This window comes from Rhopalosiphum padi, chromosome 3 (genome assembly GCF_020882245.1).
Source record: "Rhopalosiphum padi isolate XX-2018 chromosome 3, ASM2088224v1, whole genome shotgun sequence".
Classification (NCBI taxonomy): Eukaryota; Metazoa; Arthropoda; class Insecta; order Hemiptera; family Aphididae; genus Rhopalosiphum; species Rhopalosiphum padi.
The window spans coordinates 4,946,917-5,197,927 of NC_083599.1; the positions used below are offsets into that span (position 1 = coordinate 4,946,917).

General features: G+C 26.2%; 12 protein-coding genes and 3 long non-coding RNA genes across 36 annotated transcripts; 9 read left to right on the top strand and 6 right to left on the bottom strand.

Annotated features, from left to right (window-relative positions):
* The first annotated feature begins 4,948 nt into the window (after nucleotides 1-4,948).
* On the top strand, nucleotides 4,949-43,344 carry LOC132924028 (cell growth regulator with RING finger domain protein 1-like). The gene is made up of 6 exons (XM_060988085.1): nucleotides 4,949-5,721; nucleotides 16,601-16,755; nucleotides 37,213-37,384; nucleotides 37,537-37,684; nucleotides 37,852-37,959; nucleotides 40,972-43,344. The coding sequence occupies exons 1-6, from the start codon at nucleotides 5,612-5,614 to the stop codon at nucleotides 41,353-41,355; spliced, it is 1,077 nt and encodes a 358-aa protein (XP_060844068.1). The 5' UTR covers nucleotides 4,949-5,611; the 3' UTR covers nucleotides 41,356-43,344.
* A 17,241-nt stretch (nucleotides 43,345-60,585) lies between these two features.
* On the top strand, nucleotides 60,586-65,110 carry LOC132924379 (uncharacterized). Of its 3 annotated transcripts, XR_009661316.1 has the most exons (9): nucleotides 60,590-60,881; nucleotides 60,965-61,057; nucleotides 61,205-61,252; nucleotides 61,425-61,561; nucleotides 61,866-62,120; nucleotides 62,943-63,174; nucleotides 63,393-64,361; nucleotides 64,427-64,590; nucleotides 64,912-65,110. XR_009661316.1 is itself a non-coding variant. In XM_060988660.1 (8 exons), the coding sequence occupies exons 1-7, from the start codon at nucleotides 60,849-60,851 to the stop codon at nucleotides 64,359-64,361; spliced, it is 1,767 nt and encodes a 588-aa protein (XP_060844643.1). In that variant the 5' UTR covers nucleotides 60,586-60,848; the 3' UTR covers nucleotides 64,362-64,373; nucleotides 64,912-65,110. The 3 variants fall into 3 exon arrangements, 1 of the variants encoding a protein (XP_060844643.1); XM_060988660.1 differs by lacking the exon at nucleotides 64,427-64,590 and having other exon boundaries at nucleotides 60,586-60,881; nucleotides 63,393-64,373; XR_009661317.1 differs by lacking the exons at nucleotides 60,590-60,881; nucleotides 61,425-61,561 and having other exon boundaries at nucleotides 60,981-61,057.
* On the bottom strand, nucleotides 65,107-75,526 carry LOC132924380 (TBC1 domain family member 22A). Of its 3 annotated transcripts, none has more exons than XM_060988662.1 (11): nucleotides 75,061-75,526; nucleotides 74,625-74,761; nucleotides 74,415-74,539; nucleotides 69,093-69,203; nucleotides 68,275-68,337; nucleotides 68,069-68,208; nucleotides 66,848-66,976; nucleotides 66,595-66,775; nucleotides 66,172-66,354; nucleotides 65,892-66,115; nucleotides 65,107-65,833 (listed from the first exon to the last, which is right to left on the bottom strand). In XM_060988662.1, exons 2-11 carry the CDS (start codon nucleotides 74,735-74,737, stop codon nucleotides 65,699-65,701), a joined length of 1,404 nt encoding a protein of 467 aa, XP_060844645.1. In that variant the 5' UTR covers nucleotides 74,738-74,761; nucleotides 75,061-75,526; the 3' UTR covers nucleotides 65,107-65,698. The 3 variants fall into 3 exon arrangements, with proteins under 3 accessions (XP_060844645.1, XP_060844644.1, XP_060844646.1); XM_060988661.1 differs by having other exon boundaries at nucleotides 74,625-74,727; nucleotides 75,061-75,525; XM_060988663.1 differs by lacking the exon at nucleotides 69,093-69,203 and having other exon boundaries at nucleotides 74,625-74,727; nucleotides 75,061-75,525.
* A 4,850-nt stretch (nucleotides 75,527-80,376) lies between these two features.
* Nucleotides 80,377-94,388, top strand: LOC132924655 (striatin-interacting protein 1). Of its 3 annotated transcripts, none has more exons than XM_060989083.1 (17): nucleotides 80,377-80,539; nucleotides 80,634-80,849; nucleotides 80,929-81,045; nucleotides 83,454-83,615; nucleotides 83,693-83,814; nucleotides 83,881-84,044; nucleotides 84,131-84,295; nucleotides 84,351-84,490; nucleotides 86,619-86,690; nucleotides 88,939-89,280; nucleotides 89,346-89,462; nucleotides 89,825-89,952; nucleotides 90,027-90,254; nucleotides 90,314-90,485; nucleotides 90,550-90,754; nucleotides 92,417-92,511; nucleotides 92,829-94,388. In XM_060989083.1, exons 2-17 carry the CDS (start codon nucleotides 80,772-80,774, stop codon nucleotides 92,988-92,990), a joined length of 2,469 nt encoding a protein of 822 aa, XP_060845066.1. In that variant the 5' UTR covers nucleotides 80,377-80,539; nucleotides 80,634-80,771; the 3' UTR covers nucleotides 92,991-94,388. The 3 variants fall into 3 exon arrangements, with proteins under 3 accessions (XP_060845066.1, XP_060845068.1, XP_060845069.1); XM_060989085.1 differs by having other exon boundaries at nucleotides 80,672-80,849; XM_060989086.1 differs by lacking the exon at nucleotides 86,619-86,690 and having other exon boundaries at nucleotides 80,378-80,539.
* Nucleotides 94,389-96,369: 1,981 nt separating this feature from the next.
* Nucleotides 96,370-97,314, top strand: LOC132924724 (14-3-3-like protein). The gene has a single exon (XM_060989168.1). It carries the CDS (start codon nucleotides 96,370-96,372, stop codon nucleotides 97,312-97,314), a length of 945 nt encoding a protein of 314 aa, XP_060845151.1.
* A 3,012-nt stretch (nucleotides 97,315-100,326) lies between these two features.
* Nucleotides 100,327-102,304, bottom strand: LOC132927599 (uncharacterized). Of its 4 annotated transcripts, none has more exons than XM_060992159.1 (2): nucleotides 101,963-102,304; nucleotides 100,327-101,862 (listed from the first exon to the last, which is right to left on the bottom strand). In XM_060992159.1, the coding sequence occupies exon 2, from the start codon at nucleotides 101,852-101,854 to the stop codon at nucleotides 101,018-101,020; it is 837 nt and encodes a 278-aa protein (XP_060848142.1). In that variant the 5' UTR covers nucleotides 101,855-101,862; nucleotides 101,963-102,304; the 3' UTR covers nucleotides 100,327-101,017. The 4 variants fall into 4 exon arrangements, with proteins under 4 accessions (XP_060848142.1, XP_060848140.1, XP_060848139.1 ...); XM_060992157.1 differs by having other exon boundaries at nucleotides 100,327-101,888; XM_060992156.1 differs by having other exon boundaries at nucleotides 100,327-101,891.
* A 1,682-nt stretch (nucleotides 102,305-103,986) lies between these two features.
* Nucleotides 103,987-107,674, top strand: LOC132927229 (uncharacterized). Of its 2 annotated transcripts, none has more exons than XM_060991720.1 (4): nucleotides 103,987-104,135; nucleotides 105,057-105,242; nucleotides 105,303-105,381; nucleotides 106,963-107,674. In XM_060991720.1, exon 4 carries the CDS (start codon nucleotides 106,966-106,968, stop codon nucleotides 107,338-107,340), a length of 375 nt encoding a protein of 124 aa, XP_060847703.1. In that variant the 5' UTR covers nucleotides 103,987-104,135; nucleotides 105,057-105,242; nucleotides 105,303-105,381; nucleotides 106,963-106,965; the 3' UTR covers nucleotides 107,341-107,674. The 2 variants fall into 2 exon arrangements, with proteins under 2 accessions (XP_060847703.1, XP_060847704.1); XM_060991721.1 differs by lacking the exon at nucleotides 103,987-104,135 and having other exon boundaries at nucleotides 104,972-105,242; nucleotides 106,963-107,310; nucleotides 107,481-107,674.
* A 4,646-nt stretch (nucleotides 107,675-112,320) lies between these two features.
* On the bottom strand, nucleotides 112,321-114,650 carry LOC132927395 (transmembrane protein 222-like). Its single transcript, XM_060991917.1, has 4 exons — nucleotides 114,427-114,650; nucleotides 113,698-113,908; nucleotides 113,402-113,532; nucleotides 112,321-113,324 (listed from the first exon to the last, which is right to left on the bottom strand). Exons 1-4 carry the CDS (start codon nucleotides 114,495-114,497, stop codon nucleotides 113,237-113,239), a joined length of 501 nt encoding a protein of 166 aa, XP_060847900.1. The 5' UTR covers nucleotides 114,498-114,650; the 3' UTR covers nucleotides 112,321-113,236.
* A 12,999-nt stretch (nucleotides 114,651-127,649) lies between these two features.
* LOC132923779 (histone deacetylase 4) lies at nucleotides 127,650-180,854 on the top strand. 12 transcript variants are annotated; one of them, XM_060987744.1, is made up of 25 exons: nucleotides 127,651-128,006; nucleotides 135,153-135,283; nucleotides 160,393-160,458; nucleotides 163,644-163,771; nucleotides 164,505-164,612; nucleotides 164,938-165,093; nucleotides 166,516-166,592; nucleotides 166,667-166,800; nucleotides 168,020-168,133; nucleotides 168,230-168,342; nucleotides 168,412-168,543; nucleotides 175,996-176,119; nucleotides 176,264-176,547; nucleotides 176,611-176,706; nucleotides 176,775-176,895; nucleotides 176,963-177,137; nucleotides 177,203-177,432; nucleotides 177,498-177,680; nucleotides 177,752-177,915; nucleotides 177,984-178,103; nucleotides 178,168-178,290; nucleotides 178,349-178,489; nucleotides 178,569-178,739; nucleotides 178,819-178,949; nucleotides 179,085-180,854. In XM_060987744.1, exons 2-25 carry the CDS (start codon nucleotides 135,244-135,246, stop codon nucleotides 179,137-179,139), a joined length of 3,186 nt encoding a protein of 1,061 aa, XP_060843727.1. In that variant the 5' UTR covers nucleotides 127,651-128,006; nucleotides 135,153-135,243; the 3' UTR covers nucleotides 179,140-180,854. The 12 variants fall into 12 exon arrangements, with proteins under 12 accessions (XP_060843738.1, XP_060843727.1, XP_060843730.1 ...); XM_060987747.1 differs by having other exon boundaries at nucleotides 177,206-177,432; XM_060987748.1 differs by having other exon boundaries at nucleotides 168,233-168,342.
* A 2,299-nt stretch (nucleotides 180,855-183,153) lies between these two features.
* LOC132924725 (uncharacterized) lies at nucleotides 183,154-188,775 on the bottom strand. Its single transcript, XM_060989170.1, is given in 4 exon segments — nucleotides 183,154-183,997; nucleotides 183,999-184,116; nucleotides 187,624-188,345; nucleotides 188,434-188,775. Coding segments are annotated over 3 exon segments (1,167 nt in total). The 5' UTR covers nucleotides 188,241-188,345; nucleotides 188,434-188,775; the 3' UTR covers nucleotides 183,154-183,565.
* A 5,146-nt stretch (nucleotides 188,776-193,921) lies between these two features.
* LOC132926980 (uncharacterized) lies at nucleotides 193,922-195,716 on the top strand. The gene is made up of 3 exons (XR_009661588.1): nucleotides 193,922-195,156; nucleotides 195,233-195,406; nucleotides 195,518-195,716. It is a non-coding gene; the product is annotated as an uncharacterized LOC132926980 (long non-coding RNA).
* Nucleotides 195,717-210,976: 15,260 nt separating this feature from the next.
* LOC132926831 (uncharacterized) lies at nucleotides 210,977-221,564 on the top strand. Its single transcript, XM_060991239.1, has 8 exons — nucleotides 210,977-211,417; nucleotides 214,471-214,589; nucleotides 216,833-216,931; nucleotides 217,011-217,121; nucleotides 217,183-217,439; nucleotides 217,527-217,715; nucleotides 217,778-217,895; nucleotides 219,253-221,564. Exons 1-8 carry the CDS (start codon nucleotides 211,369-211,371, stop codon nucleotides 220,123-220,125), a joined length of 1,815 nt encoding a protein of 604 aa, XP_060847222.1. The 5' UTR covers nucleotides 210,977-211,368; the 3' UTR covers nucleotides 220,126-221,564.
* A 1,038-nt stretch (nucleotides 221,565-222,602) lies between these two features.
* Nucleotides 222,603-227,010, bottom strand: LOC132926529 (uncharacterized). The gene is made up of 3 exons (XR_009661466.1): nucleotides 226,056-227,010; nucleotides 223,573-223,733; nucleotides 222,603-223,167 (listed from the first exon to the last, which is right to left on the bottom strand). It is a non-coding gene; the product is annotated as an uncharacterized LOC132926529 (long non-coding RNA).
* On the top strand, nucleotides 223,729-224,185 carry LOC132926530 (uncharacterized). The gene is made up of 3 exons (XR_009661467.1): nucleotides 223,729-223,822; nucleotides 223,931-224,000; nucleotides 224,058-224,185. It is a non-coding gene; the product is annotated as an uncharacterized LOC132926530 (long non-coding RNA).
* A 4,254-nt stretch (nucleotides 227,011-231,264) lies between the features above and the next one.
* On the bottom strand, nucleotides 231,265-242,030 carry LOC132926678 (uncharacterized). Its single transcript, XM_060991075.1, is given in 8 exon segments — nucleotides 231,265-231,868; nucleotides 233,105-233,628; nucleotides 233,699-233,846; nucleotides 235,841-235,923; nucleotides 236,698-236,822; nucleotides 239,383-239,491; nucleotides 239,493-239,711; nucleotides 241,524-242,030. Coding segments are annotated over 7 exon segments (1,320 nt in total). The 5' UTR covers nucleotides 239,697-239,711; nucleotides 241,524-242,030; the 3' UTR covers nucleotides 231,265-231,741.
* Between the last annotated feature and the right edge of the window lie 8,981 nt (nucleotides 242,031-251,011).

Below are 251,011 nucleotides of genomic sequence, written 5' to 3' on the forward strand. Positions count from 1 at the left end.
TAATTTCACAAAAATACATAAAAATGAATGTGACTAGCGATATTTTTATATCTTATAGTTATAGTAACTAGTAAGTATAACTTAACCTTGTATACCTAGTTGTAATGCATTTTTTTTCGGGTCATAACAATAAAAATAAAATATTAAATAGGTAAAATATCAAATTATTAAATATTATATTTAGCATTAAAAATGTAAAACTATACAGTATAGTCTATACTGTCTATATACTAACTATAAAACAATTAAAATATATATATAATATATAAAATATAGATATACCTATAGTATTATCTATTGAGCTAATTTTATAATTAAAAATTAATTTTATTTATTATTAAAATTTAAGTAGGTAAGTTTGAAAAAATAACATTAAAAAAAATGAAAAATTGTCCACTAAATACATTTAATCAAACTCTTCACATCGATTGATCGATTTGAAATAAACTTTAACAAAAATAATGAAAGTTTCCACGGTCATCGCTTTACCTCTCATTAGTCTCGCTAATTCAAATTTTTGATCCAAAATTTATTAATTACCTAGGTGGCTAGGTTATGAAATTCCTAATAAACCTAGCATAATATAATATATATATTATCAGACATCAGCGTTGTAATAGATACTTTCAACAATACATTTTTGAGTAAGTAATTATAGGTAATTAATATTTCAGCATATACCATTATTTTAATATGCCCATCACATTGATTATAAATACTATTATTTACTGTAGGTATTTATTATCAATTCAATATTTATACTCAAATATTAAGTACCTACCAAATGCGTTGATATTTATAATATATACGTTTGCTAGTTTTGTGATTACATAAGAAACGCTTGTAAGTAGTCTAGCTGTTAAGACTTAGGTATGCAGTAACTCTATACATGGATGTGGTGATACTAAATAAAAATAACCGTGGAAGTCGGTCTTTTGTATAATAGTAGGTGTCGTACTTCGTCATTGAGTAGGTTGCTATAATGGAGGTGTCAAATTTAAATTCAATGATAAATTATTATAGTTATAAGAGGAAAAACAATTTTGAGCGTAGACGATCTGTCTATATTTCCAAGGATATTTTTTATTATATAATACTTATTTGTATTGCTATAAGTAATTTATTTTTCATCTATATATAACAATAATAATAAAAGGCAGTGTGTGTATGTATGAGAGAGAGAGAGAGAGAGAGAGAGAGAGTGAGAGGGGGAGAATGTGTAGTGTGTGAAGTGAATGAGTATTGAGTGATGTGTAAGCGATTCACAGTAAAAAGTCTATTGCACTCGTGGTTCTGAAATTTGGTATGTATAATATATAGGTAATCCTATACCCGAATATGTACAACTCTAAGAGTCAAACCCAATAATATTTTAAAATTTTCATTTTAAACGTCTCACACAGGGATTTGTTGGTTTACGAAAAATGAATATATTTTTTGTTTATGTATAATCGGGTTTCAGAAAATAAAATAATTATTTAGAACTATATTTCATACTTGGTCAAAACAACAAAAACCACTCAAATTAATGTGTTAAAAATCTGCGATAGTGTGATCTGCGAAGTTTGCAGTTAACAGAGTTCAAGGTTTTAATCTACGGGCATTTAATTTTTATCACGATCAACGTCATGCATGATAAGCTAGTTGCCTAGTTAGTAATATACGTACAATAGTATATCTTATAAGTTAAACTAATTTTAACTCGCAACAAATTCCACAGGAATCTATATATTTAAAATATTATAATATGATTTAATTTTATTACCTATAAGTTCCATTAACTTATAACCAGTTATAACTTATAAATTAATATCGGAGTTAATATACTTTATAATACTATATTACTATTTACTATTCATAGTAGGTTATTGTAAATTTAAGAATTGGAAGTTGGAATCAGTGGTGTAATTACAACTTATAGCGCCCTATAATATATTATTTTTATTATACATTTGTAATACCTATAGATTTTATACTTGTAAACTTTTATATACGTATACGAGTATATTAAAATACTTCAATTATTTCATAATGTGTAATTAAATCTAGGTATAAGAACCAATAGGTAATATGAATAGAGCAGTTTATAAATAATTTACAAATCATTATTACTGTCTGAATGTTCATTAAGAATATATAATAAATAACACAAATTATATAATAGGCAGGTTCTTTAATTCATATAAACTTAACTTTTCTAACCTTAAGTTGGCAAAATGTTCTATTATTTTATTTAAATTTAATTGTACACTTTTATTCTTTTCAATGTTCAAAATAATAATATTTAATAGTCGATCTTGACTCATTGAATGTCTAAAGTAATTTTTAATAGGGCATGAAATCTATTAGAAAGTTAAAAAATAACAGTATCAATTAACTACTGGAAAAAATACTAGAACTTTAAAGTCTCTTCCGCAACATTTAATCTCCTATCATAGTCAACTCCATTGAAATATTTAATAGCAAATTTAGAATGATATTTTATGTAGGAAATGTATGTTATAATAAAATAAATACTGATAACACGGTATGACATCCATTAAAAGGTGCGCCCCCCAAAAATGCCAGATACTCTAGTGCCCTAGTGCAGTGGCTCATAAGCTTCACTTTTTAAATGGGTTTATCATATAAGTTGGGTGGTTGGGACAACAATTTTTGATTTCGCTTCACAACAAAAGTCTGAGTTCGGCGCCATTGCCCTGACGTAAGCCATCCAACCACCCCACACGTTGCGCAACTGACTGAAACACGGTGCGTGGACATTGTTATGATTATAGTAGATGAGGTAATGGTTAAACCTATATAGTTTTGAGCGATAGTCGTGAATAGCTGTAGTCCTGTGTTTTAGGAAAGAACCGATGAAATGAAAAATAATTTATCGACATTTATAGAAAAAAAAATCGTATATTGCATAATGTTATGTCTATGTCTATTAATAGTTCATAATGAGTTAAAATATGTATGTTGAAAATTGTAGAACGTATGGAAAGTATAAACATTTTGTGAAATTTTTAAGTACCTATTTGTAGGTACGTTAATTTGAAATATCACTGTAAATCGTTTGATGAGAAATCAATAATTTTCATTTTTTTTTTTACTTTCTTGATTTTTAATGATAGTAATTTATTGAAATGAAAAAAGTCTGAATTTTTAAAACTTCAAAAATTTGTGTTAAATAGGAAAATAATAAAAATGTAACTCAGTTGTAATGAGTAGGTGGATAATTAAGACATACAATATTAATGAGAGAGATCCGATATCACACCTAAGCGGTATAACTATTTGAATTCACAAAAACGTCGGCGTGAACAGTCCCAAATTTTCTATTTTTTTAACTTTTCTCTAAAACTATTATAGCTAAAAAAATTGGTTGATATCTCATTAAAAAGGGATTATCAAGTAGATACAAAATGTGAGATTAAAAATTTTCAAAAAAAATTATTTAGTTTTTCACAGTTAAAAAAATAGTTATTTTTTGCTAGATTTTCATTTAGCGTGGTAGATTACCGAAACTGGAGAACAGATTTTGCTGTTTGGGGTCTTATTAGATTCACATTGGCTAGGAAAAGTGCAGAGAAGATTTTCAGAACTTTATCTTCAATCGTTAACTCACTACAAAGCTATAAAGCTTAAAAACATACAATGTGTTTTAATTTTTTTATCGAAGCTCTGTTGTGAATTAACCATAAAAGATAAAGTTCTGAAAATCTTCACTGCACTCCTCCCAGCCAATGCGAATCGAACAAGACCCCGAACAACAAAATCCGCTCTCCGGTTTCGGAGATCGATCTCATTAAATGAAAATGAAAACAAAATACATTATACATACATATTGCATACAATTAACAAATTTCTAAAAATTAAAAATTAAGAAAGTTTATTATGTGCGCCGATCTCTGGTTTGGCAAGCGTTTAATTCCTACACTTCAAATAAATTATTTTATATCTGGTCGTAAACGGGCAAACCGGTCGGTTATGTAACGAAGACGGACAGTTTATTTAACCTGCAGCGAGTGTTTATACTGTTGCACTTCATTCTTCAATATTGTTTACGATATTATTTTAATTTTTTTAACGAGCGCGGGTAGCTGCAGTCTATATATGGCTACAAAATATAATATATCATTCCTCGGCCAATTTCGACGCGCGAGAAGGGGTCGGAAGGGTGTTTCGTCGTATAATATATTCCTTATACCTACCTACACGTATTTAATTATTTACACTGGCGGCCGAGTGACAAAAAAATATTAATAATAATAATAAAACGATCCCGGTGGTTAGGTGAATGCCCCCTTCGCCCCCCCATGATTCGTCACGGGCAAACATGACGCATAGTGCAACTATATAATATACAATAACAACAAAAAAAAATTATATTATACGAATCACGTGCGTCACGTGTCGGTACGCCGCCGATGGCTGCGCATTATATTATTATATTATATTATTATATTTTTATAGTATGCCGGTGGCGTCCCGTACTGCAGCCTCGCTCGGCGTGGGACGGGCGATGGCTGATGGCTGCGGTGGGACGACGTTTGCCGCCGTCGCATCGGCACCACAATAATAATAATATACACTGTACACTGTGTACACTTTCACATTCACCGGTTGCGCAGAACGTAGACCCGGCCCGGTCGCGGTGTGAATATCGCCGTGCACGACCGTCCTCCTCCGACGGCGGCGGCGGCGGCAGCGCTCGCATTTCCCCGCCACCGTAACCTCCACCAGCGCCCGAACGCACGCGGACGCCGTGTGTGCCGCATCCCATTTTTCGTTACCGTTGCGTTGCGTTGCGTTTCGTCGCCGTGTGTGTGTGTGTGTGTGCCGAGTGTGTTTGTAGTAGTTGTTGTTGTGACTCTCGTGTTATCGCCGTTGCCGATGCGCGCCGCCGCCGCCGCCGCCGCTGTTCTTTGTGGTAGTGTTTCAGGCGCGCGGGCGCGTGTCTGCGCGTGCGTTTGCGCGAGCGTGCGTGCAGCGCTACTCCAGACCGCGCACACTAACTACCGCAGTCCGGACGAGAGACGGTGTACGGTCACTACTGCACACGTCGCGCGCGAGTTGCCCGCCACCGAACGACCGATCGAAAATAGACGTTTTTCCGCGTTGCACAAACCGCGGTATTTTGTTTTTTTTCTCTCGCGTACGTCCGTCGTCGTCCCCGTCCGCGCCGCCCGCGTTTGTCCGGACCCCGTCGCCGCACACGAACACGCACACACGCACACGCTCACCGGTTCGCGCGTCCCACAAGTCGTTTTTCTCTCGACGTTTATCGCGTTTTTATGAGTTAGACTGATCGCGGAACACGGGGTTCCCCCGTACCCCCCCGAACGGATTTTCACAACCACCTCGTCGACGGCGTCTAATCGCGCGCGCGATAGTCACACGATACGGGTAAGAACCACCACTGTGTAATTATTTTACCAAGCGAACGGCAGACGAGGCGCGCCAGGTGCGTTTTTTTATTTTTTATTTTTTTGGTTTTTTTATTTCGTCGGATTTTTCGTTTACGTCTTACGCCCCCCCACCGACCACACGCGGGTCGGCACAGCAAAACACCGCCGCCGCCGCGCCGTCAATCGTTACTAAGTGTACGCTCGTCGGTCGCGCGATGTTGGTCGCTATGACTGCGATGCTCGTGTCCGTGGCAGAATTCTCCAATATACTGTCCGTTTTGGCGGTGCTCATGTGCTTCTGCGCCATGTTCCTGCTGATCATGAGGTAAGTGTCCGCCGCCGCCGGTCGCGTTATCACGACCGGCCGGGGAACGATATCACCCGACTGTTATTATTAATAATAATATTATCCAGTCCGGTTAACGGTGTGTTATATAGGTTAAGTGGCTCTGTACGAGTGCATTTCGATCGCCCAATAATAATAATAATAATAATTGTCGAGTTTACAATAATAGTTATAGGAGTCGATAATAATAATAATAATACGCTAGTAGGCGCAACAAGGTTCGTAAAATATTAATTTGTACCCGTGTATAATATAATATATTATATTGGCGGGGAAAAACAAACGGTAATCATCGCTGTCGGCCACGGTGCAGTGTGTGTGTTGCACAGCATAAAATATGTCAAGATGATAACGTAGCTCTAAACTTTCAATAACATCACATTATTAAGTATAATAATATATTATCTACCTACACTCTGGCTGGTTGCATTCACTTTTCATGGACAGACCCGCGTTGACTTTACGACGTTCACACAGTGTATCATGGTAACACTTCGCCATGTGTTTGCTACGATTTTTGATAAAAATATGTTGTCGTTTAATATGCACCTACCGGCGGTGTACGTATTCCGAGTGATCGTGTTTTCGTTTTTTTTTTCTTTTTAAATTCGTATCATAAACGTGTGAACGATGCACCTCTAAAATACGAGATAATATCGTGTGTTGTCGACCGTGTTCGTATAACGATTGCATTGTAAATAGTAAATACCAAATAGTAATTACAGTGATCGTAATTTATTGTTGTAGGTCCTGATAGTGTTATATGGTTACGTTATTATCAGTGCTGACTTTATCCGCGATAAGAATAACCTCTGCAGTAGGTAGATTGGTAGTGCTAGGAGATCTGTAAAATATTATATTAATAAATAGTCAGTAGCTATTTAATCAATGCTTATGTTCAGTAATAAATTAATATTATCATTGTAAAATAAATAGTTTACTAGCAACAGTTAGTTATAAACAAACAATTATAAACGTGTATAATTTTATATGAATGTATGACTAATACATATTTTATATCAGTAAGAAAAAAAAACAAGAAAACCGTGAGTAACCAAATAAAATTTGCAATAAGCGTGTACATACATAGTATGTATATTATTATTTTTGTCAACAATAATAAAATGTTGTTAGGCAGTGTTGAGGGTAGTGTCTATACAAAATACAAATAATTAGGTATATATTATAAATCCCTAAATAAATAAGTAACGGTTTGTTTTTAGTATATATGTTACCGGACATTGGCTTAAGGGCATTCGCAGAGATTTTCGTGATTTCGATTAAATTATAAAAAATTTAAGTTAGAATGCTTACACCTAACTCGCTAACGGTGTCTATGACACATGATAATTTGGTAATATCGAAGACTAAAATGCATTGTCAAATAAACACAAATATATTGTCATTTGTGGTACAAGTTGTTCAACAACGTTTATATTTTGTGAACCACCGGCCGACTTTCCATTAAACGAGTTAAAATGCTAATTTTTCGAGACCACCGAGACCAGTGTTATATAGTGGTGTTCATACGGTAAAATAAAACAAGATTCTGTTTAGCATTGTGAATTCTAACGGTATATTCTTGATATATTATAACAGTATTAGTTGTCTGACACAATACATTCTGCAACAATCTAAATCGGTTCTTTTGCGAATAATTGAATTTAATGAGACCGCATAGAATTGGGAAAAAAATTAATTTATAATATTAAACGTTCGTGAATCGTGATACAGAAAGAAATATCTTAAACTGTACTTAATATGTATATACGTATAAATGTACTTTTATAATACTTTTATCTGTGATCTATGACTAAACGCTAGACTCAAAACCCATAAAGACCATAATATCGTAATTTATGTGTACCTATGTCAATAAACTTTATATTGTATCTACACAATATTCACGTATTATTGTAGACGAATTTTGAAGATATAATACTTGCAAACATTTTCAAACAGATCAAAATTATATGACACTCACACTATAATAAAAATAGGAGTATACACGAAAAAAAAAATAAATATTAAATACGACATTATGCGAATGGAAATTTCTGACGGAGATAAAGGAGGGTCAATTAGTGGGCAATTACCATTGCTAATTAACAACCTATTAATAAAATCATGTAGGCTGCAACAAGTAGGTATGTGCTAATTCATTTATTGATAGCTGATTTGATGGCATGTACCTACCAATTGGAATATTTTTGTTTGATCCAATAAATTTATTATTATAACATTGACATATTTTATTTGAGATTCTCTTATTCCTTTCAAAAATACGTTCAAAAATGGATAAAAAATACGGACTTATTTATACGTCGAAAATTCACTAAGCAAATGTCGTTATTGTCTGTCGTATTACCATTAGATTTACTCATGTACTATGGCGACCGATAAATAAGTTTGAACGATTCGTTTCGAATATATTTTTGTACTAATTTTATGTTTGTTTCTGCTTTATTATTTATCAAAGTAATTATTAATTAATATAAAGAAAGATTCCCAAAACGTATTTTATTTATCTTATACTTATGGCCAATGGGGTATTTTTGTCAAGTTTTGTAGAATTTTTAACAACGAACACAATACAGTACGAGTGAGTATTTTGATTATTGTGTGGATTCGAATGCAAGGAGGAATAAATGTTGTTACTGTGTAGTGGGTGGGTGCTTATGGTACATTTACCAAAATCCGATCGTAAAAATGTAAGTACAAAGAAAAAAGGAGAAAAAGTTATTTCCATCTGTAGTAATTGTATACATATATACTATATTATGTTTTATGTAGTTTCAGTCTGCCATCCCATTATCCCCTGTTATGATATTGTATAATATTATTATTACATATTATATTTCTCTACGGGTGACGATCCCGAGACGACGTGTATACGCATTTCGTCGTGTGGATAATTCGATACCATTTAAAGAGAATTAATGCCTTACGGCTCTGTGGGATTCGATCAAAAAAAATATCTATCGGTGGTAACAATAACAGAAATATTTTACGCTATTGTATCGTCACGAATTTTATATCGTGCGGTCGGCCGTGTTCATGCTTAATACACTATATTATTATTATTATTATTATTTATTATTATATCGTATATACATCGCGATGCACGGCGGCAATGGTCCAATGAATCGACAACGACGACGCACGTTTAGAAAAAAAGAATAATTTTCGCTCGTCGTTGTCGTCGAGGTCAAAATGATAATCACGAGTAGTGAACAAAAATGTAGGAAAAAAACCAACCGACAATAATAATGCCGCCGACGACTACGGTCGACCGATCGGCGGTCGCCCGCCCCTCTTAAATTTGTATGCAAAATCTGTGTGTTGTGTTGTGTTGCGTAATTCGTACGAAAGACACGTATTCGCGTGCATGTGCGTGTAATAATGATACGTGTATTATACGATAATATTCACGCAGATGATGCTGAGGTAAAGTTTCAAAACGAAAATGTCATTATAATATTATTTATATCATTGTTCAACAGTCGTGGCGTGCGAGTGTAATAATATTATAATAATATATTATTATGTATATAATATAATATATAATATTATGTTGACGAGTAACGACGACGGAACGTCTCACGGTTTTATCGTCTTTCTTTTTTAAATCTACGAGGACAACACCCTCGGAGGAAAAACGACACGTTATACGATAATTTTTGTGACGCATGCGAGCGACAGTCTCAATTTTTCGCAACGGGATCGTAAAGAAAGTTGTTTCGCACCAGTATAATTACGGGTTTTGTTTATTTATTTATTTTATTCACTGGTGTCATATAATGCTGTCTTCGCCGCTACTGGTTCGATTGTAAACAAACAGGTGATATCATAATATTATATTATTTTTCAGTTGACAAATAATTCAAATATCAAACAAACAAATAAAAACCAGGGAAGTCGTTCTGTTGTGTAGAAGATTTGAGTGTACTTTAGCATTGCAATATCTTCGATATTTTAAATTGTTTTAACAACTAATATAAATTATGAAAAATATAAACTATTGTATTAAAGTATAAAGCTTTTTGAATTACACACAATTCGCTACCAGGAACCATCCTCAATATTGAAGCATTCTTTTTTGGTATGAAAATGCCTCCAGGTACAACAATTTAAAAAAAAAATTATCTTTGTAAAACTAGAACCTAAAAAATAAAAACATAGTTGGATCACATGCTATTTTGCAATTATATACCTCATGGGCGACACCGGTACAGGTCATGGCTCATTTTAGATTCTAAGCGGAACGATGAATGTATATTGGTTTTTCAATAATGTGTGTTTAGTAAATACTTTGGGGGTCAAAAGTAAAAAAATCTTATTACTTTTCAAAATAATAGGAAAAACTACTACTACATAAAAGGAGGAAAGTAGGTAAGCTCGAGGTAACCGCACTGCTATACAAAACCTAGGTGTTTGAAAATGATATTTGTATACAAAATATAATAGTGAAGTAAAATTTTCCTACGAGTTATGACGGATTCACTAGGGACCAACTGATATTTACGTTATACTGGAGTTTCCGTTATAAGAAAACTTAAATAAACAGTTAATACATATGTTATAGGCACAATACTGTTGTTATTTTTCGTTGGTAAGAGATTTCTTTCTTTCTTTTAAGGATCTATCTTAAATTCTTAAGAGGTTTTACTATATAAGTATATGTAAGAAAGTTTCTAGTCTCTACAAAGTACATTTTTGACTTGCATCAAATTAATTAAAATTATTATTCTTTGTATAAATATATAATTTCGTTCAAATTTGAATATGTATTCAAATGTATATAAAAAAACCTCTTTTTACTGCTTCAAAAAATGATAACATACGCAGACAAATCCTCTTAAAATCTAAATTTGCTTATTGATAACTATAGTATATTTAATAATTTATATATATCGAAAATACATCGGCTAAATATTTTTTACAAACATCTGAAGTTCACGAGGATTTATTTTTTTATTGTTAAAAATTTTTAATTTGAGAATTATTATTGCACATTTGTACTATGTACATTGTACATAGTATCAAATTACTGGTACACATCTTTGTACTGATCAAAAGAAATTCGATTATTTATTAGTATACAAATACTGTACATTTTTTTTAAACTATCGTAGACATGTTTTATTATTATAGACAAGACAGTTGTTGACCAGGTTAAACGAGTCCTTTCATAACTGCTAACTGCTAACACTATGACTATGCTATACACAATATCAATATACCGACTGAACAGGTTAGAACGTTGACCCTCTCATATGTTATTATTAACCGTGAACTTTCTATTTCTGTTAGATACATATACCTAGGTAGGTATACACGTAACTGATTTGATCATCGTTACAAATCGATGGTAATCGAGGCGTAGTAATTTTAAAGCCGTGTTGCTGACGTTTTTAACTGTCCACTGCCAAACGAATGAATTTTTTTTGTAAAATTGTCAAAAAAAAAAAAATAAAGTTGCAGAAGGAGTTATATACTCTCGCCGAAGCCTCGAAGGTAATAGACGTAAAAGGGCGATGTGATGTTATATGCAATCTTAAAACGAACAGTGCTCAATCGCCAGTGTAGAAACAAATAGAACTATATGAGTTTAACATAGTACGAATAGGTATCTGAAATTCCGAAAACGGGGTGCCTAAAAATTTGGTTCGATAGAAGGCTATATTCTTATCTTTCTATATATTTATAGTCAAAATATTTATTATCCGAAACATAGGGAACATAGTGAAGAATTCTATTCCGCTTAGAATCGATAGAAGTTAAAAATATATTGTTATAATCGCGTAAACGCTTTTCTATCGTTTACTGTCAATTAAATTTAGGGTTATTTTTTGACCTTGTATTATAATTATTTTTGTTTTTAAATAATTAATAATAATTTGATATTATTGACTTATATAGGATTTAATTATAGTTCGGTTTTAAATTGGCGTATCAATTTTATTGATACTTTCTATTTTACTAATTATTTCAAATTATGTTCAGCTAATTCGAAGTCTTTCATTATTAATGATTGTTGAATTTGAATCAAATGTGTGTCTTATACCTTTTTAAAATTATTTCCTAATCATTTTGATTATTTTCATACATTTTTACTTTAAGGGGCCGCTACACCAGTATTTTGTTTTCTCTGTCTATCTCCCCCATAATATAGAAACAAAGATACTCCGTATTCGATTAACGACTCTCTGGTTCAGTTTAGGGTGAAAGCACCTATTATATATTTTATAAAGAAGAGTATTTCCCGTGCATTGACCTAATAGATTTTTAATATTTACAATTTTAAATAAATTATTAATGGTTAAAAATAATCGAAATAAATTGAAACATGCTTATATTTATAAAAAAAAAAAATATTTAAAATCTATCCGGTCAATGCACTGGAAATACTCTTCTTAGTTATTTATAAAATATATAGATGCTTTTGCCCTAAACTGAATCAGAGAGTCGTAACCGTGGAAATACGGACTATCTTTGTTCTTATATTATGTGGTAGATAGACAGAGAAAACAAATGCTGGTGTAACGGCCTCTTAAGCCCAAACATTTATTTTAAATTTATATATATATATTTTTTGAATGATAAATTAAAATTTTAAACAGATTCATGTTTAAACGTAAACAATTAAATTATGTAGAACGCTGTTATTTTATTGGCATGTGACTTTCTGTTTTTTTAGTATTGTAAGAATCAACTAATTTTTTTTTAGTTTTGGTGACCTTGTTGCTTTATTTAATTATTGTTTAATTTTAATTTTTATGTTTACTTTTAATGTTTCTCTATATTTATGTATAGTTTTAACAGTTATTAATTTCTTGTTAATTTTCTTCGTGAAAAATGTGAAGGCTATTTCTCTGGTCTTAATAGTTAATTAATTTGTTTTTAATAACTACAATACTAAACTGTCAACTTATTCCATTAACTTGATAAAAACGAAAGATATTGAGAGAAAATGTTTATTTTTTTATTTTATTTCATGAGAACGTCTGATCATGAATAGTTACAAATATTTACACTTTATAAATGACAGCCTATCCAAGTATTAATGTTATTTATTAATTAATTTTCTGATAGTCACAGTTTTAATTGGATAAGCTATCATTATTTTGTTTACAGTAGGTACTATTGTGTATTGATATACAAATTATTTTTTTTTTGAAATATCTAAAATAATGTCTAAATAGGTACCTATTTTAAAATAATTAAATGAATTAACTCTTTTCAGATTATTTATAAAATAAAAATATTTATCATGTTCAAAAAAAAATATTATTAAATAATAATATATAATATAATTTTATGGTTGACTGTAATTTTGACAGTTACAATATCCATTAATCTACGTCCATCAGTGTAAACGATTAAATAAGATTAAATAACACTATAAATATTAAACACTAGTAAATGTAATGTAAACTAATGCGTTGATAGTCTATACTGGAAATATTATTTTTTCATTATCGTATCAAAAGTCTCAATTTTAGTTTCGATGACAAAAGTCTCATACAAATATTCATGTAATTTTATATTCTACAAGTATACTGAGGAAACTATACGTATGTTATGTATTTAATATTTTTTTCCTTTTTTTTTCATGATATAATCCATAGTCTGTTACAAATAGTTTTTAATATCATTATAATTTAATTTATTTATTGGATATCTGAACACGTTTTTGGGTAGTCATATATAAGTTTAGTTCAGTCAATATGTTTCTTAATTAATTAAAAAATTGGATTATTAGTTATTTCATTGAATTAAAATACAGTTTTTATTTTCTATTGAAAAAGTTTAAATCAACTTCGAGGTTTTCTAAACAATTTTCTATCTGTAACTGATATGTATTATAATGTTTATGTGTTTACAATCATCAATAAAAACAAACCTAAAAATTATAAATTTTAAATAGATGAATATTTAGTTAAAAATGAAAAGTCCAATATTGAAATTAAAATAAATTATAAATAAATTAATCTTATTTAAAAACAATCTATCGCGTACTATTATGGTTTCAATATTAATTGTTAAATCACGTTTGTAGATAATAAATGATACTAAAGATTATTGTTGACATTATATTTACGACACGTTTAATAGATATTTTACGATATAAATATGTTTTATAGATTAAAATTGGTACCTACCGAATATAATTTTTGATTTAATTTAATTTACTTAATTAAATTTATGCTTTTTTGAAATATATTTAACCGAGGTTCTTAAAAATATATTTAAACTTGGTACAAATATTTTTGGAGATATAGTTACAGTTAAATTAAAGTTTTAGATTTACTTATACCATGGTTATAATCAAGGTTATATTTTAATCACAATAAACATATTTTTTTATTATTATGCTATTTCTGTGGGTTTACCTCAAATTGACCTTGTTTAAACTGCATAGTTTTTACTGTATAGTTAATAATATTGTTTCTGGTTTTAAAATAACGGGACATCGATTTATTCATTATATAATATATGTATTTATATAAAATCATATTTAGGTCAATATATTATCAAAGTGTTTTGGAATTTAGATTGGTTAAGAAAAATCCAAGTTAAAAATGACGGAAAATATGAAATAATTATTAAAAGAAAAAATATTTGTCGAATAATAAAGAGTAAAGAAAATTATTAACGAAGGATTGGATGAAACTAGCAATTTAATAAAAGAAACCAATTTTAAATGATTAAATAATTATTATTATAATTTTAATTGTTGTGTTAAAAACTCAACACATTACATTTCAAAGAATAATAATAATTTTATATTGTCTGAGCAATTAATAGTTTTACATATTGTATTTTTTACATATTTTTATATACCTGAAGACGTATTTTGTAATAGAAAAGATTTTCTGAATAATATTAGTAAAAACAAAAAATAAATTAGGAAAAATAGAAACACTTGCGCATTATCAATTATTGTCATTTAAAAGTGAATAACCTTAAATAAATTGCAGATATTTGCACTAAATATTTATTTTCTAAACATTTCGGCTTTTTTTGTAATATTCATAAAAAAATGTATGCTTTCTACTTATTTTAGTTTTTTACAAATGTTGATAACGATTTAATGGTTGATTAAAAAATTTGAAAATATAGTAAAACAAGATTTTTCTTAACTTTATATCTTACTGGGATTAAAATATATCAAAAATATATATAGATCTATTTTTTAATGTATTAAAATTTTGATAAAGTTTACTAAATCACGAAAATTCGTAAATCATTTTTCAGTTAAAATAAATCAAATTTAATATCTATGACTTGAATAGTGAATACAAGACTCTTCATAAATTTGTTTTGCAGTATTATGAAAATACATATAGAACAATATTTTTATATTTTATACTATTATACAGATATACAGCAGAGCTATACTTATCCGGTTATTTTATTGATATTACTGATATTAGTAATACTTTCTTTGATAATTTAATAGAGGAGTATTTAATGTACCAATGAAACAATGAATATGTTAAATTGCTAATACGATTAGGGTAAAAATTACGTCTTAATTTTTATCGACATATTTTCTCTTGTGATTGTTGGATATTTTATTAAATACAAACAATTTATAGAATAGTTATGAATTAAAATGTTTAATGATACATTTCATTCTAATGCTACTAAAATTCTTACATTTTTTTTATAGTAATAAAGGTAAAATTAATAATTTAAAATATAGATTTTATGCTGAATAAGTAGCATTGTATTACCAAATTATTATGTGAATGATATTGCTAATAATTTAAGTATAAATTATAAATTATAATACGAATTTATTATTTATTATTTTACTGCATGTACAATGTACATACTTCTATACTATATGTCTATATCTTATATATTATATTAATTATAAATAGAACTACTTAAAATAATTAAATAAGTATAAAATTTAAAATGTATTATATCTTTAGTGTATAGCTATATGACTTGACCATATTTTTGTATACAAAGCATATTTTTATTATTGGTTAGGAACCTTTTATGAACTGCTGTTTGACCCCCTGCTAATTTATTTATTTTCATAAATAAATGACCTGTGCCAAAATGTATAGAATTATATCTATTTAGAGGAAAATTATAATATTTGTTTATTTAATTAATTCAGAATAGATACATAAGTATATAAATTAAGTATAATATATAATATTTCTTTACATAATTTAAAATTACGTACAATTAAAATTAAATTTCAAATGAGTAGTTAGATGTTAGATTGATAAAATGTACTCGCGTTAAAATAATGCCAGTATACATATACATTATATACCAATTATTTGATTGTAAAAAACATTGCAATTTTAAAAATTTTTAGAACCCGCATTACACTTTATGGTATACATTTTGCGTACTACCATAACCTGTTTACCGAATTATATTATAAAAAAAAAAAATTAATTAATCATATTTTTCCATTAATATTTTTAAATAAAATAAAAACTATTGTATCATAGTATTTTTAGTGTACCTACTATTAATTTAAATAATAACTTATTACTACCTACGTCAAATTATACTATATATTATGTTTAAGTAAACTATAAGGTTTAGGAATATTGTATTTGATTTCTGTTCATTGACCTCTTAAGTAGCTTATATTTTAGCATTTTAGCAACTAACATTTACTACCGCAGTGAATCGTTCAATGAACTTAGTTCTGTATTAATCGTTGAACTTACAGATAACTCTTCGACAAGTTGTGATTTATATTATCGATAAAGGTCTTGATTATTTTTATTTTGTTTTAAGTTTGACATCATTAAATAACAAGATTACAAAATAATTTTAGATCAATAATAATTTTTTTATTTTGTTTACATTTTAGGAATATGACAGTATTTTGGCTGCACGGCGAAGAACTAATGTTTGGTGGTAATGCAGTACATCCTGTTCAACAAAGGATACCTCAGATGAAAATGATGAAAGTCCACATACCGTTCACATTTAAATTACATGAGACATCTAATTCTTCATACTCAGGTAAATAAGTTTGTTATAGATAAAATAATTAGAACTTTCAAAGACAATAGATTTTAATTTTTCAATTAAAATATGTAGATAATTTAAATTTTTAAAACATTTGGTTACCATTCAATTATATATTATTTTTGTAAACAAATTAAGAATATTAAAAAATCGATTTTTACTGCAAATATTTATACCAACAACAATTTAATGAGTGAAATGCAATTACAATAAGTCATATGCGATTGATAATAAAATTAAATATTAATGCGTTCATAAATATAAATTAATAGTTACGTATAAGTTACATTACTCGTCATACTTCATTAAAATTGTTTGTAATATATTATATTTTATCATTAATCTGATTTTAGATTTACTCAACAATTTTTTTTCTATTTATTGAGTACCTAACTATATTGTTTGATGGCTTAATAAAATACCCAATTTCTACGTGACCCAACTGATAATTTTGTATTTACGCGCGTTTGTAATACGAAGATAACACATTCGGGTACAATGTCATCTTAATAAAAAAGCCTTTGTCATTACGAGACTAACATCCATTCAAAGGTATTTATCGGCCTTCGTGAAGTAGATGTAGAATCATAAAAAACCTATAGGTGTACTTATTGGCGATAAGCACATCCTTGACTTTTAATCGTATTTTATAATATTTAGGTACCTACTCAATGTTTGCTTCATGCATTTCTATAATACTACAATTATTGTATACAACAATATGCATTATACATAATTATAATTTATTATATCTTTTATTAGTTAGAAACTAGTAAGCATTATAATGTGTAATCATATAATATGATGTAGAACTTATAAATTATTGAGCTAATTGTTAATTTTAATTTTATACGTTCTAAATCAAATCGAATACATTTGCTATTTATCAGTTTATTGTCTGTTGTGTATATAATGTTGGTGGTGAAGTTCGACTTTTCTTCGTGCAGTTAACAAAACTCTAATACTGGGTAGCACCAACATTTTGATAATATTTCACTGATTGAATTTAATTAACCAATGGTCCACATTAATATGTTATGTTTAAGTAACTATTTGACATACTCAAAGATCCATATAACTTGATACAAAAAAATATTTTTGCAATCCAGTATATAATGCTTTAATTTTAATAAGTTTCTATAGACATAGTTTAATTATTATTATTTAATATGGTTTCGGTGTATGAGTTTTGAACCACTTTGACAAATGTGGATGATTTTTTTATCGTTAAGCCTACTGCAGCATAGTGGTTCAAAATTTATTGTTTTGAATATTTATTTATTATTTATTAATTAATATTTTTAACATAGATTGTGTTTTTACTTTTTAGTGTTATTATTATTCCTTTAATATTATGATAATATGACGTATGCGATTAAATTAATTATAATTTTAAATTATTTTGGTATTTTTAGTAGGAGAGCTTATAGTGAATTTTGTTAAAAAAAATAATTGTAGTGTATTTTTAATATATACTACTGAGTACCAAGGTCTTTAAGTATAACTTGTTTTTTGTGATGAAAACTACAGTTTGTTTTTTTTAATTTTTTTTTTTTAAAACAGTATTAAAAAAGTGTACCTATACTAAAATACATAAAAGTATATTTTAAAATGCTTGTAATGTTTTAAGGGCTAGAATTAATATATATTTTTAACATTGCCAATTTGATTTTCTTCCATAGAATTCTATGTACCCATCAAACATCATAGGAATGCCAACTCGTGAAGGTACTGAAATAGTAGTAGTACTTGTATAAGATATAGGACGCCAAAAATTATGCATATTATCCAATGCTATTTTTATAAATTATTATTCTATTCATTGGCTAATAATATTTCATTATTACCGCAGTTTACATACGATTGAAACAAGTATTGACATAAAATGTTCTTGTTTAGCTAAGTAAAAACTTATTGATTTACCTGGATGAGGTATTTTTTAATATAATTATTAAACTCGTTTTTATTCCAAAATGATAATAAATAATATTATTTTAATTTATTAGAGAATTTATAGAATTGTGCAATTTTAAATTTATTATATTAAATTTGTTCATTAATTGACCGGTGTTAATTTACATCATTATGTATATTTCAATTTATTATAATAAAAATATAGTACAATAATAGGTACCATAAAATCAAATTATTTTGTATTTTTGAAAACTCACGTTTTTATACTAACATCATATAGTCTTCAAACAGTTTAAACAAATATTTTTTAGACTATACCCTCTTCAGTGTTATATTATTATGAAATTTGCATAAGGGAACATTGTGAATACGATTATTCTTAAGTATTAACTGAATCCAATTAAATAAAGAGTTTGTAAAATCCACCGTCTGGTAATTATAAATTTAAAAATTAGTTTCCGGCTATTTTTGAAAATAATCTGAAAACCGGTACCTGTTATAGGTATAAAAATTTTTTTATGCACATATTATGTATACTTCCTCGGTGTATATTATTAATGAAATCACAAGAAACTGAGATAAAACTATAAAGTAATGTTTCTACCTAATGTTTATAAATATTTCTTTATGATTATGTTGCTATATGTTTTACGTGTTCTGACATGTTTTTTAAAAACTGTAATGTTAATTATTTTCCGTTGTTTTATTCGGGAATGATTTAAATTTGATCTAAAACTTGATTCATTAAGTTAAATTAAGATTTAATAACAAATGACCATGTAAGTAATATAGCTATTATGTTATACTATATTAATGTAACCTGCAGTAAGCTAATATTACGTATTTTCGCTAAAAAAAATTAGTTATTAATTAATCATAGAAATATAGAATATTGATTAAATTATTTGATAGCCAAAAAACCAAGGAAGTTTCTTTGCTGATTAATAGTATTGAGTATATCACTGTTATGAATATATTAAATTTTACGAGTAAGTCAATACATTTAATTATTTTTGAATAGCAAAAAAAAATATTGCCAAAACTACGGTGAGGTGTAAATATTTCAGTATTTTCGTAATTTTATATTTTAGTTAGGTATTCTCTGATTATTATGAAAAAAACAGCGAATTTCTGACTTGATTCAACCACAAACCTTACTTAGATCCAATTTTATATCAAAAAAACTAGTTTTAAAATTGAACTTGAACTTTGTACTATACGTAACACATTTTATATTATCATATTAAAATACACTTCCTTTTTTTTTAAAGTTGGCCTTTTTGAGCTGTTTATTAAAACTAAAAATGTTCTAGTTTTTTGTTTGAGTTATTTGATAAAACGTTTAACTTGCTTATAGAACTTGGAAATGTAATTTAAAGTTTCTTATAAGTAAGTCATTAATACTTAATAAATTAATTAGTACTACTTATCAATTTAAAAATATCGAAAATATATAGGCACAATTTGTTAGTTGATAAGTTCATTATCCCATCTCCTTTGCTTATAATCACAATTGTCTATACAAAAATTAAATTAAAAATTCAACACAGGCCTTACTTAATAACGAAGTACCCTTAAATTCTACTATTATACGATGAATCGATTTTGACGGTTTAGCTAAAAATTATTCACGATTCTAATCTAACATACGAATATATCATTAATTATAATAACTATAGATGTAAAAGAAAAAGAAATTCCTGTGATATCTATTTTACTTTTATACATTTTATTTCGAAAATAAATTTATATAAATGTATTCTTCATTATATTTCCCCCTTAAATTTGAACCGTTCAACTTGCTTAAGTACTATCTAAAATAATTAATTTATAAATAAGTTTCTACTCGTTGATTTTAATTTTTTAGATCTTTGGCCAATGCATGGTGAGAAATCTACCCTTCTTAATTTATATTTATTTACAAATCAGTTATACGTATCAAATTAGACATTGTATTTTTTCAGGCTTTTGCGTTCTCTCTCGTCTTAAGAAACTTCATAAAATAACAATTTATTGTTTATATTTGGGGCTTCAAAATCTATCTCTTCTCCCGTGATTAATATTAATCCTTTCACATCAGATGTAAATGGCTCGCTGGATAATTCTTACTCGAGGATGTATTCAATAAAGAATCCTTCATTTTATACTCCTTCGGGGTGTACCTATGTTTCGGCTCAGTTTATAATTTGAATAAAAAAAATAAAAAATACTAGTGGACTGTATAGTGAATAATTAATGATTTTATTATTAATAATGAATATTTAAATAACACACTATTACAACGATTGTTTTTAGGTGTCACCAGTGGCGTATATAGGAGGGGGGTTAACCCCCTCCTTGAAATAATTTTGAGTAACGAGGATAAAATTGTTTTATTATGTTGCGGCACAATTTGTATTGCTATATTTTGTAAACCCCCCCGAAATGTTTTTTTGTATACTTGCCTGGGTGTCACTACGACGCGCAATGATCGGCAATGTTTCCGACGCGTCGTTGAAATTAGTCTGGCGATCCGTGCTTTGTTAGTTATTACCCGACCCAGGGCGATATCATAAATACTATCTGCACGATAATTATGTCGATTGATAATATCTATTACTTATACATTTAACATAATAACACCTATACTCTCAGCGTTATTCCCAAAAGATTTTTTAAACCCTTGCCTTAATTGCACACTTTTTCGTCACCACTCATAATTAGTAATTACATTATTAAATCCAACAATCTTCCACTACCTAAAACTAACTTCCTATCTCTAGTACTTTCCCCAATCATCCACTTAAACCATAAACTAGCATTTCTAAAATCGTCACTATCCAATTATGTCAATAACATTTTTCTCGATTTTATCTACAACTCTTTCCCACTTTTAATTATAATGTACTATAATCTACTGATAGCTCGTAAAAAAACCGAATACTGCAGATGTTATTCGTTTAAAAAGCAAATGCTTAAATCATTAATTAAATTCATTATATAAATGTAATAATTAATTTAAAAAAAGTTATTGGTATAAAAATGTATAATATATATATATATATAATATATATATTATGTAATAAATTTATATTTGTAAAATTATTATTTATTATATTTTATTCTGGATTTCTTTTTACTATTGAGATTACTTTTTATACACTTTTTTTACTTTTCTATTTCACTTCATCACATATTATAGTTCATAGTTCAAATAAATATTAAACAATTTATAATAATATAACAATATATATAATAAACATCTAACAGGCATGTATTTTGTACATTTTAAAGAATAAAAAATAATTTCTGTATTAGTATCTTATTAGCTAAGTATAATGATATAATAAAAGTAAAATGTGTGACATTCGCAACGAAATACGAATTGATGGTGATCAGACAGAAAACTGAGAAAAGAAAGTAAAAAGAAAGTGGTTTTTGTTAATGCAATATATTATTATAATCTAGCTGTGAATGTTACGTTACATCTGACTTCATACAAACCTTATTACTGTTCAAATTCTAGAAAGTATTATTCGGATACCTGATTCAAAAATCTGTGTATACTATGTTAAGTAAGGTTTTTCTTTCTATTACACTATATGTTTCATAAATTACATCTATTTTTATTCTAACTGCTATTAATATATAACGCACTTGCGAGAGTCACGCGTCTTATTTTGTATACTTTGGTTTTAATAATATTTTGATCTTAATACTTTTATTTTAATTATATAACAAGTTTAGTGGTAAATATATCCAATGCTGCTTCCCTCGGAATCTAAAATGAGTAAAATGATTTTATTGTAGAATCTATTAGTAGTGTCCTTTTAATATATTCAAGGATATAAAGCAATCGGGTCGTTGGCCGTTGTGATTTTTTCTTAACATTTGAACATGCAATAATTGTTTTGAATAAGATGTTATAATCAATTTGGCCTTCTTTTATTCAAAATTATATTTTCAATTTTTTAAACTATTAAAATTAACATTAGATAGTGAGATTTTAATAAAAATCACTTTCTTCCTGTATTTTTTATGTAATATTTTACGTTTCCTTACATTTATTAATATTTATACATTTTAATTAGTACTTATCTATTTTATATTGATTTTCATAAATTGTTTATGTAAATTTACATAATGCATTTAAAAGTATTATTATATGTATAGGTAGTTATTATTGAATACATACTTCACTTCTTAGATCTTGATAATATGCTATTTATGAAGCATAGTGATAATTATTATTTTGACTTTACGATCAAATAGTAAGAATAGTATACGAATTAAATACATTTTAATATTTTTAATGTATTCATGCTACATTCATCTATGAATATCAAATGAATATCATACAGTACTTAATTTAATTTTATACTTGTTCTGTAATAATTATTTAGACCGTAGCATTTAAATATGTTTATTTAATTTCCTTGACTAATTTTATATAATTGCATTTAACTAAGTAATACGTCATATTAGTGATACGAGTACGTGACCTAAACTTATACATAAATATTTAATAAATATTTTAACATATAATATACAATTTTTTAGAACATTAAGTATATAAGTGATTTATTTTACGTTTCCGCAAATGCGATCATGAATATTAAAATATAGTAACATTCGATAAAAATGTTTTAATTAAGTACTAAATAATAACATTCAATAAAAACAATAGTTAAAATAATACTTTTTTAAATTTCTAGTATCTAATAAATGTTATTTTCTACTTTATTTTTTATTTTTATTGTAGGTTTATTATTTATTTTAATATTGCAGTATATTAAACAATAATACTGTTAATAAGAAGTAGGAAATAATTTATATTACATTATTAAGTGATAATTATACATTTAGGTAGTCTTGAAATTATTCTCACGCTCAATTCGTTTATTAGCAAATATAATAACAATAAAAGATTATATTATTTTTTGAAGTAAATAATCTGGATTTATAAGCCAACATAATGCCATAGAGTATAAAACTATAAACTATATAGTGTATGGCAATAAATAATAATATGCAGCAGTAGGTGTAAAAATGTTAAGTGTCGTAGGCATATAGTCAAATATTAGTATATATATTATATACTTATTACTTACCTAATAATAATTAAGTTATTAAAGCAAGCTAGTGATGAATCCACCCTGAATTATTGCTATATTTTTATTGATATCTATGAAATTAATTATACTTTTTAGTTTTTACTGTTCCTATTTTTATGAATTTTGAATTTTGAAGTCATTTCCGGAATATGATTTCTATTGTTTTAATTGTATTATTAGATTGCTATTAAATACGTAACGCCTTCCTGGATAGTTTGTTCACATTTTCTCAATGCTTACTCGGTAGCGGATGAACTAAACATTAAAATTCTTAATAGTGAAACGAATATTGATTCGCTAAATTACGTGTATTCATTTATTATTTGTGTTTAAGTGTGGTCATTACTACATTAACGTCAATATAGCGAATGAGGGTCAGCTGAGAACCAATTATTCAAGTTTTTATTGGCTAATAGTTATCATTAATTATTACTTCCATCTCTTTAATGTTTTTGAAAAATATTAATTTAAGAAAATTATATAATTTATCTGAACAGTGTTCATTTTTGTTTAACTATTGCCATATTATTAAATATCAAATAACGCGTATTGGTGCCTATTAAGTTTTTAAATCATTTTGATTAGTAACTACGAGTATAACAATATACTTATGTGCTTAGTAAAAAATAATAAAAGAAAACAATTATGTAAATGTAAAGAATATGTAGTATTTATGTTACATATAGTTTTACATAACTAAATTATAGGTTTACAATTTACTATTTTACTTATTTTTGTCGGCGCGAGTAGTTATTGGAAATTATGCTGTGTGTTCTTAAAAAGTATAAATTAATACATTTTTAATGTTTTTAAAATTTTAGCATTTTTGATTTTAAAAAAATGTATTATTTATTGGTAATATTTTTTTAAAGTTTTTACTTTTTTTCATAACAGCACATATTTAATTTTAAATCCTGAAGCAAACTATTTTTCTGATAATATCGATGTAAGTATATAAACCGATTTTCGAACGAGTTAATAATAAATAAGCCATGAGTATTAATTATATTATTTTGATAAGTCGAGTGAGTGTCGTGAAGCAAGTACTCCGTAAAATGTTTGTCGACTCGTTCAAAATTCTCAGAAAAATATTCTGCTTGAGAATATAAAATTAAAAATATATACTGTTTTTTAAATAGTATAAGTATTAAATATAATAACGATACTAAAAGAAGCAATTTTTTGAAAATTATGTTTTGTTCTACGACTTCAAACTATGAAACACAATTTTTTCAAAATCGTTAATAATTTTCTAGATAGTGCTGATAAGTGTATTATAACTAGTGAAAAAATCTACTTGTTCATTGATATATTGAAATATAGGATATGGTACCATGTAATTATCTATGTATTTTTAGTTATGAAAATTATGAACTATCTTTTATTCTTAATTATATATAATTTTTTATATAACTTAATTATAAATATACAAAACATTATAATATAGTCTTCATCAAAATAATTTATTTATTTATTGTTATTATAATATTTCATTACCTACCAATAAAACTTATTGCATTAATATATACTATTACTATTAATCTTAATTGATTTAGTCATATATTTCTATGTATCTTATTATAAATACACTAAAATTATAAAATTAATATATAAAATATAAATATTTAATATAAAAAACGTGACAATATTTAGTTGAAATTGACAAAAGTAATTGATATAATTCAATAATTTATAACCATTAACTTATTGTATAAACTATATTGTCGAATATGTTGTACAGTATAGTACAGTATCGATAATATATTAAATAAATAAGTTTTGTATTTATTTTTAATTAAATTAATTATTGTTTTTAATGGAACCTAAATAAAAATTATACTTATCATTAATATATGCTTTTATTATTGACTATTATGTTGTCATAGTTTTGAGGTTCTTATTTTGTAATATATTTTGAAATAGATGTACCATGTACATTGTACATTCCATAACATCTAAACTTAAAAATAGATAGCCTATAAAACTCAAAATTTTATTTTTCAATATTTATTGATCAATAAAATAACGTATTTATAAAACGTTCAAAATGTTTATTCGTATATATTTTTAAGTGCTTCTCAACTTATACGATAATTAAATCGATCGAAAATTAGAAACAGATTATACTTACCTTACAAATATATTATAACTAATTCGTGTGTAAATTTATGTTTTATTTTTCTCCATCGTAAACTATATGCTGACTTACCTCATATCATGTATAAAGTATTTTTTAAATTATTATGTTTTACTTAGTATTTATCACTTAAATGCATTATATCTATTATTCTCATAATAAAACTCATGTAGATAAGGTTAGGTTAGGTTACTGTTGTACATATACCCAAATTAACTTACACAGCGTAATTCTTTTATCTTTGCAAGAAGTATTGAATTTACACAATTGTCCCAGATATGACTATTTATGTTTATCCAAAATATTTTAATTTTCTCTGTTTTTTAATATTATTATCTTATAATAATTTCAAAAGACAATCTATATTGTTTATTTCATATATTGGATTGGAGTATAATATATTTATTAAAATGTTAATATTTTTAGTTATGCGATGTGAATTGTGAACATTGTTGTTAAATAATATATATTCTGTGAAATATTGAGACATAAAATATGAATATATTAGTAGCGCTATCTGCCTAGAAAAATAAAATTTTTATTTATATATGTAATAAAATAATAGTAAAACTTTTTCCCTGGCGAAGTTGTGCTTTATAGTTTATAAAATTATAAAAATCCGTTGAAAAAATTAACGATTTGCGAATGAATTAATAGAAAACTAAGATAGGTTAGGTGTATATGAAAAATTATCGGTTTAAACGGTATGTCATCATAAGTATGTATATAAATATTGATAAATATCATATCACTTAAAAATATTATATTTTTATAGTCCGGAAATCATAAAAAAGTAATTTATTGTTCTTCAACACCTGAAAAGTGTAAACAATTGTATAGATAGTGTTCATTAATAATCCATATTGTTTAGTCATCATCGACAATATTTTTATTTTCTAAAAATTAAAATTATTTAATTTTTGTTTGATAATGTAATTTAAACTAAATTACTTTTGTGTCGATGATTTGTATTTATTATTTTTGTATTGATTAATTATTATTTATTAGACTAAATATATTATTTATTTAGAAAGTTTGAAGTTTTTTTTATATTTAAACTTTAAACATTATATTTCATATCATTTTTATAAATTTATGTACTATTGAATATTTTTGTACTTCTATTGTACCTACCATACGAAAACTATATAATTATAGGCAAATAGCATTTTTTTTTTATGTTGGTTTGCTCTTTTAGCGTATTTTATTTCGTTTGTTTATGAACAATATTTTGATTGAATAGAATGCATAAGAAATTATATAAAAATCCAAAACCAATTGCACAATCAGTTCCAATCAAGAAATTTACTTACATTACACTTTTTTTGTTTTGTATACGTTTAAATATCATAATATAAATTATTATTTATTACTTAGCTTGATAATTTTTGTTATTAACAAAGCACAATATTTCAAGAAGGATCTAGTCAAGATCTGCGGATTAGAATCGGATCCACCTTTTCGGTGCGCCAATGCTCACTATTGATTTTAAAAAAATTGTACCTTAAAGAACTAATATTTGCAAATACTTAATATTATTTGTTTTAAAAACTATAATACGGTACACTGGCAATACATTATTTATATTCATAAAACTATTCAATTTTATTGGGATAATAAAATATCAAATTAAATCAAATACATTTTTACTAGATTGAATATATTTTTAAGTTTATTAATATAGTTTAGGTATCGTTATAGTGATTAGTAATTTACATAAATTAGAACATGTTCCCACCATCAGTATTTTATTTATTGATAAAATATTTAAAATGAAGAATAGGTGCATTTTCTCATGGAAATTGTTTGACATTGAAATTATTAACGGTCATTGTGTGCGCGACATTCAGTCATCAGAACAATTCTAATAAAGAGTCAATACTCGAAATTTGAAGGGCGTGATTTATGCACACTACATTGTAATTTGTAAGTAGGTATTAAGTTAGGTATCTATTCATTATAGCTGCCTATATTTTCGTGACCACACTACTACATAGAAAAAATATAGATTAATAGTATATATATTTTATTTTATATACATTTTTTTTATTAATTGCATTCTTATGATTATGTATATATTTTATATACAATTATATTGTTAATTATTATCTTCTATTTAATTCAATAAATTACTGCTATCAATTATCATATTAAATAATAACTGTTAAAATGTGTTTTATTATTTAAAACTGCCAATATTAAATTACTTAAATATGAGGCTGTATATTTTTTTAATTACTATTACTTATTAAATTATAGCTGTTTAATTATACATCGTATTTAACCAATGGGTTGATGTTTAAAAGTTTGGAAATAGAGTAATTAAAATTAATTTATCTTAAATTCAAATGACGCAATTTATAATACAAATAGTAAAAGAAAAAAAATGTAATTTTCTGAACATTTTGTTCATCCGCTCCAATCATAATAACGTACATGTTTATATTATATCTACTTGGCCATAAGACGACAGACTTTTGTAAGCCATGTAGGTGGGGTCGGCACGATGACTCTGAAGGTTACATCATGACGACACATCCCAGGTTATAATTACTTACGCTTTACAGTATGGTTCTCTTTCAAGGTTTTTAAGTGGCATGAAATAAACAATAATACGATCGTATGTAGCTCTATAGTACTCGTGAATATATATATATATTATATATCATGAGACAATAATGCGTTAACACCAAGATTATGAAGTTTAACTCCCACTTAAATTTAAAAATGCAAAACAGTACAACAGCCTCCTCCCTGTTATATCAATGTAACCCAACCTTTTTATTCATTTAATTCTATACAAATACTAATATTTAGTAACTTAGAATAAAAATAATATTTCTGTGATTTTCGGATTCATACGAATATATTTTAATAATTTGCGAAAATAACGATTTGGAGTTGCCAAGACTAAAAACCAGTTCGCAATTATTTACTTTGTTATATACTTATATTTTATATTTCTTTAGCTTTGATAATGTATATGTATGTATATATATATCAAGTATTAATACATATTATTGTAATTGCGTGTGCGGTCATGTTAATATCTCTCCAGATGTCTCTTCTAATTTATAGTCGGAGGCCGAGTAGAACTTTTATGAATTTCCCTATTCGTATGTTCACGATATACTCATATATATATAATGCAATATAATATTATACTTTTTCGCCAATTTATGGTTCAAAAAAATTATGTTACGTTTTATGTAAAATACATAATAAGGCGGTTCAGGTTACTTGCGCCACTGAGAAGTACACGATTCTGTCCCACGCGTGTATAATATACTAAAATACACGCACAAACCACACTGTCTATGGCAAAGTACGATAAAGAATCATGTGTAGATTTTCCAATAGACGTCACGAGGTGGTGTGTTTGAGTATATGTGTTCTGTTCATATTATTATATCGACAGCCTCACCCACAGCGATTTCGAAACGATTGTTAACACCACGCAAAAATAAGACTATTATACCAATGAGAAGGGGTTTTCCGACGGGATATAGATATCATTATTATATACATAGGTATAAATACGAGTAAAATAATTTAATTATATTGGCGTATTATGTACATTATATAGTATTATTTATTACTGATCAGTCGTGCAAAGTAAATACTTCATAATCCAAGTGCATATTTATTATACAGACTACTTAGAATAAATCTTTGAATTGGTTATCAATTCTTGATTATGTTGCTCCTTTTACAATGCATTCATTATATATTTTATATTTTATTTAAAAAACATATTTTTCACCATGCATAATTTGAGGAATATATTTACATTTATTATTTTTTTCCATGTACGTAAAAATTACTTAGGTATTACAATGTTATTTATGAATTTTTTTTTTTTTTTTGTATATCGTCCCTATTGTGTACTTATTTTTCATTTTACAATATTCGTTCTTAAAAATAAACTTATGTTGTTTACGCTTTGAAATTTGATTAAATTAATAATAATTACATTTTTGGCGAAATCCCACTTGTAACTCATTGTATATTATATGTTAATTAAAATATTTGGAGAAAAAATGTCTCTGCCAATTTATTAGATCATTAGTATATTATTTTTTTTATAAATCTTTTTATGTTTAGGTACTTTAAAAAATATATTTTTAGATTCTGAATAAGTATGGCCTGGACTAAGATACGGTTAGCTATATGTGTTTACTAATTCTCATGAAACACTTTTATTAGACTAACAAATTTAATCAAGATGTACAAAATATAGATACTAAATGTTAATTTTTCAAAATACACTCACTAGTAAAAAATACAAATTAACCAAGCCGCATTAATTTTTAACACCGTTTTGGAGTAAAATATGGATCTCCATTCGAGTAACTATATTTTTTCCAATGCAATAATAATATGTACTTATGTATTATTTTTCCAATAAAAAAACAGCTGAATACTAGTTTCAAGTCAAGTCCGTGAAAGCAAACAAATACTTAACACCTATCCACTTTATTCTGTCTATATATTTTATTATGTGTGGGGCTACAAACATCAAGTGTGGAAAAAAAAATTAAAAACATTTATTCAATGAAAAATGTAATACCTAATTCCTCAAACAAACTTGACAAATTCGACACGGAAAAACGTCTTAACAACCTCGTCTGTACAATACAATCGAATTGTTTCATTTTATTTGTGACGATGAAAAATGTCCTTAAAAAATATCTGTTGTAAGCGATAACCGCTAGTCGTAAAACAATTTAGCATCCTTGTAACTCATTGCAAGAAACAAAGAAAAGAAAAAACGTACGCGATGCGTCCATAGGTAATGTATTGAAGGCGTGTTTAATATACATTATATAGTTTTGAGACCAGGATTTAAACTTGAATATTTGGTTTTTTTTCAACCGGTTTTTGCCGCCTAATCAGATTATTGTGAGTAGGTTGGTGTTGTGAGTATAAAATATAAACGTCAAACAAGCTGATTGGTTGATGTCTGGTGGCGTGCAATATTTTAAGTACCTTAGCTTAGTACTAGTTTATTTTTAACAACTAGAACAAAGGAGATTTAGAATTTGGAAATTGAGATCAATTTAAAAATCCCGTATTATATATTTTAGGTTTTTACATGAATATCAATATATAAAAAAAATGATCATAAATGATGTAAGCTTAGAATTAATCTTTGAGTAGTGTAGGATGTTTGTATGAAATAAGTACTTATCTATTTATTTTGTTTTCATAAATTTAAAAACGTATATTATGTCAAATAGTGAATACGAATATGTTTTTTTTAACGCCCGATGCAGTTTTACTTGGAGTAATACAATGAGTAAACTATTTTGAGCATTAAATAATAACTTGGCAAGAGAATAGCAAAGAAGTGTTCCGTTGGCAGCCTCCCCTTAAAACGATACACTTATCTAAATAATGATTCTATTTTGTAAAATTCGCATAATTCAATTTAATATTTTTAATTTAGAAAAAAAAACATAAACCCTATTTTTTTAAAAATCAATTTCCAACCTCTATGATTATTTTATATTTAAGGTTTTAACTTTATATTAACTGAACTTCTGAAAACAAATTTGATTGTTGATTTAAATATTCTTAAAGGTATATTTTCTAATTACGAATTTAAAATTAGATTTCAGGAAACGTTTTTAATCTCTTCCGGAAAATGTAATTATATTTTAAACGGTAAACCTTTGACCAAAAATGCATATGTGATATAAATTCTAATCCAAAAACAGTCCGTCTACGTTATTTTATTTTTTAATAACCTCAGTTCGTGTAATGCGTTTTGTTATGTCATCATGACAATTGCTATTCTAATTTTATGAAATGACTTCCTATTCCTCTGTAATTGTAACACTACAGTAAAATGTAACGCTATACAATTTGGTCTTCTATAAATTATATATATATATTCTTTTGAAATGAGATTTTTGTCTATTTCTGTAAGTTCCTATAATGTAAACCCTTTACTAATTACTTTACAGTAAACTATTAAAAAATGTAACTGTTACGATTACAGATTTATGATGAAAGGAGATAGGTAAAATGAGTTAGGTTATGTTTAGTCATATGAAAATCTATCAAATTACTAGTGATTACATTAATCAGGTAGGTATTAAGTAAAATAAATGTGATGAATAGTTGTAGTTGTAATTTATGCTTCAAGATCAAGGCTTGAAGGTGGCCGGCCGACCTTAAAAATAGATTAATAAATATGTATAATTTAAATGTATTTCTTGCCGTCTCTGCATAAAAAAAAAAATATTTTTAATAAAACGCGTACAAAATAGTGTTTATTTTGACTTTTTTTTTTTGTAACGTCTGCTAAAACATTTGTTATTTATTTAAAGTTAATACATAATAAATAATAATATAATCGAAAATTAAATTTTAAGTTGTTTGTTTTTACGTATAGATACACTTAATGATTTATCTTACATTGTTAACTTCTATAGTAGTTTAATGACAAACTATAGCAAAATTACTGTAGTATGAAATTCATTAAAGTAGTCAAGTGAATTCGTTATTTTAACGATTCTCATCTACAATTTACGTATAAATAGTTATAAAACGTCTTGAACATTCCCATTAATCATTTTGATGATAAAACAAGAATCGTTGGACAAATCTTTTAAGTCTCGAACGTAGATTGATTAATGACAGCCGGAAATCGTACACAATTTATATTTTTTCTTTCAAAAATATTTTCTCATGAGAGCCGATCGTTCGAAAATTACTTAATGATATGATACTGTAGTCGATGAATAAATAGAATAAATATTATTTCAAATTTAAAGTATTACATATACTATATATTATTATACTATATTATTATTATATATAGATATATAATTATTTTATTACACGCATACTTTTGTTTGTTATCACGCAATTTTATAATAATAAATTACAACATATTTCGGTAAGTTTTAAAATTAATTCGGCGAATATTATATATATGATTGATAATGTCATTAAAACAAAATTAACTAAATTCTTCAGTTTGACAGTATCTTTAAAATACATCGGTAATTAAACGTGAATAAAACAATGCAATATTTTGTACTTTATTAGTTGAAAGTACTTGAACATATTATGTACATAGTACAGTAAACAAGATATTTATCTACATTATTATATTATTATATAATATCTACCTATATTATAAAATTCAATTTTACTTAATACTGTTCATTATACATTATGATTTAATTAGGTAATATATTAATTTTTTTATTCGTATATAGTATATAATTTATTTTACAGTATTTTTTAATTTGTAAATTCTTAAAACCAGAATCTCCTGTAAAAAAACAAATCCAACTTTTACTATGTATATAATATATATGTATCAGATTATACCTCAAATACTTATAATAAACAATATTAAATTTACATTCCTTCATTTTTTTTCTTTATTAATGGCAACAGAAATTAGTAAAGTACAGTTAATTAATTCATGTAACATGCTTTAACAAGTTAAACTTGTTACTAGGTATATCTTCCAAATTCATATTTTTTTCTATTTAAAGAACTGCTACTTTCTTATAAATTTTTATTTAGCAACCAATTCCTTGAAGGTTTTTTTCTGTTAAGGCTTGAGAATTATAAAAAATCTGCACTTGCAAGTGATGATCATCATAATGATGGTAATACATACCAAATTTTACTAATCTAGAGAAAACCAATTATTTATATATATAATTCGACAAATCAAATTAAGTATAAATTCAAATATTAATTCAGTTTTGTTTTCCATTTGGTTTTTTTTTATAACTGGAAGTTTACTTAAGTGTTTATTTTTTTTCTATTATCTATTTTCAAATTTTTCAGATCTTTAATAATACCATCGATACCAAATCTTGAGTTAAATAACTATTAATTACAGAAACTTAAAATAAGTATTGATTTATTTTAACTATTGATAATATTTATCTATTTATTAATTAAATGACTACATCTAAAAAAACATGTATTAATTATATACGTAGGATAATTAATTTGTGAAAGATAATAAGATATGTACTCAGTAATAAAAGGCTGCCGATCTTGTTATGATAAATTTAAGTACGTTATATTAAAGTCATATTGCTCAAAACGTTAGGTATCTTAAAATATTTATAAATATTTGGGTCTGTAGTTGTAAATTTGTAATGTTACATACCTACATATCTGATGCTCATTTAAAAAAAAAGAACTTCATTAAATCTTGTCTTTTATGTTGTGTATGGGAATAAATACTTTCTAATTTATTTCATGTTGAATAAAATATATTCTAGTAACAAAGCAACAAACATAAGCATTTTGATAAAATATTTAAATTATATATATATATATAATATGTAAGTATTATAACCTCGAAAGATTTGTTTTTCCGGGTAAAATAATAAATAAAGTATACTAATGAACAAGTTTTACAAATAATATAATCATTTACTTAAAACCCGCGGTGACCTTGAAGCTTGCATTTTTTTTTTACCCAGAATTAACTTATTTTAGTAAGAAATAATCTTTATATTTTGATAAAAGTTTAAATAAATATTTAGATCTTTAAAAAGAAAAATGCCTTAAACAATTTTTAAAAACTGAGTTAATAGTGTTCATAGCAAATTAATGTACCTGATCACTTAGATCGATTTAAGTTCTTCTTTAAGATAAGTCAATTGCCTAAAATTTTTAGAACAAAAATCTTCATTTTCACTAATCTCTGTTTTGATATACATTAAAAATAATTACATTTTATATATTTGGGATATATAATTTATGTAGATTTTTAAAAATGCATTATGTTATAATTTTCTATATAATGTAGCCAATTTTATTTCATTTGTTAAACGCTAAATATTACGATAAGGAATAAAGATTAGTTCATTTTTAATACTGAATTTATGCATTTAAATTCAAGGCATTATTCAAATGTATAAGTACATAAAGTTAACAATGAAATATGTTGTACAATAGATGATATATCACTTATAGACTAATTTTGAAAAGAAATCAACTATTTTTACAAAGCTTAATGTAACTTATCTCAAACGTATAATTCTCTGATGGATTTTACAATTTATTATTAAATACAAGCTAAAATTTAACGTATGTTTATATATTTATTTATATTTTGTAAAAGATCATATTTGACAAATTTAAAAAGTATTTTTTTTTCAATAATGTGCAGTCATTACATATTAATATCATCATATATTAAGGCATACTTTCATTTAAATATCATTTTTCCTTTGATTTAGTTACATGCACGTATTATCTTTTTGGAAATTTTTATTTATTTTTATTTTAAACTTTTCTAGTGAAATTAGTCATGAACCCTAATTATTAATAATAAATACATTTGTTTACTTCAATTTTACTTCAATTTTTTTTATTACATTTCACCTTTTTTATATAATTTTAAATGCACATTTCAAACATTTTTTGTGTAATAATTCCTGAATCCTAATTTTACCTATAATTTAATTAATGCTATTTACAATAATAATACATAATACAGATTACAATAACTTTTATGAAAGTTATATTTTTTTAAATTTTATTTCAAATTTATAAAATTACGATATAAATTTGTATATTAGATTTATAGATGATTTGTTTTCATCAAAAGAAAATAAACATAGGTAGTAAAAAAATGCACTTAAATTAATAACATATAATTTATTAATTTTCTAACTATAAACTGAAACTTAACTTTTGCAGCTTTTCTTTATATATATTTTCAAAAATAAGTAATTTTGATTTACACACTTATACATTTACATTCTTAGTTTTTACTAGTTTCATTGTTAGTCTGATTCTATTTCAGACTAGTGCATATATCCATGTTTATCGTATAAAATCCATTTGACTTTCTGTTTAAAACGTTAGAGAAGTTTCTAAAAATATTCATTAATACGTTTTGACTGTAGTTTAAACACCTGTCAAAATACAAAATAGTGCTATATATAGCTTTGAATGTAACATAAAATGTATTAAATTGTCTTATTTTTAATATTATATATATTTATGTAAGTACACATTATGATTCGAATGTGTAGTAATTAATTGTACTTATGTCAGCGTATGACGAAATGGTCAAAAACATATTTAAAAAATGCAATAATATCAAATTTCTCGGAAGAACATATGTGAAGACAGTGTGAACACCGATAATAATAATAGTGTGACATGTTTTTCGTTCGTTGATCTTGCTTAATGGTATTCCGGTAGTAAAAATACAACTGGACGAGTGCCGAACTCGAGTCCAAACCTTTCAACAAGAATAAGATGTACCTAATCGATTTTAAGATCCTTTCCTATGTGATAAATTATTTTTGCTAAATTATAATCACTATTTAAGTTGTTATTCTTGGCATTGTCGGTATTTGAATACGTCCGCCAGATATTAATTTTAAATGGTCGATCGTACATTAATCAAACTTTTTTTTATAAAGTATCTGCTATATCTGCTTATATAGTTTACGTTGTGCACCAACGAATTGCCATATTACTTATATAATTATAATTATTGTAAAACATAGATCTTAATAATAATCTACTCGTTGTACTTGTTATATCATATGTGTTATAATTATCCTTGAATAAAAATATTTGTTAAATACTTAAATAATTATGTCTTTAGATTTATTTAGGGTGGCTTCTTGAATGATATGTTATTTACGGTAGATGTAGATTTATAATTTGAATCGTTCATTTTTTATGATAAATATTAATTGGACCTATTGTTGTTTATATTTATTAAACAGATTCTAATGTTAATAAAGGTTATGCATAAAACCTATTAAAATAAAAAAATATAATAATTTCTTCAATTTATAAATAATATTAAACATATTTTAATTGATAAAATAAATGAAACTATAAATGAACTATTAAATTAACACTATTTTAGTTTTCTGTTTAACTATGTTTTAAAGGTTACTGTTTGACTAGTTTTTTTCATTCGAAAAAAATATGAATTTCTGAGTTTTTATTCAATTGTTTATGTACTTACTCTAGTTAATATATTAGTTCGAGGTTATTGTATTGTGCACGCCATTAATAATAGTCCCAACAAACATGCCCTTGGGCCATTGTAGTGAAGCTATTATTGCATCAATAGGTATACCTCATATATGATTAAATAGTGATGACTGATGACTAACGTATTTCAAAAATTAGAATAATTTTTAAAAAGCATTTGAATACATAATACGTTATCTTAAGGGTATCTTTACAACATTTATGCCTTGTTTAGCAAAATATTAACTAGAACTTTTTAATAAAAACCAAATATAATTTATCTTTATAGACTTATTTTAATTTTTTTTACAGATCTTCGATGCACGATCTCGAGCCAAGTTCCATACACATTGCAAGCATTTTGGGGCGTTTCTATCCGGGAACTTCATCATTTCCTGTGGAAAGCATGGAGCTCATTTCAAACAGCCGTCAACGACGATTCATTACTCCGTGGACATTACCAACATTGCGGATTAACTTTGCAGTATCCTTTAATTAAAATCAATATTTATATAGGCACTGCTGACAAATGTATTTGATTATTTAGCGGCTTTAAAATTGTGTTAACATATATCTGTCAATTGTTTTGATAGACATTAAATTTCTTGAAATATCCTTAACTGTTATAATATTTAGCGAAACAAGCCATACCGAAAAAACTATTCAGATGTTTATGCCGGAGGGAAAATTGGATTTGGGAACACCCCCTCGACATTGCTATCCTTTGGTTATATTCCTCATACGTGACACTCCCGAAAATTCTACTTTACATCCAGACGAGACGGTGAGTCTATACTATATATGGTTTATCATTTTAATTATTATTACTTTTATAAATGTAGCTATTATAATATTTAACATAAACTGCCTAATATTATTCTTGATACATTTATTACACATAGGTAGGTTAATGTTCATAAATTGGTATATTTAATTGTCATGGGTTTGTAGGTAGCATTGGTGAATGTAGTACATATCCGGGATAACGTTTGCACGTTACCCACTAACATTTTGGCGCAGTACCTGAAACAAGCGAATGGACAATTGTCATCATTAAAGGTAAGTACTTCGTAAATTATATTATTATTTATGCGCATCGCGTTGAAACGCGTGCGTGATATAAAAGTTGTGATGGCTGTGGTGTCATTTGTTAGATCAGCAAGGTGCATCCCCTAATTAAATAAATCCCTCTTTTAAATTGATAAAATTAACACCCGTATTATGTATAAAACAAAAATAAGTATTTAACGAACAATATGGACATGTGGTTGTTTTGAATATTTACCTATATATTAGAATTATTTTCTTTTCAATCTGTGCAGGTCACAGAACGACGTGAAAATGACACCTAGCTCTGAGTAAAGGTTACGTGGTAATAGTGTTTGGTATAAGCAGCGCGTTATCTACTATTTAGATACTTATGTAATGTTAATATTATGAACAATATGAACTAAGATATAATGGACTGATATCGCCAAAGCAATGAAGGTACAGAAATAATGGCTCTCTTCCCTTTTCTTATATTTCAATTTGTTATTTGATAGATGGAACTATCAACACAACACGCCTGGAGATGAAGGTTTAATTTTTATAAATTAAAATTGTGTCAAATGTACGAGTATATTCTATGTACACATCTTTCAATTTGCCATCAATATATTTTCGATTTTTTGTAACTTTTTAGTTACAACTCAATTATTTTGTCTGCGCTTTTATAATAATATAAGTATATTTAAAAAAAAATATATCATTAGATATCATTCATTTCCGTCAAGAGCCTCTTACACTTATTTTTTCCATTCCGTTTGAGGTCAACTGAAAAATTTCGATACCAGTCCGTTTGAGGTCAACTAAGAAATTTCGATACCAGTCCGTTATAATCTTCACGATTGCTATATTAACTGCGTATAGCCTGGTTGACACTCCATTATATTTCGCGTCCGCGTCATCGTCATCCTACTGTCACAGTGTACATTCAGCATATTATGCCGGACTGGTAGTTGTTATTTGGATCGCTAACTATTTTAGATGAGTTATTTACACAATTTAATACAGACTGATTTTTACCGATACTTCCATAAATGCATACCGTCCTAATACTATTATATAAGTATATTGAATTGTTTTTTAAAAGAATGAACTGAAAACATAAGTTTTTCTATTGGTTATTTACACAATTATGATTGATTTATCATTAATATACCACAATATATAAACATACCTAATAGATAAATTTCAAATTGCAATTGTTGTTTACGTGAAATGTCTATATTATATAGATATTATGTTTTATAAAAATGGTAATTTAACACTATTTGATTTTAACCTTTTTTAAATATTAGCCTTTTATTAACTATGTTTTGGAAGAATATTTATTATAATTTTAACAGAATAATCTCTATTAATTTATAGGACACGAAGTAAATTAAATAAATAGGTACCTAAATTATACAAGGTACAAAAGTTGATGCATTTGAACGTTATCGTGTCTTTTTGTATGGTAATAGAATATAATTTTCTAAAAAAAAAATAATTGTTCAATTTACTTGTCAGTTGTCGTTTATACGTCACTATTGTTAATTTTGACCTTTGCTGTAAGATACCTACTTGCGCATCGTTTGATTTTTGGGTTATACATCGTTTGCGCGTCGGCTGTTTAAAGGGTCGTACATCATTTGCGTATCAATATTTTTAATAATAGAACCAAAAAAAGGTGTATATCCAAAAGCTCTAGTTGTTTTCTAACTCCGGTCTTAAAATTCACACATCTCAAAATGTTCTCTCGTTATATTCAATTTTAAAATATTGTACCTATAGGTATTTCTGTTTTAAAATATATATGTACTGTAGTAATAATATTGTGTAGTTAATAAGTTAGCAATAACATGACGAAATTAACAACTAAAGTGTACTGATGACTGAATCGATTTGTATCTTAAAAGAGTATAACAATCTGGATACTAAATTACTGGATAATAAAACGGAGACCTGTCAAGACGTACGATTGTAACTATTACTGTAATAATAATATGTACATTTAAATTATTATGACTACAATTCAATTTAATTAATCCAATTTTTTTAATATTAATATTTTTTAATTATCTGTATATATTTATTACATATTATGATTTATGACAATCATCATCATTGAATTTTCAACCAAAAATTATTTTTTTTTATACCCTTCTATTGTTTAGAATATTGATGCGCATTTAATGTATGATAATTTGGTTCAGGTAACCAGACGATGCACAAATAATAAACAGTCGTTGAATTATAATTTAACCTAAAAGTAATATTATTTTAGAAATATCTTTGAAAAAATTGATCATATTTATACCAATGTATATACTAAACTACGTATACTATACTAATATACTATATACAATATACATAAACGGAAATCCATCAATATTTCAGAAGGGGCTAATATTTTTAACATTAATTTGAGCCCATAAATTAGCCTTTATAATATAAAATTATATTTTCAACAATCTTTTTTGTTTGGGGGGAGGGGCAATGAAATATTTAGGGGTCATAGTCCTTCTATTTCCGCCTATGATACTATACCATGTTTACAAAGTAAAATAATATACATAAAGTGTCATAAATAAATTTAAAATTAAAATTAATAAAATTTATTGTTTATTAATGTTGATACTTGTTTTGTTGTTGATTTAAAATCCTAGACTTTATAATACCCAGATAAATATTCGCGGAAAACCATGTAATAAAACATTACTAATACAATATACTGTGTAGTGTGTAAGTACATGTAATACATAATATATTCGAGTTACATAACATTATACAATATTATTCATACTATATAATAATATATATTCAACTAAACGACACAGCATTGCGACAATATGATCAGTGCGAACTCTGTAGAAATTTACGCCATATACACGTCATTTATTCTTTTCTTTCCTCTTTAAACTCGATTATTTTTTCTTATAAATATTAATATGACATTATTGTGCTGGTCATTTGGGTTTCATGAATTTCATTAAAATATTATTATGTAATACGTGTGTGCGTTTTTTGTTTGTTTTGTCCCCACAGCAACTGTATTTGGCCACCGGCAACGCTCTCAGTTACCAAGACGATGCCTGCAGCGATGACGCGTCACAGAGAGCTGTCGTTTTGGACAACAGCAGTGGCACCTTCAGCACTGGCCAGGAACAACTATGCGTCGTATGCCAATACTACCCACTGTCCAGAGCCCTGTTGCCATGCCGTCACACGTGCATATGCGCATCTTGCTTCGGCAAGCTGGAGACTTGCCCGATGTGCCGCAGTCCGATCAAGAGCTACTTCTGCGTGCGCAACGAAGATTATTTGGCCGATTGCGCGTTGGGCCTAGAGAAAACGGGAGCGTCGGCCAAACGGCAGGCGTTTTCCCAGTGGATTCAAAATAGTATTACGGAATTTCTCGGCCTACATTAGGTCTCCACCCACACGCCCACACCCTTAACATCCCGTTCACCCTCCTCTCACGCCATCATCGCCTCCATAAATCCCGAATTTCTTCTCCCAGGGTCCCAATCATCCTCTTCATCACTCTTAACTCGAATCAGTTGTTTACCGTTAACATACATTTTTACACATAACCTAAACAGATACTCACAAACACATCAATCGGTTTATAACAACTATTTGTCGTATGCGAATAGGATACAGGATTTTGAGGTATATCCTACAATTAATTCCTCATCTCTATATAATGTAAATTAATCTATATACAAACTAAAAAATATAAAAAGCGAAAATAATATACCTCAACTTATGTATGTATATGTTTGTGACCTTCTGTCCTTTCCATTTTATTTATTTAGATATTATGCATAAATATTATTATATTTATAATGCTACATAAATCGGTCTGGCAATGAGATATAACCAAAGACACGTTTGTCACAGTGGTGTAAAATGTCTATTTACGAAAAAAAAAAAAATGTTGACCTGCTAACGCTTAGCACGGTGTTGGTGGTGTGAAATGATGAGCTATATTACAAACGAAAAGAACATATTGTGTAGAGACGCTAGTCGAGCAAGTTCTTTATACTTCCAGAACCACGAAACGAACGAATATAATAATATTCTCTATTTTATGAATTTATCACAGTTGTTTCTCCCCTCCCCCTATATAACATATCTTTTGTTATAGACTTATTTATCACAGAAAAGTTCCTTATACATAATATATGTTATACTATATAATATTCGTAAATATTTTATTCTCTCGAAAAAAACTATACGTACAATAACACTTAACTGTTTAAATTTCAAAATTGCATGTACGTAAATTTAAAATTTATGAAATAACAATAATCTTCCATAGTATAATTGTTGACGTGCTATCGCTCTGCATTTATAAAAGCTATTTTTATTATCTTCCGAGTGTATAATATAATTATAATGGTCTATAATTTTTATATTAAATCATCATTATTATTATTATTATTATTATTATTATTATTATCATTATATTATTATTATTATTATTATTACATATTTATATTGTGTGCATATTGTCCGGTAACTTGCCGCTCTCCTCAAAAGAAAAATCTTCGGGTTTAATATTTTGAAGAGGTTTAGCTAGAAGCCGAGCAATAAATTTAGTTATTATCATTTTATACATTATTTTAATTTGTAATATTTTTTCCTTTTCGTTTTATATTATTCCCTTAATTCTTGTATTTATCAATTTCTCGTTGAAATATTGCATATGATCATAAACTATGCGACATCAATAATATGCCGTTATATTATTTTTATATTGTATTTTTATGATTGTAATAATAAAATTATATAAATGTATAAAAACATATTATAATGTATGTATGACGCATGCCTATAATATAATATACAAAACACACAAATTCTCATGTAGTTAAGAAATGTTGCTCGGTCCTTACTCTCTTATACCGACCTCAAAGTATTGAAACAAATGTTTGTTAGAACACTGACCATCATATTATAGAAATTTCCCAACTTATATAAGAAACGCACATATTATACGATTATGAATTTATGAATGATACATTAAATACTCCTAGTTGTATTTGTTGATCTACAAAACTGTATTGTTTTAATTTAATTTTAGTGTTTACCGTTGTGGTGAATTTATATAAATAGTTTAAGATGTATTAACATTAAGAAATTTGCAGTGTTTCCTCTTAAAACAAAGAGAGTCTGTTAAGATTTTATGATAACTTAGTTATTACCTAATTTGTTTATGTTTAATAATTCACTCGGTTGGGCTAAGATGGCAATGTACTAAAGTGTTTTGTCGTGAAACATCACTAACATAATTCTAATTATTATGATTTTATTTTATTTTATTATTTTTTTTTTTTTTTTTTGTATGCCTATGAAATTGAATGTGTGATTGTGATTAAATAAAAATGATTCAAATAACTTTTTTTCGACTAAGTATTGTTTTTACATGTATATTATATCCATGGTCACAATCATTAAACATTTATACGTGCCTCTGAGGTGCTCAATACAATATAATATCGACAATATACGCACACAATATATTGTTACTGTATATTTATACACATTATATATTATACACTTATCTTACGAAGCACTACTACAGCTGCATCTCTGCAGGTGACTCCGTTCCCATTAAAAAATACCGTTTCTCTGTTTAATAATTCGAATATTGCTATGACGCATCAGTACAGTTTTACGTTTTAATCGCCGAGTGTGTTTAGTTTTCTCGTTTAGACTCGTTTATACGCGTGTATATATAGCTGGTATACCATAAAATGTACAGCTAATAGTTCCTATAATGGTACTACAAATGTATTTTTTTTTTTTTTACCGACAGCTAATCATACCTGTTCCCGTATCCGTATTAATTTAATAACCAACGCTATAGCATTAAAATTATGTATATAGCTACGTAACGGACAATATTCCTACCTACGACCTACCAATTCAAACCCGTGACTCCCCTCCCGTAACCGTACGTGCATATAACGTCGCGAGCCAGTGGCGCCGAACCTACATAATAATATGTACACATTGTACACGAACCGGAGCAACCGTTTCGTACAATAATTTCGTTCTTTATATATCAAAAAGGATTAGCTTTTGGTGGCTTTTCCTTTGTATATATTGATGATAAACATCTTTTGGCTTCGAAATACTCGTACGAGTCCGGCACTTTGGCGCCGCTGTTCGTACGTAACCACTAACCATCGTATATGAACATACCATATACTTAATTATTATAAAATCGTCGGCTACCGAAGTATGTATAGCTTGTTGAAGCGTTTTGTAATTATGTATGATTTGCGGAAGAAATAGCAATTAGACTCTGTGAATCGATCTACTGAAGACTGATGCAATGGTCAAATTTATATAATTTCACATTTATACGATTTATGCTCGTATACTATGTGATTACTAGGTTACTAGGGCATGATGGATTTCATTGCAAATAACATTATTTTTTGGCGTCTTAGAAAAATGTATTCCGAGTATATAATTTGTTTAATTTAATAGATACTTCAAAGGTGACACTTTTATTTTGAATTTTAAATTATTTTCAGGTTATTAATTTTTAGTGTACTCGTATATTGAATAATAATACACTTTATAGTGTACATTAGAAAATTCAAAATATTATATCAAGAAACATTGTTTTAGTAATATTTTACTTTAATACCAATTATCTAAGTATTTTTCATCCATACCAAATGTAAAAAAGGTAGGCAAATTGGTACCGCTCTGCGGTGCATTAGGTGTCGAGTGAATCACTATTATATATTATATTAGGTGTGCTAAATTTGAATTCAATAATACATTACTTTTTACGAAAAACGATTTTGAGTGGAAACGGTCTGTCTGCCTATAATATGTGTATAATTTGTGATAGGTTTTTTTTATTTACTTGTGTATATATATAAAGCAATAGCTATTAAAACCATTTATTTTATTTTTAGTATTACGGTAGATTGTCATATTTTTTGAGATAATTTAATATTTAATTATTAGAATGATAGACTTTTATACCATATTATAAAAATGTATTATACCTACTCGAAAAATAGTCGCAACGCGTACGCGTCGGTTTTACATACGTCCTATTTCGTTATGCAAAGATCGTCTTTTCTTTCAAACCCGTGTTTACCGAAAATTTTGATTTTACCACAGCCGAATGCAGGAAAAGAATTTAGTTTAACTCAAATCCTTCTCGTTTGACATCAATTAATTATTCTCACTTAGAAATCTTCAATAAATTAGTAATTATTATCAGTCTACCATACGTCTCGCTGACTGCCACAGTCGGCGACGCTTATCATCTTTATCTTACGTAACCTGAAAACGAACAATGCCTTCTTCACCTAAACCATCTGGCCATGGAAATCTATATATATAAAAGAACTGGCGTTTTTTATGTTCTAATTTTGTGACGACACTATTTAACTATTTTCCAACTTTTTTCACAGAGATGTTCCAAATTCTCTTCTGAGTGTCACTACGTCACCCGATTTTTCATTTCTTTTGTCCAAAGAGAGAGTGAGGGGGGATTGTATTTTTATGTTCCAATTTTATGACGACACTATTTAACTTTTTTCCAATTTTTTTTCACAGAGGTATTCCAAATACTTTTGAGTGTCACCGCGTCGACCGATTTTTCATTTTTTTTTTCTAAGGGGGGTTTAAAATAAGCTATTCTGACATCAAACGCCGCATTTTCTCTTTTCTATTTTTCATATTCAAAAGGAATTTAAAGTTTAAAATGTTTAAATAAATTATTTTATTTTATTTTATTGAACTCATCAAAGTATTCTTACTTAGACAGATCCTTTGTAGAAATTGTAGTAGTCAATGGTCATATCATATTTTCAGTATGAACCTATATAAAAGTAGGTATTTAATTTGTTATTCTTATTTTATATTTTACTATAGCGATAAATAAGATAATATCAATTTTTTTTAATATCCTATTAAGTTTTGCTACTAGCAAAAATTATATACATATTTGTTTATTATATATTTATATTTTGATATTTGGCCGGAAATATCTCAGTAGTTATATAATAGCAAATATAATTTTAGATTCTGAACGGAGTGATGAATGTATTGATTTTACAATGATGTGTGTTTTTTTTTGTGTCTGTCATCACTTTTTGGAGTAGTAATAATGCTTCGATTTTTGACTTCAGTCCCTCTTTGGAAAGGAAAATTCATCTAGTTGGTACTCCACAGGGTCAAAAGTAAAAAATTTCCAATAGTTTTCAAAAGCGTCGGGAAAATCCCTGAAAAAATTACGGAAAAACGGGAATTTTTACGCATAACCACTTTTTGACAAAATCGATTTTTTGATTTTACTGTAACTCAAAAACGAATCATTGTAAATACTTGAAATTTTCACCAAACATTTATATTATGGTTATCTATTAACGATTAAATTTTCAAAATATTTAGAATTTTTTTAAGCTACTTATATACATTTGAAATTTTTGACTTTTTTAAGTTTTTTTTCTTAAAATGCCGATAAAAAAAATTTGGCTATCCAAAAAATCTTTAAAATTTAATACAAGGTTTATTATAAGTTGAACTTATCGTAGTAAAAAAAAATCAAAAATCGTTAGTCACAATTTTTGTTTATAATCATTTAAAGTTCAAATATTTACGAAATATATCAAAATGTTTATCTATATATTTGATAAGAACCTGATATATACCTGATAAGGTTTTTACTTATATATATATATATTTGCCAGTTGTTGACATGAGGAGGGAGGATCATTATTAGTCGATATTAAGCAACACCTAAAAAAATAGACAAAGTCGCCACCAATTTATCTAGTGGTTTTAAAATGATGTTTATTTAATTTTATTATGTTAAATGTTTAGATACCAACATCGGAAGTTTTATTTCAAAAAAGATTAAATATACAATACTGCTTTTTTTTTACCTTATATCTTTATGTCACTTAAATAATAAAACCGTTTGTAAAATATTTACTCAGCAGTTATTAGTGATAAATGATAATAATATTAACTAAATTATATCATTTTCTGTATTCTACACCAATATTTAAAATTATATTTTCTATGCCTGTGTGTTCGGGTGTGTTGGCAACATGTTACAACATATGCTAATAATGCATGGTCAATACGACATTACGAGTACCTACGTATTCAAAAGTAGTGTACATTAATGAATACATTATAATTTTATTTTTAGATTTACAATAATATTTATTGAAGATTCAAAATAACATTCCTGATAAATAAAATATTGAAAAACAGCACATTACAGCAGATTTAAAAAAATATAATAAGTACTTAAATACCTTAGGTTAAACAAAATTAAAATAATTTAATAGTAATAATAGTACCAACTTACCTCTGAATGATGTGAAATAGGTTCCTGATCATGATATAAATAGATAATATCATATAATTAATCTATAACTGTTTTGAAAAAGTAATCTTACGTGTACATAAATGCAAGATATATATAGGTACATTAAGTAAGGTGGTATTGCCTCAAAATGTAATAACAATATTTTTATATATATAATATGGCAAAAATATATATTATTATAATAATTAAAATATTAAATACTAATGGCGTAGATACCAAAGACATATTGGAATATTGGAGAGCATTTTGATATAATAGGGTACCTGATTTTTCTTATCTGAAGCGCAAAATTCTTAAACACGTCTCTGGTAGACACTAGACACCGAGGAGATGAGTGGAAAAATGGTGGCGGATCGGTGACGTTATTATTGGCGATATGCAATAATATCGTTGGGCGCAATCAGTATTGTGCATAAAAATTGGGATCCTAGCAATGATTGGGTCGTTCATTTAAAAAAAAAAAAAAATTACAAAATCATAAATTAATATTATTAAAATAAATGTTTATACCTTTTTTCACTAGATAACTTCTTTAAGTCTATTTCCAAAACCATTCTTTGAGAACGCTATTTTATATTCATAAATATTGACTTCTTTACCGAAAAAAAAACCCTTTAAGATGCCTTTTTTTAAGTCTTATAATATCATATCAGATATGTCAGTGGAAAATATGTGACATACCCTAGGGTATGACAGCTGTCATACTCTGTGCACATGCCACATTTTCTTTTTCGAATCGAGTTTAAACAATTCCAAAATAATAATATTATATAATATCGAAAAACATATATCCTATAGAAAACCTAATAACTCAGTTGTCAAATTATTAGGTAGGAAACCGTTTTTGTAATGATGTTTGAAGCGTTACATTTTGTTTCTCGTCTTCGTATTCTTTTTTTTCTTTTTGTAACATATTGGCCTCATATCAACATCATCACCCCCTTTGACTATATATTAACTGAACGTTATAAAGTGCAACTAAAAAAACAAATTTGTACATCTGAAATGTTACAGAATACAAATTGGCGCGTAAAATTCAGGATACCTTTTATTTTTAAAACACCTACTAATGTTTTAGTGAAAATATAAATTAATAGTTAATACAAGTCTCGTAAACATAATAATTGGATCACTTTACCTTGGAACAATAATCCTTCTACGCATGAATTGGGCATAATAATATAATAAATTATGACGTGTTCATTATTGTGATGGTCCCTTGCAGATTGTGAAATCAAACTATATAAAAATAGATGAGTATTGATATCATTAAATTTACGCATCTTATTATTATAATATAAAATATATAAGTAATACCTACTTGTAATAGGTATTTATTTATTATTACCTATACTTAAATGGTGAATGAAAAATATTCATCAACTTTAGTACTTAATACCTATAATACTATTATAGTATAATTGACAATTATTGTGTGTAAGTTATTATATAATTTATTTATATATAAGTAACATAAAATTAAGTATGCAATTAAATAATGTAGAAATATCATGCTATTCAATTAAGTATAGATAATATTAATAAATACACGAAAAACAATTTTTGCTTTGAGCACTTGCGAAATCACTATAATTGTTAGAATAAATTATAAAATAAATATATACACATGAAAACGGATTATCAATATAAATATGTATATTAAATCGTAATCCGTTAAATAAACCCCAGTGACTGGAGTTAGTGACTGAAAGGTTAATATTAGTATATCTACTTAAAAGCTTAACCTTTTATTATAGATATTAAACATTAACTGTTATTGAAACTTATTTCTAAGATTATGAAATACTATTTTAATAAGAACTTATTAGGTGGATATAGTAATCATAGACGTGCGCACGGGGTAAGCAGGATGTGAATTAACTAATAAGTAATGTAGAATGTAGATTGTTAAAATAAAAAATCGCGAATTTTGTTAAAAAAATATTTTGATCGATTTGGTGATGACCTGTTAAATATAAAAGATTCAGTGAAGAAATTAGTTTCTTTTAAATCTGTATTAACCGAAGCTCGGGACTCGGGAGCAGAAGGTATTTAGGATTTTTAATAATACAAATAAATGAAGATCAGTCCAATAATAGTTGAATACATAAAAGTTTATTAATACTTACAAAACAGTTTACTATGGTCGTTTTGGAGTTCGGGTGAGCGTCGTTCTCTCACATGTGGGTATTTGGCCGTAGCCTTACAATAAATGTGGAACAAAGCCGGGGGAGACTTAATATCTAGTCAGCACGTATAATATACATAATATGTTTCCATAGTATGTATCTATATTGTACATATAATGTTTATTAACTATAAATAATGATGTAACGATCGTTACATTCCCCCCTATACTTTTTATTTATATTTTAATATTTAATAAAAAAAAAATACTACAATATGAATCATTTTTTTATTTAAGAGGATGTCACACACTGTTTTCTCTCTCTAGCCCACACGCATCATAGACAAAACGCATTTACGCAGTCTGAGTAGAACTCGCTCAATTTTGGTTCTAGAGTAAGTATATACCTATTATAAAATTAAATTTTGATAATATTTCTGAGTACAAGACGATATTATTATAGGAATATATTCGTTATTATTATACATTTATTGTATAAATGCATACAATTTAATATTGTTTATATTATTCATTATACATTAAATATGTATATATTATTACTACAAAATTAATAATTAAAATAAACGTGTAAATTGTATACATATGTATACGGCACGGTGGCCAGTGGGTTTCCGTGGCAACCTGATTGTTCTGAATAAATAACGTCAGTATGCCTAAAAGAAAAACACAACTTACTATCTAGACACACATCCCACACAAGATCGGTTAAAGTATGCCGATTAGGAGAGACTTCCTCTGAGCATGCACAATAGTGTTGAACATATATATATCACATTACTGTTACTTAGTAACCATTTTTTAATTAATAACTAAGTATTTACCAATTGCACTGACAACACCGGGCGGAACAGTTATGTAAAGTTGATATGTCAGAGATATCATGATACTAACCGTTAGATGTGGCGTCTTCCCAACACCTCGGGCGTACAACAGCGACGAAACAGCTTGGACTATGCGCAGCAACACAGCATGCGCCTCATAATAACTTTTTAGTTCTATACCACAACGATTTGCGTTTACGACACGATTATCCGTTGCGAGTGCCGGTGCGGGTCTTCTAAAGGTCTAACGATGAAATTTGGCGTCATCACCGGCGTGTTCCTCGTATACCGAACGGCCGGCGGTACATCACATTATCTAGCCACGGTTTTGGTTTCTTGCGTACCGTTTTCATCTGCCGATGTAGTCGGCACGTTTACTTCAAGTCCGCAAGCTGTCTCGTCCGGCTATGGAAATATTATGTGTCGGGCGGTCCGACCATTGGCGCCCGTTGTATAACAGCAGTCACCCTAATATGCGTGTTCGGACGGTTCGGTTTTGTGAACACCGACCAAGCCCGAGTCCGTTTTCGTCGGTCGTGCATGGCGTCTTCTCAACACCTCGGGCGTACAACAGCGACCTAAACAGCTTGGACTACGCGCAGCAGCACAGCATACGCCTCACAAATTTTTTGGTTCTATATCACAACGATTTGCGTTTACGACGAGTATCCGTTGCGAGTGCCGGTGCGGGTTAGGTTTTACTGCTAAAATAATTCAAAACGTATTTATTATTTAAAGAAATATATTATGGGAAATTATATTATAGTTTATAGGGAAGGATTTTACTTAGAAAGTTGGATTATTGGTGAGTTGGAAATAATTATAAGTTGAGAATATGCCACGGCACCACCAGAAATTGGGTCCACTGATTATATGTGCCGGGTGGTCCGACCATTGGCGTTCGTTGTCGTCGGCGGTGGCGGCTCCAGACGACGTACTCGGCATCGGAGCGGCCCGCGGATGTTTGTTCCGGCGAACCAGCTAAATCGCAACACGTTCCTTCGTCATCGGCTTCCGGCTGTTCCGATGACTCGGCTGATGGAACATTAATAATCGGAATGTCCAGCGTTCTGCTCAAGGATTCTGGTGCCATGACCGAAATGTTGGGCATAGAAACGATCAATCTGCGCAGGCATTTCGATTTGTTTGGATCCAAGAACGGGTTAGGTTCCGATGTTGTCGAAGTAATAGGGATACTCGCACATTTAATTATGTTCATGGTTTTAATGCGTTGATATAATATTAGATACGATTAACAACAATAACAATAACGATGCAAAATTATTCGCTACGACAGTATGTTGTTATTGGTAATGAGTAGGAAACGGACTTAATGCCATAAAAAATAAGAAAAATATCCTAAAAATACGGCTTAATACCTTAAAAAAATGCCCTAAAAAACTTTAAAAATGTATTTAAATTCAATAAAAACACAATTTTGAACTTAAAACTTATAAAAAAACATATTATTAAGAAAAATTGATCTGATAAAAAATATATGTTGTAACTTGTATGTGTGTACTTGTATGTATACAATACTTTGAGAAATTATTAAAATTTCTAATAATATATTTTAGGTTACTTAAAATATAAATACAAATTAAATTTCTAAACGGTTAACTTTATTATTTAACGTATATAAAAAAATTATACCTATTATAGCATATACGTGTGTCTACACGTGTCAACAATAATTTCGTCTGGGTTTATCTGATCGGTAAAAACATAATAAATATTTATTTTTAATTTTTTTAGAATAAATGTTCATATATTTTTATCGAATTTTATCCATTCCTATATAAAAATGAATTATAAACATAAAATGCACTAAAAATGTCAAAAAATGTAAATGTAATAGTCTTAAAATGCAAAAAAATGCAAAATAAAAATTACATTTTTTAATTCCTTGATGTATGAAATGAAGTTTGTGCTTGGAAAGTAATGTTTTCGGACATTTAGAAAAAAAATGCAATTTGCATTCAAATTCGTTCTCTAGTTCTAATATAATGAGACAAAAATGTATTATTATTTATATTTGTTTACATGAAATAAACACTATGCCTAATCATTTCCTTGACGATAGCAATTTTATTGTTTTTGACAAGAAATGGACAGTGTAAAGAAATACGAAAAATAGTACCATAATAGTATAAACACATATTATTACTTTATAATACATTTAATTATTTTATGGTTTTTGGGGTATGTTTTAAGACCATTTTTTTTTTTTATATATTTGTATTATTTACCTGTATAATAATATATTACATTACTAATACATAATAAATAATAATATAATAAATGCAATGTCTTAGGAAAAAATTAAATCAACTTACCATAACACTATTAACACTAAATACCAATTGTAAAATAAATTGCAATATCAATAACCAATAATATCATGAAATGTTCTTAGTAACTATAGGTTGACACTATGTATATTGAATTCAATTTTAACACATCCGTTACAGTGAGTAGTGACTCACTCAACATATAATGTACAGTTAAAGTGTTAAGTGGTACCCACTTGCCCATATTTAATTGTATTATTCTTAAGTAACGTGTAGGTATTTACAATTTAACAATTCCATAAATATATTCTATAAAGAACAATTGTAGACCAATATAAAATACAACTAGACAAGTTATTAAATCTCAATTCACCTACCCCCTCTCTTTCCATGATAAGTGATAAAACCCACCTATGGCTTAATTATTAAGCCTTATAATAGATGGTACTTCTATTTATGGGTCTTGAACGGGTAATTACAGAATACCTGTTTTAATAATTTAAAAAATGTATATAAAGCCTCATAACCAGTGTTGAAAAGAACGAGGAACGGGAAAGAGTTCATTTTGAGAAACGCGAACGAAAAATAAAAAAAATAAAATAAAACGCACGTTACTTTTTTAATGATAATATTGTCTAGAAATTATTTAACGTTGTATCACAATCACTTCGTCAGTCGCTAATAAATTACTTATATATAATACACTATACAGACGATGTCCATTGTCCATATAATATTAATAAGATTATAGTTGTAAGCGAAAGAATCTTGTCGAAATAACTAAACTTCAATCATTAGAGAAAATCATTTTACTATAATTTTTAATAATTTTAATTTATCAAAAATTGGTATTCGATAATATACCTAAGTATTCGATAAAAATTTCAAATTTATACGCTAAACATTTTTTGAATTTAATAAAAAAAACCTGATCAATTTTGTTAAAAATCGGAGCTCCTTAAAAATGCTCATTTTCTCGTCACTTTTTGTTAGTTTTTGATTATGTATGTAATTGTAAATGATCAACAATCAAAAGTTGATATATTCAAAGTTCAATCTAAGTCTAATTATTTTTCTGAAAAAATATTGATTTTAAAAAATGTTGGTTAAAAAGTTGTCTACAAAAATAATGTAATGGATCAGAAACACGTTTGTTTTTTGCAACAGAAACGAATTTTATTTTTAAAAAGAACTTTCCTAAAACTATCCTCGTCCAAGTGTAGGTATTAACTGCCAGTTGTCCTCAACTAAATGTATCACTTGCCCTTATCGTGTAAATTATTAACGGATTAGATGATATCGTAAAAACTGTTATAGTCATCATTGGGTACAACAAAGTTAATTTATAAATTAAACATTTTAACTGATGATACATCATGCTCAGTGCTCACTATAGGATACTATGGCTGATTAATTACTTGTGGCATCACGAGGAAATAGTCGAGTTGTCGTCGACGATCATCGTATAAATAGGTACCTGTCTGTAGTACTTACCTATACGGGCTATACGTCCTACATATATATTGCTAAATATACGCTTCTACGGTTTTCCGTATAATGCACAACGTTTTGTTGTAAACAACGACATGTAGGCCGTACATGAAATATGCTCTTCTATTCAAATGGGGATATAAAAAAATAATATATTTATGTTGATAATGTATTAAAAAGGTAAGTAGAAATATTATATACATATTATCATGACGTGTCCTAATACAATTAATTCAGTTATTATTATTTCCACGGTGGCTAAGTATAAATGTTAACCTTTAAAATAGTTCACATAAATAAACACATTATTGTAAATTACTAAAAATCTAATGAAGTTTTAATTCAATTTTGTAATTGTGAAATTTGTATTTACTTCATGACAATAATATAATAATATAGGTGATTGAAGGTATATACTATTAACATGCATTATGTACCTATATTATTAATTTCAATAAAATATCAATTATTCAATTACAAATTCTAAAAATAAATTTAAAATAACTTTGTTATAAAGTATATAACTATATAAAAGAGCCCTTATTCGAAATTAATCCTTAAGTAATAAGAAAATATTAAGCACTAACTTATAGTTAAAAAAACTTGCCGTTGTATCCAATTTTCTGATTTGAGACATTTATAGGTACGTAATTAAGATTAAAAATATATTTACAGATAAACACAAAAACAAAAAAAAAACACTAATGATTTTATATTTAGTTCATAAATTCAATAGCCAAAATATTTTTAATAATTTATTTTGTAGTTGGTATCTCTATATCTTATTAAATATAACATGATGATAATTACTTAACTCAATTTTGTTTAAAAATAGTGAACTGTAAATTTCTCAGTACCTATTTCACAATTAATCAATAGTAACTCTATATAATATACCGCCTACGCTTTTTATAAATGTAATATCCACCGTCTGTATGAAATTTCCAACAGAGACACAGGGCTATAGATAATAAGTTATAATTCTATCGAAAACTAAAAACTAAAAAACTAAATTTTCACCACATAAAAAAGAGAACTTTGACTATGAAATATCGTTTTTATTTTTTTGATATTGGAACTACCAAAAAAGTTATTCCAACTCAAAAAAAAATAAAATCAATATTTCACAGATAAAGTTCTCAATTATAATATGTCTATACTGTAATCAATTTGGAATCTTAATTATCAGTGCAGCCTGAGATTTGAGTGATTCTATTGCGCGCAAAATAGTTTTTGATATGTTTTACGTGTGTTAGACGGAGACAGCATTTTTGGGTGCAACAACAACTCTAATTATTATCAACTTTATTTCAATCGATGCAGGATAATGGTAACTCATCCTATTAACTATAAAAATTACAAATTTACCAATATATAAAATATTTGATAATCAAAACAAATTACAAACAGAACAAGTTTTTTTTTAATTTATATAAAATAAAATATTAAATTTTGATTAAGATAGCATCGGTTATCTTTGCAGATGTCCAGTGATAGTTATTTATTTTTTTTAGAAAACCTTGATTAATCTGATTACACGGTAAACAGTGGTTTAGCCACGCGGAGTCGTATTTTTTAACCACATTTTATTTAAATGGCATATTCAAACAGGTGTAGATGACCATGTGTCCGTATCTGTAAATTTATATTTAACTGTATGTCTTAAATATACCTACTCAGATGTGATAGTAGACAGTGAATTATAAAATCAGCCTTGAACTTTAATGTATAGGAAAAGAACTATAATTCAAAAATGTAGCCAGGGTTATTTTAACGGGGGATGTTTAACTTATATTAAAAAGACTACGGCTACGTATTGTCACAAGATTAGTACTTAAAAGTTAAAATGGTTTGAATTTAATTACTTCCAGCTCATTAATAATGGCGCTTGTTCAACTCACGAATGTGGTTTTTTTGATAAATAGTCTTCGAGTTTTTCTTTTTCGATTTTTATTAATGAAATTTATATATTAGGTGTCTAGATGACTATATATATTATATAACGTGTCTGTCGAGGCATAGCTTACAACTGATGTCTAATACAATACCTATGACGTGGTAGTCATAACCTACTCTTATTACTGGTAAGATTACAAGTTTTAAAAATAATTGTTGATTAGCATTTATACACTATATATACAACATGATAATGCAATCAAAAGCCGCTTACTGTATGACCGCTCTATTGAGTATTATTTTATTCATTAAAAAAATTTTTATTCGTACCTATATAGTTTAGTTGCAGTTTGCTTTTCTTGCTCACATAGAACTGATTGAGAAAAATGCAAAAATTACCTGCTTATTATATGATTTCTAATGGGTTGAGTCATATTAAACTTTATGAACAGCTCTCACTACAGTCACAGCTCAAAACAAATTTCCGAGAAAATTTCACTAAAGGTAGTAAAATTTAATGATAACATAATTGTTAAACCAATTTACATAATTAATAATTAAGTAAAAGCTTCACTCAATATAAAAAAAAAAAAAGAATTTTAAAGTAAAATGTATATGTACAGCAATAATAATGTATTTATTATTTTATAATATATACCTAGTGACTATAGCTAAAGATGAATGTGAATTTTATAATACGCCAACTTTATACAGCACCATCGACACAATTTACAATCTATGTATAAAATAATAATTATATAGATATTATTATTATGTATTCATTAATATAAAGTATTATTTCATATTGTTAAAAATGTATACATCATTATACATTATGATTAATTTATAAATTATTAATTTATTATTTTATTACCTATCATAAAGTCACTTTAATCCAAAATTTATTCATACCCATAAATTCTAGTAGCTACAGGTTTATAAATGTAAAAGATTAAAGCTAGAAAGTAATTCACCTTGGGATATCTTTTTGGTTTATCTCTATGTGTAGGAGCTAATTAATATTTCAATTTTGAATTCTAATTTTTTAAAAGAACTCTTATAATATAGTTAAATGTGCATGTGCGTGTTATTTTATAAAACGATAAGTTTTGCAAGTAGGTATGTTTGTATAATAATACCAATAATATTTTTGACGCTATAACCTATAAGGCTATAGTAGTATAGTGTATTCACCGTATACAAATAATGAAGTAAATAACATTATTAAGGGGGTTCTAAAAAGTTTGTTTTTAAGGAGTTCAGTATAATATATTAATGATATGCAATATGAAGATTGAAGAGTATATCCGTGCCCTGTGCGTATGAGCCGTAATTGTGTACGTAATAAATTATTATTGTTTATTATAAGTGCACACCTATACGTATATGTTTATCAACTATATCATACCTAATGGCTAATAACATGTAACTTTCACATACACAAGCACATTTTCAAACATATTTGAATAATTGAATCTGTCGACAACTTTACTATACATTCGCATTTACCTTTTTTTTAATTGTTTACTCTAATATTTTGCAGAGAAACATTTATTATTTTGTGATATTATATTATATGTATTTAAGAAAAAAGTGATGAAAAGTTTTAAATAAAAGAAAAATTCGATGTAAGATAAAGTTATTGGAAAATTAAAATCTGTTTTAAAAATAATTAACAATATTAATAGACTACAGAGTAATTAGTAATTTACCTATATGATAGTCAAAAAATGGATACTTTAATAACCGTCTACAACTTTTTGGTTTTTTCCAAAAATTCAACAAAAAAAACATCAAGAATATTATGAATGCATTTGTTTTTCATACCTATTAAAAGTGCTAAAGCGTAATAAAGTCTCAAGAAAAAATCGGGCTAATTCATTGCAATGGGAAATGTTTTAGCCACGTATTAAAGTACTTATTTATATATTATACATATTTCATTATAATATATGAATATCGAGTTACATAATAATTTTATAAATTATGATGTTGACATTTGAAATATTATATTACCTAACCATTTAATCTAATTGCAGTAATACATTTTGTTCTAATTTTCGTATTACTTTTTAATTTTTATTAAACTTTGAATTTTAAATAAAAAACCTAAACGCATTCATTGTTCTGATGGTTTTTTCTTTAATTTTTAACATAAATACCTATGGTCATAGGCTTGATACAACTTATTTTCTGACCTATTTTCGTAACGCTCTTTTTATATTTTCGTTATCATGGTTACTTATCGCCGTAAAATAATCTATAGTTCAATGTTCTTCCCTTTCAAAACCATAAACATGATTCATAAGACTTTTTTTTTAAAAAAAAAACAACAAATAAATTATAGTAAATGATTTGCTGATAAATAAAAAGTATTTTATTATAATAATAAGAAGAAATATACACTAACTTGAATGTAGATTGTAGGTACCTAAATGTGGCTGTATAATCTGCGCTAGAGGCCCGTATCTATCGAAATCTTATACACATAGGTAGTAGGTACTACCTACATGTATAGGAATTCAAACCACACCTAAACTTTCAAACTCTCTAGTTTATTCTATTACGAAAATTGTTTTTATTTAATTGAATGTTTATTATGAGAACTTATAATTAATTGCAACCCCAAAGTTCTTTTTATTTACAAACTATATATAACTTAATTACACACAATTTATTATTTCTGCTTGTAACATATTGGAACTATGTTGAAACTCATTATTGGGTATATGATAAAATTTAAAGTTTATCTGTATAGATAACTTGTTTACGCCAATCAGGATGATCGATGATCACATTTTATTACTTATTGCGAATTTGCAAACCATAATTTCACTAATAATATGATCAGAATTTTAGATAATAATCGGTCATAACTAATAAGTAATAATAGTAGTAATACTTGTACAATTTCTCTTCAAACAGAATAACGCGAGAACTTATAGTGTACTGTAGCGGGCCAACAACTGGTTGTCGAAAACACAGGTCGTGTCGAAATAAAAAGTGCCAAAATATTACTAAGTGTCGTTTATTGTTTTAATTGAAAATATTTCTAAGTCCAAATGATTAAATTCTGATGTAGACTAACGTGAAGGTGCTTGCGCTAACTTTGGTAAATCACGTCTATCGGAGTCCTCTCCAGGGCCCCCTTATATAGTCAGTGTCCCCCGACCTACTGATTTATGTTCGTTCATTTAGTGTGTACCAATTAAAATAATACGTCGAACGTAAGTCAATAAAGACATAAATAAAAAATAATATTTGATTACACACTTCCACATATTTCGCATATATATGGTACCTATCGAAATTAAATTAAAGATTTAATTCTTAGTTAGGTGGATGGGTGTTTTAAATTTCAAAACTTTAATTGAAAAAATAATGAATGTGAAGAATGTGTCTTAAGTTCCGACAAATATTGTTTTTAATTTATAACAAAATGATTAACAAGTTATTTATCGTTTAAAACTTCGTCCAAATTTGAACTTAAAATGTCTAGAAAAATAGATAAATGTATTCAATATTTATTTGTCATGCCTATAAATGGATAGCTCAAAGCAAGTTAAAAAAATTTGAAATACAACAAAATATCAAAAAATTTTTGAAGAAAAATACGAGTAATAATTATAAGATAAATTAATGCTCATAAAATTAGTTTTGCTTCCCGGTGAAATTTTTTTATAGGTAGAAAAACATAAAGAATTTTGTATTCAATCTTCAAATCTTAGGAATAAAAACAAAATTTTTACAACAAACAAAACTACGACATATTATTTATTTTTTTAAATTTTTACAAATTTTTGTCAATCAATATTCTAACTTTAAACTCTTATAAAAAATATTGTGACAGTAAATTTTTGATATTTTTTAATTGAAAAATTAACAACTTATGAGGAGCTTTGTATTAAATTAAAATTAAAAAATTCTCATAGCAATAATTAGCTCAAAAAGAGTAAAAATATTTTGTAAATTTTATCGTCGTAAATAGAAAATGATAATATAAACATTTGGGTGAAAACATCAAGTATCAATGGTTATTCGTTTTCAATTAACACAACAACAAAAAAAATGGATTTTGCCGAAAATCATTTTTCCGTTATTCCTTTATTCTTTTTTTTCGATTATAAAAAAAGTAATGAGAATTTATTATTTTTGACCCTCTCTCCCCTTAAATTGAAAATCGAAAGATTTTTACTGACCCAAAAGGTGATGATCGACGGAAAAAAATACATTAATAATTGTAAAATCAATACATTCATCGCTCCGCTTCGATTCTAAAAAAGGTAGGTATTTATAATAAATTAGCTAAATTTCCACAGATAGGTGCATTTGTCATTAAGTTCAATATTATAATTTTTACTTAATAAAAACACGGAATACGTAAAAAAGATGGTTTTTAATAGGTATTTTTAAATATACTTTTTTCGTTTACATACCTACAACAGATGTGGCCACTCTAAATTTAAGTTCCTGTGACTATTTTTAATCACATTTCGCCCCTGATTATATTAAAAAACTGTTAACAAAAAGGTCTGTTTCTATCACTTATTATTCACTTACCAACTTTTTCAGAGTTAATTTCTTATACCCTTGATAATGCATTCAAAAATAAAAATATTAATGATACAAATTTCTTTTCTAATTGTTTTGACGAAAAACAAACTTCAAAAGTTCAAAACATTATGTCGTGTTAGTAAACATTCAACAAACCGTTTGCTTTCGTTACCTCCATAAAACATGCTTTGTGACTGATTGTATTGATATCAACCTGATAACACCGCATTTCACTATTTCAGTATTCGATTTGAGTAATAAGTTATAATAAAAATACATAATTCAAATGCTTCACTGGTATTTACGCTTAAGAATTAAATTCATATATCCAAGCCAAAATGGAAATCGATGATGAAGATGTTGTCATAGGCGTAAGTACTGGAATAACAAAATATCGCAAATTATTTAACATAAAATAACTAAACTGTAGACTACGCTTTGATCAATATTTTAGGGCACAGAATTGCAAAAGTACTTAACTGCTGTCGGATACTCTGAATTTGAAGTTTCTGAACAAAAACATGTTGAAAAGTTTTGTGCGATTGAAGTAAGTCTGCAATTCCAATGATATTAAAATACATTATATACTGGACGTCTATGTCTTATAAATTATTTTATTTACCTGTAAACATATTATTTCCTTTGACTAGGTAATTCTTAATTATCTTATCAGATTTTTTTTTTTTTTTAATAGGCACAAAAATGTTCAAAGAAAAAAATGAGATTGACCCAAAATCACAAGGTATGTCATCGATGAATGACTCATCATACTTAAATAATTTTTAAAATATGGTAGAAATCTAAAATTGTCAAAACTAAGAAGCAATAAATTAAATACTTCTGAAAAAATTTCTTTAATCCTATTCTTTTATTTTACTATAAATTTACTAAAATAAAAATTTAATTCATTTTAGGATTTTGAATTGTGTGTAACATTAATCAAGATAATCATAGAGAGTCAACTTATTTTCAAAGAAGATACTTTATTTATTAAGGAATTTATTCCATCAGAACACTTTAAATATCCTCTATTTCTTACAAAACAAAAAAGGTAAAAATATTAGAGTAAATCTAAATGAGTTATTAACTTAAGTCTTTAATTATTGAATTTTTAACATTTAATATTAATATAAATATAATATAGTAAATCATAGCATTTTTAGTTTGATTATACTCACTCAATTTTACCATTAATTTATTATGTTTATTATGATAGTAACAATTATATCAAACCTAATATAACTTTAAGAATAATGTTTTTAGTAGAATTTTTAATCATTTATCCAGTTTTACACTACATTTAATGTTTTATGTAAATAGTCAAAAAAATAATGTCTACGATTTACAATTTTCAGTTTAACTCTTCTTGTTTTATGCATATTCTGTGGTATTATGAATATGTTTTTTTCAAAATACTGGGATGTATGGACAACAGTTGGTTTATTAATTTTTTGGTTTGGATGTGTGTTCATGGATGTAATATATAACTTGAAACAAAATAGAACAATAAAAAATACTATAATGAAAACCATTCAATCTATGGAAAAATTATCTCTGCTGATACAAAAGTCTACTCATTTTCTTCAAGAATGTAACAATCTTCATAAAAGGTAATAATTGCGTTTATTTTAATTAAACGTATTATTATAACTCGAATTAAAGGTATTATATAACAATTATTTAATTTAGAAAAACTATTTATCAAACTATTTATATTTATTTACCATTTTTTAATACACAACCTACAAATGTGGTTACAAAATAAAAATATTTATCTAGATTATTCAGTTAAAAATATATTACAATAAAATTATTATAAAAATTAATTATACTCTATTTTAATACAAGTTAAACTGTCTAACTATAATGCATCACAAGCAACACTAAACCAAATAAACTGATGTTACTTATAGTAGTATTATTATTTGTTAAACCTTAACACTGGAAACGTTAAGATAAAATGTAAAAAACAGTTAAAAATAATAATACTAGTGGCCTAATTGGAGTGTTGCAAGTTTAGCATTTGTAAAATCAAACATTTTTAGTATTTGCAAATTTATTGTCATTAGTCATTTGTTCTTAAAAAATTGCAAATGTGCTACTAAAATTCTAAATATATACCAATGTATTCTCTAAAATATCAAGGTTTATTATATACCTATATACTACAATTGTTTTATAAAAATAACATAAATTAAATTAAAATTAAAATTTTATTATTATTTATACCTATCTACACTTAAATATTCCCTATGAACTATTTCCGAAGAATTTGTACACACATATTATCCCTGGAATATATTTTCCCTGTTTAAATTATTCGTTGTATATTTGTTTTGGATTTTTCTGTTATAACTTTTGGTATTTTAGATACCCAAAAACACAACACATTTTTTGTGGTCAAATAATTTGTTTTATTTTTTTTATTTTAGTTATTATGACACATATGCTGGTAAAAATCCTAATGCCTTCAATTACTTGTTGATGCCAGAATTTAAATCTTTACTTATAACTGTGTTACAAGAGTTGATCAACAATCTTGTAAATAATGTGTCTGAAGTTCACACATTTTTCCCTCTAAAAGATTCTGTTTCCAACATTGTTTATTTATATCGCACAGACTGCAAAATTGATTTAAACAACACTTCTTTTGAAAATATAAATGTAAGTATAGCTTGAAATAGTAAATATTTTTATGTTTTAAGTATATTTTGTGTAGAACACAAAAAAGTTAAGACTTATCCAAAAATGGAATTAATGTTAGAATAGTTATTATAGTATAAATTATGGTTTAACTTCTATTATTCTGTTTTAAATATTAATATATTTATAAAAAAACATACTTCATTCAAACATAATTATTTGTTATATCTATATTTTAGAAATCCAAGTATACTTACTTTCTATTACAATCAGAATTCTTGAAACAGTCAGCATTGTGTTTATGCCCAGCATTATGGACTCCTTACAGTTCTTTTCACTTGAATCGTCTAATTGAAACTATTGGTGAAATTGAAAAAGTGTATTCAAACTCATATAATATTTTATATGACGAGTATAATATCTATTCAATGTTCAAAAATAATAATACTATAGAACATAGTAAACAACCAGTTCAAGATAATAACAGAAATTCTGATCTGAAGTTGAAAATATATAGTGTTCGACATTTCTTGCAAAACATGATGGTGCATGTAAGGTTCATGGAAGACTCAATTGAAAACTCTTCAGCATACAGTGCTGATGATATAAATAATACATTGAATGTTTTAGTAAAAGAAGGCAATGTTTTTAATGAACTTATTTCTTCTTTACAAATTTATATTCTAAAAACAAATAATGACCAAACAGATAAAACTATATTAACTAATGATTCCATTGGTGTAATTGATCATATAGATACAGAAACCAATGAACCAATTAAAGAAGTCTGTGAAGATGAATTATTTTTTGGTGTATCTGAAGAACCTACGGAAAAAAAGGAAAATACATTTTGTGATGAAATAGTATTTGATAAGTCTAACAATCATAATTTAATGTTAGAATTGAAAGTTGCACTTAAAGATAAACAAGAAGAATGGAAACAACGAGAATGCAAGTTGTTAGAAAAACATCCACAGTTAAATGACTTTTCTGATGACGAAGAATGTAATGAGAAACATGTCCAATACATAAATAAAGTGCGTAAAGTAGCCATAGATTTGCCTCCTAATGAAAGTTTTCCTATGCAATTGCCTGATAAAAGCTTTGCTAGTGAAATTGCCATGATCGCTTGTAAACGGAATACAGCAATAGAGTGTTTTGGAGATGATTCTGATTCGAATATATCTGTGGACTCAAATGATTCTTAAGTAAAAAAAAAAGTAAAATATTGATTCTTAAATTATTGTTTATTTAATCAACATTTTTTTTTCAGATTATTTTGTTCCAATAATCAATTTCTAGTCAAATTATTGAATATTAATTATGTTTTCGGTTTTTGTGATATGATGTTGTTCTATTGCTGTTCTAATCAACTAATCAATCATTTATGTCAAATGATCTTGGCTTACATAAAACAATACTTTAATTCCATTAAAGGTATTCTCATATATTTATATTGTTTTACTACCTGTAGTATTCACTTCAACAATTTATATTGTATACCTCGGAAACTCTTTAAAGGTCTTCTAAAATTATTTAAAACTATTAATATTTTACATTAATTCATGATTACTAATTAATTCTACATATAGTGCATATTAATAATAGCACTGGATTAATCATTATTGGAAGTTAATTATTTATCAAATAAATTTTATATAAACAAAGTAAATGAAAAAAAAATGCTATTAAAAACACTTTTATAAAAGACTGAGCACTGAGATACACATTTTTAACCAAAATGTTACATATTTTCAGATTCAAATAGCCAAGTAACCAATGAAGTTGCAGCTGGTTTGAAGGATAATATGACGTTGCAATGTACTAGCGTGCTTCCAGACTACTTGTATGTTATAAGGATTTTTATCTTCAAAAATGTGTATATAAATAAGTTGATTAATATCATAATCAGATGTTATGTGATATTATGAATAAAGATACAAAAACAAAATATTTATATATGACTTAACATTATAAATGAGCCTATAATTTTATTTCAATTTTATACAATACAATTTAATGTTGTTTTCTAGATCTAAATTAACAGAAATGTTCAGATATGAACCATAACTTCATGAGATAATTCAATACATTCAAGTTCAATACACCTGTATTATTGTATATAAATATATATATGTATGTATATATACATTGTTAAAACCTGGTCAGTATCATAAATTAATGATCATTTATTCTTCTTTTAATAAAATAATTGAAATAATAAAAATAAATATATAGAATTTTCACACTAATGACAATAAACATCAATTCACCCTGTATTGGGAGCACAATAACAATACAAATATAAAACAAAATTAAACTAAATAACTTAGACATTAATCAATATAATATATACAGTAAACTTAATAGTGTAAAATGTATAAATTATGAATTTCAATTTATTTAAAATTAAAATAAACAATGAAAACGGCAGAATAATCAATAATAATAAATCATAATTATCTTAACTAATAAAAAATAAATACGGTTTGCGGTATATGTATAATATATATAAAGGTGAGCCACCAATATTACAGAAAAATTATCACCTTTTTGTAGTCAAATGATTTGGAGCATCTGCAAATGTAAACTTCAATCGAAAAGCTTCAGCCACTAATAAACTGATATCAGTGTCTGTCCAATTTTGAGTTTGCAAATTTTGTAACATTATCATGAGACCCTAAAAAAACATTCTAGTTAATAACGCAGATTAAGATAATCATTTAACATTTTATTACCTGGAAATCTTTTTCTTCTAGTAATTCTTGTCGCCAATGCAACAAAAATGCAGCACATACATAAAGCTGAAAAGTAGCAAAACAATCAGACTCTGCTAGGTATGTATCCCATAACCTTATTGAACACCTCAATGGTAATTCTCTTGTTAATAAATTGTTCATCCATCTAAATGAAAATTGTAAGTAGTCGATTCCATGTTTCATTAAATGTCCATGTAATGTACCTAAATAAATATTGAACATTAACTTATCTCATTAAAACAAATAAAACATCACTCACCATCGATCCTTTGAATAAGTTCTTTTAGCTGATTAACTTTATACTGAATTCCAAGCTGGGCAAAAATATAGTTGTCTTGAATACCATCTAAAAACTTTGACAAACACCAAAATGAATCAGCTTCTAAAGAGTCTCGATTTTTCTTTGATATTGAGCTTACATCAAGTGTTTCAATATTTGTACCTTAAAATATAAGTTGGTAATTATTATTTTTTTTTATATATATACATTTTCATTCATAGGAACATTTAAGTTAATAATTAATAATAATATAAACAAAATTATATTCTCTTTAAAATAAAATATTATTTTGTAAAAATATTGTACATTGGTATTTAAATATTTCAAATACATTTTTTTTAATTTGAATGTATAAGTGTATAATTTGAAAGAAATTTAAGAATAATATTAATATACTAGTACCTATAGGGAGATATTCCTGTAAAAAGACAACATAAAAAGGTGTAACTAAATCATTCATGCCTTGAACATAACCAGACGCAGGATGTCTGATCGCCCAGATGAATAAGATTCTTTCAAACATTTCTTGCACAGTTGTTTGTTGGAAAAGAGGAGTACTCATACGTGGAATATCAATATGAATCTAGATAATAAAAATACATAATCGTAAACATCAATTTAAATAAAAATAAAAAATTGTTTTCTAGATACAAACCTGTCTATAAGTGTCTTTATACACTTCATCTTTATCTGTATCATAATATTGTTTGACAAGATTTGCATAGTCAATACGCTTTCGATCAAGAGCTTGTTGTCTACGTTCAGCGCTAGTTGGCAAATAACCCTATAAAATAAAAATAAAACATGAATCAAAGTTATCATTTTTGTAATATAAAAGTGTGCATCTTCTTTATATTTTACAATGATAATATTTTTAATTTCAATTCTTTAGATAAACTTATCAAATATTATAAGTACTTTAATTAATCAATAAAATATATAATTTAATTGATTCTGTGCTTTAATAATATTAATTATCCAAATATCCTTCTGCTAAATTGTTTTAAATTAAAAAATATATTAATAATCTTTTTACATGATAAATGCACTTATTTTATACTAAATATCAATGATAAACAATCTGGAAATATTTTCATAGTGAGCAATTGAACTGGAGTTAGCTATTAATAAATTTCAATTATTTTGAATTCCATGTAAGATTCTAATATGACAAACCTGACATAATAATTTTTGTTCGCTAATATTATATTTTTAAATCACTTTATGGTTGTAAAAATCTTATCACTTATAAATTGACCAATTTTACATAATATGTAACTTATTCCATCTAGCAAGTGAATGTGACATTATCAAATAAAAATATTTTCTTCTGCATATCCCTGGCATCGAGACCAGTTCTACCATGCAAGAGTATAACATTAGGGATATGCAGAATTAGCATATTCTTCGTTAGATAGAATATAGAAAATGTATATAAGTGTATTAGACCAGTGTTTCTCAAAGTGTGGGTCGTGACTCACTGGTGGATCGTCAATCAATTTTTGGTGTGGTTGCGAACAATTTTTTTAATTATGATGTCAATGCTGTTATTAACCATAACAGAAAACAAGCACACATTTTGCATACACCTCATTATTAAAAGTACATTTGTAAAAATATATTGATTATGATTATAAACCTATAAAATACTAAATACATAATAAAAATGTATACATATTTATATAATACAAATTTTGTTTTTCATAACTACTTTTTAAAAAGTGAAACCATGTGAGTCGCAAAAGATTTTTTGGGGGAAATTTAAGTTGCGGCATTAAAAATATTGAGAATCACTGTATTAGACAATATTTAAAGGTATTGTATGCAAGTAATTGAATAGACATTTATTTTTAAGAGACAATTTTAAGTAGCTTACTGCTAATAATCTCCACGTCATTGGGCGTACTTCTACGGGCACACCTGACCAGCTAAGTTTCTTCAAATCTTCTAACTGTAATAAGTTACTTTCAAGTAACACTTGGAATTTAGTTAATTTGTTAGCATCGACTTCAGAATCTTAAATTATAAAAATAATACAATTCTCATTAAATAGTTTAAATGTAATTTATGATTATAACTTACTGGAAAAATTTATTCTATTTTCTGTGTGTCGAGATTCTTTATTAGTTTGTGAACTAGATTCTCCTTGATTTAAAAAAAAAAAAAACAAATATAAATACATTAATATTATTACTACTATTTTATAAATTTATGTAAAATGATAAATTATGTATTTGACAACAAATTTACAATATAAATGGTAAAAATTAAAGAAAGGGCTTTTTATATAGGGCATACATATTTTATATTTATTAATATCCATAGTTGACTAAATTATTTTTCTAAAAAGAGTAATGTTAGTTATTAACTAGTTACATAACTACAATAATATACATATATTGATATATAATTTCAAAAAAATATACAAATTCCAATCAGGTCATAAAACCCCATTAAGCCTTAATATAAAATATTTCTTATCTAATTTGGAAATATATATATTTAACTATATTCTGTATTATGATTTTTATGTTAATATAATACTACTTTTAGAATAAATACTTATGCTATTAGTTCTTATAACCACACTTTTGACATTTTAAATGCATAGTAGAATAGCTATAAACTACAATCTGTGTAAATAAATAAATGTGGTACATCGCATTATATTTTACTGGTAATAGGTAAATACTTAAGAATAACTATGATTATGTAAATTATTAATTATTCAAAAAAAAATTGATGAATTAGTCCTTTGTGTTATTAATTTAAAAACATTGACAAATTACAATGACAATTGACGTAAATACAAACAACACAATTTGATAAGAAATGATAAAACATATAAGCCATATTTACAAATAAATTAAAGATGAAATTCCTAGAACAATAAGACTTACGATCAGAGTTTGAGTAGTTTTTTGATTTATGAATTTCCTCAATCGAAGCCTTATGATTATTAATTACATTGACAGCAGCAGAATGGGCCACACGCTTTGAAATTTTCACGTCTGAAATTCAATGGGTTGAAAACACAAAATAAAACTAAAGGGTGAAGTAATAAACATTACTATTGGAAAATATAATAAGCAAGCTAAAAAAATATACATTAAGTAGTATTTATAACTAAAATTGTATGAATAATTAAAGTACCAAATACTCAATTCTTAATTGTCTGGTATATTTTTATGCAAAAATGATTAACATTTAACTAAAATTTTTAAAAATAAAATTACCATGGAAAGATTTAAAAAAAAAAATTATCTATCAACTACAAATAAAATAGATCTTATCATTTTGAGAAAATTGTTTGTATTGATTCATATATTAGAAAATTATTCCTAGATTGGGGTACATGCATTTAATTAGATTTAAGACAATGCATTAGAAGTTAAAACTATCTGCAAATATTTGATATTTTTAATGAATCTATTAAAATCATTAATTTAACAACATAGTACCTACCTATTGTTGCCAAAAATAAATTAAATTTTTTTTTAAATCATTTGTGAAACCAATAACTAATAGGCGATAATCAAAAAATTCTATCTATTTGTAATACTTTTAATATTAACTTTTCAAAAAATGAACTTTTAACTTATTTGTGTAAGTAAGTTTTTATTAAACATTAATTATTTATTTTTATTAATTCTTATAACTACTACAAATGTTTTGATGATTATTTTTCAATTATAATGTGTTTACATAAAATAAATATTCCATTTATAAATTATAATGAGGGCTTATAATGCGGACATCATACATTTTTTTATTTTTTTTTGGAGACCAATATCAATATCCGTTTTACTATTTTATTAGTGAAGATTACCCAGTATATTTCTTTAATAATAAAATTAAGTATAATAACAGAGTATAAAAATTATTATATTGAATAATATATTGTATTATAAATTTATGAAAATTACAAATTATATAAAATATAAACTAATTTATCACGGTCCTCAAAAATTAAATCATTTTACATTTAAATTACATTCATATTAAGCATGTTGAATTGTCATAATTCAAACAGTACATTAAGTTAACAAATAAATTATTATATTTAAGCTTTAATTAACCATAAAGAAAAATAAATAACAAAAAAATATAATAATAATAATTAATAATCAATTAAATATTAACTAGATAATTAATATACAAAACATTTTTATTTTTGAATTATTTATAATTACCTACATTTTGAGAAAAAAATGATTAATTTAAATGCTTGAAGTTATTATATATACATATATAAATGTTTATAATTGATTTTAAAGTAGAATGGTATTATAATTATAATAGTAATCAAATGGTTGTTATTTACCATAGAAAATAGTTTTAAGAGCAGTTAAATTTACCCCATTACTCCATATTAGACCACCAAACAATCAGTCAGATGCTCAATTGCAACTATGGCTCATAAAAATTAAAGTGCACAATGTGGCCATAAAAGTTACTTTTACTTTTTGATTTCTATTTTTTTTTGACAGATGTTAATTATATACATGTGTGTCATGCACAGTATTTCAATTAAATCTAGTTAAAATATATTTTGTATTATCTAATACAAAATAAATAATAAAATATCCATGTTTGTATTTTTTCAACTATTTACAACAAACTTCAAAAACTTTAAATATATTTTGTAAGCTTTTTTTTTCAATTTCACCAAAAGTAAACAACTGTTTTGCCACTTTTTGTCACCTTTAATTCAAAATAAGTTGGTTAACCAACTTAAAGAAAAGAATTATAAAACCAATATATACATGACATGGAGATCATCAATGTATTTTAAGATGTCTACAAAAACAGAAAAATACAAAGAAGCACATATATTTTACTAATCACCAATAAGTACACCAGCTACTAAAAGAAATGACTATCTCAAAACTAATTATTATTCATATAATAAAAATAAAATCTGTCAGTTATTAATATATTTTATATTTTCAGTGCCTAAAATTTGATAAATTTTGTACTTGAATTACTTGATATTTTTCCCATACCTGGTTATACAAATATACATATATGTTATATCCATATCCATATTCATAATAATAATGAATAATGTATTATTATTAATATATTCTATTATATTTTTGTTAAAAATATAAACATAAATAGTAGATACTATTGGCTCTTATATATTACTGTATACTGCCTGTCATTACTATGACAAGGTTCAACCATAGTTTATATATACATAATTTATGTACCGAATTCTTATTTGTTAGTTTTAATGCCTTTATTAGTTGTTTTATAATATTATATAATTATTTTTGAATTAATCAATTTATTTTTAGTTCTAAATTCTAACACATACTTTTTATAAATTATATTTTGTTATTGTAAAAACATATTTGTCAATCAGTTAATGTATTAAAGAATAAGATTGAGTAACCATTTATTTATACATTTTTAATAAAGAAAAGTTAAACTATTAAGATAAATTTAAATTTATTTTCTTTAGGAAGAGAAGTACAAATATTATAATATATAAGATGAGAAATAAATATTATTTATAAAACGTGTTTACAAATCATTTGATGACAATAGATAGACATAATATGTACCTATCGAAAAAAAATGTTATTATAAATAAGCTTAAACACATCATCTAATTTGTCATTAAAATAAATTATATCAATTTTAAAAGTACAAGTATTTTTATATTTTAGTTTTGAAACAAGTTATGAGCATTCTTAAACTGTACATTTTACAGGTAATACTTTTTATATTATTTCTACTAAGAATTATTGTATTAGATATAAATCTTTAAAATTTTTATTTTCTTTCTAAATGTATAACAATTTTTAATCTAAACTAATTTGTTCAATGCTTTAGTGCTGTTATATTTAAAATTATAATGTAACACTAGCTGCCTAGTATTAACACTAATGAAGCTACATACGTTTTCAAAATTAAATATCTTTTAACAATGCCATGCATACAATTATTTGTCCAATAATATTATAACTTTAAGTATATTTAATTATCATTGTAGAATAATTCATTATCCGGGATCAGGAAAATTTTTTTATTTTACGTTTTTCGTGTAAAATGCACATATAAATTTGTTATGAATCCAATTTTAAAAATTAATAGAAAAGTAAATACCAACAAGTTGGTTAAGAAAAAAATTATTTATTTATTAATTAATTAAGTAACATGAAAAGTACATAAAATTATAAATACCTAATGTAAAAACAACTCATAAAATACTATTTCATGTTCATATATTTTTATATGAACCACATTTAACATAGTACATAACGGTACATAATATACCTAATAAATAATTATAATTTAGGTTTGAAAATAAAATATAATTAATTATTTGTCATAATCAATTACTAAATATCTATTATTCAATGATATTATTTTATATACTATAAAAATTATTAAATATAACAAACAATATCACTGTTCAAAACATATTTCTAAAACACAGATAAATAAACAGGAATGGTTTTTATAATAATTTACTAAAAATAAAGGGAGTGATAATTACAGATTTAATTCATTTAAAATGAAGTACATTTTGTATAATACTATTATTATTTTAAAATACATATAATTTAAACTATAAGTTTCATAACCAAATTATTTTTAAAAAAACTTAGAAATTTAATTCAAACTTTAAAATAATTAATAAAATATGAGGTTCTTTAATTTTATAGTATCATTATTTTTCTAACATAAATTATTTAACATTTAAAAACATAACAGTAGACTATACTTTCTCCATCATAATCTTAAATTAAATCTTTCCCCCAGCAATAATATAAATATTTATAAATTAGTGCTAAAATGAATTTAGGCTTATGAAATTTAAGATATGAAGATGCACTAAACCATCACAAAATAAACAATTCAAGCATTTCAATCTATTACCCTCCGTTTATTAACCTCTGCCCCTTGTTTCAACAATTCATTCCACAATGACTTTTACATTGAAACTATCAACAAAATTTCATTTGACCATTATAAAATGCCCCATGCCCATACCAATCCGCTTATAGCCATTCAAATAATCCTTTCCATTATTTAAAAAGACCTTTATTTACTGATTAATAAATACCTAACACTACAATGCCACATCTTGAGGATTCTGTCACTGGACAGCCTCTCTCCTCATATTATCCAATATGTCTATTTCCTTAATATATATACATAATATTTGCTTATTGTACACAAGATACAGATTGTAAATTATCTTTTTTTAATAAAACAATAAATAAACAAAACAAAAGTTACATATTATTAATTTTGTTCTGAAATAGGTTTCTAGTATATTAAGTTAATTAAAATAAATCGATTAAATAGGTAAATTCCTCTATTATAAACTATATATGAAACAATAAATTATACTGTTTTCATTCAAGAAAAGAAGAGCTAGTAAATTAAATGAAAATTGCATGGCAATAGTAATAAAAAAGAATTTAACTGAGTTCAACGTTTAAAAATAAAAAATAAAAAACAAATACTAAAAATATTTACAAGAAAAATAATAATTATAATATGTACATTCATTAAATTAAATTTAATGTCTATAATCTAGACAACATATATTATGTGCACAGGATGTTTATGCTGAATCTGCAGAATAATTTTAATAAGAGTAATTTTTCCTTAACGTTAACTTTATATATAGCCATAGCCATCTACTTATTTAAGTAAGTTATATTTTTTTCATTTAATTTTTATTTTATAATATATTATATATAAATATAAGTTTTGTATTTTTACATTATATATTCTCCTGCAATTAAAAATTATAATATTTCTAAATAAATCAAAAATTTATAGTAAGTAGAATTATTTTGCGGTGTGCATTTTAAGATATAAAAAAAAATTGTTTGTGAACTCATAATACATAGCATACACAAAACAAACTACAGACTACTTTGGAGTACATTATGTCTGAATTTTATTATAATCAATAATCAAATTATATATACTTCAACATTCAAGAACAATAATAGGAGAAAACAAAAGTGGAAACTATTTGGAAATATCTTTAAGCCAGGAACAACAACTGAAGTCAATTCCATTTTTTAAGAAACTTTCCATGCACTTTATTTTATTACCTATAAAAAGTTTTCCATTTAACCGTTTTCAAAATGTATTTATTTATTATGTACAGGCAAGTATATATTATTTAGATTTTTATCAGTCCTGGATGGTACAGTATTAAAATTTGAAAATCATAGATTCTTTACCTGATATACGTAGAATTTCATCTTCGGCTTCGATTTCCCATGCGTCACTAACACTTTCTTGGAAATCATCAAATGAAGTCGAAGCTGAAGAAGAAACAGATTTGCTTTCTTTCTTAGGACTCGCTCTGCAATTCAAATTATTTTGATTATAAAGCGTGTTGAAATAATTAGTCGGGTATAAAATATAACAAGTGAAAAAAGGCATATTACCTTCCAGGAAGATTTCTTATGTTCTTTTTCCAAAACGAATTCTTGAGGTTCATGTCATTGTCGTTGACATATTTCTGTACATGATCGCCCATTTTGCCAATATCTAAACGCATCAACGTTACTACGTTAAGTACAGTCTTTGGGGGATATCGAAAAAATAAAAAAGTCAATATAAAATGTATTGGTAATTGATTGTGTTAGTGAATAGTGCTGAATGGACTTGTGTGCGCGTTACACCCGCACTCCACACACAAACTACACCGGTCGACGACAAGCGGTAGCCGCGAGTGTCGAGAGTGTGCCGGATTGAGCGGGCTGAGGGTGTCATCGATCAAGAGCCCGCGAACCCGTGTGGCCATTGCGGCCCACCGGTAAGCGGAACAGATGAAACAATGTGGACCCGTGGGTTTTCATCGGGACGCGCAGACACACTCACCTAAATCGAACATCGCTCGGTTCACGGGCGCCAGGACGGACGGACGCGACAGGCACGGCGGTGGTTCTCTGGTCGTGACGGGCTCATGGCGGCGCGAGAATACGCGATGTTTCCCGAAAAGGCCGAACACGTAACGGCGGGCGATCGTGCCCGTTAGGCTGTTAGCGCCGACGACGGGTAAAACGTACGCGGACGGCAGCAACGTTTGCGGTATGGTAGGCCACGGGGTTACTGTGTGACTTGTGCGAGTTGCGAGCGAGTAACGGTACACTGGCCGTGGTGGTTACGTCGTCGTCGTCGTCGTCGTAGCCGCCGCCGCAATGCTGTCGCCCTGTCGTTCGACGGTCGCCGAGAGTAGTGATACGGCCGCCGTGACGTCACTTATCTCGCCTCAGAACACACCGCTCACGCTATCATCAACACAAAATTGATGTGTACAACAGCCGGAGCGATGGGAAGGTCGCATCGTCGCATCGTTCGTGTGCGACTCGGCCGGCCGGCTGCCGCGGTACGGCGTACGGGTCGACGGCCTGCGCCTCCACGCATACGTGACGTCGCATTCCCCGCCGACCGCCGCCCATACAGACTATATACCGGCCGAGACGATATTTTTCCGCTTTCTCGGGGCGTCTGATTCGTTGTAAGTCATGCTTGGAGGTGTATACATCACTCGTCGACGAAATTTGAATTTTATTCGTCGATAAACGTGTGACGAGTGATGGTCCGATCGGCATTTATTGCGTTTTGTCGTCTATCGTTTGTAGGCATATTTCTGTACGGTTTTTGATTTTTATGTCACTTTTCTTTCTCTAAAAAATTACCGAGCGTTTTTAATACATAGGTACCCCTCCTACCTATAATAAATTACACTTTGAGTATCTATTTATCGGTACCTACCTAATCTGGTTAGCCTTTCGAAACCCGCAAACATATAAAGACAAAAGGGGGAAAGTGTGTGACCACACTGCAGCTGTGCAGTAATAGCATGTTGTAGGTGCGTAAGTGTCGAGTCACGAGTGTAGGTACCTACCTCGTAGTCGAGTACTTAAACGTCTTAAACTAGTAACTCGATATTACTGTAATATTTATATGCATTAAATTTGAATCCAACGATAAATCGTCGCATTAACAAAACCATGTCGGCCTATATATTATTAAGTATACTTTATGATATAATTATATCGCTATTAAGTAATGTATCTAATCTAGTAGGTTGAATTGCTTTTTATCGAAAGCATTACATTTGAGAATGTCATTACTCATTAGGTGCAGAAATCGTTATTTTGCACGTGAATATCTAACGTCTAAATTTAAACTTCAGGTCTTCAAATATAAATGTCATTGAATTGGAATTTAACACATCCATTAAAGTAACTCACTCGACGCCTACTGTACAGCAGATAGGTACCTACTGATAGGTCCACCTTTTTTTTTTACATTTATAGAAAAAAAAATCGTAAATTTCAAATATTTATAAATATCTCAAAAATAAATATTATACCATGTATATGAAATGCTAATAAAAAGATTTGGTGAACATTTTATGTTTCTATACTTTTTCGTTTTTGAATGACAACAAAAAATCAATTATACCTATGCCACTAACTGATTTTATGTAAAAAGTCTCCATTTTTTTTTTTGTTTTCCTCAAATAATGTGAATAACACAAGAAATTTTTTACTTTAGAAGCACCAAACTCCAAAGTATTATTAGATAGGTAGTAGATACATTTTAATACCAAAAAGATATTTGAGTTGAAGATTAAATCGTTTTTAGTGGTCCAAAAAGGAGGCGATGACAGGTATAAAATATAAATCATTATTCTTAGTAAAATCAATAGGTACCTACATTCATCGTTCCACTCAACATCTAAAAATATAACATTTTAATTGTAAAAATGGCTTAAGAGTTAAAAATATACATTAAGAAGTAAAAATTTTGAACCATAGCAGTGGCGTGAAAATTTTTTTCCAATGAAGCAACTGCCTCATAAAATAGCTATTCACGCCGCCACTGGACCATAGAATAAACCTATGACTTAGCTAACTACTTGTAGACTGTAGTCACACTACGCCAGATTTAAATTCGAAACATGAAAGTAAAATAGCCATTTATTATTATTATTATACTATTCGTAAACATTTCTTAAAATTATTTAAATGTTCAGAATACTCACTGCGGTTGAATGCAAGTTGTAAAATACTAAAATAAATAATTAACATTAATTAATAATAAACAAATAATTATCATTTATTCTATTAATATACGTAATTTGTCGGTGTTCTGCACTATTCGCTTTCTTAAATTAGTTTTTTCCGCTTTACATTCTTTGTATAATTTTACTCTAAACAACAACTCAATTATATAGGTACCACTAATAATGATTGTGACAAATAGAGTTCTCGACATCAGAATATTTTTTGTATATTAGTATATTACTGATAGAGCCTTTTCCTTAAATGAAAATATAATTTTTTTTTCAGTCTTGATTTTTGGAAACAAATTTTGAAATACATTAAACAAATTTCAACTATTTCTAGAAGTTTATCCGATGGAATTTTGAGACCTTGCGCCAGTCCAACGTTGTCGAACGTTTTTTTTAGGATTAAAATTTGAGGTGGTTCGTTTAAGTATTCATTATTGTTTTTAGTCAAATCACAATCTGTACATAAAAACATGCCCAAACACTTTTTTGCTATATAACCTGCAAATTAAACTATGGATAACGATTCTAATGATGATTTTTCGTAGTACACTTTTGAATTGTTTAAAATTCCCGACGAAGTACTTAAATCAACTTCTGTTTTTTCTGTATTCGTAACTAATTCTCCACCAGGATTGTCAGGATCAATCGAAACATCTTTTAAAAACGTCTACAGTAAGAAATTAGGCTTCATCAGTTTCACAATTTTTACACGTTGAGGTACATTGCATCAAACTATATATGAACATATATGTCCAAAGCAGCATCGGAACGTTCTAGTGGTAGGATTCCTGTTATAGCTGTAAGCACTTAAATATTATTATAATCACAATTTGAATTTATTATTAATTTTTATCTATACAGTGACAATTTTTTTTAATAAGCATTCAAGTTCAAATTTTGACAAAATACGATACATAATAAAAATTTATATATGTTATAATATGTATACCTATAACTACAATTATACATAAATTCCTAATATATGTGTATTGATTATTTATATGTAAATAAAAAATATGTTCTTGTTATTTTATTATTAAATAAATCATACCTTCGTCCATTTTATTAGTGCATCTTCGTGAATTTGTTGGCGTTGTGTTAATTGTCTCATTAAGACATTAACACATACTTCTTCGGAAAAAATGTGTGTGTTACCTTCGTTAACTCCTAGTTTTGATACACTCCAAGTCCAAGCTTTAGGAGATTTAACTACATATGTTTCATGGGCGTAAGTAGGAAATATTTTCGGAGGCGGTTTTTGTCTAAATCTATATTAATATTATAAAATTATGAATAATTTATTTGTATGTATTAAATAATACAATTGTTTTATATAATTTCGGTGGGTGTTTGAACACCCAAAACCCTCCCCTTATCTACGCTCATGATATGTTTCATCTATATATATACAATTTATACGATTATTATATTATTCAAATATTATTAGTATTAGACATATTTTGTTTGATAAAACATAATATTCTTATAATAAATGTTTACCATCGACGGAGTGTATTCGCTTTGACGACCTGAGTTAATTATCCATTTCCTATATACTTCTACATTAGACGATGGGATTAAATGAAAAACATTATTACTCATTTTTCGAGTTTTATTACAATTAAAGTAATGACATTTATCACCACCAGACACATAATTAAATATTCATTTCAAATACATTGAAAACAAACGTTAATCAAAACAGAAAATAATATGCACTAGTTGGCAATAATAAATACGTACCTAATAGTCGATCGGATATACGAATTTAACCTATTCTTGTAAAGTTGTAAATAATACAAAATTATTTAAAATTAGGACGTTGATGTGTTCACGACGACACATAAACGTATACAATTCTATTTTATAAATTTATAATAATAATTATTATTATTAATTGGTTAAAAATTTTTCTACAACCCATACTGACTGTGTACGTAAGAAATATCCAAAATAACACTTATAAGTTATAAATAATATATATTAAATATAATATATTATTGACGACTACAATTCAGAATAATAATTACAATTTATATTTACAATATTTTGTAATGGGTTATTTTACTCTATAAGATTACTAAAAACGTAAAAAAATGATTTTGCGTAAATGCGTTTTGTCTATGTTGGGCTTGTTAGTTGTTGGTGTGGACTAGAGAGAGAAAACAAATAGTGCATTGATACCGCCGTCCGATATCCGCTCTGTTATACAGTAGATAGATAGATATCGAATGAGTTAATGTGATGGATGTGTTAAATTTAAATTCAATGATATGTCATTGCATCAGTATGAAAAATTTTTCTGATCGGATACGGACATCTGTACTAATTGGTAAATTTTTTGATATAGCAATTAAGTAAAATAAATAATAATAGGTACATATTAGGTCATAAAAGAAAGATATACTTATATATTTTTTTAGATTTTTTGGTTTCTGTATGAATTACTAATAAGAAAGTTCGTACCTATGTTAAATTTATTTAAAAGCAACTTTCGATAAATATATAACATTAATTACAATTATTATTAATCTGAATTTATAATTAGAACTACCTAAAACCTAATGTAGTAATGTCTAATACAATATTTAACATAATAATAAAATATACAAATTAAATTTTTATGTTTCATAACTATTATAATTTATAATCATTCGCGGCGTTTGTATAAATGAGTAATTTGTAATTAGTAACCAATTGGGACTAATCCTACAAGTATTAAGTGTCAAGCACTCAAGTATAGGTACGGTTACTTTTAATAGGTAGGTAGTACAGGTAGTTAGCAACTGGCAAGTACCTATTAAGATATACGAATGTAGCCTACATTATGTTTATGTAGGTACTGAGAAATAGCTACATTGAAGTATGAACTATTAAGTAATAAGTACGTATCTGGTATGATAATAATGAGCCAACAGCTTAGCTTTCAAGTTCTAATATTTAATGTAGTTAGTGCGCCTTTGCGGCTTTGCGGTAGTATGTAAGTGATGTATCGTTACTTATCTTTGGTGGTTACGTTATGATACTACTTATTGATAAGCGGTAACCATAAATATAATTACAATATGTCCAAGATGATAACAATAGTAATCAATATTGATAACAATATATTTTTCATTAACAATTATTTACAATATCGTAATTTTAATTAAATAGTCTATTACATTTAAATTAGAAGTATTTTTTAGTTTACCAACAATGTTGTAATTTCAGTGTATCGTTGTTTATATTTTGGACGATAACAGCTTTAAAAGTTAGCTTTCAAATCTATAGGTGATTTTCATAGCCATATTAGCTTGTTGTATTCTTGTATTTTGTTTACATTTTGTTGAATCACAATTCGTTTTGTTTCTTTTGTATATTATAGTACATTCAGAATAATTATTTTTTGTTTAACATCAATAGAAAATGGTATTCGTTTTTGTGGAACATTATACTACATGTAATATCATTGACATTCTATAACAATTTTGTGATTCTATATTATATTCAACATTGCTTTACAATGGACGTTTTTAATGGTAAACGAAATACTCCAAAACTAAAAGACTCCATGGGCAGAAAGCAGAAACAAGATTCAGAAGTAAGAAAATTATATTCTGGCCTTTGAATATTTGTCAGCTTCTTAATATATATATATATATGTAAATATTTTTATTCAGGAAGAATCTGACTGCCCCGATCTTGAATATAACTATGGAGATACAGATACTCACCTCTGTGAAATGGCAGAATTGTATAGTTACTCGGAATTAGAAGATTACCAGATCAATATTCAGGTAATTACAAACATAATATGTGTAAAGAAAACTATAGTTGAAACTATTTATTGCATTATAGCTATACTCTTATATTATGTTAGAATTGTTAGATCAAACAATTAAGATATTAATATAATTGAAATAAGTAATGTGAAAATTGAAATATTATCAGATAGTAATGAATGTCGTCATGATAAACTTATTTGATTTAAATAGTTGTTCTTTAATGAAATACTGATACCCAGTGGCGCTGAACTTGGGATTGAAGTTTGGTCATGACCATACCAACTTTTTAGAGGTGGTTAATGTGGTATACGAGTAACAAATGAATTTTTCCTATAAATCACTATAATATCACTAATATTGGGATGGGATAAATGGTAAAATTTAATTAGGGTGGCTATTGACCACAAACCATTCAAAACTTTGTTCAGTACCACTGTTAATACCTATAGGCAGAATCATCTAACTTAACCCAATATTTTAGCTTAAAACCTCTGTTTATCGGTTATAAATATACTAATACAAGTGTATTTAAGTACTTTTATAACAGAACATTTGTCTAACTCATTCACTGTGTATAACTCTAAATATTGTCAATCAACATTGTTTGTGACGCCAATTAATGTCATTTACCTTGTTATTAAATGAACTACAATTTGGTTAATGTTATGAATGTTATGATTAAACTGTTGGTTTTTTGTTAGTGTTTTCTACAAGTATTATTTCATATGTATGTGCGAGTCGTGTATATAAAAGATGAATCACACGGATTTAATTTTTAAATTTTTTTTAAAACCCCAATTTTTTCAGCACTGCAATAAATATGCTCAAAACGATAATATACAATTAACATGTGAATATTTCTATAAAAAATAGAACATTACAAATATTTTTTAATTATTAATATTTATTTCAATTTAGTTTTTGTTATTGGTTAAAGATAAAGATGATAATACTAAAAGTAATATAATTTAGCCTTGAAGCTAGACTTCATCAATTTTATTATTTATTAAATTCTGAATTATTAATTTTTCATACTATTTTATTTATTAGGCAAATTAAATTAGAAGCTAATTTATGAAACAACATTTATTTTAACTAATTAAAATGATAATAAAAATGTTTAACAATACTTAAAATAATGTAAATAAGCAATTAAAATTATGTTAACAACTTTATTTTGCAAATTTCAAGTAAATCATAGAAACAATTACATAGGTTATGTATTTATATGATTTATATGAAATGACAAAAAGTTCATGTATCAATGCATTCTACATAAAAAATATTAAACATCATTGTACCTTTAGTTTTTTTGTTCAACCATAACAATATACCAAATAAATGATCAATATTCTACAAGTATAACATAAATAATAATAATAATATTTTAACATTATGGTGAAATTTTTGAATAGCGTACACTATTTATCACAAAAATTGTTTACACTACTCTTAGGGAGTTCAGTTTGAAATGGATTATTATGAATATGTAGTAACAGTACTAAGATAATATGTATAATATAAGTATATTTTGAAATATAACTTGTTTAGTTGTTATTATTTATGTTCATACTATATTTTAAAAATTAATAAGTTAAAATTGAAATGCATATCTAAATAAAAGTGGACAATGTACATAATATGATACCATGAAAATCATCCATTACTTTGATTTGTTTAACATCTTTGCTATTAATTTTAAATATAATTTGAAGTATTATTCTATAACTATGATAAATATTACCCTAAAACTGTTTATTATTTTGAGTATTTGGTATTTAAATGTTTACCTATAGTAAAGTAGTAAAGTGTTCTAATATCTAAAAATAATGTAAACATTTAGAGTTGTCTTCAAGGAAAAGTTTAACTGTATTATATAAATATTTTTAAATTTTGTATAAAAAATATTATTCATGCATTTTTATTAAAATTTTTGGTTTTATTAATTGTTTTTCATCATAACTGTAAAGTTTTTGTTGGATACATTATGTTAATAATATATACAATAATTCAAAATAATAAAAACAAAATTGAAACACATTATTTCAATATTTTTAATTATGCTTGGTTTTAGCTAATTTAATCTTGTTAGGCTATTAAATAAATAATAAGTTTTTGATACATTGTTTTTTTATTTATTTATTATATTTTTTATTATAAAATCCCTTTTAATATAAACTTGCTATAGGCATTATCTCATAAAAATTAATTTAAATACAGATATTTGATATTCACAGTGATTCAGAATTATTCTATGAAAGATAGGTCAAAATTGGCTGATAGTATTAACCAATTGGTCAGTTTGACATTAATTATTGAACATATTTGAATTAAAAATGGATCGTTTAAGCTTTATTTACATGCGTTAGATCTACATATAGTAAAATATTAATATCTTAAATTTAAAATATTTTACTTAGGAATTTGAAGGAATAATGAAGGCATTGGACTTTAAACCATCATGGCATAGTTTAAGTGTAGAAAATAAAAATATGGTTGTATCTAGACTACTTGATTCATTAGAAGTATCTGACAAAACAAAGCGGATGAGTGCAGCCAGATGTGTATTATACTTGTTGCAAGTTTGTAGTCTATTTTTATGAGATACTATGTTGGTTAATAATTAAATATTTTTTTAAGTTTAATATGTTATTTTTAGGGATGTTGGGCAGAATGTCAATCAGATAAAGATCAACAGTCAAATGCCAAAGAAAATGTACTATTTTTATATAAATTTGGTGTTTTTAATATATTTGTAAATCTGCTGAATATGGAAATAGAGTAAGATACATATTATTGACAACTTTATATTATAAATCTGAAACTATAATTTATTTATTGTTTAAGGTCAGTACAATTTCATCGGAAAACTCAAATTAACTGTACAGATTCTACAAATTTAAGAATCATTTTAAATGTATTGTACACTTTTGTTGAAGTACTCAGAGTGTCAGAATTTGAAACAGATGTCGAATTTAAAGAATTTAGAGAAAATCTATTATTAGATATAGGTAACTACTATGATATTTTATTAAAAAGTTATTTAAAATACTGCATAGGGCTCTATATAAAATTTTAACCTATGTTTAAATTTTAGGTTTACCTTATACAGAAGATCATATAATAGTAAAACTATTAGGCATGATAACTAAATTTTGCAGTGGACTGGCATCATATTATCCAATGAAAAAAGTTCTGTTGTTATTGTGGAAGTTGATTTTAGTTCTACTAGGTGGAATGGACACATTGGCCAACTTAAAAAGTATACATTTTTTATACTTCAAATTTTCTACTTTATAAAAACAATTGTTTGTTAGATGAATACCGTAAAAATGTAGAATTACCAGAACTCCAAGAAGATCCAATTGAAATAATTAAATCAATGCGGTCGTCTTCACCACCACCAAGTTCCACAGATATGATGAATGCACAAAAACGTGGCACTCGCCAAAAGAGAGTAAGTAAAATATTTTATAATATTTTAACTTAAAAGGGCACTACACCTGCAGGTGTTGTCTATCTTACTAACGTACATCATAATATCAAATAAAAGCATATGACATTGCCTAGATAATATTTTTACTTTTAAATTTGATAATAGGTAAATTTACTCTAATAATAAAACTAACATCGCAAAATGTGTTCTGCTGAATGCAATTTTGCTATGATGTACGTTAGTAAGACAGAGACAACACATGCGGGTGTGGTGTCCTCTTAATTATTCTGTGATAAATTATAAATAAGAATATATGTTTAGATATCTTTTTTCTTACTGAATTTTTAAAATTCAAAATAAATACTAATTACTTTAAACACATACTTTGTTGTATGTTTTAATTTACTTGTTATTTATTAAAATATGCTGGTCATATTACATAACAATACTGTTTAAGATTTCAAATTAAAAAAGTGGGATAGGGTACATATTCTTGGTATTTAATAATCCATTTGCTTTGTTCAGCTTTGTGTAGGACACTGGTGAGATGTGATACTAAGTAAATACATATAATATTATAGTCAATTTATTATGTATTAAAATATATTATGATCAATATAAAAGACATATTTTCTTGTTGAAAATAAATTATATTTGGAGGCTATATTTTTATTGTCAAAGAAGATTTTAATAATTTTTACAGTAAGATTATCGGTTATGTTACATGTTACATTTAAATTTTAAACAAAAAAACTTTATTTTGGCACACTTTTAAATTTGGAGTAAATGATAATATAATTTATCATGTTATTTAAAAACTATTTTAAATTGATAAAACAACATTTTCTTGAACTTTTCACAAATATAAAAATTTTTATGGTTGTTAGTATTTTTTCATTACTTCTAGAAATATAATGAGAAAATGAAATTTCTTGATCTAATCAACTTGTTTCGAAACAATTCATTAAGTAATTATTGCTGATATATTGTAAAAATAATACATAAATTAAAATTAAAATACAGTTGTAATAATCATTAAAAACCTTAAAAATTCCCCTCATCATTGAAAATTTAAAATTGTTGGTGAGATTAAGTCTTTGTCATCTATTATTTCTAACAATATATTATGTATTTTATTCATAATCATTAAAGAATAAGCTTGAAGGTGTTCTCACAATATGTAATTATAGAATATTTCACAGTTTTCTTTTTAATATATATTTTAGCATTGGAATTAAAATATCAATTTTTAATCAACTAATGTTTAAGTATTTTTTTCTTTCATTTATGTTTGTTAGAAAAAATAATAATAATGATGATTATTAGTTTTATTAAAATTATAGGAATAATTATCTCATTTAACAAAGTTATTGTAAAATGTTCATATACCATACTAAAGTATATATATTTTGTTCACTTTGTATAATTAATTTTTTGTTCATTCTGTGAAATGATGACGGCTTTAAAATATTTCATGAAATTGTTTCTTTTTCATAAAATATTCATTCCGATTTTAAATTTTATATCATTTTTTAATCAATTTTGATATAATACCTCAAAATTATTTATTTATAACATATTAATTAAAAATCTTATAGATTTTATGCATAAAAATTTAAAAGCAGGCTAATGACCGCCGATGTCGAAGCCTTATTCTTAATAAAAAAAAAAAAAAAAATTTAAATTCTATCTATTTAAATATCAGTGAAAGTTATATCTATAATTAATATTTAATAATTAAGTCATAATATTATTAATATTAAATCTACATACAAATAATATAAATACGTATTATTTACAAAAAGATAAAAAAAAAAAAATTAAGTATATAACCTTTAGGTAAATTAATTTATTTTCATTTTTATTTATTTAGTTAATACTTTTTTTATTTCTCAATGTAAAAATTATTCATGAAAAAATACGTTTTGCTACAATATTTATTAACATTTTTTTTTAAAATACCTTTGTTCAAATTTATTGTTTTCATTTAAAAATTTATAAATTATACTAACTACAATAACATAGTTATACTTGATTATATAATCCTATGAAAAAAAATTGGTTGTTAAATGTATTTCTCATTTTATACTGAAGAGTTAATTAGTTTTTTAATTGGTAAATTTGAAAAAAATAATTGATTATTTCTTAGATGGCGTATAATTTAAATGCATTATCATACAAATTAACTGATGATTCTACTTCTCTTAGTATTTGCGAAGAGGTAAGTTTAGATAGTGCTGACTATTTGTCGTGTAACCATTGGATAATCATTAAAGATTTGTGGTCCTGTTTTTGTGTTGTTCTGTTAATGTTATAATGTATATTGTATTTATTTTGTGCACAGTCATTAATTACACAAATGTTGTATCTAATTTGTTAATCATTATGAGTTATGTGTAAATTTTAATTAATATAAATAAGTTATAATTTTTCAACTATCAATTTAAATATTATTAATCATGCTTATTTGACATTCAAAAAGTGCATTAAATTCAATTTAATACCTATATAATGAAATAAATATTAAAATATAAATATATATGAGTTATTAATTAAGTGGGAAATATATGATAAAGATGAGTTGTTTAAACAACTGTGGTCCTCAGCAGAGTATTTAAAGGGAGTCCATGGGTACTGGATCTCTAAAACCAAAAAAAAAGATTAACTGAATATATTGAAATATTAATTTTATATTATATTGTAATATACCTAATGTTGGTTATACAAAACTACAAAATACTATACACTTTATAAATGTAAAAAATAATTCAGGTATATTTTACTACAGTAAACAGATATAAATAGCTGCTATAGATAAAAACCCATAATTCTTGAAAGATTCTTAAATTGCATGAAATTGATGATAACGCACACTGTTTTTCAGTTCAGTTATTACTATACAGCTATTCCTTATTTAATATATGTTGAACCCTCCCCAGAAAAAAGTTGAAAATATCCCATTGTAGATCCTATGTAAATACAGATGTAATTAAAATTAATTTATGATTCTTACATGAATAAACCATTTGTGTAAATATGTCTTGCATCACAGCATGTGTTCAATTTAATAATTATTTTTTGTTTTAGACACAATTAATTCAATTGAAATATTTTAAAGAAAAATACTACTTTATACCATAGATTAAATATACTAGTATATTTAATCTATGTTTATACTAATTAATATGGAAACAATTTAAATGCTCTAAAAAAACAATAAAAATGCCTTGAAAAAATACAATTTAACACGTTAACTGCCATATGACTGCCAGCGGTCATACAATAGGTTTTAGTTATGTGTCAAGCATATTGTTTAATGTCTTTCAAATTTATATAAACTATGTATTTAAAAAAAATGTGTTATATTCAAAAAAATTGTAATGATTCCCGCTACACCATGGCCCTTATTTTAGTGAATTATTGTAGCGCCATTGATAAGTTAATAATATAAAACCAAATTAATTTATGGTCGCTGGCGGTCATGTGGCATGGTAATAATGATCAACTTTTGGCGTCGGCGGACATAAAAGTACAAAATTTGAACATGGCAATATGACCGCTGGCTGTCATATGGTCGGTTAACGTGTTAATGCACTCAACAAAATTATTTTAAAAAAAATGCTTTTATAATTATTTTTAACATTGAAAAAATTGGTTTTGTTATTATATAAATTCATATTCTTATTAATTATTTGTATCATCATATCATTCATCTTCTCTTATTTTGTTTTTACCCTATAATAATAATAAAAAAAAAAGATGTAAAGAATGAATGTTTAGTTAATAGTTTTTCATTATGTTTAAAAAAAAATTGAAGATGGAATATTTTCTAGTTATTTGCTGTATGACATAGTTATAGACTGTATTATAAAATCTATATGAAATTATATAAACGTAAAATGTATAATATTTATCTTATATTAAAAAATTGTAATTAAAATTGAAAAACAATTAAATTGGAGATAAAATGGGTAAAAGTTGGATAATTAATTATAGTGATTTACTTTACATCAATACATTGAATAATATTAATAATTTTACTTGGAAAGTTGAAAATATAATTTTTGGAGTTTGAGTCTCGGGCAGTTTTGGTCTATCTAAAACTGGTCAAGAGTCTCTAGTGCTGTCTGATAAATATCTTTAGATAAGTCACATAAAACATTTCTTTATTAAATGAACAGTTGTTCAATCATAATTTAAAATGGTTATTTATTTTTATTACTTTTTAATATAAATAATGCAATTCTTATTTTGTTACAAATAAATATAAGTTGTCTTATTTGTGGAGTACCACCCATTTATCATCAATGATAAATATTAGATACTAGTTGGTATTCATATTCAATATTTATCAGCATCATACAATGTATAGATATAGTCTTATGTTTAGAGTATTAAATAATAATTTTGCAAGAATATTTTTCATATTATTTTTTAGCATTAATTATAATTTTTATAACTATTCTTAGGGCCTGATAAAACAGAGTTCATTAGATGAATCTCTTGTAGTCATGGATTTATCCTATCAAAATGATGAAGATTTACAAGATTATGAAGATCAACAACTAGGAATGGACGATATTTCTAGTATGAAAAATATTCAAGAAATAAATGATTATAGACCACAAACACCACCTACGCCACTGATTATAAAAGGCCTGCCATGGGTACCTAAAGTTCGTCATAAAGACTTGCAATTTTTTTTGGATCAAACTAGAATTAAATTTCTTGGTTTTAAATTGGACAATGATATTGAGACATTAATTGGCTTACCTGATCCAATACACGAAAGTGTAGCTATTCTCAAACAAGTAAATTACTAAATTTTTTTTAAAATTTTTTTATGTTCATTATTTTAAAAATATTATGTTTTCAGTATATGTATACTTCATTAGCTGATTATCAAATAAAAAAAGAAGAAACAATACAAAGAAATCCGTTAATTATGGGCAATGATGATGTTGAGCAAACACCTGCAGAAGTTTTATATCAGGTCAATGATGTTTTTTATGAATTAATTATATCTAAACCAGCGGTTCTCAAACCTTTTTTTTTTTACGTACCACTCAGGTATATTATCAATCAGTCACGTACCATTAATGACTAAAAATAGAACGATCCAAAATCAAAATTGTACAGTTAAATACATTTTTTTTTAAATAATAAAGCAGTAAAATACTACAACTACAGTATAATTATTTTTTTAAATAAGATATGAATTATACCTATAATTGAATGGGTTTATTATCCAAAAACGGCCCTCCGCGTACCACAGTTTGAGAACCACAGATCTAAACAATTTCATGGTATATTAAACTATAAGTTTTAATCTAAACACAATATTAAACATTTTAGGCAATGTTGCCAAATTTACCTCAGCATATGATAGCATTATTAAAAATATTATTGGCTGCATCACCTACTTCAAAAGCTAAAAGTGATTCAATAAATATAATTGCTGATATATTACCAGTTGATGTGCCGTATGTAACCAAATCACAATAAAATTAATTTCATAAGTATATAGTCATCAATAGCTTAATATTATTTTTTGCAGAATGTCATTTTCTGAGTCTGTTAAGCTGGAAACTGATATCAATAGACAAAAAGAAATTGTAGTAAAAGCTATAAGTGGTATATTGCTTTTACTACTGAAACATTTTAAAGCAAATCATATTTATCAATTTGAGTTTATCTCTCAACATCTAGTATTTGCAAATTGCATACCTCTCGTAATCAAATTCTTGAATCAAAATCTCGTATCTTATGTATCGTCTAAAAACACGTAAGTAATTTAATTTTATTGTAATTTACTTATAATAATTTGGTTTTAAACGGTTTTAGGATTCCAATACTAGATTTTCCAACATGTGTTATTGGTGATGGACCTGACCTTTCATTAGATAACATTGAAATAGGAGAATTTCCATTATGTTCATGGAGAAATGTTTATTCTTGTATCAATTTATTAAGAGTCTTAAATAAAATAACAAAATGGAAACATTCAAGAATCATGGTAGCTAAAGTACAATATTTTGCTCATATGAATCTTAATTTAACTTTCTTTGTTTATGTTTTAGATGTTGGTTATATTTAAATCTGCACCAATATTGAAAAAATCATTAAAAGTAAGACATGCTATGATGCAGCTTTACATTTTAAAACTGTTGAAAATGCAAGCAAAATACCTTGGCCGGGCATGGCGAAAATCTAATATGAAAACTATGAGTACAATATATCAAAAAGTTCGACACAGATTAAATGATGATTGGGCATATGGAAATGGTAAAAATTAAAATAATTATATTACTATAATAACTAATATTTTTATACTAGTTTCTATTAATTGTATGTGAAATTCTCTTATCCAAAAATAATTCATTATATCCTAAAATCCTAAAATATACATACCAATTTTTAATGTTTCATCAACTTTTTTTGAAGTTATGTGATAAGCAACACATCTTACTCTTTTTTTAAATATGAACCTTTTTGGTAAAATATCATACCACTGACTTTAAGTTGTTTATATTTTAATTATATGTTCAATTTCATCTTATATAATTTCTATATCTGTTATTGAAATTTAAAAAAAGCATTCTACAAATGTAACAAATTAATGATCTCCACAAATATTTACGGTCTTTTAACAACCTAAAAGTATTCCAAACCGTCATATTTTTTTATTTGCAAACCTATAACAACATGTTGTTTTTCATTGCTTTGTTCTGAGATAATATTCATAATTTTATATACCAACATTATTTGTATTACTTTTATTCAATATTTGTTATTATAAAGTATTTATTTTTTTGTAATTTTCAATACTAATACATTTTTTCAATATTTACATATTTTGGATTTTTTATTCCATATTTAAGAAAAATTGATACATATTTTGTACATATATTTATTTTTTTATTACAATAAAATATGTTCCCTACTTATCATAGATAAGTTATATTATAAATAAGTAACGTCAATGCAATCATTTATCACTCATTATTTTAAATTGGATCAGACTAACTAGGAGCGCATTATGGTAAGAGATGATAGGAAATAAGTATCTACTTGTCTCCTGCCATTATATGTCACTAGTGAGTCAAATCAAGTTTAAATTAATGAGCGATAAATGATTGCATTGGCATTGTATATCTATAATGTTATTTAATTTTAATATATTATACTTATACTAACACTTGTTTTAAGTACATCTTATCCTATTAAGTATATTTTCTTTGGTGAACATTTTAAAACTATAAAAGTTTTATATATATTTTATTATTTTTATCAGCAAATATCGTATTACTATTGAATGCAAAGTCTCCTTTCTCAACCAATTCGATTTAATATGAACGTTAAAGTTTAGGTTTATTTGATTTTGAATTTTCTAATACAGTAAATTCCCGTTACTTCAAATACCAATACAACAAAAAATCCTGTTATAACGAAAGTCATAGAAGTCCCCTGCCAAAAATCAGGGCTTATAAAGAGCTTATTCGAATTTTCGTTACAACAAAATTTATGCTATAACGAAAAAAAATTCGGTCCCCTGAAGTTCGTTGTAACAGAATTTTACTGTATATCGTATTTTGACAACATAACAATATTTACTAACCACATTCAGAAATATCTGAATACTAATTCTGCATATTTAATATAATGTTCCTTAGTATTATTCAATACCTACAAAATTCAATACATTTTTTTAATATATCAATTGTTTAAGGAGCTAATTAAATATTTTTATTTAGATAGTTATAACTTATAAATTATTATAACTATTAATATTAAGTTATAAATTAGGCTTTTACTTTTAATATTACTTTTTGAATATGACTTTATTATTTTGTAAATACTTATAATATTTATATACTCGTATGAATGTTTTATGGAAATCTTATCAAATAATAATGATATATAACAAATTGTTACGATTTTTTTTAGATCTTGAAGCACGCCCAACTGATTTTCAAATTGAAGAGCGGTTTTTGAGATCGGCTGTTGATAAATTCCATGCACGACGATACTCTCCACAATATGTAAGTATAATAAATTCATAAAATCATTAATTATCTTTATGATAATACAATATACCAAATTGTTAATTGTTAATTTCATCAGATATTGCGTCTTAAGTCAAAAAAATAATCAATTTGTTTTAAGTTGGTAATGTTTTGTTTTTCTAACAATCTTAATTCTTAAACATAGTATTTTCTATAGTTATACAAATAAATATTAATACTATCAATTTTATGGATATTATTAGTGTAATAATATGTATAATTTAAATTAATTTATTGGTTAATTAAATAATTATGTTTGATAAAGTATTTATTTAATGATTATTTGATTAAAGGATGACGAACTTACACCCAGTGATTTTTCAATCAATACTGCTTTGGGAAAACCTATTAAGTTATCGGGTGAATTTAAACAGCATTACCAAATTTGGTTGGATCAAGAAGTGTTTCAGAATAACATTGATTGGAATACATTACTCACTGACTTAGAAATTTAAATTAGAAAAAGTATAATAGTTAGGTGTAATACTTTTATATTTTTTAAAATGCATAATAAAATAATTAAAATTATAATATCCAAAATAATCATAGTATTTTTGTTTTCACAAAATATATACATTGATAGTTATTAATTTTTGATACATACTCTTATTTATTTATTTATAATATACATTGATATGCATATTATGGAAAAAATGTTAACTTATTATTCATATATTAAAATATTATGAACATTATTGGATATTATGTAAATTACTTAAATGTCTCATTTATTTAATCAAGCAACTATTTTATTAAAAACAAATGTACTTAATAGAAAAACTCTAGAAATGTAAAAACAATATATGTTTGATTAAGCAAAAAACTTTACTTTATTTGAATCTAAATCCAAACACAATATTTTAGGTATTTTAATTATATTTATTACACAAAATGTTTTAAATAAAACATTATCATGATTTATTTAAGTATGCATTTCTAAAACTAATGATTCTTTTAAAATTTAACAATAATAGAATTAAAAATAAATTTTAATTTACTTGTGGTTAATTTTTATTTCATTGAAAATTTAAACGGTGCACCATAACTCATATAACTACAAAACTCAATTACTTGGAAGGTCCCATAATTCAAATTTTTCAGTAAACAATTTTGTTAATTGTGTAATTAATGATACTTTAAATTATAAATATCCAAACATGACTGTTGGCATTTTCAAATTTTTTGTTTTTATCATAATTTACAATTAGAACCAAACTTTATTTAGTAATCTGACCAAAATATTAATTTCTTCTCGTATGAAAAAAACCTCTTTATTGTAATATGTAGCTTTAAAATATCTAAATTAACTCAAGAATTTGTATGTCCTTCCAACTTTTAATAGTTATTAAGATATTATTGAGATCTATTAATTTAAATAAACAATAGTATGAGAACCATATTTGTATTCTATAGTCTTCTTAATTGTATAATTATAAATTTATTTATTCACTGATTGAGTTGTATGATTGTCAATATTTTTATAATTTTTAATATTAACTCATTTATTTGATAAATGACTGAATATATTCAAAAATAAATAGTTAATTACTGAATAAACCTACTTGTAACATGTATTTACTACACATACCCATTTTAAAATTAATTATGATTGCATTGAATAATTTATGTACAAACTTCTATGGCTATGATAAGTATGTGTTTATTTTATTGATTAATTTTAATGGCCTTATATTATTAAAATTATTAATTATAAAATTATAACTAAAATACTAATTTATTTTATAAAGAGTAGATACTATACAACATATTTATTGTATATTCAATATTTATTCATACAAATAGTCATAGTTAATAATTGATAAATTTAATATTAAATTAGATTAAACATTTTACTTACTCTTAGTTATTACTTATTACAATAATATTAAATTAACTTCCTTATCTATATATATATTTATATATTTTATGTATGTATACGAGTAAACACATAGTTTAGCCTATTTAACATATAACACTTTTTCTGACTGTTTTTTTTTTGTATCCTTAATGGCCATTATGTATATTTGCTAAAAATATCTAACAAACTCTATCAATATTTTAATCTCACCAGTTTCTAATATTTTTAAATTTTTATAAATTATAGATATTTATTATCTTTTTTAATTTTAAAATAAAATATATATAATTTATCTGGACTGATTATAAACGTCAAAATATTTAAAACAAAATGTAATAAAAGAAAAAGTGATTTTAGTAATTTAAATAGGTACCTATAAACTATAACTTCACATGTGATTTTTAACCATTGTTATTCAATTTTATATTTGTGTTATTACTGATTTCCACTATTTGTCACAGTTCATTCTTAAAAGGTGCTAATTTTAAAAATAGAGTGAATTGACGATTAAGAATATTATGTAAAGCATCTCATTAGTCTTTATTTATATTTCAATTTTAAAACAAGTAATTTATGATCATTTTAAAGTAATCCTATGAAGTGCATTAGATAATATTCTTACTTTGAAGATTGTCAGGTTTGGTAATAGGTTAATTCATTCTAATATTAAAGCTAACATTACAAAATTAGTTCTGATGTATGTAAATTTGCTAAGTAGTACTATATTTTTAAAATGGACCAAACGCAAGATTTTGAGACGTCCTATTATTAATTAATAGACATTACCAGTGCTAAAACAAATTTCAGTAGTATTTTTCTTTTTATTGAATTGAATAAATAATACTAATATTGTACTAAATTTAATACACTCAAGTTAATTTGATGAATTTTGTGATACCTTAAGAAGTACACACATTTATAAACTAAATTATAATAGTATTCTGTTTACAACAGCAGATAAAAGTAGGGTGAGCAACTTTAGTTTTTTTTTTTTTTTTTGTCACAAACTGATGTATTTTTAGTTAAAAGGAGATCAGGCCTATTTATTATATCTATATAATAAAAACAAACACCTCAGAAAATTTGTATACAGCAAAACCATTTTTGTATTAATAGCTTCAATATTAGATTTAAAGTGAATTGATCTAATATAAAACTTAAATACTAGAACATTATCTATTTGTTCGTATGTTTATTTTTTTTACGAATTATGAGCTTTTCTAAATTGTGAAATGAACATATTCATAACTCAATTAAAAGATAAAACGTCTTAAAAAATCAACGTACAAAACTAAAAGCTCAGATAATGTTTACCTAATTAACCTAACATTTAAGTTTGATAATTGGTCAATTCACTGTTACATTAAAGCATTTTAAGTAGATTGATTAGTATTTATAAACAATGGTTGTACATTTATAAGACGGAGTAAGCACATACGGTTACATCCTCTAAAGAGATAGGTAGGTAGTTTAAATTATGTACCAAGGAACAAAATCGACCATTGATTCTCCCTACCATTAAATTGCTGTAGATATTGATATGTATTATTATATTATAAGTTGTTTATTAATTTGTATTTTTATGATATATAATAAATACGTGACCTTATCGAGTAATAACTAATAACCTATATAATACAATATATATTTAACCACAAATAATGTTATCATTTTCATAAACACTTGTGTATCAATTAGGTATTATATTTTAATTATATTATGTATAAATGTATAATCTATTACTTGCATAGTGCCTTTAATATAATATAGACGTACAAATTTTTTTTCTCGTTGCTGAGTAATAAACAATCATTTCGTTTAACGTACGAGTGTTTTTTTTAATACATTTTTTTTTTTCAAATCAACACATTCTTTTAGTATACAAGTAAGTCGATCATTGAGATATACTCACACAAACACACACAAATCTCAAGCATACGGCCAACGATCTTTTCACGCACGAACGCGCGGAAAAAATGGACGTGGAACAAGTGCCAACAGTGGAAACGAAGGAAAAGTGCCTGTGGAAGGCGAAGCTGGCGCAGGAGGCCAACCGGTTTGAGGACATGGCCCGGTACATGAAGCGGGTGGCCGAGTGCGGGGAGCCCATGACCAAGGACGAGGACAACATGCTGGCCGTGGCGTACAAGCACGTGCTGGACACGAAGCGCTCGTCCAGACGGACGCTGGTGACGGTCGAGCAGAAGGACGGCATCGCGTCGTGGGAGGCCGAGGTGACACGCAAATACCGCACGCGCGTCGACGACGAGCTGCGCGCGCTGTGCACCGAAGTGCTGTCCGTGGTCGACAGCTGGCTGACGTCCGATCGCCCGGAGGCCGCGGACCCGGCCACCGGCGTGTTTTACTGGAAGCTGTGCGCCGACTACAACCGGTACGCGGCCGAGGTGATCGACGACCCGGACGACCGGGCCACGGTGGTGGCCGTGTCCAGGGCCGCCTACGAGCGGGCCGACCAGTTGGGCCGTACGTCGCTCCGGCCCATCGACCCGATCCGGCTCGGGCTCATGCTCAACTACTCCGTGTTCCTGTACCAGGTGTGCCAACAGCGGCAGCAGGGCCACGACGTGGCCAAGCATGCGTTCAACGAGGCCTTGTCCGAGATAGACGCCATCGACGATACCATGTACGACGACTCGACGCTCATCCTGCGGCTCATCCGCGACAACCTGTCCATATGGATCCAAGAGAACGGAGGCGAGTCGTACGCCGCGACCACTGAGGACCAGGCGGTCGTTGCAGTGGATCCGCAGCAACAGGTGTCTACAGTGCCGGCGGACGACCGAGTGGCTACGGGCACGGTCGTCGCTTCCACCGTTCTGCTGTCGCTATCGCCCTCGGCCGTCAACGTCGAATCGCAGCTTGACATCGATCGCCAATCGTTGCCGGACAACATTGATTAAATGTCGGACGACACTATTCCTCAATACATCACAACGTTTTAAAATAAAACCGTTCGTCCGTGCAACGTTATGTATTATACTACACTTATGACACCGTGTTATAAAAATTATTTTAATATATTTTGAAAATAAAATTTATTAGCCTTTTCTACCATTTCTCACTGCAGGTGGTTAAAAAATGTCGCTGAAAATCGTATATGTTTTATGTTTATATTATGGTGTTTATGATGATTTACTTGTTTAAGTAAAGTATTGTTTTTTAAATACTATACGAGGCGTGTCTTGCAGGGGTTACGGATTTTTCTTATTTTACTCACATGAGGCTTAGGATAAAAACGAACAGCTAACTTACACTGTAATAGTGTAATACACATTATACAAGATGTATAAAAAATAGGAAAAACTGAAAAAATTAGGCAAACCCGTTTTTGATAATATTAAATTTGTTTTTTGTTTGAAAATTATATTTTTGTTAAGAATGTATATAATTTTTAATTTTAATAGCTAAAGCTTTAATGTTTTTATCAAATATATTTAATTTTTAGGTACTTAAAATACATTTTTTTAAATATATCCCCATGTACGCTTACAATTTCTATAGGTAAAATTAAGAAGGACAGCATAACAAAATTCTCAAAATATAAATAAAAGTTTAATTTGATTTAAACATATATAATATATATTGTATAAATATTATTTACTATTTGCTTATTAGTAAGTAGGTATTAATAGTTAATAAATGTATGTATTTTATACATAAGATTTTACAACTAAATGCACTAATAGATTTAGAGTAAGAAATACAAAGAATCGGTTAAAATAAATATTATAAATGATATCCAACGTCACGTCGTCACATCAATAATCAAAATACAACTTTGTAAAAGATACGTCTGACTGAAGGTCAATAGACAACTCAATTTTCTTATGATAAATGGAATTGCAAGTAAGGAACTTTATGTACATGACTAAGTCGATGATTAACGATGGTGAAGAAACGTAGGTTAGGTAAAATGACCAATGAGCAATGAAATAATTTAAATATGGAAAATATGGTAACATTTGTAACGGAGGGGAGAGAGAGGGCACGTGGCCAGTTTTGTTTAGTACAGAGACTACAGAACATAAACGCAATTTGAGGGGGCTTGGGAGGCTAAGCCTCCCAAATGGTTTGTATATATCCCCTTCCACCTTTATATATATATCTCAGGGAGCATACACACAATACATGCATGCAAATTATAATAGCCCAACCCAAAATTTAAAACTCAAATTGCGCCTATGCTACAAGGACTCATAAGTTAAAATTTGTTCCTAAATTTTAAAGGCTACAACTCGACCCACACCCCCTTATTTAGATTTCATCAAACTAAACATATTTTCAGTGTATAATTTATTTAACTATTAATATAAATAAAGAAGTAAAATATATATTATGTGTATACATTTGTACCTATGCGGCTAAGCTTTAGTAAAAAGTTTGACCAAATTCGTTAACTTCGAAAATACATGCAAATTTTTTGTCGATAGAAATTCATAAAAAAATTAATTTTTTATTTGATAATAAAAAAAAAAGCATTTGACGTTTATATTTGGTCAAAATGATATATTTTAATGGGTATTTCAATAATTATAAATAGGCAAATAGCGATGTTAATTATTATTTTGTAGTTTTGTTTTTTAATTCAAAAATTAAAGTTGTTTTAACGTACAATATGCATTTTATTGTATGCTATGACATTTTCAAAATATGTAAAATACTTTTAAGCTGTTACCGCCTATTTATAGTATTTATAAACTATGAACTATTTACACTGTGTTAGAATAAGGTGGTATTAACTCAAAAGTTAAAAATACTGTATAATATATTATTATATAAATATATTACATTATTATACTATTATGATCATTAATTGTGACTAATAAATTATTAATTTACTAATTAATTTTTTTGTTATTTGAAAATACTCGACATACTTATTAAAATATTTTAGTATTATTCAAATACATTTGCCTAATTAATTATAGTATAACATATTTTGAATTTAATTATTTCTAACAATACTGAATATTTGTAAACAATCTTATATAGCTCACAAAAAACTTAGTGCCTACATCATATACAAGTGGATTTTATATTTATAGATCACAATATTGATATTCGTAATTCTATGACCGAACACAGTCACTCATGTTTTCAGTCATTACACCGTTTATCTTCTGTTGAAAATATTGGTGGTTAGGTTTATAGCAAAAATTGATAATAAATTGAAATATGAAAATTGTTGGTAATATATTACATCAATCTTAAATAATAAAAAATGTTTATGACAATTTGAAAGAACAATGATAAAAACAATTTTAAGTTGAGATGATTCACATTGTTTTATCTTATTATTTATATTCCTATATTAGTATTTGTGAATTAAAATTAAAATCAGATATGAAACATTTATATGTTAATACATTATATAAATATTATAATATAAAATTACTTAGATAAGAACTATAAAATTTGTTAACATATAAACAAATAAAAATTATTTTCATTATTTTTAATTTATATCAAAATCATACATTATAATTTATAATATTTTTTAATAATATCATAGACATCAGATGGTAAATATTTAATTACGAGTAAATATAATAGCATACATTGATAAAAGCTATAATAGATCTATTTAATTTTTTTCATTGACAAAATGTGTAGACCTTTTACTAGTTTAAGTACCAAATAGTATACAGTCTTGTTAAGAATACTTTTCAAATATATTCAGAGTGTGTATTTAAATATTTGGTGTCATTTATATTTAAAATATGTATTCAAATACATCATTTTAAAAGTATTCATAACACTTAAACAAATACTTATTTTTAGTTCAATAAATATTATATTGAAATAATTATTGTTATTAATAATTAATATAGTATAATTAACATTATTTGCTAATAAATAGGTATCTAAACGTATTTATTAATGTTTGAGTTAATGAATATAATACATAATAGGTACAAGATATTAGATAATTAATTTTACAGTATTTGTTTCAAGGCTGTAACTGAAAAAAATTTTTTGGGGTGGTTCAACATTTTTTAAATATTGGTAATTAAAATTTGGAGTAAAACACTAGAATAAAAAAAAAGTATTTAAAAAATACACTGATTAAAAAGTATTTGAAAAGTATTTAAATACTTAACAAGACTGGTAGTAAACAGTATAAATAATATAAATTAAATGAGCAAATTATAGATGAATAATATTACCATTATAACTCAATAATTATAATAATATATTAAACTTTCAAACTCAAATTGCATTTTATTTTTTTGAATCAATATCACTGTAATATTACTTCTCTCAACCACCATACGAGTAGGAATATTTTTACAAGAAAAAAAAACTTAACAAGGGCATCCTACCATCCTCCACTTGAAATAAAGTTCCAAAATGTCTTATAAATGTTGAATAGTCTCAAAATAAATTTGGGACCTTTAAACTGAATGATTCTTTGCTAGTTGTTTTAAAGAAATGAAGATTGATCTCCTTGTTTATGACTAAATAAAATATAAATAATGATCATACCTAGCCACCTAGGAATAAATAATAATGAGAAAAAATGGCAATAATGATAAATGTGCAATGTTTAACATTTTTTTTAAAAAAAAAGGTTAATAATAATATTATAAGGAACAAAATGCATTATAAAGACTTTTTGGATTTGATCTGGAATGGATTAAAACTTGGTATCATTGGGTTTTCTAACACATTAAGCTCAAGTGCCGTCTTCAAATTCGGTCTAGTCTCTGTCTTTGGTTGTTTTTGCTGTGTTTTGATTTCATTATTTTTCCCATATACTCTCAACGATTTGGACCTGTTATCAGCAGTCCAATTGGACACTATCTTTTGCATGGTTATTTTCTCCTCGTCAGATGTAAAATCGATTTCGTTCATCACACGCAAGAACATTTCATGGAGGTAATTTCTCATCCTAGAATCTCCATGATTTTTCCTTATGGGGTAATTGTTAATGACACGGTACAAAAAATAGTACACTTTCCTAAAGTCTATGACATCTGGTCCTGTAGTTTTTGGTGGTGGGGTACACTCTGACAAGATTAGAAATGAGCTGGACAACAGTTTAAATTTGTTGAAAATGTATGGGTCCTTATTGTAAATTCTTTCCAGGTACTCCATCCACTTGACCAACACATCTTTTGGCTCGGTGTCACCGACCAAGAACAGGTCATCCATATCATCGAAATTGATAAATGATGGGCACTTTTTAATTTCCTCAACTTCTTTTCGATTTTCAATTCTTAGCTCTGTCAGCATTTGTATCACCTGTTTGACGGTTTTAGTGGGGACACGCGTGACAAGACGTTTCGGGAAATTTATTCCATACATATCAATGGCTTCAGCTAGCTGTAGTTTTTCGGTAGCCGACCAAATTATAGGTGGCGAGCACTTGGACTGAGTGTCCTTATACTTTATTTGTTTTTCAATTTTTGGATTACTGAACTCAATACTTTCGGCCATCTTTTCTGCTAATGTGAACAAAACAAAGTGCAACCTGCTAATGATGTCGTGTTTTAGGTAAAATACTGTTTTCATTATAAAGTTATAAAATAATAAACATACTACTACCTAGAAGATTAATGATGGAAGGCGACTAGTGAAGTATACCAATTTAATTAAAGATCCGACAGACAAATTTTGCGCAAATTAAATTGATTCAGCGAGAGGACGCTAATTAAATAATAATTAAGATAATTTACACTACTATACTATGAACAAAAATAGAGCGAGTACTAAACTACTATAGTCTATAATGATACCATACACGATATAAATTTATGTACTATATAATATTAAAATGTAATAAGACTATGAAAGTGTAAAGCACAATTTAAGCATTTATGTACCTACTACATAGTACATACTATTATTTAAATATTTTAAATCATGCACTGAAGAATGAAGATTCAATATACATTATACCAAATACTGTTTATAGTATTTGATTATACTAAGTTACCTCGCGTGCATTGCTACTTATCACTTTCAGATAAAGCAGTAACCGCAATACTGTATGTTCTATTGCCTATACATATCTTAAAAGGGGTTTTAATAAACATTTATTTTTCAGATAATAATTCAAAATTCGATGTAGATAAATAATAATAATATTATGACCTATTATTGTGATTATACTATTAAATATCCAACGTGTAAAAATTTAATAAATGATTTAGATGTATATTTTGATACAAAAATGTATTTCAAGAAACGTATTAATAAGATAAAAAATAAAGCACCCTCAAAATTAGGTCTCTTAAAATGTAATTCAAATTTTAATAATTATTTCGTCATAGAAATCATCTATTTTTTCTATTTTATGATCTCAGCTAGAATATTATGCTGATCTTATTTGGTCTCCTAGCTCCTTTATTTTTAAATCTAACCCTTGATTCTATTCAAAACTCTTTTTTACGTGTTTTATCCTTCATATGCAATGTTGAACGGTTATGTGGATTTTTTAATATTCCTACTTTTAAGAATCGTAGGAAATATCTATTTCTCTTTTTTCTCTTTAAATTATTAATTGATAAAATTTAATGCCAAAAAATACTAGAAAAATTGAATTTTAAAGCAAAAACTAATTTTACAAGAAAGTAAGAAATAATGATTATTTACTTTAAAAATATATGTACTAACTAGTATTTTTCCTTCCAGTTAAATTCATTGATGTCCTCTGCAATTTCAGTAATATTAGATCTTTTTTTTACAATATAAATAATGTTAAGTCACCGTTTAATAAACTATTATTCAAAATGTATTTTTATAAACTATTTTCTTTCTCTTTCTCTCTCTCTTGTATGCTGTTTTTAAAGTTGTAATAAATGTTATAATATTGTTTTTTTTTTTTTTTTGGTATAAACCTTAAATAATATAGATAGTATGTGATCTGAGGTATAAACATTTTCAAGTTCACTATTGCCTATATTCAACCCCTTAAAAACGGTCCACTTTTAACAGCCTTCAGTTAATTCAGATAAAAAAACAATTTAGCTACCAAGCGATTTTTTTTTTTTCTAGAAATATATTTATTTAAACGAGTTAATAACGATGGCGCCAAAACGAATTTGCGCAAACGATTATTTTGAATGTCATAACTCATAATATTATCTTCCCAAGGTTTTCGATTTTACGTTTTTACGCATGCGTATAAGGCAGGACGCTGTACGTCTTTATTACTACGCGTCGTGTCTAAAACGAATTTTCATTGTAAACCACAAACAAAGATCTATATCTTAGTTTGTGTTGTAAACTAATAAACAGTGGTACCGTAAATGGTAAAAAAAAAATAAAAAAACCGAAATAAGGTAACACTATAGATTTAAAAAATATCCGTTTTGACGCATAGTATTGATTTATATTTTCTTTGTTCAGTTGTTCAGACTAGTGGTTCTGTAGGTATATTGTGTTGAGCAAAGGTTCCCAAACTGTGGGTCGCGATAATATTTTTGGTGGGTCGCGCTATATTTTTAAATAATACATTTTTTTGTTGTAAGCAATTGATTCACTATAAAAAAAAAAAAAAATTCATTCATTAAAGTGGTGGGTCGTCAAATTTAAAAAAAATTCCAAAATGGGTCGTACAATAAAAAGTTTGGGAACCTCTGTGTTAGAGGTTACAGGTTAGAGCGCAATATCGATATTATTCGTCATTTGATGTGCACGTGAATTCCATAAACCACGAACTACAAATTGGTCAAGTGATTTGGAATACCTATACGATCTCGTGGTTGAAAACTTCGTAAGTATTAAAAATATTTAACTCATCGTCATCATTTTTTTAATATTGTGCATACAAAGTAGAACTTTCAAAATTGGCTCCGAATAAATAATATTTATTACAATTGATTGTTATTCCGAAATTGGTTCCTTTCAAGCGAATGGGAATGGGGACGATCCATTAACACTTAACTATATATTTTATAGAACACTTGTTTCTTAATACACTATTACACTAAATCTATAAACCTTCAATGTGCTGGGTATAGGCCCCAGTTTATTTATTATTGGTAATTAGTCTAACGGTTTATAAATCTTACTTATAAATTATAATAGTAGATCGATTACGACTACGTATCTCAAATTTGATCGGATATTTCAGAATTTTGGCCACTATTGTTATACCACATTGACATTATTAACCGTTATCCTAAATTAAACAACACTTTATTTAAATATTTCATCATTGTTTTTTTTTTTATGATTTTTAATAATTATTGAATTTAATGAACAGTATTACAGCAAAGTGATAACATTTTTACTTTCCACGAAAATTCGTTTGTTTATAAGCCACTCTTTGTAATTATGTATTAATATTTAATGTGTTACCGAATTCATGCAATCCGCAGAAAAAAATGCCTAATTCACGAAATCAGCAATCAAAATTTGCCGATTTCGAGAGTTTGGTAGCCAAATTGCCGATTTCACGTATTTAGCAACAACATGGCTGATTTTATGAAATCAGCAATTTCACTAATTCGACGTAACATATATATATCGATGCAAGGTGGATAATATATATATATATTATATCCACCTTCTCACGATGTTTACGGTTATCACATATTGATTAGCTGATAGTGGCAGATTACTAATATCTTGCACGGCTGTAGATATCTAAAGCCGTAATATTGTGACATAATTTTTTATTTGAAGTTTAAAGTTTGTAGGGTGACAGGGCTTACTGCGTAGGCATAAACTACCAACGGCAAGCGCGGATTACCGATCAATAGTACGCTGTACACAGGTGTGTATACTATACAGTAATACAGTGTACAGTAGACAGCAGTACAGTACATTACTCCACGGACGCGTTGTTATACTCTTGACTTATCTACATACGTTTTAGGTGAGTAAAATATAATTTAATCAATCGATGCTTTTTTAATATCGGTATTTGATATTATAGTGGACAGAGTTTGACATTGTTCTGAATACCTCAATTATCAACTGTCTACAAAAGTACCTACGTCGTTACACATTTAAAAGTAAGTTAAACATGAAAATCAAATATCAATTTATAAACCTATTAAAATAACAATAATCTGCGAGATATTTATTAAAAACAGTTTTTGATTAAAGCATTTTTAACGTCTTAATGTCATACGTATAATATTTTTTATTTTTTTTTATGTTAATTAACGGCAATCAGCGTTTATAACAGACAACAGTATTGATAAAAGTATCAGGGCCGTCCCTGGGGGTCCAGACTCTGCGCTCTTACCACAGTTGGACAGGCCTCGCTTTCATAGATACAATAAAAAAAAAGTTAAGTTGATGAGCAAAAAAAAATGTACATACCATTTTTTCTCATGTAAAATTGTAAAATAAAAGGGTTCTTTCATTTAGCTAAACGATATCCATGCTCAGGTGACGAAAAGTAGGCTGTTTTGCAGTAATTTCACAGTAGTCTAGTCTAATGAAAGTTGTGGTGTTTGCCATTTAATTAATTTTGATATGGACGTGTGGTCTCTACCTAACCGTACGCCAAGTATGGCTGTAGCACCTGTGGCGTGCGCTGTGTAAAATAATAAATATATTAAAAATGATTAGGTACTGAATATTTAATTATTTTATTTATTTATTTTTTATTATATATATATATATATATTTGAATGTGGCCATCCCCACAATACCTACAGATTAAAAATAGTATCAAAGAATTATATATGATATAATTGTTAAGAGGATGTCGTTCACGCAGGTGCAACGTCCTCTTACTATAAATAAAAATAAGATCTGTGATAATAGGAAAATTTGCAAGTCTTAGTAGTCTCGTATAACAGGAAAGTACCAAGAAAAGGTCACCAATTTACCTATAATCTCTAAAAAAAGAAAACGAAAAAGATATTGTTGAGTGTTGACCAATCAAAATATCAAAATGATATTATTGATTCCATTCGCGGATTCAAAAAGTAAAAAAGTTAATTTTTAATACATTTTTATATTGTATCTATTACTATATTTTATATTTGTTGTCTATTTTGTCAACATTTTTATTTATTGTATTAAGTTTGATTATATGACATGTTGGGCTATTCATTTACTTACTTATTCATATTGTTTTAGGTACTTTATTTGTTAAAATTATTTGCACACATTTGAGTTTTAACTTTGGGGAGCTATATATGCAACTGATGCTTGATAGTAATATTTTAGGTCCTGTATTTTAATCTGCCTTGAGTCATGCAAATCATCGGGAAAAATATTTACACTACAAAATATTAAAGTTACAACAAATATACATAAATATAATGACAATTGAATTTATGTGTTAAAAATAATATGAATGAATATGATTTGTCTAAGTACGAAATTATTGGTAGTTATTAAATATGAACATCATTCATGTTAGAGGTTTATTTTTTGCAAAATTGCCACGGTCTAAGGATAATATGTAAAAGAAACAATAAGTTAATGTATTATTATCTGTTGATAACAGTACACTTAATTAACACTTAAAGATATTATTAGTAATGATAAAAATCTTATAAATAAACAGTTGTACGTGTGATTGTGGTTTTAATTCATATTAAATTTATATACTTAACAATTTTTATAATTTTTAGATCATGGCATCCTGGTTATTTGGAGTTTCTAAACTAACAGCTGAACAGATTGTTGATACAAAAGACGACACACCACCGGCTCCAACAACGGTTAATCCAGAACCTGTGAAAACTGTACCCACAGAGTCTCAATTACTTTATGATTTACAACCACCTGAACCAAAAATTGCTGATTTAAAACCTACTAGTATGCTGGACAATATACCATTTGTCTTATCCAACCAAATTATCACGACTACTAACAACTATACTTATAATTTAGAAAATACTAAAAGACATTTATTATCTTTAAAAAAAGCGCTTGAATCAGATGCATTCAACTATGATTTTTCAAATGATAAAAGACTGGTGAGCGATTCTTCAATGTATCAATCTTAAAATACCACTGTATATAATGCACTCTACAGTTAAATTAAATTTGTAAAACATATAAGTTTTATATGTTTTTAAGCTACTTTTATCTCAGTATTGTATTGTTCAATAATTATTTATAATCAAAATTAAACATTTTTTTGTAGCATTCCAAATTTGTGAGCAACGGACTTAAAGACAATGTTAATCCTGTATTGTTAGATGATACTGATCATCATTGGTTTAATTGCATTTGTTTTAACATTTTTCACTAAATATTATCAATATTTGTATCATTGTATGTAATATCATCATCTTAAAATAAAGAAGCTTATAATTAAAATGAAATATTAGAAAATAACATTTAAAGTTTTTATTTTCAACCTTCTCTATGATTTGTATAGTATAGTTCCCTGTAGTATTTGTATAATTACAGTAGAACTTTGATTAACCGTCACTCTCTGTTATCCGTCATCGGTTATCGCCGAAAAAAAAAAATAATTAGGCGATTAGACGATTGTGATAAACTCGTCGTGGTGCCATACATTATAATAAGTGTGGTATGTACGAGATGTTTATAATTTATATGTGTTATAATAATTAATTTATATGTTATATTTTTTTTATATGTATTATTTTTAAAGTACACACACGTAAAAAATATAATAAATGTGTGTATATGTATGTACACGTTTTTTTTTGCAAAATTTCCGTTAACCGTCTATTCGATTAACCGTCATAGCCCCGGTCCCGACAGTGACGGTTAATCGAAGTTCTACTGTAATTTATTACTAACTACATTTATTTTGTTATGTTAATATTAATTTTTGTTATGTGTGAGGGTGTACATAGCGTACACAGACATTACTGGCAGGGTAGTCCTACATAATACATTGACATTTAATATAACATCAAATTTGGATATGGTAACCTCATTTAACTGCATTTATCATAGTAAAAAAGTATTTTATAAGTAATAATATAATGTAACATACCTAATTTAGTTATAAAGACACCATACCCAAATGTGAACTAAATTAGATATAAAAAAACGCCAGTAAATGTTGCCTTAATTATTATATAACAGAACAGCATTTAATAAAGTTTAACCAATATGTGTATGATAGTGACTCGAGTGCAAAGTTGTGCAATATCCAAGGAAATTAATATAGTAAATCATTTCAGGAATACAGGTTTTGTTGGGCTGATATTAGATTTGGAAAACTACATACAAATTTATAGAACTAGATAATAAACAATTAATAAACCGTAGTTATATGCTAACTTATAAATATTCGCAGGACCATCTAGAAACTTTTTTCAGTGCAACTCAAAGAAGAAGTGGATTTTACAACAATCTATGTTGTTTTCAATTTGAACATGCCTATGAACGTTTAATTATTAATAACCAAATAATTGCATCATGTTTTGGGAACTGTGGTATTCTAGATGCTCATAGGTATGCACACTATAAAATACTACAAAAATGTTGTTGACATTTCACAAGGTTTCAGAGGAAGATTTATTTATTGAACTGAAACATAAAAAAATTATCAAAATGTTATGCAACTATAAATGGTGCTACTAGTGAATTTGTTTATGAATGGATTCATTGGTTGAAAAAAACTGGAAATTCCACAGTATAAATTTGTGTTTTTAGCTGTATGTGTGAACGCATTTTTTCAAAATTAAAAAACAAATTATGCAGTACAATAGGTCATAAACGTTTTGAGTCATTATTACTGCATTTCACAGAGCAAGAAATGGTATTTAAGGTAGATTTAAATGCAGTAATATATGAATTCAATATTATGGGTAATAGTCAATAGACAAATGTTTCTCCAAGTACATAAAATACATTTATAATTTCTAGCTATGTAATTCATAATTATTATATTTTTTAGATAATTACTTAATTTTAATTTACTATAATATCTGTTTAGTATCATGTATTTAAAATTATATTAAACTATGTAAGAAAAGGGGGTTATAAAATGGTTGATGGCCAATAATAAATATGGACACTACCAGCTTTTAGAGTCTGCACACGTCTATGTAGATGCTACCACTATTTTACCACTGGAGTTCAATGCTACGGATAATATAACTCCAAGCTCAAATAAAGAATCAACTGATCATAATTATATTGAAAGTTCAGTAAGTCTCAGTAATTATGTAGAAGATGTTGTTGAGTACATAGCTCTGGATTTATTGTAAAAAAAAGTAAAACACCAAAATTATTGTTTATTTTGTAAAACATATTAATTCAAAAAAGTCAAAATTGTATTATACAATTTTTACAGTTCAAACAATGGGGTAGTTGTAACTTAATTAATCCAAGTAATGATGTCATACTTATATGTAAATGTGCTGAAGCTTACATAAAACAATACTCAAATAGAATTTTTTAATAAAAATAATATTTTATTATGTTTAAAAACTAAATAAATTATATTTGAAACACTTAATACTATACAATTTTTAGAAAATCTCAGTTGAACCTGTTATTTTTTTTACCTTTTTTTTCTATTGTAAATTGTTGCATAATTATTGATAGTAAACGATTTTCACATAATTTGCTTTAACATGTAGGTTGGTTAAAATGGCAATTTTTTCAGAATCTGGTGTTTTAGCTGTTTGATTAGATGATGCTTGTCTGTTGAACTTGAGATTAAGAAGGCTGTTCACATTCATGAAGGTACTTGTTGTTCTGATACCATTGATGGTGCCATGGTGGCATTGCTATATAACTATTATTAGCTCTGTGATCTCTATTATAAACGTCATAGACCTATTATGTTAATAGATCTATGATAAATATCTCCAAATGATCGATTATCTAAATCCATTATTGATGACCTTGGATAATCAATATAAAATTGTTTAAAATAATTTGTTTTTAGGATATACATTATTTTATATAATTTACATAAATGATTTAGGAGGTTCATTATTGGACAACAATGGTGGCGGTGGTGGATGTGATGGTATTTGATTTTGTGTCGTCTTAAATTTTGGCTTGAGCTTTGCCAGCAATACATATTACTATGTTGACGTTCTACATTATGTAAAATAATTTAAGTAATCCTTAAATTATTCACTAGTGTAAAAAAAAACTTAACCAGATTTAGGATGAATTTGAATCGCAGGATTTAAGTTTTTAAATACATTTTTGTACTAATATAATAATATCATTATTAGATATTTGAGGCATTGGCTGAACTCTTGAAGTTGATGTGGTATTTGGAATGTGTAGTAGTGCTGGAACTTTATGTACAGGATGTAACAGTCCAAAAAAATTCACAATATTGCTCACAAATTTTAATTTTTTTCCTGCTTATTTATTATTTATAGAAGCAAATTGTTATTATTATAATTAAATTAAACATAATTTATTATGTATCACATATATTAAGATTAAATTTAAGTAATGAATATATTTTAGAAAATTATATTTAACTGATATTATATCAAAATTCTTAATTAATCCTTTGCAGACCAAGTGTATAAATGATAAAAATTTGTTTTTTTTTATATCATTATTTTTAAAAAAAAAATTTTTAGTTTCAAGAAAATACAAAAATAAAATTGTTGAGTTTGAGGATTTGGATTGGGACATTAGTCTACAATTTATTTAGAAACTAGACGTCTAGACTTGAAAGAGCCAATAACCCGTCAATTATCACACAATTTTATTATATTCGATGCAACACATTTTTTTAGATTTAAATTTCAGTTAATTTTCCATTGAACATAACAGTTCCATTTAAATTGTATAACAAGTTTAACAAAAAATACTACTATACTAAAATTGATATATTTAATTTTTTTATATTTGATTTGGAACTCAAGTAGGTTTGTAGGTACTAGGTATGATAAATAAAATAGTATATTACACATATTGATTATTTATAAATAATTTTGTTTTATTTATTTAAATAAAGTAATTAGTGTTACTGTGTTAGTATATTTTTAATAATATGCATATATATAATAATATTTAAATAATATTACATTTTTAACAAAACAAATTTTATTGTGAGTGAAGGAAATTTATTAACACGTAATTTAATATTTTGTTTATTTTTAAATAAACTATTATGCATGATATTATTATATTTAAAATTTTAATTTTTATTGAAGTAATGAATTTCTATCATGAAATGATACTATATAATAGTGTATAGTATTTATAATATAAATAAGTGATGGTGAATTATTAGCTACTAACGCTGTTGGAGATATCTGTGCCGTCAAAACACAAATCAAGCATAATATATTTATATCTGGTACGAGCAGTATTTATAATATTGAAATGCGCGATTTCTTTAAATCGAATCGTGTGGTGTACTGTCTACAAAGGCAATAGTATTAAATTTGGTGAGGAGAGGCGGTTTAGAAAAATTTCATATCGTTCTCTGCGTCACTCTAAATAACAATTTGATTGTCTAGTCATAAAATGAGTGTTGACAAGAAAATAAATAATCTGATTAAACCTAAAAGTTTTTATTACTTAACATTTTGAGCAAATTATACCACTGGTTACTTTTATTCATTCAATTAACATAAACATATTTTTATGGATGGGTGATACATTACTTAATTAGATTAATAGTTCAGACAATTTAGTTTTAGATGGATCTATGCTTTCAAGCTTTATATTTCTATTATGTATACTATATAGTCTATATGACATTGTCTCATAGAGCATATAGAGCGCTTATATCATAAGTCTTTACCATTATTAGGCTGAAAATAACTTAAATAAAAATGATGAAAATAAATAAATATAATTTAAAAAAAAGAGAGATTAAAAACTTTTGGGGGACTAAGCTTGAATGCTGGATTTCTGCCAGATATTTTTATACATGTGAGAGGTGTCCCGATTGTTTTATGATTTTATGTATTTTTCCCCACTTTTGACTCGACTCATTATTACTAAAATATAATTAAGTACTCTTTAAAAGGTTAAATAAATACTATATGAATAATTATCATCTATCAACATAAAAATAAACAATAATTTTATTATACAGTTATACTGTTTGACAAATAATACATAATTATTGTTAGTAATTATACCTGTCTAATAATAATAATAGTAATAAAAAAAAATAACTTAAAACATTTTATTATTATTGTTTGATTTTAATTATATGATGTGTAATGGTGAAATAATACAATCTAAGCTTACAATATATAACAATAATAAATTAGACATAAACACAATATAGTACAAAAAATGTATTTTTCAACTTTATTTTATCAAATTTTTATTTTTCACAAATATTTACAATTTACACAGCTGTGTGTACATTTAATTAAAAGTTAAAAATATAATCAATAACCTAGTAAACTAAACCCAGAGATTTATGGATAATTTGTGTAATCCCATTATTGAATAAAAAAATGATAATTGTAAATAGGTATTAAGTACTATTTGATATATTTGCCTTTGTAAGTATGTTATCTGGCTTTATATGCATTTATATTAATATAATTAATAACTAATTAAAGTGCTAATATTCAAAATAATTTTATAAAAAATAAGAAATAAAATATTTTTGATCAGATAGATATATATATAATATGATGTCATTGATCTAAAATGAAATGTTACAATTTAGAATAATACATAAAACAATTTGTTAAAGTAAACAGTGATTATAAATGTTAAATACAAATATATAGATTACATATTTTATAAATTTATTATATAAAACAATGATTAATTCTTAAAATAATTGTTTTAATATTTAAAAAAGTAGAAAAAATATTTAAATGCATTATTTTGTTTCATACTGTATAAAATATAAATTATACAAAAAATGTAATATATTATTGACGAGATCTTTATAATACAATTTTATCGTTTAATGACCTCTTATAAAAATGTAAAAAGTTACTTCAGAAAGTAACTATTTTAGAAATACTTTCCATACGAATAAAGTCCAAAACATACAAACACAAAAATGATAAATGGACCCCAAGTTTTAAGCCATGCATTGCAACTAGAAATACAAATTATTTAAATTATTATTATTTGTTATATTTTGTAAATATAAATGATTAATTATATTGATTTTACCTCACATATTTTCCAAAAATAAAAGTGTACAAAGCTAATTTAACCATATTCCAGTTTTTGCTTTTACTGTAGTTCATTAATGATAATGCCATGCCAACATGAGAGTGGCAGTTATCACACAATAGGTTGTGCTAAAATAAACAATCGTTAATAATTTAAACTAACAATTTAAGTAATAAATTATAAACATATAAAATATAATTTTTAAATTATATATACCAAACATTATGTTATTTTAACAAAATTAAGAATAAAATATCTATATGTTTAAAATTAAATAAATGTTTTAATATTACCATTCTATTAAAATATTCAATGGATGCCTCATTAACAGCTTTATCCCATGCTTTAGAACCACCAATTATAGTTTCTATGTCCAACTGCCAGTACTTAGTAGGGTATCCAAAGGCCATATCATCTTCAGCAACATAAAATGACCCAGAAAAATCTCGTATTACTCCAGTGGATGTAGTAATTCCCATATGACCAATGAATGGAAATAACCAACTACAAATTGATCAAACAATATTTCCATTGAAAATCATAATATTAACAAGTTATATTAGTCATCGATTAAACCAATCAGCAAAAAGTTTTAGCAATGAATAGTGTAAGCTAATTCAATTAAATTCACTTAATTCACTAGAATTTTTTTTTAACAAACAATATTTGTTTAATTATAAAATATTAAGCACCTATTTTTATTTTTTAGGTATCATTAACCATACTGAAGACACTTTTAGGGTTATCGGTTATATGTTTCTATTTTTTTTAATAATTTATAATATAAGTTATACTATGTACAATTCTGATATGACAAAATAGCCTGTTTAGTTGTAATCTTAATATTATAAAGTAATATCAAGTGCAACAAACGTACACTTTTCTAAAAATTAATAATAGATATTTCATTTTAATGCATTTATACATAAACAATGTCACAAAGAGAAATTGTTACAATATATACATATATAAGCTACATAGATCTAAGACATTTAAGAAAAAATCATCAAAGGAAAACTCACCTTATAAATGGTATCGGAGTCCAAACGACACTGTGTGGATAACGACGAGTATAATGTTCATCAACATCCATATTTAAATATTTTATTTTAATAAACTATATTCTAATTTAATATAAATCAAAACGAATTCATAAGAACATGACAACATTAATACCTACAAAATCATACACGTTCTATTTCCTATGACACGAAATTTCCTAACAAAATGCAGCAAGAACAACAAACGTTATCACTTATCACCACGATTAAAAAAATACTGTGCATTAATTTATTTGCTTATCAATTATCATTATTTTTTTTAATTTTATTATTTTGATTATAACAGTATAATACAATATATTAATATATTATTAGGTATTATTGGTATTAATTATTATTGTAATGCTCATACTCGTGATGTATAGCGAAACCAATATCTTAATTCATAGTTGGCTGTGTATAAACGAAAATGGCATTCTATAATGGTAGCTAGTACTGGTACTATAGAGTCTAGCGTTTCCCTAAAGGCTGTAAAAGTACCAATTCAAAATAGAACCGACTTAAAGGCTAAGCAACACAACATTTTAACAATATGTTATAAAAAAATCTGGATTAGTACTATTATTAAATTTATGACAACCATTTATAGGTATAGGAAAAGCTCACCAAAATCCTGGGGCGTTGTAATAGTACATTAGTAGGTACGATTTAATAATAAATGGCTGATTCTTCTGGGAACAAGCAAACGATAAACAAACAAACTATCTCAACTTAGGAAATTCGGTGTCTAAAGCTTATTACTAGGGCTGTGAATTTAATACACTAAAAAACCTTAAAAATCAATTTAAAATGTTAAAAATTATAGTATAAAATGCACTTAAAATGGTTTTTAATTCTTTAATAATGTTATTTGTCTGAAACATTTTTTTAAAATGTTAAAGGTTTTCAAAGATGTTAATTAATGGAATTTAATTAAAAATACCAAAAAAATGAACTAAAAAAAATATGACTTAAATAAGCAAAAAATACCGAAAAATTAAAAATATAAAAAAAATGCAAAATAAAAGTTTCAAAAATGGATTTGTATAATATAATTCAAATTATGTATTTACAAAGCTATGTTTCACAACCACCAAAAAAAAAAAAAATGCATTTTCCTACAAATTTACAGCCCTACTTTACATTTGAAGAGAGGGAACCTCGATTTAAATTGTTTTTCTATCAAATATAAAAAATACAAAAGTATTTATATAAAAATAAATTTTAAATAATGACAATAATGTACAAAAATATAAATTATAATGAAATATGTAATCAATGTTAAACAAGCGTATGCTGTTTGATGGGAGTAAAAAATGTTTGCATTTCATAACCTGTAGATTCTGTCAAAAAAAGTTTTTTTTGCATATTAGTGCATATTTTGACTTCAGAGAATATTTCAGAATATTTTAGCATATTTCCGTTATATTGGATTATATTAAAGGATATTATTCAGTATATATATAAGACAATAATCACTGACCGCCATACTGACTTTACTCCGGAAAATTTGGAAAAATATATTATTGTACATTCCTTTAAAAACATTGTATAATATTTTTTTTTTACGTTAACGTATTGTATAATGTAACATAAAATATAATTATATAAATAATAATAAATTATAAAATATTCATAATTATAATCAATAAACATATTGTGTTATTTTTTTTTCCTAATTAGTTAGTATTATCAATATTTTTCAGAATACTTTTGGGGAATATATCATCAATTCTAACTGCACATAAACATAATATTTCAAACGTTTTAACAGAAAATAATTCCGGACTCTAGTAATCATATATATTATATATTTATATACTATATAGAACATTATCTTTGTATACTACTTACCGATTATATTATAATTTATTATATATGCACATGAATACTTTAACAAAAATGTTTTTAATTTACACAGTTGTACTTAGAGTAGTGTAATAGGGAGTTTTTCTTTGCATCAATTTGACAATTGAATGTATTACATTTTTGTAATATAAAGGGTAAGTGCTTTGAAGAGATGTTTGCGTTGAATAAATAATCAGTATTGGCGTATTATAGTGTATACTACCTACTATAGTCGTAAACTCATAACTCATAATGTTGGTATAGTGTTATACCTAATATATAATCATATATAGTTAGTATAATAGCATAATACCCTACTTCTCTTGGAAAATCAATAATTCATGTTACATTAGTATTTCAGTAATATTAATATTTATTAATCTTGATGTTTGATGTTTGAAAGTCATACTTTGAAAATTCGTTCTATTAAGATTTGTATCGATAACAAACATTCACGAATGTGGTGAAGGGTGAAGCGATACAGTCTATTAGCTTATATTACTATGTGTCTATGGATAAGTAAATTGTTATTATTAGAACTAACATTATTTATTTAGTCTTAGCTACATAAATCGATTATTTTATAATTGTTTAGCTATTTTAGTATTATATAATTTACAAATGTTCGTGATTTTAATAAATTTTGTCGATATTTGAACTTAAAATTCGAATAAAAAGTTGTGTCTAATATTGTATAATACAATATAATATTTACTTTTTAAAAATTCTATAAATATAACTATTTATGTTGGATAATTTACTCAGTTTCAAACTTTTTGACCAAGTCCAAACAAATTTTTTTAACACTTAAAAAAAACTTAAAATTTCCAATAGGTACCAATAAATAGCTTATAATGAATTTAAATTTATTGAATATACAAAATGATAACATTGATAACTAACTGTAGAATGTTTCAAATTACTACAATTAAGTATTACTTATTAATTATAGTAAAAAAAAATATTGAAATTGTTAATTCTTACGTGGATATATCTTATTTACCCAAAATTTAAACTTCAGGCGCTCATATAAAATACCTATTTTTGAAATTGCATTTAATTTTATTTAAGTAAAAAAAAATCTTTTAAGAAACCTTGTGTTAAGTATTCAAACTGTAAGTATGTATAATAAAAACGTTATGGATAAATAATTTGCATATTTTAGCGAATTTGATGAATTTTGTAAAAATTTTAACTTTGACCACTTAAATATTGTAAATAAGTATTTTCAATATTTTTTAATTGGTGTATGAAACTTTATGAGGAAATCTGCAAAGTATACCATAAATTATAATTTTATTATCTTTACCAATTACAAAAACTGTATAAATTTACTTTAATTCTGAGCGGATCGACTTTCAATCTTGTAGGTGGTTTTTGGTAGCAGATTTAGTTTATGTTTCGGGGAGTCAAAAGTAAAAAATGTCTAATAATTTCCATTTAATCGAGAAAAGCGAAAACCGAGATTTTTACGCTAAATTAGTTTAGACAAAATTGATTTCTTTATTTTATTATATAGGTACCTACTTCGAATGACCGTAAAAACTTGACATTTTCACCGAATGTTTTATTAGTAGAATAGTAATATTTTCGTTTTTTATGTATAGTAAAATTTTATGAATGCTAATAAAAAATTAAAATTGGGAAAATATGCTTGAACATTTTATATCCAGTTGCTCATAATTTTTTTATTTAATAATTAAACATATAGAAAATACAAAGAGAATATTTTTTGATAAGTAGTTGAAGTTCAAAATGTTTAAATCTTAACAAAATTCGTCAATATCATGAAAATGTGTAAATTTTCTAATTTTAATATCATTAAATCAAAATTCATAGGCGTAAAATGGCCATTGGAGGGGCTTAGAGGCTTAGCTCCCCTACATTTTTTAAATTTTTTCAAGAAATTTAAAGTTATTTATATTTGAGAAAATTATATAATGTAAAACTAAATTAAATCCTAATCAGTATATCCGATAGGTATGTGTTATGTGAACATTTAAGCTACATGTATATGAATTTTGTATTGTAAATTTGTAATAAAATTAAAATGATTGAGCTATAAGTTAATATTTTATAACGACAACGATAAAAAGTTATGTATTATACGCCATTAAATAAATAATTTTGAAGTTTTTATATAATAAATGTTATTATAAAATTGTAAAATTTATATGTAGGGGGTGCGGGGGCAAAGCCTTCCACGGGCCTGTTTTATGTTTATAATTTTAGCCCCCCTTCTAACAAGACAAATTTACGCCTATGTCAAAAATATGTCATGAAATATACTTAGTGGCATAGGCTGTTCGTATTGTCTCGTTGATAAACTAATTTCGAGTAGTATCGATGTATCGTTTTTCGTATACAAATATACAATGATACATAATATGAATTCAAATTTAACACATACATCACTTTGATAGTTTGATATTTGCATATACTATATAGCAGAGCGGTACCTACTTACCTACATTTTTTATTTTAATAAATATGGCTTGACTATTTAATACAAGGCAAAATTCATAAGTTATTTTTACTGAAATTAAAAAAAAAGATTAGCATACGGTTATTGGAATTATCATTGATTATAAATAGTATTTATAATCAATGGAATTATTAATGTTATTAAGATTGAGGTTTAAGGTATTCTCTCTATCATAATCTAACTATCTAAGCCCTAAGGAGCAGTAAAAATACTTTGAATTTAAACTTCGAGAGTGGTTTCTAGTAACAAATTTAATCTTGTCAGTATTCTGGAAAGCCTAAAGTAAACGAATAACTTGCTGTTAATATTATCATTTTATATTCATGATGATAAAAGTTTTAAAATATTTTGAATCTTTTTGAGCTACTCGTATTATAGATATTTATTACCAATTAAAATGTTTTCAAAAACTCATTCACAGTATTTTTTTTTCAAACATTGACAAAAGGTTAATACTTTTACACACTACATAATACAAATAATTAATATTCGCATTATTGACACATAAGTGCATGTACGTTAGCGCTCCACTATTTATTTTACATTACACTACAGTCTACAGTTGTACACACTAATAATCACCAACTTCACAGACATTTATGCATGCATTTTGAATATTGCCTATATTTAACTCCTTAAAAATGGTCGGTATTGAATTGTAGGAACTTGAAACATACACAATTATTTAAATTATAATTTTACAATACAATACACAATAACATTTCAAAGTACTTTGAATATAAAAAATCAGAAAAAAAAAGTGGACTAATTACACAATTACGATAGTTTTCTGCTAAATTGATATTATTTTTTATGTGATTAGAAATTAATATTAATGGAACTATAGTAATTATCAATAAAATATATTGATATAAAAGCATTTTTTTAAACACACATGAATGCATGCTGATATAATTTACAGTTTATTTTTAGTTAAATTTATAAACATTTGAATTTGTCGATTGTTTTTGATTTTTTCTAATTGAACAGCTTAAAAAATAATTATAAGTTTCACATAATCGTGCAGCAATTATAAAATATGGAAAATATACATAGTTACAGTTATTTTAAAAATACTTAGAAATTAAAATTTTAATAAAATTTGTTAATTATCATTACAAACTAGCAAATTATTTTGCAGTTAAAAGTTTATACATTTTTTTATTGTATTGCCTTTAAAGCTCGAAAATTTAACAAAAATAGATTCCTTGTAACAACTTATTCGCACTGCAATCAAAAAGATTAATCGCAAAGAATGATGAAAATTGATAAGTGTTCACCTAATCACCTGTATGGATAATGGATGGTTACGCGTGTCATCTAGGCGAAGGCGTTTATAGTGAGTGGTGTGTGGGTTGTTGGCATTATTACCTGTTTTCTGAAGTGAATTATACTTTACAATAAAATAAATCATAGATACCTTCTACCCGGAATCTAACTAAACGTGAACAATACAAAGTTTGTTAAATTTATAAAATGTTTTATTTTGTCAATTGATGTCGAAACATAGTCTATTATAATTGGAAAAGCGGATCTAGAGATGATTTAGCTACGGCGAAAGTTTTGCTACCGTAACCAACTAATTGCACCACTGGGGCTATTTATACTTCTCCACTGTACGTCAGTATATATAGATTTATAAGTTAAGTTAACAACAATAATATATATGGTATATAATATTATATAATAGCCAATAGGTAATTATTACATAAGACATAACATAATATTTGATGTTTTGGGAAAAAGATGAGTTCAACATACCGTATTAGGCGTATTAGATAATATAGAAAAATATTTAACTAATAGTTATTTATAATGCCATCTTACATTCTTATATAATAAATAAAATATCCTTAGAAATAGAGGCACAAAATATGAATCAATATCCTATCCCAAATACTTTTATACAATGTCTTACCCAATTACCAATATCATCAGTCAGTGTCGTATTTAGGATTTTGTCCTAAGGGGTATAAACGTTGGCAAACATATAATTCCCTCAACCGGAGGGGAGAAGGGAACACTTACCATCGCCACTATATTTTAAAAATGTTGAGAATTTATATACTTATTATCATTTATCAGTAAGTACACGTACATATATACATATTTTATAAAACTGTATTCTTGTGTTTTGAAGATTTATTATTCATAATTAAATTTTTTATAAAACGGATAAAACCATAAGAATACAGTATGTAGTATTGATAAATATACACATTTATACGAAGGACAAAAACAGTAAAAATAGAGCACTAGCCAGTGCCGAACTTAAGGGTCTCAGGGCCCCAAGAGCTATTATAAAAATGGGACTATTTTTTGGTTCTTAGCCGGGAGCCTTGGCCCCTAGGGAGATGTCTAGTTAGTAGTTTGTTTAGACTCTGTGCGAGTGTACGACTATAGTGACTACTGAGTCTGAGTGAATTATTGATTATTTTGTTGGATAAATATTAAGTAATATAATAATAAAATTAAGTCTCGTATTTCAGTGTTTAAGTTTGATTATTATATGTATTCCATTTAATTATTGGAATTTATTATTCAGAATGCCTATTTATATACACACAGTGGCCCAGTGGCGTATCCAGAATTTTATTTAAAGAGGGGGTACACATTGTCTACAATTTTACCATGTACACTACTGTCACTAACCTACTTACAAAAAATAAAAAATAAAATAAACCAAATATTTAATGTTTTTAATGCAAATAATTTATTTATATTTTCAGTCAGTCATTAAGTCAATATATATGTATATAATAATAAATAGTAATTTAATAATAAAACGGGTATTTAAGTCCAAATAAAATTATAAGTATATAAAACAACAGTAACAATTGTATAAAATTATTTTGACCAATCTGTGAGTTGCAATTTTGTTGGTGTTTTTTGTGACATATTGTAGTATGTTTTCTTATAAATCTTTAAAACAAAAAATAGTGAATACGGCCAATGAGAGGGGCATGGCCCCTGTACCCCCCTGGATATGCCACTGTAATATACATGTCCTCGCTCTGCAAATATATGTTTTGAAATAGTAACCAAACGTTTATTATTGATAAATAGCCGGATGATAATTGACAATAATGACGATTGACGACATCTTACTATAATTTACGATACGAATAAATCGTAAACAATTATTGTTATTTTTTTTCATATCATATACATATTTAGCAATAAGTATATTGACTACAGGCATCAACCGACAACCATAATATTTCCAAATGCATAAATTGATATATACATTTATATTATCAGTCTAGGGCAGAGGACTGTAGCATTTGCATATTTGTTTTGCACCAGTCGCAAAAATAGCAGAGTACGAAATAAATACGTTTCATTGCTTTCATAGAGCTAGTTTTGAAATTTAATTTTGCATATAAATGCATATTTTGATACTTTTTAATTTTTAAGGTATATTTTATACTTTTATTACGCTATTTTATACTTTTTGAGACATATTTAACTTAATTGAAAACTTAATGTAATTTTCAAGGTAAAAGTAGTATTAGTATTAATTAAATATTTATTGGCTAAAATGGTTTTTACTAAAATATGAAAAATTATTTTTTTTTTTTTAGTGTCAGAAGAAGATATATAAAATTTAAAAAAGTAAATCAATAAGAATAAAAGTTACAGTTTAATTAAAATTTGACAATAGTATATTGTAATTGGAATAAAAGTGTATTAAAAATGTTTTGACTTATTTTAAAGCCTATTTATTTTATTAATATTTTTAAATTAAACTGTAAAAAAATAATTTTAGTGCATATTATAGGATTTTTTAAGCGCATAAGTGCTTACATATTTAGTGGTTTTTTAGAGCTACAAGTCCCTCTGCCCTAATTATCACCATAGAGGGCATAGATTGATATTCAATATTATAATTAAGTGTAGCGTTTTTCAATAATTGTATTGTATATTTCGGTAATATAAGTACGATATTATTATACCTATCAGTAAAAAAAAAGACCAAAAGGAATCTATCCCACATACCCTTCCACCTCGTAAATACACCCTGATTACAGTTGTACCTAATTTATAATTAAAATTCTAATTTTATTTTATTTTTTGTTTTTCCTAATATAATTCTTATTAGAAGTAACATGCTGAAAAAGCAATACAAATATGTAGGTAATTATAGTTTCAAATTTCCAAGTATAATAATTGTTCATTAATTAATCCCCATTAAATAATTTATAATTTGTGTTACAAATTAAACAATTTTAGAATTTAATTATCGACGAAATTAACCAAATTATTTATAAAAAAAAAAAAAAAAATGTTTTTGAATAATGTGTTGTATGGTATTCGAGTAAACAATAATAATTATGTATTATGCATGTATATTGTATGTACTAAAACCAAAATAAATGGAAGCCAATACCGGCAATACCTAGTAAATCATGTTACTTAACCATTAATTATTTCAAAATTATTAGTACGTCTATTCGAATAATAATTATAGACTGTACTACTATAGTTATTATGGTTTTCGTTTTATTCCAACATGTGACGGAGCCACGGAGCACGTCAGTTATTTTTTCAATACCTACCTACATATTTATCGAGTATCGTGTAAAGGAGTCTTTATAGTTTATAGTGTTTATACGTAATACTTTTGCCGTTTTTCATTGGCCTTTGATGTAAGCAAAGCCAAGTAGGGAATGTATACAAGAACAATCGATTTATTAGACATTTTCTGTATGATATTATAATACCATGGTAGATTTTTATTATTCTATTACTACAGAACATTAGGTATAATATTATATTATTATATTTTAATGCCGTTTTTATCGTATCACGACGGCTTGTCGAAACACTCGAAACCGTTTTATATTTTACTATGATACAGCGCGATGAAATTGTTATAATATCGCAACAGTACAATTATAAAATTATATTATCGTAGAACAAAATCCGGTCGTGTTATCGATTCGGACGTGTACGGCGTAGAGCAATCATCGCTAGGCGCGCGCAACAACATAACGTACTCGGCGATCGATACGGCGCGGTGTCGACGCGCACAAGGCGTAGTACGCCGCCATAGGGTAATAACACCGTCTGCGGCGGCGTTCAACACGAGTCGCGACACGTGTCGAGGCGATTGCCACAAGTTACCGGCCCCCGAACCACTGCCCGCTCTGCCAACGCCACCACCTCCACCACCACCACAACAACACCAACAACAACAACAACAACAACAGCTGACGGCGACCGCGTTCCGAGAAATTATTGTCATGTGCTGCGCTCGCGCGCGAACAAACACCACGCGCCCGGCGCACACGCACGCGTGTCAGATCGCGCGCGCGCGCGCGCGCCACCGCAACGCACTGCGCACATGCGCTCGCCGATGCGTCGCAGCACTTATATACGGCCCGTGGTAAAGACCGATACGCTCATGTTTAGCACCATTGATTACAAAATAATAATAATAATAATAATATAGAACACGGACCGGTGGTAGATTGCTCGTCGGCCGGCCGTGTTGTTGTAGTAGTAGTAGTAGTAGTAGTTGTTGTTGTCGCAGCCGTCGTGAAATAAAACTCCCGATAGATGGCGATAAGAAATAGGAACATTAAATAAATTCCTATATTTTTTTTTTGTTTTTCGGCAGCCGACGACAACTTTCTGGTGCGGTGCGCGGGGAAAACAGGTTTTTATCCGTCACTTGACAGCCGATTGCCGCCGACCGCCCGCCCGCCACGTACCGGTGTCACCGATCTCCGATCGTAAACATTCAACACGGAAACGATAATAAATATATATATATATATATATCGGTAATAGAATAATAAATTTCTGTTACGTTTGTTTCCCATTCCCATAATACGGCGAACGGTAAAACGCGCGTTAAAGCCGTTACCGGATTTCGTGTTTTGTATACAACACGTTTTTCCGCGCCTACCGTATTCGTACGGATTCGAATGAAATATTTGTGGAACAGTGTTTATAAACTAGATACGAAAAAAAAAAATACCATTTGTATGGTTGATTTTTTTTTTTACGTTAAAACGGATAATTAATTGACGATACGTTTTTAAACGCCGAGTCATAAAATATTAAAATATCATGTAATCGAAATCGGTGTGGCGAAAAACAGAAAAAAAAAATACACATTTAAATATTCAGTGGCGCGTTGAACATGTTACGGACACGATAATAGTTCATATTATATATTATATGCCTATATAAAGAATAGTCATTATGTACATTTGATTCGATTTTAATACGATACAAAATATGCGGTACTGGTCTACAAAAATATTTCACGTAATAAATTACGAACTACTTAAATTAGATAAAAATTATAATATTTATTTAGAATTATTCGTCATAACTTTTTACTATATAAATTAGAAATAACTGATTTCTTACACTTGTTTTTTTTTTATATAATATTTTTTTGGTAGTTTAGTCGGTTAGTTATCTTACATTTATTTTATTTTTAGCTGCATTTTGACAGTGATTATTTCCTACCCTAAAATGTTGGTCCTAATCTTAAACAAAAATTATTTGAATTTATGATAAAATTTTCTATTATATTTCAATTTCATAGTTTGCCGAAAACACGGCCAGTAAGCAATATTTAGCGTTTATAATCAATGACAGTTACTATGATAGCACATACACGTCATTTATTGTGTATTATTATGATTTACAATCAATTTAATTACATTGCATACACGCGCTTGCCAGTGGGCCAACGTACTTATATCAGTTACGACGTGCGCGTTGTCCGGAAACGGATAGGTACGCCATACGCAAGAGGCCTATTAGTGCAGTAGTGCCTATACGGCTATACTTTGTCGTGCGTGGTGTGTCGCATTGATATGATATTGAACATGATTTAATATCAAATATCGTCGGTCGTACGTCTGGTACGTTTCTATTATTATCGGCTATCGGATGTTTCTGTCGTCCTCGTCCGTAAGCGACCGAAAATAATAATGATATTAAATAATAATATAATACTAGTATCGGTATCGTCGTATCGACATTGTACATAAATAACATCATTTATCAAAGATCAAAGAACAAAATATCTGAAAGTCATTCACACGCGCCAAGAGCACGCACGGTGGTTAGTGTTAGTGTCGACGTGTCGTCGTTATATAATATAAACATTAAATAATATATAATGTTATACATTTATAAATCATAAATATAAATAAATAATAATATATTTATTATAATGATTGATAATATTATAATTTAAAATACATAAATTCAATATATTAATGTACCCATATACAAGATCGCGCGCAAGTGTGTGTGTGTGTATGTGTACTATTTGTCATTGAATATTTTATATTTAACTTAACACATCAATTCGAATATACGGTTTGTATTTCTTTTGTTTAATGTGATATAATATTTACCTATTGGAGTGTTTATTCTATAGCAATATTGTTTGTGCGGTTCGAATAGTTTTTACTTGCCGATAAATGAAAAATTTAGGTATATATATTAAATAAATAATAAGCCATCGCTTACACGCTGTTTGTCGTCTCTTATTCCCCCTTCCAGACCGGCACCAACATCACCACCACCGTCGTCACCAGGTCATCGTCATAACTCCCCGCGCCGCGTAAAATAGTTTCAGCCTTCAGACAACTGGTTATTTGCCGTCACTGTAACGTGTATCGTTTAAAAAAAAAACAACACAGAAACCCATATTATATTATACGCATAGGCTCGTTATTAACTAATATTAAATAAATACAGTAAACATAAAACACATAAATGAAAATATAATAAGTATATAAAATATTCATTGTAGGTGGGTAAATTAGGTATTTTCATATTTCGCGTACCTAGTAATTCCGAGATACGGCAATTCGATTTAAATATCTACACACATTCTCGTTTTTCAATTATACAAGTAGATAATTTTTCCTGAAATTTCTATTTTTCTCCGAGTTCTAAAAAAATATCGTAGTCTAATGCACACATTTTTTCAGTTTATTTAATATTTTATAGCATTTATCAACAGTTTAAATAATTAAATAAAATGGCCGATCAGGAGCTTTTAATGCTCATTGTACCCATACCAAAGTCGATATTACCGCTTGCAATTATTAATTCAAACAATAATTTTGTGCGCATTTACAGGTTCATCAACTACTCGAATACCTACTTATTCAAACCAAACAAACTTAAACTACACTGCTGCACAAATACCAAGTAAAAACTGTTTAAATAGATATTACTCAAATCGTTAAGCACTTTTTACATATATATTTTTTTCAGAACTTCAAACCGAACTGAATAATATAATTCGACCATAAACAACAAAATGGTGATTATAAGCTCAAAAAATACAATAACAATAATTGTTAATTACATATCAATATTTACAAAAAAAAAAAATAAAAAAAATAATGTTTAATACAAAAACAATTATTGTACTTGGATATTAAAAAAAACATTATAAAAATGTAACTCGTTCTTGGATAATATCAAATAGTAAATACCATCAAGTAATCATGTCGTATTGTGATAAGAGAAAAGAGAATAACGTAAACATTCACCTCCACGCATATATTATAATAATTTATAATGGTAGCTGACTTCAAAGTTTGATATTGTTATACATACAACATTACTGTTAGCCGCTATCTCACACACACACACACACACACATATATATACGTATATTCTTATAATATATATATATATATATTAAGTCGGTGGTCGCTATCTAGTGTTTTACACCTGTGGTACTATCACGGAAATGCGGAATACAAAAATAATATTTGATAAAAATGATAACGATATTATCAAATGATATCCACGATTTATTTGAAGAGCGGTTGGGAGGGGGGTATATCAATAACAAATACTTGCCGAGTCCGGCCCGCGGTGTCCATTATATTTTACTCGAGACAATTTATATTATGTCGTGTTCGTGTGATTTGAGACAAAACGATACGATTCCGTGAGCCGAGATCAGAGTACCCGGATTTTTCTTTTTCGCGATTTCATTGCCTCCCAAAATTTCCCTGCGCAAAGGGAATTTCCCTATCGCATACCGACACTGGATTCCGTTCGTCGTGCGCACGTTCCAAGTCGGCGGAAAATACATTATTATTATGTTGTCGCGTAGATGATAACATGGACGGCACAGGGACAATGGTATCCTCATCGGCATTGCTGATAAGTGCGCGCGCGTGAACTTTGCCGTGTGGACGAGGACGACAGTCAACAGCACCGCCAGCAGGTAATATGAGTTATATAAGTTTTGTTATTATTGTTATAAGGCACCTTACCTATATTGCAGTTTATTGTGTTTATTAGTCTTTACTACAACGTACGTTCCGTTTGTGTGTGAATATTATAATATTTTATACACGCACGCGCGCGTGTGTATGTGTGTGTGAGTGCGCGATTATTTTCGCTAGTTTCTTCGACAAGTTCACGTTTATAGGTACTTAATTGTGCATAATTCAGGGTTGTGTGTGTGTGTGTGTATTTATAAGGTACGTATTTATTCGAATCATCTAGTTGGTACCTTGAACTTGTCTTTATTATTTACAATTTTTATTCTCACTTCAATACTGATTTGAATGACCAGATTTCGATGTTCCATAATATTCTAAGTAGCAACAAGGTAAAATCGGTAGGCTTCACATGACAATTTTTATTAGATCGATGGTTTTTGTTCACTATTTATTTCCCTACAGAGAAATCATTTTTAAAATAGTTATTCTCAATTTATGTAGTCATATACATCGGTGAATCCTTAGTGCGTCCTATGACTGTAAATTGTAACTGTTGATCTTTTCAATCATATTTATCTATACTTATCAATTTTAGCATAACAATAATTTTCAAATAACTTGAATAATGTTATTGGTACTATGACAACTATACATTTTTATTTTTTATAAAGAATTATTAATGACAATTATCCTATCATTAAGTGTGAATTTTGTCTGTCAATAGTATTAGATACCTAAATTATTTGCAAACGACTGTTTAGGGTGTATATGATATATCTGTTTGATAATCATTGGATTTTTTATTTAAATTAATTAAATTTAAAAAAAATAATTATTTTCATAAATACAAGTAAACAACATGAGTTTTTTTTTTAAACAAAATTTTTATTTTCTATTTAAAATCTTGGTTTTTATTTAACTGAGTTTAGTTAGAGTAGATAAAGAATAAGCACAATAGAGAATTATTATATTGACACCTTTTTATCTTTTAACAAAAAAAAAATCCCCACACCTTTCCCAACTAATCAATATATTATTATTAATGAATAATTTGTGTACAATTTTAATATTTATTAATAATTAATTGGTAACTACAATATTAAATTTATTCTTTTGTTGAAGTTAGTAAAAGTATTTAATAATTAATATTGATAACATGTCAATATTAACATAATTTTCAATATTAATTAACCATAAACTACTAAATCTTTTCTGCATTATTTTTGATCTCATCCATGTTTTCAATTTTCACATAGTGGAAAATATCCTTACACAAGTAACAAAATTGATAGGCACAGTTATTGCTACATTAAATATAATATTTTGGAAAGTTTTTTTTTTTCATTTTTCAAAGAATTTAAGTGATTTTATACTGGTTCCAAATTAATATTTTCATTAACATTGTATTAAAATGTTATATTTGAAATTGTTTACACTGTACAGTCATAAGGAATGGTCAAAAACAAAATTTAATGTCTGAGTAAGTTTTTTGGGGGAGTAGATACCATCAGGAGAGCTAAGCCCCCCAAGTCCCATTCTTTTTGTGTCATGAGGTAAAGTTAGTTATAATATTAATCTAACTAGATTTAATGAGATTTTTAAGCTTTTTTTAGTTAATTACATTAGGTTAATATAAATATTATGTTACTCATGTCTTATGACGTATTATTAATAAAACGTTTATATTTTTGTTAGAATATAAAGTTGGATTATTGAAAATGATCCTGAATCCTTATTTGTATAGTATTTATGTTTTAGCTACTTAATTTGTATTACATTTAACTATTGTCTATTATCGTTTAAAAAATATTTTTTATTGCAAGTCATATAGACTAAGAAATCAAGGAATATTGGAATGAGACTTCTTTAATATATTAATAATTTTTACTGTTTTTATTCTTTTATTAATATTTTAAATTTATACTATTTTTGAGTTAGTCTTGTTAACATTATTAATCTTGAATTATTATTATTACCATCACTATAAAATAAATATTTTTATTATTATGTATATGTATATACACAAGATTACTATCTACATGTTATATTGTATTGTATTTTAAATAGTTATATTGGTTCAACATTCACTTGCATGGATAAATGTTTGTTTATGAATTTCTATATTTATTCTATTAATTAATAGAATACCTATGTACATTTATAGTGCTTTCTTTTTTTTTTGTACTTATTTATCATCGATAAGCCACCTCACTGTAACAAATTTAACGTTCCGTCATACCATTCCAAATTTATTATAAAAAAACATTTTTATCTATCATACAATACATAGAAGACCTAAAAGATCTATAATTTTAGCAGATTGTAGGCATCTTATAACAATTTATATCAAGTTAGATTTTATCATAACACAGTTAATAAAACTTCTAATTGTATTGATCTGGATATAGAGGCACACAGTCAAAACATGAAGAAATTGTAGGGTTCTGCTAAATAGGGCAATAAAAAACCATCATGGACCCAATAGAATTTTTCTGGATTTGTATTTGGCAAGATTCCTATGGAAAAAAGGACTTAATAGACAAGATACATTTAAAACAATTTAAAAAGATATCAGAGTTCTAGCCTCCATTATAATTAAATTTATAAAATACTTAAAAATGTATTTATATATTTTTATTATGTAGTTTTGCCTTTATAATTACAACCAAGAAATATTGAAACTTGCTATGGAGTGCTAGTGGTGACAATAACAAACAATTTCCTTTTTTTTTTGTCAATTTAAACCTCCTCTCTGGCTTAATAATAGAACTATGAAGATAACACTATACTAATCAATTTTATAATCAAACCAAAGTTGATATGTTATTAATCTTAAATAGCTTTTATTTGATATTATAAAATTATAAATGCAAATACCTTCAGATGGCTTAAGTGCACTTTTAATGAAGTGTTCAAAATGTTTATTTAAAAATTAAATGAAATGTATAAAAAAAGCAATTAAGGATTAGGTTTAGGTGGTTTCAGTAAAACTGGTTAAAATAATTGATGAGAATTGTGGATTGAATATAATTTATATGTTAAAATGTTACATTGTTAAACAAATTAATGTTAAATATATGAAACAACAGTTATACCTAAATATTTTATTATTATTATTATTATTTTTTTTTTGTTAGAAAACTGGGATGACGACATTCCATTTTCCCTTCTTAAACTACTTCTGAAAAAAGTTGTTTTAAATACAAAAAATATCATGCATTCTATCTTTATTTAAACTGTTTTATTTTATTATAAATTCAAAAATCTATTAAGCTACATAAAAGTGTCTAAGAAATTATTTGAATTTTAATTTAAAAACAAAATACATAGGTTTACCAGTTTATATAAATATATATTTATGTAACAATACCCAAATCTGTGACTATCATAATAAAAAGAAATACATATAAGGCATTTACACACTACAATTATAAACTACTTTTGCATTATGATACAAAATGTATACTTCTTTTAGTAAAATACTATAAATTGTTTTATTCCTATTTTGTCAGTTGTGTCACAAAATACAAATTAATATTTAAGGGTTCTCTTCCTCCTAAAATGCATGTAAACATTTTTGTCTTTTTTGAAACAATAATGATTATGTTGATTATGATAAACCTATACATTTTATTTATCGTGTGTAACTGCATTTTAATAATAGCTGGTAATACTTACTTATGTTAATAGTTAGTATTTTTATCTTAATTCTTTGAATATTTTCACAACTAAATTATTTTACTTGTAAAATTTTAAAAAACTGAAAAAATTATATTTTCAATTAAAAGTGTATATGTAGTTTTATAAATATATATCATTCACAGCCATTCAAATGTTATGTTTATATAATTACAGATATATTATAATAAAACCTTAAATAAACTATACTGTTTTTGGAATGTAAAATTTTGATGACCTAATAGTATAATACTATACTATGTATAACATTATGTAGGAGTGTTAAACCCTTTGCTCATCGTATTTTTTAATGCAATCCTCTCTTTAATTTAAAAACCATTAATTATTTGTATATATTATGAAAAAAAATTGATTGGTGTTAATTCATAAATAAGATAAATAAATTAATAAATTATTAAAATGTATATGGGTCACAACGTTTACTAACATGATGTGCCAAGTCTTCATAAAAGGTTGGACATCCCTAAATTAAGTGTATTATTTTGTTTAGACTTTTATCAAAGACTTGAAATCATTAGTTCTTTAAAAATTTAGGAATTGAATACAAATGTTAAATTATTATGATTAATATAATCAATGTAATTATTAGAATTTTTTAATATTGAAATATATATATATATATATTTTTATTTAATTTATAATCTATCTGTTTACTTATTTACTAACTGCTTAAAATATGTAAAATGTATTTAATAGTAAAATTTGAAACAAAAAAAGGGTCCACAGATCAGCTTTCTAAGTATGAGTTATTATTGTATTAAGTAGTAATTTCATCAGTTTTTTGTTAATTAAATACCAAGTAAGTCTATAGATTATATTCTACTTATGTGGTGTTTTAGATTGTGACATTAAAATAGTTCTTATAATTAAGAAATCTGTAACCTTTTAGTTATACAAATAAATAAATAAAATACTTTTATGGTCTATACAATTAACTAAGACTTTCATCTAAACAACAATATACATTTAGATATTCAACTTTTACTCTGTAAATTTAACATATAAATAAATATTGAGTTGGCTATTCGTTTGGTATATAATTCATTCAGTTTAGCTAAAGCATAAAATCTGCTGTGACACCTTACATGTGTTATCTTTCTTTATAGAATTTGATCTAAGAACTGTGTTCAAGTTACCACACTTGTCTTGTACACTTGTGTCATTTTAGTTATAACCATCATGCACACTTGTTCACCTGAAACATTTTAATATGTATTTTACAATATGCAACATCATAGTATTATTTACATTAAATTAAATATTGTATATGTATATGTTTATTACTGTAAAACATTTCTATGAGTTAAATACTTTAAAACTTTTGAAATTATAAGTTTCTTATTAATTATTTCATGAGCAGAAATTTTCTTTGTTCAGTATGCAGAGTCGTCCCCTAAATTATAGGCAGCAAGACAGATACAACTTAATAGATTTTGCATAATTAATGACACATTTATTCCTTTTCTTGAATATCATTATTTTATAACTGTTTGAAGTTTTTGAAATTGTATATAATGTAATATAATTGTTTATTCATAGTCAGCTACCTATAATCAAACCATATGTGTTTTAAATAGTATTATAAGTAAGGAGTACACTTAAAAACAAATAATAATAATAAATACTAATTTTAAAGAAGTGTTGGAAATATTGTCAAGGTGCAGTAACATTTTTAAATGTTAGTATATTGAATAACAAATATAAATGAACAATAATTAATATGATTTTATAGATAGCAAATAACCACTGTTATGTTATATCTATTAGTTGCCACCGTGGTAAATGTAGATGCAGTATTATTTATCAGTTAAGTTATCATCAGGCTTGTGATTTGATTTGAACGCACTAGGAAACTATGAATATACATGAAATAATATGTGCTTGTATATTCAAAATTGGGGTATATCAATATATCATAATATATTATGCTCTAAACAAATTTAAATTTCAAGATAAATTAAGTTGAATAAATATATTTTATTGAAAATGGTAATCAAATTTATATCTTACTTATTTTAAATTTAGGATGAAATTCATGGGTATGCAAAATCATTTAAGAGAATGCGACACATGGTATGCATGTGTTGTATCTGTCTTACAAACGTATAACAGAAAATTTGGGTTCGGTAGAACTAATATTGTGTTGTTTGATTTTACCTAATAGTTAACTTATAGGAAAGAATACTATTTGACAGTATTTTGTTTGTACGTCAGTAGTTGTTTTTTACGATTTTTCAGTTTTCAAGTAATTGACTCATAACTTTGAGTATAAAAAATATTACTGTTTAAAAATGTTCATAACTCGCTTAAAAATTGAATGTTAAATCTAAAAATCTTTGTTTAAACACAGAAAATTTAACATTTTTACTTTTAAGTGGAATAGGATATATTAAGTGGATATAGGGGTTTATTCATTCTAATAATAAAGCTATGGATATAAACATAGATAGAGAATTGTCCATGTTGTATATTTGTTAAGACGAAGACAACATCATATTATGTGGATTTTGTGTGTAACGCATAGACATATTAAAATATGGATTAAACGTAGAGAAATTTGGGGACAATTGTTGAAAAGACTGCATACTGCTTACAACTTGGTCCTATCATATTCACAGGTATTATAATTGGTATATTAATGTCTATGATGTGACGGCCATCTTGGCATCTTAATAAATTAAGAATCCCGATTTTCTTCGGGAAAATAAATGTAATTTATTACATTTATTTTATACATGGAATTTTTGTTGGAACTTTACATAGAAAATACCCGTAAATTATAAAGGGAAAATTGTGTGTACAGTAGCAAAATACAAACCTTTTATGTATTTTATTACATAATGTTATTTTATCACTTAAAATCTGAAAAATGGTATTTAATTTACTTTGTACTGAATTATTTGTTAAATTACTGTAGGGAAACTACTAACTAAAAAGTAAATTTAACATCCTATATTTTTTTGGAAAATTATTTGTTACACAATTATTGTTGAGCTACTGAGTAGTTTATTTAGTAATTAGTTATATTATGGAAGTATAGTTGTATTTTTATTTCTTCGTAATTTTGTTTACTTCAAGATTGTTTTAGTACAATAACAATCATTTATTGTAAATGATTAAATGAATATGATTAAAGTAGAACGCAATATAACCATTATCAGAATAATTATTTTTAATTTAGAGGACGCCACATATCGATTTCTTATCTTAATTTATCAAACCGCAATATACTAATTTACTTTTTGTTATACTTAAACTGTGTGCTCTGGATAAAATTAGAGTTTTGTATCAAAAATATTATAAGCGATGAATTTTTGTCGTTATCTTAGTAAATTAAAAAGAGAATTAAATATGATTGTATGAAATAAAAAAAATTGATGCTATACTGCAGATAATGATTTATACATTTTAATAATTATTATAACTTTATGGTTTTATTCTTTCAGAAACATGGGTCGCCCAATACAAATTCATTGACAATATACCACAGATGTGACGCTCATTTTATGAAGGCTGTAGCCAATTTTTTTATTGAATATGTCTGCTGATCATTCTGAATCAAACAGTAAGATAACAGGTTGGTGAAGCTTATAGTTTAAATAAAACTATAGTACATCTTAAAATATTAAATGGTACAAAAATAATATGATTTCACACTAATCGTGTCTATGATTTGTATAACTTCATTAAATGAATAAATATCGTTTCATTATTTTATTTTTTACTTATATGAGTACAAACGAAAACTATTAATATGTGGGTTCGTCGAGCTTTGAATAAACGATGACATCACTATTCACTAGACTATTTGTGGTTGGATATAATGGTGGCTAATATTATTAATACAATATTATATTAATAATTTTTAAACGAATAAAAATATATGTCTATTCTAGTGTTGTCTTGTCTGATGTTATAATAATTAACAAATACAAATGTGTAATACTGCTTAAACTAGGAATTTTATAATTATGTATTTAACTGTAATTGTAATAAAAAAAGACATGTATTGATATTTTATCTTATTTAAATACAATTATCAAAAACTAAAACAGAATATGTTTTTACCATTTTAATTCGCATTTACTAGAATAATTTTGGATTAAATTATTCATTTTTAATATATGGCGAAGAAACAATTAATTTACCATGATTGGAATTCGCCGAATTAAGGTTATTCTACGAGTTCATTGTTCCTTACTTAATTGGAAATACTATAACTATAAATAGACAATTTGTTTCCGTATATTAATATCGTTCTTTAGATTTTTTAAAAACCTTAATATTTATACCCAATTTATAAACATTAGGTGTTTAAATATATAGTATTGGATTTTAAGAAACAGTATTTATTCATCTATTGTATTATGTCTACTTTAAGTTTTGGTGTAAAATTGTATAAAATAAAAGTAGGACATACAATTAATTAAGTATCCTAACTACGTCTATTCGTTATATGCAGTTGAGAACTGTTTTTTTATCATGATTTAATTTTCAAAGTAATTAACAACATTAATTTAATGCTGGTATTACATATTAATGTATATACGTATAGGCTATGAGCTTAATACTATGTGATGATATGGTGTAGATAAATGTTAGTAAGGGATCCATCACCTGTTTGAAAAGTATATGGATTTCACAAATAAAAAATTATAATATATTACATTATATTATGGATTTTTATAATGAGTTGTATATATTATTTATTTAGATACATAATAACCATAAAATTAGAATAAACGAAGTTAACTTAAAAATTAAAAATTTACTTATTAATGATTTAATTAATAATATTCTATATTTCCAATTATCCCGTATACTATGATTAGTATTTAGTATATTATATATTTTTATGGAAAACAAGAAATATTTCATTTTTTACCATCTAATGATATTTTAATTTTCAAGTATTGTTACTGTAAAGCATTCAGCGATAAATAAATAAAATATTAACTAATTAACAAATTTATATGATAACAAATAGTGTTAAGTTATAAGTAGGATTTAGATAAGAATGGAAATAAAACATTAAATCAATATTGACAATTCATATTAACTGTTAAACTAAATGAAAAATGTGCTTACCATTTAAAGTATCAATTATCTTGGTTTAGGGGGTTAGAATGTACTATTAGATTATATTTTTGGAATAGTAATATTATTAGTGTACGTTTTTAAATATTAAAATGTGTAATGTATTATTAAAAAATGATTTATATAGTTATTATAATTTAAAATTATGTTTTAAATTATTTAATCTAACTTTATAAATGACTTAGAATATATAAATATTTAACAATGCATTTAAATTATTATACTAGTATCCTATAGTAATTCAATTATTATCAACACGGTGTATATAATGTTGGCGATCTTTAAATAAAGCAAAGTGTTGACCCCAAAATTTACTATAATAAATTTATCGCGTTCTCGTCCACCAGATTCTATTTCTGTGTTGCGTGCCATGCGGTGTGCCTTCTCCCGGACATCGTCACCACCACGAGTTTTAAAAATCCAACGTCACTTGGTCGTTTTTTTTTTAAATATAATTAATCAGTTTACAGTATGTTAATGATAATATTAAGTTATATTTGTATTTTGTAAATCAAGTGTTTATAATCTAACTGTGCTAAAATAATATGAATACATTGGATTACATCTAAACTTCGGGGTACTTCTTCTTTCTCAAGGTAAACCAATAAATTAATTTAAAAAAATATTAGTTAAATTATTGAAAAATAATTTTTTTTATATCTTTACAATAAAGTTTCTATACCTATTTTAAAACCAATTCGTTTGGTTTTTTTAATTACCAAATAAATACATGTATTCGCTTTAATACAAAATATATTAAATTGTGAATTTATTGGGACTAAATTTATAACTGTTAATAATTATAATTATAATAAAGTATATTAGGTGAAATATATTTTTTGTAAGTTATATGAATATCATTGTCGAACATTCAAAAAAAAGTGGCACTGTGTATAGTCAGAAAATATTTTAAATAAATATGTTCATCCTAATGTAGAATCAGCTTGATATATTTCCTAAAAGGTAGTTAAGTAGGTTGTGCGCTCTGCTGTATATTAGATATCGAGTGGGTCAATATTATGGGTGTGCTAAATTTTAATTCAATTATTGTATGCAAAAACGATTTTAAACGAAAATGGTCGGTCAGCCTATATCACTAAGAAGTATATTACATGATATGTTTTATTGATACCTATAATTATTACTTATTAATTATTAGTCATTTGTTTTATTTTTACTAATACAGTAGGTAGATTTAATTTTTTCCTAAAATATTGCATTTATTATATGGTCACTTATCAGTATTTAACTTTTATAATAATATATATTTATACCAGATTTTATCAATCTTTATAAATCAAAATTTAATAACATCTTTCTGTTAAAACCGTAAAAGTAAAAATAGATTCATAGTATAAATAGATAATATCTTAAAATAAATCAAATATTTCATTATTATATAATATACGTAAAAGTGTTAGGTTCCCACAAAAAACGTAATATCTATCGTTATCAATCATTCTAATTGTTATTGAATTAGTACCAGCGTTCAATTATTTTATTTTATAATTTATAACATTATAAATGTATAATTTTTTTAATACTGATCTACAAAAAATTTAAATTACAACATTTATATAATTTATTAAATATGCCTTTCAACTTTTGGTCTACATTACTTAGTTTACGTTATTTATTAATATTCATATTATTTATTTCATAATTTTGGTTATTTTCTTACATTGATTGGACTTCATGTAGTGTATTCTGTAGTTTGATCCGGAGTTCTGCATATTTTAAATTGATAAAAGTTTTCTTTAATAATTCTTATAACCGTATAAGACATAAGAAATTCATAATAGGTATATTAGTTCAAAAAAGTATTTATTTCTGGGTTCTGGGATAACATATTATTTATAGTACTTTTCACTCTATAAATGATTATTCATTTAAAAATAGTTTTTGAATAAAAAAAAAATGGTGTAGTTGGAAGACTTTCTTGAAGTTTAATTTTAAATGCAATGTTGTGATATCTTCCTTTTTGGAAATTTGAATACGTATTTTTTTTATTCTAAACAATCTCAATTATCAATTTTCCTTAAATTTATAAGTTACCCAATTTAGTAACCTAATATAATAACTAAAAGTGATAAAAAAAAAAATTATGCTTTTATTCTGAGAATTTTTTTTGTATTTGTATATGTATAACATAGGTATGCATCACAATAGCCAATGATTTAGTGTTGTTTATATGCCAGGACTTCCCGTTTTCTAATTTTTTCAACATATTTTAAATTCTAAATGGCGTAAGGAAGTCATTAAAGCCATTAAAATAGTTTTCAATGGGTTTATTTATCATTACTTTAACATTTATAATTATGGTAAAATATAATAGTTATTTTGATGTTTTAATCGAACAGACAAAACACAACAATCTATTTTATGGTTCCCATTTTTAGTTTTTACTGAAGATGATTTTCTATATTATTAGTTGATTTTATTTAACATAAATGTGTTGTCTGTTTATCAAGAATTCGTGTACCAACTGGTTAATTATCTCGTTATTTAACTTTCATGGAGTTGAGAACTTAAATCCTAATATCTATACTATATTGTCTATATTCCATAAATAGAAAAATATTTATATTTTATTTTATAATATATCTGTATTAGGCTGTATATTATAAAGTTTTCATGAAATAATCATATACACGCAAGGGATCTGTTTAAGTAAATTATTCTGGTAGAAAATGGTTCTATATGTTGATATTTTCGATGTTGTAATGTCAATGGTCAATGAATAAATGTATTAAAATAAAAGTTTACAAATACCAATCTAATTTTTAAGTCGATTATTCAATTACTGTATTATGATGTTAAATTAAAGAGTTAGTAATCTCAATCAAAATATAAAAATCTAAATTATGATCAACAAGTAAACAGTTGATTACCTACCTGTAATAAATTATTATTTGTTAGCTATACTATGTGCTTTGAGGAATTCGCATTTATAAGAATATATAATTTGATATAAAAAAAAAAGTCTTGATAATATTTTATCAACAATATTTATCGTTTTGACTATGGTTTATAAAGTCTACAATAAATTTGATGTAGAAAAATAAATTACTAATAATATACTGATAAGTGATAATATTTGTACAATAAATATTTTAAATGTGAATTCATAGATGATATTTTATTTAATAATATAGACAAAAATTAATTTTAGCCTAAAATAATTTACTAGAAATTATAAGCTCAGATAATTTTTTTGATAATATTTGTAATATTTGAAATTTGATTTTGGAATTTGAAGTATAAATTTACGAGTTTATAATGTGAAACCGAAAATAATATGTCAAAGTTGATTTATCAAATTCTATTAAATTTATGTAAATATTTTCTGAATTTAATAAACTTAAAACTTATACAAATAAATATTGAAATATTATTATATCATTTTCAAACTATGTATTATGGAGTTCAATACATAAAATTGTTCAATAACGTATGCAGCTAATTATTGAATATTGACTGAATATAACTATTTTTTGATTTACAATTAAAAAGTGTGAATGTAGATACACTGCATATTTGGGTGTGCAATATATTAAATGTTATAGCAGAAAGCAAGTACAAAACATTCATTTTAAGTATAGGTATCATATCAATTTCAATAATAATTGTAAATATCATAGGAATTAGAAATTTTCAAATCTGTTATTTTATATGTATTTAATTATATATATAATTAAGTTTTATTATTATATATATATTTTTAACAAGTTGAATATTTTGAATTCTGAACAATAAAATTGTCAAGTGCTATATGTTTCATAAACATTTAACTATCTTTATTATGTAATATCCAATATTACTTTTATTAAACATTTTTGATTGTATTTATTTTATACAATATAACTATACTATTTCAAACATTTTATGTTGAATCATAAATAAACACATTTTCATATGGTTTATCACTTCCCCAAAAGTTGTAATTAGAGTTATTTAATAATTATTATTTATTGCCATTCTTATCTTTTATTTATTTATTTAAATATACAAATCATAAATTAATTACTAACATAATTTGACGCGTTCAAGTCTTAGAAAATATTTCATAACATTTTATGTATTTTTTCTGAAATAATCCTTTAAATAATATAGAATAATATTTTAGTATTGTATAATATTAAAATTCAGTTCATTGAAAATTTTTTTCCTCTCTTGTTCATAGACCATAATATAGCACATTTATAAATATTAAATGTTTTCTTTCACTTGGTTTATTTTTTTTTGTCTCTCGTTCGAGTTTGTTAAAAAAAAGTACGATTCTTTTTATAAATGAATAATTTTTACAACAAGAAGAAGACAAGGGATTGTGTGTGCGTGTTGGGAAGTGTGTGAGTGAGAGAGAAAGATAAAGGATTATTATCAGAGAGACACTCAGTTATAAATAGGTGCGTTTATATTTGGCTTCATGCAGCTTTCTTTGTCAGATAAGCCACGTGACCTTGTGCTGGTCCGCTATTTATAATTGTGAACATTGGGCTGCCGCCTGATGATTGGCCCCACGCCACTGCCACATAATCATAACCCTAGGGTATTTGTTAGTGTTATTATTATTGTTATTATTATTATCATTATGGAAAGATAATGTACAAATTTGAGTTTTGTTCACATGAATAAATGACAAAATATTCTTTTAACATATTCCACCAAAAATTACAATGCTTTTTTTTTTTAACTATTTGAAGTAATTTTATCCATAAATGCTCATATGCGAATAAGTATTAAATATACCAGCAATCTACTTATACAATTTCTTTGCATATTACAATATTTTACTTAAAAAAAAATATTACTATTAACTATTCATTTTTTTGTAAACTAGTTGTGAACATTTTTCGTTTTCTGTACATTTGGTTGTTTTTAAAGTTAGGACTTTATACTTCCAACACTAAGTTATAAAGTTGAACCTCTATTTAACAAACCTGATGATTCTTTGAACAAAATTTGTTAAATAGAAATTTTGTTTAAAAAAAATAGTAATTTTCTTTACTAAAAAAACTAATTTTTACTGTACGAAATTTATGCAAATATTTATGTATGTTTTTAATAATATGTATGTGTAATAACTAATATATATTAATGAATAAAATAAAAAATAAAAAACATACAAATGATAACAGGTTTACTAATGCATTTACTTAATAACATTTTTTATATTATTCTTTGTTGAGGAACTTTCTGATATTCTGTTGTATATACTACTTAGGTACCATCCTGACAATAAAAATTCTCGCGCTTATTTTATGATTTAGTATGTCATCCAGATTCTGGAACATTGTCGATGACTGCAATTTACGACAAATAATCTAAGTAACACAAAATTAATTCGTTAAATAGAAATTTTTTTCGTTACACAGAAACTTTTTGAATGATTCATGGTTCTATAAAATATTTCGTCACATAGAGAGTTTTGTAAATAAGTTTGTTAAACAGTGGTTCGCCTGTAACTAGATACAATTTTCTACTAGAATCCACCCTTAAAGTTGAAGATTTGAAGAATTCCATTTTTGTAACTCCAATGTGACAACAGACGTCAGACACAAAAAACATCATTGTAAAAAAATACATTCATCTAAAGACTAAAATCATTTGGTAGGTATATAGTATATTATATTTTTTTATTGAATATATTTTGTAAATGTATTTCTAAACTAAGAGAGTATTTTATTATATCCTATTATAGTAACGCCTTAAATTTTTAAAACATCTTATCAGATTGTGTAATTTTTTGTTAAAGTTTTAGTAATTTAGTCTTGTATTTATATTTTTAAGATAAATATTAAATTTATAGTTTAATATGTGAAGTATGAAATATGAACATCAAATAATAATTTTTTTTCGTAATTTATAATAAAGCAATTTAATACGTAATTTCAGTATTAGAAACCCGTAAAGTCATCTAAGACCCATGTTGTGTACTTGTGTATATGTCAATAATATTATTTAACTTATATTTTGTTCCATCTATAGTTTGTCTATCACTGTATCCAATTAGATAATAACATATCATACATTTTACAGCGTGTTGGTTTTATCATTATCCCCCAATTATATAAGAAACTTATTTGATTTTTATATTTCATAATAATTCTAAATGATTGTATACTCAGTGTAGACTCCCCGTATTATATTATATATTATTATGAAACAATTAAAAATTCTATATCAGTAAAAATAATTTACTTGTAGCTAGCTTTATTAGTAATTTGAAAAAGTGTTTAGAAAACATTATGAATGATTATTTTTCCATTGTGCCGCTCTTTTTGTCAATATACTTTTAAATGGGGTATATTTAAAAAAAATTAAATATTTCAAAATAAATTAACTTCCTGCGATAATTTTATTGGTTTCCTAGTTAATAATTAAAAGGCATCTCGTATACTTTATTTGTTTGTATAAGTATAATCCTGTATTAAGAATCACCTTTTTGAGTATCTACCATTTACGCATAAAGTATTAAAATATATAAATTTGATTATTTTTTATAGTTCCTTTTGTATAGTATGAATATAAGTATATGCCATTAACATTTACAAGTTTTATCTTAAGGGGATTGTAAGCGGTGATTTTCTGTCTTTGTCTTACACACGTGGTGGAACATAGGAAAAATGTCTATACGCGCCTGACAAAAATTAAGGTACTTCTAGTGGTTCGATTTAAAATATTATGTAAAGATATGTAAATTGGTATACAAGTTTACTTTGCATAGTTCGAAGCATATTTTTAATATATTTAATAATAGAAATTGACAAATTTATAAAATTTAAAAATATTTATTCTCATCAAAGTATTTATTTTAAATAATAAAACAATCGAAAAAGTGCTTCGACCAATGCAAAGTAAACTTGTACACCAATTAAAACATCTTAACATATTTTAAATCGAACAACTTGAAATACCTTAATTTTTGTCAGGCGTATAGCTATGTTCCTCATGTGTTAGACAAAGACAGAAAATCACCGTTTCCAATCCCCTTAATATTCTACTCGCAAAGTTCTCTATTGGTATTCACGTTCTACCAAAACATCCGTGTATAATATAATATATTACTTATATAACTATAATAATGTATTATACAGGCTAATCTTTAAAATGTTTTATTACTTTTAATCGTTATTGATATTTTATTTTTTTGAATGATCACATATATCTTTAATTTCATATTCCAAAACAGAAAATGTTTACGTATGGAAATCGAATTTTGAACGAGTAGGTAGTTAATAATATGTTGTGTATAAGTATTTATAGTTTTTAAGAGTGGAATAAAGTGAAACAGTGGCACTTCGCGAAATGTTTCAACACTGCTTATCAATATTAATTGATTATCACTGTTTAAATTCAATTTCGGAAAATAAATGTTTTCAAAAAATAATTTGCTTTAAAATGTGAGATTATTGTATGTTATCAATTAAAAGCATAATAATTTAATATTAACTTTGAATTATGTAATAAGATATTTTTTTAAATGTTAATACTTTCCGAGATAATGATTGCTTACTGTTAAGAATCACTGTGTATATTATAAAATTATAAATTATAATACTTCTAAAGTGAATGCATTTTTAATTGTATACATTGTAATACATTTAAATGTTTTTTTAAATACCCATTGAATTATTTGCGTACCTATACTATATAAGTAAATAAGGTATGTTATAATAAGTAATAACTAATAAGCCTATTTTTTCCCATAAATAAGGTAGTAATAACTTTCAGTACTATAATAACTATTATAGTATTTGCAATTTACATACAGTTAAATACTATAACATCATAAAATATTGACTCATAGGACAAAGGTAGTATAAAGAATCTGTTTATTTGTAATATATATTAGATCATTAATTCTTTATTATGAATGTTTGAAAAGCACATAATTACATTTTTTTTTTTAAATTTTGTTTCAAGTGTTCTTGTAAATAAATAATCTAAATATTGTTATAATATAAAGTGGTTTATTTTTATTTCAATGTATATATAGTAATAGTAATTGTAATGCGTTGGTTGCTACTTATTTAGGTAGTTTCATTTTTTTAAATAATATTATTTTTAATAATTACTTTTCCAAGGATGAGACTTAATTATTTTTATAAAAGTAACTACAAATTTAGTACCTATTTGGCGAGTTAAAAAAACTAAAAACATTATACTCTTTTATAACCTATTTTATATTTTGGTGTAATTAAATTTTTTATCAATGATTAATTATCTTATCATAATTAATTTTTTCTTATGGGTAAATAATATACAAATTGAAGTGAATTTTTCTTTTGAATACTTAAGTTTGAAATGTAATTATAAATATACTTGTAAATAGTAACAATACGGTTGTATATTTTTTGATAATATTATTTTACATTAGAATAAATTAAGATACCCAAGAGTGAGCATAATCCGTTCGGGCGCAGTTTAAAAAAATTACTTGGAAATTGTTAATACGTTTGGGTGCATTTATGAAAACACCTTTGGGCACAATATTGAATATTGCAACTATTAATCGAAAATGTTATGTAATCTAATCTGAAAAAAACAAGTTTGTTAAAAAATGTTGGGAAACTTATGAAATTGAACTACATAAAAAAATTAGGACCGCGTTTTGCAGCAAAACGAAATTGAGCCAACCTTCTCCAGTGTCTTCTGGGTTAAGCTAATAGGCCCAGATTTAGTATAACATATTAACATATTACGTAAAATTTTATGTACCCAAACTTGCTATTAAGAAGGGAAATATTACACCCAAACGTTGTATGGATTTACGTCCTAAAGTGTTCTGTTTTGGTTAAATGCGCCCAAACGTATTTCCCCCCTAAAATTTGGGTGTATTTGTACTATGTAATTTTTTTTTTTGTTTGCGTTAAATAACTACTGTTAATAATTTTTTATTGTTTGTATGTAATAATTCAATATTACATTTCTATTTATTATTTAGTGTTCGTATTTAAATGTTTCAGAAATCTAAATTTATGAATCTCACACAATTGTTGTAGTTGCATGAAATCATTGTAATAAGATTAAAATAATAATTGTTTATTTTAAAATATTTTGTATTATGCCATATATACTTTTCAGATTATTGAACTAGTGTGTCATTCATTCATTCATTCATTATGATAACTTAGAAGTAGATTGAAATATTGAATATAAAATAAAAATATAATTAACGACTTCTGAGATATGGTCCGTTTTAAATCTTTATCCTACGATTCGTTTTTATTTTTAATAAAAATCCTTGTTTCTCTGGAGTATCACAAATAAAATAAGATAAAATGTCATTTTAATTTTTTTCTCGTTTCATCGTATAAACACTCATTTAAAACAAAATTATTGAAAACAACTGTTGTAGGTTCTGGATTGTATAGACGTGATAAATTATGCTGTTTGGCCGTCTTTCATATCCGGTTAACAAATAAGTACGGTAGAGCTATAGTGTGAATATCGATTTCAATACTGAATAAGTTATTATTTTTAAATATGATACATAATCCAGTATCTATGGGCATAATTTTAATTGTGAGGTGGGTATAAGAATTAAATTACTTATTTTATTCATGTATACTATATAATAATATACGCATTTGCATTTTACCTAAATTGTTTGTGTTATTATATTTTATTTTTAAGAAAAAGTACGAGTTTTCACAATGTATTAAATATGGTAGATATACATCATAATCATTATGTAGTAAATACATCAAATTATAATTTATAATATTTTTAGATATTACACAAACATTATTTGCATGTATTTTAAAAAAGGTAAATTAACATTTCAAAATTTTATCGTATATGCTTAGGACCAACAAACCATATAACATCTATATAATTATTGTTTAAATTTTAAATACTGAACAAATTATTATTATATTATATGCCTATTACAATAATACGCTTAAAAATAAAAATATATTTACACAAACACAATCATACAGACCACGGTTGATTGGAAGGCACGTGGCCCCCTGTACCCCCCCCCCGCCGCCATAAATACGCACTGCATACTGATTGACAATATTTGTATCTAAATAATATTATTTTATTAGTTTTTTCTAGAGATAATTTATATAAAAAAAAAAATATTAAATTTTATTCTAATTAATTCGATGAGTCCAATTACGTATGGTGTAGTATTATACGTTTATGATTGTGAAAAAAATGCATAAGTTTCTGTGACAAATATTTACAACAAGTAATTAAAATGAAATGAAGGTGTTCAAATTTGGTTTGTCTCATATAACATATGGGGAGTAATTGTCTCATTACTTAAATTATCCATAGGATTTGTAGGAATAAAGAAAGGATATATTTCTCAGACAGGGCTTGCGGAAATTCTAAAATCAATGCGTTACTAGAAAGAGTTAGAATTAGGAGTTAGGGCATTAAAGAAATTATTAAGGAAAGATGATAAGATAGTCGGCTAAAGACTAGAGATTTTGAGATTTAAGTTTTTGGAACACTGGATCATAGTTGTGCGAAAGGTTTAACTTGAAATCCGCAAAACAAAAAATAACATTTTTTTTATTTTTACAATAATTATATTTTTCTCGTATATTATAAGTTATAATACTGTCCAGCATATTAATTTTTATTTTATCTTACGTAATCTACGGATAAATCGGTAAAATTGTTTTTTAACCGTCCAATATTTTGTTATAAACATTCTAATTTTAGTTTTCCAAAAACAATTAATTCAATAGCTTATAATGTATTCTTAGATTCTTTGTTTTCAAATTAAATAATTTCTTCCAGAAATGTTGAAATCTATTTTATATGTATATACCTATTTTTAGCAATTGTGTAATATTAACAATCCTGCATGTCATGTAATTAGGGGCAAACATTTGACAAATTGAAAAATTATTTTACCATAACTTATATAAACCGTAATATTTACTGAATAATAAAATACAAATGTGTTGACATTAAAAACTAGATAATAATAATAATTTATTAGATTTTGAGTAAAGCTAGGATTAGGAATATATTAGTTTTATATTAACTTTGTATGAGTTATATTTTTTACAATGGAAGAAAATAATTAAAATGTTTCAAGTATTGCCTACGGATTTAATATTTTAGTATTTTACTCATTATAGTTGGTATTACATTTAAGTAATTTTCAAGCTCCGGTCTAAATTTCTCTTTTAAATGTGATAGTTTATTGTTGTTTTTAAATGTATTATCTCAATTTAAAAACAATTATTCAGCGGCGCCATAGTGAGATTCTGATCTTTTTTTTTTGTTCGACTTTGAATAAAATAAACTATATCACCTTTTACCAGACTCGTATTAAGGTGTTAGTAGTTGTAGGCTACATTTTACAGACCCAATGATATTGGCTATGGTTTAGATGGGGACACCATTCCCGATATCTTTTTCGGGCAGCGTCTGAGTTGCGATTATGTTTTTTATGAGGTATTTTAGGAATCTAATGCCTGTTTTTTAGATTAAAACAATCAAATAGCATGTTTGTTTTTTATACTAAACAAATCAATCGTGAAATTATACTTTCTACTTTTCAGACTTACGACGTCAAGACTGTAAATTAGCAACGTTTTATTCGAATTCAAACCGTGTTATTGAGTTATTTTCGTTGTCTCCTATGAAATTGTCTATATCTATTTGCTTCTATTTTTTTATTGGTAGCCTTTTTTAATATTTGACGAAATATGTTTATTCTATTATACAATTATAGTTTAATTTGTTTTGTTTAAATGTAAGAGATTTATTTAGATTAGATTGTACCTACTTAAAAACCATATAGTGGCCGTTAAATTTAAACTGTTTATATCATTCAAACTACAGTACGGTTGTACACAATTATATATTTATTAAATACGAATTTAAAATAAAATAAACCCCATCTAATATTTATCAATTTTTAATGTTTTACTTTTTAATCGTATATTTTATCCAATATATTGTGAAATATTATTTTATTATTTATTTAAGTTGAATAATGATAGGTTTGTATAAATTGATTGAAAATTGTAAAATGTTGTTCAATAAACTTATAAACACAAATTAAATACTTTATAATATTTATACAAATAGCTAGTTAAATAGGGGCCACCAAATTTTTCATACCATACAGGTAATTATATAATATTAGTTATTGTTTTTTTAATTATGATTAAATATTTTGTATTGTCTTATTGTTAGTTAAATATTTTTTTCTGGTAAAACGTAGAGGAACCACTTTTGTATTTTTTCTTCCGTAATGTTTTCACGTTTATAAGTAAGAAAATTATCTTAATTTTTATTAATTATGTAATTAATCAAATATTTCTAAATTGCTTGTCTGTAGACATTACATTATTTATTTAAATTTAAAAAAACGTTATAAATCTATTTTCAATAGTTTATTTATCTACAGAGAAAAAATCAATTTCAGTTAGGTACACCTGTATGTTTGGCACCATAACAAAAAGTTTGTAATTAATTTTAAAAATAAAAGTTACCTACACCATCATCGTCACTAGCCAAATTTCCATAGTTGATTGTTTTAATTTATCTTGATAGTATTTTCAATAAATTCTGATATTCAGTATTTAACTTAAAATGTAAAAAGATAAGTAATTTGTTAATTTAGATTAGTCATAAGTTATATCGTAAAACACTTCACAATTTTAACGTGTGACATTTTTTATTTTCATTTAAAAAATACATTATCAATATAATATGATTTAGCTAATATATTCATAATTGTGATATTTACCGTCCTGAAATATACATTTAGTTTTCAAATTTTCAAATTTACCAATATTCCATCTTAATAACAAAGAACTATAATATAAGTAATTAGACGAACACGATAAAAAAAAAAAATTAGCCAAGAGCTGGTTTTTTATAATATAATTAAACACTATTTTAAAGGCGGAAATCTCGTTAAAATTTCCATTATTATTCGAAACTATAATTGGATGCTTCAAATTTCTGTCTTTGAATTTATGTTTATAACTTTGTGGTTATTAATTTTGAATTTAATTACTATATTGTTTTAGTTTAATACTATTCTTGTTTAGCTAAATATAAATCTGCCACAGTCAAATATTCTATTTTCATATTGTTTGCGCTAACAATATTAGGACATAAATAGGTAATGTGTAATAATTAAGTTTACAAAGGTTATCTTAATTTAGCATTAAAGGCCACGTGTGAGATTCAGTCACGATATATATGTCTGGGCAAATAACGTAAACAATGAATGCTAATTTAGTTGACGCATACAAATAACGTTTGTATTTCTTAGTATTCCTCGTGAAACCATTCAAGACGTCAATAGTGTATTATACAATTGTTTTAAATACATTGGAACCGGCAACCCGCCTCTCCAATATATTCAAAATAATAATTTATTATGTAATATCTCCATGAACTGGAATAATTGTTATATAAAGTTGGCTCAGCCATTGTTTTACCTCGTGCTGTGAATTTTTTAATAGATATATTTATTATTCATATTTTTAGTCTGTTTTGTTATACGTATATTATTTTCTAGTTGGTTTGTGGAGGTGTAGTTTTTTGTGTTATTAATTTATTTTAAAATAAACAATGTCTTACAAGTAAATTACGCGTTGGTATTAAATCCAGATTATCCAATGTCGTATTTAAAGAAAGTTAAAGTTTAATACATATAATATATTACTATATTAAGTATTCTCTATTGTATTCTATTACTTTGAATCAAGTACCAATAATTGATACAAATAGTAAATAATTAGGGTTTAAATATTTAAGTACATCGTTTGTTTTTAAACACTTTTTTATAATCATAATATAAAAGAGTATATTATAATGAATTCAATTATTTATATAATAGTTAACACAATAACGATGTAATGTTAACTATTTTATATTGTACGTAAAGACAATATAAATTTTATGACATTGGTAATTTGAATTGTTGGAAATTGTTTTCGGTAATTTCTATGTGATTTTCCAAATTCTAAATCAGTTAAAAAGTAACATACTATTCGTTTAAGAATCATACCCAAGAATTAATACATGATTAATGATAATATTACAATTTTGTTAATTAATTTTAAATTCGTTAAGCTGTTAATGCGAAGAAACATAATAATAGTAAATAATAATAATAATAATAATAATAATAATAATAATAATAATAATTTAGTATTTTATTAAATATTTCATAAATAATATTAAACGGTTATAAGATTATAACTTATAAATATAAAATTATAATACAACTAAATCATAATTAATTAAAGCTATACAAATTACTTTATTTTTTTCTTATCGTTACATTTTTTAACGAGTAGTTACTAGTTAATTAGTTCTAAACAATTAAAGCTTATATAAGTGTAGTAGAGTGGTGTTGCACAGGATCTTCTCCACTCATAACTTAAAATATTTTACTAATTAATTAATAGTTCAAAATAAAATTTGTGTGTATAGAAAATCTTTCAAAAATATTCTGTTTTGTAATATAAGATTTAAAATGAATAATGATTAATAAATCGTAAAAATATAATATTATTTTTCACTATTATTTTGTAATAACAAAATGTAAAAATTAAATATTTTCAAAATAATTTTTAAATAAGTATTTACTGTTAAAATAATCGCCCTGTATATATATATATATATATATTATAAACAAATAGTATAATGTGCGTCACTGCAAAGTATTTACGTTGTAATTCAGATATTTATAATTCTATCACTTAACTATTTTAAGTGAGTTTTGAAAGCTCTAAAAATAAAAAAATATTAGTGAATATATTATGTTAATATAAATAATATAATGTATACTAATATTAATAACGTTAATATTTATAATTTACTCCACCAGATTTTTATGATTTATTAAATTCAATAGTTTGTGAATCACTATATTATTACTTTTATTTTAATAAGATGTCAATATTATGTAAAATTAACAAACAATTTATAAATTTATTTTTTAATTTATAGCCTTATTTTAAGTTTCAACATACATTATACATTACTATGGTAATACAAATTAAAGTAAATTGTCTAAATATCTTCTCTAAGTGGTTATGAAATATAACATTAAACAAGTATCTCACTGTACAAAAGTTAAAATTATATTTTTACAAACATCAGCGGTAATTTCTATTTATTTAAGATAAATCAAATTTCTCGAATCATTGGTCAATTCGCGCGCTTTATCAGGATTCAGGACATAGTGTATCTTCGCCGCCATCAAATTTGTTGTCTGCTAATTTACACAATACATTATAGTATCTCTTAACTAGTCATAGTAAGAATATTAAATGTAGTATGTGTATTTGTTAACGGTGTTTCATGTATCGTTTAGTCTTTATCTAAATCAAAATCTTTCGTGAATCATTCCCAAGGCCACTGCTATTGATGATATCGTTAAATTATAATAATAATATAAATCATTCAAGAATTTAGTGTGTAGACAGTTTCATATATACTATTCAGCCAAATGATTTTGTGTAGATTTTGAGTTTACTTTCTAAATTAATTCAGTTTATTTACTACCTATATATTAAGGCTATATAAGGATTTTAAATTAGTAATTTAAAAATTAGCAGCTAGGTTTTTCATTCTATCTTCTTATTATTCTTTAAGTCTCGAGATTTTACTGCATTTAAAAATACAGTAAGCTTATCGCAATATTAAAAAATTATCTAAAATAATAATAATAATCAGTTAATATTATTTAATTTAACCTTTTCAAAACGAAAGTGACTTATCAAATTATTATTTTAGATTGGTTGTTTTTATTATGTATTATAATATATTTCATTAAGATCAATTTTTTATTCAAGACCTACTATCAATGTATATATATATATATATATATATTTATATCACATACCTAATATAATTGTATATTTATCTAAATGTATGCTTATAATCTATCTTATTCCATAGAGATGTTTTCATAAACATTGTACAATTAATTTACAATTTAAAATATTTTAACCACAGTATATTATAATATACCTTGATTTTAACTATTATTTTTTGGTTATTAACCGTGGTTAAAAATTTAAATCCCTATTTAAAGTAACTGTAAGAATATTAAAACAACGATGTTGTGATTGGTTACGATTTTGTCGTAACTTTTTGAAATAGACATTTTATCGTCTGAACCTTCAGTTTTGGCACTTGACAAGGGAATGTCATCGTCATTAGTGGACGTAAAATAAATATAGTTTAACTTTGTTTTTATTTTTTTTTTTTTTGCAGACCCAATAAAAGAAAAAAATCAATAAATTGGTGTGGTCTAGGTTTTAGAGCACTCAGGTAGACTTTTATTATGCAAACATATAATATTGTTTTCTAATCTAAATATTTATCTTTTTTAAGCATTTAGGGTATTTTTTACTACTGTTACATATATATTAGTTTTTTTTCTAAGCTACATAACGAATTCCACAATTATTTTGAATTAACTTATAGACTATGTACGGACTCCAGTTGCGTGTCAATACGAAAAAAATTGAATAAATAAAATTCAAACCTTTTAAAATATTGCCCTTAGAAAATGAACAAATACCCTTCCTACATGTCAAACTATAAACTACGAGTACATATAAATTAAATAATAAAAATAATAAATGATAAAGCCAAATGATTTAATTATAACGGTTTCATAACAGAAGTCTAGGTATTCATATAAATTCTCTAATCCAAAATTTGGACTACTACAATACCTGGCCATTCCTCAAGATGGTTTAAGCGCAAGTAGTGTCGTGATATTCTATTTCTATAACATAATAAAAAAATTGAATTATAATAAATAGTCTTGTCAATTATAAATATTATTAATATTATGTGGTTCATTTCATAAAAAATATTATATATCATATTATATCATTATATATTTTATTATGTTATATTTGTTATTTTTAAGCCAGTGTCAAATGGTACACACATATTAATATATATATGTATATTTAATAAATAAACGTTTAGAGAAGAATACATAAAGTTAATTATTAATATTTAATTCATGGAAACTATTAAATTGCATATTGTATTTAGCTGATAGTTATATGAATATTTATTTTAAATGTTATAGAAAATCGATTTAAAATTAAATTTGCCATAATGATGAACTATTTCCTTTAACATCGTTCCCCGAATATTCAATTATATTTATTTTAAACATAATAATATAGTTAAATAATATACCTAGATTTTTTTCTATAAAATCTGAACTTTAACCTTTCTCATTAATAATGTTTAATTTAAAAATAGATAACAGAAAAAAAATATTTTAAGTTCGTCTTTGTGTTTTTGTATTTTAAATCTCAAACATTTATTATTAATAAAAACTTTATATTTTAATGAATTATTATCGATGATAACCTTAGTAGTTTTTAAAGACAAAATTTAAATTATTTTATAACCTAATATAATTAGCGAAAACTGATATAATCTGTATGTTTATTCAGAGTGGATATACACATTTATTAGTACTAAGTATAATATTTTATTTATTATTACAACGTGCAAGGGTAAATCATAAACTGTACAAGTATAATGTAATTCATTTTATTTCATATTATAATTAAATTATGTACCTAATAAAATACCTCATGTTAAGTTTTCTCTGATAAACATAGTAGAACTTCCAATCAATTTATTTTTTATAAATGTATAAACCTACTTATCTATCGGAAACAAAATAATTGATATAGGAATTTAATAAAATAAAAGTCAATTACATAATATCACCGCACTCGGCGCACTCGAAAACAATTGAATAAATCAACACACTTCTAAAAACCTTCAATTTATTTTTTGAACTTTACTAATTTCTATTTTATCAATTATGTATATTATATTAAATTATATTTAAACACAATAGGTACGAAAGATATCAGTTGTTATTTCAATATTAATCCAATAATATCTTCTAGATAATATAACGTTTCATCAGGCCCTACAAATTATTTGTGTTTGTTAAATTTTTTTCTTTGATTGCTTTTACAGACAATTCGTTTTCTATTATATACTATTAAATTTCTGTTATTTAACTTTAAAAACAATTCATTTATAGATTTGTAAAATGTTACTAATTTTTACATAAATAAAAATAAAAATATGTATACTATTAATATTGATTAGTGATTATATATTGGTTATACCTACTATAATAAAGAGTATCTTATTTTCTAACAGATATTCTATTCATATTATTATATTGTGGAAATAAGCTTTTAAATAATTATTATTTGATTTTTATTACTGTAGTTATCTCATTATTGTTATTCTCTATTATTTTATAACTACTTATTTATTTATTTATGCACTCGAAATAATTAGTATGTTATATTATCAGTAATCAATAATCACAGATGTATACTGGCCTGCCGGGATACCACCAGGTACCTCTTTTACTTAAATTGAGTAACATACAATAATATTATTTTTAACAATTCTAATTAATAATAAATAACTATCAACTATGGTGTCCTTAGAAAATAGAAAAAAATGCGTAAAGGGAAAACAACGAATTTTCATTAGTAATAATTCTGATAATATCCTCATGGAATGTCGGCTTTTTGAAAAGGAAAGGAGGAATCTCTCTAGTCATATCCCCTTGTCGATATCCTAAAACCTAAATCAAGACCCACACAACGCCAAAGCCACTTTGAAATTCTTACATAGCTCAAAATCTGAACACTTCCTAATAATATTTAATTACAAATTAATATTTAATTAAATAAATATTTTTGTACTATTTGTATTATGATGTACCTATAACCCATATAAATAATTTGCTTCTGTAATTACTAAATATTAATGTTCGTTCAATGGTCATTGTTGTCTTGGACTTAATTTAATAATAAAAAAAATAACTCAGATAATACAACTTTTGGTGAAAAACTTAAAGTGGATGAAAACATTGAAAACCTATATAATACCTATTATGTGCGTTCATCGTAAAATATATATAGCATAGACGCCATAGACATTAGACACCCACTGATAGATATTATAGAAATCAATGAGTATAGTATGTGTATTAGTTATTCGCTGTTATAATTTGCGCTGTTATTTTTTAATTAAATAAAAATGTAGATTACAATATTACATTTATTATTTCCTATAACAGAAAATTACTTACAGGTTAACAGTGTTTTTGACTTTCAGAAAGATGGTATTTTCATGGTTATGTCTTATGTCGTAGTCGACGTAGTTTAACAAATAGGTACCTAGATAATTTTGTTGATATTATAGGAATAAATGATATCCATGGGCCCCTTTACTATTACCAAGTGGGCCCTAATTATATATTTAATTTCCCAGTAGAGAAATGGGCCCAACACGCTCCTGAATAATCATTTACATGAAATAAAAAAAATACATTTCGAATATATTATTTATATTTTCTAATATTAATAATATTTAATTTATATTTCTCGTAAGGAAATTAATTTCCAATATTTTATTTGTAACTGGATAAAACATTAACTGACAAAATTCTTCTCAATTAACCAAGTAGTCAATGTCTTTGTGTTTAATTTTGTACCTATACATGTACATTTATTTGATGCATACACAATTTTCTAATACATTTTAATTATTGCTATTATTATATTCAAAAGTGATAAATTTTAAAAACACATTAATGCCCTTATCTAAAAATTAAAGTCATGTATGATTTGCGAATATAATTAATTAAAGTTAATTGTACTTAATACTCGGAATTTTTTTTTTAAATACAGCTTTAATCAAAATATATTTTATTATATGTATTAGGTATAATAATATTAAGTGTTGGTTGATTTGTTCATAGAACATTGATAGGTTAGGTATATTAAATCATATATAATACAAGTAAATATTTTTTTACTCAAACTTAATATTTTTTTAAGTTTAAAATATACAATTATATTGAAATATATTACATTTACATTATTATTATTTTGTTGTTGTTGATCGACTGGAAGAAGGTTTAATGTAACTGTAATAGTGGGTCGCCGTGTAATTAAAGTTGGGAAATAACTGCTGGTTATTAGTTAGTTTTTTCCTTCCTTATAGACGTTTAAACTGTCGAATAATCGAAATTATTCTATCTCCGTAATTTAACTTTATTATAATAATCTATGTTTTAAGTATTTTTAAGTTCGAGAAGGAATGTTTTATTTTTTTAAAACTGCACATTTTTATATAATTAAAAATGATATTTTATAATTTATATACTATTATTTATTATACGATTATAATCACTTTCAAATGTAATATGATAAATGATAGCGAATCTCTAAATTGGCACAATGACCTACCTAGTGATAAATGTTTGTTTATACTTCATTGCTACGTGTTAAAAATTACAATTTTATTTTTTTATTTTAAATGCATTTATTTTACACTTGTTATAATTTTTTATAGATCTTTTTTTTTTTTACTTTTTAAGAAATATTTCATATTTATAAGAATTGCTACGAATAAATAACAATGTTGATATCAAATTATTTAATTAATTTTCTTAGATAATATTTAAATTAAATTTGTATTAAATCCAATCGCATTTAAGTATTTTCAAAGTATTACGACACTAATACGTGTACTTGCCGATATCTTTTAAGCTTCTAAAACTATAATAAAAATTTATAATTTTTTATAGTTACTTAAAGAAACAATAATACAGTGCTTTTGATAGAAATATTAAATTATAAATTATAATTTTGCTAAATTATGAAAAAAAATTGTATAGTAGTCTTATTTGATATGAAAACGTATTAAAAATCTATGAATCATAAATACATTTTTATAAAAGTAGGTTTTTTATTTTGTTTAATATAACTTATCTATTTGTAATTCTTTGACAAAAAAAAAATGAATATTGTAAAAGTTTTCATTTTTTTTAGTTATTATATGATTATTTAGTATTCATCATTATAATATGGAATATATGTTATATCTCGTATATGATGTATTTATTAATAATGAAAATGATGCTTTTGTTGAAGTAGGTATCTTGTCCTAGTGAATTAATGCTTAAAATGTTTATGCATAATGTATTAATGTATTATGTAGTAAAATTACATTTAGTTAATCTAGTATTTGTATTTGACATGATGGTAATTCCAAACATTGTGCGAAGACGCAATAAACATTTTGGCTGTCCATAGGTCGTTAGCAATCGTAACCAAGGTTTTAAATTAATAATTTCGCATTTATCGATAATATCATTCTAAACCAAAAATAAACGAAATTCGAATTTGATTCAACTTTTAAAATAAAACCTTAAATTAATGTATACAATTTTTTTTTTTATTAAATGTTTTTATGATATGTTTGTGAGAGTGGAGTTAAAGAAATCATTGGGAATAATGGATTTGACAAATTTGATACCTTTGTTTATATTATTTGGATATATGTTTAATATTTTAAATTCAAAATGTTTATTTTGCATTTGTATACATTTAAAAAACTAATTTTATCTTTATGTTTGTTCATAACACACATTTGTAATTTGTTTATGTACCTATACAATTTTACGGATAAATTTAAAACAATTTTTTAAATTTTGAATTTTTATGCATGTTTTTAGTACATCAGTTTTATAGCCCTAGATAGTGATATAGTTAATTAATGGGTCACTGTTATGGGTGAGTTAGATTTTAATTGAAATATATATTATAATATGTACAAAAAATGATTCGGAGTGGAGACGTTGTATCAGAATATTTTAGTGAAATCACTAAGTTTACAATATGTTTTTGTTATAGCTATTAAAGTCACTTTAAGTCTATTTTACTACTAATGTTATGGAGAGTTAACTAAATTTTTTCCAAAAACATTGCATTTATTGTGTTATTAGTATTTAATTATATTATAATAATATATATTTATACTATATTATATTTTTGTTATTAACTTTTGGGTTAATACCACCTAACCGTTAAACAGTGAAAAACGTTCATACTTAATTACTATAAATACTATATAGGTATGTATCTTAAAATAAATCAACATATTTTGAAAATGTTGTGTATAGTGAAATTTATAATAAAAAAATATAAGTAAAACTTTTAAGCCTCCACGAACAATGTTTTTGATATAACAATATAACTATATAATTAATATCGTTATTTAATGTTAAAATATACGTAATTTATTTATTATACTTTGAACATTGTATTACATTTTTAAATCTTAGCTTTAAAAGTTAAATATTTTATTAAATAATTACTAACAAATACTTGAAGTAATTTTAGTTATATTGACATATTTTGTAAAAATTCTGAATTTCAAATGCTTATAAAAAAAATTGTGTCTATGTATTTTTTAATAATTCTATACAGGTATAAGAACAACTTAGGTATGGGATTTGTATTCATTTTCTAGAATTTTTATCTAGAGAATAATTTTGTTTATTGTCATATTCCACATTTTTCTTAGGCGGTTTTGTATATGATTTATGTACAAGTACGTACGTAAATATCATTTTATTATACTGATCGCCGTTTTTTTTTAATAATATTTAATAACTTTTGACAACTACAAAATACTGGTGTTTGATCATTTTGAGTGAAATGAGAATTGAATAGCGATCACCGAACTTCTTGTTTTTAGTTAGACCTTTAATTTTATGTGCATAATATGAAATAAATTATATAAGGAATGTCATAATAATTAACAAACGTCCGTGTTCCACCCAGACTGCAAGTCGAGTTTGACATTTAATCAGTCTTTTTTATAGCAATTATACGATAATATTTCTAGTATAAGTATGGTAGGTTGTATTCATTCGGCTAGCCAGAAATCGGTTCAGACGGTATAAATTATTTTTCCTCATTTAAAACCTTGTTATTATTACTATTATTATTTATTACTAATGAAAAAACGATGCTTAACAATATATATTATTTTAGACCTAATGAGTAATGGGTGCTTAAGTAGGTGTTTTAAACAAAAACTGATAACTGTATTACAGTATATATTATTCTACTCAATAATAGTGTACATTTATCGTTCAATATTTATCTCATTACGTACCCACTACCCGGTACACCTTTAGTAGTACATTTTTATGTTTTTCCATGTTTATAAATTATAATATATTTACAACATACAGTATTCGTTGGTCTCAGATTAAAATTTGTAACAAGACTACTAACTGTATAGTACTACTGTTATTACTTATTAGTCATTACTCAATGTTTATACCGGTTTTAAACAAAGTGTTATATTTTGTCTTACGATGAAGATATCTTATTGTGTATTATACAGTATTACTATGCACGTTGTTAAATTCTAAAGCGTTAACTATTTTGATTTGATCGAACGCATTAAAGATAAAATTGAGTCAAATTTAGCTTAAAAAGTTATAGCAATAGATTTTGTCAATTATTCACGTTGTAGTTCTTAAAATAATAATAAAGGTAATGGGTAGTTTTAAAAATTAAAAATCGTATGGTTTTGTTAAGAAAAACTCCCTTTCAGTTTGTATCATGTATTCATTAGTAATTAGGTACCATGTACCTAACCCGCTATATAATATTCTAAAATTAAATAGATAATTCCAAAAATCGAAACATCAGTAACGTTACACCTATATATAATATATTTTTATTATTTTTGTTTCAGACAACATCAAGTCAATTCGAAGTATAGAAATCAGTTCTGCGTTCACGCAACTATCGCAAAAAACAGGTTTGTCCGAAAATCGTTTATAATAATAATTATTGTAGATCAAAATTTGCGTACCATGCTCGTCGGAATCTCCCTTCCCCTTTCAGTATGCACACCCAACAACAAAGCGGCGCGGCCCCCGTCGGCATAATATATTATATTTTAACGTATTATGCATATCTATATAGGTATTATTATTATTATATATTATGTATACTGCTGTACCACTTTTTCTCGGTTTTAGTTTTTTTTATAAACATTTCGTTGTAATAGGGGACCGCCGCCGTCGCTGCGCTGCGCCGGCGTGTGGATTGTGTGGTAGGTGCAGCTAGTGAGCAATCGCACTGCTGTTTGAACGACACGTGCAGACCTCGAAAGTGTTTCACATATAACTATTGTGTGTACTTCGATCACAGTAAGTTGTCGCGTGTACTGAAATAATGTGACGTTTGTGGCGACGATAATTTTTCTGAAAAAAAAAATCGTGGTTTTCAAATTGTATTATTTCGTGATCGACTTGGGATTCTTTACTACCACTACGACATAATAATATCACTTATTATTATTCACATCTACTGCAGACGTACGGTTTGTTATCGTTTTAACGTGGGTCATTTTAATAGTTATTCGTTCTGGAACCGGGAGCCCCTTTCGTACAAAACGTATTCAAGTACATTATTATAATATGATGTAACTTATAGGTATATTATAATGCGATATGTAGAAATATTCATATGCGTTCAATTATGATAATTGGTAAGGAACTGTTTTCCCCTATTAACATTTCGATGCTATTAAAGGGGTCATAAGTTAATATTAAATATGTATATTGTGTATCGTTTTTTTGAAGCGTTACCTTTAGATCGTCATGCGTTTTTAAACTATACAAATAACATATGTGTATGTTTTGCGATGATTATGAAACATTTAACATAGTCTTTGTTTTACCGCACACTAATAAATTCGGTGGACGATTACATTTTATTATATAAACCGTCCAAATATTTGATTACAAAATGTAGACATGATTTAGTAGAAAAACAATTTGGGATTTTATGCGTTTTGGTAATTTCTTGCATATATTTTAAAATATATTATGTCTACTAAATGTGTAGTAAGTATAGCATTTTAGATTCGTTTTAACAAGGAAGTGCTGATAATTGATATATTTATATTAATTATCTAAAAAAACTATAATTAATTATTTATAAACATGTAATTATTTTTATTTTATTTCCGAATAAAATAAATCATACAATCTAGAAATTTGTTATAGTGAAGATGCGCAATATATTTTATTCGGGGTTTTTTTTTTAAATAAATTGTTATCATGTGGCCCGTTAAAAGTATTATATTATAAACTCTAGTATTCAATTTAATTACTTTAAAAGATATGTTAGGTACGAGGCATTCATTATAGTTGTATACATAATATGGCAAAGGTCAGAACACTAGGATTGTGTTTTATAACTCTGTAAAACATTTATATTATTAAAAATATTTATATTGTGTTTAATAATTATTATATAGTAAAGACTCATTTATTATTAATATAGGTTGTTGCGTCTTATCCTCATAATAAATAATAAACTGAATTTACCGCGTAGATAAGTGTAGTCAGTTATCACTGTTATCATTCTAATTTTCTAATTTATCAACTGTTCATGAGGAAATGTTAGTATTGTATTAACTTAAATAATATAACGTGTTTAAATTAAAAAAATATTACAGTATAACGTTTAATTATTCTATGAAAAAAAATATTATTTTATTTAAAATTATTTAATGAATGCAGTTAATAAAATAATAACGTTTTCAATAAGATAATTTTTAAATATTTCATACTATTGACGAAATATTTCATTTCAATCATTATGTTTATTTTCGCAGTGTTATATATTTAAGTAATCCTAAAGAAGAGTAGATTTTTTTTGTTCTTAGTGTAATTTAAATGAAATTAATATACGTTTAATGTATAATTATTATACCATGAATAGGTACTATGTACTTTATTATTGTGTAAAACAGAGCGTCTCGTCATATTTCTCTCCAAAAAGTACAATATTTTTTTTTTATTATTATTTGATAAAACCAATTTAAATACTATTTTTCTGAATCTTATTTCTAATGAATTATATAAATTAAAAATATTATTCACAGATTTTAATCATAGTAATATCCTATAAATATATACTTTATAGGTATAATAGTACACGTAAACAATAATACATTACATTTTTTTGAAGATCTGATAAATTTATCTTTTTAACCCTTTTTAGTATAATTAATACATCACAAGTTTTAAACTGTACCTATTTTATCATTGTTTTTGTTATCTAAATGAACTTTCATGAACAATTTTATACTTGTGAAATCGAAAAAATTTATAAAAATATATAAAAAAAATTAAATGATAATTAAATGTAAATTATTTTTGTAAAATATCTCGTTTTAACATTTTATTTGTTTTTGACTTTCATGATAATTGTTAACTATGAACTTTTGTACTTTTAACTCTTTAAATTAAAAATTAAAACATTTTTAGTATTTTAAAAGGTATAGTGACCAAATTTTAAAATATAAATATATATATCATCGTTTTAAAACCAATACATTGATCAAAGTAGAGGAGCACTTTGTATCTAAGATTATCGTAGTTTGATTTTCAATAAAAAGTTTTAATTGTTCTGAATAATAATATATAGGTACTTTTATTTCTATCGGCGACAATTTTATGTCCATAATCAGCGTTAATACTTTAACTTTCTTTGTTCATAATATTAATTACTGATCAGAGTGGAATAAAATGCATGTTTTGAACTCTATAATATTATAAAATCAATAGTCAGGCATAAAATTTAATATTTTACGATGATTGATAAAATAAGACAATATCAATGTATGACGTAATATAAATAATATCAATTATCATCCAATCAGCATCAAAAAACACTTCCAGTAACGCCCTCCTTATCAAAACTGGCTATAAATTATAACAGAGAACAAATAGATAGCTTATTTAATATAAGCAGCGGTAGATATTAAATAGTCGTGTGAAGATGAACATCAAGAAGTGTCTAAAATCTAATATAGGAGGTCAGATTAAAAACTATTCGATTAGAGCAGTAATAATTTATTTGAATTTTGAAATTATTTTCATAGTTGTAAATATAACCAAATGTTAACTTTAGATTTATTGTATTTAGAAATGACTCGTGAATCAATAGTGAGCAGTTACAATACTGAAGATGCGTTGGGGGACAAACCTTTGGAATTAGTTCGACCTACTAATCACGTCCACGAACACAACACAATACATCATCAAATATTGGAGGTAAAATTAAGTTTTTAATCATTAAAAAGTTGTCGAGAGTAATATTAAATTATTATAAAATTAATTTCTTATAGTATTTTTCCATTTTTATCGAAGTTTAATTTAAATATTTCTGATATAGTAATATTTACATAATAATTATTCAGCTTTTAGAAATATTAAATTTGATAATCTAAAATAAAGTGTATAGTATAGGTAATTGTATTTTTTGTCTTTATATTTAATTGGTATACTATATTATGCATTATGTAACAAAACAGTGAACTAAGTTTTCAATAACATGGCAAAACAATTTATTATAAAAAAAAGTTGCTTTAAAAAAATAAATTAAATTAAAATATAATTATTTCATAATTCATATTTTATGACAATATTCACACATATTATCACAAAAGTAATTATTTTATTTAATACTTATATAAAAAACTAATTTAAATTGACATTATATAATCATGTTTTATTGGAGTTATACAAATTTTTAATGTTAAAAATAGTTTACTTTATATTGTATTGTAAATTATTAATACACTTACTTTAATACATATGATACATTTCTGTTAGAAAATTCAATGTGCCCTATATGCAATGACTAAATTCATATAAATTAACTTAATGTTCTTTATTTTCATTACTATTTGTTAAATTAAATATAATTAAAAACCTTCTGTATTTTTTATTTATCTAGATAACTTATAAAAAAATATATTCAAATATGTGTAATTTATAATTTTAGTTAAAAAAGCAACAACAACTTCAACAACAATATTTATTGGAACAATTCCAAGCTCAACAACAACAATTAGCGGAGCAACATGAACAACAACTCCGGCAACATCTTAAAGTAAAATATTATTATATAAGAAAAAAATATTAGTTTGCTATTCAATAAAAGAATGCTTAGGTAAATTTTCTATTTCAGAGGAATATTTTTCAAACAATATATATTAATAATTTATCTTAGTGACTACATGTATATTATACATAGATACAAATAAAAGTTTCTCAACCGACTTAATAACCTGTTGAATAAAAGATTTGAACTGTCATCTTGTGTTTGCTATTGTTATACATTTTATGAGCATAATATCTGTATTAAGTTACAAATATATACAAATAGTTCATAGCGTGTTCTTGATAGACGAGGATCTTACATAAATAATGTATAGACATGTGTTATGCAGGATTTATGGGAAAAAAAACGGGAACTTGAAGAAAAAGAACAGCGTGAAAAAAAAGAAGAAGAAAAATTGGAAACCATAAAAAAAAAAGAAAAACATGAACAAAGTGCTATTGCGTCATCCGAAGTTAAACAAATTTTACAGGTAATATAAATAAATAAATTTAATGATCGATATTTAGATATCAATTTCTATTTCAAAATTACAACGATTTGCATTAAAACATAAAATTAAATTATTTTTCACAAATCAAAAGTATTGTAATGAGATTTATTTACGCTTATATTTTCTTATAGATTTTATATGATATAGTATTAGCGTGGTTAAGGTTTTTTAATTGTATTATAGTATTATATATTTTTTAATGTTAAACCACATTTTAAATATTGAATTTAAGTATTACGTAAACATGATTAAAATTAAAGAAAATTTAAAAAAAAAGAACCGGCATAAGTTTAGTTTACAATTCATAAGAATGGATTATTATAAGTTAAAAATGTATATTAGTTGGCTGTTTTAGTATAAAAGCTATGATCAATATTATTACATTTGAAAAATAATTTTGATAAAAGTTCGCCGATTGATTTACTGAAAATATGTTTAGATTTTATTACAACACGTGTACTGCCTACTTGCCGTTTTCTTAGATTCTCTGATAAAGTTATGCAAACATTTATAAAAACAATAGTCATTACTTAGAGTCGTTTGTAAAATTTTAAATATACATAGGTTCTGCGTGACATTTTTAACTTATAATAATTATTATACCGCAGAAAGTATTACTGATTGTGGACATTAATGTAAAACAAAATGATACCTAACTAAGATTTATAAATATACCGTCAAAATAATAAAATATAAACTCTGCATGATTATATTATGGAGATAGCAGACGTAACAAAAATGTTTTATATTATTAAACGTTAATAATCTTATATTTTAGATATTTAATATAGAATTAGCTAAATAACTTTTTTTAGTTCAACTATTTCGTGTATATTATGTTTGAAATACTTATTTTAAATCATAATCATATAATAATTTAAAATCAATGTCTGCTTTACTTTACACTTCTGTATCAGGTAAAAATGTAGTTATGTATTTATATTATTATATAAATAGTTGTGATAAATATCACATTATTCAAAATTAAATTGAAAATATAACTACTGAGTCATATTTTATCATATGTATGCCATATTAGTGTTATTATCGTGTGTACAAATATAGTTATTATTTATTATATAGTATTTAAAAATGTATGATCATTTCAGAGTTAAAATACGCCCACGTTTTTTTTTTGAGTTAGGGGTAACAATATGTCATAATACTAATACCAACTAGATAAAATACAATTACTAATACAGTAATACCTTCCATTTTTCCGATTACCTATATAATAACGATAACTATTAAATGTAAACATAGACATCGGTATAAATCCGGAGGCCTTGTGAATATATTTATTGAAATTGAATATGAACGACTATTACAATTTTCATAATAAATATCTCAAATTGTCTAGTTTAGCTTTTTTTTATTTAGTACATCCTTAAAATTGTCTAGGGGTTTCTGTTGAGTAAAAAACATCGAGAAGCAGCATCAAGCAGTTCTATACAATCCCAACAATCATACCCTAGTTGGTTAGTACTTGAGTTAAACATTGTTATAAATACACTAATGTGTAAGTATTCAAAATGCTCATATTATTTTATAGGGGAATTTTACAATCTCAGCAGTCGGAACCAAACGTAATGCCTAGTAGTTTAAGTCCATCGTCTAGTGGGTCAAATATTACACCATATAGATTTGTCGGACGGTACGAAGAAGATTTCCCCCTAAGAAAAACAGGTATTTATATTTAATCTAATAAAATGTAGCTTTTTAACATCCTTCATTGTTTTAATAATTTTTAAAAATATAATGCGCTAAATACATTGAAACACCTAATTTATGTTTGTTTATTTTTATATCTGTCTAATATATTTATAAATTTGTAATACTGCAGAATCATATAGCAAATAATACTATTATTTTAAGTATTATAAATAATACTTAAAAATTGAACTATAAAGAAAAATTTGAAATATTCCAATGTATTTACATTGAAAAAATTTAGATGACTGAATTGCGTGGTTTAATTCGTTTTAACTGAAAAATACTATTAATTAAACTTTTCGTAAAATAATAGTACAATCTCTAATTATTGATCGTCAATTAAATTTTCTAGTGATATGGAAATTGTATTTTTGTTCGTTGAATACTAGCTATTATACTACTCCTACAATGTACTGATAAAAATAATCAAATATGACTGTGGATAGTGGTATTATAAGTTATAACATTTATTAAACATTTAATTTTTTTTTGATCATTTTAATTTTTTCTTAAATTTGTTTAACAATTTAAAAAAAATTCATAACTGATTTTTATGAGATTTTATACAATAAATTTTATAACATGATCTTATAATTAATCTTATGTAATTACATATACATTTTAACATTGAAAAAAAAAATTTAACATTTATTCAAAGTAATTTATAAATGATTCCGTATGCGAGAAAACCACTTAATCAACATAAGAGAAAATAATTTGAAAACTAAATGTATACCTACACAACAATGAAAACAATATTTTTATTGTATCGTATCATTTTAACTTTTTCAATTTTAAACAAATTTGTATCTTAATAATATCAAAAATAAATAAATAAAACTATGTCATTGAATAGAAAATATTGTTATCTGTATAGTGTCATGTACTCGTAAATTTGGTTCCCAACTATGACTGTTGCCCGAGTCTTTTGTATATGAAACAAATAATTTATTGAAGTGTGGTGTCATCTAAAAATATTTTTAAAATGAGTTGTTTTTTTAACCATCTAAATAATTTGTTATGTTAACCTATAATGATGACAACGTAAATAGATAATAACAAACTTATTATGCCTTTTAATTACTTTAGTTTTTAACATAACGTTTGTTTTCTTTTTATCCACTGACCACTTTCCTAACTTAAGTGTGTTTTTTTTGTTCCTTGTGTGTGTTGAAAATGTTATTGCATGCAGCGTCCGAACCGAATTTGCTCAAAATCAGATTGAAACAGCGCATGTTCGACCGACGTAACAATCCAATCGCACGGCCCAAAGAAAGATCCGGCAGCAGAGTGTCTAAGCTCGCAAGTACCGTACCATTTTACTAATAAAATATTTTTCCCTTTCAATACTAACCTCATAATATTCCATCGTAAATTTTACACTCCTGTTTTTATTTTTCAGTAGAGACGTCGCCTTCGGGTAGCACCCCCGGTTCTGGACCTAATTCACCTCCTATACTCATATCAAATTGTCGAAACTCGCCTTCAACTGGAGCCACTACTCCAATAAAAGAAGTAAAATACACATTTTCCATAAGAATTAGTTAATTAAGATTTTACGTATTTTATTTTTTATTTTTTAAGGAAGGAGAAATTTCATTTGGCCATATGTCTAATAATAAATCAGACCAAAGCAGTAGTGTTGCTGATATATCTGCATTATATACAAGTCCTTCGATGCCTAATATATCACTAGGTCGACCACCATCTAATTCGGTAATTAATATTTTAGTACAATTAAATATTTATAAATATAATCTAACCATTATTATAAATTGAGTTAACTCACGCCTGAAAAATAAAAATAAATTAGTTAGGTGTGAGTCGTAAAAAACACGATTGGTTATTTAACATACTAATATTAAGTTGTTAACTTACATGATATATTACATATCATGTTTTATATATTTTATACTATATATTATAATATTAGGTACACTGCACTGGCTAACTAACAAATAGAAAAAAAAACATTTTTAGAAAAAAAGATAATCATCTTGATTAAATTTATTATTATTATAAATTAATAAACCTTCACAAACCCTAAAATAGTTTTAACTGCTCCAAGATAATTATTTGTTTAGGTTAAGCCTCTCTTATATAATACAACATTTTTATTCAAAACGTTTAAACATAATCACCTAATAAGTAATAAAACATATTATAAAAATCGATTGTTTCTTATAATGTGTTGTCTCAGTCTTACTAACGCATAACATATCAGTTTTTACGTTAAGCAATTTCAATTGTGTGTTGTTAGCTTAAATATTTGATTAAATTAAATTATTGTCAAATTTATAATATAAATTATTTGTGTTCTTTCGATATTTTAAAATAATAAAACATAAAAGTTCGTAGTACTCGAACATTAGATATTATAAATAACTATCAAGTATAGAACACATAATAATGTCTTTATCTTTAGACTTAAAGTTTGACAATAAGTTCAATCTAATTTTTAAGCTAACCTAACCACACATAAACTGCTAAACGCAAATGTTCTGTTGTCTCATTGGTAATCTAGAGACAACACATTCGGGCACGATCCGCAGCGATTAAATGTAAATATGTATGTAATATAATATTATTAACATACCGTAGGTATTGACTGGCGTCGCCGTTTTACACCACCACAAATTTCAGTTTTTATATTTTGGTAATCCCTGGTTGTAAGAATAATTGAAATCTTATATTGTAGATCACGTACCTAGCTAGATAATATGTTCGCAATCATGCCTTTTCTCCTTTAATATAAAAGAGAAGAAAGTTTGCGTTCGCAATACATGCGGTAATTGACAATTAAATTAAAGTTTTACCACACAGTTTGATCTTTTATTGATTTTACGGATACCTATTATATTTTAATTTGTGTTGAAATTCGTGAAAAAAGAGTACACATTCAACACAATGGAAAATATAATTGAGAGTAATCGTGGTAAAAAGCAGTTGATTTTAAATAATTTTAAATTTCGAATTGGTTTGTGTAATAAAGAATTCATTCATTGGCGGTGTACAACTAATAACTGTACAAAAAAAGTCTATACAAATGAAAGTATTAAAATTATTAAATGTATATAAAAGAAAAGCTATTGAACATGTAAGTACGTACAAGACCAAAAAAAATTATTTTAACTGAAATCACGCAAAAATAATAATTCATCAGATGTTACTATTTCGGATATAAATAGACTCAGCAGAAATTCTAAGAAAAACGACGCAAAATAATGCGTCAAAATTCTACTAATATAGTTGTTGGTTATTGCTCATAAAATCATAAAATACTTAATTTAATTGTCATAAAAACCAAATAAAATGAAAACTTTTTATTGATTAATGTGTAGTGACGAAAAATAAAACATAGTAATATTTCCATGTGAAACAAGTCTTAGATTTTTATCAATAGTTGATGGTTTTTTTTTACAATTTTTTGCATTTCATAGATATTTAAATGGTTACTAGATATTACGTTCCATTAATTTGTTGCTTATTAGTTATTACCAAAAAAACGCAAAGACTTGGAGTAAATTTTTTCTCCCCCTTAAGTAACTGTTGACTTTAAAAAGGCTATAATAATGCAGTTTCTGAAATGTGACCGCAAACCTATATTTCAGGATATCGGTTTCATTTTACTCAATCTTGGTACCGTAAAATACAAGAAATCATCTTATCGAGTATATTAAAAAATGAGTCATCTGGAATTGGTTAAATGGTTACATAATACAATTGGCTTATTATTTTTTAAATCCGGAAGACGTAAACGATTGTTTCGTTGGCGACTTTATGAGCGAATGTCCGATTGATGAAAGACTACAAAAATTTGCCGGCTATTTCACAGAAATATGTACTTCTGAACTTACCCACACAACAAACGCCTGTGAATTATTTCATGCATAATGCATATTTTAAAAATAATTTTTATCGACATTTGTCGTCTACTTTTCAATGGTTAAATGTTTTAATCGAAAAAGTGCAACTGACGTTTATTGCAAATTAAGGAATACCGTGAAACCAAATTTTAAAGCACACAAAAAACACCAGTGTCTAATTAAAATCTGCCGTTGTACGTTTATTAAGTCCATAGCGTATTACCATAAAAATTAATAAGGTTTATGAAATACAATTATTTAAAATGTTGACTTGATTCTTGTAATAGCATTATACAATATCCTCTGTTTATACAATAAAAGAGTATTTATTTAATGTTTTTTACGAATAATAATTTAATAATTTATTACCTAATTATTTTTTTATTTTAAAAATCATTGCCAATTATCAATAACTTCACATATTTTCATAATAAAGGGTTATCAAAATATAAAAACTGAAATTTGTGGTGGTGGAAAAGTGGATTGTCCATAAAGACATTCTAAGTATTATCATAGTTGAATAATCTGTGGGTAGTTATTTTATAAATTGTTAAATAATCGTAAAATTATATAATAGTAATATTAAGTCTATAAAATCGTGCATAATCATACGACGAATCATTATTTTGTCAACTTCAATTTTGGTTTTAGTTAAATTTGCCTCTAAGAATTCTTAGATTAGAATAAATGTACCAAAATCCTAGTGTTTTCAAATATTCTATTAAATTAATTTCATTGCTATTAATTTTACGATTTCGATTAAATATGTTAATTTAACTGGTGTTTGGGTTCTAAATGGTAATGTGAATATAGATAAATATATACATTATTGATACATATCAATATATGCTGTATTGAACGGTTAACGCTAAGTAAAATTTAAAAATAAATTAAATGTTTTTTGTAATAATTTTTAAATATCGATCAAAACCTTAATTTTAGTATCATTATTTAGTAGGTACACCAATTATTAATTATACTGAAAGTTGTAGACTTGTATAAAATATTACATATTTATGATATTTATTTGATAAAAATAAATACAATTTATACCCTTTTTTTTTAGGAGATAGAACTATTTTAAACAAACTAAGTAAAATTCTAAGGTATTTCTATTCTTGCTATAAGTCACCTTGGGTTAGGTTTATATGGTTTCTAAACATTTATACAGTTTCGAAATATAAATATAAGATAAAATATAGTATAAAATCTTATTTTATTGAACATTTTTAGGCATAATTATTTAAACTATTTTATAACCAGACCTACAAAAAACTTGTTTTAAGTTGCATCAAACTTGTTTTTTATACCTTATTTGTAATAATTTTGACGATTATTATTATATATTTTGTTTTTTAACATTTGAAAATCACTAATTTTTTTTATGTTTTGTTGATAAATCTTTCTCCGTTATACTATTTGGTTAATGCTTTGTACATTAAAAAATAACAGAATTCTGGTAAAATAAAACGCCATTAAAATAAAGAAAATACTTATCATATATTCGGAATGATTTTTTTAACTTAAGACGCTCAATATTTTGAGAAACGTCAGTTTTTTTTATCAAATTAAAATTATTAAAAAATATTTACTTTTTTGAATCATATATTTCATATTTCTAAGTTAATTCTTTTTTTAATTATCCGACGTATATAAATTGAATTTTAAACAAGTAGTAAATTAGTAATAACTTTAGTGTTAGTAGTTAAAACAATTTTATTTTCGTATGTTAATTCTTTGTCTGGTCTAGACTTGGCTATTTTTATATAATGCATTTATAATATTATACGTATTATGTCTATGTTAATAATCTTAAAAGTTGTTAAAGCATAAATTATGACTGAATAATGTTAAAAAAAAACCCCGTTGACTAATAAATAGATAGTTATATTTATTTTAATTATAAATTATACATATCAATTTCTCTTTAATAAATTTAATCATGTTGTACTTAATATTTTATATTTTTATGATTAAAACAACGTCATAATTTATAAATATCTTTTAATCTATTGCTATTTCCGCTCTCCGAATATTTAAACAGTTAAGAGGATGTCAGCGTACTATTTGTTTTCTCTCTGACGCACTTACACATGGTAAATTAAAGTTCATCAGACCCAAATATTATGTTGTTAGCTTTAATATTACAGTGTATTGATCTATTATCAAACTTCAAGTTCAAACATTATCTGTGTTTCGTGTTTGTTCATTGACTGTTATAATAATATTTCGACTTTTCTGTGATAGTAATTCTATTTTGTAATATTGTATTATTTTACATACTCATAACTTAATAAAATCCTTTCAAGTATAATTACATATCATAAAATTGTTCAAAAACATTTAACTATACACATTTAATTTTGAGTAGTCTGTACATTAAAAAAAAAAAAAAGAATTATATCATTGAAATTATTTCATGTGAATTAACTTCATTAGATCAAGAATTCGACATAAAACCATTCGTGTAAATGTAATAAAAACATATTTTATCATCAGAATAGGTCATCATTTTTAAGTTTTGACATACTCAATCTCGATATCTCATTATTTACTCATCATAAATTAAACAATATCTAAATTTACCATAGAAAAACACACACGCATACACGACCATAGGTCATTTATAGAGATAACATTTTTATAATCATATACAGATATTCTAATATGTTTACACGGTAATCCTTTAGAAGTGTTTATACTCATTAATTCGAAATGTTTTAACTCTCTTAAAAACATTATTTTTCATATAATTTGAAGTCATTGAAAAACAACAGATATTTTTAATTTTATGTTTCGTATCAAAATATTTTTATAAATACATCGATACATTATAATAAAATTTGGAATGAGTAATTAATTAGTTATAAGCACGGTATATCATCTTTAATATTAATAGTATTAATATATATATATATATATATAATATACCGTGGTTATAAGTATTTACTATACACTAATTATTAATTAACTACTCGTTCGAAATTCGATTTTATATAACGATATACTACTTAAAAAATTTATAAACTTTTTGAAAAGATGTGGATATTTAAATAAATTATCTTGTATACTCATAATAGATGATGTGATAGTAAATCAGCCATTCTATAAAAAAGATTAATGTTAAATAATATTTTGAAGAATGAGGATTATCAATATATTCATGTCTACTAACAACTATTCTTGATGACATTTAAATGTATCAAACCTGAATAAATAAATTGTGTTTATGTTGAAAATATGACTTAACATACCAAATGTTCAAAATTCAATGTAAAAATAACTTAATTCAAGTAAAATATTTAAATAAATTTATTTTTATTTATTAATCACAAATATATAATGTAAATAAAAAATATTTTTCTTTACGGTAAAGCAGTGTTTCCCAACCGGTGGTCCGTGGGCCAGTCATAGGTGGTCCGCGGTACCTTTCTTAGTTTTCTATTAAAAATTATTTTTTTTTTTTTGAACAGCGAAAAATATTTTATTTTACCGTAATATACGGTTATCTTATCGTTGTTTCTGCCGACGACCGATAAGTATTTTCCACTTTTATAAGTGTGTAGGTATCAGAGTAATAAATTATACTAATAATAATAATAATAAATTTTGTGTATTCTTGTTAATGAGCAAAAAAAAAAAAAAAGGTCTTCCTAGTTTGTGTAAAATTGAGGTGGTCCGCGACCTATAAAATATTGTGGAAGTGGTCCGTGGTGGTAAAAAGGTTGGGAAACACTGCGGTAAAGGGTTCTATTTGAAAAAAATATTAATAAATGTGTTCTATGTTACATAATAACATAATTATTATACATCCATATTAAATACATACATAATAAAATAACATTTGGTGGTGCTACTTCTAGAAATTACACTAAATATAATAAATATATACATATATATATAAATTAAGGATATCCTGATATCCTGAGTGTTATACTCATACTCAATCGAATCTTTTGATAAATAATTTTTTATTTGTTAACAGACTGTAATTATTTTTTTACCGCTACATGTGAATCATGTGATAATAAAATACAATATACTGATTATTATATTGTCTACTCTTTAATAAAACACTTGTTTTCCCGATTTTATGTTTCAATCTTTCACTTTATTACATCAAGTTTATTTGGTGTCTTTCAAAATTAACGGATCGGGTAAGTACATTGGTGTTACATGAAACATATTTCATGTAAATACAACATCAACCTGAAACAATTGTTAATTTTTAATTAAAACAATTACTTCATTGACTCGTAAATTATTTATTTTAAATTTTATATTGTTTATTTTTAATTGAGTTTTAAGTACTAAAAACTGATAAATTATAAGTAAATTAAATTTTTATAAAACTATTCTAAATTCTTGTGATTTTAATTTGTTTACTTATTATCACTTTGTTGGGAAAATAGTTTCAAATAACCTAAGTGTTGATTAAAATATTTGTCACAATAGTAGAAAAACTTTTTAAGAAGTATAATTTTTATTTTAAGTTTTGATTGTTTTGAAGGATATTACAAATAACTAAAATAATTCAAATAGCACATTAATTTTAGGTTAAAATATTAAATATAAAACATTTATGGTTTTGATCAAGAAATTAAAATGTATTTTTTAAATTATTCATTTGTATTTTAACCTAATCTCTAATCTAATGTGTATACATATAAAATCATGAAGGAATTAAATATGCATTATATTATGTTAAGGCGAGTTGGACTATATAAGAATAAATAAAGTGAATCATAATATTTTGTATATTACTTTAATTTAAAATTACATATACATGTACAAGACTTATATACTTAGGTTTTTAAATATTTATAAGGTATATTGATTAATTTTTTTTTTTTATATGATGTTTCAATACATTCTGAGCATTCTAAAGAGGTTAGGTCAGGCTATTTCTTATAAGATAATAAATATACTCAATATTAAAAACAATAGGTCTCTGTTTAAAATAACTTATCATAGTACAAAAGGGCAAAAACTTACACTCCAGTACTCTACTCTCCATAAATACTTTATTTAATCATTTTTTTTTTTTTTAGACAAATATTATGTGATAAAAAAGAATTCTGATCTTTAAAATTATTATATTTTGTTTTAAACAAATAAGGTCTTTAATATTGTGTTTATTTAATGGTTAACTAAAATTGAATAGACCAATCATGGGCTATTTAAATGTTTAGTAATTATTTATACAACCTTGCTTTACTTCAGCTTTATAAAATTATAATATTTATTATGTATAAATATATTGTGTATTTCCAATTTTCAATCTTAATTTGATATATTTTAGGACGGATCAAAATTGTCATCTGTTTCGGAAGCTGAAGTCCGTGCCGCATTTACTGCAAGATTAGGTGCACCGCTCACTGGTCAAATGTTATCAAGTACATTGCCATATTATCCTACGCTTCCAAGTAATTATTAATTTATCATACTGATATTTTAGAACTTTAAAATTAAAAAAAATATATCGAGTACCTAAATAACATTTTATTAAATTTATTGGGTATTTAAATATATTTTATAGTGCATATTTAAAATTCGTATTGATTATATAGTACTGGATACATCTCAAAGTTTCATTCAAAAACAAATGCGAAGTCTTGAATCCAGACAAACTACTACTACTCCAACATTTCATCCTGCGCCTATTACTGACACTCAAGTGGCACATGCTAGATTGAATAAAGCTGGACACAGACCACTGGGTCGTACACAATCAGCACCACTACCTCTAGGACATCCAATGTTGAATAGCACTGTACCAGGTCAACAACTTAGTGTTCATTATGAAGATTATGAATTACCACTTCAACAACTTAACTCACACTATTTGAAACAAGTACAATTTTTTTAAATTTTGAAGAAAATATTTTTGTTTATTAATATTTTTTTAATTTTTTAGCAAATTCGTAATACAGTTTTAACTCGAGCTGGAAGTAGAGCACATTTGGCTAATAACAGTAGTTTAATAAATGAAGACCAAGAAGATAATGCAAAGGTTTGTAAACATAATAGATTATGTACAAAGTTAAATCTACGGATAACATAATGTATTTATAAATATAGGTGATTGATTTGACTGGTGGTCCAAGAACATCAACAGATAATGGTTTGAAAAATAAAAGTCAGACATTTTTACAACAACAGCGTGACCTAATGATGCGACAAACCTCTCAATCCAATGATAGTGTGTTAATTCGTGTATAATAATGTATTTATATATTTTTGACTAAACATTTTGTTTTATTTTACAGTTTCACTTTTTGCAAATCGAAATACACATGTTACTCTTCCTTTAGTTAGAACATATTCCAGTCCTTTAGATGCAACCATAAGTACAGGAGGCATTAACTCTGACACATCAACATCATCATCATCACCATACCTTTCATCTACTAGCCTTAATTCTTCTGGCACTAAACTATCAGGGTGAGTGCCTTCAAATAAATACATTTTTATTGCTATGTTAAATATTAATTTTTTTTTACATCTAGAAGTCCACACCGACCTACTACTGGACTAGCATTTGATAGTTTGATGTTGAAACATGCTTGCAAATGTGGCAACAATGCTATACATCCAGAACATAGTGGACGGCTTCAAAGTGTTTGGGCTCGACTGATTGAAACAGGATTAGCTAGACGGTGTTATAGATTAAGACCACGCAAAGCTACAATTGAAGAATTACAAACATGCCACACCGAACCACACACTCTTTTATTTGGTTAGTTTTGTAAAACCTATTTTATTTAACTAGTTATTTAATATTTATTTATATTGTTTTATTAGGTACAAACCTTGCGAGTCGTCAAAAAATGGATAGTTCTAAATTAGCTGAATTGCCTGTGAAAGCATTGGTACGATTGCCTTGTGGTGGATTAGGTGTGGATTCTGATACTACATGGAATGAATTGCATACAGCTCCAGCTGCTCGAATGGCTGTTGGCTGTGTTATTGATTTGGCATTTAAAGGTAATACAAATTTTTATTTGAAAACTTTTTATTTTAATTAATGAAAATGTATCTTACAATTTTGTAAATAGCTGCCTTGGGTGATGTAAAAAATGGTTTTGCTATTGTTCGTCCACCTGGCCATCACGCTGAAGCTAATCAAGCTATGGGATTTTGTTTTTTTAATTCAATTGCTGTTGCTTGTCGTCTGTTACAACAAAGGCAAGCTGTACGACGTATACTTGTTGTTGATTGGGTATGTTGAATATATTTATTTATTGAACAAATATCTTTTATACTATTTTTTGTAATGTATTGTTATAGGATGTTCACCACGGTAACGGTACACAACAAATTTTCTATAATGATAGAAGTGTTTTATATCTATCCATTCATCGGCATGATGAAGGTAACTTCTTTCCAGGAACCGGTGCACCTGGTGAGGTAAGTATTTTAAAAATGTTTTGTAAATGTTATACTTACATTTTATACTATTTATATATTTTAGTGTGGAGCTGGCAGTGGTCTAGGATACAATGTGAATATAGCATGGAGTGGTGGACTCCAACCTCCACTTGGTGATGCTGAATATTTAGCAGCTTTTCGAACAGTTGTTATGCCTATTGCTCGAGTAAGGAATAATGTCTTCTGATCTTTAACTATAATTGTATCATTATTTTACATTTCAGGATTATGCTCCAGAAATCATATTGGTATCAGCAGGTTTTGACGCAGCCTCAGGTCATCCAGCTCCATTGGGTGGATATAATGTTACCCCTGCTTGTTTTGCTTACATGACACAACAACTAATGCAAATTGCAGATGGGAAGGTATTTTTTTATTTATTAATTTTCCCTTAAATTAATTAATTAGTCAATATTTTTAATTAATTAATAACATTTTGTGTAGGTAATTTTATCATTAGAAGGAGGATATGATCTAACAGCTATATGTGACAGTGCAGAAGAATGTGTACGTGCACTGCTTGAAGATGAAGTAACACCAATTGTGCAGTCTGAGCTTCATCGCACCCCTTGTCAAAATGCTATAAAAACATTGCAAAAGACCATCGCAATTCAGGTAGTTAAAATAAATCTTATTAAAATTAAAGTCAGTCTTCTTATTTATATAATTTATGCAACTTTTTTTATTTATTAAGTTACCCCACTGGCCTGTATTAAAAAAACTAGCACATACAGTATCATGCAGTGCTGTGGAAGCTACCCTATGTGAAGAAAATGAAACAGTTAGTGCCATGGCCTCGTTATCAATGACCAGACACAGAATACAGTAAGCACTTTATTAGAACTTTACTTTTTTAGTGTCCAGGGGGGGGGGGGTGAACATACATTAAAATACCTTGAATAATCATTGCAAAAACTGAAAGAATTCAATAAATACGTGTTGTAAATTAATTTGTCTTAGAAGTTCAGATCCTAGTGAAGAGCCGATGGAAGAAGACTGTGAGGATGATAAATAGATAACCTAACCATGTGTGTAATTCATTTTGAGCTAATTAATTGCTCTTTCTATTATACTATATTGTTTCATTGCCAAATTTCACATTGTGTGTATAATCTATCCTTTCAACAACCAAAAAAAGAAGTCTCCTATATTGGGACTTTGAAAGTTGTATTGTGTATGTTACATTAAAAATAGAAGTATACGAGTTTAATTACTATTTAGATCCTTGAATAATTGGCGCAATTATTTGGTTATCTAATGAACAATTTTTTTTTAATATTTTCATTATCCCTTCCCCATATGTATATGTATATTTATAATATATTTATTTATTTAAATAAAACATTCCAAATAATAATTCTTAACATATAAAATTATTCCAAAAATTATGTTACCTGCGTCATAACGTAAAGTAAAATATTGTGTAAAATATATATATTTTTAGTTTGTTATTGTTTTAAATATCTATATTAATCTTATTTTATTATTTAAACACAAATTGGTATATATATATATTAAGTGTTGTGATAACTGATAATTGTTAATTTTTTTTTTTTGTTTGACCGGATTTTAATTCTGGACACAGATTTGAACATAACTAATGTTTTGCCCTTTCTATTTATGTAAATAATAAATATTAATGAATATTGTGTTGGAGTTATATGTTTACTAGTCGTTTATAATATATATTCATATGATTATAGTTATTGTTTATCAATTTATCATCATTATCATTATTATTTTATTATTATTACTTTCGTTATAATTATTTAGTCTATTTTATAAACAAAATTGGCTCGAGATGTTTCAATGTTTAAGATTAAAATTTTTGTTGATATTACAGAATATTTATGGGAATTAATGTTTTAGTATTTGTTATATATATATATATATATAATGTTTCTGTGAACGCCTTTCTCGTGGCCTGTTGAAAATAGTATTATAATAGTTTGAGAACCTTGTTTAAATATTTGATGTATAATTCATATAGATATGTAAGTTTATTATGAGGATAAAAATTTAAAATTGATGTGATAATATTTTGTTTTTACTTTAAACTTAGTATAGATTAAATATACCTAAATGGGCAACATGTTGTATAAGATTACTTTCTTGTTCCTTGTATTGTTTATTATTTTAATAGTAAACATAGTAGAGTTAGTATTCTTCTTCTAAAAAAAAAAATGAAATTTGGTTGATTTGTATTCATAAATTCATTGTATAGCCTTCAATGTATAAAGCTAATGTTGCCGATTTAGGTTTAATTAATCCATAATATACATAATTATTATTATAGAGCGAGTGCAAGATGAAAATTAATTTTAAAATCACAAAAATATTCATTTAATTTATAATTTTTTACATAATGATTAAAAGAATATTATGTCAATTAATAAATGCTTTATTTTATTAATACTAAATATTGATGTATATTTTAAGAATAATATTCTCGTTTAGCAGATCACCTTGCATTTTCTACAGTTGTGTGTAGTGGTTATGAGTTTGTTTTATAATTATATATACAGTGCTTATTTTAATTGTTAACTTTTGTTGTATTCTTTCTTTTGTTACTGTTTAAGAAAATGGTATTGCATTATGTAAAAATTCATATTTGTCCAATTGAAGTAAATGTTTATTTTTTTTCTAATGTAATAATTATCCTGACTTTTATGTTTTTCATTTGGTTATTCTTCGTGAAATGGATTATATGGCTATTTAGTTTAAATTGAATTTGTATTAAAATTTAATTCTAAACCCTTGACAAATAATATGTACTATGTACTAATTACATTTTTTACCAATTCCTTGGTCAGATAGTGTTCTGCAATACGTAAGGAATAATTTTTATAAATCAAATCTGAAATCTAAACTTTTTTTTTTGATAGACCAATCTTTTAATTTTTTTTTCTTGAATGTTTGCATTCAAATTTTTCAAAATTGCATGTGTGATTTTATTTAATCTATTCAGAATCATTTTTTTTTTTTTAATATGATAACTGTTATTCCTATTAAATTTAAGTTTAATATTACAATCATTACAGAATTCGAGAAAATAAACGGCACTTCAACCTTATTTTTATATTGATGATGGTTTCTGATGTATATTCTGAGTATTTGAGTAGGAGCTGAATGAAAGGTATCTTGCTCAGTATTCTACAATAATAAACTAATACCCAATAAGTAATATTGTTAAATGTTCAATGGTCCTCTGCCCACGTGGCCACATATTGAACCGATCCCATCGGCTATTACAGACTACAGTACACTACTGACATAGCAACACATCCTGACCAGTCCATGTATTACTGTACTATAGTGTGTGTAAGTACAATCAAAAAATCTTAAAAATTATATTTGATAAAAATAAAAAGTACCTACTTTATATCAATTCCCGAAAGGTATGACGTAAAATTAAATCATTCACTTACATTCTGTGTGTCTATGGAAAACCGTAATATTGTGTAAACGGCCAAACGTCATAATATACCGGAAGCACGTCACATTCCTGTTAGATTTCGAAACTTTCTGACAATGGCCGAGTGACCGACACTCTATAACCGGACATTACATCTTAACGTTAAAATGTTTGTTTTTGTTCTCTCGTTTTAGAGCCGAATGTCATATAATCCATAATATTCGTTCATACGTATTGGGATTAATTATATTGTTTACAAAACCGATATATTAGGTGTATACTCGTAGACGTAAATAGGGGGGAGCTTGGGTGGACTTGGTCCACCTGAAATGAAATACGATTTGAAAATTTGAAAACAAGCAAGCTATTGAAAATAATTAAATAATACGTTTTTGTTTATCGGTTGTATCGCGACAACAGAACACAATCACGGGTGACACGAAAAAAAAAAGTGATAATAAAATATATATCGAATATTATTGTGATAATAGCGTGGAACAAGTTACGGGTGCAAGTCGTGGCCCGTGGGACAGTAAAATGGTATGCTACCGCAATCATGATTTAAGATAATAAGTATTATCTTAACTTAAATCATGGCAGCAATGCAGCATCATACAATTGCATAGTTGACATATTCGTGGGCCGCAATTTGAAAGTTAACGGGACTGCTTAAACAAAACCAGTCGAACAAGACGTGTAACATACAGACAATAACATAATGTACAAATAATACTATATAACTTTATCGTACGAAATCCGATCACGACGTATTAGAATATATTATCTATATGATATCCTACGAATAACGTATGATTATTATGGTGACCAGAGGTGAGGTACATTACTCTTTTTTGTTGCATTTCCCAGTGTCCTAGACAATAGTGTTAAGTACATGAAATTGTTTATTTTTTTCAAATATGGGCTATAATACATGTTTATGATTTTTATAATTTGGTATTAATTTATATTTCATGGTTCGAGCTAATGCAATCTAATATGGTCGGTAGCATAGTTAATTTAATTTGTTATCTGTTAACATGTTTCCTACATATTAACAAGAAAATGTATTATTTATTCAAATTTTACACATGGTATTTTTACCGAAAAAAAATGTAGGTAGATACTTTTTTCAAAATTTTTATGTCTGGTCACCATAGCGTATGATATCTGTATTCGTGTAAGCCTACGTTACAAAAGCTGCATGCCTGCATAATGTTTTATCATCATCACAGGTAGAACTATAACTAATAACTAATAACATTTTCATCGGACTGGTCGGTGGAGGGCGATAGGAAACACCGGTGTGAAAGTGAGTCTTATAAGCGTCGTCCACTGTATAAGCAGCCAGGTAGGCTATTACTTATGATAATCTCCAACACCAATTCCAGTAGGGAATTACTCGAAACATAACTTGCAATAGATTTAATCGACTTTTTTACTTATTCTATACAAATATTGAATAGAATACTAGGTTGGCCACACAAAAAATATCATAAAAAACATTTTTATACAGATATCGCTAGGGAGGTACATCATATTACATAATATTCATGGTAATGTGATGTACATAACAAAGTATATTTAACACAAATCTTATATAGTTACAACACAAAATAAAATTTATATTCTTTATTTTTCAATGGCCAGTAACGTTAAAATAAGGTCTTAAATAAAACAGTTAAACATGTATAATAATACAATAATTAATTCGATACACCTATATTTTTAAGGATAGCTGCAACTTATTAATACCGAAGATTATAACTCATATGAAAAAAAAAATAAAAGCTATTGAATACAAAAAATCTTGAATTACATAAATCATAAAATAGGGAATTCTTAAAAAAATAAATGAGTACATGTATTTACTTACAAAAAAAATTCAAATACTTCAAAGTTAAAATAACTGTACAAAAAATATACTTAAATATGTTATTTTTAATTCTTAAATGTTAATGAATGTACTTTGTACTAATTATAATGGTGTTTCATTCAATTAATAATATATATTTTATAGGTATAAAAATTAGTCTTGTATATCTTGTATATCTTGTATATCTTTTATATCTTTTATATCTTCTATATCTTCTACATCTTTTATATCTTCTATATCTTCTACATCTTTTATATCTTCTACATCTTTTACATCTTCTATATCTTCTACATCTTTTATATCTTCTATATCTTCTATATCTTCTACATCTTCTATATCTTCTACATCTTCTACATCTTTTATATTTTCTTTATCTTCTACATCGATAGGTGGATCAGGTGGAATATAAATGAGACGGTCCTCAAAAAATTTGATAGCCAATTGAGGAGATTTTTCATAAATTTCTCTTGCTTCCAACAAGTCAGCTTCTCCGTCTACTGAATTTTTCCATGCGATTAAAAACATTAATTTTCCATTTTGTTCGGTTGCGCCAACAATATGATCGGGTTCGAGTCCACGATCAAAAACCAACCTTCTTTGGCGTGTTAACTTTAAATGGAAATGTTCTATCATCATAAAAATATGTATCGTTTCCTAAATCTACAACTTCGTCTTTGATAGAATAGGTATCGTCTTCAATTTCACTGTAAAAAAAAAAAATTGCAATTAATAACTAATTGAAATTAATGTTTATAGATTTTATTTTGTAAATCTAAGTTATGATTAATACATTTTTATTTCCTTTATAATTTTACCTATTATGTTGGGAGCAAAAATTAAACTTTTCAATCACAAACAGTACTAGGTACCTAAATTGTTTTAAAAAAATACAAATACTTTTGTTTTAATTGTGTTGTCTCTATCAGGGGAAATTGGTTGCCCTATTTTTTCCTGTACCATATTGGCCTGCCTTAATTTTATACTGTGCCGATATAGCTAAAATATAATAAATAAACTATAATAATAATTATTGAAAAATATTTTATAAATAATATATTGTTTTAATCTTTATTGTAGTCAACATTTCTTGACAGTTGTAAGATTATATTCATTATAATCAATGGATCAAAATTAAAAAATATATTTATCTCTGTTTTATTAACTACTTAACATTGTAATATAAATAAAATCATAAAAAAAATTGTAAAAATCAATCTTACGTTATTAATTTTATTAATTATTCAAAAACTCTTAACTTCAAACTTCAAATTCTTTTAAAACAGTAATAAATTTCACTGTTTTTATTTTTTACTATATTCTGATATGTTGGAAAAATTTGGCCTGTTTAATAATTTGGTAGCCCTATTTTAAAACTCAATTGGCACCTCTAGTCAATATGTGGACCCGACTTAAGAGAACTGTTTTTATAGATTAAATTAATAATTGTTATCCAATATTATAAGTACCTTTCACATGGGTTCTGAGTTTGAGAAACTCAATAGAAGCATTAGAAACATAGGACAATGATGGGTGGTATTTGGATTTTATATTTGTGTTTTGTATAGATAAGTATAAATTATAATAATTTTGTGAAAACCAACACTTAGTAGGAAATTACTGCATGTCTGTATTCGATATATAACTTGCATGTTATTTCAAATTTGATACATACGATGAGTTAAATATATTATTATATATTCTAAATTAAAGTCCTAATTATTTAGAGAAAAATAGTTTTAAACAGATAATTGAGATAACATTAATAAACTATATTATTATAGTTATAATCTAAATGAAATTCACATTAGTACAATTATAATGAATAAATTTGCCTGAATCCATTGTACATATCTTGGCAATCATTGAATTGGCTCCTAATTTAATGTTCAACAAGTGGTTCTCAAAATATTTAAGTTGAAAAAGTAGGCCACTTTAATATTTTTAGCGAACAGTGCCGGATAACTGCTTAAAATTATCCAATTATTAATCCGATAACGCATTAAGAGGACGCGCACCCGCATGTGTTGTCTCCGTCTTACACATGTACGATATGATAAATTTTTCACCAGTCTCAATAGCATGCTTTTAGTTTGACATGACGAGTGAATTAACCCATCATTAAACTTTTAGGTAAGACATCATCTATGTTCTCTCGTTGGTTTTTTACGATATTTTAATTTTTAGGTGAGTTATGACTTATGAGCAGGGCTAGGATTTATATGCAACAGCATGTTTTTTTTTCTACTTCTGATTATTGATTTTGTCAGTAATGTCCACGAATCATCTTATGATGAGATAAATGGTGGTTTTTATTTAGCATGTTTTTGCATATTTTGGATAAAATGCATATTATTTCATATTATATTAAATAAATAAATATATTTAATAAAATGCATATTTCGATTATAAGAATGCAAAAATGCATGTGTTATAGTAAATCAATATTCCGATCCAATCGCCGATCATTTATATTCGAAATTTTTAAAAATATGTGTTCGTAGCATGTAATACAGGTATTTCCACTATTGAATGTGAATTATAAATTTTATTTTATTTCTCAATTGTATTTTATTAAGACAAACAGCCAATATCACTGATGTATTTCAATAAATAAATATTTTTTTTGTAACTATATTTTTGTTTTTATCTTATAAAAATGTAAATGCATATTTACGCATATTTTACAATTTTTTATTGCATACAAATCCTAGCCCTGATTATAAGTATAAAAAATATTAAAATATTTGAAAATCCTCATAATTCACTTAAAAATTAAAATATCGTAAAAAATCAACGAGAGAACATAGATGATGTTCTTACCTAAAAATTTAATAATAGATCAATTCGCTCTAATATAAAAACTATAAGAACGCTATTGAAACTGGTGAACGAAAATTTACTATATCATATGTGTGTAAGACAGAGAAAACACATGCGACGACCTCACAGTCACAAGTTACAACCATCGTCATCTATATACAATTTAATTATCTTTATAAATATAAGAGATTTTACTGATATACTGATATCATTTTTTAAACAATAAACGCAGTACTTGCAGTTCGTCGCAATTTGTACCAACATAATTAAATATAAAATTAAAGCGGTCAAAAAAATGAGTATGTACTAAACGAGGATGCAAAGCTTATTTGAGTATTTGTAACAACGATAGTCAACGAAAATGACTATTGATAACCGATGAATTTATAAAATAAACACTGTGGAGGCCGCCAATTCAATAGCTCCGCATATCTTATACTTGACGATTGGAAATCGGGACCAATAAAAGCATTTTTTGATGTCAATTAGTCATTAGACACGATAAATAAAATCAAAATTAAGTTAAATCATAACTAAAAATTATAATACCTAGTATTCGTGAAAATATAGTTTATTATATATTATTAATATATACAATTTTAAACTACTTTTGATGTACTACAGTTAAGTACCTACGTGGGAAATAAAAAAAAATATATACAATATATTTAAACAAATATTCTTCGTCTGTTATATAATATTGCGAAATATTTTTTTCACATTCGCGGTGACTATCAAAAACTTAAATGTGCACCTACTGAAATATGGATGAATAAAGAATAATAGGTGCAACAGTGCATGAGTCGGTACCCACATTAATTTTCATTAAACTGTTTTAAACACATCGATAGTGCATTAGGAACATATTTTATGTTACACCGATATGGTAAATGTATTGTACTGAAAATATTAATAAGTCGATAAAAATAAAAAAAATAAAAGTTGTAGACAACTAATTAAGTCTACTAAATGTAAATAATAATAAAATTATAACTAATATAGTATTACGTCGGTCAATACTCAATAATATACATAATCTACGTAATCTACGTAATCTACATATCTATATTATCTACTCTATATTAAAACTTAAAAATCATCAACTACAACAGTAATATTAATATACTACCATAATCTTTTATTCATTATCACGGCCAATTCCAAACATCGGAAATCAGTATCGATAGTAACCAAATGGCAAATACCAGTATAACTTTCTCACATATCGATGTATCCCGCGCACATGTTGATTTAACTAATAATAATAATAATAATAATAAATACGGACGAAACAGTGCGCGCCAAAAATGATAGTCATTGCGTCTTGTTATTTATTTACTATTTATGATTTTGTTATTCATCAAAATCAGATTAATATTATATTTTATTACCTGTCGGCGGAGCTGGGAATGTAGTCCATTGGTTCGTCTCCTTGCGGCGACGGCGTCGTAGAGGAATCTGCACGGTATTTTTGTTCTATGGGCGATGCGGATTTGTCCCTGTCCGATGGTGACGACGCACGGCTATCGGCGGCATCGACGTCGTTTTCGAACTTAGGCACTACCACGGCGGGTTCGTTATTCGGCGGCTTTTCGGGACCGGCTACCACGTCCTCTGACGGCGGCGGTGCGGAGCAGTAGTTGTCGACGTCCTTTTCGATCTTAGGCACTACCACGGCGGGTTCGTTATTCGGCGGCTTTTCGGGACCGGCTACCGCGTCCTCTGACGGCGGCGGTGCGGAGCAGTAGTTGTCGACGTCCTTTTCGATCTTAGGCACTACCACGGCGGGTTCGTTATTCGGCGGCTTTTCGGGACCGGCTACCACGTCCTCTGACGGCGGCGGTGCGGAGCAGTAGTTGTCGACGTCCTTTTCGATCTTAGGCACTACCACGGCGGGTTCGTTATTCGGCGGCTTTTCGGGACCGGCTACCACGTCCTTTGACAGCGGCGGTGCGGAGCAGTCGTCGGGGCGGTTTACCTTAACGACGGTTTCCGAAATGGCAGACATGGCGGGCGGTGTGCCTCTTCGTATCCCGTGTAAACAATGCGAACCGCGTGTGTGTCACGTTTCACTAGAGGTGGCGGACGGCGATGCTGTTGTCTCCGAAACGAACTAAACCGACGTCAATAATAATATTGTCGGTGTTATTAAAAAAAAAAAAACAAAACAAAAATAAAAATATTAACGAAATAATGTTTACCGTTCAGTGAGAGCGACGAGCGAGCGCAGAGAAGGACGGAATTCTGGACATGGGCATCTGCTGCGGTAGCCGTGCGTGAAATAAATGCCGGACCCGTTGCGACTGTTGCAAGCAGTGTGGAGCCTGTGGAGGTCGGCGGTGGTGCGTCGGGACCACGAGCGCTGCCGTCGAGGTGTGTGGTGGAAACGATAAAACGAAAGAGATAAAGAAAATTGGCGATTAGATTTGGCGGGATACCTACGACACGGGAAAGAACGATATCTTATTCTTATCGAACACGACCTGTACTGTACGGTTGTGCTCATCTGGCGCGCGCGACGACCGTGTCTCGCCGCCGAGCGAACAGTGGTTTTTTTTGGCGGGCGGATGGGTGGGCGGGCGGGGTAGTGGGTTTACGAAAAACGGGCGCCGACACTGCAACGAGGCAGCTGCAGCTGTCGCATACCGTTTTATTGTTCGATTTGTTCGTTTGTTGACGGGACGGCATTTTAAAACGTACGAGAACTATTACAATACCTGTCCTGTAGTCCGTGTATCGCAGCAGTTTCCAAACTGCGGACTGACCGCACTGCCGACGATCAAAAATATTAACTGTTCGAAACTCAAATATGCTATTCTATAAACAATATTGTCATATTCATTTTTATGCGTCGTATAATATTATACGTATTACATTCAGTATTGTTAAACAAAACTATGATGCATATTTGAGTTAAGGGAATATACACAACGTTTTTTTAAATTGTACCGTTTTTTATTCCGTTAAAAACTTGCTCTTAGTTCATTGCATTTCTATTTTCTATCAAACTAAAAATTATGAACGTGATTGTTAAATGCATATTAACCCGCAAACCGTTTTTAATTTTTATAAGGTTCTCGAGCAAAAATTGGGCACTCCTGATTCATACCGTCGATCGGGTATAGTTTACTTTACAGCTGTTTGTTCATAATACCATTATCTCCGCAACTGCTATGTTGGAGACTCAAGTATAAAGTAGGGGTACCAATGTTACCATAATGTGTTTAGACCAAATCCGAACACCAATGTTTCTTTTCAAGGGAGGGGAATAACTTTCAGAGAAACAAATTGTGAACAAATTAACACACAAATACAAATAACAATTTAGTAGGACTTATGATTACATTAAACAATACGTTAATCTTTTATGTTTTGGCAACAATGATAATGATGGGTCGTCGCTTATTGTGACGTCCCGGAAAAAATATAGAAATTACGTATTATACATTTATACAGAGTAAAATTCGAAAATCTTTCATCTTTTGGCTTTTAATACCAGGCGGTCATTGTTTCCAGTGTTTCCACCAAATTATTTCTAATATTTCTGTACTTCGCGCCACGAGTGAAGTAAACACGTCTTACGCACGCGCGGATTGACGACAGCGAATGTGACGAAGCCCCGTTTCCCCCACTATGTGTTATGATACACACTATAAACCATGTATACCGCATAACCGACCGTGTTGACGGTTGTTACAACGCCGGTAAATCAAATAGGCGTGGATGCGCGGAATTGAACGCAATTTGGTCGGGACACGAGATTGTTGCTTCTCTCGTGGAGCGGAGTATACCAATATTATTGAGTAGAGTCCAAGGGGTTCTCAAACTCTATAGTCTAGGGTCTAGAAACTCTGCACTTTGCAGTGCTGATGTGTGCAGGGATTCAGGATAAACCATATTTCGTATTTTATTGTATCAAATATTCGATCATAGTAATTCCGTACAATTTATACACTTCAATAATAATATAAAAATCATAAGTGGATATAAATGTTCATTTCAAGTAAGTCTTGATTTTTTTCTGATTTAATTTTGAATTTTTCCATAACAGCGAAAAAAATGAATTAAAATATATATATATATGTGTATGTTGTATGTTATATATACTACCTATGTTATACTAACAAACTGTGGTCTGTGAGATAAGAATATATAATATTGATAATACATTTATTAATAATATAAACTAAAATTATAATTTTAATTTTAATTAGTGAACTTTAATTATTTATACTCTGTATAATATGTATTATGTATTATGTTAAATAACAAGGCGATGTATACATTATAAACAATACTATTTATATTAATTCTTGTTTGAGTATTCAATTTAAAAAAAAAATGTATTTAGTTCTTCGAAAGAAATTAAATTTAATGCATTTTTTACGTTTAGATAAAACAGAAAAGGTCGTATTAAAGGTGACCTGTATTGTTATTATAGAAAAGACCGGTTGTGGTAAAAGCCTAGAACGAGAGATCCACATTTTTACAAGGTGGATGAAAACGCTGTTCTGAACGCTTATTGATATTTTTAAAAACATAATTCAGTATTTTTCCGTTGTATATCGTAGTATTCGATTATTTTTATTACCTATCATTCTATCAATAAACTTTTATTATATTACACATTACACGGGTCGCGGCCCACGGGTATTGCCGTTACTGGTACATTGACAATTAATGACAATATAATTTTGAAAAATTTTGAAAAAACTATAAATGTCATCTACAATATAATAGGTTAAAGCTATTTAATACATTCTGGGAAACGGTTTTATTAAATAAAGCCGATTTTGAGCAATAACGTAAAAACTCTGAAAATATTTTATAAAATAAATTTTAATGAAATATCGGGTAACACATTAACAAATTTGAAAACACGATTTAATTCTTTAAACAAATTTGAATTTTTAACATTAATTGACCTAAATAAATATTCAAACTATATGATAGAGTTTCTAAATTCTGCGCTAGAAGCCTAGAAAACTTTCCACAACCAAATTTCGAAGAAATGATTGATTTTATTAGATTACAAAACGAATTGATTGTATTATACACATCTGTATAATTTTTAAATACTAATCCTTATGAATTTAGTAAAAAAAATTATATAATATATCACCGCACGCCACTCTTATGTACAGTGTTTTTAATGCTTATAATAAGCTACACCAATGTGTTATGTTATTTATTAATTATTTAATTGTTTTACATAAATATGACAAAGTTAAAGTTGACATTTTTTATTTTTATTATTTATAAAGATAAAGATATTTACAATCTGTATAGTGTATTATAGTGTACAACTCAACTACTCAATTAATACAACAAGTAAAATAATTACGTTTATACCAGACTTGAAAAACATAAGGAAAAGGAACATCCATTGACACTCTCTACTTTCAAAAGTTGAAATTTTATAAAATAATATCACAATTCACAATATCAATAAAATAATGATTTCTAATCAAATAATAAGTAATATATATATATATATATAAATAATAAGTAATAGTATAGTGTACAAGTATAATTCCCAAATTCCGAACTTGCTGTAGAAATTATAATCACGTTAAAACTGAATTTATTAGTTAATCGTTAATCATTTTGTATTTGTATTTCTAATAAATTATTACTTATTAGTTCATTGCTCAATTCATTATAATAATTACAAGGTTACTGAAAATAATAATTGAAGTGTTGTACATGATACAGATTACCTATTACCTATTATGTTATATAAGAATAGTTTCTTTTCTCTAAAATCTAAATCGCCGACCTGGCTTGGCCGTCACTGTAGGTATAACATAATATAGTATAAAGTATTGATATAATATAACGTATTCATTACGATATGTCTTCTAATTCGCTATCCAGCGGTATAATTTATTACTCCAATTGTATCGCGCACTTGGAAGCGGTAATTTCAATGCATTTTTTTCTTTAATAAATGTATTATTAACTAGGTACATAAAAGTATAACTTGGGAAAATTTCCATCACATCTTATTAATAATCTTTATTGCTGTTCTTATCGTTAAATGTTTATTACACACATCAAATTATACCTAATGGCTAATATCTACTTATTTTACTATATTGTCACAGTTATTAAAAATAATATAACATATACAGTACTGAGTATTCACCAAGTAACTTACAAATAATTATTAAACACTGTGATTCTTTTATCAAACACTCATTATTACAAAATCTATTAACATTTGCTCGAAATCAAATCAGTAATCACAAATTGTGGCATCTCTCAGAGCATCTGTATGTTAAATGTGTGACATTATTATTATCGGGTATTTTATTGTAATATGACTAATATGGTATTTAATGTAATGATTTGAGTATTTAACTGTATTGATAATTCTATAGTATTTGATTTACTTGATTTATAAATATCATCTAGTAAATATGTAAAATTAAATGTAATTTATGAGGATATATTATAGTGTATATCAATATATCATTTTCATTACATTACAGACTACAGTATAATACATCTATGACATTTAGAGTTGTATACCTACTTGTGCTCAGTGCGCTATATTTCGTACCTGATTCTGAAATATCTAGAGGTCGTACCTACACTTATTATTGAATAATATTTTAAAAAGACCTTGTACGTCATATATGTCATATTCATATGCAATTAGAATTGTAAGCAAATTACGTGTAGAACCTCGGTCCCTATCATCTATATCAGCTATATTAGATAAGGAACATTCAACACTAACCGTTTTTAAGGATTTAATATAGGCAATTTTATAAATTGACCAAGTGTATAATATTACATAAATGCTGAAACGTTTGCATACCTATATGATGGCTATATAATAAGTACTAAGTGATCTATACTATAGATTCTATAGTGTGTATTATGTATGTGTGCAGACTGTAATATAAAACATAACTTCACCTGTATTTTTTTTTATTTTCTCTTTTGGCAGAGTTATATAATTTTTAGTATTATCACATACACGCTTTGGTACGTTATGTCGTCAATCACAATATCCGGCGGACGGACAAACGGGCGAATATACATTACGTCGAAATGACTTTTTTCCTGTACCTAAGAAATCTATGGATTGCGCCGTGTATCAACCCCACCGAACTCTTTTATATGATTCCAACGGCTATAAATCCGTTGAATATTTTGTATGTTATTTATTTTAATAATAAAAAAATGTAAAAATTGTTTCAATAGATCTTAAAACGGCGGAATCAATAAAAACCCCGGTTAATCGTCTGAGAATGAATTGGGTTTGCATATATTCTTCGCCTACACGATGCATCCAAACGTGCACAAATCCACCGATATGAGATTGGTATGTTATACGTTAGGATAGCAAACGCATAATCGCCAGCGCGAATGAACGCTTCAATGTTCAAACGTTTGTATTTGTGACATAGTGAACGGTTCTAGGTACGAAAAGGAAGTGTGTGATGTCGCGCTCAGTCGTCGGACAATGAATTTTTTAGTTAAAACATCTGTCGTATGTATTATACTCGGCGGTGAATCGCCGTGCGTTGAACGTTCACGTCGCTAAGATGGTCACGAATGCGTTCCGTAGTCAAACAAGTACTCATAATAAATTAATAACAACACGCGCCTCGTTAATAATAAGATTTGTTTTTAATTAATCAATCGTTTTGCATTATTTGGGTGTATAGATTTGACGGATTTATCGAATCCAGAAGATTACAGTTTTACGATTACGTCCAACGATGATATCATTGTCCTCAAGAATGAAACCGACGTGTATTCGGCGGGAGCCAGTTGAAACGTCGACAATCAAAATGTCGACGGTTGAAACATCGATAAGTACAAAATGTCGACGGATCATTATATCGACAAGTAAACAATGTTGACAGGTCAATATATCGACAAATTAAATTAATTAAAATTATTATTATTTTAATTTATTTAAATAAATATGAATTATAAAAATCAAATAAAGTATAAAATACGAAATACGAATTATATAAATAAAATAAATATTCTTGGGTATAGATATAAATAAAAATAAAATGTAGGAAACATGAAATAAAATAAAATTATAATGCCACATACTTTGTCCCAAATGAAAGAGACATAATCGACTTTGACTATTTGTGAACTCTTGTTTAACTGCACTAATAGCCGCTTGTTCAAAATCGGTTAAAATATAATCCGGCTGTAAAACTATATTATTTTCCGATGCATAGTCTTGTAAATCTTGAAACATACGAATATAACATTGTTTAGACTTACTACTTAAGAGAGCAAAAACCAGAGGTAAAATTCGCGAATTTGTACAATGTCCAACTGGAGCATGAATTGAATATAACTGATGGAATATTGTTGGTACTGTTTTAAACGTAGGCTCTGCGAGGTAGGTACATAAATAATCGTACACGCGCGTTGTCGAAATGATCGAAATGATTTGATTTGACCACACCATCACATAAGAAATATCTACTATTTATTTTATCCTTATCTTTGTATACTAAATATAAAAGAATACCGTTCATTTTATCTCAACGTTAAATAATAAAATTTAATTTTTTTTTTCGAAATGTTGTACCTGTCTACATTGTAATTTGTCGAAATTTTGTACCTGTTGTTATAATGACCCGTCGACATTTTGTACTTGTCGATGTTTCAACCGTCGACATTTTAACTTGTCGATATTTTGATTGTCGACGTTTCGTACCAGACCCGTATTCGGCTTTTATCGATTTCTGTTCGTCCGAAAGTGAAGTGTTCAATAACCGCAATCGTACGAAACTGGAAAGTCGAACTTTGGATCCGATATATTACGTCTGCAATAAGTTTCATAAAACCAGGACCGCCTTGGACTGGTATTGGGACACGAAACCCGAGGAGACAACGATGGTAGCAACAACAATTGATGACCGGCATCTAAATAAAAAGTATAAACATTTGCAATTTTTTGTACACTATTCATTTGTTTTTTTATAACTTAATAATAACAAGTATCGTTTGTAGATCCGCTAAAATTTAAAACTGACAACGGAATCGACAAACAAGAAGACTGACGACGAGGTTCGTGGGACGGACGAACCAATTGTAAAAAAGCCGAACGGTGGCAAGTATTCGAGATACGTTTTGGAACCCGATGAACTGTATAATAATATGATGGTTGAAGACAAAAAATATTTGGTATCAAACTGTCTAAAGTATAATACAGATATTAAAACATCTTCAACGTCTTATTACCCATTACTTTTGTGATCATTAATTATTTTTAATTATTTTTTCTATTTACTATAGAACCCTATATGGACCCTATATGTTTGTGCTCGTTGTGCAATAAACGACGAGTCCCTAGTTTTTACGATGGTCGTGAAAGCAGACACGTGTCATTCAAATACACTAACACCTCTGTACCGCCGTGCTTAAAATGTGCGATTCGTAGTACACACCACGCTCAAGTTTAAATCCGAAGACATCGAAAATATAAGTAATAAAGTAATGCATATAGTTATTATAGTTAGATTAGGTTAAGACATAGATATAGTATATATTATAAATGTATAATAAATAAATAAATAAATAATAATAAAAAAAAATTAGGTCTAAACGTTGAACGTTTATTAATGCTTTGTGATAATTTATTGTATTGTTTCCTTTTTATGTAATTATACGTAATTATATTGTACGCAACACTGCGATAAATCATATATTAATTATTCCATTATCAACATTATTATGTATAGTTATTAGTTTAATCGACTGGTTATCAATTTTATTTTTGTTTTAGTTATAGATTATCGTTTCTATAACATTTTTATATATTGTATGTATCTATATTTAAACTAAAACCATATTGTTGATTTATTTGACTTAATGTTTTCTTTATACGTTTCCTTAGGTTAAAGATATTTTTTTTTATAAATCATATTTTTATCGGACTGTAAATAATGTTTATATAACAATGTGTCTTTGTTAATTTTATGTACATATTTTTGTACTCGTAGTGTTATAATAACTATTGAGTATAATCACATTGGACCGATTACTTTCGTTAAAAAAAAAAATGATGATGCTGTAATATCCTATACTATATATATTATATAATTTTTTAATATTTTAATAATTTATGATATTTTTTTTTATTTATTTATTCTATAACCAATAATCAATCATAATCATATAATCAGTATATAAACCTATTTCACACAAATACACAATAATAAAATAAATAATATCCAGATAAAAAATACAATTAAATATCAATGATTCTGGTCTCTGAAACTGAATAAATATAGAATAAACAGATAATAATATTCGAAATATAAATAACAAAAAAAAAGATTTAGAATCCATCATAACTTTGTCATCTGTAGTCTGTACTATCAAGCATCAGCTAATGAAGTCAAACATCTTTTTTTTTTTTTACTTGTATTCTTCGATATCTGTAGTGATTACTCGTGTATGCCATGATTTACTATAGTTTTCTGATAGTTAAACATTGTACTAATTAATTCTTATTTTTACGAAATAACTTATCAAAATATTGTCGATTGTCAAATGTGATTAAATGTGAACTTTTTTTCTTGCGGTAAAATTTGTTACCATCAAGTATTTTAATCTGAATAATCTGACATTGTATCCACGATTCTTTTGGATTTACAGATTTTTCCAAGTCATCGCTAGTAACAGGTATAATCGGTAGCCATTTACAGAATTTTATTGTACATGTGGTCAACTTCTCTGTATTAGTATTTAGTTTCTATCTAAGATCTTTTAGAACACTAAAATCTTTTGTATCAGTAAATTTTGCTTTTTGGTTAGATAATAAATACCAGGAAAACTAAAAAATTAAAAAAAAAAAGTTATAAATTATAATATTATTTAGGTTGGTTTCATTTTCTACATCAACTCTATTTACGAATTATCACAAAACGGCAGTGTCTATATAACTGATATGTTGACTTACAGACGTTTATATCATAAATACATATTGCATAAGTATCGATTTTACATTTTACTTGATAAATTTAATGAGTAATGACCATAAATCTCCTTAAAGTTCAACTATTATATTTTGAATGAATAGTTTATAAGGCACAATAAATATGTTATAGTGACTTTAAGTTAGACTATAAAGTCGAATTATACTCATACTATAGATAAGATTAAAATATGATTATAGAAAAGAAGAGTAAGCATAAACCTATAATATATATACAGAATATTTATACATAATAGATTGAAAATAATTTACTATAGTATTCAGTATTGCACACCTATTGGCTATTGCATATTGTAGCAAATATGTATTTATTTAAAAATTACAAATAAATAAATGACATTTTAAAATTGTTTGACATTATCTATAACTGTACACGTAAGCCAGCAGGTGGATATAACATGATAATATAGGAAGTTGTGTTATAATAAATAATGATGTACATATATTATAAAAAAATACAGTTTTTAAATGTTTTTCATATAGGTTCATATAATGTTGAACTGTTGAAACATAGCCGTATGTAACATTGGACTCTTTTCACGTAGGGGCAAAAATAATTTTTGCAAATCTCGACACATTTTCATAATCTTATTTAAATTTAATTTTTAAACTAAAACGGTTTTATTATTTTTACAACCATTTTTAATTTAACTCATTTTAAGAAAACATTTTTTTATATATACTATAAGTTTTGTGCCAAACAATAATAAAATTACTACTTTTTTTTTAAACCATAATTAATATTTATTAATAATAATTATATAAAAATTACAAAAAAACTTTATAGAAAACAACTATTTTAAAACAAAATAATGTTGTATATTGTTAAAATAATAATAATAATACTATCAATAAACATCAATTTAAAACCAAAATTATTTTAGTTGCAATCGAGTTCTAGAAATTTTAAATGTTTATATCACAAAAGAAATATATTAATATACTATTATAGTATTATATTTAGCAATTAGCTGTACCTATATATTATATATTTATATGTGTAGCAAATTAACATAATAATATTAGGTAAATTTTATTAGGTAATATTAGCCTGCAATTAACTAATAGTGTTTTATATTTATTTTTATAAACATTATCATATAGTACATACATGACATATGTTATAATCCTTTAATTTTAATGCCTAAATATGATATATTTTTAGGAATTTATCGAGTTCTCAAACATTATGTGAATATTTTTAAATACCGAACAGATAACAATGTCTAATCGCGCTGCAACCGGCAATATATACCTTCATACGGGTACTTACATTTTTAATAATATTGTCTTCGAATTATATATATATATGATATGATAAATATATATATACATAGGGTTAAGATGTTTACGCATTAAAAAATAAATAAATGTGGACAAAAAAATGCAATAAATACACAAAGACAAATTTAGTTATTAATAGAATATATAAACAAATTGGGTCGATACTATTTTTATGTGCTCGTTATATTAACAATTATGTATTAAATTTTTAAATTTTCTTATTTAGTACCTATATAAAATTAAATAAAATACAAAAAAAAAAATATATATTTAAAAAGTTGCATCGAATAATTATTGTTTGTTTTAAATGTTCCGTAGTAAATCTTCGTTTATTTAGTGCTAATACGTACTATACGTACATATTTAAGTAAGTTCCTTTATTCCGTACAACAATATTAAATTCTCAACAATAAATAAGTGATAATATGTAAAATATAGATAATCAAACAAAAAAATTTCAGATTCGGTTAATAATGTATAAAATTACTGTATTTTTCAGCATTTTACATCGAAAACCGTCAATTATATACGCTTAAAAACAGAAAAAACACAAATAATGCACTAATAAATAAAAAAAATGGTAAGATATGCAATTATATGCACACATTTCTATAAAAGAATGGAAGCTATTGGACAACATAAAAAAAAAATATGAAAAATCATAAACATCCTAACCCTATATGGCTATATAATATATATATATATATATTTACATATATTATCTGAACTTTGGACACTATAACAGACAACTGACAACGCATCCCATCCGGAGACCCTTTGGGTATCAGTGGTATCAGCATGTTTCGAGATCACCCAGCATCTATAACCACGAAATTTGAACGCAGACACCGTATCTAAAGCAGTAGAAAGTCTATTAGTATCCAAGTTTCGATGAGTACATAACCATATACATCATGTGGTAAAGTTACAGACGAGTTAATAACAGACCGACGGACGATTTCATTCTTTCCTATCAAAGTTATCTTTACCGTAAAAAATATGTATATTATAATTTATAAGTTAACAACATCGTCAACATCGGCAATTACTATAATAGAGACTATAGATACTAGTTAATAATTAATTTAATCGCACTTAATGTATAAACTATAAATATAGTAATATATATATATATATATATATGTATGTATGTATGTATGTATGTATGTATGTATGTATGTATGTATGTATGTATGTATGTATGTATGTATGTATTATGTACATTGCAATATCGCTAAGGTATTTAAAAAATATTAAAATGTTTGTAAAAATAAAATGTGTAACGGTTAAATATAGCTTTATTAGCAATCAAGTATACTTTTTGAGTATTTATATCAGTTAGATATGATAATTATGAGGGTTATTATTAGGTAGGTACTTATAATTTTAGTAATTATTCTTAATGAATTAATAATTTTTTAATTGTTTAATGTATTTAAGTCAATTATAAGTTTAATAATAAACGCCTCGGTATATGCTTGTATAAAAATAATGATCGTGTTAATGTTGAACAAAAAAATTAATTAAAACATTTAAAAAACTATAGATACTATCAAGTTCGATAAAAACACTTTTCTGTTCTTTAAATAATAATGACAAATCTCATCAACAAAATATAGGAGCAACCAAGAAGATGCTAATTGTTCTCATTCTTTAATTTTCGTTGTTTTCAACTTAAACAAAAATAAATGCTTTTACATAAGGGGTTAGGGGACGTCGTACTCGCATGTGTTGTCTCCGTTTTACCAACGTGTAATATACCAAATTTGTGTTCATCTTTTATGCTGTTAACTTTAATATTAATATTTAATAAGTCAATTAACCTATTATCAAACGATAAGAAAAGTAACCGTAATCGAAAGGTAATAACTAATAAGGATGTTATCAAGCGCATCACGTAGGCTTTATCGATATTTTAATTTTAAAGTGAGTTATGGTATACGGTGTACGTTAGTAATAGTAGGACGAAGATAGCACATGCGGGTACGACGTCCACTTAATACATTTAAAATATTCTAAATTACAATATAACAATTTAACAACTTAATAGTAGTTTAATTAATAGAGATAATTATATTTGTACCTGATACTGATTATGAATAATTAAAATATAGCGTTAATTTAATACATATTTTTGTTTTTAGTCTTACAAACCGTACAGGCTTTTAACTGCTGAAACCAAGTCTTTCCATTTTTCTATGTATTTTTAATAATGTTCCAAGCGACCAATTTACTTTTCGTGACTATGTAAGTTCCATTATGGTCTCTTGTACACTGTCCATCCTAATTTGGATTAGCCTCCTGACAGGTCTTAGTGACTACTGCCAGTCCATAAACGATTGGTTAAAATAACTAATTTCGAGAAGTAACCATCCTCAATAATGTCATGCCAATTGATCAAATGAACTACTCTATTTTTGTAATGCTTAATCGTTCAAAGTTGTATAAGTTTAAATAAGTATACTTATAAATGTATTACATAACTATTTCATTATTATGCGCGTAGGTATATTATTATATTAAATTACCATTGCTAGCTACCTAATCAAAAATGTCTGTAATAATCTAATTTTTAAAATAATTTACAGGTATCGTTTAGATTCTGAACGGAATAATAAATGTATTGACTTAGGTATTTACAATGATGTGTTTTTTTTTTGTGTCCGTCATCATGTTTTGGAGTAGAAATAATGCTTTGATTTTTGACTTCAGCCCCTTTTTGAAAAGGAAAATTCATCTAGTTGGTACTTTGGGAGATCAAAAGTAATAAGTCAATAGTTTTCAAATGCGTCAGGAAAACTCCAAAAAAGTAACGGAAAACGGAAATTTCTACGCATAACCAGTTTTTAACAAAATCAATTTTTTTATTTTGCTGTAACTCAAAAATAAATCATTGTAAATATTAGAAATTTTAACCAGATGTTTATAATCGCGTTATCTATTTGCGATTAAACTTAAAGTTTAAATAATAAATAATAATTTTTCTTAAAATGCCGAAAAAAAATTGGCTTTCCAAAAAATTTTTAAAATTTAATACAAGGTTCATTATATAAGTTGTACTTATCGTAGTAAAAAAAATCAAAAATCGTTAGTCACAATTTTTGTTTATAAGCATTTAAAGTTCAAATGTTTACGAAATATATCAAAATCGAGCAAATTTGCAAAGAATTTTAAAGTTGAAAATTCGTAAAATTTGTTGTGATTTATATACCTAACGTTAAAAAACCCAATACAAGATTATCCATAAGTTTGCCTTCAAGTAACTACAAAAAAATTCTAGCGTCATTATATAGAAAAAATTGGATGTAGTCCATTCGGCTCCCGTTTTCCTAAACGGCTCCCGTAGAAAAAGGTTTTACAACAATGTAGATTCCCAAAGGGCTCCGGTATTTTATAACATAAATTCCTCCTCACTTCATACACTGTCTCAATCAAAAGAGGTCTAGTTAAAAATGTGTTGGTGAACACTAAATAAGTATTTTTTTTCGATAGAAGCCGTTTAGGAATTTACCTGTTCGTAAACTTAATTATTTGTGTAAATATAAATTAGTTTTTTATGAGTGTTATGACCAATGACCATACAACAATTATGAAAATAATAGTACATTTTGAGTATTTGTGACGACATTTTTCTTTTTTTTTTTAATTTTAAATTGTAACTACAAATTAAGATAGGTATATCTTCATGATTGTAACCATTATAAGATTTTTACTTTTACTACTTTAAGATACAATTTCAACGGTTAACTAATTTAATTTGTTTTAAAACAAAATTATTATTCAATAATAATAGGTATACCTAATTATTATAACATGGTACAAGTATAATTGAAACTTGGCTATGAAGAAAACTCTTCTACACTTCTCTAATAGTCTAATGTTTAACTCATTAGCTAGTATACATTATTATTAATTATTATAGACACCTCTATTTCTCTCGTCACCGGTGATTGCTATACTCAACTAAATATTATTATATATATTTTAATTTATTATCGCACATTCGCATTCATTACTATTAACGTAAGTATGTACCTATACTACCTATAAGGCTATAACTATTGAATTTTAGATACTATGTCTATAATATACTAACTTACTAAATAAATACAAATTTAAACTTAAATTGATTTATGATATCGTTCTTAATTTCTTATTGTTATAATGTCGTATATGTCGACCAAGAAATATAAACTGCAACTGTAAATATAGGTAGGTACTTATATTACTAAATTATATTATTATACGTAATATGTATCATATAAGTATAATATTATTATACTTTTATAGAGAAAAGTCGTTACTTAGAATTTTTCAGGATACATTTTTATTTATCTTTCTCACATGAGTATAAAATCAAATAAATGATAATAAATTAGATAATCTATTTGCTTTTCAAAAATTATGAAATTAATTTCACGGTTCAGTTATTTTGATAATTTAAAATCAATCACAGGCGTTAACAACATCACAAAGTGTTAATAGAGATTGACATCTTTATTTTTAAAACCCATACCCAATTACCATTATCGGATATTATCCCGATAAAATAACAATTTTATTCTCTATTGTGCAATTTTATGGCTCAAATTTCAGGAAATAAACACGAAGTATAATCTTATTAATAATTAATATTCTGTTATAACTTACATATTTATGCCTCGTCTGATATTGACTGATAAGATTTAGATTTTATAAATGTTCGAGGATTTGGCTGAACCTAGGGTTTTATTCTGTAGATCCATAATGGAAAAATTTTTATGGAGTTATATTTTTTAAGGTAACATAATATTTTGATATAACTATATGAAATTAAAATATATTAACATTTTGAAAAATTATTTTTCATAATTTCTTAACAAAATAAAACAACATTTAAAAAAAATATTATATTTTTAAATATTTATATTGTTATATTACGGAGTGTTTGTTTTTCATTGTATCACTCCACTCTGCTTTAAATACTTATTATAACTCGAAAACTATAGGTTTTCTTCCAAATTTCAATTTTTATGTATCAGAATATGAAATTAAAAATGTATGTTGTCTTTCAAAAAGTAATAACTTAAAAAAATATAACAATAACAAATTAAAATATGTTGTTTTATTTCAACTGGAAATTATGTAAAAATATATTTTGTAATAATGAGTGTTTTCAATAAAAAAAAATCAATTTGTATACCTATACTATATACGAATAACGAAAGATATCGAATAATTCGATAAATTGGTTTTTGTAATTAATTACAAAAATTATTATAGTCGATTGTAGTGCAATAAAATAATTACTATAAATTTATATATTATTTAAATTTAAATATATTTTATTTGTTTTATATTCTGAGTGAAGCGATAAATTTGTATTTTACAATGAAAAGTGTACTTTTTACTATCGTTACTTTTTGAGGCAGTAAAAGTGGTTTCTGGTAACAAATTGAATTTATATGGTATTAAACACAATATTTTTATAGATGATGTTTAAAGTTATAAGAAGTTTGATGAAATTCATTGAAATTGCAAAAATTTGAAAATTATTTTCTATTTAGAAATGTATGAATTTTTTTTTTTTTATACAAAATATTTGAAAATAATGTAATAAGTACAAGATTCCTTTGAGTTTTCATATACTTATAATAAAAAGAAAAGTTTACTGTGAAGTCATATTCATTTGTTATGAGTGTTATGACTTATGAGCGTTGAAAGTTAAAATTTTTATAATATTGGATATATTCACCCTAAATTAAATATTACTCCTTAAATGATTTTTGATATTTTTTTAATTAATTAATTAGTAATAACCCTAGATACATTGAATTTTCACTGAATATTTACATCATCATATCATCATCTTTTACGCACATTGTATAATTTTCATTGGGTCAAATAGCTTTAAAATGTAATACAAATGATACGCAGTATAGCGTATCGAAAGGATAGCATAACGAGCCACGGACTCTAGAGGGCTACAACACAATAGCGAACTTTTTATTTTTTGGCTCCACTTTTTACCAGCCAATTTAGTAAAGAATGCTTTATTACATTTTATAAAAAACTCTTCCATACATAATTTCGGATTTTCGGATGTAATAGGAACTGATGTACAATATCCACTAATTTTATGCGGGTAGATAAACCGTCAAAAGAAGCTAGTTCTAACTAATGGCACAGAATCTTTTCATGCATGCACTATAATTCAAAATTTTATACCTCATATCCATCTATTCACCGAGTAATAAACATATTATTAGAGAATCAAACTGAAACATATTTAAAAATAAAAGGTTAAAACGTGATGAAAAAAAAATACGAAAAGAGCAATAATAGAATAACATTATATTTATTACGGATATCCGGGAAAAAAATGACTATTTGCAAGCAACGAGAAGCTTTGCTTGCTTTTGTGCTAGTCACAAAATATAATTTTCAAATACAATAACATATTAATAAATATATTATAGTAATGATTCGTATATCAAATGTTATAATTTATTTATATGAAAAAAGAAATATTAATTAATAACTATTGACTATGTCATTTATATACTATATATATATAAATCATTTAGAACAAAAATTTAAAGAAAAAAATAATTTTTAATCAAGCAAATTACGATAATTTGTTGTCAGTTGCCAGTGCTAAGCCAATAAGGCTGCAAGGAAAATTGTTATTTGAATTAATAATTGGTTATTGAAAATTATAGAATACATGTATTATGTATTATGTATTATATATATGTATGTATTTTATATGATTTATCAACGAATAAAAATTTAACATAAACATTATACAGTGACTTATTCCTCAATGACGAGGTTTATTCGATATGTACAGTACCGGATACCTACTTTTCCCTTCTTTTTATAACATTTATTATTTAATATTATATTATATTCTACTTTGCTCGTTAATTAATCGTGATTAATTGTGTACAACTGTACAATACTAAATGTATATACTAAATGTTTTATATATAGTGTAATACCTAAATAGTAATTTAAATGAGATTTAGTCAAGCATATTATGGACTTACGTTTCGGGAACTTTTTTGGATTATTCCTTTTTTTTATATAGAATTGTATTGTTTGTTTTTATGTAAAAAGAGAATCTTGGCCAATCAAACAAAAATAACAAGCTCTTTGTTCATACTCCGCGGATTATAATAATATTATAATATTATAAAACATTTTTAGATTCTGAACGGAGTGATAAATGTATTGATTTTACAATGTTGTGTGGTTTTTTTTTTTAATTTATTTTTTTTATTTTTGTATCTGTCATCACTTTTTGGAGTAGTAATAATGCTTCGATTTTTGACTTCAGCCCCTCTTTGAAAAGGAAAATTCATCTAGTTGGTACTTTGGGGGGTCAAAAGTAAAAAATGTCCAGTAGTTTTCAAAAGTGTCGGGGAAAACCCTGAAAAATAACGGAAAAGAGGGAATTTTCACGCATAACCATTGTAAATACTTGAAATTTTCACCAAATGTTTATATTATGGTTATGTGAAAATTTCCAGACCGGGGCCCTTATCGAATAATAAAAATGAAAATCAGTCATATTTATTATAACTATTAAAAATATTGTTTTCTCATATGTCATAGATCATAGTATTAATTAATTAATATAATTATAATTTTTATTAGTTAAATTTTTTTTTTTTATTTAAAATTAAACATAAAAATTAACTCTTGTTTTTACGGCAGCAAAATCATTAATGATTTTGTTTGTATCCAATTCATTGTTATTAGATACCTAGTAATACAAAAATTTTATAGATAGATAGTTTTTTTGTCTTATTATCGTCAGACACACAGGTAATATTATCACAAGTCATGACTTACACACTACCTACACAGTACACACACCAACATAATTATGTATAATAATAAAAGAAGTTTCAAATTTTCAATTATAGTGTATACTCTAACTCTTTATCCGCATTTCGGACCTATACTGCAGTATTACGATACACTTAACTGTTTTCTCACATAGGTACTCGTAATTTGAATTATTCTCTAATTCAAAAGAGTAAAGACATCATTATTTATTATATTAAAACAAATATTATAATTTATAATATGTGTATATTACAGATTATAGTAAAGGAATATCGTACATAAGTTTTTTAATCTAGAGGCCCCTCAAGACCGGGGGCCCCTGTGAATTGCACACCCAACACTCTCGATAATTGCGCCACTGTTTGCCGTCTGCGTCTTACGGTCTGCCAATTGTGAACTTTTAACATTAATCATTATCATAATGTGATCATAAAAATTAATATATAATTTGATATGTTGATATGACGTGTTATTATCAAAGATAATGTACACAAACAAGATAATAAATAATTTATAAGTATGTTGTATGTGTCTGATACATATATATATATATATATATATATAAAATATGAATACTTGTACAGTGTATATAGACACATAATTCATAAAAATTACCAAAGAAATATATTGACGACCTATCGTATTATTATAAATCATAATTATTTATTAATTAGCTATACACGTCGTATAAACATACAATTATTTAAACATACACAACACACTACTCAAAGCATAAAACAGTAGAACACACTACAGTAGTTTATGTTGGTAAGTGTAATAGCGTAATGTAAGAAAACACAAAAATAATCTATAGTTGAATTATTTTATTAGTTTTAATGATTTTAGCTTCTGCAGAGTGCAGAGAGGAACGATGAATATTGTATTGATTTTACAATAAAATAATAAATAAATAATAAGCTTCAATCTTCAAGTTTGTGAGTGGTTATCTATATAGTTACCAATGGTAACTCTTACCAATTAGTGATTTGTGGGAATGTCAAGCTTTTTTTACTCCCAGTATAGGTTCTTTTAAAAATAATCAGGAAAAACAAATAAACATATAAAAGGAAAACTAGAATTTTTAAGCAAAACCAATTTTTTAATAAAATCTATTTTGCATTTTTTTTTTTTTATAATTCAACATTCACTCTTCCGGAGGCTTAATATTTTCACAGAATTTTATATTATACCATTTTCTAGACAAGTTATAAATTTATGTTTGAATGATTTTCTGGTTGAAAATTAGTTTTGTCTAAATAATATTACCGTATTATGATTACTTTTTTTGTTAATAGGTACATATTATTTTGAAAATAATACTAGGAATGTTTTTATTTTCAACACCTGCAGCTTAAAGTACCTACCCACTATACTAACTAGATCCATTTTTTTACCAGAAACCTCACTTAAAGTTGAAGATTTTTATTATTTCAGAAAGTTATGAGTAATGACACCAAAACAGAAAAAAAAATCGCATGAATGTAAATATAAATTTATACCCATAACGGCCATAACCCATATGCCCTATTTCGGGTGTACTTATTCATATAATGAATAATATCAAAAATAAAATAAACAGGTAAATAAACGTTTCAATTGAAATATTATCGGGACTGTCGAAAAAGATAAAGCTTTAGTATGTAAGCACGTACGTAGTAAGTACGTACGTAACAAATATTAATGTAAGACACAATAAGTTGACACTTAAAACGATAGACGCGATAACGATCGCCTTTGCCGCCGCACGTGTTTGGTTTTCACTTTTCACTACTACTATTATTATTATTATTATCATCATCATTCATCATCATCAATTTGCATAATATTAAATAAAAACAACCGACCAACGTGTAAATATAAGCAAAGCCACATATTAGGGTAAATAATAATACCCTTGCGTTACACAACTCAAGAATGAGTGACGGAACCGTCAAAATTATATTTAGTCATTTACATACATAATATTTATCAAAATATAATCTATTTTATATACTGATACAGTGATACAACGCTACGACAGGTAATAATATTAACGTTTACTATTAAACCTACAACGTATATATGCAATAAATAATAATAATGTTATGTTAAGTGAACGGTTAAAGATCTTCGGCATGCTGTAAATGTTAGTCGGGATATAGTGCATCTTCGTAGTATGTACACTATTCGTTGCCAGCTGGCATAGAAGCATCGGTGTGCGAAAGTTCTAAATATGAAGATTGAAGAAGCTACCTATATACGTATTGTATTCACGCGTTAAAAGAACATAAGATTGTCAGTGGAATTACAACTTAGCGTTTTTATTATTATTGCCAAACCCCATAAATTGGGCAAACTGTTGATTATGAAGTATGACTATTGGTAAACTGTTAAAATTAATATATAACCCATCTCAAAATTACTAAATGTCAATCACTAATATCTCAATGCAGCTTATTTTATTTTTATTTTTTTAATCTTTTAAATAGTTGCAACCACGAATTGTGATTGAAGTCGACGTACAAATTAACTCAAATAGTTTAATGTATAATATAGTATTATTATGTTACTTATTATATTTTATTGAAAATAAAAAAACAACTCGGCGTGGCATTAAATTAAAATGTACACTTCCTTAGTAATTCGGAATTCCTTTTTGTTATAAAAACTAGACGGGTTGTTGTGTTTATCTAATGTTTTAATTTGAACAGTTTAGTAATTTTGTCTACAAAGTGCGAAACCTAAAGTTTTGCATAATATAGTGGGCGTACGTGTTATAGACGGAGATTACAAATAATATTACCTACGTTAATATTCATAATATTTACATCTTCTAAACATTTTATTTTAATCGTGAAATTAAATCAGCTTAAATGACGCTTTATGAGTGAATAGTAAATAGTCACGTAATAACACGTGTTATTATAATTACTATTATATAGTATACCTAAGTATAGAAGGTACACAGGCAACATTGTAACAACTATATACCTATATAAACCTATACGAGTACAGTTCAATGTAGTCTGTAAGACTCTATGACAGTCTTCCCTATTGTAAAAGTCCGTAATATACACGAATTGTTAAATAATAAATTCAAGGTTGTTACAATATAATAAAAAAAAACTTGTTATAAAAAATTCAAATTCATGTTTTAAACATACAAACCAGGATGTTAATAATACATATTTGAACTGCACTTGAAACTATCTGGCTATCTATAGATTATATTACAGTAGGACGTAGGTACTAGGTATATAATATTATATAAGTGCACTATACACAATGACAATACACTGTATATACAGTATTACAGTATAAACATACACTCTATTATTTCTATTATAAATATGTATATTTTTAGGGGCCATCGGCCCAGTGGGCTACTAAAACAGTCACTGACTATAGGTACCTATATTACATAATATGCTATAAACCTACGAATTATAATATTACTATAAATAGCTGTGAGCTGTGACTTGTGAATTCATCGGTCGACCAATAGGCCAAGATCTTAAACTAGATGACATAATGTAAAATAAAGTAAAACGAAACATAAAAAACACGTGTTATTTAAAATTATGTTGTATTATATTTTATGTTTAGTTCTAAACTCTAAAAAAAAAGAATCCTAGAATCGGTACTACTTTTAAAAAGAAAGAGGTACCTACCCGATTTACAAAAAGTTCATTTATCGGTTCGTTCCAAATAAAATATAAAAAATTGATAAATATTAATAGGTAATCAGATACCTAGTAATTTTAGGTTTAACATAATTAAATATGTTGTAAAATTAAAATGGTGGTACATATTCTATATTTACATATTATCTTGGGTATTTTTTTTTTAAATTACTTTTGATAATTTTTTCACAATCATTCACCAGTTACAATATAACTTTCCTATAGTTAATCATTAGTTTTAAATTTCTTACAGCATGCGTTCTTGTACCTATACCGATTCCTATAGAGATTGTCAGTAAAACATACTTATAATTCAAAATTTCAGTAACGATAGCTAAATATAAAAATATTTTAAAAGTTTTTTACACACTAATACTGGATAGGTAATAATTATCCACCCGCCTAAAACTGGAGCAATATACGTGGACAATTATAGGCACTATGGGCAAATGAACAAATTCAAGTACAACACAATATATCAGAGCTGATAATTACACTGCGTGTCTGCGCATCGCAATGTGTAAAAAATATTACCATAATTATTAATTTCACAACGATATTATATATCCTATTAAATATCATAATATGATAATCTATAATAATTGACTATTATTAGTCAATATGTATAGGCGATAATTCATATTATGATTTACGGTTTACGATAATTATTTAATTATTCAAATAACGGCGGACGGCGATTACCGATAATCGTTATTATTGCTACGAGTTTAAAATAAATGAAGAATATAATATCGCGATAAAAAATTTGGTAATAACACTAATATTATAACGATAATAATAATATTGCGGTTGTCGCGGAGCGGCCTCGGGAAGCCGTTAGATCGGGCGCTGCGGCAGGTAGTCGTTCGGGGCGGCGAGCGCGGAGAGGCGCGCGGCGCTAACGTACGCGCGATCGTGTGCGCATGTGTGCTCTGTGGACCGAGTGTCGTCATTCGGGCGATCGGCCGTGTTCCGAGCAGCTATCATTCATTCGCCCGTCGATCGCAATTTGGAATTCGCGATGAATACGACTAGATCAGCAGCTGCTGTAGCGCACGCGTCACGGTCTCGTCGACGACGGCGATGACGATGATAATAGATGATAATAATAATAATAATAATAATAGTAATAATAATAATAATAATATTGTACATATTTTGATTTCGCCGCGGCGACGACGACGAATAGTGCGTGTATGCGCTCCGAGTCTGGCAGACGGCCCATCCGTCCATCGTTAGAGGCCAACAGCTGTTCGCCGACGACTCCGGTGTAAGTACGACGCTCGTCACGAGCATTCGTCCAATACTTCAATCCGATACCACCGCCGCTGGAACGCAGGAAAAGCTCCACGGAAAACGACGACATGAGTGTTGAAAACCTGAACAACCATCGGCCCTCGTCCGACCACTCAGGTAAACCTAACACCCTTCGAAATTAATCGTCTACTCGCCCTACTCGACTGTAAAGTTGATGGACATACGTCGTCTCGTTTGCCTGGCTAAGAACCCTTGGCTTGTCGATTGTGTCACATCCGTCCTAGCAACAATTGATATATGTTATGCCATTTTCTCTGCTTTCGATACGTTTTACAATTAATAAATCATAATATTCAATTTCAAACCCCTTGCTTATTAATTATTTGCATATTTCATTTAAAAAAAGTTATAGGTATTATAATGTGCTATATATTTATTTGATCCGTTTTTGTAAATATTATGTATACCTTAAACAATTTTTCTTTTTTCTTTCTTGTGTCAAATTCATTGTTAAAATGTAATGCTTAAGCATTGAGCTATAATCTGAGTGACTTATTTTTTTTATTTTAAGAGACTACCTATGATTTGTTTAGACTAATTTTTGAAAATATCGTGTTACATAAAATAAACTGTTAAAAATAACAAAATTATTACTATTATTATCATTATTATTTTTATAACATGCATTTATTAGTTTTTACTTCTTAATTGTTGGGTTCTTATGATTTTTTTTTCATAAGTACATATTAAAAAGGCTACCTATTTTAGCATACATATTTATTAGTATTTTTCAATTTATTAATTGTTCCTAAACTTATGATTAACTATTATCTGTTATAATTTAAAATTAGTAAATTTTGATCTTAAGATACTAAAATAAATGTTGGTTATATTAAAATTATTATAACATTTATAACTTATTATCCTATTGTACTATAAATAACGATATTTTTAAATAATAAAAATATAAATCTAATGATAGAATATCAAGTATAAACATAACACTCTTTATTAACTACAGTATTTTTAGTTTGATAGTTAAATTTTAAACAACTCAAAATAATCTAATATTACAAATTAATATTTTCTAAGTACCTAAAATGTGATTGATAATGTAATCATTGGTTACAGATTCAATTGTGAAATTAAGAAATAAAAACCTAAACTAAATCATATGTAATGTTAAATAGACCTTTTATTAGAATCTCTGTATACCATGTAATTGAATCATCTAATGGTTTTAAATAGTAAATTATAAGCTTATTAAACTAACAAGTTATGTAATTTTAGCATGATATAGGAAATAAATTATGTAATGGTCAAGTTTGATCAACCATTGATAGTTTATTTTAGGGATAGGTTCTCAAACACCTCAAATTGCTTGATATTATAGAAACATTTAAGTTTGATTTAAATATCTTAACAGTTAATAATTACTTTTATCAAATTGTTTCCAAACATTTTTGAGTACAACAGAAAATAACATCAATTGGTTACAACTTACAATTATAATTTATTTATTTACAATAAGCAAAGGCATTCAATCAATATTGATGAATTTGAAAGTTAAAACTGATTAAAACTAAATTTTAATTGGAAATAAAAATTTAATTTTAAATAAAATTCAAGTTTTAGTTGAAGAATTTCAATAATATAAAATGCATCTTATTTTTATTAAATTTTAAAGTATAATAATAAAAGATAAGATAAGAGGATGTCCTACTTGCAAATATGTTATCTCTATCTTACTAACATACTTCATAGCAAATTTAAATTCAGCTAAACCTATTTTAGGTAGTTAGCTTTAATATTGGATTCAACCTTCCTCTAATGGCAACTAACAAATGTACTGTTTGTTGGGTACGCGACTCCATACTAAAAAAAATATATATATTGTAATATGGTAATGTTAATAAAGTACAATTCTGAATAATAAATACATAATTCTATTTAATACAAAGATTTTTATATATTATCGTCAAGTTGCCTTATTATATTTATGAACTCATAAGTAACACTAATCTAGACTATAGAGTATCTCTTAGGCTTTTATTGATGTTTTTATTTTAAAGTGAGTTATAACTATGTAAAATATTAAAACTTTTAAATGCTCATAACTCATTTTAAAATAAAAATATCAATAAAAGCCTATCTGATGCTCTATTAATATTCTTACTTTTAAGTTTGATGATAGGTAAATTAACTCCAATTTTAAAACTAATAACCAGGGAACGGATTTGAATGCAAATTGCATTTTTTTTTTTTGAATGTCCGAAAACATTGGTTTCCAAGCAAAAAGTTCATTTCATACTTCAAAGAATTAAAAAATGTAACTTTTATTTTGCATTTTTATGCATTTTAAGACTTAAATGCATTTTTAGAGCATTTTTTGAAATTTTTAGTGCATTTTGTGGTTTTAAAGTCATTTTTTCCACATTCATTCTAAAAAAAATTAAAATACCTAAAAATATGTATTATATTGTAAAATTATGAAATTATTGTTGACACGTGTAGACACAAAATATATACATACAAGTTACAACAGATTATTACCCACATTAAGGTAAAGATAAGATACGATAAACTATTTATCTAAATTGTAATTTTGTATTGCACTGTTGAATTGAGTCATTACTTTATCGTTTAGTATCGTGTTAAGCCTCGTTGTTAACGTTTTTGAGTGATGAAAATTTTGTTTTATTGAATATAAACCCATTTTTAAAGTCTTCTAAGGCATTTTTTTAGTGCATCTTTTGATGTTAAAGCATTTTTTTAAGGTATTAAATTGTATTTTTTCTTGTTTTTTAGAGTATTTAAATTCGTTCCCTACTAATAACATAAAATTGGTTCTGCTGAACGTAAATTTGCTATGATGTACTTTCTCAAAATTATAAATTATAAACAAACAATTATGTCCAAATATTTTTCATAAAGTTATCGTAGTAATAGATTTATATTTGTAACAACTATCTGAACTATCAGATCAATCTGGATATTAACATTGTATTATTTACAGTTTTGAAAACTGCCTAAATTTAGGATTTTAAATCATTTTTAACATATTTGTATTTCTGTTCTCTTTAAATTATTTTACATTTTAACTAAATATAATAAATGTTTTGATCAATTTTATTTATTTATAAATTTGCATGGGATATTGTAATTGATTAAATCTTTGGAGATAATCTAAATTATTTTTATTTTTTTAGTTTTAGGTTCTTCAAGCAAAAATAAAAGATCAATACTCTATGATAAAACATTTGTTATTGATATTGCTGACAATATAGTAAGCTCAAAAGTGGAAAAGCTCATAAATGCATATGGAGGAGTAAGTTTACAGACATATATTTTATTTTATGAATGGTTTGATCTCGGTGCAGGATATTTGGGGTGCATACGTATATGTCAAAGCTCATTAGTGATTTTACTTTTAAACTTATTCTGTTATTCAAGTAACTATTATTTCAATTAAAAATTGTTATTATGAGATTTAACATGAAATATTAATATTCTCTGTAGAATTTAAAATGAAACATATTAAATATATTTTTAAACAAATGTTATATTTGTATGTAACTTATGTAGAGGTATGTATAGTACTTCAATACTTACTATATAATTATATCTAGGGAACGGATTTTAAAATAAGATAGAATTTATATTATTTTATTATAATTATTATAATTTATTTTTAAAAATGTTTATTCTGAATCATCCAAATAGGCTTCATGAAGGAAACAGTTAAAAACGACATATAATTTGAAATTTTAAAATTTAAAATTATGGCGATTGGATTTTAGCATTGCTTTATAATGACTAAATGAACTTTCCCCATCAACAGAAGTGATAGGTGTTTCATACAATAGTCATGTTAATTATTTTAGATTGTATTCTATTTCTGAGTTTTATTTAATACTATATCCCTATAATGTTAGATCCTGAGATTTTTCCAATATGATTTGTAATTTTGAATTGATTAAAACTCCAATTTCACCAGGAACAGGTTGCAATTGTTTTACGTCATTATCAATTATTTCAAGACTCTCGGTTAATAGTAGTTTAGAAGTTTCTAATTTTTAAATAGTATCAACTAAAATTCTAGAATTAGTGGAAGTAAATGCTAAATTGTTTTGCAAATTTGTACTTTCTACGAGTTCAGTAGTTTTTTATTTTTATCGCAATAACATAGCAACATCGAAATCTAAATTTAAAACAATATTTTTAATCTTTTCAAAGTTATTCAAATAATGTAAAACAACTGATAGTCACATACTTTATTGTGTATTATACCATTCAGTCAAAAAACACCCATTGAGAAATAAAAAAAACGAACATTTTACAATTATACAGAATAAGTATATTTGTATGTAAAATATTTTAAAATTTTTAATTATTCCAAAAAATATAAAAAAAAAAATTAAAATAAAATTAGCACCAGCATATTTTAAAATCTAAATTAACTGAAACATATACATGGTACGAAAACATTCCAGTATTAAAATTAAATAAAAATATTAATTTAAATTAAAATCCGTTCCCTAGTTATTATCTCATGTTTAGTATTTTAATAAATAGTAATACATTTTTTAATCATATTTTGAATGTAATTGTTTCTTATGTGTAAAAAATTAAGTATATAGAGTATAATAATTTATTATTGACCACAAGGGAAAATATTGTCGAATAAGATTTAAATAGATACATACGAGTGCTGGGTGATTATTTTACCAAATAACACTTGTTATTTCAAAATCTATTAATGTTTTTGAAAATATTTTTCTTACATAATTTCCAGTCTATACAAAAATATTTAAAAAAAAATGTATATTATTTAATATTATTTTAGATTAATTTGATTTAATTATGTTTAAAAGATCCGAGTAGTAGACAAACATTTTGTGGGGTATCACTATATCTCCACTTCATTCACCTAAATTTTAAATACTTACATGCTATAAGTTATAACTCTTAAACTACTCATCCAAATTTTTTATTTTATATTTTGAAATACTTTGATTAATATTCTACTTCAGAATATAAAATTTAATATATGTTGTTATTCAAAAAAGTAAAAAATATTAATTTAAAATAATGTGTTGTTTGATATAAATATCACTGTAAAAGGGATAAGCAACTAGTGGCCGACATACCTTTTTATCTGGCCTATGCTACATTTTCAAATTACTTTATTAAATTTTATTTTATTATATTTATAAAATCAATATAATGTTTATTGTAAAACATAAATATGAATTATCTAAAGGAAGTGATATATTTAATGCTGTAAAAATGCATTGAACCATTTGGTAGTTTCAAAAAATTGTCATCAGTTGTGACTGATGGTGTAAAATCATATTTTTAGTTTTCCATACTTCTGATCCCAATAGATTTTAAAATTCTAAAAATTGGTTATCTAGTAACATTGAGTTGCCCATACCTGCCCAAATAATGCTCATACAAGTATAAAACTATCAAAATGTATACATACTAAAAGTTGTTAAAATAACACCCGGTATATAGTTTTTGTATGTCTAAATATATAAATGTATATATATTTTTTTTTATTAATAGAAAATAACTCAATCATTAGAAAAGAGTTCCGATTATTTAATATCAGATATGATACAAAATGAAGGGGTTAAGTATAATAGCAGTTCAGAAACTAATAATGTAAGAATATTTTTTAACTAAATTTTTCTTTGTTATAAAATATAATGCAACATAACACTTTATTTTGTTGATTTTTCAGAGTAGAAGAGATATTGAAATAAAAAATGGACCATCTTCTAAACGTAAAAATTCAGTTGATCTCATTAATAAGGCTAATATTTTTAATATAAAAATTTTGTCTGCCAAAAAGGTTAATAAAATAATATAATTTACAAATATTAATTTATAATCACATTTCTTTTTAAATATAGTTTCAACACTGGCTCAAGTCTTTATTGAAAAAACACCGTACTAACAAAAGACCTACAGATCAAGTTGCAAGTGTTCTAAAAGGAAAAGTTAGTTTAAAAATAGAATCAATGGATCAAGGACAACGTCCTGTGTTTGAATTTATACCTAAGTGGCCAGATTTAGGTGATGCATTATGTAAAAAGAAAACAAAACATTCAGCTGAACATAAATATAATGGGGATAAAAGTGATGATGATTACTCTTCAGATCAATACAGGTAATACAAAACGTTTTGTCTATTTATTTATTTTTTTTTTTTTTTGACAATTAATTATTATGTAACTAATAATAATTATGTTTTTAGTACCTCAGAAATTGGTGGAATGTGTGAACTATGTGACATGCCATTTATGAATTACAAGGAACATATAAATACTAAAAAACATATGAGAGAAAGTCAAGATGAACACAGGTTTCATGAATTAGACGAATTAATTAACGAGAGGCCTTTAAATGTTATTTTTAACCAATTTATACCCGATAAGTCTGAAAAGTAAATTGTATAATATTGTATTAAAAACTAACATAAGTTAATATTATTTCTTATTTTCCTAGGAAAATTAACAAAGATCAAAATTTAGCTCAGAAAACACCTAATCTTAAAAACTGCCTAGATAACACAGTTATCACAATAATTGATTCCGATTCAGATGATGCTGAACAAAAAGATGTGGTAAATTATACATACTTTATTTTAACATTTTCGATAAATTTTACTTAAATAATAAATTGTTTACTTTATTTATTTAAAATTTTTAAGGTAATAAAGTATAGCTAATTTTATCAAGTTATTAAAATATGTTTAATTTTATTGATTTTTACAATGTTTAGTTGTTAGGTATAGTATATTATTTATATTTAGTTTAATTATGTAGGTTTTAATTCATTTTTAAATCTGAAAAAAATGTCATATGATAAAGAAGATATAGATATATAGAACTATAGTAATTAACGTAAAAGAAATATTTTGATAAGATAAATTAAAAAGTGACTCGGTAACATTTATTCCAATTTTTTAATATTGTAATTTTTTTGTACTCATAAAATGATATTAACTAAAGAAGTGTTATTTTACATAGGATTAACAATAAAAATAACTTTTTATATGTTTTGCCCATTAAAAATTAAAAGATAAAAAAAATTCATATGATGATGGATAGTATATAACCTAACCATAGGTGCGTGCAGGACTTAGCAGTAGGTATTGCTGAAAATTATTCATTTATATGTGTTTAAGCTTATAAGAAAAGAGCATTCACATTTTTTAATAATAACACTTTTTCATCAGTCTTGAAAATTTATTTGATTGATACAAAAATGTATTGTAAAAATTATTATTTAAATGACATTAAATTATCATTATCACAACAAATATTAAATGAGTTTTTATGGAGGTACCAATTTCATAATAGTTTGTCATGTATCATTTTATCTATGTAGTCTGTGGAGGTACCTAGTGCAAACCATTTACACTTTACAGCATATCATTTATTATCAACAACATAACTAAATAATTATTTAATGTTTCTTATTTTGTAAATTGTAACTACTAACAGAACTATATAGTTAGAAGAAATAAAAATTGTGAGTGAAAACTGTAACTATTTGCTATTTGCAGCCCGCAGGTGTTGCTATAGTATGCCCTGCAACACCCGCGCGCACGCCTATGTTTATTCAATATATTAGTTTGTAATAACAGGGGTGGCCAAACCGCAGCTCGCGTCATAGACTTTTGCGGCTCTTATCTTATCGTAACATTTTTACAAAAGAATTTTTTTAATATGAATTTGTGTATTACCTTTTTTTTTTCTTGACATTTTGGCTCTTCCATATTTATTTTTTATATTTGGTAGCTCGTGAGTCTCTTCTCGCTGGCCACCCCTGGTAACTGATAATTAATTAAAAATGAATAATTTTTTTTTCTAAACAAAATTGTATATATTTTTTAATTAACTTGCTGTTAAATATTTTTTTTTATTACATTATAAAATAATAATTATAATTTTTACATACATTTGTATATTTTTCAGCATTGTTCGTTAGATGATAAAACTCCAAGTCCTTTTAAAGAACAAGCATCAAAAAGCTTAAAAAGGAAATACCAATTTTCCGACTCGGATATTTCTTTTGTACCTCAGAAGAGACCTAGTAAATTACATTCACCAATACATGATGAAATTAATTTTTATAAAAAAACCAAGCGGAAACACAAAACGCATCAAAAGTCATCATCTAAGGATATATATAAAGTGGAAGTTGTAAATAATCATCCATCAAAATCAAATAATCCAAATAACAATAGAATTGAGTCTGATCAACCACCAGTTATAATACGCTTAAAAAGAGTACAAAATTCTAAAAATAAATATTCTTCAAGTGATGTTGAAAGTCATATATCTATCTCATCATCGGATAATGATGATGAAGTCCCAGAGGATCCTATACCAGTTCATAAGTATATACGTGTAGTTAGAAAACCAAGTTTCAGTAACGGAACTGAAGTTCTGCCTTCAAAAGGCTACACAAAAAATCAAATGTTTACATTTGAACATCCCGAGTTGCGTCATAATATCTATAAAAATGTTTCTTACTATCCTACTTATACTTGTATCCCTGACACTAAGTCTAGTATTAAATACATTCAAGATAAGATAGCAAATTTAAATCCTAATTTAAAATGTACATTATCATTTAAAGAGTCTTTAAAAGTTATGTCTAAAATGGAACCTCAACAAATCGGAGAATGGTTTTATAATGTTCCCAAAAAAATTCAAGATAACTTATCATTCAATTCTTCTACATTAGTCCCACTCACTGATTTGTCGAAAATAAAATCTTTTGTAGTCCCAAAAAAGAAAGTTAACAGAAGTTCAACATCCTCCAGTTCTATTGAAATATTATAATTTTAGTTAATTATGTTCCAAATGGTTTTGTGTCCTATCTGAGATCTCTTAATATTATTATCTTTAGGGATTAATTTTAATTGTTACATTAAATTATTTTTTTAATTTGATGTTAAAGACGATCCGCCTCCCTACTTATAGGTAAAAAACATTTATTTTATATCGATTCAAAGTTATATCCAAAGATGTTAATTTTTATATTTAGTTAATTTATACCAAATACCATCAAAAAGTATTATATTAATTCAAAAATATGGATCTGTACATGAAAATTGTTTAATTTCAAGTATTGTTTGTAAATTAGGTCAAATATTTCTTTTTTGTTTTTGTTTTTTTTCTTTGCTTTTAAAACCACTAATTTGTTTTTAAAATGTTTTATTTTATTTTAAAGTTTATGTTAATGTTAATATATGTTTATTTATTTATGAAAATATTTTATTTTACTTGTGGAACATTGTTCAGCCAGGTGCCTTGTTGAAAATTATAGTCCAAACTTTTATAAAGTTATACAAAATAATCCAAATGGAACCTTATTTAAGCCAACTAATGATACAAGTAATTAAATTAATAAACAAAATTATTTTGTTGGGAACAGTATTCTAATATAAAATTGTTAATAATATACATAGTTTATGATGTATGGATGTAATGGCTTCTGGAGTAAAACATTTATATTGTAGGTAAATTATAAATATATTTACACATAAAATTAAAACGATTTATTAACAGACAAAAAATCATTATTTATTTATTTGTGTTTGAATTAGTATAAGTAAAACAAATTGGTATTAATCCACAAGTGTGTTAAAATAGCTTATTGTTAAACTGTTTTGTTTTTTTTTTCTGTTATATTTTATTGTTGTGTTATGATTTAAAACACTTTTACAATACTTATACATATAATATTAAATGAGATTTATTTCTTAGTTTTCTGAATATTTTATGTCTATTTATTATATTATTTCACTGCTATAATTTTATAAATGGTCTAAAAACCGTTTTTGTTAACCGAATTTAAATATATGTATTATTTTTTTTTATATCAGTATTGATTATCTATGACTGCTTTAAATGAAAAAAGTTTTATTTTAATTATATATATATCCTTGTCATTGTGCAAAAAGTGAGAATACTAGAGTAAGTATTTTTTAAAATCTTTTTAAGTTAATTGAGAACAAGAAAAAATTGCAATAAACAATATTGAACTAAATGTATCAATCTCACTAAGTCACTTTTTATACAATGGCAACAAACTATTCAATATACTACCTTATATGTTTATATAATATTAAATTTTTACTAAAGCATATGTATTATGGTATTTTTATTATTTTTTTTGCCATTTTGTGTTTAGACTAGTGAATTTAAATATTATATTTTATCAAGTATAATTGTGAATATTGTTTTAAAAATATACAAGTGTGTGCCTTTACTTTAAATTGATTTTTCTTAATTACCTATCAATATATCATGTTATACTAGTCAGGGAACAGGGACAGGAATTGTACCAAAAACAACTGAAAGCTTTAGAAAATATAATATTAATAACCATAATCCATATTTAAATGATATTGTAACAGAAATTATTAATAGTACTACACTTTTTTATTTTAATAGATTTAATTATATTGTTTAGGTTTTTCTTTAGTCAAGTATAAATTATTATATAATTAATAAGAATAATTTGCATTAATAGTTATGGTTAAATAAAACTTTCCTTGTACAATATTTTAAAAATAACCCAAAGTTCCAATCCCTGATTATTATGGGCATAATTTTTTGAAGAACCATGTTGATTTTGGGAACTTGCATTGGAAAAAGAAGACAAAAAATGCCAAAAATATTTTATTGTTCTCATTTATAAAGCTTTTTAATTTAGTTTTGAAATAATATTTATGAAAAACATTCTTTCTCATCATTTTTTTATTAACATTAAATTAACTGAAAATGCTTGAGTTTGGTGTTTTATTCACAAAATAATCAAATATTTTATAAATAATTTACATAATCATTGCTCTACTTATACCTCCAACGACCACTAATTTTTAATTGTACGATTTTGTGCAATTGTGACGAGTCTGTCAATAATGAAAATTTCTACATATATATCATGTAGTTGACATGTATAGTAGGTAGTCAAAATTAATATTTAAAACATGGACAAAAAAATGTATGGCCATAGCATGGTTTATTAGTCAATGGGTCAAAGATACAGTTATCTCATGATTATTACATTGGTGACATTATATTAAGTAAAATAGATATAAAAATATATAGAAATGTTAATAATAATACATTATAAATAAACACAACAAGCAATCTTATCATACACAATAAATATTAAAAAGTGTTAATGTCATATGTTGTTTGTAAAAATAATTATAATAATATAAATTCAATACTGAAAAATACATGACGTTAGTTGTCATAAATAACTGTACACTGACTAACATACAGACAGTTATATGATTTTATATTTATTGACAGATACTGAAATTTGATGCCAATTGATAAGTTATAGAGTTATTTGTTTAAATATTTATCAAAAAGAAATGAGTAGAAAATTTAATTCATATTCATAAATAATTTATAGAATAAGTCAATCCTTAGACGCATAAAAGTGTACATACAATAAAAAACAATTTATTAAAATGATCTACCTAGTAAAAATGTTTGTCAATATTCATTTAAATAAATTTATTTATGCCTTTGGACGAATTGCAGTTAGATCTTAAAGAAACACGTACAAAAATTAGCCGTCAACGATTGATAGAAGTGAATAAACCATCAATTAAAGGTAAACCATCAAGCTGTTCCATTAAATCACCACCAACAATATTAAGTATTGAATAATTTATAATATAATAATGTAATATATATAATTTAATAATATAATATGTATAATATAATAATATAATATATATAATCTAATAAACCAAATATTATATGTTTAGACATTGGTCGAAGGAAAGAAATCCATAAATTAGTTCCTCCAAAAATGGCTCATATTTTCCGTGGAAAACTGTCGCACAGTGTGACCGACTAAAAATTCAAATAAAAAAAAAAATCAATAGTACAATTGACGGTATTGACATTGGGTACAGGGAAGCTATACTGTCACAATTAAAAATTATGTGTGATTAATAATGATACTATTGATACAATTACAATTTTTTTTTTATTTATGTTTAGGTACAATAAATAAAAGGTGTACACAAAAATGTTTAAAAAATTCAAGATTTTAACAACAAAATTTGGTTTTTTAGCCAACAATCGTGATTTTGTTTTCTATTTATATTGACAAATGACGACATTGTAATTAAGTATTCATCAAATTATTTGTAATATAATATATTGGTACAATATTTATTTGGATCGTACACCCACAAACCGCCACTGCAGGCGGGACTTGTATTTTTGATTTGAAAAACAAAATTATAGAATTACTAATCATTAAATGGCATGAAAGGCAAGGGTCCCCTAAAATGGTGGGGCCCAGGGCAGCTGCCCTTCCAGCGGCGTTGGGTCAGAAGGAAGGAATTCTTCCATTGGAAGTTGGTGAAGTGTATGATATTCTTCAAGGTAAAACTGCTGAACGGTTGGACAAACTAAAAATTCAAATCAAAAAAACAATCAATAGTAAAGCTGAAGGTATTGACTTTGGGTCCTGGGAAGCTGTACTATCACTAACTAAAAGGTATGCATGATTAATAATGATTACTATTGATACAATTACAATTTTTTTTTAATTTAAACTAGTTTAGTATTTTAATCATTAATATTAACATATATACATATTATATAGTTCATGTTGACAGAGCTCGACTTAGAGATCGTCATCAAGAAAAAGTCCAAAGTTCTAAGGAAGATATAAGGTAAATTTAATCATATATTAATGTTATAGCCAACATTATAATTTATTTTTTAATTAGTGATGCTGAATAAGAAGCAAGAAATATTATAGAGAAATTTGCTGCAGATTATGAAGCTTGTGGATATAGTTTAGTATATACCTATTTTTCCCAATAGCGTAGAACTGGTCACTCTAATTGTATCAGAAATTGATGATGAAAAAAGGCTGATATTCACTAGACTACGTGTTGAAGTAATCTTATCATATACAATAAATATTAAAAAGTGTTAATGTCATATGTTGTTTGTAGAAATAATGATAATAATATAAATTCAATACTGAAAAATACCTGACGTTAGTTGTCATAAATAACTTTACATTGACTAACATACAGACAGTTATATGATTCTATATTTATTGACAGATACTGAAATTCGATGCCAATTGAAAAGTTATAGAGTTATATTTTGTTTAAATATTTATCAAAAACAAATGAGTAGAAAATTTAATTTATATTCATAAATAATTTATGGAATAAGTCAATCCTTAGACAATTAAAAGTGTACATACAATAAAAAACAATGTGTTAAAATAAAAACTTTAATTTCTATTAGTTTTTATTATACTATTATGTAGACATGTACATACAATTGTGTTTAACTAGTTGAAACATATACTATTTCTTAACTGGTGCCATAGGCGCAAATAGGGTGGGGCTTGGGGAAGGGCTAACTCCTCCTAGAATTGCTATAGCTCCCCCAAAAACTTATATTTAACTACATAATACATTGAATGCAGTATGGGACTGAGCTACAGCCCCCCTCCCAAACTTCCAACACTATTTGCGCGTATGGCTGGTACAGATATATTCATCTATTGCTGGAAGAAAATAATTTATTTTCAAAATTATAATTGAATTTGTGATGTGCTCATCCATACCAGAATATAATATTATATAATATGACACTATAAAAAAAAATAGTCAGAATATGTCAGCTAATAGCAAAAATATAAATGTTGTTTTAGCTCAAAATTTCATACATTATTATTATTTATTATATTATGGTTTTTACAACCCTAATAAAAATTCACGTATATGAATGAGTCAAAATTTTAATTATATTTAATATACCTAATATTATTTTATTTTTTAAACGAATATATATAACGGTCTTGTTAAAAACAAACTATTAACTGTTTTTTTATCCGTGTTACTAGTTAATAATTAGGTATTATTAAAAATTGGTATTTTAGTGAACAGTTGATGTAGTATAACACAGGCACAGCGCCAGAATTTTTTTCTAGGGGGACAGTAAGGGGCAAGTCAATTTTTTGAATGGGTAAGTTCAACAATTTTATTTCTTTCATTAACAAAATAATTAGCTAATGATTTATGTATCCATATATGTAATGTGTACATAGTGTAGTGGGCCAGCAACTGGTCGTCGAAATATTTCTAAGTGTTGTTTATTAAATTAATTGAAAATATTCTAAGTCCAAATTATAGATTTCTGATGTAGACTGACGTGAAGGTGCCTGCGCTAACTCTGGTAAATCACGTCTGTAGGAGTCCTCTCCAGGGCCCCCTTATATAGTCAGTGTCCCCCGACCTACTACCCATGTATCGTCTGGCCTATTCCTAAGTGCGTCATTTGTTCTCACGCTGTTACGCATTTCAGGATGCACGTGCGATGATGTATATGACATCCGGTGACGCTAGCCCACGCGCCTGTGGTCAGCCTCGCTCGAGATTCTCAGAACTCAAGATTAGTTTAAAATCATATTTTGATTATAGATTTATAATGTGTCGTGGAGTTCGTTCATCTCCGAAGATTACAGTCATAACAGCCATAGGTGTGTTTTTAACCCGCCTATTGTTATTCTCCCATTTCTCCATTTCGTCTAGGCCTATACGTTACCGCCCAGGTGTGTAGATACTTCCCTATTATATGAGAATGTTTATTTCTACGTCGTAGTATATATATTATTGGTATAGGACATCAGAGCATGTAGCAATAGGTACTGAGTAATGAGTAGTAGGACACTAGGATGGTATTAAGTACTGTTGGTTACTTACTTGTGTTTATGTCTAATCACTTTGAACATCCCACGATTACACCAAATTGGCAATTTCCGCCAGTATAAATTTGTAGTTTTTTTGTTTATTTTTTTAATTCATCCTCATTAACTGGACTTGTTTGAGGACCTAAGTAGAATCAATTTTTCGAACACTCATTTTGATTTAACGTGTTAAACTGGTGAAATAATTAATAAACAGAACTGACTATATTTTATACCAATGGTAAAGATTTGCAAAAAAAAATAAATGAAAAATATTAAAAATGTATAAAAATCGTCGCTATTACGCCGTTATATATAGTTGTTACTTGTTGTTGAGATAAATAAAATGTGAAATGAAACGAAATTTACACTGAACTACTGAAGATATTTATATTTATTAATTATATCTAAACACAAACGAAATGAGGCAAGCGGGCACATATACACACACATACATAAACAGTGAACAAATATTATGTCGTGTAATGACAAGTCCTGTGGGAAACCAGACTAATAGGCGAACTCCGCTATTTTTAAACATTTTGAATCGCGTCACTTTAATCGATTACGGAGAGTGAATAATGAAAATAGTGCTCCACTCATTCTATTTATTATTTACAATTACGAAATAATATGCCTATCAAAAATAAATACACTCGTAAACTGTTATGTACAGCGCTACAGTGATTGTTGAATAATCGTCGATTCAAATTATGAGGAATCAGACCCGGGGATTCAAAATCACAGGATATAGGTAATTCAGTACTTGTGTTCAAAAATCGTTTATATTATAATAGTTGGGAGACTAGCTTGGTCTAGTGCTCCACGGCCACAGTTAATAGGAGTTTAAATATCTTGGGGGGGGACGAGAACTTATCCTGGGCGGGCAATCGCCCATCCCCTTGGCGCCGTCCCTGGTACAACACTACCTAACTTTTTCGTTGTTATTGGTTCACACTATTGAAACTTTTTCAAAAGATAGAAAATCACCGCTTCCAATCCCCTTACATCAAGTACATTTCTTACTGATGAAAATATATCCCTATAAAATTTAATTTAGTAGGTATTTGTCTTCATAACATTTGACCTGATTATCACGTCCTTAATCGTATAATATGTATATAAATGTAATAATATTACATTCTTACGTGTTAATCAAAATACTGCTATTTTTTTTAAATAATTGAGTCTTTATAGTTAATGAGTTATAATATATTGTTTGTTCACACATGTCAGTTAAAACGTTCATTATGACTGGATTCATCAAGATTGAACAAGTTATGAACGTGTGAACACTTGTTTCCACACGACTGAATCATTAAAATTGATGATCAGTCAATTAGAAACTATTTCTATTTTGCGTCATTTCTAATGATCATTGATAAGTATCGCGTCATGAAAGGTGTGAAGAACTTGATTTTGAATTAAATATTTTAAAATTTCAGTACCTATTCAAATCATAATATTTAATTTTTATATAAATCCGAAATAAATTGTTAAAATAGTTTTTAAGTGGCGTGATGAATGATGATTATAATTTATATTGAACCATTTTTGGACCAATACAGACAACATGAATGTTTATGGAATTTTAATATGAAAATCAAAATCTTTTCAATAATATTTTAAAATTCAATCATTTTTTTAAATAAAAAATCAAAATTGACTTTTAAAATCTAAATTCTGGAATTGATTTTGGATTTTAGATTTTGAAAGATTTAAAATCATGCCCAGCTCTGAGTAGGTATAAATGCGGTATAATAAAATATAAATACTATAAACATAGGTATTTATAAATATATAATAGGTACGTATCGGCGTATGTGGATATTCCATTATACAATTATGCTTGTAATTAAAAATAATTCTATATTTCTAACTTCTCTATGATGTAATTACAGACTACCTACGCGGCTACTGTTATACTATAGTACAGAATGGTACAATATTATATCTTCATTCTTCAATGGGTGACAAACTATTGAGTGATTTAATGCCTCAATGGTCAAAGCGATAGAAAAAGAAGATGGTAACAAAATAATTTAGATGAAGCAGTAGATACTAGATAGATTTTTTTAAATAAAAACTAGAAGATATAATTATATAAGCTAGAATAGCATAATTAATTTAAAAAACTAATGTATTTTGTATGGAATATTGTATTATTATTTATTATAATATTATAATATATTAATTAAATTTGAAATAAATTGCAATGATTAAATATAAGTACCTATACTAAATATTTTTGGATCTATACCAAAAGGCAAATAAATTAATAAATAATTTGAATTTGTTAAAATATACCCTTCAAAAGTTTAGCCCCATACAAGCGACTTACACAATTTAAATTATATGATAATTAATTGAAAATTGCCTGTTTTAGTATTTTACTATATTAAGACCAGGTCCGGGTAATAATAATTATCAAATTCCACTACACTTTTACACTATTACTAATTATTTTCGTTGTTTAATAACGTTATACAAATAACAAAGTACGAACACTACAAATGCTATCGAAGGATTTTTGTATATATTTTTTTTTAATATTTCTAGTTTGTACTTTTATGTACATAAAGTCATAAAACATTATGAGGTTTTGTAAGTTTCACAATCACGTGCGTTTTTCAATTAACATTACCAAAGACAACAGCATAATAGTGCGTAATTAATTATAAGTATAGCGATTATTTTAAAACATTTATTGTAAGTACCTGGCTAAACTTGCAAATAATTAATAAATAACAAACATATTCTGATATTCATGAATAATAGATAATTTATGTAAAATAAATATCTAAATAAAATAATATGAAATACATATATATATATATTATATATTAAATAAAATAAAAATAAATTTAAATAGAAATCCAATTATTATGCAGTTATATATTTATATAATACAACACCAGTCACAATTTAACGCTAAACTCTGTAGCCACGGTCTTAATAGTAGCTAATAGTCGACGGAAAATCTGAAAAAATAATAAAACTTAAGAGTAGGGTCTGGATTTTTAGGAGTAATTAAATATAAATATATTATAATGCAAAATAATTTTTTTAAATCAAATAATAATTAAGGTACTTTCCTGTTATACGAGACTACGGCTATTTTCGCGACTACCTCAGTTATAAAAGACTACCGCGGTTGTTTTGTGAAACACCACAATCCCGTTATCTAAGACTACCAAAATTTGCACAATTTCCTATTATCACAGACTACCTTAGTTTTATTTAAAATTTATATTTGTACAGTGCACCTCCATATTTAATTCTTTAATATTTTTTTAATCAGTAGGTATTATTGGGATGGCTACATTCGAATTATATATATAAAAAAGGATTTAAATACCCAGTAATCATTTGTGATGTATTACACAACACACGCTACATATGTGGCGTACGGTCATTAAAAACAATAAAATAATAATTATAATAAATACAAAAATAATAGTGGTAAAAAATGGTAAATTTACAAATAAAATAATAAATAATGATTGCCACATTTACGAATTATATATAAAAAAAAATGTAATGATATTAGTGTCGTATAATCATTTTAGATGTTTCTACATCAAAAAACTTTTGTATCATAAATTGTTCTCTATTTTGAATATCGATGTGTTAAAATGGCTGTAACATGAATTTTGAATCACTCTGTATAAATATATAATTATATAATATTAATATAACAATTGTGAATTGCTACGCTAGAACGCAGTGCGTGGATATCGTACAGCTAATTGTGGTAGTCGCGAAAACCATTTTAGTAGTCTTAAATAACAGGATTGTGATGTTGTCAAAAATCATGGTAGTCTCGTATAACAGGAAAGTACCATAATTAATTACCTCTTTACAACTTAAATATTTTTCAAAAGGTTTGGTTACAATCTGTATTTTGTCTATACAATAAGCAAATAAGATAATACTGATACTCTTACAAGTTACACAACTGTAGGCAAATAGTTCGGCGCGCAGACGCGATTTTAAATCGCCAAGAATTGTATTCGCTAGCACACGATGCTTACAGACTATAACAATATTTTACGCGATTAAAATGCGAGCCAAATCATGATTACCTCGTGTGAAACGCGCGCAAACATTCACCCAGTGTGAATAGACAATAGACCCAGTCAAAACAAAATTTTAGCCGTCTTGGGCGAATATTTGTCTAAAATTAAAATATCAAAAAGTCATTAATAACTAATTACTTACTTTAATAGATAAGATACAGATAAATAATATTATACTTTTTATTGCAGACTTGACTGAAAGAGCATTTGTCAAAAATTCAGGTTAACCAAACCCCTCGTAAGTTTAATAAATAAATAATAAATGAAAAATTTGTTACAATTTGAACTTTTGTTTTTTTTCCATTTCAAACAATTAATACCTACAATTGCACTTCACTGACTGACAAATCATCTCCGTTCAGAATCGTTTTTCGTATACAATGATACCCGACATTGTATTCAAATTTAACACATTCATTATAGTGACCAGTGACCTACTCTCCATCTCTACTATACAGCAGAGCGATACCCACTTGCCCAATTTAGAAAAAACAAAACTCTAAAAGGAAGCATATAGTGTTGGAAACTAATATCACGGAAATTAAACGTTACGAAAATAATTAAAAGTAACCATATTTTAATTTCTTGGAATAAAATTTTTTAAATTTAAATTTCTATGATTTTAGATTTCTAATTCTTTTTTTCATTATTATTATATTCTGTGTAAATTATTTTCCATGATATTAGGTTTCCAGGGTTAAGTTAGGTTAGGATTTGTCAAAAAATTCAAGTTAGCCAAACCCCTCATAAGTTTATTGATAGACGGAAAAATGTTACTTTTGAACTTTTATTTTTTCTTTATTTCAAACAATAAATACCTACAATTGCACTTAAAATTGAATTTTAACAAAACTATTTTAAATTCAATAAGCTTCAAGCGTGTGCCAATTTTGTCAAACTAAACAGTTTAGATAACGAGCTATTACATTGTATTATATTCCTTCCACATCCAAATAACATTTTATTTCATATGTAATATCATTGATTGTAAATACTATACTATACTATATATGATAAAACCTAATATCAGTTTACATGGCCATTCGCTTAATGTGGACAGATAAGTTTAGTCCTGACATGTTCGCATTAAGCGGAATCTACTGTATATGATTATGAAAAATTAAGAAAATGTAATCAATATACATATAAAGAAAAAAATTAGATATACTCCTTTATTATAATCATTAAACTTATTTACAAAAATGTACATTAAACAAGTACTACAAATTAATTCTTACTGTAAAAAATAACATAGTAAATATGGCGAGTTGATTTATTTCTTAAATATGTAAAAGTAAAAAAAAAAAATGTAAAAACAACACTGACTTTACGTATATACTTTGTTTCCTTTTTAAACAATGTAGTAAATTTAAAATATGGCTGTACGTTTTTTTTTTTTGTTATTAGCACCTTTAATTATACATAATAAATAACTATATATTGACTGCCTGTACAAACTTAATAGTATTATTTTATATATGTATAACAGATAGTCATTATCGCATTAAAAATAAAAATGTTTTTCTTTAATTCTTTATTACCTTTATATACAGTTTCATTATATTACTATATTTTAATTACCAATTAAGATAACTCTTTACATATATATATATTATATTGTTATTAATCATCAGAATCGGAATCTTCCTTTTTCCTTTTCTTGGCGTTAGAATTTCTTTCAGCAAGTCTTATAGCTTTAATCAAAATTCTTTTTTCTTTAATTCTTTTTATTCCATCAGATTCTAAATTTCTAAAATATTAAATAAATGATTATAATTTGTTTTATAATTAACTATATAAAATAATTAACATTAAACATGTATAGATAATGTACTAAAAATTTAACATTTTATTACTAAAAAAATGTAATTTCCTTGTATCGTTTACAGTCATATTAATACAATACTAATAAATCTAATATTAAATTACCTAATAAAAATACCATTATTATCAGAATTCAACCAAAAAGAAGATATTGATTCAGGCCTCAGGGATTTATTCTTTAGTCAAATAAAATGCTACAAGTAGTGTTATCTATGTATTAGCTACTTTTATATAAAAAAAAATATACTCTCTAAACAACAAAACCTCCTAAGTAATGATAAATGATAGGGTAAGTTTAAGTTATATTTCTACAGTAATAGATGAAATTATTGTTATTATTCATGTCAAAAGATGGAATAGAACCATTCTAAATAATTGACTGCTCTAGCAGTGGCGAAGCCAAATTTTGCCCCCTACATGTTAGCCAATGTTTCTTGAAGATAACGTACAAACATTTACGACTAATATTCCTAATTGGAAATATTATTACACTTAATTTGGAGACCACCAAATAAAACAGGTCATTTGTAGGAGATCCGCAGAAATGGACAACAATCGGTCGGCCGACTGATTATTCTTTTTTGAGAAAGGGTATAGTTTTTAGTATTAAAAGTTAATTGTTTTTTTAGTTTAATAATCTGTTGACTATGATGGTAAACCCTATGACCTATACTTCCATTGAGGTTACTGGAGAGAACAGGTATTAATGTAATATTCTAAGTGTTGGTTTCTGGTTGCTTTCTACATGGAAGGGTGGCAATTCTGTATCTTAAAATAGTTACTTATCCAAAGAAAAACAAAATACTTGCTGCATAATTACATTCACAAACTCTATGTAACATGGAAAGAAATTCAAATACCAAAAAGTTATTTTAAGTAGTATCACAATAGCTACATGCTAGGGGTCTGAGCACTTATCAATTAATGTTAAAAACAACATACAATTAATAAATGAATATTTATAATTTGTCAATATAACTATTAAATCTACTTATATACTCTATTAGGAATAACATCAGACCTTGGCGGCCAACAACTTATGTGTGGCTTTAATATACAGCAGGCATATAGATAGTTGACTAAGCGGGGTTGACAAACAAATATTGTCTGACCCAATGTCTAATCTCATTCTAAATATATTAAATTTAATTATTCTACTTACGCCACTGCTAATTTAATTGTTTGCAACACCTTTCGATTTGGATTAAAGGGTACCAATGGTACAGCTTCATCATCAGTACTTTCATATTCAGATGAAGAATAAGAGAAGCCATACTTTTTAACTTGCAATGCTCTTTTGGCTTTTTTCTTCTTTAAAGCTTCCCTTAACTGTTTTTTTTCCAAATCAACATATTTCCTTTTAACGGCTTTTTTTGGTAGTTCCATAAGTTTTTCCACAGGTTTTTTTGCTATATCTTTTAACTGGACATAACATTGAGGCATAGAACTACTAGTACTAGGTTCACATATTATCTCATGAGAACTACTTGTACTAGGCTCACATATTATCTCATGAGAACTACTTGTACTAGGCTCACAATTTTTTGCTCGATCAATTTCAATAGCTTTTGCTCGTTCAAGTTCAATAGCTTTTGCTCGTTCAAGTTCAATAGCTTTTGCTTGTTCAAGTTCAAAAGCTTTTGTTCGAGCAAGATCAATAGCTCTTCTGCTTGCTAAAAATTCTTTCTAAGGAAACAATACCTTATTACAGAAACAACAGTAATTATTAATGATAATAAGTAATTATATAACTCACAACTGTAGGAATGTTAGAGGTATCCTCATCAGGTGTAGTGGAAGCAGTTTTTGGACCCAAACTCCTTCTTCTTTTGGCAGGACCCAAACCACTTATTTTAGAACGAGTCAAACCATTTGTTTTGGCAAATCTGGACACTCTTTCTTCTCTAAAATGTAAATGTTAATTTTCAATTATTAAGATTCTCGTGTATATGGTTTGAGGATATTCTATACCATTGTTATACTAACATTTACATTTTTTATTATTTATGTTTTGTATTAAAAAAACCATATATTTTTTTGAAAAAGCAAAAAATGAATAACTAAAAATAATTAGGTCACATTGTGAAATACTTAGATCGTGTATATATTTAGCTAGAGCAACATTTATGTTTTGTGATTTTATGCAATGGCTTTTTTATAATCCAACTTGAAATATAAAATAAAAGTATTTTTAATAACATGTATTTAATAGAACCAAAAAAATACTGATGAAATAATAATGAAAAATGTTGGTAAAAACATAATTATTATACTATTATAATTATTGTGATTAGTAAATGACTTGAAATCTACAATCAAACATTTTTCTTTATTGTTTATTTCTAGTAATTTATGTGTACACTATTTGAAAATTTGCAACTGCTAAGAAAAATTAAAAACAATTGTATGCCATCAATTTTACTTTAGTGGTTTTTAATTAATATTATTATTTTCATTTTCATTCGGTTAAACAACAGAAGTTTATATTTTACAAAACTTATGAACATGGTACCATTGTAACTATTTTATCTATAAAGTACGCTTTTGTAAATTTTTGGGTTATGGAACTTGGGTTATTAGACTTATCAAACATTAATCGTTCTGATTCGATAATAAATAAACTAGCACAGTACAAGTATTGTATTTACTAGTCATAAGTATATTTTATTACTAACTATTACACGGTAGCCAGTTGTACTTCTATTACTTTCACACAAATAGTAATAATTGACCATAAATTTAAAATAAAATGAAAAATCAACCAGATTTAGTCGATCTAATTAAAGCATAACATTTAGTTTTAAAAATAAGGCATTAAGGCCTCTAGGATTATAAATATTATATAATGGGAAACATTTTCTTTAATTTTATTAACTAATAGACATTGAAAATAAGAAAAAATAAATATTTAATAGATAGTTAACCATTTGCCTCAGTGTCAGATGCAGGCACGTAGTCAGAAAATATTCACTAGGTGGGCCAATGTTAGATGGGCCCCCTACCTTTTTATATTATAAAGAGGTAGTTATCAGAATATCATTACTATAAATATATAAGTATATAACCTAATAATACCATAGTTTATCATTATGCTAATTATTAATAAGTGTAATAAAAAAAAAAAAAAATTGATAAAAATACATAAATATAAATCAAATACAAATAATGCTTTTAATAATCATAATTAATAATAATAAAATTCAAATATTCAATATATAGACATAATCTTTAAATTAAATACAATTAATATAATTTATGTTCTAATATAACAGTATTTTTCTATTTTTATGTTTAATAGAGAATCTATTAACAAATTCATCTAGGTTCAAACTTTTGGCAATTTTTTTTCTATACAAATACTTGACAAACTGACGAGTCGGTCATTTGACATACAATTTCGCATATAATTTTTTAATCTTCTTAGACATGAAAAAGTCCTTTCACATGCTAGTATACTAGTATACAGTATTAGGCTTTAAATAGCAATTATTTCCTAATCAATCGTTGAGGATATTATGACTTATAAAAATAAATTATCACCGATTCTTGGTAGCAACAGAATTTAAATGCAATACAATATACATATTTTATTCCAGAAATGGACATGGATTGAATTTAGTTACGTAACTTATTTTAGATTCTAATTAAAACCCAATATATTTGGTTTTATTTGTGCAATATTTAGACAATATTAAAAATTCCATTAAAATTAATAGCCACTGTATAATAATGGGCCCCTCTGAATACTTTGGATGGGCCGGCCTACGGCCGGAAACATAATAGGATGGGCCAGGCACACCCTGGCCCCCCCTTAGCTACGTGCCTGGTCAGATGGGTTATTTTTTTTGTTGAATTAAGTAAGTTTTACCACACTGGAAAGAGTTAAAAATGTAATTACCTATTTACTTTCAACCAATTGTCAGCTTCTCTCACTGCTTCATCCCATGTTGACATCTGCTTCTTACTGTTTTTTATTAATGCCTTAAAACAATAATAATCATTACAAAATAAACGCAATAGTTAATTTGATAATGTCTGTCATATAAACTACCAGTTGAAAGTGATAAATTTATAATATTTCTGTGACTAATCCTGAAATATGTAACTGATATTTATGTTTTAAATCAAACAATAATTTACTAAAATATTAACATAATAGTTTTATACCTTTAAAACTACTAATTCTTATTACTTGAAATTAGAACTTATACTTTATGTATCACTATTATAAATTTGAATTGAATATATCAAATTGTATCAAATATATTATCTTTCTACAAAAATCACTTATTTTGATTAATAAAAATAATACAATTTAAAATGTAATCAATAAGTAGTTTTTTTTTTTTATTGAAAACTATTCAACTATCTAACTATTTAGGAACAGTGATTTAATCTCATGATGTCATAATATCTTACTCTACAGTAGCTGTAGATGTCATTGTCAGTGAAGGATTGACGTATTTTCAGTAATTTCAAATGTTAATCTACAGTTATACAGCAATATCAACAATATATAAACAAATTAACATAAGACATTTTGATTCCTACTATTCTTTCATATGATTTGTTGTTATTTTTTAGTGTAGTCAATTTTGTGTTTATTAGTTCTTAAAGAAATATAAAATAAATATAACTAACAACAAAGGTTGAAAAAAATGCATAGTATAAAGAAATTAGCTAAATATTTTTTTTTAACTTTGATTAAATCTAATATGAGATAAATATTGTATCAGAATATATTATTTAACTTACTAAACTATTGGGATGTTTTAAAAGCAACTTATCTTTTCCATCAAACATTTCTACAATTTTGGCCCAACTTCTTCTGCCATGATCATTACAGAATCGCACGTGTAATGAAAATTTTCTTTTATTCTCTAAAAAAATAAATTTTTTTTTAAATACCTTAAAACAGGACAGAAAAATACTCAAGTCAGGTTAGGTTAATCCAATAAAAAAAAAAAAAAAATGTATCTATTGCACACTAAAGTCTACTTATAAATAATATAGACAATGTACTTAATGTACAAACTCAAAATATAATGCATATATATTAATTTTTTGAGAACTAATGTTGATTTTACGACACCCAAGTTAAAACCTATTTAAAAAAAAACATATTACTGCTGAATAAAAATAATATAATAACTAAAGCGCAGATGTTTATGACAGCACATTTTTTTTGCACAGCCAGAATTACACCGGAGTATGATATAAATCAGATTTATTAAGTCTAGATTCCAAATAAGCAAACTTATTTTGCATATTTGACATTTTTGAGCATATAAACGCATATATTGATTATTTCTAGATTAAGTAGCATATATTTTATAAATTATATGTATAATATTAAAAATTGTTCATATTACTATTAATTATTTTTGTTAATTGTGTTTATGAGTAAGACCTGCATGTTATTATGAGTGAGCCAGTGGGTTTTACCAATTAGTGTGAAGTTACGAGATTACAACGTGTTTAATATAACTTTTGTTGACATTCAATATTTAGTTGTGTTTGTTTGCTGCAGTTCAACGCTGCATTTAAAATATTTTTTCTAACTCACATTTGATATATAATAATGAAAATGCCGAAAAATTTATTAAGTAGTTTTGTGAATGAATTGAGAAACATATATTTACTTTCAACGGAAAAATATTATTTTGCAAATTCTGTTAAGTTAAAGTATCTGCAACTAAACAATTATTAGTCACACAACACTTGACAACTGCAAAGCATGAGCATGCGTTAAAGAAAAAGACGCAAACAGAGTACAAGTCAATTGTTATTAAATGCAAATACTAACAAGAAATCTGATTTTAACTCCGATCTTATCTTACTGAAGCTTTAGTTTTTGCTAATATTCTACTCCACAAGGTAAATAATTTTAAATTTAAAAACTTCTTAGAAAAGTATACATCTAAAAATATCCCTGATGAATCAACCTTGAGGTAAAAATGATGTAGACAGTATTTATTAAAAAACTCTACTAAAAAACTAAAATACAAGCAGGGTCTTAAACCGTAAAATTTGGGAATCAATCAACGAGACCACAGATGTTGACGGGCGCTATGTAGCAAATGTTATTGTTGATGTACTTGATTCTTAAGTACCTGACAAAGTCATGCTTGTTAATTGTGAACATCTTGAAAAAATTAAACAGTACAATAATAACTTATTGATAGAACGATGAATTTGGACCCCCGGAGTAGTACACAATAAAGTTTTGTTACTAGTTAGAAACACTGCACCATATATGGTAAAGGCTGGATCAGCGATCCAAATATTTTATCTAAAAAGGCTTCATGTAATTGTCTCGCTCACGCTTTATATTGAGTAACTGAGCAAATCTATAGTGATTTTTCGTTGGTTGACAAACTTATTCCGTCCGTCAAAAGTCTTCCTTAAATACCCAGCAAGAATACAAATATTTAAAAGTGAAGCACCAGAGTTAAGTTTGCCCCCAGAACAAGACATAACGCGTAGGGGAACATGATTGACGGCGGCTATTTATTACTGTGATTTGTATCAAACAATTAAAAAAATTATAAACAAATTTGATCCCAATGATGCTTTGTCTATAAGAACGGCTCAAGAAGTTTTTGGTGAACAAAGAGTTGAAGCCAATTTAGCTTTTATAAAATCAAATTTTTCGTTCTTATCTTCAGCTCTAACATCTCTTGAAGAAAAGGAGAAACCTTTATATCAAATCCGGTTGCCACTATAAACATTGTTTCAGAAAAACTAGCAATTGCAGCATTAACTCCTCAAGGTAAATAAATCAACACAAAATTCCAAAAAGTCTTGGATAAAAATTCTGGGTATAAAGTACTATCCAAAATTTATAAAATACTAGTGGGTGAAACGGATTCATTTGATGGACTTTCTGATGTTATAGAAGCTGACGATGTTGTAAACTTGTACGCAATGATGAACTCTGTGGACGTGGAGCGGCCATTTTCAGTCTATAAAAACATATTGTCGGATCATCGAGGTGCTCCAAATTTGAAAATATCAGCAAAATAATTGTTGTACAGTATAATACTGATACTTAAAAGTGCTAAACCAATGTAAAATTCAACTTTAATAGTTTAGACACTAATTAATTTTGTTCTCATATTTAATTAAAATAGTTTTAAATACACATTTAAAAGAGGTATATACATTTTTTAAATTAATATTAACCCTTTTTTACATACATTTGCTGAAAAAATATTTATATTTAATTTTTTTTTATGGCATATAATTTCATAATTTGACATTTTTAAATTTATATTTTAATGAAATTTTGGTCATTAACATCAGAGCTCTAATAATAACACAATTATACTCCACAAAAAATTTTCCAATACCTAAGTTTAATTAAAATATTGTGTACATAAATATTTTTTAATATATTTAAATTACTAAAATATTATTGAATACCAACATATTGCTTACCAAGTGATCCTTTAATGTGAATTTTAGTATCTGGATCAACACAGACCATGCTAGGCCAAAATGGATATCTTCCAATTTTAGCCCAAACTATATCACCAATCTCAAAATCGTTTTTTTTTTTCATTAGTAGAAGTAGGAGATTCATGTTCCGCATTTTTAATAGATTCTTTCTGTATAACAGATGATTTAGACTTATCATCCAAGTTAGATGTATCGGTCAGTACATGATTAACAGGAGTTAGTGAGCTTGTCGAACATGGTAATTGATCTTTGTCAACATAATTTGATTTATTCTCTTTAATAGAATCAGCCATTGTACTATACTTTATCTGCAATAAAATTTATAATATTAAGGCTGTTGTAAAGAAGATACATATCAAAGTTTGGGTGAATATAAAATTAATGAAAAAACTACAAATAGCTAATAACTGTACCTATATTCAAACAAAAAAAAAATTATACAATATAACAAAATTTCTTTACTAAATATATGAAAAATTATTTTCTCAAAACTATGTAGGTGTTTAACCTGAGTGAAACATCATTGGTATTTATGACCAGAATTATTTGTTTTAATAGCCATTACTCATTAAATGGTTGATTTAACATATTGCCAAATTTATAATAACAAATACCTTTCTTACACAAACATAATGTACAATATAGATTTAGATAAATATAATTATATTATTTTTATCATAAATATTATTCCTCCTGGTTGTCCTGATTGTGCACAAAGAACTCAATCAAATTCAGATGAGTGAATAATATTAAATTATTATTTATTTAAATGGATATAAGTTTTAAACGCTTAAGAGGGCCCCCATATTTTGTCTCCGTCTTACACACGTGACATAACAAATTTAGTTCACAAGTTTCAATATTGTGCTGTTACTTTTGATATTAGAGTGAACTGACTGACCTATTATAAAATTTAAAGGTTAGATTATTATCCAGGGCCCCAAGTAGCCTTTTATTGATATTGTTATTTTTAAATAACTTATGATCATTTTAAAATGTAGTTTCAAAAATATCATAACTTACTTACAAATAATAATATCAATAAAATAAAACGTGGGGCCCTGGATAATAATCTTACCTTTGAATTTTATAATAGGTCAGTTCACTCTAATATCAAAACTAACAACACAATATTGAAACTGGTGAACACAAATTTGTTATGTCTCGTGTGTGTAAGACGGAGACAACACATGTGGGTACTACGTCCTCTTAAAATAATAGTTAATTTATAGATTTATAGAAGATAGTTGGATATATACTACTAATATAATAATTTAACAAATTTAAGCTTACATTTACATATTCTATTAACTTGTCTAGAGAAATTAAATTGCAAACATTGAAATTTATAAAATATGCATAATTTATTGTATTGTCGATTAGTCATTAATCATTAGTAATATAAAACAGAAAATATGCTTTATTTGTATTTTCAATATTTGTTATTGTTTAAATAAAAAAACAGTGAGTTTCGCTTAATGTGATCACTGGTTTATAGAATCAACCGTTGTTTGGAATCAAAATTAAAAATCCCAAATTATATCTTAAATGTTACTTATGTTAAATTAACCTTTTATTAGAATCACCAAGTACCGAACAATTGAATCATATTTAAGAATATTCTTATCGTTTTAATGGTATTTCAAACTTTCATTAAAAAAAAACTGTTTTGAAAAAGTTAAAAGGAGCTTACCTATTCAGAAAAAATGTCGAAAACGATACTTTTCAGTTATTCCAAAAGTTATAGGTACAATGTAAATACATAATTATTTAATTTAAAATAATTAAAAACCATATATATATTATATTAATTAAGTATGGATTTTAATTGCAGGCTAATATGAAAATGAAATTGATAAATTCTTAAGTACAATCAAAAATAGGTAGTTTCTTTACTTAATTTTATTTTAAACATACATATAAATATACTCATCAATAAAAAAATATGTTTTAAGGAATCAACCGGTTAATATAATCAAAATGGTCTGAACCAATGTGATCACATTAAGCAGAACTCACTGTAGTAATACTTGATGGAATAAACAATTTCACAGTGGATTCAATATAATACTACAAATAAAATAAAAAGCAGCCATTTTAAAATGAATGGTTCACATTACCTATTAAGATTGGCAGATAGTAGCATTGATTTCACAAGTACAAACTGGATATTACTGTAAATAAGTAAGTGTTGGTTATGTCAACCGTTTAATTTCAATGTTGCACTTGAAAACCGATTTAGAACAGAGCTCTCAGTAATTTTTCTATAGCTCAAAAAGTAGTTATATAAAATTGTCTAAGTATATTAACCATGACAAAATTGGGATACAGAAATAATATTTAATCAAATATCTACATCCATAATCCGTATAATTTGACTAGATTCGCTTGTTGATTTCGGTAAGAAAATATACATACATAGAAAAAAAACAGGCATGACGTTTAACACATTAAATAAAAATTAAAGTATTATTATATCACGATAATCCAAAAAAATTAAAAGATGGTTTTTCCAAAATCAAATTACGACGACGGCTGACGATACGACAATAAAAAATAATATATTATATAATGAACGAGTCTTGTGTGTGTGTTTTTAAGAGCCATTTGACGACTCAAAATAATAATATTACCATCAGCTTGTGTTAACGATTTAAACAACACACATAGTTGATAACGTCGTCCCGCGCAAATCACCCACCGCTACACCGGAACGAAACGAACAATGATACGATAACTACAAACAGCTAGAGAAGTACGACTATAGATAATAAAAGAAAGTGTAGAAAATGCCTATACCAAATGCACCTAAGGCTCGGCGATCGTGATTCCGAAGTGAATGATGCTAACACTGTAACATATACATGGTTGGGTTTTTTTGGTTTTGCGGACGATGCAAACAGCGCTATCAAACTTGCGCATCATTATATTATAGACTAACAACACGCTATTAATAACATAGAAATTCCAGAAAATTAATAAAATAGAAGCGACGGCTGACTGCACAAACTATAATATTCCACAATTTGAACGGTATTGAAACTCTACGCAGTCGTCGCGACTATATTTTATCAACGAAGCCTTTGAGCGCTAACCGCATAAAAAGGACTCTCGTAAAAAAAAAAAAAACGAACAGTAGGAATTATCTGGATATTGTCGCGACACCCGGACCTAACCTCCTAACAGTAATTAATAACTGACCTATTGTAAAATAAATCGAGCACGAGGAGTCGACGGCGCGAACGAATGCATGATAAATAATAAATTAATAATAATAATACGTACCTGTGGGCGAAGTCAACGATGATGTCAAACGTACGGCAAAACGGCAATAATTACTGTTGGAATATCACGAGTAAAAAAACCACTCGGGATCAACAGTAGACAGGATTTAAACGCCGCTGAACCGACCAGACACGCAAATGCCAATACGCCGCAGCAGACGACAGTGCGCGAAGGCAGGCGCGGGAAGAATGAGAGCAGCGGATGAGCGGACGAGCGAGCCGACGAGAACACGAGTCCGGCCAGGCGGGTGGCGGCGGCGACCATGTGAGGAATAAGCCGAGTCCAATGAGTCCCCCGTGCCCGTTGCCATTTGCTGTTCGTACCGCGTCCCCGTCCGACCGATCAAATCAGGTTTTCGCCAGTGGTGTGTACGTGCATTGTGTGTGTGTGTGTGTTATCGGTGTAATCCGAAAGAGTCTCGCTAGAGCGCGAGGACGGGGGGGGAGGGGGACTTGGACATCCGGCACTCGATTATTTCATACAACAATACTAATAATAACATAAGATATACACGATATTATTTGCAGACCAAAGTGCACTTTGTGAACGATGGAATTCTGAATATTCCGATCAAAATAATAATAACTCGGTATTGTTTTGCCGCTCGTATACGATTCGGTTGAATTTCCATTGGAATAACCTACCGAAGCCGAAAGATAATGTGATAATATTATGTTATGTTATGTTATTACTTATTACATAGTACGTACGTATTTTTAAATGAAAATAATATTACAGTGTCAGACGACTAAAAATATTATTGTCCGAGTGTTGTAAAAAAAATATGCGTACATGAAAGTATAATATGGAAAATACTAAAAGAATTTTATTTAAGCCAATACAATGAAAAATAATTTGCTCCGAGCCCTCCAGCATAAATTTACTATAAAAGTACCTACTATAAGGAATGAAAATGCACCTTGTATTGATCGATTAATATACTAGTTAATAAACTTGGTACATTTTGAAATTAAATTAATCCGTTAACTCGTTTGGACTATTTTGGTTTAATATCATAATTTATTATAATTTTAATAATAGAATAATACCATAGTATAGCGAGTTTATTTCTTTCTAAAAATAACTTATACTTGTCAATCTGTCATATTTTATTTGTAGAATGAAAAAAATAAAAATTCATTTTTAAACAAACCTAAAAAAAAAGCATACGAACTAAATTTAGTTTTCAAAATTAAAATCAAGCTACCTAGTAGCAAATTACAATATGTCCATACGATATTTTGTATATATTTTATAATATCATACAATATATATATTTTGTTTTCAGTTCATTTATCTAAGCACCAAATGCATGAAAAATATAATTTATCCAGTCCCCTTGTTATAATTTAAATTATTATTTTTTTTTTGAAAAGTATTTAAAATTGTTAAGAGGACGTCTTACCCGCATGTGCTGTCTCTTTCTTACACACGTACGACATAGTACAATTTTACCAGTTTCAATAGTGTGCTTTTAGATTTAATATTAGAGTGAATTTACCTATTATCAAACTTTTAGGTAAGAACATTATCTATTTTTTTTCGTTGGCTTTTTACGATATTTTAATTTGTAGGTGAGTTATGAGTATGAAATTATTAAATAATTGAAAATTCACTTAAAAATTAAAATATCGTAAAAATCCAACGAGAGACCACAAATAATGTTCTTACCTAAAAGTTTGATAATAGGTCAATTCACTCTAATATTAAATTTAAAAGCACACTCATGAAAATGGTGAACGAAAATTTACTATGTCGTACGTGTGTAAGACAGCACATGCGAGTGAGACATTCTCTTAACAATTTTAAACACTTTTCAAAAAAAAAATAATTTATATTATAACATAAATTTATTTTATATAATTTTATTGAATAATTAATTGATAAACTTAGTAACTTATCAGGGTCATATTTATGCAAGGACAAATGGGACATTAAGAGGGGCCCACCGACTTCAGTCATATAAAATTAATTATATACCGTTTTATCACAATATTTTGAGAAAACACAATTTTACTTGGATATTTTGGTGGGTTATATACAGTATCTAAAAAGTATAATGGGAATTTCTCGAAAACGACGGTTTTAGTCAGTATTGACGATACTTAACAAAATTTCATTGTCGTTATTATCGTCGTAATATTATATAATAATAATATAATAATATATAACTAATAATCGTAATATAATACTATTGACGTTGTCTTGCGTAGTTGCGTGGTGCATTCAGTCTTGCGATTTACGTCAATCATATTTATTGTATATTTATTAGTCATTTGTGAATTATTTTTAATAATTTAAAATATCAAAATAATATTTAAGTGATTTAATGAAGAGAAAATTAAAATATAAACGAGATCCAGAAACAAAAAAATTCATGGTAGTTTGGATAAATTTACATTTAGAACTAATTTATCTACTAGCGCACAATCGCCAGGTAATACATTTTTAATAACAATATGAAGTCATACTCTTCTATGATCCAACTACTCATATACTAATTAGATACTTACAGCATTAGTTTAAAAATATATTATGCGTACATTTTTATTTTAGTATTGAAGAAAATAAAGATGGACAATTTGGGGCCCAAAATTGTAAATTGTACAGGGCCCACGAATTGGTAAATCAGGCCCTGTAACTTATTATTTATTAAGTTAATTAAAACAATTAATACTAAAGTAAATTAATTGGAAATGTTTATTCGACGTCCATACTCCATACCGACAAGCAATAACAATAATATCTAAATATCGGAATATAAACAAGCTACAATCTCATTACTTCAATAATAGACAATAGTACTAACTAATAAGTAATGAGTAATGACACTAATAACTTTTCTACAAATAATAATATCTATATGGTATCTATAATATATTATATTTATATAATATATGTGGGTATATCGTATAGGTATAACACTATTCTATAGAATTATATTTTGTAATTTCAACATTATACATAACATGATAATTTTATATTTAATGGAAATTCGAAATCACGATTCTCAAAATTACATATTATTTTCGAGTACTGCCAAGGTAATTAATTTTATATTATTGGTATTAATAATAAAAATAATAATAATATTGTATATTCAATATAATTTAATATTTAATGTCAATGAGTGTGAAATGGTGCAAAGCGGGTCATGATCATATTTTTGTGGGCAGATATTTATAAAATGCGAAACAACAAGTTTCTAATTTACAATTTTATGAAGACTTATTTAAATTTGTCTCATAAAAATTATTTTTCATCACTAGTTAATGAATATTGATAAATAATTTATAGCCCATCATGTGTGGTGTGTATTATATTTGTCTTAGAATAAAAAGAAAATCAATTAATTTCATATAATTAATTCCTGTTTTTTTTTTCTAACGTCTGGCAACTAGTTTTAGTTAACTTTGTTTTGCTTATATTATTATTTATTTTGGTATATAGTTTAGAAATATGGATGATGATACGATATTATAAATTTATAATTTAATATAATAAACAAGACAGTATAGTTTCAAATGTTTTAATAAGACATTTATTGCATGTAAAATAATTTATAAACACATATACCTTGTAACTGTTTCTATCTCTTGATATATTTTATGGATTTGTTATGTTATTAATAACTTTTATTTATTACAGTTAAATGTACCTAGTACCTACTAACTCTCTACATTTAAAAAATGAACAACGAAACTCGTTCATTTGAATGATGAAAGTTCAAAAAACTTTGTTTGACAAAAAAAATTACTTTTTACAATAATATCATAATATGACATGGCCGTTTTATTGTTACAATCAAAATTCTTACTTCAAAAGTTCATAAAAAAAATACTATAAATTTCCACTCAACTTTTTTTTTGATTTCAATATTAAAATTATACTTAGGATTCGTAAATTATTATTGTAATCTATCAAAAAATAAATTTAATTCTCGTGTTTTAAAAAATACTGGAATTAGACATTAGTGTACACTTTTAATACCTAATATTGATTGTATAATAATAATAATAATAATCTAAATAAACAAATAATCATAATATCATTCTATCATCAAACTACATGTAAAAATGTGTACAATATAAATAAGTCAAAAGGTAGTGTAATATGAAAATAGTATTTAGCCGTAATAGTTTTTACTATTACAAATTTTTAGAATATTAGCTAATAAAAAATAAGTAGTAAATAGTAATACCTTATTGTAGTCAACTTTATTGTCATGACAAATTTTATTAGAAATGTTATAAATATAATTTGGTAATATTATTTGGGAAATCATGGGGGTATACATCGATAATATTTTATCATTATATATATTTCTTAATCGTGATATTCATAAGTTATTAGAGTTAAGATATTTGAGTTTATCGTTTAAATTCATTTCACTAAGACGACGACTGTCACGATGGAAACAACATCATCTAAATTAAGACCAAAGCTCGTCAAAGATGGTTTTGAGTACACGATTTTAAGAAAAAATATGAACGATATACGTTGGAAATGTTCAATTACTACGTGTATAGGAAAAATTTCAACAAATCTTATACAACCAGTGAGTACCTAATATATAAATATTTTATTTTTATTTCTTAGCTGTGTATATTTTAACTATACTAGGTATACATGTATTGTAATATATTTTTTCAAAAATATAAAATATTAAGTACATATTATATTTCATAAATATTATTATTTATTATTAACTTTAATTAATTTACTTGCTATTTACATTTATACAAAATAAGTCTTTTTGTGACATTTCTGTTACGCCTTTTAAAATTTATACGATTATACGAATATCCAGCTGATAGGCATTAAATAGTAACGGCTAAATACTATTTTCATATTATACTGCCTTTTGACTTATTTATATTGTACACATTTTTACATGTAGTTTGATGATAGAATTATATTATTGATTATTTGTTTATTTAAATTATTATTATTATTTTTATTATTATTTTTTCTATTTTAATAATTAACACTATACATACCTAATTATTAGTTACTACTTAGGTATAAAACTTAGATTTATAATATAAACTTTATGTATATAATAGTACAGTGTCCGCGTTCTGCATTTTAAACAATGGACAGTACAAAGTGACCGTTTACCGGAAAATAACTGGGAATTTTAACTTTTAACTCATAAAGTACGAACTAAATTCACTTTTCTAACGAAAAATATATTGAAGTTGAAGATTAAAGCATTTTTTTTACAATAAAAAGTACTTACTACTTTCAAACACAAAAATAAATAAATTTAATTTAATTAAATTAAATACTCCATACATACCTATTGGCTATTACCTATGATGACTAGATATAAAAATCCCAAAAAAAGTAAATTTTAAAACTGCTTTTCTAACATACAAATCTCCTTCTTTGAGAATATTGGCTAATGCGTAAACTGTATACTATTCTACATTTCTGCCTATTTTGCTCATAGATCATTTTCATCTATATATAAATTGTTTTATATCATTACCCTTTTATTTTGACTTATATTATCAACTATAAAAACTAATAATTTGAAATTAAAATTGTATTATTATGTAAACGTATTACGTGTTTCTTTATGATGAAAATACTTCAAATTTTAAAACATTGAAAATATAAGAAAAAGAAATATTCTAATGTAAGATTACTGAAAAAATAAAAATAAAAATTTCCTACATATTTAACTTCAATAACATAACATTATTCTCTTGTATTAATATGCATTAGGTCGAATCATAAAATATAAAATATGAATAATCAAATTATAAAAATTCATCATCATATTCAACCGTAATATTTTTAAAAAACGAGTAAGATTTTATGTACCTAACACTTTTGTTATAAACACTAGGACAATGCATAAAAATTTAAAAAAGTAGTGCCCTATGAAAAATAGTAGGTACATCTGGTCACTTTATTATATATACATATAGTATAATACTAGACACAGGTCCCACCAGTCTTATATTATGATTTTTCTAAAAATAATTCTTTTGATCAATTTAGTTCGAAATGGTTTTAAAACTATGCACGAGTTAAATATTTTTAAAAAAAAGTATATTATAATAGTATCAATGATAGTTGTATAGTACACATTTTGGCTCTGGAAATGCCCCGATGGCCGTAGCTATGATGAAATTCAGACAAGCATAATTGTTTCTGCAGTAGTGGTAATAAATAATAACAATAATAATAATATAATATATATAATAATATTTATGTTAGATTCACATTATGCCGTCTGCCATATCAGTACCGCGCCAGTGTGCGAGTGTGTTTAATTTGGAAAGACCTAAGAATTAAGTAATAGCAATTATTGGACCGACGCATTTCTATTTTCGTATTATTTTCAAGTATAAATTATTATATACACTTTTGTTAGTAGTATTCATTTCGTATTTCCCCGTATTATAATTTATAACAACATGGTTATTAAATTTGGTGTATTATATTATTACAATTTAAAATATTTAATTTGTTCATTATTTATTACTTATTAGTATTAAGTAATAAGTTATTACATAGAAATTAATTTAATTTTTAGTTACACTTCCGTATTCTTGTTTTACATTTCTCCATAAAAATGTGAGAAAAGCTTGATTGACTGAGAGACCATTTAATTTATTCATTTAAAGCTGAAGCCCTAAAGGTTTCTTTTAATATTTTAGTTGACAGTTTTTTATTAATAAGAGCGCAGAATGAATCTTGTTCTAGCCTTAAGACTTAAGAGGATGCCAGCGTAGTAATAGTTATCTCTCTCTAACCCACGCGCAACATGGCAAATTTTACGTTTACAAAAATGACTATAACGTCTATAACCATATTAATTTCTCAAATTAGAATGAAATGACCTATTATAGAATTTAAAGTTAAGAACATTATCGGGGGCATCTCATAAGCGTTTTATTATAATTTTTATTTTAAAGCGAGTTACAAATTTGGTACTTTCCTGTTATACGAGACTACGGCTATTTTCGCGACTACCTCCCAAGACTACCTCGTTATATAAGACTACCACGCTTGTTTTGTGAAACCCATGTGAAACACCACAATCCTGTTATCTAAGACTACCAAAATTTGCACACTTTCCTATTATCACAGACTACCTTAGTTTTATTTAATATTTATATTTGTATAATGCACCTGCATATTCAATTCTTTGATATTTTTTTAATCAGTAGGTATTGTTGGGATGGCTATACAAAAAAAAAAATTTAAATACCCAGTAATCATTTGTAATGTATAATGTATACCTATGTATTACACAACACGCGCTACATATATGGCGTACGGTCACTAAAAACAATAAAATAATAATTATAATAAATACAAAAATAATAGTGGTAAAAAATGGTAAATCCACAAATAAAATAATAAATAATGATTGCCACATTTACGAATTATATATAAAAAAAAATGTAATAATATTAGTGTCGTATAATCATTTTAGATGTTTTTACATCAAAAAACTTTTGTATCATAAATTGTTCTCTATTTTGAATATCGATGTGTTAAAATGGCTGTAACATAAATTTTAAATCACTCTGTGTATATATATATATAATAATACTATAATAGATAATATAATAATTGTGAATTGCTACGCGCTAGAACGCAGCGCGTGGATATCGTACAGCTAATTGTGGTAGTCGCGATAAAGGAGGTAATCTTGGGTGGTAGTCACGAAAATAGCTGTAGTCTCGTATAACAGGAAAGTACCATTTTGATAGTCTTAAATAACAGGATTGTGATGTTGTCAAAAATCATAGTAGTCTCGTATAACAGGAAAGTACCACAAATGTTTTAAGATGTATAAACAATTTACAATTTTAAAATACTCATAACTTGCTTTAAAATACGCCAATGAGCATGAAATATTTTTTAGCGAGTAATACTGACATTTTTGTAGTTCAATCGTTCAATGTATATTAAATCAGAAGTAAATGAACATTAGTGTGAGTAAACCGTAAACGGTTGACCATTATCGCTATTTTTACGCCGACGAAATCGAGCCACTACATTTCTATATTTTAACCAAAACAAACAACACCGCGCGACAAATTCATTTTGTTTGTAAAAAAAACTTTTATAGTAATTAAATTAAAATAATTTTCAAATATATTTATAAATTAGGAATGTACATTTACTATATTTGTGGTAATTGGTAAAAATATATCAGAATAATAAAAATGTTATTGAATGAAAAGTGAGATTAAAGGGTTAAGAGGAAGTTGCTCTGGTTGGCAAATTGACGATGTATTATATACGCATAACTTGCGAAAAAATTGAAAATAGAACTATCGTGAAAAACCAACAT

Excerpts from the sequence above, each read along its gene's own strand:
- LOC132924028 (XM_060988085.1), top strand. The coding sequence starts at position 5,612 with ATGTTGGTCGCTATGACTGCGATGCTCGTGTCCGTGGCAGAATTCTCC. Across the intron at positions 16,756-37,212 it reads ATCTAATTCTTCATACTCAG|ATCTTCGATGCACGATCTCG; the intron begins GTAAATAAGTTT and ends TTTTTTTTACAG. Across the intron at positions 37,685-37,851 it reads CTTTACATCCAGACGAGACG|GTAGCATTGGTGAATGTAGT; the intron begins GTGAGTCTATAC and ends ATGGGTTTGTAG.
- LOC132924379 (XM_060988660.1), top strand. The coding sequence starts at position 60,849 with ATGGAAATCGATGATGAAGATGTTGTCATAGGC. Across the intron at positions 61,058-61,204 it reads AAAAGTTTTGTGCGATTGAA|GCACAAAAATGTTCAAAGAA; the intron begins GTAAGTCTGCAA and ends TTTTTTTAATAG. Across the intron at positions 61,253-61,424 it reads GATTGACCCAAAATCACAAG|GATTTTGAATTGTGTGTAAC; the intron begins GTATGTCATCGA and ends AATTCATTTTAG.
- LOC132924380 (XM_060988661.1), bottom strand. Across the intron at positions 68,209-68,274 it reads AAATAGAATAAATTTTTCCA|ATTCTGAAGTCGATGCTAAC; the intron begins GTAAGTTATAAT and ends TTATAATTTAAG. Across the intron at positions 66,977-68,068 it reads TGACGTGGAGATTATTAGCA|GGTTATTTGCCAACTAGCGC; the intron begins GTAAGCTACTTA and ends TTTATTTTATAG.
- LOC132924655 (XM_060989083.1), top strand. The coding sequence starts at position 80,772 with ATGGACGTTTTTAATGGTAAACGAAATACTCCAAAACTAAAAGACTCC. Across the intron at positions 84,045-84,130 it reads AAATCTATTATTAGATATAG|GTTTACCTTATACAGAAGAT; the intron begins GTAACTACTATG and ends TTTAAATTTTAG. Across the intron at positions 90,755-92,416 it reads TGATTGGGCATATGGAAATG|ATCTTGAAGCACGCCCAACT; the intron begins GTAAAAATTAAA and ends GATTTTTTTTAG.
- LOC132924724 (XM_060989168.1), top strand. The coding sequence starts at position 96,370 with ATGGACGTGGAACAAGTGCCAACAGTGGAAACGAAGGAAAAGTGCCTG.
- LOC132927599 (XM_060992159.1), bottom strand. The coding sequence starts at position 101,854 with ATGGCCGAAAGTATTGAGTTCAGTAATCCAAAAATTGAAAAACAAATA.
- LOC132927229 (XM_060991721.1), top strand. The coding sequence starts at position 106,966 with ATGGCATCCTGGTTATTTGGAGTTTCTAAACTAACAGCTGAACAGATT. Across the intron at positions 107,311-107,480 it reads TTTCAAATGATAAAAGACTG|CATTCCAAATTTGTGAGCAA; the intron begins GTGAGCGATTCT and ends ATTTTTTTGTAG.
- LOC132927395 (XM_060991917.1), bottom strand. The coding sequence starts at position 114,497 with ATGGATGTTGATGAACATTATACTCGTCGTTATCCACACAGTGTCGTT. Across the intron at positions 113,533-113,697 it reads TTGAATATTTTAATAGAATG|CACAACCTATTGTGTGATAA; the intron begins GTAATATTAAAA and ends TGTTTATTTTAG. Across the intron at positions 113,325-113,401 it reads ATTTTTGGAAAATATGTGAG|TTGCAATGCATGGCTTAAAA; the intron begins GTAAAATCAATA and ends TTGTATTTCTAG.
- LOC132923779 (XM_060987744.1), top strand. The coding sequence starts at position 135,244 with ATGTCTGCTGATCATTCTGAATCAAACAGTAAGATAACAG. Across the intron at positions 168,134-168,229 it reads CAGAGTGTCTAAGCTCGCAA|TAGAGACGTCGCCTTCGGGT; the intron begins GTACCGTACCAT and ends TTTATTTTTCAG. Across the intron at positions 177,681-177,751 it reads TATTGATTTGGCATTTAAAG|CTGCCTTGGGTGATGTAAAA; the intron begins GTAATACAAATT and ends TTTTGTAAATAG.
- LOC132926831 (XM_060991239.1), top strand. The coding sequence starts at position 211,369 with ATGAGTGTTGAAAACCTGAACAACCATCGGCCCTCGTCCGACCACTCA. Across the intron at positions 214,590-216,832 it reads TCATAAATGCATATGGAGGA|AAAATAACTCAATCATTAGA; the intron begins GTAAGTTTACAG and ends TTTTATTAATAG. Across the intron at positions 216,932-217,010 it reads GCAGTTCAGAAACTAATAAT|AGTAGAAGAGATATTGAAAT; the intron begins GTAAGAATATTT and ends TTGATTTTTCAG.